Source organism: Rhipicephalus sanguineus, chromosome 4, assembly GCF_013339695.2.
Source record: "Rhipicephalus sanguineus isolate Rsan-2018 chromosome 4, BIME_Rsan_1.4, whole genome shotgun sequence".
Lineage (NCBI taxonomy): Eukaryota > Metazoa > Arthropoda > Arachnida > Ixodida > Ixodidae > Rhipicephalus > Rhipicephalus sanguineus.
In genome coordinates, this window is record NC_051179.1 from 181232403 (window position 1) to 181520760 (window position 288358).

Consider the following 288358-nt stretch of genomic DNA (forward strand, 5'->3'; position numbering starts at 1 on the left):
GTCTATAAAAAAGTCACGGACCACTGTAAGAGCGACGCCTACATGATGAGAAAAGCGGCGGTAATTTAAATGTCCAAGCAGTTTACGCATAAAGCATGAACGATGCGTATTGGAATTGATGACAAGGAATGCGAAGTCTCAGTGAATGGCGGTAGAAGTCGGTAGCGCGATATTGCTGAACATGTGGTGTAGATTTCACCAATGTAGGCAATCGCTCGTGAAAGTAATCGAGGCAGAGTAAAGGAAAAGCGGAAGTCAGCCCAGGAAATACGGCTACTAATATCATTCAGCGGAGTAAGAAATTCTTTTATATTGCCACATGCATTTCTGCTCCCTAACGATAGGTATCCACCAATTCGCGCATGTAACCTTTCCTCAAATCACCAAAACGATTCGTGAAGCTATGCACACCGGCATCTAGCACCACTCTGAGACCATCTGCCACTGGTGATGAAGCGAGCCCAGGTGACCGATGATGACACATATGGTGCAACATACCTGTGAACACACCAAATTCGCGTATGTTCACTGACTGAAGTGCTGGGCCCAAGGACCGTATTCCTTTTATCGTTATGTAGTGCAGCAATCTAGTGACCCGCCTGTGTTTTCCTTTTAATGCAAAGACGTGCGCTCAACATTATGTTAGCCTGTAAAAGCAATATCTCAAAAGGAAATGTTAGCTTGTAAGCGAAATCTCTTGTTTTCATAACGGGACCCATAACGAAAATGTCAAAAATACTGACATCTATAAAATGGTGCAGCGCGGCTCGAGTGGCACTATGATATGCATAAATTCACAAAATTGTTCACGAATATTATTTGCTTCCTTTTTAGGTGTGGAGGCTGTTATACAACCATGTTACCGTCAACAAGGACATGCAACTCAGGCTCGGCTACATCAAGTTTTTCAGCGAAGAGATGATATTCTTCGTAACGGCGGCTAACGTAAGTGAAATGTGTGAAATCTGCATGGTCCTAATGGGTTGTGCTTTGCAGTACATAAACTCGAGTAAGCAGATATAGATTGATGCTGTTCAGTATGTACTATCCTAACTTGGTCACGAAACGTTACACCTGTGAAAATATATCCATGTGCCGTAAATATCCACCAATAAGCACTTATAGCCACACGCTTCCCCCTCAATCCTCTATACAAGAGCCATGCCTCTCCCGTTAACTGGCCCAAAGTATTACGCCCACCCAAGAGGCCCTCAATGTAGTGCCGTGTTAGGAAGCGAAAAACCTCTTTTCAAACAACTTAGTATACCACTCCAGTTTCTTTAGCATGAGGTACGAGTGGCCACACTTCCCGCCTATCGCAATCGCAGAACCTTCTCTTTACTCTCAATAGGTATTGGGACAAATCGCACAATGCAGGTGATTTCGCGGAGTACTTCGAAAAGCGAGAAGATATTTCCTGCGCAAAGACGAGAAGTTATTCTTGACAAAATTATCCGTTTGCAGCCCGAAATATTAGGCCTGTGCATGCCGAAACGTCTTTGGGAAGTCTGGTCTTGCCCGCCAAGTAATCGGCAAGGCTTCTTATTTCCGGTTCTGCGTGATGCGAGCGAAACTGTATCATTGCAAGACATCGTGCGGCATTGGGGTCCTTAAGAGCGTGAGACAAGCACTCGGTATCAGGCTGGTTCGTTTCGGACTTCTGAGCCATACTTGCGTTGAATTTTTCAAGTCAGGCTCCATCATGCCGGGCTCGGGTTCTAATGTTGGTGCGCTTATTACGTGGCTCCTGCTCATACCCTTCAAGCGGGCATTTGAGCATGGATTGTTGGGCTGGTGAAATGGTTTCACTCCGTAAAATTTACTGATGAGAAGTGGTGTACAACCGAGCGTTCGGGTGCGCCGGGCACTTTTCCAAACGTAAGCTTGATTTGTGAACATTGCGACGAGGCAAGTGTTGTTTTCGAAAACAAATCATTTTCTAAGTGCTAACACTTTGATGTTCACGAAAAAGAAAAATGTAGATCCCTTTTATATCCTCGTGGGTATTCAAGGTTGCATTTATGTTGTCCTCTATGAGTACTTACTCTTAGAATTGATAGTTGAAATCTATCAGTTAGCAGCCTAGCTATTTAGTCTAGTTGGTATAGATTTGCCTTCAAACAACGCATATATGCGAGGAATAATTGGCTACACGAGCGATGGCTATCAACTGAATATTTTTTATTTAGCTCAGTAGCATATACATATAGAGAAAGCAAGGAAACCACGTGATGTTAAATATGATGTTCAATGTGCGGTCTTGTTGCTTCGGATACCTCGTATTAGGTGGCAGCTTTAAACAAAAGCGCATTGCCACATACCTATACTCCAACTACCGTGCAGCACTGCCGAAGCAACGAGCAGCACACAGGCAGTATCCTTGCGTATCATATAATATAGTTCCAGGCGTAACTGCTTCAATAATAACGAGGTCCAAGTGTTTTAGCTGCGCTTGCATGATTCGTTACAACGATACGTGGTGCGTTACGCTCTCCGCGCATGCACTTCGCATACTCTGAACAACTGTAGCGATTACCGGCCGGTAACCGTAATAGCCATTCTAAAAAGACAGGGCGTGCAAACAAGGACACAAGAAAGAAGTCAGGACACCACAAACGCCGACTAACAACTGAAGAGACGCACAACGGCTGAAAAGGAAAGAAGGCACGAAAACTTATCTGCGCATGCCCATGCAACAGGCGAACCTATCAATCCGGCACGCGTGGCGGTCTACGTTGAAGATAACTGTTAAGGCATTTGATTTCATCTTTATGCAAGTTAATCGACGGTTGGCTCACGCATGCGCTACCACTATTCTCGATATGCCATGCTTCAATCATCAGGCGCGTTTCTTCATTTCTATGACGATACAACACTGCGCATTCATCGAATTTTGGCGTGCACTTGCAATCTGGATAATGTAAAGATAGGTTAGAAGGTGAGCCTCCTGTTAGCGATCTCTTATGTTCCAACAATCTCTGATTAATGCATCGGCCCGTTTGTCCTACGTAGAAGCGACCGCAGATGAAAGGGACCGTCGATTAACTTGCATAAAGATGAAATCAAATGCCTTAACAGTTATCTTCAACGTAGACCGCCACGCGTGCCGGATTGATAGGTTCGCCTGTTGCATGGGCATGCGCAGATAAGTTTTCGTGCCTTCTTTCCTTTTCAGCCGTTGTGCGTCTCTTCAGTTGTTAGTCGGCGTTTGTGGTGTCCTGACTTCTTACTTGTGTACTTGTTTGCACGCCCTGTCTTTTTAGAATGAATACTTACCAACTAGCTCAGCTCTCTGTTTTTCTAAGCGTAATAGCCACCCTCACCACGATGACGTACAGCAACATGGTAGCCCTTTACATCCCCGACCGTCCGCTTCCATCCAAATTCGTGCTCTTTACTGGCTCTCTACGCGGACAGCAAGAAGTGAGTGGTATAATCTGTCACAGATGATTCTCATCTAACGCTGATGGAAAAGAATCTTGTATCTTTTGTCACTGTTATTTAGATCAGCTTGTTTTGATGCGAGGCGGTGCCAAGCCGTAAAACAGTTCGATGTCAACTGAAACAGCGACTGAGCAGATGACACCACAACAATAGCGCCGGCGATGCGTTGACCATGCGAAACGCCCTGAATGCCTTTACTACGCCAATAATTGCTGTTCCGCTCAAGAGCGGGACGTCACGGCCCCTGAAAGTACGTCGACTGAATCTACGGAGCGCTATAGGTCAAAGACGCATTATCCGAACGAAGCAAAAGTTAGTATCACTAAATGTGTTTTTTCGGTCCAAAACTCAGTAAAAACGCCAGTATGAACACTGTTGTAAAAAGGACCGCGTTCCCCACAAACGCCAACGGGTGCTTCCTGTACAACTGGGTTTCCGAACATCCAAGAAGCGGTGAAGTGGCGTCCCCAAAGAGGTTCTTGTGCGCTATATTATCTGCGGAGAGGAAGTAAACACAGAGCAGCGAGTCGACGCCAAAGAGACGCCGAGCAGACGACGCGACGTGGATGACCACGCTTTGTCATCTCCTTCTGATTTCTCAATATTTTGCTGCTTTTATAGTTACACCTCGCCTGCGATGTACTTTCACTGAAAAATGTATGCGATTTTTCCTTACGACTTCACTAATCACTAATCACTAATCAAGCTTTACACACTTTTGTCTAATTTCCAGGGTCTCTGCTACACCGCGAACCCGCTGTATTCTAGCAAAAAAGAACAAGAGCTTGCTCCAAAAAGGTAAGCTTATTCTGTAGGCACATCCCGAGAAATTCATGCCCTCTGCTAGAGCGACAGAATAATAGAGAAACCGTATAGCTCGCATAAGCTGGCTGTAATTTTGTCACAGTTGCGTGAGAGGCGCACATTTCATCTCGGGGTGGATGTTGTCCGCTGACTACCCTTCAGTACTCGCTATGGGTGGGGTAAGCAAAGGGAGCATTAATAGTATAAACTACGACAATAGAGGTTGGTGACAAACTAGTAGCAAAGGGAGCATTTAATGGTATAAACTACGACAATAGAGGTTGGTGACAAACTAGTAGCTTAGAGTCCTATTTCATACTAGGCCTCGCTACCTGCATGAAAGCTGCATGCAATATTCAAAATCATCACCCATAATTATATATAATATATATATATATATATATATATAGGGCTACCATATATATATGGTAGCCCTATATATATATATATCAGGGCTGGGCAAAGATACTTTGAATCGTATCGCGATACGATACAAGATACTGCAGCAATAATTGTATCCGATACGATACTTGCCAATTGTATCTTAAGATACTTCGATACATTCTGAAATTTATTAATAGATCCATATAATGTAGCAGCAAACGCCTATACACAAAATGTCTGCTTGGAAATTTCTTAACTGTGACCTATTTTGTTTGACTTGAATGAAATGTCTCTTAGTATCTCAAAAGTTTTGCCCTTCTTGCTCAAAGTACATTAGTTTCCTTCCAAAACAACTTATTGGGGTTTGTTTTAGCTTCTTCACAGGACAACTCTTTATACACTTCGCTGACAGCGGGTCTAGCTTGTCATTTTTTCAATTGATGGGAGTCGCTGCTTAGCTTGTCGACCAGCTAGCGGGTTGCCGTATAATCACAATAACGTCAATAGGAAGCCTTCGCACGACGGCGCAAATACCGGTGTAGAATTTGCCTTGTCCGTAAAAGAAGGTTTGCACAATACCGTATATTCGAACAGGCGTACAGCAGCAACAACGCTGGTAGCGGCTTGCTTTTTTTTTTTTTTTTGGACGGGGGGAGGAGGTGGGAACGCATGGTGTATACGGGTTTTGAGACCGTTCGCTAGCGGCCCGGCCGCAACGCATGACCGTCTCCGTCGCATTTGTTTTTATTTTCTAAATAAGTAGGTTCGTGAGCTACAAAGACATGAATGGTCTCAAGCATTTCTTTCGTGAGGAACATGTGGTCACCATGTGCTGAAACATAACCGTGGAACAAAAACTCTATGTTTCAATCCGCGTAGATTTTACTCGTTGTGTACATCGCTATCGATGTTTCTCGAATCCTGTCTCCAAATCCCCTTCAGAAATGACCTATATATGAGAAATGGGAAAGACTTCCTTTCAAATGGCAACGTCATTTTGTTCAAGCTCTCTGACCCCACCATCTTCACTGTCCCGGCCTTTGGAGCTAAATTTCACGACTACGGCCCGCCGGCTATAAGCTGAGTTTGAGACCCCTTGTGTATATGTAGATGACGTAAAACTGCAATGAATTTCCATGTCCTGCTTAGCTGCTGGCGTAAGGGATTCTTTGTTGATATACTGACTAACGTACAATCTTTTAGCAATTTTTCTTCAACGAGAGAACATGTGCAACACAGAAATGTCTCAGACGTATTGTACAGCTGCACAAAGCGTCGCAGGACACCGCCGCTATTCGCGCTATTGCCGCTTATAGCTCCCATTACGTGGCGATTAGTAATGCGAAAAATATTTAAGAAGGCCTAAAACAGGAAAACAAATATAAGTAAAATAGAGGTTGTTTTGTATCAAACATTCACATTGAATGAGTACAGAAACACAATACACACGGCGTGCAATAGCTATGAGCATCAAGTATCGTAGGTTTACCTGTTGAGACAATAGAAAATTCAATGCCTATGGAAAATTGCCTGAAACGGCTCGTTGGGACGCTCATGAGTAAAACGGAGCATTCGGAATAACAGCGTTTCTCAAATCCCCTTCCTAACATCTTTACGATGGCATCTAATGATTTCCATTATTATAATGCAAACTCAATTTCGCTATTTTCTTAAGCGGTAAGCAGAATATTTTGTGTTGTGTACTCAAGGCACGCCCACATAATAATATTTGTTTTCAAAGTCGCCTTGGCAACGTATAAATGTGTAAACAGTAGTAGAAATAAAGTAGACAGAAGAATTAAACAGAAATCTTATTTTGGGAGCGCGTCTCGTATAACTGCGGTGACCAGACCGGAAAAACAGTGCAGAGACCTAGGTAATGTATGTGATGCAAAATGACAGCTAAGAAAGCACTTGTGCTAATGATCAAATTATGACTTCATAAATTCTTTGAATAAATGTAGATGGAAGTGAAAAATACGGTACGCCAAGATATTTTCTGTTAGGTAAACGCTCGCTCTATTAGGTCTGGCATCAGTACCAGTGGTGCTAAAGTTGTTAGAATCTTATTTGCATATAAGTTAGCTAATTCCATGCAAGTCAAACTTACATCCACGAGATCCTTCAAATCGCTGACATGTAAAATCCACGCGACGCAAAGCAACCCCATTCTTGCACGCATCACATTTTGTTACGGAGCAAGACGCAAGCGAATCTTCAATAACGACACTGTAGCATCATCAAAATTTGCGCGATAGACGCCGCACGATGTGGAGTACGCGGCACACGACAGTGGCTAAGAGCAAGTGTCGCGGCATTGGCGCAACTAAAAGGAAAAGAAATCGAGAAAACAAAGGGTACGTGGGCAGGGAGTAGACGTCCGCGTGCTTGTCTTCCTGATCTTCTACCCTCACTGGATGACTCTGGCGTAAAAAAAAACGATACTGCCCTTAGACTTATTCAGATGGCTTAGTGGCACCATTACCAGCTTGAGAAGCGAAGCTTGGCCAACGATTACTGTTTCGCACGGTTGTGTTGCAATAGAAGTATCTTGTATCTTAAGATACACGATACATTATCGAATGTATCGGAAATACAGATACAGATACTCGTATTTCGAGACGTATCGCGATACAGATACAAGATACCCATACAGTATCTAAGATAGTATCTAAGATACATGTATCTTCGATACTGCCCAGCACTGATATATATATATATATATTATATTGAAACTTTACACAGCGTAGATCATTGCGCTCTCCTCAATGCCCGGGCTTCCTATCTCTACGAAGCCGGCCACTGATTTAAGCTTGGAGTGGCCGCCGAAAATAGAGCTAATGGTTCTGAATTCGTTCAAGTGAAATCAGGCTTAGATGGCTGAGGCTGATAAATAAAGCGCACTATCCCAAATGAAGGGATACAGCAACGTGGTCGCGTATTTAGCGACAACCAACCTGCCTACGCTGACGCCGTTTTGTTGATATTCCGGTCCAGAAAATGCCGATTCTGAAAGATAGGTCAGCTGTATAACTTTTACTAGAAGGCTGCCTATTAGAACAAGCACTAATAAGCGCTGGCCTCGGGTTAAGATGCACCACATCGGTCTACAAATAACCGCACTCGTTGCATTAGCGGAGGCTGTGACACAGTCACGGAGAAAGATATAAAAGTACTGAAAGACGGAAAGCTGTGCTGTTGCAAGATCAGACCTCGTTCATTTTTGTATAGGAGTGGTCTATAGGGGACGTTCACTGAGCTGGTGGCGCTGTGGTGCGGGAGTGAACGAAAGCTACTGGCGTGCTCCGCGCAGCAGTCTACTCATGAGCGGAGCCGTATCAGGTTGTTGGCGGTGCTTCGCAATGTCGCGTATAAATTACTGTCTCGTATAACTGTGCCAATAACTATAAGAACTACGCACCTGGAACAAAGTTAATCAGTTTTCAGCTGTGACCATGATTCCGAAACAGGCGGGAACGCTGCGTTAGTCTACGCCGCGTAAAGCAAGTGACCCTGCGGGCATGTTTATGAAGTACATGTAGCTAGTTCGCTGTGAAATTACACTCCGCGAAAGTTCATGATATGTTTACACTGCTGCCCGAACAGAGTGGCAGCCGGCAATGTGATTTCGAGTCTGCAGTCTACATTTCGTTGGCGGAAAGCCATCGACAGATCCAGGGTTTCCTTCGTACGCTGCTGCTGTTTTTCCACAGTGCCGCAGTTCGTCAAGCGGCTAGGTTCGCAGATTACACAGTTCTTTAGCAGGAACGGTTAGGAAGAAGCCCCTCATGCCTGGCAAAATCCGTTGCGGACCACGAGAATTTTAAAATGCATTCCCCTTGTACTGCCGTTGCCCTTAACGTCACTGTGTGTGCAAGCAAAGCCGCGCCACGACGTTCTACTGCGCTACGTGGCAGCTAACAAATCTCGTCCAACGCTACCACGTGACAAAGTTACTCAATGATTCGTGCAGCCCGAGCAATGTCTGCGAACGAAGCTAAATTATAGGACGGATAAATTCGCGGAACTGCCACACATTAAAATGCAACACGTGCAGTTCGGCTACCGTACGTCTTACTTGCGCGCCTCGCAAGAGGTTGTCTAACACGTCAGACACAAATCGCATCGTTGACTCAACAAAAAGCCGGCAAAATGACAAGAAAGAATGCATAAAAACATCGATGGTAACGGCCAATGCTTCGAGGTTTACGCTTGCCGGCCGCACGAATCGCCCTTTCAAAGTACTCCGTCGCACGTCCGTGCTTTCTCACATCGAAGATAAGATTGATTCCGTACAATTCTCCTTTCTCTTCATCTGAGGCTGTAAAATAATCCTGCGCTGATAACTTCCTGAAAGCCTTGCCGTATTATGAAATTGGTCGCCATCGCGCGAAAGCATTGCATGCAGCGCTGGCTAACAGACGGAGAGACAACGGTTCGTGGCACGCCAGTTGAAAATGTAGTGGCCGCAAGTCGCCACTCGTGGCGCTGGCGGCTCATTCGTGCTAGAGTTACTGTATATGCTGCCTTTAGGTAGCAGAGTTGCGCATCTGTCTTCCAACGCCGCGAGCAACCATGCGTTGTGGAGAAGCTGACGCTCGGGCCAATTTTGTATTTTTTGACGCCGCCGCCGCAGTGAACTGGATTGACACTTGTCATCGACAGTCAAGTTAATCGCCGGTCTTCGACACGGCAAGCATGTCACTCGGCGGCACGGTAGGCATGTCGCCTGCAAAAAGAGAGTGCAGCTTCGCCGCATAGCTGCGGTTGCTAGCCAGACCTATGCGCAACTCTGCTACCTGAACGTAGCATATACAGTGACTCTAATTCGTGCTGAGGACTGTTGCGCCACCTGTAGGTGCTGCACGTTTCGCATTGACTTATCTGAATTATTGCTTTCGTAATGTTGTACGTATACGTGACACAGTGTGTGGTCAATACTTGTGGGTAGTTGGAGGTGCTAAATGCAGTTTTTTTTTCAAAAATCCAGTGCATAATTTATTGCTGCTTTGCGTAAAGAAATATGTAGGGCAACGTCCCATATCAACGGTGATCCATTGACCCGAGTGAATGGCACGTTTGGGGCATTAATTGGCCATGGACTAATATCAGCATGAGACGTTTAGAATATTTGTTAGAAAAATATCAATGATGGCATTGATATAACAAGATCTGTCAAGGGCCTATATGATTTCATATTTTAGAAACAGAACCTTCAACGAAGAAACATTTCCAGGCTGCTGGACTGCAATAGATGGTGCGAAACATAATTTTTAGCGAAGTGGCTCATAAAGGCGTGCAGGATCATCGCAAAAGCGACCGGTAGTGGTGTCTCCAATGACAACTGAAAACGATATCCAGCGAAAAACGACAGATGGCCTTCGCATCTCGGGTCCTAGGCATGTAATTGCAAACGGCATTGTTATTAGACGTCCTCTGCGAAGCACATGGATGAAGCGGCGCTACAGTTGAATAGGGCAACCAAGAAGAGACGCTCTTTCGATGGGGCAAAGAAGGGCGATGAATTGTCACGTGGTGCCGTGGTGTCACGTGGCGAGTGAACCTACGCTGCCTCTTCCGCTCCCCAAGGACCAGTGCACGCTGTCTGACAAGAAGACACGAAGAAGACATGCTGTCTGGCCAGAAGACATGGCCTCAATCACAGAGTAGCTCCTGGGGTGGACGGTGACGCATCATGAATCGGGGAGCAGGAAGGAGGCCACATCGTGCGCTGTAACCGCTGGGAGGGCGGTGGTTTCGGCGTATCGCGTTAGATGGTCAAAAGACGATGGCCCAGAGGTTACCAGCCGACGTCAGAGGAAGTGACGCACACAGATCGATGCCAACGCGCCCAAACGGCTGGTCACGGCAAGGTAGAGGCTGCAGACCTGCCGGCGACAGGTGCGTTAAAGTTTCGCGGCGCTGACAATCGCTGCAGGAGCGAACGTACTTCTGGACGTAGCGGTACATCCCTCGCCAAAAGTACCGTTGGCAAATGCGGCCGTAAGTTTTCGATACCCCAGAGTGCGCTCACTGCGGATCAGAGTCGAACGACTCGTATATGTCAGAACGCAGACTGCGGGGTATTACTAGTAGCCACTGGCGGCCGTCGCCGTTGTAATTGCGTCGGTGGAGGAAGTCGTCGCCAACGGCGAAATGGTGGGCTTGACGACGCCACGCGCGAGTGGATGGTGTTGCCGATGGATCAGTCAGCAAGTCTATCAGTGAGGCAATCCATTGACCCTTGCGCGGTTCGGCAGCGATGTAGTGAATGTCGATGAAAGAAACGACAAGGTGAAACACTGAGCTGTGGGTATTGTCGTCAGACAAGCGAGAGCGCGACAGGACGTCGGCGTCAGCATGCTGGCGTCCATTGCGGTACGGCACGCGGATGTCGTACTCTTGCAGGCGAAGTGCCCAACGGGCGAGACGGCCTCAGGGATCCTTCAACGACGACAACCAGCACAGTGCATGATGGTCGGTGACATCAAATGGGCGACCATATAAATAAGGTGGAAATACGTAAGGGCCCAGATGGTTGGCAGGCATTCTTTCTCCGTGACGGTTTAATTGGTCTCCGCATTAGTAAGCGTACAACTTGCACATGCCACGACATATGCGGGAACGCTGGTTTGCGCTGCGCAAAGACAGCACCGAGGCCAACACCGCTGCTGTCCGTGTGTACCTCTGTTGGGGCCGGGGTCGTAGTGGCGTAGTATGGGAGGAGACGTCAATAAACGACGGAGCTTTGCGAAAGCGTCGTCGCACTCTGACGACCACGAATTGAGGGGCCCGTTGCTGCCAAGGAGCTTGGACAGCGGCGACATGATAGTCGCGAAGTTTCGTAAGAAGCGCCAAAAGTAGGAGCATAGTCCTACGAAACTGTGCGGTTCTTTGACGGACGTAGGTTTGGGGAACTGTGTCACTGCCCGAAGCTTGGCTGTATCGGGGAGAATTCCGTCCTTGGACACGACGAGCCTAGTATTGTCAGCTGCCGTGCTGCAAATCGGCACTTCTTTAGGTTCAGTTGTAGCCCGGCGTCGGTCAAACGCGTTAAAACATGCCGCAGGCGTCGAAGATACGTGGAGAAGTCCGGGGTGCAAACGGTGACGTCATCCAGGTAGCGCAGGCACGTGTGCCATTTCAAGTTGCGCAGAACGGTATCCATCGTGCTCTCAAAGGTCGCGGGCGCATTACAGAGCCCAAATGGCATGACGTTGAATTCGTGACGTTGCTGCAGTGGTGGTTGGCGCCAGTGTCGATGACATGCGTGACAGCGGACATGCTGCCGAGAGAAGTTTGCGCGACATCGAACGAAGAACGAAATCCTTCCAACAGGCATAAAAGCTGGGAACATTCGAGCGACGTTGGGTTGTCGGCAATCGAAGAATCGAGGTTATCAGCAATCGAGGCTGCAGTCGGGGCGTATGGATGATATCGGCGTACGCAGCTGGCACATTCGCTTCGAAGGCCTGAGGCATGGCCGGTGTAAGTGGGGCAAACGCCGGAATCGCTGCGGGCGGCCTGGCTACAACTTGCGCGTATCTCAGCGGTGCAGGCGCCGGAGGGGGCTGGTGGTATTCCGGCAAGACCAGGGTTGCCACTGACTTTCGAGCAACTGTCGCCAAACGACGAGGAAAAAGTCGCCAAAAGTCGCCATTTTTTTACAAATTTCCTCGAAAAAGTCGCCATTCTAGATATTTGCGGCATACATAGTAATAAAAGTTTCCACTCACGTATAGCCCCGTAGAATACAGTACCATCAAGACCCTTAAATTATATTGACGTTTCTCAATACTAGTCGTATCGCCCGCTTCACCATGGGAGTGCATGGTGCTGCTTTTCCTACTAACCGCAAGATCTGCGTGGTGGCGCAAGGGTGAATGAATGAAACGCTCATGATATCCTTCCGTCCCTGTCCGCTCGTTTCAAAGGTAAAAGTGTGGTAAACCTTGGGCGAAAACCGTGAAAGCGTTGTTTGTACACAGCTTTACGTACCCTTATATGAATTAAAATGATTAAAAGGTTTATTGAACGTAACACGACCGGATTCTTACAGAAACCGATCATTAGTGAGTCTTACACCTTTTCAGTGTGAGCTAATATGATACCAGACGCCACCGACCCTTTCTTATAATCACCTATATATACACGGCACGTTAAAAATACCCAGGTGGTCGAAGTTTCCGGAGCCCGTCACTACGGCGTCTCCGATGATCATATCATGGTTTTGGGACGTTAAAGTCCAGATATTATTCTTACTTATATCTACACGCGTCAATCCAATGCGTTATTAATGAATAGGTAGACAATGTAAATGTTATTGCAGAATAATTGATGTTTTCGCCGCCCGTTCCAAAGATGTAAAATGTTATATAGCAATTCTTTCATTGCACACGCTCACCGAGAACAGTGAAAATGATTCAATAAATAATTTTTTATTGTACAAATAGCCGCGCATCCGCCTCTCTTCGCTATTCCAAACAGTCTTTACGAGCTGAATTGGGGGTACTGAAACAGTGAATAAGTCGCCAAGCTATTCAGAACAGTTGGAGCTTTGGCGGAAGACATGGTCGGAACACGCGGCCAATCCGTCGCCTAGCCCCTTCAGAAGCGAAACCTTATAGAAGCTTAAACACCTAAAACCATGAAGGATGGATGGATGGATGCTATGAGCGTCCCCTTTATAACGGGGCGGTGACATGTCTGCCACCAGGCTCGAAGGAAAAAAAAGAATAAAAAAGAAAAAACTTCCTTGTTTCATGTTGTCCTAATGCCTTATCTACATTGATTAAAGCTATGTTATTAACAAAAAATATAAATTCACAGTCCATCTCTCTGCCTCCTAAGGCAGAATAACCTTTTCCCCCCAATTTTTTTTTTTGTACTTTATCTCTACTTTTCTGCCACCAATACTCTAACCGTCTCTTACTTATTTCTATCGCGGGCGTGTTCAGCTTTCCATTGTTGTCCCTAAAACCCAAGGCTTCATGTAGACTCGTGCCCACACGTATACCTGGGTGAATATCGCCACATTCAATCAGTACATGTTCCATCGTTCCTTAGTTCCCCGCAGCATGTACATAGTTCTTCTTCGTTACTGAATCTCGCTTTATAACTACGCGTTCTCAGGCAGCCCGACCTTGCTTCAAACAGTAAAGCGCTTCCCCTTGTGGGCACGGCGAGACGACAGCGACCATGTTGCTGACCACGAAGTTCTTCTTCGCTATACAGGTTTCGCTGCTGACAGTGACAGGAATACCGAGCACGGATGACACGTGCGCGCCACCGGCTGACACCATCTACCTTTCCGTGGCCGATCTGCATGTGCGGACGCCGATACTGACCTTCTGTGTGGACGCTCCGACGCATCGACAGTTGCGCATGTCCGTGACATCAGCGACCGAGGCTATAAATCATCCACTGCAGCATTTCTTCGACAGTGGGCACGGCGAGACGACAGCGACCATGTTGCTGACCACGAAGTTCTTCTTCGCTATACAGGTTTCGCTGCTGACAGTGACAGGAATACCGAGCACGGATGACACGTGCGCGCCACCGGCTGACACCATCTACCTTTCCGTGGCAGATCTGCATGTGCGGACGCCGATACTGACCTTCTGTGTGGACGCTCCGACGCATCGACAGTTGCGCATGTCCGTGACATCAGCGACCGAGGCTAAATCATCCATTGCAGCATTTCTTCGACAGTGGGCACGGCGAGACGACAGCGACATGTTGCTGACCACGAAGTTCTTCTTCGCTATACAGGTTAGCTACTCTGCTTCCAACAAAAAACTAGTGATGAAGTCATGTTAGTAGTTGTGCCGTGCCCAAGCACCTGTTTAAGTATTGCATATGAGTGCTATTGTGCATGCAAAATGTTACTCTGTGGTGACGTGGAGACAAACCCAGGACCCACGAACGCTGATTTATTGCACAGTATTCTTCAGGGCCAAGCAGATATGAAGGCTGAAATACTGCTGTTAAAATCGATGAACGAACAAATGATGTGCGACATGGACTTGCGATTTCGAGCAATCGAAGCCAAACTACAGGAATTTAACGATAAATCACCGGAAGTTGCAGCTCGAATCCACTGCAGCTTCCTTTAAAACTGTGCTGTCATGGCAGAGCTCCAAATTAACTGATCTCGAAGACCGAAGCCGTCGGGCAAACCTTATCATTCATGGTTTCTCGAAAACACAAATGAAAATGACACGGTTCTTCGAACTGCTGTTGTAACCGATATATTCGAGAAAACATTGGGAGTGAAGTGCAAGTCCATAGCCCGCATTCACCGTCTTGGCCGCCAAGGTAGTCGTAGGCCTGTATAGCCTACTTTCAAGATTATCAGGAGAAACAAGAAGTCTTAAAGAATTCAAATAAATTGAAGGGCTCCAATATTTATGTGCAAAATGATTATAGCCAGTGCACGCTGCGCAGCGCCGCCTGCTTTGGGAAAGTGCAAAAGCTGAACGCGACAGCAGGAAACGCGTTACTCTTATTCACGACAAAATCAAAATTGATGGCAAACTTTTTGGCTGGGATGAAGCAAAAAATGCCCGTGTAGCACTTAATCCGCAAGCTACAGGTTCTGATTGACCCTCTCGACAGTCTGTGGCAAAAAATGTGAGATTGCTTAACGTAAACGCGCAAGCCTGTCTAATAAGTTGACAAGCTCGAGTACCTTCTACTCACCTACGATCCTCACATTACAATAATCACAAAACCTGGCTGCACGAAGGTATAGATGATTCAGTACTAATTCCTCCGAGATATCAAATCTTCAGACGTGACCGGCCAACAAGAGGTGGTGGTGTAGCAATAGTTCTCAAAGATGGATTAGTGCTCGGCCCCTTCAACAGATTCCTGAGCACGAAAGTTTATTCCTTAAAGTAAGCTGCTGGGCCATTACTTCACCGTGTGTGCCATCTACAGACCCCCTCTTCAACACACGAATATCTGTCTAAGCTATATGACCATATGTGCGCGTTCAAAATGATCGTCTGATTCTTGCAGGTGATTTTAACTTGCCCAATGTTGACTGGCGCGTTCCACGCTTTGGATCTGATGTAACGACGTTAAACCCTCTCGCTGACATTGCCTTGATGTGTGATCTTGTGCAGATTGTTAATGAGTGCACTAGAGAGCTGGAAACGCCCGTTCTACACTCGACCTAGTCTTTTTAAGTTCCAATGTATGCAAATACACGGTCTCCATTGAAGATGGCATCTCCGACCATAAAGCAGTATTTTTATCCTTTGGTATCGGTGAAAACAAAGTGCACCGGCAAGAGACCAGACATGTCATTAGGGATTACTCGAAGGCGGATGACCAGGCCATTTTGGATTATCTGTGGTTCCTATGTGATAATCTTTCTGATGATGTGTCGACCGCCTGGAATGAAATAAAAACTGCGATACATTACTGCACTGATAAGTTTGTGCCAAGCAACAGGTTAGGAAAAACCGAAATAACCCATGGATTACTAGAGACACCTACATTTGCACCGTAAGCTAAAACGAGCTAGAAAAAAGAAAAAAATACCCTGCAGACTTATCTCGTTAAAAGCCCAGCTTGCAACTCGGCTAAGCGAAGCAAAGGCAAGATACTTCAACCACTCGCTTCCTAACTTTTTGAAAACTAACCCGGATAGATTCTGGCGGTACTTGAGCGATGCGCACAAAACACCGACCGAGATATCAGTAAACGGCTGTATTGATAACGATCCAGCTAAAATTGCAAACCAATTCAATCAGTATTTCACTCTGTATTCACTCAGGGAGATCATGCTGACACAAACACTAGTTCTCTTTCTACTATCTGCCGATTTCATAACTGTCGAAGGTGTCCTTTCGCTGTACTGAATGTTAAGACTAAATCTTCCGGTGGCCCAGACGGCATACCTAACGCATTTCTGCAACGTTACGCCGAACCTATCGCGCACGTCCTCACCCATCTTTTTCGTCTTTCGTTTCATAATTCCATTCTTCCCGAGATTGGCGTACGGCACGTGTTATTCCCGTATTTAAAAAGGTGATCGCCTAAATGTTGAAAACTACCGGCCAATATCATTAACTTCCGGTCCTTGTAAACTTCTTGAGCACATCATCACGCATTACATAATGTCATTTCTTGAAGAAAACAATATTTTGACTCCTTTCCAGCATGGTTTTTAGAAAAGGCCTCTCACTACCACTCAACTTGTCACCACAATTCACGACTTCGCAATAGCACTTGATAAAGGCGACCAAATAGACGCCATCTTCTTAGATTTTAGAAAAGCTTCGACTGTGTCTGCCATGGTAAACTACTCACGAAACTTTCGAACATTGGTCTACCCGTTAATGTAATTAATTGGATCCGCTCCTACCTTAGCAACCGGAAACAGTTTGTCCAGATCGAGGGCGGCAGCTCTGGGGTTCTGCCCGTAACCTCGGGAGTTCCCAGGGAAGTGTCCTTGGCCCTGTCTTGTTTCTCATCTTTATCAATGACATCGTTTCATCAGTTGACACCTCCGCCATAAGCCCAAGCTTTTTGCAGATGACTGCATTCTTTATAAGCCAATTAAAAGTGAAGGGACCAAGAATGCCTGCAGAACAAACCTAAATTCCCTCTCCGATTGGTGCCATACCTGGTCGATGGAGTTAAACATTAGCAAATCAGTCTTTATGCGTATTCCAAATAAAATTACCCCTTCTACATCACGCTACACCTTAAATAATAATCCGTTGATCGAAGTGAGCAGTTTTAAATACTTGGGAGTCAATATTACCAATCGACTGTCGTGGAGTAAACATATTGACGACGCTTGTTTCTCCGCCTCTAGAAAACTAGGTTTTCTTAGACACAAACTAAAAACTCGCCATCTCAGATCAACTTCTTGCATATAATACATTTATTCGGCCCGTCTAGAGTACGCATGCGTAGCCTGGGACCCGTATTTTAAAAAGGATGTTCATAAACTTGAAATGGTCCAGAGGAAGCGGTAAGATTCATCTATAATGCCTATCAGAATCTTGATTCACCTTCATCACTTATGGCTACTAACACATTCCACTCCTGAAACAGCGTAGAGCTATCGCCAGACTCAAGTTCTTTTCCTGCTTCGTAATCGGCAGTTTAATATCGATCCCAGTAAATACATATCTCCCTCTTCTTCTAGGAAACCGACATGCTCACAATCATGATCTGACGCCATACTTTGCATGTACTAACCTTTTCAAACACTCCTTCTTTCCGAGAACCATTAGCGAATGGAATACACTGCCTTCAAATGTTTTCCTGAACGTGGCATTCCCGACTTTGAAAAATACATGCATCTTTTTGTGTAATCTACACTGTTAATATGCAATGCTACATTATAGCTGTAGCTTACTTTTGTTCTTGAAACTGTTCTAGAAGTTTTTCACTTTTCTTCTAGAGATGTATAACTAAGCATCCTAGTTAGTATGACTTGTTTTTCAGTAGTATTGTGTATTATTCTAACTTGCTGTATAATGTGTTCGATTTTTTCGCTATGCTCTCTTTTTCGCCCCTCCTGCTTGGTCTACGGACTGCAGTATGTACTAAATAAAATAAAATAAATAAATCATAAAACCTTTCCCTCCTTATTTCGTTTTTTCCTTTTCGGTAGTTACTCAGAGCCGGCTTCTTTTCCATCGCTGTCATCCAATAAGTCTTCTCCGCCTCTCTGACCTTCCGCTTAATGCTCCTTGTTGTCATATCGCCCGCACTGCCAGCCGTATATTTACTGGTGAGCCTCCTAGTTCTTTTTCTCCACTGCGTGTCAACGCTTTTTCTATACAAATACCTGAAAACCTTCTCTGCCCATCTACTCTTCTTCATTTTCCTCAGCCTCTCTTCGAATCTCATTTTGCTCTGCGCTTCCCTCACTCAAAGCCTGTCCATCCCATCACCCTTCACCGCCTCATTTGTCGTCTTCCCGTGAGCGCCCAAGGCGAGGCGGCCCACCGTCCTTTGATTTACATCCATTCCTGATTGCACCTCTGACTTCATGCACACCACTGAGTTCCCAAATGTAGCCCCGGAACCATCACACCCTTCCACAGCCCTCGTAGCACCTCGTACCTATTGTATCCCATAAAGCTCTGTGCTTCATATTGCAGCATTCCTCTTTCCCTTTGCTACCGATGCTTTCTCTTGTACCTCCATATATCTATCCCCCATTTACCCATACTCCGAGGTACTTGTACGCGCTTACCCTCGGTATTTTTTGGCCCTGTATTAGACCGTATGGTCTCCGTGATCATTGAATATCATCAATCCACATTTTGTTGCACTAAATCCTAGTCCTAGAGCCTCACACTCCCTTCCGCATACTGCCAGTCGCTGTATATCATCTTGACTGTCCGCAAATAAGACAATATCATCAGCATAAAAGACCTGGAAGCTTCTGCTCAACCATCGCTCCGACCTGTTTGTGTGACAAATTAATCCAATGTTGCTACCTTCTAGCGCTTTTTCCATCCTCGCCATGTACAGATGAACAGCGGGGACAAAGGGCATCCCTGTCTCAGCCCCTTGCTAATTTCAACGCTGTCCTTGCTACTTATTCCTTCCCATTCTATACAAACTGTATTTTCGCGGTATATTTTCTCTCAAAATCTGTACACAGTCGTCACCTATGCCCACTTCCTTCAATATATCCCACAAAATTTCCTGATTAACGTTGTCATACGCCCCGGTGATATCTAGATAAGCTACGTATAAGGGCCTGTTTTCTATTTAGATATTTCTATACACTGGGTAAGAACAAACGATTATCGTCTAACCGCCTGTCGATTCGAAATCCATTCTGAAGTTCTCCCAAATATCATTTTGTTCTACCCACGCTTCTATTTTTAATTTTACTGCCTGCATCGCCAACCTGTATACACCGATGTAATTGTTAGGGGTCTATACGAGCTAATGTTATCTTTTTCTCCCTTGCCTTTATAGATTAAGTTCATTCTACTTTTTCGCCAACTGTCTGGTATTTCCCTCTCCTGTAAGCACTTTTTCTACGGCTTTCAGCAGTGCTTCTTAGTGTTATGTCCGAGTTCGTTAATGAGGCTGACGGGAACCCCATCTAAGCCCGGAGTAGTGCGCTTAGGAATTTTTCCTTCGGCCTTCTTCCAATTGAAATTCTCTACTACATCTTCGTCGGTTGCTCTCCTTTGCGTACTTTTACTCACCGGGGGAATCCCCTGGGGGACCTTTTTAAACGAATCGGCTGTTATCTTCGAATGTAACCTAGCGCTTCATATCCTTCGAATTTATTTCCTCCTTCTCTACCATATGTTTTGCATTGTGACAGACTTCCTACCCAGCGCTTTTAGGTGCTCCAAATATCCTAGGCGCGGCCTTCTTCTTTTCGCGAATCTCTGTCATCCAGCGTTCACTTTCACCTTTAATTTTTGCCTCGACTAATTTCTGCACAATGGATTTTTGCTCTAAATATATTTCCCAATTTGGTTAACTTCGTCCTGTGGCCGCTTCTCCTTTTTGCCTGTCTGTGCTCCCGTGATGCCTGACGTCGCATCTCGATCGCTTCCCGGATTTCTTTGTTCCACCAACTTTTGGCTTTTTCTTTCCTTTCCAACAAATAGTTTCCACCAATGGCAATAACTTGCCATTGGTGTCTGAATATCCGTCAATTTCATGAATGTGAGCGTTCATGTCCCTAGAAGGATTATTTCGGCATCATGACCAAATTCTTTAATATCGGTGCTTATTCATTTCACTATCTCCAGATTCTTTCTCTGCAGTTATTCCCCGTCCACAAGTAAGCTACACCTAGCCACGTTTCTTTCCACCTACTGTGCCCGAAACCCATATGTGCTCTGAACACGTTTGTTTCACTCTCTCCCATTTTGTTCTGTTATGAATTAGCATTCCAACCCCCCCACCTCTCCTTTCTGATGTGATCCTGTTACATCCTTCCCAAACATAATTTTCAATATGTGGTGGCTCTTCCAAGTCTCTAAGGTGTGTTTCTGTAACCGCATAAACACTATCTGTTCCTTGTTTAACTGTCTCTCAATCTCTAACCATTTTGCCTTTTTTCTGCCACCCTGCATGTTAATGTAACTAATTGCAACACGCGCTCTCCCTTCTTTTACCTTTTCTCTGTTTTTCGCTATACTACCTGTCAAAGAGTCCCCCTGGTTGTTTTCCTCATCACAAGCTACCTTGGGCACCGAAGGGCCCGCGTGCCCCCCAAAAAGCTACTGCGCGTCCTGCAAGACGCCAACCCACCTCATGGCCAAGCCTCCTATCGAAGTGTATTCCGTCTCTTCGAAAACCACCCCACCTGTGCACCTCTCTGTTTATTTCCACTACCTCGATGCCTTTCTCTCGACTAATTCGCCTTACTCTTTGTTTTCGACGACAACCGCTCTTTGCAAGCTGATATTTCGCACTGGTACTTCCGGTATTGCATACCACTATCTGCCTGAGGGAAATGGCGCGCAGTCATCGACCCCTTTCGCCAATGTGGTCGCTAGTTCGGCTGATTCTTTACTCAAGACGTCTTTAGACCTCCCGCGATTATCACGAGGTTACGTCCATTAGACTTAGTTGCGAGTTCTGCGCTAGCTTGTCTCATCACTGATCCCAGCCTATGTCCCGGGAACTTCCCTTATAGTCAAACACTGCCCCCTCGCGGGTTTGCAAGACATTCAGCTGACTTACATTTTGCTAAAATGCCGCTGGAGGACGTTCCAGTACATCCTGCATCTAGATGAATTCAGGAGATACGCACGAGTACAGGACGGACATGCCGAATGAGCGTCGCGTAATGTGCACATTCTACTCGTGGGTCTAAAACCAAGAAAAATACAGAGAATGTTGCCGCTAATTCGTTGGGAAGACACCAGCTTAGAATGCATAACTCAGTGGAGACCTAAGCCGAAAATGGCCAAAAATTCGCCATGTCGCCATTCATAATTTAGGTCGCCACGGGCATCTCAATTCGCCATTTGGCGAAAGTAGCCACCATTGGCAACCCTGGGCAAGACCTCCGCTATTTCATGCTCAATAGCTCGGCGTAGTTGAGGCAGCAGTGCGGTGAGCGAGGCCAGTAGAGAGATCTGGTGGGCAATTCGCTCGCGGTCGAATGGTTGATTTCGGCGAGCAAGGACTGGAGGTCGACTCGTCATCAGCCGCTGCCGGCGCAGTTCCTCGTAGATTTGGCACAGTGTGATGACCTTGCCCAGGGGAGAGGGTTTTTGGGGGCCAGCATGACGAAGGCATGCTCGATGCCTTTCGTAACGTTCCGGATCTTGTCAGACTCAGACATGGCGCCTCTTTCTTGCAGAAGTCGAGGATGTCTTCGATGTAACTCTGTGAAATACTCGTCGGACTGCTGAGCTCGTCACGTAAGCGCGTTAGGCTTGCAGCTTACGAATGGCGGGCGGTCGAACACGTCGATGATGGCGGTCTGAAAGCGGTCATGTATGGAAATCGGATGCGTGGTTGTTGTATCATTGGCTTGCCACACCCGCGAGGTAGAAAAACAGGTTGGTCAGTTGGTCAGTGAGAGTACCCATTGTTGGGTACGCTCACATCTCGTAAATCATGAGCCAGTGCTCGAAGCCCGTGCCATCGCGCCGGTGAAAACAGGAAGGTCGAGGAGCGGGGGGGAGATGTGTCGGCGCAGAGGAAGCGTTTGCGGGCGGCTTCTTGAGTCATCGTAGATGGCACGGCACGGGATTGAAGCTCCAAGGGCATCGAAGGCGGACCGAAGTTTGTTTAAGGGCATATCCTCTTACCAATTTGTATAGACGTTTATTCTCTTACGAAAATATTCTCTTACAAAAATTTTAGGCCGAGGGCGTTTTGTTATGAGAGCCTGGTGAGTAGTCGCCGCTACGCTCCCCTGAGGTCGCCAGTAAAGGAATCCAGCGGCCCACTCGCCAGACTTCTCGCGTTAACTTTTGCAATAGCAAAATTCAGACGAATTCGATTCGGTATGCATATGGACACTGCAATTTCCATCAAACGCAAGTAATTTTCGTGTTCGAAGGTACGAAAGCACAGCCTTGCATCACCATGTGGACGTTGCGGGAAAAATGTACTTCTTCTTAATCGCCTAATCGTTTTCTGACGTGGGTACATTTTGTCTGTAGCACAGAAAGCGATTTAGTTCGGAAACATTTCGAAGCTTGCATTCTTGATTAAGGTAAACAAACCATTAGAAAGTCAACTTAAGCCCGATAACGCACAAGAAAGCAGGCTGTAACATTAGAACAACGGTTTCTGTGGCGTATAAATTGTTCATATTTAAGTTCACTAAGTCATCAGAAGATAAGCTCACAGTCGGGAGCCTAGCATGCACTCGTTGAACATTGAGAAGCTTGAACCTGCAACCAAGTTATAAAGCGGCGTTTTGAAATGCGAGGTACCGAACCAAAGGTCTACAACAATGACGTCACAGGCAAGTGTTTCTTCAGTTATTGAACGCATCAGATTCTGCGTCCCCAAACGCGATACTATCCTCTTTTGCGATCGTTTGAGTATACGGGCCCAGACATCGAAGCATCTTGTATGGACTGAAGTATCGCTGAAGAAGATTTCACTGAATCCACGTCGTCGTGTCGGCGTAAAGACCCAGACACGGTCGGCGGGCTGGTAGTCGTGGCGGGGTCGAACGTTGTAACGACGGCTGTCGATGCTTTCCTGGCTCTGAATGCGTAGACGGCCGAGTTGTCAGGCTTCTGCGGCTCGCTGAAGGTAGACAGTGACGTCGAGGTTTTTCTTTGTCGGTGATGTGGGTAGCATGGCGTCGAGCGCCGTTGCCGGGCTCCTTCCGTAAACCAAATGAATGGCATAATCTGCGTGGTTTCATTCACGGCCGTGTTTTATGCGAAGGTCACGTATGGAAGGATGGCATCTCAGTCTTGCATTCGACATCGACGTACATGGCCAGCATGTTTGCGATAGTCTTATTTAGACGCCCGGTGGGACCATTGGTCTGTGGGAGGTAGGCTGTGGTCCGGCGTTGGCCGTGCTTCAAGATCGCTTGCATTAGGTCTGCCGTAAAGCCGTACCCCTGTCAGTGATAAGAACATTTGGGCACTGTGGCGCAGTAGGATGTTCTCGACGAAGAACTTCACTGCCTCAGCGGCACTTAGTTTGCCGGACGTGGACGTCGGAAACAGCCCCAGCGAGTCGATCCCGATCTGCTGGAAAGTGTATGAGAGATGGATCGAGTGACTGAAGAAATCCCGATGGCCTTGTCGTGGTGTCCTGCGTCGCTGACAGTCCCGGCATCTCCTCATGTAGCGAGCGACTTCGGCGGTAAGGCGTGGCTAGCAGTACTTTTTCTCATCGCACCATCGGGTGTGCGGGCAAAACCAAGGTGGTCAGCCGCGGGTCGTCGTGCAAGGCTTGCAGAACTTCTGGTCCAAGTTCTTCTTCTGGAGGACGTCGTTATGCAAGAAAATCGAGGCCAATCGTCGCCGGAATACCTCGGGTACAAGGTGGTCTTGCCTTCCAAGTATTGTCAGGCTTCCGAGTTCCGGATCGCTTCGCTGCTGTTCGGCGAAGTCGCCGGCATTCACAGGCCTCAAGGGTCATTCAAGCTTGCTAGCCAGCACAACGGGTGGTGGTTGCCTACGACATTGAACGGCCTGCCGTATCGGTAAGGGTGAAACTGTGATGCAGAAGAGATCATGGCAAGGCATTTTTTTCTGTCGTCGAATAACTTGACTCGGCCTTTGACTGCGACCGGCTAGCGTAAGTACGACGCCAAGTCCTCCACAGCTTGCGATTGTAAGCGTCTTTTCCGTTCTCGGAAGGCTTCTTCCTACGGCGTTTCCCACTTAAATTTGACGCCGGTCTTTGCCAGTTTAGTGAATGGCTTGGCGATCAAGGTAAAGTTTTTGACAAATCGCCTCTAATAGGCACACTGGTCAAGAAATCCACGCACGGCATTTTTGTCGGCGGGTGGCCGGCAGAGACCGCACGCGTTATCCGAAGGTCGCAGATTCGGTCCCTGCCGGCTGCAAGTTATCTTTTCGTCCACGTTATTTTCGTCACATTTATATCCTGATTACTACAAATAACATCCCCTATACTTTCCTTGGGATTATTGTGTGTTAGTTCTCATTAATATCGTGTCTAACAAAGAAAAACGAGCCCTCAAAAGACATCATATTTGCGTCATTCTAAAAGGGTGTGAACTTGAGCTTGTTGGCATGGCTTCATCGCAGGAAACAGCACTGGTAAACGAGACAAGACAGGCAGGATTTGGCGCCAAGTCCGGTCTCTCTTCCTTGTCCCGTTTGGCCGCGCTGTTTTCTGGGAAAATTTGTATTGTACATTGGATACACGAGAGCTCGCACAATGCGTACTGATGTTTGACAGCTATAGCACCATCAGGTGTAATAAGGTTTTTAGTCTGTCCGCTATTCCCATATCGCAAGGCGTAGCGTAATAGCAGATAGCGTTGTTGCCATAGCTGCCCCCACGGTGTCACCAGCTATGGAGGATAAAAACAACTAGCGAACACCACTGATGAAAGAAGAGCACATAATAGCCAAGGAAGGTATAGGGGACTTTAGTTGTACTGTTTTAAGTGTATTTTGAAATGAGCAGCGCAAAAACAGGGACGTGAGAAACCACACCACAGAGCGCCTTCTCACAACTAACTTTATTTAGAAGGAACACTCACAGTTTAAACCCTCATCAAGTACACTGCTCTTACATCATTGCTAGCCAAAACCGAGAACATGTTGCTCCTGCAAAGATTTAGAACGGTTACAAAAACGGGGGGGCCCTAACTTTCGCGTTTAAGAGTGGAACGCGATAGCGAAATCCAGCCCCTAGTGCGCACTTCAACCACTAAGTGCGTGCTTATTAATGGGTTAGTTACACACACGCACGCGCCACACAGACACACGCGCACGCGCGCGCGATTGTGGTCAGGCCGGCAAGGGAGGTCACACGCCAACAACGCCATGAAGATGCCTTGCTGAGAACCAGGGAAGCTGAACGGAAGCATCGTCGCCGCCGATATGGATCCCCAACTACAAGCGCGGAAGCCGATCACAGGCGTCAACGACGCCAAAATGACGTAGAAGTCGAGAAGCGGAGGCCACGCGCCAGCGTCGCCAAGACAACCCTGACACGATAGCGACTTACTTGAATGAATGTCCCGCCGGCACTCGTCGAAGTGCAAAGACTGTGGCAGTGTGGCCACTTCCCTGTGCTAGAACGGCGGAAACCATACAGGCTCTGCTGTAGTCGAGACATGTTTTTCACAATTGTCTCACAGATGCGCACATTATCTAATATTACCTATTTCTTTGTATTTTTTCCGCTAGATAGACATAGCTGTCCAGTTTTTAGCGGTGATGGGTGCACTTATAACGGCTTGTTCGAAGCATGGCGTTCGTGCAAAAAACCTAGCTCCGATGTCCTCGCCAAGGCACCTACAAATCGCCGAATGGTCTTTTTCGTCGTGGCACCTGCCGAACAAAAATAAGGAAGAAGCCATCAAGCTGTCTCAGTTTGCAAGGCACACACCAAGAGTCCGAGAGCCGATGGGAGTGCGAAAGACGTGAAGTTGGTCTTCACATGCCTGTGTTTCACACACGGAAATCGCACTTGAAACAGTTGATGCACTTAAGCGTTTGCCTTGCGCGATTGTGCGCCTCTGCATGCAACATTAAATGCGTTAAGGAGACGCCTTCCATACATGGCATTTATGTAGTGTTGTTTTCCGAAGCAGTTGCAAGTAACATCGTGGCTTTGTGGTGGGACACCTGCTTGCCACGCAAACGGCCCGGGTTGCGATCCTTAATGGGACCGAAGATTTTTATGTTTATTTGCATCTTTCTCGATTTTTTCGGTCCACGGACAATTTTTTCGCTCAAAACCAACGACGCCTGTCACCGACGCCGTCGCCGACACCGGAATTTCTGCGACTTGGGCTCTCTAACACTATCGCGTTTAAAAACGATGATCACATGTACACTTTTTTTTTTACTATGTAACGAACGATTGAGGAAAAATTTCATCGCCATGCAGTTCTGATGAGGGCATGCTTGCACATAGATTCCGTTTTTGTTTCAATTTAATGAACCTTCGCAATTTCACTAGCAGCTTCACGGTTATGCCTGCAATACCATATGGTGTTTAAAAGCGAGTGAATGCGAGCCAGTTGGTAAGAATTCATGGTTAAAAACAGCGGGAAGAAGACGCGGACAAGAAAGCGCTAGTCCTGTGTTCTTTCTTGTCCGCGTCTTCTTCGCGCAGTTTTTAACCATGGACATATGGTGTCACGAGAGTTAGCGGTGCATCCGTGTTGCGCACAGTGTCGAGAACGTGCGAATACGCGTTGCCGTCCAGTGAGCACTTGTGTCCCGGCAGCCTTAAATTCAGGCAACAACCAGTCTGCCCAATGCAGACATGACCGCGGGAAAAGGGAAGCTGGTGTACAACTCCCATTGTGCAAGGCACAAATGGTGACGTGTGCTTTACAGTGCAGCCTTTTTTGTCGCACCTAAACTTTTTTTGCCAGCTTGCTTTTGAACTATACACAAATGCTATTCATCATTTTAGGAGCAGAAAAAATCATTTATCTGAATACCAACCAGCTACATTTTTGAGCGCATGCGACAACTTATGTGCATACGGAATAACAATGATTTCTTTTTCTTTTTCTGCATACTTCAAATTATCGGTGGAGTGCGTTCCTGCTTTCATACGCTTTAGGAGCTTCTGCACGTCTACCCTGGTAGCACATTCTGGGCGGCCTGCCACTCTTAGGCGCTCGATTTGTTTACACAGCTTTTCGGCGGTTTTGTGGAAGACAGGATGAAACAGTAATGAAAATGTACTATGCAATTTTTTAACGACTCTTGAATGAGTGGGTTTCAAGTTTAAACTGTTTTTTCGGATCTTGGACTGTAAATCCAGCCAACGTGATTGTCGGTTAGTTCAAGCTTCACTTCTAAGAACTGTAATTCTTTATTATGTGGTTCTTTATGAGTGAAGTTTAAACCGGAGCCACATTTGTGAAAACTCGACAATGTTAGTAACCGTCCTGTTCAAAGTGAACAAGTTGAACTATGAACAAGACTAAAATCGCCCATGTTACCTTAGAACTTTGATTATGGTGTCACCAAGATAACTTTCAATGCCATCGATATACTGCCCAGAAAACCTTACTGAGCACCGGGGCAACTTTCGATCCAATACAAATACCGGACCTCTGTCGATTGTCCTTCCATTCTACACAGGTGAGGTTTAATACAAGGAGAGAATTCGAGAAAAGCGCACTTATCAGTCTACAAGTAAAGGCTACTTATTCGTTTTTCCTCAGTAATACAATACATAACACTTCCATCAAAGCACGATGAGGTATGCTATAATGCAGGTCTTGAACGTCGACACTAAAGATATTACAGTCACCAGGATTCGAGTCTTGTTTTTGCGCTGCCCATTTCAACGATGCATAACCAATTGTAACTTGCCCAAATGTCAATTGTTCTGTTTTAAGTGTATTGCAACCTACAACGTTCGGATTACGCGCCCGATGCTCTTCCCAATTAGCTACGGCGGCGGTCCCGTCGTCCACTTATCAACTATTTTCGTGCATGCAGACCTGGAAGTCTTAGTCAACGCCGCTGGTAGCCATTAGAGCAAGCGTGGAACACTTTCTTTATGCCGGATGGTGCCACGTTGAATGTCAGCCTTTAACGAGCGGACAGTTTGCCAATAAGCACTCGCATACTACCTCAAAACATCACGTCTGCCGGAACGAGACCCTCGCTATGAATAAATCAATCAAGCGATGAGTATCTTCCTTCATTCATTAAGTGAACTCTTCCTACTTCAAAAAGAGTGTTTCATACTCGCTGTCATGGCTGCGAGTGACGCTGACTAGCGTTCCCATGTATGCATGCACAATTTCTCTCAACATTTTTTTTGCATTTTCACAAATTGGTGCTTGTGTCTTGGTAACACATTTCTGTGGTATTACAATCTGAAGAACTAGAGCTCTCTGTTGTACGACACACGCGCGACATCTTGGCGTAGCATCAATCGATATTGTCTTGATGGCAAGTTGACATCTTCAGCTGCGTTTGCACTCGTCCTTTTAACATATCGATATGTCGTCGTCCTACTGTGATAGCCAACTTATTGCATTGTGCCCATTCGTTTGGTATAGACTAAGCGAGTCAAGGGAGACAAATGCACGGCCACGTCTTTCTATCGAACGATCGCGACAGTTCCTTGTCGCCACGCTGATTGTGGAGCATCCTTTTTTTGGTAACGCCTAAACTGTTCACGCTAATACACACGTATACAAAACGAAGCCGCTGGTGCCATGCGAGCTCTGTGCAGGAAGTTGGCTCGGTCATTTAAACCCTCTTGAGTTCGTCTTCTTCGTTATAAGAACGACAGGCGCAGATCTCAGCGGGAAAAAATGGGGCCACTGTAGACTAGTTCTGGCAACCTAACCTGACCTATCCTAACCTAGACCGTTGTCGCTGATGCGCCCGCGCACGTTCCAAGTCGCTTCCCTAAATAATACAGAAAAGCCGTTGGGCAGAAATTCATTCCCCATAGAAAATACTTTTTCCCTCATGAGTACGGCCTTATTTGCCATGTGACACGATTGGCAAAACGGCCGCTGCCCTAGACAGCAGCACTAAAATACCGAAGCGGTGGTGAGAACACTTGAGGAAGTTTCCGTAGTAAAAGATGGCATTGTGCCGAGTGATAGCTTCCTACAATTACCATTTGTGCCCAAGATGTGGGAGACGCTGCCGACACCTAAAAAACAAAGTGGGGGGCGGGGGGCAGAGGGATGCGTAGGAGCAAGTCCATAGCGAAAATTTGGGAATAAAGCGTACGTGGCAAGCACAATGGTGGCATTAAACATCAATTTAAAGATATCTTGTGATTACAGAATGTGCTTTCATCGACGCTGCCGAAAGGAAGTGTCTATATGTCAACTCTTGTAGAGAGCTAAGAACATGAGAGCCTTTCTTCATGCTTCTTTCTCTTCTTTCCCTTCTTTTTCTCTTCTCTACGTAGGGTCAATCTGTGTTACAAAGCAAACTGCTGGGCCAAAGCATGTTGTGCGCTTCACAGCGAGACGTCTACAAGCCTGTGTGCGCGGGTCTCTTCAATGAACTCCAGCGTGTCGATGAAGCGTTGTGGACCGTAGAAAGCTGGCGCAACGCAAAGAAAGTGCTCGGCGAATAAAATAAAAAAAATTCTAACACTTGTCTGGTGTCGTCGAGGTATGCGGAAGCGAAAATCGACCACTATTGACCATTGTTTCAGCATTACTATCATTTGACATTTGCTTATTCGCCACTAACCATCCATTCGACACCGTGCGCCATTAGATGCTTGGCGTTTCAAGACAGAGTAAAACGGTTCGCTAATGTACAAATATCAATGGTAGAGTCTTCAAGCGAGAACTGTCGCTTTGGAGACAATGTGACATAAAATTAGCCAAAGTTAAAACTATTGTGCCTTGATTTTTGTCAAATATAGAGCAGATTAGTAAGTATACGGTGGTAGAAACATTACTGAAACATCGCGAATATTGACAGAATAGCATTTCGAGTCGTACAAGATCATAAACAATAGACCGATCTCACCGCGAGTTGCACTACGCCACCGCCGCCGCAGTGCATGCCGGTACTTAGAGTACTCGGTACGTTCCGCTGCATATAGCTGGTGCATCGGCGAGCTGCATTATCGAGCTTTAGGGGCCGTATTTGGATGAATCGCGATGGTTGGGTTCACGTGCTGCAGGCTGAGATGTTACAACAGCAACCTGAAGCAAAATGACTCGGATTTTACGTGTTTTCAAAGGATGTCAAGCTCCGACAGGAATGTGTGCGACAGTCAACGAAGTCGGACGGAGCGGCCAACTACCGCGCACTTTCAACGTATTGTTCACCGTGTTTGTAAATTCCGTGTGTATAATGCATGGTAATTTAGCAACGATCTATTGCGTCATAACAAGCTTTCTGCGCTACTGATGTGCCGATCAGCGACAGCAAAACTTCATACAACGTGTGCTCGATCCCCTCGTCGGCGCGATCGCCGCCAGCGGCGACAGGTTGGATAAAACGTGTTTTCCGGGCAAAACAGAGATCGCTTAAAAATATAGCGACACCTAAACCGCCCTCTCATCAAAAGCGATCACGACTGTGAAGTGTCTAGCGTGAACGATACCCGTGATACAAGCCAAACTTATGTTTACAGCTCACGCCATGGAGTGCACGGCAAAAATTCGACCGTGCCGGCATCGCAGCCAACTTCGCCGCCGGGATTTCCCTATTCTTTTCAAAATGTGATATTACCGCGAACGCAGCGTAAAGAAGCAACAGCGGTAACAAAGCTTAGCTTCTTATATAAGCGTAGGCGGCTCTTAACGTACGTATACATACCTATACACTGCAGCTTCGAAGCAGTAAGGCCTAGCGACGGTATCGGCGCCGAGCAATCAGCTGAGGCTGCCGCCGCCGGCCTGAGCGGGCTACTGCTCATCCGCCACATTGTGTGTGTCATCAAAGCCTCTTACTGACTCATCCATCCCTTGTGCAGCAGGAAATATTTTGCAGTTCACAAGATTTCCGTGACGTTAAACTTTTGCAAACGGCATGCGGCCAGTCGTCGCCCCGCGGGCGCGCTTCTAACCTGCTTCACGGCGACCGTCTCATATACATTCGCGTTTAACGCATCACTGTCCTCGAAGTCCTGCGCTGACAACACAGTGTACGTACATTGAAAGTACTGCTTGAACAAAAAAGAAGCGCAAAGAGCTTTCTTTTTTTTTTCGTCCCATCGGTTTGTTTTTTTCCCGTCTTCGTAGTCGCGGAGAGCTCTACGTTTGGTCAAGTTATTTTCCGCAGACTGTAACTTGTATCGCTCGCGTGCTGGCGTTTACTAAAGATTTTTGCTCTCATGACGACAGGAACATGATTTCTCGTCTTTATTTTTTTTTAACTAATACTTATTCAGCGAAGCGACGCGCGCCCATCAACGCGACGAGACCGACCTGGTCACATGTAAACGCTGTCTACTGTTCTTTTTTTTTCTCTTAAAGCTAGGATATGCAGTGTAACCTGAAGCAAAATAACATACATGAGAGGTCCGGACACAATTTAACACAGCGTTCAATTGTCTTCTGTGTCGAGGATTCATGCCAAACGACAATATACCTGAAGCACGCAGCAAGCAGCCGCACCAGCAGCGCTCAGAGTACTCCAACTAAGATGGCGGCAGTGCCGCTGTCGGAAACTCGCGCATGCGCAGATCATCTGGTGAGATCGGTCTATTACCCGACGATTACGATACTGCCTAATGCGATATCTGAGCGCAGCTTCGTGTTGAGGCAACGCCACCTGTGTTTGAAGTTTTGGCTATCCGCAGTTGTAGCAATGTAACATTCGTTACATATTGCCACAGAAACTGCCAGCGTTCGAGTGCTACGCACGCCACTTTGTTGATGCTGCATGTGGCTGATGACGATGAATTATGGCTAAGCACTTTCAGTGGGTGGGAAGCTTAAGCCACACACACTTCTACCACGCTATATTACATAGGTTAACGCCATTCCTTGCCCGACGTGACGCCTGCACCGGGTCTTTTTGCAAATGAGTTTCAAACACCAGCGTGGCTCTGTGGCAGAATGCTCGATGGCCATCCATATTGTTGATTGCGCAAAGTTGTGATCAAATGGATCCATGATCCCTTTGATCCTGGATTTTTTTTTCTCCTATTTGATGTCTACGGTTACGCCGACGGCGACGCCGCTGACTGCAGGAACGGACGTCTAAAAGCTGCGCTTTAAAACGCGGCAATTTTCTGTTTAGCTTCACTTTATTCATCTTCAGCCAACTTCCAACATTTCTTCGCTAAATTACATAGTTTCGAGACTATAGCACGATTTGCACACGCTGCACAGACTTGATCTAACAGGAACCGTTGAGAGGTGAACTTCTCGAGTAGGTCGGCCATTTTGAGATGACAGGCGTAATGCACAAATGAGGGCGGACAATGAGGGCTGGCTGAGGGCTGGCTTCTGCCAAGAATTTCAACGCTAAGCGTTGCTTTCCGTTCAGGTTGAAAAAACCATTCACCCTTCTCGCAGGGGCGCCCTCATAGAGGGGAGACGCTCAAGACCGAGTGCGTCAGCGTAGACATCAACAACGACTATACAACAAATCAAGTTTCACAAGTCAGCGCGTGGCGACAGCGAGCCGAGACGCAAGTCTGTACGGCTCCAGCCGCATACCGCGTTGCTCCGCCCAACCGAGCTTAGGGGGGGGGGGGGGAGGGTTGCGCAAATAAAAAAAATGGTGACGCGTCACGCACATGTTTCCATTCTCTAGGCCTCACACCTATCGTCACGTGCGCGTGACGGGCTGGTGCGTGCATGTCGCGTGATCGTCCGGTTCTGACAGAAGCAGGCAGGCAAAGGAATAGAGCAAGAGGAAAGGTTCCACAACAGAGCCAGACCGTATATGGGGAGAGTCCGGCGAATGGGTGGGCATTGACGTCGCGGCGCAGCGATGACGCCGTTCACGTCACCGCTACACCTCCGCTCAGGCGCCGCGCGACGGGCGCACGGCTGAAGTTATGTATGCGCTGTTCATTCGTGAAATCTAGCGCTGCTAAACAAATTACGAAAGCGAAATTGTGCAAGCGCATTGTTATACAAGTTTAATGAAGAATATGGAGAGAAGTATATGTGTCCAAATCATCGAGAAACCGACTTCTAGAGTTGTATATGCCGATTCGAGTCCATGACGTTCTACGCAACGCGCTGTGCTTTTAGAACGCAGCTCTTAGGCGTACGTTCCTGCGTTGATCAGCGTCGCCGTTGGCGTCAACGGCGTAACCGATAGATCGAATGAGGACGAATGACACCGAATGTCTAGTCTGTCGATATCGCGAGCCACTGGCCTCTAACATCACTTTCTTCCTCCGTCATGCGCGCTCGCCCTTCGGTCGGAGTTCGTGCGCATGCTGGGCGGGCGGGTGCGCTGCGACTGTCTCGCTTGTCGTGACGGGGATGTTGATGTTACCGTTTCGCTTTGTTCGTGACGCCTGCAATTCACAGAGTGGTATGCGTATAGGACTCGAGCAATGGCAATATGCAACGAATGTTCCAATGCGGATAGCTAGAACTTCAAATACAGTTGGCGTTGCCTCAACACAAACCTGGGCTCAGAATTTTTTGAGGGAGCATCGTAATCATCGGTGACTTATCGCGCTATGAAGATATGTGGGTATGCGTCTATTTTGCCTTGTTTTCGTGATTGTTTTTTTAAGCTTGGGTTCAATAATAACGACGCTTAGTAAAGTTTCTGACACTGAAGATGTTTAGTACGGTTTGGCTGGCGTTCTCTGTACAGTGATCTCGTGAGAAGTTTTTCGACCCTGCGATGATGCTCGCTTCGAATTTGGAGTTGAACTGTTGAGTGTACTATATATTTAACACCGATTTCTTTATTTGCTTCGGGAGCGGGGCGCTTTGCACAGCCTCTGTGATCGGCCCACCAATCACGGAGGCAATGCAACACCTGGCGACGAGCAGAAAGCTTGCAACGCATCCGATCTTGGAGGCAATAAATATTGTCGCAACACGGAAAGAACAGGACACAGGACCACGGTGCGAAGAGAAACAGTCCTGGAACTGGTTAATTAGCTCGAGGAGGCTTTGCTTCTGCGCAGGCAGCAAACTTGGGCCCACACCAACAGATAGAGGTCCGGGCTGCGGGTCCGTTGAATCATCTTGCTGAACAGTCAAGCAGTCTGTCACCTCAGCGAGCTCTTCCAGATACGCGACTGGCATACCTCTCGTAAGATGTCGGCGCTCGGAGCTGAAGTTCGTGACAAGGACTTCCGTGTCGCCCGCTATTTCCGTCACTTAACGGGAGCCCGCAAGCGGTTAGCGTACGACGCATGCGCAGTTGCGGGAAAAGCCAACGCAAATCTTTGCGTACGCTATTCTAAAACTGCCTATTACGTTCACGACGCCTCTTGCAATAGCTAATCCATGACTGAAAAGCAGCGTCGGAATTTGCTCGGCAATGTTGGCTGAATTGCTTGGCATGTCACATGTCACAGCCACAAGCGCGCTTGACCGAGGTGGGATGGTGACGTCATCGTCGAAAACACGCAGAGGTTTACGTCTTTGATCTGTACAGGGCGAATCCGAAATCTGACCAGGGGCCATCCAAAACGTAACCGATCTATCAGGAATGTTGATAACGGCGCCGTATTCACGCAGGAAATCCATTCCCAAGATCAGATCTTTGCAGCATTCCGGTAAAATGACAAAAGTTGCGACAAAATCCGAAATGCCGATATTAATTCGAGCGGTACATTTGCCTGTTGGCGTCACCAATTGACCCTCCGCGGTTCCAATGTTGGGGCCCATCCATAAAGTTTTTACTTTCTTTAGACAGTCGGCGAGTTTCCGGCTAACAATAGAGAAGTCGGCAACAGTATCTACCAGCGCTGTTACTGGGCGTCCGTCTATGCGAACGCCTAAGTTGGCGCTTACGATTTTCTTTGCTGTCGGCAACGTCGTATCGTCCGTCGTATCATCCGTCGTATTTGTTGGGGGTGTTGTAGCATCTCGACGGGCGGCAACCTTCCCCCCAAAGGTCGCTGCTGTTAGTTTCCCCGACGAGGGCTAGGCGATCTGCCCCGGACCGCATCGGCGTAACTGCGGTGTTGCGGTGAGTTTGGTGCAGGAGACGGAGAGTGGGATCGACGATACGGCGTGTCGAATGGCTGTTCTTGCGGGCATGCATTGCTGTCACGTCGGTTGTCAAAACGAGTACGAGGGAAGGTCGGTGCGAAGGTCTCGTATCTATGGTCACGATACGGGCAAATGCGGCAAACATGGCCAGCTTCACCGCAATGGAAGCAAAGTGGACGCCGGTCGACGGTGCGCCACAAGTCCGTCTTACGAACGAATGGTCGACTGGTGGTCATCATGGCAACCAAGTTGCAGATGGCGGCGAAGGGTAGAGTTGTGATGCTTCCGTAGGCACATTAGGCTGTGGAGTCGGCGGCGGCGGATTGTACGCTGGGGTGAATGGCGGTGGCGGATTGTACGCTGGGGTCAATGACTCGTGGTAAGGCCCAGCGGTGACGTTGTAGTAAGGCAGTGGTGTCGCGTTGTGTGTCACTGGAGTTGGACGACGGACGGCAGATGCGGAGTTTACGGACCGCTGGTGTGATGGGGATTCGGGCAACGACAATGCCTGGGGGATTTCTTGCCGCACAACTTCTGCGACAGAAGCCATTGCGGGTTCTTGCGGAGTCACAAGGAGGTTGTGGATCTCCTCATTAACGACCTCGCGAATGAGCTCACGCAGAGAACACTCGCTGCCGGCAGTCAAAGCAGAGACGTTTATCGGTGCGCTGTTTGGTCGGTCGTGGTAGCGGCCCCTTTGCTGGAGCGCTCGCTCGATGGTTGTAGCCTCCTTGATGAATTCCGCTACGGTTGTTGGCGGGTTGCGAAGGAGACCGGCAAAAAGCTGTTCTTTGACGCCTCTCATCAAATAGTGGAGTTTCTTAGCTTCCGGCATCTCGGGGTCAGCTCGGCGAAATAGGCGGTTCATATCCTCCGCAAACATGGCGACACTCTCATTCGGCTTTTGTATGCGCGACTCGATCAGTTGCTGAGCGGAATCGCGACGGTCGCTGTTTGCAAAGCTTCCGAGAAGTTGCTGCCGAAATGCATCCCAGGAAGACAATGTGGCTTCCCGGTTCTCGTACCGCGTACGAGCGCTGTCTGCCAGGGCAAAGTAGACGCGTGAGAGCTTCTGCTCTACGTTCCAATGATTCGCCTTGGCGACTCGCTCATACTGCTCGAGCCAATCCTTCACGTCCTCATAAGCTTCACCGTGGAAGGTCTCAGGAATCAGAGGCTGCTCGTCACCTGTGAAGCGCCGGCGGTTGCCATTTCTCCAGACGGAGTCCTTGGCTGGGGAAGTTCCAGGGGGATTGCCTCGGGACTTAGGCCTCGCAGTCGGCGACTGTAGCGGTGGACAGGGGTGTCCACTGCAGGAACGGTTCGCGGGATTGGACTGACAATGCCACTCCGGGAAGGAGTGTTGAGTATCAGGCGAGCACCTCCACCAGTGTCGCAACGCGGAAAGAACAGGACCCAGGACCACGGTGCGACGAGGAAAACAAGGTCTGTATTGACAGATCAAAAGAGCAGACGCTTCAACATCGTCTTCCTCAGAGAAAGACAGCGGTTGCTGCCCGTGCTCTTCACTTCGTTGTCCTCTGTCAATCTGCCGGCTTTTAGTCGTGACAATATGTAATGGCTTCACTAGGACGTCATAGATAGCTAGACTTTGTGACATCACAATGACGTCATTTGACGTCAACTTACGTTACGTCATCTGATAACGCCATCACATGACATCGGCGCTTTGCACAGACTGTGATCGGTGGGCCGGTCACGAAGGCAGTGCAAATCGGCGAAGTCATGTGAGGATGTCATCGCGTGATGTCACGTTATTCGACGTCATCATGACGTCACAAGCATTGGTCGTATGGTGACGTCATTACGTGATGATTTTTCACATCCCTCGTGTTGACGCGGCCGACGCGGGACGCCGACGCTGTTGACGCCGGCGGTCAATTTTCTCGTTTGTTGAAGCATCTAAGGTTTTCGCCAGAGCAGGTGCAGGGCCCCTATAAGGCGAGTGTTAAATGAAAACAATACTTGTTCTGCTAGTCTGATAGCGGACTTCCTGTTGGTGTACTTTAGCAAATCATTTTTCTGCTCAACTTCACGCTCTATACTTCCTAATAACGAAATTTCATCGAGCACACGAGGGCCCCTTGCTATAATAGAAGTGCTTCCTACACGAGCACAGACATCGTGCACTATACGTGCATGACTAAAAAGCGCAAGGCACATTCGCTTAGCAGAGAGGCGCGGATTAATTTACATGCGCGAATTAAGCGTGAAACTGGTAGGATGTGCACAAGCGGCAACAAAGTGGTAATTGACACCATAAGCTGACAGTCACAGAAACGCAGACCACATAACGTACAACACATGCCAGATAACAGCCGCAGCTGACGCGCGGCGGTACTAACTTGCGGTATCGAAATAAATCTTCCCCTCACAACATCACGGTAACATCCCAAGCTCGTACTCAGAACGCGCGATAAATTATGTAAAAGCAACACATCAGGCATGACACTTATAGCGTGATCGCCGCAAAATTTCAATCTGCTCAAGCGTTCGAAACGCGAACCATAAAACTCCTTTTTTCAGCGTGACAAATGATTTTTGAGGTTTGTGCGCCTGAAAGGGCCCCATTGAACAAGGAATAATAAGTTTGTGTTAATGGCACGCTGTTTTACAATACTAGCAATATTCAAGCGAAATACTCAAGTACGTATCTCGCATAACACGGAGCAGTCGGTCGGGGTCCATTTGCTGCGTCTGATGTTTCTAATCCAAAGGCGTCGTGGCTTCCTTTTCTTGGGAAGCCTAAAAAGGCGGAAACACCACGCACTGCTGTTTGAGCAGCCAACCACGCAACAACAGCCCATAGCACGCAACAACTTCACGCATGAATTCGAGGAGTAGTCGACATGGTCGCGAGACCATGCGCGGCTTCGCACATGAGCTTCGCAACCTACGCGCGCTCCTCAGCAATCGTGTAAATACAGCGCGCCGGCGACTCGCAGCCGCGGCTCTGCCGCTCCGCGCTGCCGCCCGCCGCCCGGCGGCGAGGAGAGAGGGTTTACGGCACGAGAAGAGGGAGGCGCTGGGGCGGGGCGCAGAGACCGGCGAGATGAAACAATCGCCAAACTCTCCCGAAGGGTATATATGGCTCTGCGCTTCTCTCCGATCGGCTGCTGCGCGGGCTGTGCCTGGGTGCGCGGGGAACGAGTGCCTCTCTGTCTCCTGGATCGTCGCCGTACGTGTTTGATCGTTGGTGGGGCATGGGCGAAGCGGAGCGGCGGGCGTGGAGGGCCGCGGCGCTCGTGCTCGTCGCCAGGATCCCGAGGTACGAGCCCGAGAAGCGGCGGCGAAGCGAGCGCGGCGCTGGCGGACTCCCGTGACTGTGCGCGCCAATGACGCCGCGGCGCAACGTTGCACTCGAGCATCGGACCCCTAAAGGCGAGCCCGACAAGCGGCGGCGAACCGAGCGCGGCGCCTGGCAGACTTTGATGGTGCTCGTGCCCGGGAAGCGGTGACTAAGCGGCGCCGCTTCCCGCGCGACCAACGGCGCTATCCAACGGGGACGTCAAGTTCTTCGTGGACACCGCGTGCAAAGACTTTGACGCCAAATACAGAAACAGATCGTTCGTGCTCGTGGTGAATTTAATGTCGACATATCGGCCCCGCTCCACCAACGATTGGCCTCGTTCAGCACATGGCCATCAGATACTAGCTTAGGTGCATCTCCCTAGACCACCTTGCACCTACTACCGTGCGGGGGTCGTGCATAGACATCGTGGTTTGCTAACATTCCCCTTAAACCGGTACTCGAGCCCTTTAGCTGTGCACTTCTCCGACCACAAGTGCGTAATATTAAAGGTAACTTGAAATCTCTATAGAGTTTTCTTCACCGTACCTCACGTGTTTGCATGATGATTTTATCGGGCGAACTTCTCGGAGGATTAACGGTATCACCATAACCTCCGGTGCTTCGCCCACCTCACCATCATTCACCTCGTGGATATGCTGTGATTTTTTTTTCTTTCTTCTGCCAGCAACAGTAACCCCACCAATGCAATGCGAGATACTTCAATGGCAAACTACCTTTTTTTTCTTTACACCATGGCCGGTTCCCATTTTTGTGTGCATCTTTCTAGCTTAGCATTACTACGGCAACAAGGGGATGAGAATGGAGCTTTTATTCGGAACATCTTTCACACACATGCCATAAGTAAACGAAGAAAATTGAAACACAACAATAAGGCAACAACAGCAACGGTTCGTACGTACATGCTCTGTTATTATTCGTGTAGCACAACCCCGTCGACCCACTACATTCTATTACATTGATGGCGTCCAGTTAAGGGAGGGAGAAGACGTCTTCTGCCGAAAGATCCAACGTGGCTGTATGCAGAAATCATCATGTACGCCAAAGCTTGAGATCCGTTGTGCCTTTTTATGGGCACAATTTCATCGTTACTGATAACGTGCAAAAGAAAAATGCCAGCAGCTCTCTACACATAATCTTCCAGCTTCTTTTGAGAAAGCCCAGAGAGAAGGCAAGGAGCTAAACTAGATGCATGGGTATCCAGCACAGACGTAGGAAAAATATTGCTAGAAAGAAGGGAAGAGGAGAAATACCAAGCGCATGAACCACAGGAAACACTTGAGGCGTTCACGTTCCTCTACTGCCGTGGGTCGAAAAACGGCACATCAAACACAACAAACTCTGCCTTGATCGTCTTCCGATAAAATAGGTACTGACATCTGCGAGCGCCTGAGGAACAGCAGGACCTAAGGTTCAGCACATGGTGCTCACTTTAACTGCGTAATAACATGAAACACGTACACTAATATCGCGTTTAAGTGAAAACGGGGCGTACAGGAACTTTGTCAAACAGGCGAACACTGCTTGCCGGATGTATTGATCGACAACGTAGAGTTTCTACAAATTTCTTAATGTGTTGCCACATTACTGCAGAAATATTCCTAATTACGTACGTCAAAGTAATTTACAATTTAAAATCTGTACTTCTATTTTGGTTATTGTTTCTTGAATAAGAGGTAGCAAACACGACAGTCATTTTTTGTCATGTTATAACTGGTGCTTCTCTTATGAGCGGCGTTTACGAGGAAATGCTCTATTTAATTTATAGGTAAAATTCACGAGTTGTTCCGCATGGAATAGACCAAGGACATCGTAGCGCCCTTTCCGAGCACCACGATTAAACGAAACATTCGACAATAAAATAAATCAATTTAAACAGGAGAAAGTGAGAGATAAAGATAAGGAATTGGCGGGGTGCCTAACCAGGAATGCGGCCGGTTGCTTACTTAACCCTTCTCTAAGCAACGGCAACAGAGCTTACCACAAATCAAGGGAAGTGAACAGGTGTTTTCTGGCGTGTCCTTCGACAGAAAGAATGAGTTGGCATTAACTGCTGTAATACATTGCATTTGCATTCTCCCTAGCATGTTGGTGAACTTAAATTATGTGTTCTACATTCAGGCCAGCTGATGACTGAACGACGAAACAAGGTACCGTGTGGATGTCGTGTAATATGGCGTAGTGAAAGTGTCTGCGAAATAGTATGTCCTAGCTGCTTCTCTGACACCGACAGCACCCAAGCGGAGCGTCACGAAACTGTCAAACAGCCAGTAAGACGGGCGCTATCGCCCTGAGCAGCGGCCACGACGCAGCCTGCAAGAGGCTCGAGGAAGCAGCAGCCGAATGGGCTCCGTGTTGTGATTCTTTCGGGAGCGTCCTCGGACGCGGTAGTTGGCCCTGGGCGAGTCCGGAACTACGTTCCCGTTGTCCTCCAGGATCATGTCGGCCGCCTTTTCGGCCATCATAATGACCGGAGCATTGAGGTGCCCGGTGATCATCTCCGGAATGGCCGACGTGTCCACCACGCGAAGGCTTGTGACGCCACCGCGGACCCTGCACACGAGATGAGTAAAGAACTTTGTTGAAGAAATTCAAGCCCCAAGCACTTCTTAGAGAAGCAAAGCCACTTTCATCATTTCTATCTATCTAGCCGCCTACGTCTAGACACCTCTTGGTAGTCATCTTAAGTCCAAGGCACAAACCTGCTATTCGAAATGGACACATGAGCCGCCTACTGACTTCGGGATCTCAAACTGTTATTCGGACGGCTCGGTCCGGTCGTGCCTTAAGACGTTACACGTAGGCACTAGGAGATGCCGTCGAAGTATATCACGTCATGGCATGCTGGTGCTACAACTTCAAGGTGGCATCGCAACCTGCTGTTATTTTACGCGTTTTCCAGCTTACCAATCGCCTTCTTCTGGCAGAAGTGGTGCTTTCGGTAGTGCAAAAATTTAATTTCCTAATACGAATAAAACGTTTTTCTCTTCAGTGCTCCTTAAAACAATTGTGGTCATTGGGGCCTATAAAACTGCCCCCCCCCCCCGCGATCTCTTGCAATTGAATGTCTCGCTATCTCATAAACGTCTACTGACTGAATATTTCTCACCACCATTTCTTTTCCTTCTTTATCTGTTTCTTTAAATTTGTAGCGTTAGTCCCATAAGCAATGATTTTTATTCAAAGGCACATAAAGGTACGCGGTAGCTGGTGAGGAAAATATGAAGCTAAAGAATTACATTCGGTCTTCTGCAGGACAAATACGTGCCTACTGACGCATTTGTGTAATCGGGCTTTGTGCATTATTCCAGGAACCTGAAAACCTCTTTCACAATTTACTGGGGCTGTTGTCGGTTTTATTGGTATGCACAGAAACCTGTTTACTGGATTAATAACCTTTTAATACTGCGACGTGTATTCCTACACTGACACGCAAGAAGTGCATGCCAAGTGAAAATTTTTTAAGTAGCACTTCAATTATATAGACAACTACCATATAATACAAGCGTTTACTTAAAGCGATCCTCTTCTCTCGCGTTTGTAATTATGGCAGTGCTTCAGCAGAACAATACCGCGTTGTTTGGTGAAGCGATGGCATCTTGACCGCTCGCAGCTCTGTAGCGCGCGATAAAGGACAAATTTACGTTACGCCATAAAATAGTTGCGTCCGAGCTTCTCGACGTTGAATACTTCAGTAAATAGATGGTTACAGAGACGCCTCTAGCGTGCGTGGATCGTAAAGGATGCATGGTATCTACTGTTTAGCATACTCACTTTTGCTTTCACTTGTGGTATTATTAGGCCGATGTCGAAAATACATTATCACGTACCTGTTTTGTTAAATGACGTTGTAATATTTCAGTAATTCGATAAAATGGCGAAGGAGCAAAACAAGCGTTTGCTTCTTCCCAATCTCAAAAGACATTTGCAGGAATAACTTGAGAGTGTTTTCAAAGCAGCTATTGTTGAGAGTTTATTTCGTAGAACTTAGTAAGTTCCAGCGTGTAGCGCATCGCAAGTACATTCGTTGGCATCGCGTAGAACCATGTAGGGTAGTGTTGCAATTACGTTTTCCTAACAAAATTCTTTCTTGGTAACGCTCGATACTTTTATGCACTCTTTCTTTGTTGACATGCAGGCGCAAGCTTAATAAGAGCAAATAACACGAGGAAGTGACCGATTACCACACAATTCAGTCGAGAGATACGGAACACAACGCAAATCCAGGGATGGTAAACTTTCAAAGCTTCAAGATAACTTTGCACTACACAAGACTTTGAACTTACTAAACACAAACAATGAAATAATAAGCGCTAAAAATTGACGAGCACAAAAAAGGAGGACACAGGACTGTTCGTGTGTTTTGTCTTGTCTGTTCTCCTTTTTGTGCTCGTCAATGTTTAGCGCTTATTCTTTTAGTGTTCATGGATAACCAACTAGCCCAACAGTCTGTTCTACTAAACATTGTTTGAAGCAAATTCTAGCATGGGTTTCGAAATAGAAGATCAAGTAAAATTTATATAGAATATCCAAAAGCTTTCGATCATAACGATAGAAGCTTGAGCTATTTGGTGGGTACTTAGTAAGAAGCACTAAACGCGCAGACATGAGCACAAGTGAAAGAAAATACACAGCACAGGTGAATAGGTTGTTGCCTGTGCATCAAAGTTGTTTTCTGAGATGTATCTTGACAATGCTAAGAAAAAATATTAGTTAGAGATAGCGATTTCTACAACTCTGGAGAAAATCACGTCACCTCATCCTTGGGTCGATCACTGCCCTGTGGTCACTGCCCATTCGGCAAGTTCCGGCCGGATGGTACGCCGTTTGGGAAAGCCAGTGCCAAGCAAGCCCAATATTCGTCACTGTATTGCTCGTGTTCCTCGCAGCCAGGAAACACCTCGCTCCACACACGGCCACCGATCTCGGCAAAAGCCTTCGTCTTCGTGATGTTGTGCACGAACTTCAGGCCTACGATACGGATATGTAGAAAGTCAGGAAGGTCAAGACAACAGAACTGTAGAAGTTGCCCAACTGTATTTGTATGTACCAATGGCGGAGCTCACTCACAAGCTGTAGCAAACGGTTCACTGCTATGAAAACTCCGGGCTGTCTCAAGAACCCTGGGCCACTAGAGGCTTTGGACCTTCGAGTGATGTTGCGATAACTTTTCGCCGCATTAATGATGCCTTGTTCAGACTCTGTCTTACATTGTTGACATTACCGCTATAGCTATCACTCGAGCCTTAAAGAATGCATTATATCAAAGAGGCACAGCATTTTAAGTGCATGGTATCAGCACGGCGTTCTGTTAAGAACGAAATATAAACACGGCAAAGCTGGTGATCTTACCCTCAACGATGACTTTAACGTCGTCGGGATGTGTGTAGTAGCCAGAGACAATTATCGGAGGATCTTCAGGGTCTGTAGAACGCAGCTTTACGTATCCTCGTGACTTCGGCCGTGTCACAAAAGGATCATGTTGACTGCTGGCTCCCCACGGTGCGGCAAGATGTACTTGTCGTACACCTGTAATGCGCAGGAGGGGAATATTTTGTAAAGTGTATAACCATCGGCCTGCAAACTCACTCCTAAGTTGACTCACTCAGACTCAGATCAGGCGGTGAGTCTGAATCTGCGCGAGTCTGGGTGAGTATATTTTGGTGTGTTTGAGCCCAAGTGATTGTGGCTGACAAAAATTTAGTGAGTCTCAGTCCGGTGAGTCCGGTTGAAGAAAATATTGGTGAGTCCAAGTCCGAGTGAGCCTTAAGTGCAAAATATATTTCTTTGGTGAGTCTCAGTGAGCTCCACTTTTATCGCCGTCCTACGGTCGTATCTACTCATCTTCAGCACTTCTGTTAGACTTATATCGGCTTGCTTTATTAATCAAGTCTATTCACAATATCTCAACGCACTTGCATTTATGTGACACCTTATACTTATTGATCAAAATGTGAGTTTGGAGGGGGATCCATAACCTACTCCCGCAAACTCTTTCACGGGAAGATCGCCATAAAAATTGTCGTGTGAGTTGAGTATTCCATAAAAATGTTCCTACTTGAGTGAAACCACTGATACCTCGTATTTAAGGTTACAAGATAAAAAGGCGTATCGCAGAGCACCGGCTATGTACGATATGGCGTTAAAGAGCATTGACAACATGATCTAAAAAGCTAATTTTACGCGAACAGACTCATGAGTCGACTCACTCAGGCTCACTCAGACTCAGGTCAAGCCGTGAATCTTAGTATGTCCAGCTGAGAAATATGTTGGTGAATTTGAGTCTGAGGGAGTCTGTTGAGAAAACGTTTAGCGAGTCTGAGTCCGAGTGAGCCCTCAGAGCAAAACATATTCCTTGTGTGAGTCTGAGTAAGCGCCAACTTTTTGCCGACCTATGGTATATCTGTTTTACTCTTGGAGTTCTGCCAAAATTTTGTGCGAAAACGGTATCAGTACATATTTCCAGTCAAACCGAGTCGCTTTTTGGCACTTGAAAATACGACATTCTTCCTTGCCGCAACTTTAAAGAATAATGAACAAGTGAAAGCCTGGAAGAGTCAAAACGCGCCGGTCACATCCACTCTGTATAAACTCATTCTCTATGTTCCTGCCATCAAGATGACATTTCTTTTTTGCGTGCTGTAATCAATAGTGGTATTACTGCTAGTGCTAGTAATGATGATGATGCTTCTAAGGCTGGCTCAGTTTCGCATCTCTTTCTACGAAAGGTAGTTCATCTTATCTCATTTAAATGAACTTCGGTAAAAAGTTGGGAGAATGGGAGACATTTCTTTCCCAGACAGACCCCAGATATTGTTAATTGAATGGCGAAGGAGGAAGTAATTCGCAAGTGAGATGCTCTCTTAGTGCGAATCGTGAGCGCTAATCGCTAACTGTTGGCGCCGAGCCTGTTGGACGTCGGGTGCCGCTTTCTGCCTCCTACCTGAGGGCGCTTCATAAACCTCCTTCTAAAGTAGTGGAGGAGCGGGGTACTTAAACCTGGAATATCGAAGCCGGACGCTGCCCACCGCCCCGACAATGCCTAGCGAGACCACCGAGCAAGGCACTGCCCAAGAAAGTATGGCCCAATCTGCACTGGTCGTCGTGCCGACTACCCTGCGCCTACGCAATCCCCTCTTCTTCGGCGGCACCGGTTACCAAGATGTAGAAGATTGGCTGTCGTTCTTTGAAAATGTTAGCGCAACCAACAAGTAGGAACTACCTTCAACATTGGAGTATGTCCAATTTTATATAAAGGACGTTGCCAGCCTGTGGTTCATTGCCTGTGGTCCACCCTGTGGTCGCCCCGCAGTACGCAAGCCCCGCGCGGAACAGCGCCAACGCGGACTAACCTGGACGTGAACAGAAGCAGTGCGAAAGCTTCAGCAGCTACATCGAAGATGTCATCGATATGCAGGTGCCTGAACCCTGAGATGAGCGAACAAGAGAAGACCAAGCATCTTGAAAGGCACAGATATTTGAACGAGAGAAACGGCGCTAGAAACAGGACGAAGACGCGAGGACAAAGCACATAACCGCGCGGTGTTTGTGTCCTCTATTCGTCCTGTTCTAGCGCTGTTCTTCCTTCCAAAATCAATATGTACCAACCAGCCCAATTCAAGACGCTAATGCATTAAAATGCACAGACGACTATCCCTCTGAAATGTTGCTTGCGGAGGACTCATGTACCGTGACCGAGCCTGTGACCATGTGCCAGAGCGTCGACGAACTTCGTAAGCAACGCGTCGTACCTCGGACGTCGATCACAGTAGACAACTCCCTCACCACCTTGACCATCGGTGTGTCAATACCCTCTTTGCATAGACAAAAGAATATATGTGCGAAGAAGTGCTCAACAGCTTTCGTGCTTGTCGTACTTCCCGACCACCGAAGCACCCACTAAATGCATACCACCGACATCAGAGTCATTAAGGACAGGTCCTAGGCGTTGCCGCCCGCCTCTCAACCGACACCTGTCACCCCGCCTCTGACTCATGCGGGCGGCGGCAACGCCACCGCGTTGCCGCCCACAACCTGTTCAATCGTCCACCATGCCATTCTTGGCACACAGCAGCACTGCGGAAATCCCTGGGGTACAGCTGATAACCGACAGATTTGCTATGCTTGCGGAATTACAGGTCACGTTGCACGCCCACGTCATCGGCGCTTCGCGGTGAACACAGGGGCACCGGTTTATTCTGATACTCGTTGCGGACCCATATCGCGCGCCTCACACGCAACCTGAAGTCTACGAACGCGACCCTCAACCTGCTCCCAATTCCCAAACATTAGCTTCGAGTACATAACGACTGCAGTGATAGTTCGGATTTGATCTGTGTGAAACTAGCCTGAGCGCTCCAGTTTTGAACAATGAAATAGCTTGCCCTATTCTAAATTATTTATCATGCTTCGATGAAGTATTTCTGACAGAGTGACGAAATAGAGACGCCTACTGAAGATGTGATCGCAGCTTGAGTATGCGTATTCACATTGTAGTGAATCCCGCGCTATATGCCGACGCAGACAGTCGGCATATAGCGAAAACCGGAATTCTAGGATTTGCTCCAGATTCTGAACAGAGACGCGGGGAAAGGACGGCGCCTTGTGAAGTGTCTCTAATGGAAATTTATTGGAGCATATGTTATCTACGCCAACGGTTGCTGTACAATTTGATAACAGTGATTTTATGTAAAGCGTTCGAGTGCCACAATTCCATTTTAAATCATATTAACTGCGCTAGTAAACAAGGACAAAAACGGGAAGACAGCGCGTCTTCCCTCGTCTATTGTGCGTGTTTACTAGCGCAGTCCATACGCTTAAAAATGAATGTGAACCAACTAGCCCAACTTGGTGCTCTACCACAATTCAATGATTGCACTCATTGTATTACACGTTTGTGAGAGATTGCGTCAGATGCTTTCCTCAAACCTAGGGCTGCAACGACGTTTTCCCCCTCCAGTACTAACGTTTTGGAGCACCCCGTCCATTATGCAGAGGAATGCTTCAGGATGCGTGGATAAATGTTTTCGAAAACCATACATGTTGCTTGACAAGTACTTCCCTTTTTATATATCATTCAAAAGCCTGATGTCCACAACAGTCTCAAGAATCTTGCCGATGCATGATGTCAACGATACTGACCGAAGATTTTGAAGCGTTTTATCCTTTCCGGATTTTGGAATACGGAATATGTTGGCCTAAACGTGGTTGTTATGCGGCATTGTTGGAACGTACACGCGTGGTTCATTGCCGTCTGCGGTTTCTGCGCTGTTTTAAGACGCTATGTTGGCCTACTTCTATTGGCTAGGTGTTTCTTCCGTATCCTGGACTTTTTCATTAAAGCACTGGGTAACTTTTTAAAGTTCTTGCTCGCTCATGGTTCTCAGAATTGGTTTAGTTATGCCACCGTGCCCCGGAGCCGACTCTCTCTCACGCGGCCTTTCAGCCGCAAAAACTTCACCTCCTGTTACACACCTCTTGCTTCAAGCCCAAGCCGATAAGGAAAGGCTCGGTGTAGGTAGAAGCCGGTGGGCCCGTGTTCAACATGATCTCGATGTCGGGAAAGTCGTCGTTCTGATCAGCGTACTTCGTCTTGTAGAAAGCAATGCCCTCGATGCCTCCTGGAGGGTCCAAGGTCCTAAATAAAGAAGAAAGAAAGGAAATTTATTCGATATCCGCATTTATTGAGGTACCATTTGGCTGTAACCTATCTGTTCAATAATAAGTGCATCTTACTCGCGTCTACTATACAAGTGAATCCAAGGTGTTCGTATAAATGTACTATAAGCAACAAAGCGAAAAAAAAAATAAAGTTAATATAACACCTAAGCACAGTGGGTGTGTTGGATTTCTTGCGGGCCACGAGTCTGAACGAAACTTTGTAAACTTGTGTGACTGTATGTGTTATGTGGTTATCACTGTATATATCATAATCGTCACCCAGCACCTGGAGTAGCATGTCAGGCGAACAGCCAGGCAAACATCTCCAGCTTCATTAAAATGTTTATCTCCTCTCTCTGGAACACTTAGTTTGAACGAATAAGCTAGCACCAAAATCATTGCGTAGATGGTGCCACCACATGATGTCTTGCGAAAAATTCGTGGAGACCGGGTGCCGCTGAGCTCGAGCGACACCCCGTATACGCGAATTTTCATCTCCGCAAGCATCCATCTTCTCCTGAACTTCTCCCTTTTTTGCACTTTATGTTTTAGCACATTCTTTACTGAGCATATATCAACCCGAACAAGAGCATCCAAAGACTTTAATATACACAACATGTATCAGAACAGAAAATGCGACTTGCACGCATGCGTTTCATTGACACTAGTTTTACAGCCATTAGCAGCACGGAGACCGTTGACAACGGTAGTCCATTCTGAAGTTTCAGAACAATGCGCCCTCATTCAAGCCAGAATGTATGCTATTTCTATTGTCAGTGGTCGTAACGTTGACGAAGGTAGCACGTGGCACGTTCAAGACTGAACTTTTAATTTGGGTGAACTTCTACCCGGAATATGAAGAGTTAAGGTACAAGCAACTTACGCTGTACTCTCATAGCGGCGAACAGAGCGTCAGCCATCGGTATCTGATCTGCGGTTAGGCGTGGCGGCATTCATACATGCGGCATCAAATTCGGCTCTTCGCTGGTGGCCGCTAGTTCCAGAATGAACTCAACTGTTCGCGTTTGCGCGCTCAAGCCAATCAGACGATTCTAAAATAGTCTGGAATGTTCCTACACATTCTGGCGCGGTTGGCGAAAGGCAGTGGTCGTACAGTACTCACGGATTGTGACAGGACAATTTAGGGCTAAGTAACGTTCGATGCCACCATCTTCAGTTCGGGTCATATTGGCGTAATTTCGGCTCGGACGCGTAGATCAGAGGCAACATTATCTTTAGATACCAGATTCGTCGCGACATGACGTGGTTATCGCGAGCAATTGCTCATATCAGTCGTCATACTAAAAACAGATGGCTGATCCCTCCGTGATGTGAATCGGTATAACCGAAAGTGATGCGTGTCATCACAGAAGTAGTCTATTGTTTATAGTGCACTGGTATACGAGAGCTTGTACGATGTCTATTGTTCTCTGGCAGATGTAGCACCGCTTCATGGGACGCACCCAGGATGACGCCTAGAGGCACATCTCCGTACCGACGACTAACGTCCGTGATCATGATTTAAAGGGCCCTCACCAGGTTTGACAATTTTGAGCTAACGAGCGCAATGCATACACTGGGCGTTCACGATCACGTCTGCCAAATTTTGCAAAGCTACGCGCCGCGGAAATAGGTCAAATTTCAAGGTGAACGCTACTTGGCCTTCCTCTCGCGGGAGCGCGCCCAGAGAATGAGGGGATGACGTACATGAAAAAATAGCCCTACGTAGATGGTAGTGCTGTGACGTCGCTCCTCTACGTAGCTCTGACGTCGCCAACAGTAGCACGTTACTCTGGGATAATTATTTGACACGACATGTGTAGTTGTGTAATTTGTTGCTTGAACGATTAATAAAACTTGAGAGAAATATAGAGACACACAAATGGATAGTGCGCGTCTTTTTCATTTTTTTCGTCAATCGTAGCAAATGAGGGCTGAAGTGCCTCCGTTTCCCATGCGTTCGTGTCCCCGCGGTTAGCGCATCGAGCAGACGCCAGCCCTGCAAACGAAAGTAAGTTCTGGCGCGTTCGAGCACTCATTATGCTCATTTATTCAACGGCGTCCAAGTAAACGTTAATGCGGCACTGGCTCATGATACCGCCACTCTCGTGCCCGTAAAAATGTCTCAACTTTCATGCCCGTGCCGCAGAAACAGGCAGTACACCACAAAAAACGCCGACACAACGCCCACGGCCGCTACATAAAAAAATCACAGCATATCCACGGAGTGAATGATGATGAGTGGGCGAAGCTGCGGAGGTTCATCGGTAAACCGTGAATCTTCCGTGAATTCTGCCATACATCATCACCGACGTGAGATCGGCGTGTTTATGCTAAAAGTTCGATGAGAGTTATGACGACTGCAGCTCACTTTAATTTTACATGTACGCTGTGAATTTTCATTGTTAATCACGCACAGGAGAAATCGCACACACGCACTACCTCGGAGTCAAAATCCAGTGCCTATATACAGGGTGTTCAGAAATGTGTCCAACCTTCGCAAAAATCAGGAAAATGCGATATTTGCTCGGGGCTTTCACAATTGCTTTTCTGTAGCGGCAGGAATCATAAGGTAGTTAAGGACATCATTTAGGACAGTAATTAAGAAAGTTACATTAATTTTTAATTAGTGGAGTTATGTATTGTGCCAAATGGGAGAATTGAAGTTCTTCATGCGAGGAACCTCCGAGCTTTGAGATTTCGAAAAAGGTCCTCTAGTAAGTCTGTGGCGTAATGAAATTCACGAAATGCAACGGCTTTCAACAGCGAAGCCATCGAATTTGGTTGAATTTCATTACTTTGTAATTATTACTAGAGGCCGCTTTTTCGAAATCTCAAATGTTGGGATGGGTTTCTAGCACGCAGAACTTCAATTCCCCAATGACACAATCACCTAACTCCACTAATTAAAAAGTTAATTATTTAATTTTCTTAATTACTGTCTCAGGTCATGTCTCTAAACATCTTCAGATGCCTAGCGCTACAGAAAAGTAATTCACCTCATTTTGGACGTCTCGGAAGAATATGGCAGTTGCGTTCTTCCATGTTTCTGTTTAGGTTTCGCCATTGAATTGTGGTTGAACTTCATTACTTTCGTAATTATCACTAGATACCACTTTTCGAAATCTCAAAGTAGGGTTGGGTTTGTGGCATGAAGAACTTCAATTCTCCCATTTGACAAACCACCCAACTGCACTAATAAAAAGTTAATTAATTTAACTTTTTTAATTACTGCCTCAAATAATTTCTTTAACCATCTTAAAATCCCTGCCACTACAGAAAAACCGATTCTGAGGCAGCAATCAAATATCGCATTTTCCTGATTTTTTGAGAAGTTTGGACACATTTCTTGAAACACCCTGCATACGGGTGGTCAGAGAATGGTTGTGCAGCGCGAGCGGTCGGCTTTTAGGGGCGAAGCTCCTTAAGCGGCCCCCGTTCGTCCCTCGTAGTGCGTAACCAGTCTTAACGCTAGTACCAGATCTTGACCTCCAAGGTGGTGCCGTGGGAGATTCTCCTGTGCGTTGTGAACATAAAAATCGCAGCGTGCGCGTTAACTAAAAGCCGAATTCTTCTGTCTCTCATTCCCCGTTAGCAGCCATTGGCAGGTCCCAGTAGGAAACGTTAGAAGAAGTGTAAGTGTTAGCTAAAAGCCGACTTCTTCTGTCTCTCATTCCCATTAGCAGCCATTGTTTACGTCCAAGGTAGTGCCTGGTGAGATTTCTCCTGTGCGTGATTAACCAATAAAATTTTGTTCAAACGCCGTTGATTGATGAAATAAACAACGAAAGACGCCAGATGTTTTCTAAAATCAAAATGAAAAGCCGCCAGATTTTCTAAAGCAAACGAAACGACGCCAGATGTTTTCTAAAGCAATGGTTTTCTAAACAATGAAAATTCACAGCGTACATGTAAATTAAAGTGAGCTGCAAGTCGTCATAACTCTCATCGACCTTTAGTATAAACGCGCCCGATCTCACGTCGGTGATGATGTACTGGGCAAATTCACGGAAGATTCACGTTTTACCGATGAACCTCCGCAGCTTCGCTAACTCATCATCATTCACTCCATGGATATGCTGTGTTTTTTCAATCAAGACGCTGCCGCGACGCTGCCTCGCGAAGCTGCCTGCGTCGGCAAGAGAGGGGAGGGGACCGTAATGGGGGGAGGGGGACCGTAGGAGAGGAGAAAGAGGGGGAAGCGTAGGAGAGGAGGGCGATACATATCACGTACTGTCGCAGCGCATTGTCTTTAGGGAGCCTTCATGTGTGCACGCCCCCTCCGTATTTAAGACTGGTTACACACTACTACAACGGGGACGAACGGGTGCCGCTATAAGGAGCTTCGCCCTAAATGGTAGCGGCCGTGCAACGCCGCTCGCCTGCTCGGGCTGGCTCGGGCACGTCATGCGCACGTGACCATGCATGCGCATGACGTGTTCATGCGTATGTGTCAAGTGAAGAGGGCAAAGAAGGGATTTGGCTTGTGAATGCTACACGGGACGAACGGCAAGGGTTTTTAAACTCGCCTCCTCGCATCATGGTTTCGCGCCGCTACAAATTATTGTTTTTCTCAGTTCGCAATGAACCGATTTGAAAAATTCTTGCGGCATACTGCTCTTCATTCGGCACAACAACTTCCAGCGTCTAACTAAAATTTGCTATGTGGCCTAGTGAGGGGCCCTTTAAGGAATTTAACCCTTGCGGTAGCTGAACTTCTCAAGATATGCCTGGACACCGAACACGATGAATCCCGTGCAAAAATGGCAACAGCAAGCACATAGTAAACACTGATATTCAATATTCACTACTTGAAAAGCGTCGTGAAACGCGAAGAGAAACGCGACCAGCGTTGTCTCTTCTCTCTAGCCTAGCCGTTAATTCTCACAGTGCGAGCGGGCAACGCGGTGCTCTCCAACGCTCGGCCAGCCGAGCGTTGAGAGCTATTTTTTGATATCGATGGATGCTATGAGCTTTTAGATGCGAAGTATCTTATGGCGGAGTTCAATCCGGTGGTGGTGGTGGTGTGCGGCGTGACCAGCCTTACTGCGCATGCGCATGCCCTCCCACTCCCCTCTCCCCTCCCCTCTCCACTTTCCATCTCTCTCCCACTCCCACTTTCCCTCTCCACTCTTCCTCTGAAACGCGGGCTAGACATGCCGAAATTCTCCCTGCGCAGCGCCTCGATGAGCACCAGCGCATGGCCCCGCCACGGGGTCTAGTGGTTATGACACTCGGCTGCTGACCCGAAGGTCCCGGGATCGAATCCCGGCCGCGGCGGCTGCATTTTCGAGGAGGCGAAAATGTTTGAGGCCCGTGTACTTAGCTTTAGGTGCACGTTAAAGAACCCCAGGTGGTCGAAATTTCCGGAGCCCTCCACTACGGCGTCTCCATAATCATAGTGTGGTTTTGGGACGTTAAACCCCAGATATTAATATTATTATTAGCACCAGCGCATGCGCGTCCCCTCCCTCTCTTCCTCTTCTACGCTGCCCCCCTCTCGCACGCCTGCTGACCGCGTTCCCCGCTCGCGCTGTGAGAATAAACGGCCAGGCTAGAGGGAAGACAAGACACGCGTAGCGTTCCTCTTCGCGTTTCCGACGCGAGGTCGGTAGCATGCCCAAAGAACGACAACGGAACGCGATCGTGCAAGTGCTCCGGCTTCGCATCGCCTCATGGTCCCCTTTAGCGGGAAATGGTGTAATTTTGTCGTTATAAGGGGCGGTGACAAGTGTGCCACAGGCTCGACAAAAAAAGAATTACCTTTCCTCGTTTCTTTAACGCTGGCCTAATTATCTACATGATTAAATCTGCCTTACTACAGGCAAAAAAAATGTAAATATCAGCCCAGCTCTCTGCCCTTAACGGCAGACTGTCATTTTTTTCCAGTATTTATTTTTGTCCTTCCTAATTTTCTGCCACTTGTACTCTGTCTCTTACTTATTTCTATCGCGGCTTGTTCAGCTTTCCATTGTTGTCCCTAAAACCCAAGGCGTCATGTAGGCTCATGCCCAAACGTACACTCGGTGGATATCTCCACATTCAATCAGAACATGCTCCGCCGTTCCTATCTTCCCCGCAGCATGTGCATTGGTCTTCTTCTTTACTGATCTGGCTTTATAACTACGCGTTTCAAGGCAAACCCGATCTCGCTTCAAACAGTAAAGCGCTTCCCCTTGAATTATCGTAAAAATGCCTCCTCCTTATTTCATTTTTGCCCTTTCGGTAGTTACTCAAAGCCGCTTCTTTGTCCATAGCTGCCGTACAGTAAATCCTCTCCGCCTCTGTGTCTTTTCGCTTAACGCTCTTTGTTGACATATTGCTTTCAATACCAGCCGTATATTTACTAGTGAGCCTCCTAGTTCTTTTTCTCCACTGTGTGTCCACACTCTTCCTATACAAATAACGGAACACCTTCTCAGTCCGTCTACACTCTTTCATATTTCTTAGCCTTTCTTCGAACCTTATATTGCTCTGAGCTTCCCTCGCCTCAAAACCTGCCCATCCCATATCGCCCTTTACAGCCTCATTTGTCGTCTTCCCGTGAGCACCCAACGCGAGGCGTCCCACAGTCCTTTGATTTATATCCATTCCCGATTGCACTTCTGCCGTCATGCACACCACTGAGTTCCCAAAAGTAAGCCCCCGAACCATTACACCTTTCCACAGACCTCGAAGCACCTCGTACCTATTGTATGCCCACAACGCTCTGTGCTTCATTATTGCAGCATTCCTCTTTCGTTTTGCTGCCGAGGCTTTTTCCTGTACCTCCATGTATCTATCACTCTCATTTAGCCATACTCCAAGGTACTTGTATTCGCATACCCTCGGTATTTCTTGGCATTGTATTGACACCGTCTGATCACAGGGATCATTGAATACCATCAATCCACACTTCGTTACACTAAATCCTAGTCCAAAGCTTCACCTTCCCTTCCGCATACATCCGCCAGCCGCTGTATATTTATTTTATTATTATTTATTTATCAATGTTGACCGAAGGCCGTTACAGGGTGGTTGCGTTACAAGATATGAAAAAAAAAAAGGAACGAAAAGAAAATGAAGTCGCGCTCGAGGACAGACTCAAGGTACAGTACACGCAAAATGCACAATGCAGTAGTACACGTAATACAATGATAGAATAGGTACAATGCAAACAAGAAGAGTTGTAGACACTATTAAATTCTGGTACCATCAAATCTGCCGCGGTCGCTTGATGAATCAGTTTTTACAACAAAAACGGAGTTTTCTTTAGGTCACTGAATCACAAGGTAAACGCTATGTGTCTACAGTCGCAGTGAAAAGTTTAGTTATCCCGGTTTCAAACTTGCTTAGATTGTCTACTGTCAGTAGTTCATGGCAGTGAGTTCCACTCCTCTATTGTTCTGGGGAAAAACGAATATTTGTACATCTATTCGTGCTGCAATTGGTAAATATGTTCTTGGGCTGCTTCTGACTGTTCGGACACTCGCTGTTTTATATATTTTGGGCATTGAAATTAAACCAGTTACGATGAATCAGATACAGAATTTTCAATCTAGCTATCCTCCTGCGTTGTGTAAGTAAGGCAGTTTAATTTGTTAATCATCTCAGTTACGGAATCAGTTGATCGGTATTTTGATAAGATGAATCTTGCGGCTCTTCTTTGGATTTTTTCAATTCTTTCTATCAGGTTGTTTTTAAAGGGGTCCCAGACGACGCTCGCGTACTCTAGTGTAGGACGAACAAGCGTTAAGTACGCAGTCAACTTAGTTGTGTTCTGGAGCAAGTTTTAATTATCTCGACTGTCCGCAAATAAGACGATGTCGTCCGCATAAAATAAACCTGGAACCTTCTGCTCAATCATCACACCGCCCTGTTTGTGTGACAGATTAAAACCACTGTTGCTACCTTCTAGCGCTTTTTCCATACTCACCATGTACAGCATAGGCGTGTGCAGGGTTCCCCATCAATGGGGGGGGGGGGGGCAAAGGTTCATCACAGCGCCCCCCCACCCTAATAAGTCAATGTATGGGGCAGATTTCGCGGCCCCCCTCTTAGATGACTAGGGGGGGCGGCCGCCCCCCTGCCCCCCCTGTGCGCACGCCTATGATGTACAGCATGAATAACAGCGGGGACAAAGGGCATCCCTCGCTCAGCCCCTTGCTAATATCAACGTTCTCTTTGCTGCTTATTCCTTCCCATTCTATACAAACTGCATTTTCTCGGTATATCTCCCTCAAAAGCTGTACTATACAATCGTCGCCTATGCCCATTCCTTCCAAGGTATCCCACAAAATTTCCTGATTAACATTGTCGTATGCCCCAGTGATGGCTAGAAAAGCCACGTATTTTCTATTTTAGATATTTCTATACACTGAGTGAGAACAAACAGGTTATCGTCCAACCGCCTGTCGACTCGAAATCCATTCTAAAGCTCTCCGAAGTTCGCGCTGCCAATTACTAGCTTCCTCGTTAGCTCCACTAATAGAGCGACCGCCCCCCAAAGGCTTGCGTGCCGCATTCGATCCCCGGACCAAGATTTTCGGCAACTAACAAGCTTTCTTTCTGAGATATCCGTATGGATTTCCTTCTGTCGTCGTGCTACAAGCGGGTGGTTGTCAGTTTTCCTGTATTAATATTCGAATGTGTTGTTATTGCATTCATTGCTGTTCTCTTGTGGGAAACTGCGTCTTTTTTTTCACAAGCGTATGCTGACTTTTTTCGAATCATTGTAGCTGTCGGGAGTTTCTTCTTAATCTGCATTCAATACGCTAATATATCTCCGAACTGCTGCAATGGTGGTCGGCGAAGCTTGGGCTAAAGCCGCCACCTCGCGGTGTGTTAAAGCGTTGACGACATTACACTTCTCCTATTGGAAGTGCGCCGCATGGGATGGTCGTAGCAACGGCACGTTGCAGGAGCTAATAGGCGCCGTCCACTTACCAGAGGGAGCTGTGCTGCTCGCACTGGCCCGTCCCAAGTTCGCTGACATTGGCCGTCAGGGGCTAGCAGAATACAGACGCGCGCACGCCTCCCCCGTGTAGCCCGGCCGCAATCCGCTCACTGATGCAGGGAGGGAGACGCGCGCATCGCGTTCCATTTTGACCGACCACGTCTCATTATTGCTTTTTTTTGTCCGCTAGGCTTTGCGTTCTGGCGCTGCTGTCGCACTGGAAAACTCGACTGCGCGGTGCCTATAGCGGAGGCAACGAAGTAATTTTTTAGACCCAGGTGGCACCCATGTCACCGCCCCGTTATAAAGGGAACGCTCATAGCATCCATCCATCCATCCATCCATCCATCCATCCATCCATCCATCCATCCATCCATCCATCCATCCATCCATCCAAGAGTTCTGTGAGAGGGAAATGTGAAAGATAGAATGCACGTTTATGTAGCCACCGTTATTTGTTTGGCGGCTTAATACTTTTACGAACTTCGCCGCAAAACCCGGTTTAACGAAGCATTCTGGGGAAAAAAGATGCATAAATTTTTTTTTTTAATTGATGGCGTCTAGCAGTGTGCTGCCAGACATTGTGGACGCAACCTGGCAGTGTGCTTCCAGGTTCCGTCAAGGCTGCGTCGGGCTCCACAAGCCCGCAACACGAGCAGGAAGAGGCATCGCCCAGTTGCTTGTTTAAGGCGCACAAGAGGAGTCTGAAGATGCGAACAATCCGCATATGTCGAAGGTCTCGTGTCTACACCAAGCCAGGTCAGTAGGGGCATAGAGTCCTCGGCACAAGGGTGCTACGCCCCTACTCAACTGGCTAAACCCCTACTCTCCTGGCTAAAGGGGGCGTAATCAAAGCGTACTCGGCACGAGGATGCCGAGGACGCTTTGATTTCACTGACCAGCTACGAGAATTGTGTATTTCCGCTGCTCAAGAAGCGCAAGCAGGCGAAAATCACGGCCGTTTTCGCTGGGCAATAAATTTGTCGTTCTCTCGAACGAAATTTGTCGTTCTCTCGGTTTTACGAAGTTCCCGATTTAACGAACTAATTTGCGGGTCCCGATCACTTCCTTAAATTGAGTTTCAAGTTATATGGGATCTCGCGTCGCCTAGCACCTGGCGCAGCTGCGCCTAGCGCGTGCAACGCAATGCCTCGGCCGGCGCGCGCGCTGTCACGCTGCGCCGATTTGTCAGGCGAGGAATGCCATAACTCAGATGAGCTTGAAAACGAGTACAGTTTAAGAGTACAGTTTTTTGAAACACAGAGACAGAAACACAGAGATACAAAAAGAAAGAAATATAGAGAAAAATAGAAAGAAACAGAAAACATATATAAAGGCCGAGAAAGAAATGGAGAGAGATGGAAAGAAAGAGACACAAAAAGAGAGAGAAAGCAGGGAGCAAGACAGAATGAGAAAAGAAACAAAGATAGAAAGGGCCAGAAAAAATAGAAGTTCATAGAGAGAGAAAGAAAGAAATAGAAATGAACAGGCAAGAAAGAGTCCGAGAAAAACAGAGAGAAAGAGTGGCAGAAAGAAAGGGAAAAATAAAAAGAATCAAGGAAGGCCACCCAGTTGATCTGCTCCCTTGGGCTTGGCACCGAAGCTTCCTTAATTTTTTTTATGTTGTTGCTATTTGAGCTCGCAGGAACAATATTAATTGTTTTTGGATTTCTTCTTTGACAAATGAGCAGTTGCTTCTCCAGAAAAATGCTTTCGTTCAAAGGTATAGCACTCATCCCGTAATTCTTGCTGCGTCGACGTCGTTTTCTTGTGTGAAGTGTTTAACTCCATTTCAGAAAGCCACCGACTACCACACGCAGTGTGTCCGTATTGTGATCATGAGCAGCAGCAGTAGTAGTACCAGCAGCCTATCTTACTCTCAATTACTGGATCGCGTGGATTCGACACAGGACAAAGAACACTGAGGCAGAGGAAAAGCGCAGCTCGCCACAGTTGCCAGTTGCGCTTGTCATGCGCTGTTTTTTTTCTTTGTCGTGTGTCAAATGCGCGCTATCCAGTAGATAAGACTACCAACCAACTAGCCTCCAACAAGTTTTGTTAAGTCTCTCTTATGTCCATTGCAGGGCGAAAGCCTCTGCCATATGTCCCGCCGTAGCTCACTACATTTCATGCCTGGAAGTTTTTCGACGTCGTCGCTCCACCCAACCCTTTGTTGTCCACACCTCTTGGTATCCATTCCGACATTCCATCTGACCATCAGTTATTTGTCCTTCACACGAGCTGACCTGCCCGTGTTCATTTTTTAGGGGCGTAGCTCCTCTTAGCCTAACCTTGTCACATCTCCGTTGTCCGGCGTATCTCCCGGCAGCCGGCAGTAAACCGCAGTATCTGTCCGGTGGTGGTGGTGGTGGTGTGCGGCGTGACCGCCCTTACTGCGCATGCGCATACCCTCTCCACACACCTCCTCTCCACTCCCCCTCAACATTCCCCATGTCCTCTACCCCTCTCCCCTTTCCCTCTCCACTCACCCCTCTCCCATTCCCCTCTCCCCTCCCATACCCCTCTCCACTTCCCCTCTCCCCTCACCCTTTCCACTCTTCCTCTGAAACGCGGGCTAGTCATGCCGAAATTCTCTCCTGCGCAACGCCGCGATGAGCTCGAGCGCATGCGCGTCCCCTCCCCTTCTCTCTCCTCTCCTACACTGCCCCCCTCTCGCCCGCCTGTCGACAGCGTTCCCCGCTCGCCCTGTGAGAATTAACGGCCAGGCTAGATGGAAGATACGACGCGCGTAGCGTCCCTCTTCGCGTTCCACGACGCGAGGTCGGTAGCATGCCCAACGAACGCCAACGGAACGCGATCGTGCAAGTGCTCCGGCTTCGCATCGCCTCATGGTCCTCCTACGGTCCCCCCCCCCCCCTATCTTGCATCGCGGCGCAGCGGCGCCGAAGCAGGCAGCGTCGCGAGGCAGCGTCGCGGCAGCGTCCTTGATTGAAAAAAACCGACCGCTCGCGCTGCCCCAACCGTTCATTGACCACCCTGTATATATAGGCACTGGATTTTGACCTACAAGGTAGTGCGTGTGTGCGATTTCTCCTGTGTGTGATTAAACAATGAAAATTCACAGCGTACATGTAAAATTAAAGTGAGCTGCAAGTCGTCATAACTCTCATCGAACCTTTAGTATAAACGCGCCCGATGTCACGTCGGTGATGATGTACTGGGCAGAATTCACGGAAGATTCACGGTTTACCGATGAACCTCTGCAGCTTCGCCCACTCATCATAATTCACTCCGTGGATATGCTGTGATTTTTTTCCTTTTAAAATCTTCTAGGATATAGGCTACTCCTGTTTGTTCTCTGATCCACTCTGCTGTCTTCCTACCTTTTAGAGTTACCGCTGTCCATTTTCCTTCCACTGCGCACTGGGTAGTTCTTGGTTTATTTTCGAGTTTCTTTGTTATTCTTCAGGTTTCTGCTCCATATGTTAGAAATAGCAAAACACAATGGTTGTACAGTTTCCGCTTAAGTGACAGTTGTAAGTGAGTAGGCATGAGTAGGCTGCCCTCTAAATGTTTGGCCTAGATAGACACACTATTCTACTCATTTAAGGGTCCGGATGTCTATCACGAATTCTCGTTCTTTCTTCGGACCAAGTAGCATTATCTTTGTCTTCTGCAAATCCATGTTGGATTCTACTCTAATGTTCTCTTTCTTCAATTTTTCAATGACTTTTCGTAAGTCATTGCTGTCTTGCTAAAGACTGCGATGTCGTCTGCAAACCCGTCAATTGCGGAGATATTCCCAAGCTTCAATTTTCCGAGAGACACATCTGTCGTGAAGTAGTGCATTAGGCACTACTCCGAGGCGTTTAGTAATTAAGGAGTGAGTCAGTAACGATCATATTTATTGCGCCTGTGAGATGCATGCGTATTGCGAGCGTCGGAAATAACCCTCAACGTCAAAGGTAACGCCCAGGTCATATCAGTAGCCAAGTTATTATAAGCATCGCTTGAAAACGATATTCTTTGCACAGAAGAAGAATATGTTTAATGACGTAGCCAGGGTGAGGGGTAGGCTGGGGGATGTAGGCCCCCCTCCCCGAAGTTTCTATATTTTTATTGTGTATATATAACTGCATATATACAAAAGCACGCACGAGTTTGATGCAAAAGGTTCGGAACCCCCACCCCGCCCCGGAATATAAAGGTCGCTGCTTGCGCCCCTAAATAGTGGAGCTTCCTATATGCGTATACCACACTCCCAAGGGGCCGGTTCTTTATGCCCCAGTAAGCATCATTTATTACCGCGAAACGTTCGTTATTACGTAATGTTTTAGGCCCACTACACATATTACTCATAATACTTACCCGAGTTGTATCGGTAGTACTCAAGGGCTCCTCTGACGCCAGTGAATCCCTCGCCCAGGCTCTCGTTCAGGTGCACCAGCGAGCCGGCGGCCAAGGCGTGGTCTTGCAAATTCTCGCCAACCGGAAGATCCGCCACCACCGGGATCTGCAGTGGTGGTACGAGTGTACATGTTCCATTGTTCATATCCTACATGGGGACATTATGTAAACAAACACTTGTTGCAGCACATCCTTTGTACATGTAGCTTGCTTTCTTGAGCGATGCTAGCTACCTCAACACTTGACGGGAAAGTACGCGAGTGTGCAGGAAATATGCTGCCAGCGACGCCATTGTTCCAAAAGATATACCGAGGCCCTAATTCGTCTACCAGTGCAGTCACCGATGCATATAGAATTCTTTTCAAGGGACCACTTCATAAAGTAAAAATTGGAGGCAGTGCATGAACATTTGTTGGTAGGCATATTTACTAGGAGACCACAGACAACGTAAAAGAGTGGGGAAAGCATGACGATCAAAGTGCTCAATGAATAGCCATTAGTACCTGTTCTGCTGTGTCCCATAGACGTCCTTGAGTGGCAGTGTATGGCAGAGCGATACTGACAACTTAATGAAAACCAGAGATAATGAAGCCCAGGAAGGTACAGGGACGTCAATTGTACTGTTTTTAGTGTATTAGTGTACTGTTTTTTGTGCAGTTTAATAATTGTCACATACATGTGAAGAAAGTAAAGTGGACGCAAAGACAACCTGCCGCTGGCAGAGACCGAACCTGCGACCTTGGGATTACGCGCCTGATGTTCTTACCAACTCAGCTACAGCGGCAGTCGTCCCCTGGGTCCAACCATACGTCACATGTTGTCCCATTAATCACCACCACGTGTCCAACGGATATACTGAGAATGTGCAGAAGAATCATACCCAAAGAAAGAAACGTGACGAGACTGCTACTCAATTCTCTGCTGATACAGACGACACTAGGTACCATTAGCAGAACAGACTGAAATAGGCCCCACACGTATGGTCTTTCGTTACGTCATATACTGCGTACATAATTGGACTACGGTGCTACTTCCGCTGTATTGTGAACAAGGAACCTGTACATGTTCCGAAACGACGAAACTTCCTTTTTGAGTTGGTCAGTGACTAATTTTCGTTAAAAGCTTTCAAATGTGTCGGAGCGAGTTGTTTTCGCAGAAGTAACAGCAATGGCGGCATCTTATGACAAGCCTGAATATGATGACTGTCCCCTAATAGAGTGTCACTTCGGGTCGAAAATATTATACGGGGAAAGGCACCTTACGAAGAGACGTGCTTTTTGAACGCGTTAGCGACGTTCACCAGTGATGCCAGATGGCCCCGTTGCGTCAAGTGTCATCCGATACGAGATACGTAACATTACTCCCGAAGGAGCGTCTGTTAATACGTGCCCTAATGCGGACACACAGAACGAGTGCACCTACCTTCATTTCTTCGAGGTGCTTCCTTGGTCCAACTCCCGACAGCATGAGCAGCTTGGGTGAATTTATGACTCCTGCAGAAATGATGATTTCCTTTGTGGCTCGAACGGTGTGTTTGCGCTGGTCCTTTTTGAAGGTGACAGCCACCGCACGCTTTCCGTCGAACAAGATCTGCACAGCGGGGTATACGGGAAGTAACGCAACTTTCAAGTAAATAATAAAAGCGCAGTGATCGGCTGCCAACTTAAGGCTGGGGCAAGGTGTGGGAGCGGGCTAGTTGGTATTCCATTACGTTAAAACATAAGCGCAAAAAAGTACACAGCGGTCAAGGAAACGACGAGGACAAGCGCTAATAATAATAGGAATAGCACTTGTCCTCGTGTGTGTTACTCGACTCGTGAGCCTATTACAGACGCTCCGTCAACGAATTTTCACGGATCAGTGAGACATTTTCCAAGCCTTTATTTGCCTACTTACTGCGGAATAGAAGTGTTTTTTTATATATTTCCTTGAATGAACCGACTAACACTTAGGAAGATTCCGTAGTTAGGCAATGTCTCGCATCGTACCAGGCCAGTAGCTGGGGCTCAATAAATAGTACACAACGTTTGCAAGTTTTTAAGATATAAATAAACCTCTATGGTATTCACGTAAACGAAAGTGCTCTGGCAGTCACATGTAGCCTCATGACTGTTTCTGGTAAAACCGGCAAACGCATTTGTGGAGCATCGAGCGTTGCATGTACGTGGTGCCTGCGCTATGTCATTCAATGACGTGATGAGATTTCACGAATGTCTCAAACGTTGCGGCACGGCAGTTGTCAGTTATCGCATGAAAACGGCAACGCGGAACTATAGCGAGCTGCCGAGTGTCGTGACATAGGCCGCGCGATCTGCCGCTGAAACAAGTGCATAACGCTCAGGTTCGAAACAACCGCATCAATGAGGCTGCCACGACTGCCATGATGCTATTGCAGTTAGGTTATATGCCGATGCTTCCCTAATATGCCGTACAATATTCAATGAGTCTTATTCTCCTAGTTTTTCAAACAGCGCAATGATGGGACGCCGATAATAGACCACACAACCGAACAAGCCCGCTTAACCATTATTTCGAAGCTTATTCTCCTGTAATTTATTCTGACCTTAACGAGTTCACCAATGAATAAAACGCCTGACGAACACTTGTTAATCATGAGGCTGTAAATAAATTAAAACATCTAGAAAAGGACGTCTATTCAACATCTATCTTTAGAGCACGGGTTTATCTGCGCAGTTATAGACATCTACATGAAGTCAGTTCTTATAGACATCCACATGACGGCCAGTATATCCTACGAAACTCGCTTGATGTTGTCACGAACACAGCGACTAACAAAATTAGTAGCGACAGCACTGGATCAATTAAAACTCGCATTGTATAAAGCACTCCCGTCGCTTCTCTAGTGGGTCGTGAGATCTGTTTCCAATGGCTACCGAGTCACGTGGGAGTGTTAGGAAATGATATTGCAGACGAATTAGCCACTGCAGCGCAACGCGAAAAATTGCTGCGCAATACAGTGTTTTAACGAGATGTGTGCACTTACACGTTAAGCTGTGCTAATGTGTCTTTAAGTGTGTTTCGACAATTGCCATGCGCATCTGTATAATCTGTGTGTGCTCTTTCGGTTGTTAACTGTGCGTCGATTCAGGTTTTGTTAAAGGGGTACTGACACAAAATGTCGCGATCGAGATAGCCTGCTAGATCGATTTCCGTGTGCGTGCGTGTGCCATCTGCGAAATATCGACAGCGAATAAAGCTTGGAAGGTATTTTATATGAATATTGAAGTTCGCGTGCGCGATCCAGCATTATAGGGCGCACCTATTGCATTGACACCCTCGGAGGTGACCCGAGGTGACCCCCCTACTTCCCCTACGTAACCGTTGTAGCCGGTACAACAAGTTGTGATGACGTCGTAGCCGCCATTTTTGTTTTGACGCGCTCGCCGCTGCGCTGTTGGTGTCTCAAGGAAATCGTCGCCAACAGAAGACGATGAGGAGGACGACGATAACGAGGACGATGATGGCGACGACATCGCGCAACACGTGCGGCAAGCGCGCGAATGCGAGGAGACGACGCGAACAGCACGGAAGTGCGTCACACTTCTGTGTGCTGACGTGACCGAGCGCTGCAGCCGCTAGGTGGTGATAGTTGCACCCGGAGGCTTGTCGTTTTTGAAACCGAAACTGACACTGGTCGGTAATGAGGAGCCTGTAATTAATTATCTGTCGCGCGCTGCAGCAAACGATGTGCCGTGTTATGACTAACAGGCCCCAGCAACACTTTGCAGCAAAAAAACGCGAGGCCAAAATTTTTGTGTCAGTACCCCTTTAAGAGATAGCGTTCATGATTGGTGCATGACTGGTTTCGTGAGTGGGGGCGGTTGTCGGGTGGTGACAGTGACACTATAAAGAAGGCACTTTCATCAACTAAATTTCAGTTGGTAGTCAGCACTCGTCTTGTGGTTTTTGTGTCTTTCGTCCCGTCCTTCGTGCTGTTCTATTTGCAAATGACAGCAGTGACCCGTTTCCTACCATAAGATAGAATGTTCTTTCCGGCCACAGCTCATGAATTCTGCAAGGACACGCCCAGCTTGTTGAACTTACACGGTCTTCACTACTGTATAAAGTGGATCCGTTTCTACGGTATACACCAAATCATACGATCGATCAAACGTTTGACACGCTTGTGCATCGCGAACGCTTAGATGGATTAGCTATTTCACCAGCAGGTAGCTGGCGCCACATATCTTGTGATGAGGCCTGAGACGAGTGGTGTGGTGGATTGTGCCTTAGTAGTCGTGGCGCGTTCGTGTGAAGGCGCGGTTGTGTGTTTGTGAGCGCGAGTGTCAGTTGTGCGAGTTCGACGGACGCTATATGTGCGAAGAACTTGAGTACGTGTGTTCCTTTGTGTGAACATTTTTTTTTCAACCTATTGAAAGCCATTTTTTATTCAGCAAGCCATCTGTGATCAGCGAGTCCCGGATTTCCAACACTCTCAGTAGCGGGATTACTAGGTCTAACTGAGCGGCACCACCAACAGCAAGGAAGTCGCTGTGTAGGCCGACAGCGACAACGGGAGTGTGTTACTGGTGAGACTGAGCGTGAGACTGTGGGTCAGGTGGATTCTCCCGCGGGTGTCCACCGAAGGGATGGTAGGGACTTTTATCTTGTACGTATACTTTTTAACGTTACCGTGTTACCGGAATACCGGATTGCGCTTACCGTGTTACCGGAACGCATGTTTTAGAAAAGTTTTACCTCGCCGTACGTAAACGTTTACGTACGTACGTAAACGTATACCTTTACGTTTGCGCAAACCACTAAATGGTGATGATAACTGCACTCAATATACATTTGATTTAGTTAATATTGAATTGCCGCTGCGACAAAATCATAAGAGAGGTTTTTAGCGTGTGCAGTGTTCCGGTATAAGCAAAGGGGCGTAGCAATGTTCAACGGGGCTGCATAAAGCAGCACAAAGGTTCATTTGTTACCTGCGCTACGAATGTTGTTTACAATATTCCGCTGTCCTGTGGTAAACAATACATAGGGCAGACATGGCGATGTCTAAATGAACGTTTGAAAGAGCATGCGCAAAATGTAAAGAAAACGGCACGTGACGGCTGGTTGGCAATGCATTGCGGGTCTTGTGGCTGTGAACCTCTTTTCGCACAGTCTACTGTTGTCCGCAAAAGTAGTGATAGGCTCACTCGCGAGATTAAAGAAGCAGAAAAAATATCTTCATTGGGTTCAGCATGTGTCAGAACACCCTCTGTACACCTTTCAAATAAAGAGTTGTACTTTCTAAGAAAGTAGTGTGCGCATGTGCGACGGCGTTTGAGCACGGTGTATATAGGCATGTGATGTTCAATAAACCATTGTAGGTAGTTAGCGCTCGTATGTTGTCTGGTGTCGTTTTCTTTGTGTCTGTTTTTCCTGCGCTGCGAAGTGTTTAAGATGATCAACCAACAGGCCCAATTCGCCACAATTCTGAAGCAATGCCGGGTTACCGGACGATGGTGTCGACATCTTGTGACGATTCCTGCAACCACAGTCATGGACACGTTTGTTTTCGCTTAGTGTTTTGAGAGCAAAACTGATTAAAAGGCAACTCATTCGTAATTATGCCGCTGCAAGGCATTTACATTGGAAGTAGAACTCAATGCTTCTGCAATAACAATTTAGCGCTTGCCTGGTTCACCTGGGCCCCGCTAGATGGCGCCACCTATCCAGCCTGTCAGGGGCTTTCGGCCTCTCACGTTTACGGATTCAGCATTCTAGGTCGTTCTAGCCTCGATAATCCGGCTGAAACAAGGTGGTCGTAAGTGCCGCTCGCACTTCGGCCTATTTTGACTTGGCGGCTGGAGTCTCCGCAAGGCGGATATCGCGAGTAGCCACGAACGAAGGTGGATTTCCGAGATAGGGCCGTAAACGTAAAGCGTATCCGGCGAGTAGTTTGCGTTCCGTAAAGGTTCGCGCATGCGCACATCCCATCCGGTATCCCGTAACAGGGTACCGTAAAGAATTGAATATACGAACAGCGCAACTGACAAGGACAGAGGAAGGTAACAACACACAGCGCTGATCATATATTGAATTATGACCTGCCAACTTGCCCAAGTTTCCACGCTTCATAACCGTAAAGAAGTATACGTACAAGCTAAAAGTCCCTAATGTTACCGTGCGCGAACTGTTGAACGCTCTTATGGAAAAGGATCGCGTCCTAGCGGCGTTGCTCGAACGCTTGGCTCCGTCAACGACGCCACACTCCGTGTTCGCGGGAACGCCAGGTGAAACCTCAGGAACAACATACCAAGCTTCGATGGTTGCGAAGACGCACCCTCTGCAAGGGATTGGAATGAAAATCTCCGTACGACTGCGACGCTACGAGCTGGCCTGAGTCTTTCATGCGCGAGACCGCTAAGTCCCGTTTGAACGGACCGGCGAGAGAGTGGCTGCGTTCGAGGAAGTCCGAAATCAAAACTTCGAGGAGATTTTGAAAAGCGTTTTCGGCGGACATTTGACAGTCAAACGCGTGTGGCCGAACGCTGGCGCAAAATGCACGAGCTCGTGCGACAGCGCAATAAAAGCTCAATGGTCCATTTCCTCGCCAAAGTGCGGTTGTACGAGGCGGCGAACTTGCATTTCTGGGACACTCGTGAGGAGATAGCCACAGGACTACGCTCGAGACAGCACAGCACGGTGTTGCTCGAAAAAAGCCATGAAGACGACGACGACACTGCACGACATTCAAGAATTCGAAAGGATTGAGCGTGAAATGCAAGAGTTTTTTCGTTCAGCGTATCACTGTAGAATTGCGAGCGACGAAGCACGTGCTCACTGTTCAGAATGCGAGCGCGTTTCCTGCAAGAAAAGCAGTCGATGAGGACAGTACCAAGGACAGGCGACCCCTCTGTCTAATGAAAAGTGGGAACGAAAGTGCTACAGCTGGGGCCAGTACGACCATAGAGCGAAAAAATGTGCGCAACCAAAACGGCCGATGAAATGTCTTCGCTGCAACGGAACAGACCATACGCAGCGTCACTGCAACGTGGTACTGCAGTGCAACGAAGCAAACACAGTAACAGAGCGAGTACATGAGATCAAGACCGCAAGCGTTTAGCTGAAGGAGGTCAAATTGCATGGAAGGTTCATTGTCATTGGGCTCATTGACACGGCCAGTTCTGGCTGTCTCCTGCGTGCCTCCGCAGCAGTGCGATGTGGCTTAGAAATCGTCATCGACACAACAGCCCTGCATGGTTTTGGAAACAGCACTGTGCCTGCGGCGACAAGCGCTGGAAGATGCAAGGCCGATTTACGAATCGATGGTGTTTTGGCAAAGGACAAACCCATCCTCGTAGTTGCAGATGAATCTCAATCTGTCGATTTTTGGTTGGAAGGTCATTCAGAAAGTTGGCTTACATCACGTATGCAAGAATGGGAGGTCCTCTGCGGTTTTGGCATTATAGTGACGGTCCGTTTGCTCCTATGGAGCCTTTTGATGGCCACCAAAGACTGCAGCTGAGAGCCAAGGAGGAATGCGTAGTCCAAAGAGACGCTGTAAAGGGGCTACATTGCTACGGAGCGAAAGATCACAAACTCCATTTTGGATGACACTGAGCAGGGACAGAAAACGGCGAAATAGGCGCCTGTGCCAACTTAACGAAAACCGATACGACGCTGTCACGTGAACGTTGGACCCTTTCTGACGGAGTTCTAGCATTCAGAACTGGTGGATATTTTGAACGATTTCCGAGAGTTCTCCGCAGTGACGCAGCAGAATTGGTTTGCACGACAGTGCCGGAGATGGACATTGTAGTACACAGATGAGATGAGCAGTTAAGCCAGCCGAGTGTCCGACTGATACCATAGATGATCTTTTGGAGAGAAGCTTTGAGATGTGCCTCACCTGTAGTAGTATGAAAGACCAGATAGTCGCCGCTCAAAAGAAGACGAAGAACTAAGGGAACTTATACGGATACTTGAATAGCCGGAATGTGATCGCTCGAGAGAAGGCAAGAACAGAAGCAAGGATTATGTCTCATGGATGGTCGGCTCATGTGGATCATCTACTCTGTCTGACAAGGATACAATAATGGAGATTGTGATACCGAGAAAGGCAGTTGTGGTGCCATTTCATGACCTGTTTGGTCATTTTTGGTGGACCAAACTGTGGCAAAAAGCCGGGCGACTTTTGGGTTCCCTCGGATGCGTAACGACGTGCGAAAGCACATCTCACAGTGCTTTGAATGCAACTTCAACAAGGTCCCTTGTCAAAAAAAGGATGGGCTTATCAACCCAATTTCGTCTGGTTAGTGCCTCTTAACGAGGACGTTAAGATTTCAGGACGGCCGAGTGTTAGCTATTTCCCCAGCAGGTAGCTAGCGCCACATATCTTGTGCACCACGATGAGCTGCCAGTGGCCTGAGACGAGCTTGGTGGTGAGATTGTGCCTTGTAGTGTGTGCGCGTTCGTGTGACGGCACGGTTGTGCGTATGTGAGCGCGAGAGGCACTGTACGAGTTTGATGGATGCTATTTGTGTCTCTCGGTGCGACGAACTTGAGTACGTGTGTTTTTCGTGTGGACATTCTTTCTTCAACTCATTAAAGCCATTTTTAGGGGTGAAGCTCCTTAGCCGTGGGTCTGTCCATCCTCCGTTTGTAGCGTTGTAGTAGCCACATCTAGCTCGTGAGAGCGCGCGTTCTGGTATGCAGTAGAAGAAGAAGACGACGTTGACGAGTGAACTCTCGTGCGTGTTCGCCTGTGCGGCATTCTTCTTCTTTACGCGCGCGTTCTCGTATGCAGTAGAACAAGAAGACGCCGTTGACGAGCACGCTTTCTCCTTTAGGCTCGGAGTCACCAGATGAAGACAAGGCTGCGGAACGAGGGCACGGAAGCGGGCGGCAGCGCGCGCTCGCAGACAGAATCCTGAGGTGAGAGCCCGCGAGGCCGAAGCTGCACGTCGACGCCGCGAAGCAGATTCCGCCGTTCGAGCCCGCGAAGCCGAAGCTGCTCGACAAGCTGCACGGCTGCGGCTAGAAGACCCCGCCGTTCGAGCCCGCGAGCCGAAGCTGCTCGACAAGCTGCAGGGTTGCGGCGAGAAGACCCAGCCGTTCGAGCCCGCGAGGCCGAACGCTGCTCAAACAAGCTGTACGGCTGCGGCGCGAAGACCCCGCCGTTCGAGCCCGCTAGGCCGAAGCTGCTCGACAAGCTGCCGGCTGCGGCGCGAAGACCCCCGCCGTTCGAGCCCGAGAGGCCGAAGCTGCACGGCTGCGGCGCGAATCGGATCTTCAAAATGTGAAAGACCGTGAAGCGGCGAGAAAGCGCGTGTACCGGCAGGCAGAGCCCGAGGCTGTGCGAGCACGTGAAGTGGCTGCAAAACACATCAGCGTGCTCTGCCCGAAGGCGCCGACGCGCGCTTCCAGCGGGACTTCCTTGATAACAGTTTCTGCCATAGTTGCGGTGTGTGGCAACAGATTGTGGTTCTCAAAAATCTAGTCACACTATCTTCCATCAAGAAGGACCACGCTCGCGCCAATGCCATCGCCGTGCTGCAGCGCGAGTTCGCTTCGCCCACTCATTATCATGCACCACGTGGATATGCTGTTATTTTTTATTCAGGCAAGCCATCCTGTGATCTGTGAATCCCGGATGTCCAGCAGCTGCAGCATGCGCGCCTCACTGTTGGAGCAGATCAAAAGAAGAACGGCCCCCAAGTGCGACCACTGTGACAATCGCGGTGAGCCCGTGAGCATCTAATTATAGAATGACCACAATACAAAGAATAATAGCGTTCACTGAGTGATCGGTTGAACAGGCTCTGTGGACGACCACTCACAATTAGCCATGTGCTTGGACCGTGGCCACACCCTGACAATCAAAGACGCGCAGTGAGCGGTCTTCGTAATTTTTTTAATCGAAACATATTTTAATAAGCCGTTTATAATTGATATTATTGCTCATTTGGATAGTATTCTGTTTCACTGATGATACTTGATAGTCATGTTATATGCAAAAAAAAAAACTATCTGTACGGACTCTATCCGCAGTAATCAGTGTGACCAACCCTGTATGTATTGGAGCAAAACTGCAATTCGGCGTAGTTGGAACACATTCATCCTTCATCTTCCTCTCGCAAACACAGAGGGACAAGAAGAGACTTACGAGGACAAGCGCGACAGGACAGACGTTAGAATAACAGAGAGCTGAGCTAGTTGGAAGTATTCATTCTAAAAAGACAGGAGTGCAACAACGGACACAAGAAAGAAGTCAGGACACCACAAACGGCGTTTGTGGTGTCCTGACTTCTTTCTTGTGTCCGTGTTTGGCACGCCCTGTCTTTTTAGAATGAGGACAGACGTGTGTTCGCGCGAGTAAGTGGAGGCTGTATGTATTGGAGACCCTGCCCATTATTTAGCGCCAGACAGTGCGTCTGGTTGTTTCTTTTATTTTTTATTCTTGTGTTCTTTGTTGTGTTTTGTGTGTTTGTTCGATACTAATGTCATGAAGATAGGATAGCCGGGTCTAACGTAGTCTTCCTTCCCATGTTTTCCATATAGAAATAAAAAAAAATTTGCAGAAAGCACTTACACTTGACGGTACCCGTTAGTATGCGTGTGCGCAAGGGCACCCCAAGTAAAGAGTATCTGAAGAAAATAGAAAATTTGTGCAGAGCCGTAGCAAGAGCTTTATTTTCTGTAACTTTTTTTTTGGCTTCCAAGTGCATCCTCTATGAAAGCATCAGTACATATTGACCTTCCCTGAAGCAGAAAGTTGTTTGCTGATGGGTATTTTGTGAAATATTTTTTGTCTTATAGCTTCGTCTTTACGAGTCTGACTTTCTCCTTTTTCAGCGTCAAAAGCACGCGACAATATGTCATATTATATAATATCAGAAAAAAATTCAATTATTTTGTATCTTTTATCCAAAGACATCAACTGATCCAAATCGCCTGCCAATCATCATCGACATTATATTTACGTCACCATTAGCAGCTGTAATTAATTACTATAGCAGAATGGTGACTGATGTCCTGTCTAATAATGTAACTTTTAATGTTTCGTCATCACTTGCTTCAATATGTAACTTTTCCGTGTCTCCGAAAACAGATCGAGGCCCTCGACTTCCTACAGTACAAACCGCACGAGATTGTATAACAATCGCGTACTCTACCAGACCAGCCTTGCGACTCCGCCTTGCAAATCACCATTGGTCCAAGGCAGGAAAAAAAATTATGATGGAGCGCCACGAGACGATTTTCAGGCCGTGCCAGGCGATATCAAAAATAAATTGTGAGAAAATAAATAATAACAAAATCAGTTTCACCACAAGGGCGAAGCAATTCATGCATTAACAGCACCTTGGAATGTCAACCAAGAACGAGCAAGCAACTCGAAACTTGCAGCGTGCTGGTCAAGCAGAAAGGTTACGCAAAATGACACACAGGACGAGCGCGAACTAACAACTGCCACAGCTCGGCATTATGCATGCGCTGTTCAACACAAAGAAGGACGCACGAAACGAACGCACAGGGTATACACAGGATAGGGCGAACTAACATCTGTCACAGTTGTTACTTACGGGTTTACGGAGCGGGCCTTTGGCAGCACCAGAGCCTGGGGCGGAAGATGCAGAGGTAACATGAGAGAGACTGAAGGAAACTGAACTGGGGTTTATTTTACATTGTTGACATGACCAAAACATTTCGTCGTTACATGAGAAACATCTTGTGTTACATAGAGATTTCGTGTCGAGTGAGCCCGCGTGGGGCTCATCTAAAGGGTCTCTTTTCCCCCAGATTCCTAGACGGGGGAATTTCTCATAGTTGGGACGGTGCAATCACGTCACACACTGACACGTAATGAGGGTGCCCGCCCACACACCGCCCAGGTCAACGTCCTGACTGGGGCGTGGACACCGCACTCTGCACCTATGGCACCAAGGGGGTCCTTCCTTGCCATGTGAAGGCCACAGGGTGATGGTCACACGCTCGGACAACCGGGCGCATCAAAAGGTCCGCCTCTGCGTGGTACCTCACCGCTCAATTAGCGGGACTGGTTGTCATCTGCGCTGACGCCGCTGTCTCTCAAGGAATGTTTGGCGATAGGAAACCATTACGGTCGTTTCGTCGAACCTTGATGTGTCAGACTGCATGGCGTCTCACTTCCCGTCTCGGGAGCACAATTAAAGTTCTTCAACAGCTGTCATCAGGCAAGCAGCCCTTCGACGCCTTGTCCGAAGAACAGGGGACGCCGCTTCCCCTTCGGCGCAGGTGCCGATCGTAACACTACTTTGAGTGACGGAAAGCAGATGACTCTTAAGGGCTCGTTTTTCTTTGTTAGACACAATATTTATGGGAACTAACAGATAATAACGGCAAGGAAAGTATAGGGACTGTTCCTGTAGTATTTAAAATTAAATATGAAGTGAAGTAAAGGAAAAATAACATGTCGCCGGCAGGGACCGAACTGATAATAACGCCAATACTTTCCTTGGCGTTATTGTCTGTTAGCTCCCATAAATACTCTTTGTTTGAGCAGCGCGCTGCAAGTGTTGACTATGCGCAACCAAATGCCCCTATGAAGGTACTTGGAAGCGCGAGATACGCAAATACCAAGAACTACGCAAAACGAACGCCCCTACTTTGGCTCTTCTAGCTAGCCACTCACTCCTTTCGCAAACGCGGTCGCTGCAGCGAGCGAAGTTACCTTCGTGCGCTCTAACTTAAACGCAATGTTTGCGGTGAAAAACAAGACGTACAAACCGGCCCCCTCACGAGACAAGCCCCCTCACGCACGTATCGCAACTTCGGTGAAAACCGAGCAGGGCGACGACCTTTAGAGCGCGCTCTTCGTACTATCTCGCTGGCGATAAAGAAAAAGAACACGCTCAAGCACCTCCGAACTCTGCGTACCTCCAGCGCAGGTAAATTGTGTCTATAAATAGCTCGCCGTTCGTGTGCTGAAGGCTGTACGCTCTGTGGCCGAGTCGTGTAACGCCACGCGCTGTGGAGCGCGGGGTCGCAGGTTCGAATCCCCGGTGGCGCGCTTCGGAAACTATTTCTTCTGAATTAGTCTTTTAGCTATATATATATATATAATATATATATATATATAATAGATAGAGATAGATAGATAGTAGATAGATATATATATATATAGATAGATATATACGAGCCGCCGCGACGGCAACGGTGACGCCGAGGGCAAGAACCAGCCGAGAGCGTCAATATTATTGAACATTAATACTAATGATAATACAATATGTCGGGTTTTACGTGCCAAAACCACGATATGATTACGAGGCTCGCCATACGGGATGGCTCCGGAAATTTCGACCACCGGCATTCGTATTTCGCCTCCATCGAAATACAATGGCCGCGGCCGGGATCCATCCGCGCCTGTGGAGTCCAGCAGCTGAGCACCGTAACCTACAGTATCACAGAGGGCCGAGTATGAATCATGAGAAAAGCATCGAAACACTTGATGACAGCTGCGTTCGTCTAGTCACATTGACGACGCCGACGCAATTACGAAACATCAAACGATGGCGTGTGGAAGACAGCGCGCACCAAGCCGCTAGCCGGTTCTGGTGACTCGCTTGACGAGCTCTTAGCTTCGTACCCTCCACGGTTGCGGGAGTTAAGATTAGCCGCTGTATAGTAGGCGTCTCCTAAGCAAATTGCGGACGTTGTCACACATACTTTGATACTTTACATCATGCTGTAGTACCTAAGAAAGTGGCACAATATTACAAAGATTCATCTGAGATGACAATTCGAGGTGCCACGAAAAGGTGTAGCTAACGTAGAATAATAACTGTCCGCAAATTGTCCACGCAGGACAGGTACGAGGTAAGTACACTCATTGACAAATAAATAAAAAATGTTCAGAAATGCAGAATCGCAATTCTTCAGTGTTCTGACTTTGTTTCTTGTTGTGTCCTTCACAGTTGAGATGGGATTTTTCCTCAAGCATACGCGGAGAAGTTTTGTTTCAAAGAGATGAAAAGAATACAATAGGCACGATTCGAGGACATATTCCTGACCATGGAAGCCGGATTTTAAGGGAGGGGAAATGCGAAAACACCCATGTACTCGATTTAGGTGCCGGGTAAAGAACCCTGTGTACTCAAGCTAACTTATACTCCTGCAATACAGCACGCATTGAAATCACGCCGTGGTTTTTGCACGTAACACCCCTAAACCAACCTGGCTAAAATGCTACTTTTAACGTGCAGCCCTCAAATATGTCCGTCAAGGAAATAATTTCTTTACATGCACCACTGACCTTTGTGGCCTTGGAGAAGATCGATACGTGGAGATTCTTGCGTCCCTTTTTCCAAGATGGTAGTATGAAGGCCTTCGCCGTCGACCACCGCTCTTTCCCCGAACAGTGAACTGGTTAGCCATGAAGCCTGCGAAAAAAATTTCACACTGGTAAGAAAAACATCGGCAAAAATTGTGAGACAAGGATTCGAGGGTTGGGGTAAAGGGCTAAATGCCGACGGTAAGAAATAGATCATCAGCCTCTACTTTTTATCACGGTGTAGGGGCATCATTATGAAAGCGTTTATCATCAGCATAACTTCATATTCGCAAAAGAAATGAGTTATTAGCCGGTACGCAAGAAGGGACACGTTTGCATAAAGCGCACTCGCAGAACTTCATTCCACTTCGTTCTGGGCTCCGAAAATGCACGCACAGACACACAGGTCTCGACTCTGTGTGCTGCATGTCTCCTTGCAGTAATTTCCCAGCATTGTTGCTGAGATCTACGATCCAACATATGCAGCCACATGGTGCAGTCAATTTCACCACGTACTAAAATGCTTTAAAAATGTGTGTCTCCGAAACAGAGGCTTTCTTTAAAGCATACGCAGTATCTTCCTGTGAGATACGTATCGAAGAACAAAAGATAATTTGTCTACCGGTGCATAAGCTGCAGATTGTGTCACAGCCCAAAACTCTTTATCATTCTTGCATTCTCTGCTGATGATGCTTTATTCTTTTGGACTGATCTGTGACGAACATTGGCAAAGGGCATTGAAATTAACGCCATGCAAGATCATGTACTTCATGTGACAAGAAGAAACAAAACATGTACCCTATGATTTCATCTTTCTTTTATCCTGCGTGGTCTCTGAGAGAAAGAATTATACACAGGAATGCCGAACTACCGCGAACAAAAGAATGTTTACAAATAATTCAGATGGTGGGGTATTGAACACCAGGTAGCTCTAGTGATATTCTTGACTGTTGCCTTAAGTTGTATTTGTAATTAGCTTATTATTTTTTTTCAACTGTTAGTGCTAGTAAAATGTATTGCTTCCCTATAGGTAGAAAAAAAGAGCGGCGGCTCCTTTTCGGCGTGCTCTACTCCCTAAGGAATATTGTCGGACTGACAAGTCCCTGTCAAGCCGCGGATAAAAAATATATTTTTCCCTCGCTCTCTGACTTGACGAGTTCCTCTAACGACGATGAAAGGTCATCGACGTCTCTCGTCGATGCCGCAGTTTACTTCATCGTTCAATGGGGACGCATTGACGGGCAAGACGCAAACCTAGTTCGTGCACTCAACTCTCCTCACAATAAAAAATAAAAGCTGCGAATCAGTGCTCAGCTTGTAACGTTGCGGTATGTTGGTCAACTTTTTCCCAACTGCAAAATTATTTAGTTAGTTAGTTAGTTAGTTAGTCAGTTAGTTAGTTAGTTAGTTAGTTAGTTAGTTTAGTTAGTTAGTTAGTTAGTTAGTTAGTTAGTTAGTTAGTTAGTTTTAGTGTTAGTTAGTTAGTTAGTATAGTTAGTTAGTAGTTAGTTAGTTAGTAGTAGTTAGTTAGTTAGTTAGTTAGTTAGTAGTAGTCGACAGCCCATGACAGCCCAGAGGGGGTGTGTGGCTTGCACGACTATTGCACCAATGCAAAAAAACGAAAAAGATGAACTCAAGTGCATTTGATCGCAATAGAAGTGCTTGGTCGCAGTTGAATGACTCACTAGCCTCTCTGTACGCAAGTGATTGACAAAGTTCAATGAAGCGTTTTTTTAGGGCGTGCTTTGAAGAAACCGTGAAAATTCTATGATCGAGCTTCAAAAACTTAGATCGCACAAATAAGCTAAAGAAACAAATATAAAAAGTAAGCGATATTAAAACCTTGATTGCTTTCTCGTCGCTCACCTGTCTGCCGAGCTCCGTTGTGGTCATTGACTTCGTAGCCCAGCTCCTTGCCAGCCTTGAGGAAAGCGTGCAGCGCTGGCGTCTGAAACTTTGTGGAACTGACGGTGAGCTCCCCGCCGTAGCCGTGGTAGCCTGCAGTAAGCGACGGATGCCTCGAAATGTTAATTAGACCTACTTTGCGATTTGGCCTTAAGTGACTGCGGAAGTTAAGCATCTCTGCTTTCTTCTTACGTTAAAGTACCAAAGTGAATACACAAAATTGCTCATATGCCGAGGTTTTCTGTACTTGTCGAATGGAAGTTCCATTCTCGCAAGCGCTACTGAAGCAAAAATGTACCCACAGGCACATCAAGTGCGAGTTGAATACAGACTGATCGATCTGTGACTGAAGAGAGCATCCTCTGACGCCGACATAAGATTTTAACTTATTTCCCAAGGTGATCGATAAACGCTGACGTAATGCTGAGGATATCGCTAAATGAAAAAAAAAACATCCGCTTAATAATTGACCTAATTAGTTGAAGTAGAAAAGGTTGGCACGTGGTTACATCCTTCGTCGCCAGGCTACCTCCTGTCTTCTGTGTAGATATGCATCTCCAGAAGGCACGGCGCAGGCGAAAGGAGGAAGGGCACCAACACTTGTATCGACCCTGGCTCGGTCTACCTCTGTTGTTTTGCACTTTAAACGACGACTAACGCTACTGTTGCATGCACTGACAGCCTCCAGGCTAGGCTACAAGTGCGTTCTTTGGCTTTACATACCAAAGCCACAGGATATATTCCTTCGAAGTGGATCACTCGAGGTTTGGGAGGGAGTCTTGGCCAGCTTTAGGCTCGAGGATTAGCTAAGGTGGTCACGAGGGCCCATGGCACTGTCCGAGCTCAAGGCATCCAGGACTAAGGAAGCCTCTCCTCAGCTATCTTCTCAAACGAAAAAGGTCTTTCTTGATCCGATTGGGCGACGTGGGGTCTTTTAACGTTCTTGCACCACGGGTCCACAGCCGGGAATTGAACCCGCGTCCCCGAGCGGCTTCACCGCCTAAGCTACGAGAGTGGGTTAAAGTGTGCTGCGAATAAGTGCTCGCTTCGCGGAAATTACGGGTCGGCGTTCGGGCTTGCAGCGAAAGCAATCAGCGTTTTCCGTGAGCGCAAAATTGAGAGGGATGCAAATAAAATAAATAATAAAACCTTCGTTCTCAGCGAGAATCCCCCCAGGCTTCTGCGTGGCAAGCAGATGTTCTACACAGAGTAATGCCATTGCGTGAAACAGCTTCGGAAAAAAACGCTATATGAATGTCATGTAGTGGGAGGAGTACCCTTAAGACATGTAATATTGTGTGTGTGGTTTTGACCGACGATAACACTGCACAAGGGATATACTTGAAAGGCGTGTGGGAGAAAGATGAGGAAGTCGACGTTCTTGGCGAGCTGTGCGCGTCGTTTGCTACTGAATCATCGCTGTTCGCGTAACATATCATAGCTTCCACGTACATTTTTGGTGGAGCAGAGGGGTAAGTTTTGAAGACGATAGTCTTTCTTGGGGAACTTAAACGCAGAAATTTGGTCTGTCTTTCTGTTTGTCGGCATGTCCCTCGATTCAGCCACTCGGCCAAAGTTGAACACCACTTGCACAAGGGCCAGCCATCGTGAACGGCTCACTAGGTCATACTTGTGTACATGGTTGATCAAAAGCAAACATTACGCATATCTGAGGCGCAAACATCATAGGTAGTATATGTGGTGTGTTCCTTTAATAGCAGAAAATACATAGATACGTAATTCTAGAGACCTAGTTTCTTAAGCGCGCGGAAAATGCGACTGCGCCGAAAATTGGCTTCCTCCGTGCCCTCTGCGCGAGCTCAGTGTGTGTTTCGGTTTCAGTTCAGTATTGCACTGTTACGAGTGCCAGGGGCGCCGCTCTGGCATTCCTGCTTTACCCAGGCGACGTGAATATAAAAGTGTGTGGAGAGTACTCGTTGAGTGCGGACGGTTCTTCTGCTTCGGCGCTTCGCGCCAAACCGCGTGTTCGGGCTGGCTGGCGTCCCCGCCGGTCGCGTTGGTCACCGCCGGTCTTCGCCTGCTGCTGCGCCGGGACTACCAGCCCGCAACAGAGCATTCACGTTTCCCGACGTATTGCCATATGGCGTTCATATCTCACGCAGCGCCTCTTCTATCGTCTTTAGACGACATTTGCAGCGAAGCACGCAGATACGCGGCCAATTTTTTTTACTAGGAGCTCCGCAGTGGGCGCCTCCTTAAGGCTACAACCATGGCATCGCGTGAATACGCGCCTTCGCCAGCTACATCGGCAACAACAACGACAACCCAGTACATCACTTTAACGCAACCCCGTGATCTCAGTACCCTAAGTGCTGAAAACAACGTTGGAGTGGCCAAGTGGCTCAGTATGTACGAATGAAGGAAGGGAATTTTTTAGGGCTAGCTTCTTTGTTTGAAACACCATAATAAAACCAGCAGATACTGAAGCCAAGGAAGGTATAGAGGACTGTAATTGTATTGTTTTAAGTACATTGTAACAATTGTGACATAGATGTGATTAAAGTAAGTGGACGAAAAGACAACTTGCCGCTGGTAAGGACCGAACCTGCGGCCTTTGGATGAACGAGTACTTACGAACGCGTCAGCATGCTGGCGAGTGTCATATCCTATCTAGACAAACTCCTCGCGTATGGTTTGAGAACCAAGAGCACGAAGTTACAAGCTGGGATATGCTTAAATAAGAGCTCCGCGACCTTTTCGGCAAACCATTTGGTCAACAGCTTGCTGCCCGGAAACAATTGGCCTTACGTACCCAGACGTCAACCGAGCCCTATTTGACTTGACCGAGCCCTATTTGAAACGCATCGCAGACGATGATGTTTCTGCTCATCTTTACCAACGTAACGACCATCGACGCTTTAATTGAGGAGTGTCGCCGCCTCGAGCAAGCGAAGAGGCGGCGCATTTCGTATTAGTTCCACCGCCTACCCAACACCACTGCAACGTCGTCTTGCGAGGGCACCCCTTGTCAGCCGCCCAACTAAAGATGTGAAGCGCATCGTCCGACGTGAACTCGAGGCCGCGTGCCATGCTGCCAACAAACCGACGTTGTCTGATACATCGATCCCAGCTGTCTCCTTGATCCAGGCCGTTGCCAGGAATCGCTAACCTGGGTCGGTTTTCCACTGTCTGCGCCATGAACATACTGATGCCTCCGTAGCTTCTGTACACAGCATGCCGCCGTCAGTACTCTCTTTGGTCCAGAACACCGTCTGAATGGCAAACAGCAGATGATAAGCAGATCTGCTTGCGCTGTGGTCGCGCAGGACACGTCGCTCGCTACTGTCGTAGCCGATGGCCCTCTGGCCTTCTAGCCCGTTTCCTGCTCGCAGCAGCTCACTCCGTACAATGAATCGTCGTTAGCCGACCCGCACTGAGTCTTTAGCATTTACCACACCTCAGGACTCCGGCCGCACTTTCCTATTATCGCCGCCTCAAAGACGTCCATCTCATTCACCCGTGCGTCGCCGCTCGCCATCGCCGTCATTTAACCGCCCCACGAAAGGCTAGGCTCGCAGCTTCAGAAGATGAAGCTGCACTATCGGCTTTATCCACATATGCGCTATTGCCCTTACGTCTATACCGGAACACACTTGAAGTACATGTTGATGGCACTCCTGTTCAAGCTTTGATCGACACGGGCGCTCACGTCTCTGATATGAGTGTCGATTTTGGTCGTCGCATGAAGCTCCTCACGTCCAGTGGGGTGCAAGTCGCGAATGGCGAACAGTTCCTGTCGTAGAGGTGTGTACAGTTCAACTTACTGTGGCCGGTTGTCAGGAGGTCGTCCTTTTTACTGTCCTTGCAACATGTCCCCACGACCTCATACTTGGACTAGATTTTCTTGTTGCCAATTCTGCCCTTAATGATTGCATTGCCTGGAAGTGCCACAACTCAGTGACTAGCGGTACCAACCGTGTGTCGACGACATGCAGCGACTACATGCCAAGTCTGCGGAGACTTGGCATGTACATTGTCCTCGCACTAACTATGGATTCGAAACACTACGTTACCGTCTTCCAAGGGTAATGAACAAATGGAAACTAACAATTGATAATCTGCGTATATTGTCTAAAACTGAAATGTTAAATTGGATGTGCTGATTGTGTTGTTCATGAATGTTGGGTGATTTCTGTAATGGTTATTTAGTTTCAATCTTTCATACATCGCATTGTTATGAATCTTTTGTATGTATTTTATAGTTGTCATTCTATTATTTCTGTCATGGGCCACATGCGTGTTCTATTTGTATTGTCGCTTTCGGCTGCCTGTCATTTTTGTAATTTTTGCAACTTTGTAATTTGATTTTTTTTCTGGGTGAAGGGGCCAGTCAAGCTGTGAAATGCTGCTTTTTTTCCTTCGCACCAAACCACGTATACAGTGTATTTTCATGTACTTGTCACGTGGTTGAATAAACTCAAACTCAAACTTTGTTCATCTGCCCTCGAAAACTGTGACGTCCTGTCAATTTCTTATGTTCACCAGCTGTGCCGGACGGTGACAATTACGCTGCACCTCTCACCGACGTACTGCTTATGCATAGTGTTGCGGTTCCGTATAAGGTTGCTAGCACCACCACTTGTAGAACCTGCCTACCACTCGTAGTTTCCGCTTCACAGATCAAGTGCTCCCACGAGTTATTTCTGTAACCCACCTTCTTCGTGCACTGGTAGATTCACAGGTCCAAGCTTTCGACTTAGATATCCATTTCCTACGCTGCGCAAACCACCGACAACAAATTCGGGCAGCCGTCAAATTTTAAACATGATCGCCGCTGATCTTCCGCCTAAGCACGTTGAAGCCCTCCAACACATTCACGGATCCAACCAGGGCATTTTCGATTTCGGATGACCGACCTTTAGGGCAGGCGTCCGTTGTCCAACATTGCACACACAGGTGCTGCCAATCTTGTTCACCGTGGCCCTTACAGAGTGTCTGCGTCTGAATGGAGCGTCAGCCAGAGGGAGTTGAACAAGATGCTAGCGAAGGGCATTACTGAGCCATCCTCTAGTTCCTGGCCGTCCCTGGTGGTTTTAATTAAAAAGAAAGATTGATCGTGGCGTTCTTGTGTGGGCTATTGCCACTTCAACATCATCACAAAGACGCCTACCCTCTGCCGCGAATTGATGACGCCCTTGAGTGTCTGCATGGTGTGGTACAGTTCTCTTCCATCGACCTTCGTTCCAGATATTGACAGATTGCTGTGGACCCCATGGACCGACAGCAAACGGCATTCATAATACCGGATTGTCCTTACCAATTCAAGGTCATTTGTTTAGGCCCCCGTCGCATTCGAAAGAATGATGGACTCCCTGCTTCACTGATTCATGTGGTCTACGTGTCTGTGTTATTTATACGACGTAATTGTGTTTTCCCACGTCCCAAACGCACCTTGAGAGACTGTCGGCAATTCTGAAATGTCGGTTCGGCCACCGCCGCATTACAATACCTGGACATATCGTTGACGCTTCCGGCGTACAGCCTCATCCGGAAAATTCGAGCCGTGGAGGACTTTCTTCTGCCGAAAACCGCTTAAGATGTTCGCAGTATCGTGGGGCTCTACTCCTACTTTAGGCGGTTCGTCAAAAGCTTTGTGAAAATTGATAGGTCCCTCCCATATTTCCTCAAACAATACACGACCTCTAACTGGGGTCCCTCGCAAGCAGCAGCTTTCTCCAAGCTCGCCACTCTCTTCACGTCTTCTCCTATTCTGGCCCACTTCGACCCTTCAGCACCAACCAAAGTCCGCACGGATGCCAGTAGTTACGAAATAGGCGCTGTGTTGGCACAGCGTCAACGTGGCCAGAACTGCACATAAGCTTATTCCGCATGCTGCTGTCCACCTCGCAGCGGAATTTTTCAATCACGGAGTGCGAATGCCTCCCTCTGGTGTGGGCAGTTGCAAACTTTCGCCCTCACTTATACGGCCTACCGTTTACAGTTCTCACCGACCACCAGGCCCTTTGTTGGCCAGCCTCTCTGAAAAATTTCACACGTCGTCTGGCTCGCTGGGCACTCCGACTCCAAGAGTATCCTACATGGAAGTGTATAAGTCTGCGATACTGCACAAAGATGCGGATTGCTTATCACGCTACCCTGTGGCCGACTGGGACTCCACCAGCACTGAATCCATCGACTGCATCTTTTCCCTCTCCCAGCTGCTTCATATCGGCGACGAGCAGCGTCGGGATCCGCATATTAGTCGAATAATACAACGGCTGGGACCTTCACCGTTCGACACTTCTGTACGCATGTTTACCTAGAAGGACAACACCTTATATCGGCGTAATTTGTCACCCACTGCTCCCTACCTACTTTTGGTCATACCAAAGCAAATGCGTTCCACAGTCCTCCGCGAGCCTCATGACGCCCCAACCACTCGTAATCTTGGCGTTTCTAGCACATATGACCGTGTGCGCCGCCGCTTCTACTGGCCTGGCCTTGCGCTCTGTACGTCGTTATGTCAACACCTGCGAAGTTTGTCAGCGTCGCAAGAAGCCTTTGGGACTTCCTCCCGGTATCTTCAGCCTATCGACATCCCATCGGAGCCCTTCTTCCGTGTCGGTTTGGACCATGTCGGTCCCTTTCCAACTTCTACCTCCGCAAACAATGGGCCGCGGTTGCTACCGATTACGCGACCCGCTATGCGATCAGGCGAGCCCTGCCAACCAGCTGCGCTACAGACGCCCTATTTTTTACTACGTGACCTTATCTCAGTTCAGGGTGCCCCCCGTGAACTGCTGGCAGACCGAGGCCGTACCTTCCTTGCTCAATGACTGACTATATCCTGTTTCTGCTTCACCCAGCATAAGCTCACGACCTCGTACCACCCTCAGACAAACGGACTGAAATAGCATTTAAACTGGACCCTGAGAGACATGATTTCGAAATACGTGTCGGCCAACCATCACGACTGGGACTTTGCACTGTCATACGTGACGTTCGCGTATACAACTCCTCCGGGCACGACACTGCTGGTGGTGGTGAAAAACTTGATCTTTGTGAAAAAACTTTATACACTGGTGGATACTCACCGTTTTACCTCTTTTTTTAGATGCGAACCAACCTCGCCTTTGGATACCTTCCTTCCGACTGCCGCAGTGTCGACCACGAATACGCACGTGATGCTATTGTCACGTGGTCGTGACGTCGACGAAGACAGCAGTCGGCGTTTGCAGGATGAAACTGTTTATTTGGCCGAACTTGTGGCCGGATAAATGAGAACTAGCACTACAGCAATACACGCTGTACAATGATAGCGGCGGAACAGGGGCGTCGTCCGTCGATCAACTGACAAGCGGTCAAGCGCGTCGGCTTTTATACAGGCGCTATCGAACTTTCCAGCGATATCGCTGGTGGTTGCGCAATCTCTAGAATGAGCTCGAGCGTTCGCGTCTTGCGCGCAATCTTAACAAACTCATCTACAACAATCGTGAAGCTTCTCGAAGAATGAGGCGCGGTTTGCGCTGAGCGTTTGCCGACAGCCTTTGTGGGCGAATGCAGCAAAAGTGATACAGAAACGTACGTGGCAATGCCCCCCTCTGAAAAAGCATCGTCCCGATGCTTAAAACAGAACATGAATACATGCAATACTAAAGAAAACTAAGCAGACAAACATTAGAGTCCTCAGGTGCGTTAACGAGCATAGTACGGTTTAAGGCGCACCACATGCACGACCTCGGGTCGAGCTTCGGCGCCTCTGAGAGTTCGTGATGCCGTCGGGGACAACCTCGTAGTCGAGTGCGCCGAGACGTCGAAGTACCTGTACGGTCCGAAGTATCGTCGAAGAAGCTTCTCGCTCAGTCCACGTCGTCGTATTGGCGTCCAGACCCAGACCGGTCGCCGGGCTGGTACTCCACGAAGCGTCGTCGAAGATTGTAGCGACGGCTGTCGGTGTGCTGCTGGGTCTTGATGCGCAGGCGGGCGAGCTGTCGAGCTTCTTCGGCACGTTGTAAGTAAGCGGCGGCGTCGAGGTTTTCTTCGTCGGTGACGTTCGGTAGCATGGCGTCGAGTGTCGTCGCCGGGCTCCTTCCGTAGACCAACTTGTACGGCGTCATCTGCGTCGTTTCTTGGACGGCCGTGTTGTATGCGAAGGTCACGTACGGAAGGATGGCATCCCACGTCTTGTGCTCGACGTCAACGTACATGGCCAGCATGTCGGCGATGGTCTTATTTAGCCGCTCGGTGAGGCCATTGGTTTGAGGGTGGTAGGCAGTGTCCGGCGGTGGCTTGTCTGGCTGTACCTCAAGATCGCCTGAGTTAGCTCCGCAGTAAACGCCGTACCTCTGTCGGTGATGAGGACCTCTGGGGCGCCATGACGCAGAACGATGTCTTCAACAAAGAACTTCGCTACCTCGGCAGCACTGCCTCTAGGTAGGGCCCTTGTTTCGGCGTAGCGGGTCAGGTAGTCGGTATGCTACGACGATCCACTTATTACCGCTAGTCGACGTTGGGAACGGCCCCAGGAGGTCCATCCCGATCTGCTGGAACGGTCGCCGAGGTGGCTCGATCGGCTGAAGAAAGCCCGCTGGTCTTGTTGGCGGTGTCTTGCGTCGCTGACAGTCTCGGCATGTCCTTACATAGCGAGTGACGTCGGCGGCAAGGCGCGGCCAGTAGTACTTTTCCTGTACTCTTGCCAGCGTTCGGGAAACACCGAGGTGTCCTGCTGTCGGGTCGTCGTGCAGGGCCTCGAGGACTTCTGGTCGCAATTCTTGAGGCACCACGAGAAGGTACTTGGCTCGATGTGGCGAGAAGTTCTTCTTTTGGAGAACGCCGTTGCGTAAGAAAAACGACGCCAGTGCTCGCTTGAACACTTTCGGAACGACGGCGTTCTTGCCCTCGAGGTATTCCATAAGGCCTCTGAGTTCCGGGTCGGATCGCTGTTGTTCAGCGAAGTCGTCGGCACTTATGGTTCCCAAGAAGCAGTCATCATCCTGGTCGTCTTGCGGCGGCGGGTCCACGGGGGCACGAGACAGGCAGTCGGCGTCAGAGTGTTTTCTTCCGGACTTGTAAACGACGTGAATGTCGAATTCTTGCAGTCGTAGGCTCCACCGTGCGAGGCGACCGGAAGGGTCCTTCAAGTTAGCTAGCCAACACAAGGCGTGGTGGTCGCTCACAACTTTGAAGGGCCGGCCGTAGAGGTAGGGGCGAAACTTCGATGTAGCCCAGATGATGGCCAGGCACTCCTTTTCCGTTGTGGAATAGTTGATTTCTGCCTTTGATAGCGACCGGCTAGCATAACTGATGACCCTCTCCAGCCCGTCAGTCTTCTGCACGAGGACGGCGCCGAGTCCTAGGCTGCTTGCGTCGGTGTGGATTTCCGTATCGGCGTCTTCCGTCGAAATGCGCTAGTATTGGAGGCATCTGAAGGCGTCGTTTAAGTTCTTGAAATGCCTCGATTTGAGCCGTTTCCCACTTGAATGGCACGTCGGTCTTCGTCAGGTGCGTTAGTGGCTGGGCTATTCGTGCAAATTCCTTGACGAAGCGTCTGTAGTAGGCGCACAAGCCGAGAAAACGGCGTACGGCCTTCTTATCGGTGGGTGGCGGGAAGGCAGCGATGGCAGCTGTTTTCCCGCGGGTCCGGGCGAACACCATTCTTGCTGATACGTGACCCAAAAACAAGAGCTCCTCGTACGCGAAGCGGCACTTTTCAGGCTTCAGGGTGAGTCCGGAGGTCTTGATTGCTTGAAGTACAGCTTCAAGGCGTCGAAGGTGTTCGTCGAAATTTGAGGAAAACACAACGACGTCGTCCAAGTACACAAGGCACGTCTGCCACTTCAAGCCGGCCAGTACTGTATCCATAACGCGTTGGAAAGTCGCGGGCGCCGAGCAAAGACCAAAGGGCATGACCTTGAACTCGAACAGGGCCGTCTGGTGTTATGAAGGCAGTCTTTTCTCGGTCTCTCTCGTCGACTTCGATTTGCCAGTAGCCGGTCTTGAGGTCCATCGACGAAAAGTACTTGGCGTTGTGGAGTCGATCTAGGGCGTCGTCTATTCGTGGGAGAGGGTACACGTCCTTCTTCGTGACCTTGTTCAGGCGACGATAGTCGACGCAAAAACGTAGGGGTTCCATCCTTCTTCCTCACTAACACCACAGGTGACGCCCACGGACTCTTGGACGGCTGGATGATGTCGTCGCGTAGCATTTCGTCGACCTGTTTCTTGACGGCCTCGCGTTCTCGCGTCGAAACTCGGTACGGGCTCTGACGGATTGGTCGGGTACTTTCTTCTGTTATGATGCGATGTTTCGCGACTGGGGTCTGTCGAATTCTTGACGACGACGAGAAGCAGTCTTTGAATTGTAGGAGCAGGGTTTTTAGCTGGTCTTGCTCGTGCTTCGGGAGGCTCGGGTTGACGTCGAAATCTGGTTGGTTTCGTCGATTCGTCGAAGCAGGTTCGGTAGCATCGAAGAGGGCGAGAGCATTGCTGGATTCCACGAATTCGTGGATGTAGGCGACCGTCGTACCAATGTTGAGGTGCCTATATTCGTGGCTGAAATTTGTCAGCACTACCTTTGCTTTGCCATCACGCAGCTCGGCTATGCCTCTTGCGACGCAAATCTGACGGTTGAGAAGTAGGTGCTGATCGCCCTCGATGACACCTTCAAGGTCTGCGTGTTCTTCGGTGCCGACGGAAATGATGACGCTGGAGAGAGGCGGAATGGTGACGTGCTCTTCTATCACATTCAATACGGGCTTTCCTGGCGTCGTGTGTGGCGGCAGCGCTTTTTCTGAGGTTAGTGTTATTGACTCAGATCTCAGGTCTATTACGGCACCGTGTTCACTTAGGAAGTCCATCCCAAGTATCACGTCCCTGGAACAGTGCTGCAGGATAAGAAAGCTCGCAGGATAGGTTCGGTCACTGATGCTGACTCTTGCTGTGCAGACCCAGCCGGCGTTATCAAATGACCTCCAGCGGTGCGGATTTCAGGACCTTCCCAAGCAGTCCTAACTTTCTTCAACTTCGCGGCGAATGACCCACTGACGACGGAATAGTCGGCCCCAGTGTCGACGAGAGCGGTAACGTTGTGTCCGTCGAATAGTACGTCGAGGTCGCTAGTCCGCCGTCTTGCGTTGCGTGTACGTCGCGGCGTCGGGTCACGGCTACGTCGGTTTGCACCGCTGCTTCCGCGTTGCGTCGTCAGGTCTGCTTCCACGGGTCGCAAGTTTCGTCGTCAGGACGTTCGTTCGGCGTGCGGCGGGGGCTCGGAACTTCGTCGCGGCGTCGTCGTCGACGGCGGAGGATCTTCAACGTTTCGTCGTTCAGCAACCGCACCTCCATCGGTTGCTGCCCTTAGTTTTCCGGATATGGGGCTAGGCGACCGACCCCGGTTTGGGCCAGTGTACTGCCGGCGGTGCGGTGACATGTAGCGGCCGGCGACGGCGAGCGGGACGGTCGTCGTTGTTGCCACTGTGTTCCGGCGAGGTAGTCGTCGATGTCGCGAGGCCGTTGGCCTGGCTGCGGGCGCGGCGCGTTCACGGCGAATCCGCGTAGCCCCATCTGTCGGTACTGGCAGCGGCGGTACGTGTGGCCGGCCTCCCCGCAGTGGTAGCAGAGCGGGCGGTTGTCAGGGGCGCGCCAAACAGTCGGTCTTCCTCGGGGTGTAGTGCTGGCCGCCAGGTGGGCGGTAGGGCGTCGATGATTGCGGCGGTGTCTGGCGACGGAACTGCGTCGATGCGGTGTCTTGACGCGGGCGCGGCGGGGGAGCGTAGCGTCGGGCGGCAGCGGCGTAGCTCAAGGCTTGCGGCTGAGGCTGTGGCGGTTCAAGGGTGCCCAGCGATTGCTGGATTTCTTCTCGAACGACGTCTGCGATGGAGTCCACTTGAGGCTGGGGTGAGGGCAACAGCTTGCGCAGTTCCTCTCGCACGATCGCTCGGATTGTTTCGCGCAGGTCGTCGGAGCCGAGCGCATGAACAGCGGGGCTGTCTTGGATTGATCGGCGATTATATTGGCGGGTGCGCATTTCTAGCGTCTTCTCGATGGTCGTGGCTTCTGAGACGAATTCCTGGACGGTATTCGGTGGATTCCTCATAAGTCCAGCGAAGAGCTGTTCCTTTACTCCTCGCATGAGGAAACGAACCTTCTTATCTTCAGGCATATTGGGGTCAGCGTGGCGGAACAGCCGGGTCATTTCTTCCGCGAAGATGGTCACGTTTCGTTCGGGAGCTGAACCCGTGTCTCCAGCAAGGTTGCGGCCCTTTCCTTTCGAACGACGCTTGCAAACGTCTGCAGGAAAGCGCTTCGAAGGCGTCCCAAGTTTGAAGAGTGGACTCCCGATTCTCGAACCAGGTCCTTGCTGCGTCTTCAAGGTAAAAGTAAACGTGACGCAGCTTGTCCTCGGAGTCCCAGTTGTTGAATGTTGAGACCCTTTCGAAAGTCTCGAGCCAGGTGTCCGGGTCTTCGAATGACGACCCGCGGAAGGTTGGCGCTCCTTGGGCTGCCGGAGCTGGATCGGCGCAGGCTGCACGGGGTCGGTCATTGTCGCTGCGGTGGGTGTTGTGACCTGGGCTGCCTGGTTTTTCGGGAAGGAGCCCGTGCTCTGGCTGCAGTCCCTTCTGCCTGCGGCTTGTTCGACGATCCGGGTTTTCTTTGCTGCCGTCCTCTTCGCGGCTTGGGCTTGGGTCAGCGCTTCGCGGGGGCGTCCGGATCATGGAAGAAGCAGCACCTCCACCAGATGTCACGTGGTCGTGACGTCGACGAAGACAGCATCGGCGTTTGCAGGATGAAACTGTTTTATTTGGCCGAACTTGTGGCCGGATAATGAGAACTAGCACTACAGCAATACACGCTGTACAATGATAGCGGCGAACAGGGCGTCGTCCGTCGATCAACTGACAAGCGGTCAAGCGCGGTCGGCTTTTATACAGGCTCTATCGAACTTTCCAGCGATATCGCTGGTGGTTGCGCAATCTCTAGAATGAGCTCGAGCGTTCGCGTCTTGCGCGCAATCTTAACAAAATCATCTACAACAATCGTGAAGCTTCTCGAAGAATGAGGCGCGGTTTGCGCTGAGCGTTGCCGACAGCCTTTGTGAGCGAATGCAGTAAAGTGATAGAAACGTACGTGGCACTATTGCCCGCTCTGACCACGCCCGTCGGCTTGTCCGCAACAGATTAACGGCTTCCCAAGAAATAAAGAAGTACCGTTACGATGAGCGGCACAGCGAAGAACGATTTTCAACTGGTTCCCTCGTTATTCTTGGTCCCCAACGCGACGTGCAGATCAGTCTTAGACGCTGCTTTCTCGTTACACGGGCCCATACCGCGTGCTTCGACAAGTGGCGGACGTTGCATACGAAATTGTTCCTGATGATCCCACAACCCCTTCTGCTCTGCTATCCCGTGACGTCGTCCATATGTCAAGGCTCAAGCGTTACCAGTCTCCTTCTGGTGTGGCCGCATAGACGCGCTGGGTCGCCAGTTTTGCTGCCCGGAGTTGTGTTGTGTGGTTTTGACCGACGGTAACAGTGCATAATGTGATATACCCTGAAAGGCGTCTAGGAGGAAGGTGAATGAATCGACGTTCTTGTGTGAGCTGTGGTGTGGTTTGGCTACTGAATCATTGCTGTTATTTCTACGTAACAGCATTGCGTAGTACAAGCGTAGAATCGCGCCAGGCGTCGAAGCATGTGAATTGTGCAAAGAGTGGGTGTTTCAAAGGCCCACCCATTAAACGCGCTTACCCATACCAGCGCCTCCTCTATTTTTCTGTGCCTGGGCGAAGGAGCGGAGCGCAATGGGAACCGACCGTCGGCGTTAGTGTAGCTTTGAGCCGCCAGGCGCCGCCATCGTAGTAGACCAGCCGTCGCGTCGTCGCTCGCGGAACGAATGCCGTGGCTGCATTCGAAGCTGCTATATGGTTCAGTTTTCGGCTGTATTCGCGTTGTTTAAAGTATAATGAAAACTTGTAAACTGGAATCATGAAGCACTTGTTCTGGGCAACCAGCCCATTTCGAAGGCATGTGTATTTCGCGGCTATTTCATCGAGGCGTTCGCGCGTCGTCTGCTAGCAAGATTCCAGAGAGCGCATGCCAGTGATGCGCGGAAAATTGGTTTGTCACCGTTACGTTCGCTTGACTGAAAGTCGGTTATTGACTGTCTGAAAGTCGATTTTCGAAAGCAGCATTTGCCAAGAGCTAATACTGAAAGCTTGAGCGCTTAAGGTTCCCCGATGGGTGCTACCGTCTACTGGCGCTAAATAGCATGAAATGTCACTAAGCTCCTTCCAGTGACAATGTACATAATGATTGTCGGTTGTTTCACCGGTAGCGCATGTAGTGTCCATGGACTCCGATTCTTCAGCTTCTGAACCTAATGTCAGCGCTGCATGCACATGGCGGCGATCGCGAGGCAGCGTTGCTACTGGTACTACATGCATTCGTTGACTGTTTGGACGCAACACTGTCACGTTTAGGGATATTTGCCATGCTTGATTCAGTTGTTACCTTGGGCTGCAAACGTGAAAGGTAGTCTGCAAAGAGTGACGCTACTGCATCCTTCGTAAGCCGCCGCTTCCTATATTCTATGAAATCTTCGCGTCGTAAACTACGGCTGCATATTCTAGTGTAGTTTGAAGATGTATTAAGAGACCAATTATCCCCCTAATTACTGCAAGCCACCTCTACCGAACACCAGCGGCAGCTGGAATTTCATGGAACGACAGCCGAACAGCGTATTAAGGCGACAGCCTTAGATGCCTCATCAAGCGCGAAAATTGACAGTCGGCGGCGTCAGCACGAGTGATGCAAAAAATAATTACGTGATAACGTCATCATAACGTCACAGGTCATAAAATTTTGTGACATCGCCGTGACGTCACATAACGTGACGTCGTCATATTACATCTTCGCTTGGTCAAAATGGGCCGATCACGGAGGCAGTGCATGCCTCCGCTGATGTGTAGAAAGCTTGCACTGTCTCCGATCCTTGAGGCTGTAAGAAAACCACGTTAGGCGCAGAAATATCGTGGAGGGAGGCAGGGAATGTTCAATACATTGACTAGAAGAAAAAGAAAATGGCTTTCGCTTTTCAGTCGTCTTAGATGAATGCATAAGGGACCCTGTGAGATTTTTTTCTTTATCAATAAAGGGAAATAAAAAAAGACAATCGTGATTTCTTTCAGTTCCATTTGCAGAGTGGCACACAACAGTGTGACATACTAAGGCATTCGGGCGGTTGCAATAGCCTGAAATAGAAAATAAAACACGAATACTATCAAACTCGAGTGCAAGTATTGAACCGGCAGCATGGTCTGACAGTCTGCCTGCGGAATACTTGCAGCGGGGATGGAAATACACGCGAACATGCTGCACCTGCATTCTTTGCTGTTTCGCATTTATTTTCAAGTGGTTAGAGCCTGGATGACTGACACAATAAAAGACCATCTAGCATCTTTTATTGCCACCACGGTTAGAGCGTGATGAAAACAGCGCGCCGCTATGTTCGCGTTTCTTTCCATCCCCCTGTACCTCTGAAAGCCTGCAAGAAGCACAAATGCAATTAAATTCGGATACAAACACGAATTCGTGAGCTTCGTAATGCGCGCGGCCGTTCAGCGCCAGCTTCCCGTAGTCTACTTGCACAGCGCCACCACGCGGCAGCGGCGAGCGGACGCGGAGCGCGCGCTCGACGGCCCGAGGAGAGCGTTCGCCAGGCACTGAAAAATAGAGGAGGCACTGCCCATACATTAATGATATCCGCAGCAAAAGCATCAGCATAGTGAGGAGCACGGGGGGGTTTTGTGTTGCATTACGGTGGCGTAATGGGCCCTTCGCTGGATTTGCAAAAGGAAGAGTTATAGCGTAGTTAATACTGCCATCTGTTACTTGTAGCAGGCATTCTAGGATAGCTTGAAATTGACAATGTTACCGCACAGACGTTCGTTTTCTCGCTGCATGGTTGAGGCATGCACCGAGAACCGAAGCCAGGCTTGCAATGGAGAAGGCGTGCGCACGGGGCCGCGCTATTACGCTATCACGTTCTACTCTTGAAGGCGAGGCTCAAGCCTCCTCGAAGTTTTAATTTAAAATTTAGATCCAGGTTTTGGTCGAATACAACTTCATAACAGAGAACAATGCTGAGTGAACGTTTTCCTTCTTCATCGCTAAAATAATACACGGAAATAAACGGAGTTTCCGTTGGAGTCAAACCGCCTAATACCGTATACATTATTGGGCGTGACTTTACGCTTCTTTTGCAATAGCCAATTTTTGTATTAATGGGACTCCAACATTGCCTACGCTACGAGAGGACAGATCCTCACTTAAGTGTTACGGTACGGTTGCAAGATGACTCAGTAACTGTTAGAAGTCTGAATATGAAAGGACGAACAGAGCCCGTGGGAGGTGTGCACGTCTTTGCTACAGGTATCACAACTAGAGCATTTTTTAACTTAATATGAGCACCTTCTTCTGCGAGGCTCCTGTTGGTGTTGTCCTCCGACTTCTTAAAGTACGGCAACACTTCATCGTAAGACCATCCAGTGGCGCCTCCTTTGGCCCAATTGTCGTAGTCACGTCGGTTGCCCCGGTTGTAGATCATGTAGTTGAGCACACTGCCGCCTCCCAGCACCTTGCCCTGGATCCAAAGGTCCCTCTGAAAGACACCACGAGATTTGATAAGGAAATTTCGTGCGTTCACTAAAGTCGTGTAAGGTGTGGAAGCGACATTGCGAGCCACTATATTATTATGTGGGTGTGTGTGTGTGTGTGTGTGTGTGTGTGTGTGTGTGTGTGCGTGCGTGCGTGCGTGCGTGTGTGTGTGTCTGTGTGTGTGTCTGTGTGTGTGTCTGTGTGTGTGTGTGTGTGTGTGTGTGTGTGTGTGTGTGTGTGTGTGTGTGTGTGTGTGTGTGTGTGTTTGTGTGTGTGTGTGTGTGTGTGTGTGTGTGTGTGTGTGTGTGTGTGTGTGTGTGTGTGTGTGTGTGTGTGTGTGTGTGTGCGTGATTGTGTGCGCGCGTGCGTGAGTGTGCGTGTGTGTGGAAAGGTTGTTTACAAGGTACTCTTTCTACTCGCCCGCCTATAGAGCGGCGTGTGACGTTAATGTTTCAACTTCATGGTCCTACTTTTCTCTTCTTCTTTTTCCTGCATAGCTACAGCGAGCCTTCCCCAGGGTCATTTCGCTTATTTTTCTACTCACGTGCCATTACCGCACTCCCTATTTAATTGTACTTTGCGCATAATCACCCACTAGCTCTTGCAAAATAAGAAGATTTGTTTACCGTCATACTATCTCGTCTCTTCCCTGTGTTGTATTTTGTGGAAAGAATAAAAGAGTGTTTATAATGCTCCCTGAGAGGAAATAAAAGTAATTCCTCAATACTCTTCATGTTCGAGAATGGATGCGCTTGAAAGATCATGGTGCTTCCATCGCGAACCGCGGAAATCGCTTTCAACATCGTTCGTAGAACTCCAGAAGATAACGTGCATTAATACGTGAGGTGCTGTGGGAAATATCTGTAATTTTATGTTCACGGTGTGCTGCAAGGGCTCAGCACTGTGTTTACGGTTGTTTATTATTTACAATTCCTGTGAGAGACGGGAAAGCTACCAAGAATGATTCTGCGGCAGAAACTTTGCGAGCAGGCGGAAATTACATATTACGGTCACAAATGATGAACCTTGGGTACTAAGCTCTGCTTTAGAGAAATATAATGGCCCTTTGCCACGACTAAAGCGTCACTGCACACAATTCACCGCAATATAGTTGGGCAAAATGCGCAATAAAGCAAGCCACTTGTTTTTATGTCTTCTATTTTACTCTTGGCAAATCCTATGGTGCCAAACGTTTAGGTCTTTATTGTGGGGCCGCCCAACAGGAAAACGCGAGTCTTCAGTGAATGCATTCATAGTGAACGTAGACGCGGGACTTTAAATCCTTGCGGCACTACCATTGTTCCTCGAATAAGCAGCCTTGAGTCTACTTTGGTCCACCGAGCTTGCGAAATATGGAAATTCTCGTAGATAAATGAACTAATCAATAACTTTTGATAACAAGTCCCATAGAATGCATTTAACGAATGGTGCAGCGAATGCAAAACAAAAAATCAATTTTGACTAATAGCATTGCATCGCTTCCGCACATATAACAAGTCGCGCTGAGCGTTTTATGGCGTGGCTAGAAAGTTCTCCTTTGGGGTTTCAATAAAGTGAGTTAATAGAGCCATACAATTAATTTGTTATCGCATAATTTTACAGGCAGAGCTGTTGAGCTCGAGGTTTGCTGTGTGTCGCAGTTAGAAAATGATCGTCATCATGAACCGGCACGCGCCATCTTTGTTCTCTTCTTGATCGTCTTCCTCTTCTTCGCCTTATGCTTCGCCACTAGAAGACGTGGGCGATTTGTCAGCGAATGATGCAATCACTTCTCGGGCGGAGAACAAGTACAGAAATAGAGAAAGAAAGAGATAAAGAAAGAAATAGGAAGAGTAAAAGAAAAATTCTGAGCGAAAAGAATGTTTGCCGAGGCGAGATTTGAACCCGCGTACCCACGATCTGCAGGCAAGCGTAACCTAACCACTCGGCTATCCAGGCACACTGACAGAGCAGAGCATAGCCTTGTATAGCATATTGTCGCGACGTCAAGAGAGAGGTCGTAACGCCAAGATCGAGAGAACAGCAGGTCGGTCTTTTTAATACCGCGCGCAAAGCGAGTTCCTCTTCTTTCTTCATTCTGGCTCCTGTAAAACGCGTATGAGCCTTTCGCTGTCGTCTTCGTCTTTCTCATAGCACGCACGTGGCATTTGCCTCCCTCCGAAAGACGCATCGTCCCGATGCGCAGCCCAGGCGCTCTACTTAGAAAAGCGCGCACATATGCACTGAAACCCAACCAGAGTTAGCTGGACAGGTACGGTTTCATCCGCACGACATGCACGACTTCGGGTGAATGCTTCCGGCGACTGGAACCGCAATCACTGTCGGGAACGACCTCGTAGTTCACGTCGTTCAAGCGTCGGATGACTCTGTAGGGACCAAAGTATCGTCTCAGCAGTTTTTCAGAAAGTCCGCGTCGACGTATTGGGATCCAGACCCATACCTTGTCGCCGGGTGTGTAAGTAACGAATTTGTGTCGCAGGTCGTACCGTTTCGCATCTTTATGTTGCTGATGACAGATGCGTACGCGGGCAAGCTGTCTGGCTTCCTCGGCGCGCTGAGTAAATTCTTCGGCGTCGGTATCAATGTCGTCACCCTCGTGCGGCAGCATAGCGTCCAACGTTGTCGTGACCTCGCGACCATGGATTAAACTGAACGGTGTCATTCCAGTAGTTCCTGTCGAGCGGTATTATAGGCGAAGGTTCACGTAAGGCAAGATTTCGTCCCAGGTTTTATGTTCCGTGTCGATGTACATGGAGAGCATGTCTGCGAGGGTCTTATTAAGGCGCTCCGTTAGTCCGTTTGTTTGGGGATGGTACGCAGTCGTTCTCCGGTGAGCTGTACCGCTGAGCCTGAGAACCGACTCCAAAAGTTCCGCCGTGAAGGCAGTTCCTCTGTCGGTGATGACCACTCTCGGGGCGCCGTGCCGAAGGACGACGTTTTCGATGAAGAAGTGAGCCGCTTCTGCTGCTGTGCCCTTCTGCATAGCTTTAGTCTCCGCGTAGCGAGAAAGGTAATCAGTGGCGACAATGATCCATCGGTTCCCTGCAGTAGAAGTTGGGAATGGGCCCAGGAAATCCATTCCAATTTGGGCGAATGGCCGTGCTGGTACTTCTACAGAATGTAATAGGCCCGCTGGCTTACCGGGGGGCGCTTTGCGTCTTGGCAGTCAGCACAAGTCTGAACGTGATGTTTTACAGCAGCAGGTAGTTTTGGCCAGTAGTACTTTCGTCGCAGTCGGGACAACGTTCGGGTGTAGCCTAGGTGACCGGAAGTGGCCTCGTCATGGCAAGCTTCTAAAATTTCTTTTCGCAGTGATGAAGGCACGACGAGCAAGTACGCGCTGCCGCTTGGAGAAAAGTTCTTCTTGTAGAGAACGTCGTTCCGTAAACAAAAAGATGGCAGTCCTCTGGCAAAAATTCGCGGCACGTCTTTACGTCGTCCTTCCAAGAAATCGATGAGCGGAAGCAGCTCTGGGTCGCCGCGCTGCTCTTGTGACATAGTGGCCGTGTTGACGACTCCCAAGAATGCGGCGTCCACGGATTCGTCATCAATGGCGGCAGGCTCGACGGGCGACCGCGAGAGGCAGTCGGCGTCAGTATGCCTCTTTCCGGATTTATAAGTTATGCTCATATCAAATTCTTGAAGCCGAAGGCTCCAGCGTGCCAAAAGGCCAGATGGGTCTTTCAGGTTAGTGAGCCAGCAGAGCGAATGGTGATCGCTGACGACCTTGAATGAGCGCCCGTACAAATATGGACGAAATTTGATTACTGCCCACACCACAGCGAGACATTCCTTCTCGGTAGTCGAGTAGTTCTCCTCGGTGCGAGAGAGAGCTCGGCTGGCATAGGCTATCACTTTTTCAGTGCCGTCTTGCCACTGTACCAGTACGGCGCCCAGGCCTACATTGCTGGCGTCGGTGTGAAGTGCTGTTGGCGCATCCTGGTCAAAGTGCGCAAGAACTGGAGGTGTTGGAGGCAGTTGACGTAAGTCGGTAAATGCCATTTGTTCCTTTTCGCCCCAAAGAAAGGGAACATCCTCTCGTGTGAGTCGGGTCAAAGGTGCCGCAATAGACGAAAAAGTCCGCGATGAATCGTCGGTAATAGGCACATAGTCCTAAGAAGCGCCTGACTGCTTTTTTGTTGTGTGGTGCAGGAAAGTTTGCAACAGCGTCTATTTTGGCTGGGTCAGGTCGAACACCCTCGTGACTTACGACGTGGCCGAGGAAGGAAAGCTCACTGAAGCCAAATGACATTTTTCTGGTTTTAACGTCAGGCCAGCCGAACGTATAGCTTGGAGAACTGTGAATAACCGGTTTAGATGTTCTTCAAATGTAGCTGAGAAGACAATAACGTCGTCTAGATATACCAAGCATGTTTGCCATTTCAGGCCTGATAGCACGGTGTCCATCAAACGCTGAAAAGTGGCTGGCGCTGAACATAACCCGAATGGAAGGACTTTAATTCATAAAGACCGTCGGGCGTCACGAAAGCAGTTTTCTCACGATCGCGCTCATCGACCTCTATCTGCCAATAGCCGCTTCGTAGGTCCATTGATGAGAAATAGCGTGCATGCCGCAGTCTATCCAGAGAATCGTCTATGCGTGGCAGTGGGTAGACGTCTTTCTTCGTGACTTGGTTTAACTTGCGGTAATCTATACAGAAGCGCAAGCTGCCGTCTTTCTTTTTAACCAATACCACGGGAGATGCCCAAGGACTTTTTGAAGGCTGTATGACGTCATCCTGGAGCATCTTCTGCACTTGCTTTTGAATCTCCTCGCGTTCTTTCGGAGCCACACGGTAGGGATTTTGTCGGATCGGTCTCGTGTTATCTTCAACAACGATTCGGTGCTTGGTCAATGGTGTTTGCCTGACCTTTGATGTACACGAAAAACAATCTTCGAACTGGTGTATCAGTTCCAGTAGGCGCTGCCTATCAGAGGGTGACAGAGTAGAACTGACGTCGACAGACAAAGGAGTCGAGGGAGGCGTGGTCGCGTCATGAGGTTGCAAAGCGAAACAATCCCTCGTTTGGTCGATGTCGTCGTAGTAGGCAATCGCGGTACCCTTCTGGATGTGACGGCGCTCGTTGCTGAAGTTGGTGAGGAGTACTTCTGCCTGCCCACCAGCTAGTGCCAGAATGCCTCTCGCGACGGAAACACCTTGCGTAAGCAATAGCGTAGCTATTTGCTCCGCTATCACATCCTTGTGACACGGCCGCTCACATGATACAGACACAAGGCAGCAGGATCTCGGCGGGAGCGTCACATCGTCGGCAACTCGCAAACGCTCGTGTCGGTCGTCAGTGGTGGTCGTGGTGGTGTCGACATACGGATGTGCGGAAAACGTCACCATACGGTCCGGAATGTTGATGACAGCGTCGTACTCTCGCAGAAAATCCATACCCAAAATGAGCTCTTTACAACATTCTGGTAGAAGGACAAAAGTGGCGACGAAGCTGGAATCGCCGATTACAAGCCGAGCGGTGCATTTACCCGTTGGAGTCATTAGCTGACCACCAGCACTTCTTATGTGCGGCCCTGTCCACGGCGTCTTGACCTTCCGAAGGCGGTCGGCGAGCTCTTGCCGCATAATCGAGAAGTCAGCGCCTGTGTCAACCAGTGCTGTCACGTGGTGTCCGTCTATGAGAACACTGAGATCGGCCCGTACGACGTCGTCGGCATTAGTATTCGTCGTCGTCGTCACTATCGTCTTCTTGCGGCGGTAGGGGGGACTTTTCGGCGTCTCGACGATTGGCAACCTTGCCCCCGGAGGTCGCAGCAGTTAGTTTCCCCGGCGCGGGCTCGGGGAACGTGCCTCTGGTAACGTCAGCGTAGCTCTGGCGGTTCGGGGAAGTGTGACGCACAGGTGACGGAGATTGCCAACGACGACTTGGTGAAGGTACGTGGCTGGTCGACAAGCGGTCACCATCGTGGGCGCGACGGTCTTCAAAGCGAAAAGAAGCTGGACGTGAAAAGTTGCCAAACCCAGCATCTCGATGACGGCAGTAGCGGGAAATGTGGCCTGGTTCCCCGCAGTGGAAGCAAAGGGGTCGACGGTCAGCCGTGCGCCACAGGTCGGTTCTGCGAACTGGTGGTCGTCTCGCAGAATCCCGTTGCCACCAAGGCACGAGAGCGGGCGGTGGCTGGAAGGGCGCTGCCTCAGGTGAAGGTGGAGGACGACGGACCACTTCAGCATAGCTGAGCGAACGCTGCTCAGGACATGGCGCGGGCGATGTGAAGGCTTGCGCAACTCCTGGCGCACGATTTCAGCGACAGACGCAACTGGCGGCTCGGTAGAAGGAACGCCGAGGGCCCGAAGTTCCTCACGCAGTATTTCCCGGATCATTTGTCGCAGGGAACTTTCGCCAACGGCAGCGTTCTGAGCCGCAGCACTTATTGGCGTGTGGTTGGGCAGGCGGTCCAAGTGGCGGCATCGTTGCTGCAGTGCCCGCTCAATAACAGTCGCCTCCTTTATAAATTCGTCGACTGTTGTCGGCGGATTTCGTACGAGGCCCGCGAACACCGGTTCCTTGACGCCCCGCATCAGATGACGCACCTTCTTCGACTCGGGCATGTCAGGGTCAGCTCGGCGAAACAGACGAGTCATGTCCTCTGCGAACATGGCAACGGTTTCGTTGGGCTTTTGCACGCGGGCTTCAATCAGTTGCTGTGCGTGATCCCGCCGATCCGAGCTCTGGAATGTTTCGAGGAGCTTGTGGCGAAAATTGGCCCAAGTTTGGAAAGTGGGCTCCCGGTTCTCGTACCATGTGCGAGCGCTATTTTCCATCGCGAAATAGGCACGGCCAAGCTTCTGTTGTTCGTTCCAGCGATTCATCACAGCGACCCGTTCGAACTGTTCGAGCCAGTCCTCGACATCCTCATACGCTTCCCCACGGAAGATTTCAGGCACGTGAGGATGCTCAAGAGTCACCTGGGAAGGAAGGAGATCCGCTGATGTTGTAGGAGCGGCCATGCTGGGAAGAGGAGGAACAGTCGAGAACTCCGGACTTAGGCCTAGAGACGCCGGCTGAAATCGGTGGACTGGAGTCGTGACGAGAGGCTGAGTCGCCGGACTGGGGGTACGTGTCCGAATAAGGCTTTCCTGCATCAGATTGCAGGCTCCAGCACCTCCACCAGTGTCGCGACGTCAAGAGAGAGGTCGTAACGCCAAGATCGAGAGAACAGCAGGTCGGGTCTTTTAATACCGCGCGCAAGCGAGTTCCTCTTCTTTCTTCATTCTGGCTCCTGTAAAACGCGTATGAGCTTTTTCGCTGTCGTCTTCGTCTTTCTCATAGCACGCACGTGCAATATTATAGCAAGGCGGCGGGGAAAGGAAGTGAGGGTGAGGAGGAGATATGTGAGGTTTACGAGGAGGGAGAGGAGGACGGGAGAACGAGTACAGAGAGAGAGAAACAGAAAAATAGATAGAATGAAAGGGAAAAAACAGAGAAAAATATATAGGCGAGAGACCTGCTAGAGAGAGAAAGAGAGAGAGTAAAAACAGGAAAGGGGAAGAAATCAGAGAAAAGATATAAGGCGACAGACCGACTGCAGGGAGAGAGAAACAGACATACAAAGAGAAACAAAAAAAAAAGTGAAGAAAGACAGAGAAAGAAACACCCAAAGAGAGGAAGATACAGAAAGCAACAAACACCAAAAAGAAGTCATGACGGCCAGCGCAAACGGAACATGGACGAGGGAAAGAAGCGATGACACGGCGTTGTCCAACAACTGAATGATTATTAGAAAAAACACCATGATATATATAAGGGTAAGAAAGATTAACAGTGGAACCATAATCCCCCCCCCCCCCCAAAGATACGAAGAACTACCACAGCAATAACATCATCCATAAAATATCAGAACTGTGCACGTTCCACGAAAGTCACTTCCTCATCAATCAGACCAATATCGGGCAGCTCACGCACGTGTCCTTTCTTTTTATCATTTGGAATGCCTCCGCGACGGTTTTGTTCTTAATCTTTCTTACCCATATATCGCTTGTTTTTTTCTGCTGACACATTAAGTTTTTAGACACCGCCTGTGTCGTCCTTTCTTTTTCTCGTCCGTGTTCCGTTTGCGCAGACCGTCATGAGTATTTTCCAACTGGCCCAACTGGCTACCCCATTACAAAAAAAGAAGATAAAGAAAGACAGAAGCATAGCTATGTATAGAACAGGCATAGCAAGTAAAATTGCCGTGTGGCGTAAAAAACTATCATAATCATGAACCGGCTCTTCTTCCCCTTGTGCTTCCCTCCCAGAGCGCGTACTTCGATTTGTCTACTGTTGGATGCAACGACAACGATGGGTTGACAGATGTTACGTTTAACACATCAGCAATCCCATATATCCCTAATAGGGCTGCAACTGAGGCTAGTTGGCACGGCTTCACCTTGTGAGTGCGTTGCCATGTATGGCATGGACCGAATATCAAGAGACAACACAGGGTGGTGCGCAAACTACCACTACTTTATTTCGAGAACGGATAGACTAATGTACAAGAAAGAAAGGAGGAACAGGAAAACGGGGGGAAATTCAGTATAAAAAATTGTACACAAAGAAAAGAAAGCATATCAGCCTGTCAAACAGTGCCAGCAACACGTGTCATGTATTATGCATGCGGTAACGTGGTTGCCTTCAAAAAGTTAATTCGTTTTGAGAGAGGGCGACCGAGGGAGTGCTAACGCGCCCTTCGCTGGTGTGCATATGAAACGCTTCGATAATTTCCCTCTCTGAGCGCGCCAAAACTTTTGTCTCGTGAAACATCGCCTTGCACTTACGGCACTTCTTAGTTGCCGGCCACTAAGAAGCTTTCTTTCTGAAAATCCGTACGAACTTTATTGTGATTTCGTTCTACAAACTGGTGGTTGGCTATTTTCCCTTTCTTAACCCTTCCGGCACCTTGCAGGATTCTGGAGACCTCATTTGCATTACTGAGATTCAACACTCCCGCAGAAGCAGCCGCATACAGGAAAGCTCTGCGCGCTCCTAAGCGGAACTAGTCGAACACGTGGCTATCTCGTTTCGCTTGGCCAGCCTTTCTCAAAGGTGGGGCTGCACGCAACGACGGCGCGAAACACGCGTATAGTCTTTGCAAGCTTTAACACAGACAGTATTGCCAAACTGTGTAAACCCGTGGTCATGTACCACAGTGACCATAACTCCTTCTTAGCGAAGATTTGCAAGAAGCCGGCCAGGAATCGCGGTGCACTACTGAACGATTCTTGGGTACACGGCTCTGAACCTCGCCTTGACATGGCGCAAGTACGTCCCGGCCCTTCTATGACCCCCGTCGAACAACTCGTGCCCGTCTACGACGGTGACGAAGACCTCGCCGAGGACCTGCCCCTTCCTCAGGCCAGGTGGGATAAGGAGGAGATGGAGGACGACCATTGTTTCTAGCCAGCCGCACTAGATGTGCATAATACATGCACACATCCACCCCTAGTCCACCTGTGACCGAGCCTTGTGCGACATAGTGCAAGCTGCGCAATTTTTAATAACGTTTTCTTCAGCTTAACACCTATTTAACAGTTGTACACAATTCGCTAAAACTGGGAACTCCATAACTTCTTAAGAAAGTTCAAGTGTGCTTTAGGTGCCCCCAATCCTGTGTGACATTTTTCTCATTCAATCATCCGTCAACGTCAGCCAATAAACTGCTTCGTAAGGGATTATCAATGGAACAGCAAAGCACCTGCAATCGTCTAATATGATTTATCTCGCAGTTATAAATGTTCAAGATGATGAACCCAGAAAACGAGACTGTTTGGAAGTGCATCCCCGAAGACATCATGCTTGGATGTACAATTAGCTGACAACGAAATTCGCGCGTGACCAAGATAGCTAGCCATGTTATTGTTGCTAAAGAACATTGCCCATTAGAAAATAAACTAGGGTTGTGTACAATTTTGCAGTTCAGCCCTTGCGGAGCATTGCAGTTTAGGGCGACGTGAAACTCCGCCACAGAGAAACAATGCTGACGTCGACGAGAATTTTTAGATGCGAAGCATCTTATGACAGAGTTCAAACCGGTGGAGTGCGACGTGACCACCCTTACTGCGCATGCGCAAACCCTCTCTACACACCTCATCTCCACTTCCTTTCCCCCTCTCCCCTCTATCTCTCCTCTTCACTCCCCTTTCCTCCTTTCCTCTTTCCCCCTCTTCCTTCCCCCTCTCCACTTCCCCTTCTCTCACCCGCTCTCCACTTCCCTTCCGAAACGCGGGCTCGACATGCCGAAACGCTGCTTCGCATCGCGTCATATGGTCCCCTTTAGCGGGAGATGGCGTGACTTTTTTCTTAAAGTAATAGCCATATTACAACGGCCTGTCAATTGCAAGATTGATCAGTCGAAGCGCTTTAGAACAAAGAAGATCCTGCCTGTCAAGAAAAATTCATTGGAGCATGAAGCAAACGAACGATAATGGGGCTTTAGAACATATCTCTCAATGGAATTGCGCCCTTCAGCAAATTAAAAAGGGAAAAGATGCGAAAAAGTATCGAGCTTTTCTGCCTTCTTTTATGTAGCGTAGTGATCTGTTGTTGAGATAACTGATATTTATTCTCCAACCAAAGTTACGAAGACACGTAAAAACCCGACGTTTCGGAACCAGCTCGGTTCCTTCCTCAGGGGGGACTGCGGCGGCTTGGCAGCGGCCTCTTTAAGGCACTCTCGCGGCGGTTAACGACCCCACGCATTACCGAGGAGCGTAGCCCATGCGCATACACCAGGGGGAGAGTTCCGAGTGAACGGTTGATATTTTGAGTGGTCCTCTGTATATGCCACGACTCCAGTAGTAACCTCCTCCTCCACTTGGTTTCACTTTCGAGGATGGCGGTTCCGTTGAAGTCTATTCTGTGGTCAAACGTCTCTGCGTGCTCGGCGACGGCGCTGCGTTCTTTGTTGAGTTTACGGACGTCGTTGACGTGTTGCCTAATCCGTTCGGGGAAGTTTTTGGTCTCGCCGATGTATGACGAGGGGCAGTCGGCACACGGTATTTTGTAAACGACGCCGGGCGCCCTGTCTTTTGTTGGTCGGTCTTTCGGGCGGGGAAGGAAGCGGCCCAGCGTGCATGAAGGCACATGCGCGATGTGCACGCCTTCTTTCCTAAAAATCCGAGCCAACGCCTCGCTGGCTCCCTGGACGTATGGGACCGACACGCGTTTTTGGAGAGCTGTTCGTCAATGCTGGCTGGGAGTCGCGTAACCTCTTTTTCTCTGCGCGGCGGGCGACGGATCGAATGAAATTTCTGGGATAACCGTTTTTTCTGAGGTCCGCAATTACGCGGGCCTCTTCTTTCCGGCGTTCCGTGTCAGTGGAGCATATCTTTTTGGCTCTCTGAAGTAATGTGGACACAACGGAAGCCTTGTGGGTGGAGGGATGGGACGAATCGTATTGAAGGTACCGGCCGGTGTGCGTCGGCTTCCTGTAAACGGAGAACTCCAAGTCACTGCCCCTTCTTGTCACCTGGACGTCGAGAAAGGGGAGGGTGCGGTCGCGTTCACACTCGACCGTGAACTGTATGGCTGGGTGGACGGAATTTAGGTGCAGTCTGAAGTTTTCAATTTCAGACGTCTTCACGACACAAAAGCAATCGTCCACGTAGCGAAGAAAGAGCTTGGGTCGCGGCGAGAAGGAGCCAAGTGCTTCCCTTTCTATATGTTCCATGGTCAGGTTTGCCATTGTGACGGAGATGGAGGCTCCCATTGCGGTTCCACTGTTTTGCCTGAAGATTGTTCCTTTGTAGGAAAAAGACGTGCTGGACAGGCAGAATTCCAGTAGGCGGCAGAGTTCGTCAACAGTGAGTGGGGTCCTTTGACTCAAGCCATCGTCACCCTCAAGAGCAGCACGGGCACAGGATACAGATAAGGGTACCGGCACATTGGTGAACAAAGATACGACGTCGAACGAGACCAGGCTCTCGTCTTCGTCGATGCTCACCTCTGATGCTAGCTGCACGAAATGGCTGGAGTCGCGGACATGAGTTGGGGTATTCCGGGTGAGAGGGGCGATGATTCGGTGCAGGAAGCTTGAAAGGGCTCGGCATGGAGAGGAAGTGAAGTCGACGATCGGTCGGAGAGGGGCGCCAGGCTTGTGAATTTTGGGTAGTCCGTAGAAACCCGGTGCGGAGCCGTTGCGGCAGATTAGACTTAGGTAGAGTGCTTTTAATTGTGGGTGGTGCTTGAAAATTTCGGAGAGTAGCTTGTTTAGCTGAGTCTGAGTTTTTACGTGTCGGGTTTTTACGTGTCTTCGTAACTTTGGTTGGAGAATAAATATCAGTTATCTCAGTTTACTTACCCAACCAGACAGACTTCTGTCTAATGTTTACCTTCAATTCAATCAGCCAGGACTTCGGCCGCGATACCATGCAGCTAGTCAAGCGCTACATACGCATCAAGGAGGGAATATCAGTCTTCAAAACTCATCTGGACTTCAATCGCACCTGCAAAGATAGGAAAGTCGTCCCTCAAAGCCTACGCCTCAAACTTCCTGTCTCGACCCCCGAAGGTATGGAAATCGTCATGAGAGCAGAACAACGGCTGGTCAACGCCCGCCTGCACGAAATCAACGCCTCTCTACGGAAAAAGGAATTAGACCTGTTCTTCGCCAAGCGTAAACTTCAGCACCGCATCCCTGGATTGATGCCTCCGATCGACGCATTCGCGGACTCCGTGGCGGCGTCGTCTGCAGACAGGCATCGGACCGCGCAGGATAGGAAACTTTCTCACCTGTTGGACCGGGGTTCGCCCCAAGGCAACCCAAATCCCAGGTTTGTCACCAATTTGTCATCCCGCCCACTCACTAATCGGGAAACTTCTGTTCTGGCAAAGGGACGCGGGTATAACGTGTCAACGACGCCCCGTTTATCGAAAGTCGTCGCGGCTGTAGAGGAAGCCGTCCAGAGTGTGAGGCCAAGCGCCAGAGAAGAAATTAGACTAAAATCAATTGGAATCCTTTCGAAATTGCCGTCACAAGGGAAAAAGAACTTGACCGCAGAAGAGAGCAAAGCCCTTCGGGAACTCCGACAAGATCAGAGCATTGTCATCCTCCCCGCTGACAAGGGCAACTCAACGGTGGTGTTGGACAGCCGGGACTATGACCGGAAGATTTCGGCCCTTTTAGAGGGTGACGCATATACGCAGCTAAAAAAGGATCCGACGAAGCAAACTCAGACTCAGCTAAACAAGCTACTCTCCGAAATTTTCAAGCACCACCCACAATTAAAAGCACTCTACCTAAGTCTAATCTGCCGCAACGGCTCCGCACCGGGTTTCTACGGACTACCCAAAATTCACAAGCCTGGCGCCCCCCTCCGACCGATCGTCGACTTCACTTCCTCTCCATGCCGAGCCCTTTCAAGCTTCCTGCACCGAATCATCGCCCCTCTCACCCGGAATACCCCAACTCATGTCCGCGACTCCAGCCATTTCGTGCAGCTAGCATCAGAGGTGAGCATCGACGAAGACGAGAGCCTGGTCTCGTTCGACGTCGTATCTTTGTTCACCAATGTGCCGGTACCCTTATCTGTATCCTGTGCCCGTGCTGCTCTTGAGGGTGACGATGGCTTGAGTCAAAGGACCCCACTCACTGTTGACGAACTCTGCCGCCTACTGGAATTCTGCCTGTCCAGCACGTATTTTCCTACAAAGGAACAATCTTCAGGCAAAACAGTGGAACCGCAATGGGAGCCTCCATCTCCGTCACAATGGCAAACCTGACCATGGAACATATAGAAAGGGAAGCACTTGGCTCCTTCTCGCCGCGACCCAAGCTCTTTCTTCGCTACGTGGACGATTGCTTTTGTGTCGTGAAGACGTCTGAAATTGAAAACTTCAGACTGCACCTAAATTCCGTCCACCCAGCCATACAGTTCACGGTCGAGTGTGAACGCGACCGCACCCTCCCCTTTCTCGACGTCCAGGTGGCAAGAAGGGGCAGTGACTTGGAGTTCTCCGTTTACAGGAAGCCGACGCACACCGGCCGGTACCTTCAATACGATTCGTCCCATCCCTCCACCCACAAGGCCTCCGTTGTGTCCACATTACTTCAGAGAGCCAAAAAGATATGCTCCACTGACACGGAACGCCGGAAAGAAGAGGCCCGCGTAATTGCGGACCTCAGAAAAAACGGTTATCCCAGAAATTTCATTCGATCCGTCGCCCGCCGCGCAGAGAAAAAGAGGTTACGCGACTCCCAGCCAGCATTGACGAACAGCTCTCCAAAACGCGTGTCGGTCCCATACGTCCAGGGAGCCAGCGAGGCGTTGGCTCGGATTTTTAGGAAAGAAGGCGTGCACATCGCGCACGTGCCTTCATGCACGCTGGGCCGCTTCCTTCCCCGCCCGAAAGACCGACCAACAAAAGACAGGGCGCCCGGCGTCGTTTACAAAATACCGTGTGCCGACTGCCCCTCGTCATACATCGGCGAGACCAAAAACTTCCCCGAACGGATTAGGCAACACGTCAATGACGTCCGTAAACTCAACAAAGAACGCAGCGCCGTCGCCGAGCACGCAGAGACGTTTGACCACAGAATAGACTTCAACGGAACCGCCATCCTCGAAAGTGAAACCAAGTGGAGGAGGAGGTTACTACTGGAGTCGTGGCATATACAGAGGACCACTCAAATATCAACCGTTCACTCGGAACTCTCCCCCCGGTGTATGCGCATGGGCTACGCTCCTCGGTAATGCGTGGGGTCGTTAACCGCCGCGAGAGTGCCTTAAAGAGGCCGCTGCCAAGCCGCCGCAGTCCCCCCTGAGGAAGGAACCGAGCTGGTTCCGAAACGTCGGGTTTTTACGTGTCTTCGTAACTTTGGTTGGAGAATAAATATCAGTTATCTCAGTTTACTTACCCAACCAGACAGACTTCTGTCTAATGTTTACCTTCAATTTGATCTGTTGTTAGTAGCCACCCAGAGTAGTATGCCTTGATACCCGCGCGCTCCGCTGGGGGCGCGCGCATCGATGCACACTAACAAAGACTGCCTCCTACCTGTTTGACAGTGGCGAAGGCACAGTTCTCTTGCGTCTCAGTGTAGAACGCCCAATCTATTTCCGAGTGCTGACTGACGGTTGTGAAGAAAGGCACATCGGTGACGGTGTCCTCCAGACCACCCGCCTCGAGGAGTAACACCCTTGTCGACGGCTCCTTGGAGAGCCGGTTCGCCAGAACAGACCCAGCAGAGCCACCGCCCACTGCCGAACAAAAAGAACGTGGTAAGAACGCGTCCATACCGAACAATCTTTAGCATGACTGACCGAACTGATACGCCTGCGGGCCGCTGTGCTCTCTTCGTTTTTTTTTTTTCGTGCATTCTTTTGGTTCTGTCTTTTTGTTTCAGGTGTTCCACGTGTTTTCCTACCTAATCATCATAAATCGTTCTTTCCCTGCCAGGAAACCTTCTAAAAAAGTTCATTTCGATTGCTTTGTGGTTTTATGCTAAATATGTGCGGCTGGCATTTTTTTTTTCAGCTTCACTTTGTTTCACATAGCAGAACCGAGAGCTAATTGCACTAGTGCTGCCTCAGGTTGAATGGCACAGCACTATTACACAAATGAGGACAACCAAACGAAAGAATCTATCAAGTTAGTCTGATCGCTTTTTTGTCGTCCTTGTCATAGTGACAAGGCTGCGTTCCCCAATAAAGTTCATTTCTTGCGATGCTTCGCATACAACATGCAGGCACAAATGTGAAAAACACCAGAAACACACAAACCCTGCTTTCAAGGATGATTTCTTTCAACCCATGCCATGGGTTCACGTACGCAAAGAGAAATCAACCAATCAAACACGTGTGGTTTCTCGCCTCCGTGTTGTGAATATATAATAGTGCACGGGCATGAAGATGGCGCTACAGATGAATTGATAAACCTTGGCAGATTGAGTTCGTACACCTTTGTTATCCATTAGAATAACAGAGAGCTGAGCTAGTTGGTACGTATTCATTCTAAAAAGAGACAGGGCGTGCAAACACGGACACAAGAAAGAGATCAGGACACCACAAACGCCGACTAACAACTGAAGAGACGCACAACGGCTGAAACGAAAGAAGGCACGAAAACTTATCTGCGCATGCCCATGCAACCGGCGAACCTATTAACCCGGCACGCGTGGCGGTCTACGTGGAAGATAACTGTTAAGGCATTTGATTTCATCTTTATGCAAGTTAATCGACGGTTGGCTCACGCATGCGCTACCACTATTCTCGATATGCCATGCTTCAATCATCAGGCGCGTTTCTTCATTTCTATGACGGTACAACACTGCGCATTCATCGAATTTTGGCGTGCACTTACAATCTCGACAATGTAAAGATAGATTAGAAGGTGAGCCTCCTGTTAGCGATCTCTTATGTTCCAACAATCTCTGGTTAATGCATCGGCCCGTCTGTCCTACGTAGAAGCGGCCGCAGCTGAAAGGGACCTTTACACCACACTCGTACGGCAATCAGTGAATTTGTTGGTGTGTTTTACGAAACAATTATCGGTCCGCTTCTTGTCTTTTACTCGCTCATTCTTCCTCTGCACAGCGGCACAAATCTTACCTAGCTTATTGGCAGCCGTGAAAACAACATTAACGCCGTATCTACTTCCTACTTTCTTTAGCCTGTGAGATATGCAATGAATGTACGGAATACCTACGACACGCTTCTTCCTATCGCTTTCTGCAACCATGCTCGGACTTAACACAATAGACTTCTTTAAACGCTCAGCGACCGTGGCCACTGCATCACGAGGATACCCTACATCTAAAAGACGCGTAACCTGTGCGCTAAAGCTATCACTCATTTTGTGCTCACACGACTTGGTGAGGGCTGACTTAAGGCAAGACATGGCGATGCCGTTTTTTACAACCTTCGAGTGCTTCGACGAAAAATTTAACAGCGGTTTGGAAGATCTAGGAGAATACTGCCAGCACACGTGGTTCTTCTGGAACGTTAAGGAAATGTCTAGAAATTGTATTCCATTATTCTGAGGCACCTCTTTAGTAAAGCTCAGCCCTCCTCCATTTAATTCAATTTTTCGCTCACGGAAGTTACCACCTTTCAAAGTCCTCATCACTACAAAAAATCAAGTAGTCGTCCACATAACGAAAACCTTAATAACCGAATTACCTAAGGCGCCTTCCAAAAGATTGTCAATCTTGCTAAGGTATAAATCACTAAGAACCGGAGCAACCTTAGAACCGATACATATCCCTGATTTCTGCACATAAACGCCTTCCTCCAACCTACCAGCGTCGACTTTAAATACATGGAAAGGATTTCTAGAAATGCCCCGGTAGAAAACACCACATTTATCGGTGAAAACCGTCTGGTCGCCTTGTTCGTTAATACATTCATTAACACATTTTAACAAGTCCTTATGCGGCAAAGAATAATATAGGTCTTCAATATCCATACTAAAAGCTTTACAACAGCCGGGGTCTCCTCTGAGAGGAACTGAACTAGCGCCTGAGAATTACGCATACGAAAAGGGTCTGAAAAACTCAGAGAGGTTAAGCAGTTCTGCAAATAACTAGATACAGCGACTTGCCAGGTGCCTTGCTCTGAAACGATTGCTCGAAACGGAATCTCGTTCTTATGTGTTTTGGCTGAAAAAAACAATTCTAAAGTAAGTGATTTAGCCTTCTTGACATTACAAGCTATTCTCTCAAGATTATGTCTTAACAAAAGGTCGACAGCACGTTGCCTAACTACCGATGGCTTAAGTTTTACCGTCCTAAAATTCTTTTCTATGGCTGTTTAATGCTTTTTCTGAGAACAAACTGTCCGGCATAATTACAAAATACCCTTCCTTATCTGAAATTACTGGCCTGAGTTTCTTCTCGACACAGTAATTAACCAAAGGCCGGATAGGATCAGAACATTTGAGATGCATATTAGACCCTTGATGCTAGCACGCAGTCTGAAATGCAGTGGGAACGCTCTTCTTCAGAAACAAGTCTAGTGATTGTACGCGGCAAACTTAAAACGTCTATTGGTTTCAGGTTCGGCTTAAAACAGTATTTAGGACCTAAGGCTAGGGTTTTGCAGTGACTATCATCTAAGGCAGCTCCTCCAAGGACTAGCAAGTTATTTTGCGGTGAAACAGTAGAAATAATCTTCCTCTTACATGGTTGAAGTTCTCGAAGTTTTACCCTCATATGAATTCCGCATGCTGGTTAGCTACCCTCATCCAGTCGGCGTATATCTGCTTCTGGCGGCGGTCGTCACGTGAAGTCGAGCAACGGAGCTTGAGGCATTCCTGGTAAAATCTCACTTGACGCCATGATTCCGCGGTCAATATGGCACATATCCTCCTGGCATGTCCGGTAGATGGTTGCAGAAAGCCGCACAAAAGCTGAACTTCGACTGGGCAAACTCTATTCTTAGAAAACCATGAAAAAGTTCTAGCACGGACCAAGCAAATAGCAATTAAAGAAGCCAAAGAGGCAGGATGTTCAGATAAGTAGGATAACACGGAAAGGGCTCAGAGTACTAGAAATGAAGCTTAGAATAACAGAGAGCTGAGCTAGTTGGTACGTATTCATTCTAAAAAGAGACAGGGCGTGCAAACACGGACACAAGAAAGAGATCAGGACACCACAAACGCCGACTAACAACTGAAGAGACGCACAACGGCTGAAACGAAAGAAGGCACGAAAACTTATCTGCGCATGCCCATGCAACCGGCGAACCTATTAACCCGGCACGCGTGGCGGTCTACGTGGAAGATAACTGTTAAGGCATTTGATTTCATCTTTATGCAAGTTAATCGACGGTTGGCTCACGCATGCGCTACCACTATTCTCGATATGCCATGCTTCAATCATCAGGCGCGTTTCTTCATTTCTATGACGGTACAACACTGCGCATTCATCGAATTTTGGCGTGCACTTACAATCTCGACAATGTAAAGATAGATTAGAAGGTGAGCCTCCTGTTAGCGATCTCTTATGTTCCAACAATCTCTGGTTAATGCATCGGCCCGTCTGTCCTACGTAGAAGCGGCCGCAGCTGAAAGGGACCTTATACACCACACTCGTACGGCAATCAGTGAATTTGTTGGTGTGTTTTACGAAACAATTATCGGTCCGCTTCTTGTCTTTACTCGCTCATTCTTCCTCTGCACAGCGGCACAAATCTTACCTAGCTTATTGGCAGCCGTGAAAACAACATTAACGCCGTATCTACTTCCTACTTTCTTTAGCCTGTGAGATATGCAATGAATGTACGGAATACCTACGACACGCTTCTTCCTATCGCTTTCTGCAACCATGCTCGGACTTAACACAATAGACTTCTTTAAACGCTCAGCGACCGTGGCCACTGCATCACGAGGATACCCTACATCTAAAAGACGCGTAACCTGTGCGCTAAAGCTATCACTCATTTTGTGCTCACACGACTTGGTGAGGGCTGACTTAAGGCAAGACATGGCGATGCCGTTTTTTACAACCTTCGAGTGCTTCGACGAAAATTTAACAGCGGTTTGGAAGATCTAGGAGAATACTGCCAGCACACGTGGTTCTTCTGGAACGTTAAGGAAATGTCTAGAAATTGTATTCCATTATTCTGAGGCACCTCTTTAGTAAAGCTCAGCCCTCCTCCATTTAATTCAAATTTTTCGCTCACGGAAGTTACCACCTTTTCAAGTCCTCATCACTACAAAAAAAAAAAAAAAAAAAAAAAAAAAAAAAAAAAGGAAAAGAGGACTTTGAAAAGGTGGTAACTTCCGTGAGCGAAAAATTTGAATTAAATGGAGGAGGGCTGAGCTTTACTAAAGAGGTGCCTCAGAATAATGGAATACAATTTCTAGACATTTCCTTAACGTTCCAGAAGAACCACGTGTGCTGGCAGTATTCTCCTAGATCTTCCAAACCGCTGTTAAATTTTTCGTCGAAGCACTCGAAGGTTGTAAAAAACGGCATCGCCATGTCTTGCCTTAAGTCAGCCCTCACCAAGTCGTGTGAGCACAAAATGAGTGATAGCTTTAGCGCACAGGTTACGCGTCTTTTAGATGTAGGGTATCCTCGTGATGCAGTGGCCACGGTCGCTGAGCGTTTAAAGAAGTCTATTGTGTTAAGTCCGAGCATGGTTGCAGAAAGCGATAGGAAGAAGCGTGTCGTAGGTATTCCGTACATTCATTGCATATCTCACAGGCTAAAGAAAGTAGGAAGTAGATACGGCGTTAATGTTGTTTTCACGGCTGCCAATAAGCTAGGTAAGATTTGTGCCGCTGTGCAGAGGAAGAATGAGCGAGTAAAAGACAAGAAGCGGACCGATAATTGTTTCGTAAAACACACCAACAAATTCACTGATTGCCGTACGAGTGTGGTGTATAAGGTCCCTTTCAGCTGCGGCCGCTTCTACGTAGGACAGACGGGCCGATGCATTAACCAGAGATTGTTGGAACATAAGAGATCGCTAACAGGAGGCTCACCTTCTAATCTATCTTTACATTGTCGAGATTGTAAGTGCACGCCAAAATTCGATGAATGCGCAGTGTTGTACCGTCATAGAAATGAAGAAACGCGCCTGATGATTGAAGCATGGCATATCGAGAATAGTGGTAGCGCATGCGTGAGCCAACCGTCGATTAACTTGCATAAAGATGAAATCAAATGCCTTAACAGTTATCTTCCACGTAGACCGCCACGCGTGCCGGGTTAATAGGTTCGCCGGTTGCATGGGCATGCGCAGATAAGTTTTCGTGCCTTCTTTCGTTTCAGCCGTTGTGCGTCTCTTCAGTGTTAGTCGGCGTTTGTGGTGTCCTGATCTCTTTCTTGTGTCCGTGTTTGCACGCCCTGTCTCTTTTTAGAATGAATACGTACCAACTAGCTCAGCTCTCTGTTATTCTAAGCTTCATTTCTAGTACTCTGAGCCCTTTTCCGTGTTATCCTACTTATCTGAACAATCCTGCCTCTTTGGCTTCTTTAATTGCTATTTGCTTGGTCCGTGCTAGAACTTTTTCATGGTTTTCTAAGAATAGAGTTTGCCCAGTCGAAGTTCAGCTTTTGTGCGGCTTTCTGCAACCATCTACCGGACATGCCAGGAGGATATGTGCCATATTGACCGCGGAATCATGGCGTCAAGTGAGATTTTACCAGGAATGCCTCAAGCTCCGTTGCTCGACTTCACGTGACGACCGCCGCCAGAAGCAGATATACGCCGACTGGATGAGGGTAGCTAACCAGCATGCGGAATTCATATGGAGGGTAAAACTTCGAGAACTTCAACCATGTAAGAGGAAGATTATTTCTACTGTTTCACCGCAAAATAACTTGCTAGTCCTTGGAGGAGCTGCCTTAGATGATAGTCACTGCAAAACCCTAGCCTTAGGTCCTAAATACTGTTTTAAGCCGAACCTGAAACCAATAGACGTTTTAAGTTTGCCGCGTACAATCACTAGACTTGTTTCTGAAGAAGAGCGTTCCCACTGCATTTCAGACTGCGTTGCTAGCATCAAGGGTTCTAATATGCATCTCAAATGTTCTGATCCTATCCGGCCTTTGGTTAATTACTGTGTCGAGAAGAAACTCAGGCCAGTAATTTCAGATAAGGAAGGGTATTTTGTAATTATGCCGGACAGTTTGTTCTCAGAAAAAGCATTAACAGCCATAGAAAAGAATTTTAGGACGGTAAAACTTAAGCCATCGGTAGTTAGGCAACGTGCTGTCGACCTTTTGTTAAGACATAATCTTGAGAGAATAGCTTGTAATGTCAAGAAGGCTAAATCACTTACTTTAGAATTGTTTTTTTCAGCCAAAACACATAAGAACGAGATTCCGTTTCGAGCAATCGTTTCAGAGCAAGGCACCTGGCAAGTCGCTGTATCTAGTTATTTGCAGAACTGCTTAACCTCTCTGAGTTTTTCAGACCCTTTTCGTATGCGTAATTCTCAGGCGCTAGTTCAGTTCCTCTCAGAGGAGAACCCCGGCTGTTGTAAAGCTTTTAGTATGGATATTGAAGACCTATATTATTCTTTGCCGCATAAGGACTTGTTAAAATGTGTTAATGAATGTATTAACGAACAAGGCGACCAGACGGTTTTCACCGATAAATGTGGTGTTTCTACCGGGGCATTTCTAGAAATCCTTTCCATGTATTTAAAGTCGACGCTGGTAGGTTGGAAGGAAGGCGTTTATGTGCAGAAATCAGGGATATGTATTGGTTCTAAGGTTGCTCCGGTTCTTAGTGATTTATACCTTAGCAAGATTGACAATCTTTTGGAAGGCGCCTTAGGTAATTCGGTTATTAAGGTTTTTCGTTATGTGGACGACTACTTGATTTTTTGTAGTGATGAGGACTTTGAAAAGGTGGTAACTTCCGTGAGCGAAAAATTTGAATTAAATGGAGGAGGGCTGAGCTTTACTAAAGAGGTGCCTCAGAATAATGGAATACAATTTCTAGACATTTCCTTAACGTTCCAGAAGAACCACGTGTGCTGGCAGTATTCTCCTAGATCTTCCAAACCGCTGTTAAATTTTTCGTCGAAGCACTCGAAGGTTGTAAAAAACGGCATCGCCATGTCTTGCCTTAAGTCAGCCCTCACCAAGTCGTGTGAGCACAAAATGAGTGATAGCTTTAGCGCACAGGTTACGCGTCTTTTAGATGTAGGGTATCCTCGTGATGCAGTGGCCACGGTCGCTGAGCGTTTAAAGAAGTCTATTGTGTTAAGTCCGAGCATGGTTGCAGAAAGCGATAGGAAGAAGCGTGTCGTAGGTATTCCGTACATTCATTGCATATCTCACAGGCTAAAGAAAGTAGGAAGTAGATACGGCGTTAATGTTGTTTTCACGGCTGCCAATAAGCTAGGTAAGATTTGTGCCGCTGTGCAGAGGAAGAATGAGCGAGTAAAAGACAAGAAGCGGACCGATAATTGTTTCGTAAAACACACCAACAAATTCACTGATTGCCGTACGAGTGTGGTGTATAAGGTCCCTTTCAGCTGCGGCCGCTTCTACGTAGGACAGACGGGCCGATGCATTAACCAGAGATTGTTGGAACATAAGAGATCGCTAACAGGAGGCTCACCTTCTAATCTATCTTTACATTGTCGAGATTGTAAGTGCACGCCAAAATTCGATGAATGCGCAGTGTTGTACCGTCATAGAAATGAAGAAACGCGCCTGATGATTGAAGCATGGCATATCGAGAATAGTGGTAGCGCATGCGTGAGCCAACCGTCGATTAACTTGCATAAAGATGAAATCAAATGCCTTAACAGTTATCTTCCACGTAGACCGCCACGCGTGCCGGGTTAATAGGTTCGCCGGTTGCATGGGCATGCGCAGATAAGTTTTCGTGCCTTCTTTCGTTTCAGCCGTTGTGCGTCTCTTCAGTTGTTAGTCGGCGTTTGTGGTGTCCTGATCTCTTTCTTGTGTCCGTGTTTGCACGCCCTGTCTCTTTTTAGAATGAATTTGTTATCCATATTATGGAAATAATTGTCATCTTTTGTTGGCGTATATATGACACAAGCGGCAAGTTAACTTTGTTTTGGATACAAGAACTTCTGATCCGGCTTCAAATAAGTAATTCTTCAAAATGTTATTCATCTGTGTCATGTCTTCGTTTTCGTCTACGTGGTCTGGCCTAAGCGCTGTAATAGAATGTCGCAGCTCCAAGAATAATTAGCCAATACCATTGCTACTTGTTTCATTTGACATTCTAACGTTCTCGTACACAATCTCGCGAAGCAAGTTATATATAAAGAGGGGGGGAGATTTATGCTTTATTCGCTTTACTTGTGCCTGGTTGCAACGGGCGAAAATCTCCACCCGTGGTAATCATGAGTCACGGCAATTTTCAATGCACCAGGCGTAATTAGTAGTGCATAGTAAAGCCTCTGAGGCTTTATTTACGGTTTTAAGTCAGTTATTTCTGAATTTCAAAACCCTACTGTTTTCTTGCAATTGTAATAATTAGCTCTACAGAAATGAAAGTTAATATACCTTCGCGGGAAGGAGAAGCAGTAGAAATAGTCAGGATGAGCGCAGACTTCTGCTTGTGTTCCGCACACTTCTAACTCAGTTCACTGTCGTTCTAAATATAAATACAATGACAAAAATACATGGTAGAAATAAACTAAAACAAAAAAGACATAGACAAAAATAGAGCAGAGAAAAAGAAAAAAAATCGGCAGATCGCACGCGTTGTGAGAATCGGTTTCATGCGAAGCAGTCAGCGCGTACTTCTATGCTTTATTCTATGGCCTTGAGCCAAGCGTTACGAGGTGGATCGACCTTTTTTTCGTAAGTGTAGTAGCTGTGTGCACATCGTGGGCTTACCGAGCACGTCGACAACACTGGCGTTCAAAGGGTAACTTATGGTGCTACGTAACGTCAGCCCTAAGGTTAGAGTACATAAGTCAATATTATCGAAACTAAACGCACTTTATGGTGCAATCATGTGAATATCATACTCAAGAGACAGTAGGATTGGGCGTGTTGGTACAACCTAATAAAGAGTGCTTAACAGCGCAAACGACAAGAGGGGATAGAAGAGAGGAGACAGAGGAGGCTGAACTGCCAGCAGTTTTATTTCTTGCGAAAGTATTCGCTTTTATACAGTCACCAGTTCCACCAATAATGAGCGAAACACGATGATATTGCACAAGTACATCACAACGCCAAGCAAAGAAACAACTTTTCTTTATCGGTGAGCGCGACAGAAGGGGTGCTAACACGATCATCTTTTAACGAAAAAATTTTTTCTGCTTCGATGATTTCGCGTGTGGTGCGATCCCTGCATTTTGCGACAATAGTGTAATCTGAAAACTTTGGCCTGCACCCACACGTGCTGCAATGAGCAGACAGCCACACTTGCTTATACCGATCAACATTGTACAGATGTTCCTTCAGCCTATCATTTAAACAACGACCTGTTCGGCCGACGTAGTATCTTGCACACCGACAACGGTAGCTGATATAGTACATTACAAATGCAATCTCTAAATTTATTTGCGTGTTTGGTAGTGCACCCGAGGGTCGGTCTGGACGGTGGAACGGACAGCTTGCACAGGCAGCTCAATTTTTGAAGGGCCGTAAAGACCATGTTCGCATTCACTCGCTGCGACACTTTCTTAAGATTGTGCGCTATCGTATGCATATACGGAACTACGGCGAAAGCTTGTCTGGCTGTGACAGGTTGGGCTACGTTAGCGTTCTCTTTGGGCCGAAGCTCACGCAGCAGGCCTTCTGCCACGGAAACTTGCACATGGTAGGGGTAATCAGCCGACGTCAGCCTTCAAGATTGCTCAACAAAGCTTTCAGTTATCTTGTGTACACGGGATTTTTTCAAAGCATTCATGAAACAAGATTTTGCGATACCCCGCTTAACTAGTTTTGAATTCGTGGAGTGAAATGGCAAGACGGGCTTATTTCCACGCGGGTGATACATCCAACAAGAGCGGCCATTATTTAGGAATAGCTTCACGTCAAGGAACCTGATTTCACAATTGTCAGAAAGTTCATGGGTAAGCTCCAAATGTTTGAAATCACTTCGCAGCAGACCTAAAACAGCAAGAGCGTAAGTCGTGTACGATGCAACATCGCTGTCCATAAAAATTAAAACGTCATCCACGTATCTGAAAACGTGCGTCACATTAGTGTTAGTGAAACTTTCCGAAATGGATCTGTCAAGTTTGGCTAAAAACAGGCCATTGACGATGGGAGGGATGCAAGACCCCATACAGATACCGGCTTTTTCAAGGTGAGGTTTTCCATCCCATAGGATGTACGTAGACTGAAGGTAAAACCTAAGCTCTAAAAACCCGCTAACGCTGACACCACATTGAGTCTAGAAATTAGAGGCACCAAACTCATCTATACATGCTTCAATGCATTGTAACAATGAATCACGCGGAATAGAGTAATACAAGTCCTTGACGTCCACAGAAAAAGCGAAGAGACTCTTATTCCAACGCGACGAAATGAAATCCTGTAATTCACATGATTTTTTTACGAGAAACGGTCCTTCACTTCTAAGCATTTCAAAGTTTTCTGCAGGTAGAGCATAACACATTTTTGCCAGGTACCATTTTCAGATACTATTAGCCTAAAAGGTATGTCGACTTTGTGCGTTTTCGCGCTAAAGAAGGCTTCAAGAAAATCTTCCTTGGCATTTGACATGCTCTTATGGACGCTTTCAAGATTTAACCTGCGAAGCAGGCTCTTAGCTTTACTTTTGACCTTTTTCACTGAAACTTCATCATAACAGTCAAAAAGGGCCGATACCGTGTGGGATGCTTTTTCTGGTGCTTTTTAACGGACATTACGGCAAAGCCATACAGGTGACTGTATAAAAGCGGAGACTTTCGCAAGAAATAAATTGTTGACAGTTCAGCGCTCTGTCTTCTCTCTTCTATCCCCTCCTGTCGTTTGTGCTGTTAAGCACTCTTTATCTTGAATATCATACGTAACTTTCGTTAGTGTATCGCTCCGGGGTCGAAGAACGCTTCAACATAGCTTCCTGAGTCATAGGAATACAAATGTGATGTTTATTAGACTGCTATAAAAGCGGAGCCAACACTGGAACCACAGACGTTAATCTAATAGGACGTCTGTATCGTAGGAGTATATATGTAGTGTTTATTGCATTCTTGTAAAATTAGATAGCTGGCACCACAACCACAGTTGATGTTGCACCGACATTACGCCTGCATTGGCTGTTTTTCCAGACCAGTTTATAGACCTGGTGTGGCGCTATGGTAGAATACCTGATTGTCCCGCAGAATGCTTGAGTTGCTTGAGAAATGCTTCGCATTTAAAAGATAGAGGAACAAACAAAGAGAAAACTTGCAAAACTTAGCAAAACAGCCTCAGCCAGGACTGCCTAGGCGTCCATCAGCTCCGCTCCCTCTAGCATTGCGCCCCCAGTGCAAGCGACGCCAACTTTTTTCCCTGTTGGCGTCAAGTTTTGGCACTGCACAGTTCCGTAGGAGCACTTGCGAACTCTTTAGCTTCGCCTTCAAGAGTAGAACGGGGTAGCTTGATCGGGACCCGTTCGCATGGTCTGCTCATTTGCTTGCCAGTCTTCCCATCTGAGCGATCACCTCAACCGCGCCGCGTGGAATGGAGCCTCTAACATTGGCCATTTGAAACTCTCCTGGAATGCATGCCTACTGCAAGCGCAGTTGCGCAGTCGCCTTAATTCATCATATTGGGAAGCATTGAAGTACCCACTACGCGTCCGTAAGGCAACAGACAAGAAAACCTGGGCCAAGGGGCGCTGCGACTCCTCTCTAAAAAGCGCCCCCTTTTTCGGAAATCTGGTGCTCCGTCGGCTGTTTGTTTACATCGCGGCTGCGTGCATTTTGTCTCGCTGCACGCGCCGCCTGCGCGGTGTGGCAGCGCACGTGTTTTCTCTCTCTCTCTCTCTCTCTCTCGTTCTGTGATCGCGCTACGCGTGCTCTGGGCGAGTTGGTTGAAATCGAAGGGGCCCGACCTTTCTGCTTTCTCCTACCTCTTACTCGTGCCTTTCTTTCATAGATTGCACTAAAATGTGCGCCTTCCTGCAACCGGTTTCTCCCGCCGCGACCGCACACTCCTCCTCGCTTTGAGGACCTGCCCTGTGTGGCCCGCGGAACGTAAACATCGTCTCCGCGGCGCGGCTGCACCAAACGGCGTCGATTGCGGCGCCGTGGAACAGTCTATCACCTGTTCTGCAAGTGCCCTGCTCTTGTTGACGCACCGAAGTGGCTCGTTACGGAGTACCGCTTCATCGAACTGCCCTGTGCGACCCTTCCTGTATCCTACCGGCTACGAGGATCGCCGCCGCGCGGTCCTTACGGCCCTACTCTCTTTCCTTGAGGACGCGAACCTCATCGTGGGCGTTTTCTAACGGCGAACCAGCGCTTCTCCTCCTGCCTCTTCGCGAGTTGCAACCTTTCTGTTATTTTTTTTTCTATGCTCTTTCCTTTTGTTATTTCTTCTTTCTTTCTTTATTCTACCGTATTCTGTTCTCTCTCTTTTATTCCCGTCCCCCTCGAGTGTTTGTTTCGGTTGAGGTGTCCTCACTGAGAGACACTTGTTGTGCACTCTTCATCCATTTTCCTCGTTCTTTCCTTTTTAAAGAAATACAAAATCACTCGCTCGTGCACGCGTTCTCTCCTCGTGTCGCGCTGAACGGCAGCGCGCGTGCTCTTGCTCGCGGTGCCCACGTAAGTGTGCTTGCGCGCTAACATCGCGCTGCGCTGGCTCTCGCAATATATTAAATGGGAAGAATTTCTTAGCGAACTTCTCCGAGTTTGAGCGTATCTATCTATCTACCTATCTATCTAGCCGCCTACGACTTTGTGCTCTCCTGGCCGTTTCGTTAATCGGATGCATACCAAAATTGGTATGGAATAACATGACCGTACTACGAATATAAATGACAGGTCGTAACATAAAAATCATGACATGCATGTCATGAACAGCATGATTTACATTCCACGGCCTTGGGGCTCTTGCGGCCATTCCGTTAATTTCATATATACCAAAACTGGTATGATGAGACATTTCAACATGACGAACATAACTGACACGTCGTAACATGAAAATCATGACTCGCGTGTCATGCACGTCATGATTTACATGCCACGCTCATGACGCACTCGCGGCCGTTTCGCTAGGTTGCTATACACCAAAATTGGTATTGCGCGATGTGACTATATGAAGAACATGAATAACAGGTGGTAACATGAAAACCATGACATGTATGTCATGATTTACATGCCACGCTCATGGTGCATTCCCGGCCGTTTCGCTGGCTTGATATACACCAAAGTTGGTATTGCGCAACGCGACTGTATGACGAACGTAAATTAGAGGTGGTAACATGAAAATCATGACACGCGTGTCATGCACGACATAATTTGCATGCCACGCTCATTACGCACTCGCGGCCGTTTTGCTCGGTTGATATACACCAAAATCGGTATTGCGCGATGTGACTGTATGATGAACACGAATAACAGGTGGTAGCATGAAAACCATGACATGCATGCCATGTATGTCATGATTTACATGCCACGCTCATGGTGCATTCGCGGCCGTTTCGCTGGCTTGATATACACCAAAATTGGTATTGCACGACGCGACTGTATGCGGAACGTAAATTAGAGGTGGTAACATGAAAATCAGGACATGCGTGTCATGTACGACATGATTTACATGGCACGCTCATGGTGCGCTCGCGGCCGTTTCGCTAGATTAATATGCACCAAAATTGGTATTGCGCGATGTGACTGTATCAAGAACATGCATAACAGGTGGTAACATGAAAAACATGACATGCATGTCATGATTTACAGGTCATGCTCATGGTGCATTCGCGGACGTTTCGCAGGCTTGATGTACACCAAATTTGGTATTGCATGACACGACTGCCTGACGAACCTAAATTAGAGGCGGTAACATGCAAACCATGGCATGCATGTCATGTATGTCATCATCTACATGCCACGCTCATGTTTAATTGCTGGACTCGCGGGGTCGGGGGTGATGGTGTGCAGAACCTTTGTCAAGAGAGTAGCCAACAAAGCGAACCATCTGGCGACGGTAATGTCCAGAAAGTCCAGACAATAAACGCATGAAAAGAAATGCCATGCTGTTAGTGCCATGCTGTTAGAATGCTAAAAATAAATGGCACCAAGATCGCGCAGAACATTGATAACGACAGCTTCTTCAACTTCGAGCTGAAAATAAACGCAAGAAAATGTAAAAGAAGTCGCCCATCTTAAAAACGTGCGCGTATGAGAAAGACGCGTTTATAAATGAAACAACCAAAATTGACTAATTCATGCCAACACGAGTTCCTTTGAAAACTGTTGCAAATGCTGCACATGCGTTTGTCAGGCCATGCTCGTTTTTGTAGCCGTTTTTATCAACGCTGCTATCGGGCGCTCCGCACTGTCTGCCTATCATGACCGCCGTAGTGCGAGCTCGGAGCAAACTCGTGTGCCCGAGAAGCTCGGGCCATCCTGTATAGCACCCCAGCTCTTTCAACTGGAGTAACGCGTCCTGCGTTGATAAGTGCGGTCGAAAGCCGAAGTGCGTATGCAAGAAAAAGGCTGGCCTTCGAGAAACGGCTGCAAGCGTCGCAGGGCAACGTGTTCCACGAGCTTCCCTATACATGATTTAAGCGAGACCGTTCTCAGATTTTCGGCTTCCCCGGTATTGGGATGAGGGAAATATCCTCACGTTGCCATGTCGGGGGTAGCGTACGTTCCTCCAATGCTCGTTAAACGTGTTCACCAGGCGCGAAATATCTGCGTCGTTGAGGTTTCGAAGTGCCGTGTATCGGATGGGGTCAGTACGCGGCGCTGAATTCTTGCGGATATCCTCTAACACTAAGCGGACCTCTTGAATCGTGATTTCGGCGTCTAGAGCTTTGGGCGAATCTGTGACGTATACGGGTGCTACTGAAGATTCGCTCCAGAAGGTATGTTGCGCGCCTTCATTTCCTGCAGGAGTCGGTCGGGAGAGTCCCAAAACGAGTGGGTAAAGACGTGCAACCGTTTTGTGTCTCCGTCTTGGCGCCCGAGGTGTCTACAAGTGCTAGTGTCTTAGCAGTACTCAGGGTACCAAACAGACTGTTGCAAAATCTCCTCCAGTTGTTACTCCTGAGAGTCTGGGTGTATTCCTGAGCTTCTCGCGTGATACGTGCAATCCAAAGTTTCATTCTCTGGATTCAGGCGCTGCCGCTTCGAACGCTTCGTCAATCCTCTTCTAGCGTCCCACAAGTGGAGCAGGTGCGGGTCGACGTCGGGATTGATAGGCGTGGTGGGGATCGACCGCGTGGTGACTTCGAGGCCAGCCGTAAGGGTCGCGAGCCAGTCGTCGTAGCCATCCACTTCTGGACTAGCACTCCGAAGTTCTCCAAATTTAGCCCAATTAGTTACACGAACTCTGCGCGCAGGACGGTGCGAACTGACGAGAGGAAGGGCCGGTTTCAACTACCAAGAGTCTCGTCTAATGGCCCTAGGTATGACCGCTCCAGTACCGCGGATCATCGTGAGATCGGGACACGTATCTCGCGAGACGATTTTCCCAACGGGGGTGGGTTATGCTGGATCAGAAAGTAATGTGAAGCGCATAATACATATGTTGTCCCCTAGTTTCTTTCCTTTCCCTGTGCTCCTAGAGGAGTCCTGACACAAAAATTTTCGCCCCGCGTTTTTTTTTTTTTTGCTGCAATGTGTTGCTGGGGGCCTGTTAGTCATAACACGGCACATCGTTTGCTGCAGCGCGCGACAGAGAATTAATTACAAGCTCCTCATTATCGACACACCCTCAGTTTCGGTTTGACAGAGCTCCAAAAACGACAAGCCGCCGGGTGCAACTATCACCACCTAGCGAGTGAAACGCTCGGTCACGTGAGCACACAGAACAGTGACGCATTTCCGCTCAGTCTGTCGTCGCCGGGCTCATCGTCGTCTGATGGCGACGATTTTCTTGCGGCGGGGATGGAAGAAATTTTCGACGTGGCGAATCACTTCAGGTTTGACCCGCTGGCGAGGAGCGATTCGTCGGGAAGCGCGTCAAAACAGAAATGGCGGCTACGACGTCATCATAACTTGTACCGGCTGCAACGGCGACGTAGGGGGGTCACCTCGGGTCACCTCCGAGGGTGTCAATGCACCAGGTGCGGCCTATAATGCTGGATCGTGCTCGCGAAATTCAAAATTCATATAAAATACCTTCCAAGCTTTATTTGCTGTCGATATTTTGCAGGTGGTACACGCACGTACACGGGAATCGATCCAGCAGGCTATCTCGGCCGCGAAATTTTGTTTCTTACCCCTTTAAGATATCCCAAAACTGCGTGCGCGGGGTTCAAGTCCCAGCAGACCAACTAATCATCCCGAGCTTGCTAAATGCTCTAAAGAGATAATAAAAATTGTGTGTATGGGCACAAGATGAGCTGTAAAGATTGAGAACGAACAGGCTTTCTCTGCCAGCTTGGCGTGCGTGATTACTTCAACAGGTTCTTACAAGTACCGAGAGAGAAAACGGGCCCTACGAGCTATAACAATGCTGGAATGTGTCGGATTCTGACTTGATTCGGATCAGCATCGTTCACAAAGAGCCCGAAGACCTCGAAGACGCGTCTGGCTTCAACGCGTTCTTAGCGTCAGAATGGTTGATTTTATACCGAAGGGGTACGTATATAGTAAGCTATTTATTTTTTATCATTGCACAGAAACTAGCTTTATTTAACTTTGAAAACTTCTGCGTATATGTACAATTTTAGGAGACGTTAAAGGTAACGAACGGCCACTAAACTTGGAAGGCAGACGACAGGGCCAGAGATCACTCTCCGACTGTTTGTCGTCTGTTTCCTTTTTTCGCCGTTTGGTTATGCCGTACAGGTGAGTGGACTTTTATTCTAGAATATAATACGCATGAATTAGATTCACTTATAAAACTTTTGTTTTAGAGAAGCTTTACTTGCGGGGTCGTATCCGCTTTTTAGCCGAAGCCTCGAATACACATATGCCGTCATGCGCATCGCGGCACAGCGCCCTTTAGAAAATTCGCATAGACGGTGGCGCCAGATTTCGCTCTACGTATTATTGTGAGAACATTTATGGGTGGCCCGTCCGACTAGCGCAGAGAACTTCACAGATCTCTTTGTGAATGTTAAATGCGCAAACACAGGCAGTATAAAGCTCAATTGTTGTTTCGCACTTGCTAGTTGCACCCGGTTCCGCAGCAAACTTTAACAGGTAGTCGAACTTTGCACTACCCAGTACTGCTCCGACAGGTGGCGCTACGCGTCTAGCGAAACTACAGAGCCTGCACGTGTAAGTGCCACAGAAATTGGGCAAATGCCAGTACTCACCCCAGACGCTCGCGTGCTGCTCTGCTGTATTTCCTCCGTTTAAGAATGCGGTGAGTGTTTTGCGGTAATAACTGTCGTTCGCCTTCCAGATTAGATCTCTGTTGCTTCAGCGGGGTCTCCGAAATATGAAATAGAATCGCTGAACAATCTTTCTTCATATTTTATTCCAACAATTTACGCTTCAGCTGATTTTACACCACGCAACGCAAATTCTACTTTAGCCAACATTGTCATCAACGTCGAAGCACATCTGTCAACACCAATGTCAGTCGCAGCCCGCTGTAAATCGTGAACGTGTTACATCAGTGGCTCTTTATTCTGTCCCACAGTTGGAAGCACGTCTTGGGATTCAGCCTAAGTAGGAGGTGTGGCCTACTCGTAAGTCGAAAAGTCAAAAGTAAGAACGATGACGGAAGACGACTTTTGATTTCTGTTTTCTCTTTTTGTTCTTTTTTTCTCTCTACCTTCACCTACATAAGAGCGCTTATACTTTAGACATCAAGGATTCCCGTCCGCTATGCACGTGCTGTGTTTCCGGCCAATCCGCGCCGAAGTGTGCAACACCTTCGCACGCAATCGAAACTTTTGTTTACCTTCGTCACCGTTCACCGATTGCACGCCGGTTTTGAAACGCTTCTGTGCCGCAAGAATTAATGACAGGAAGTTGGACACCGGGCGAAGGCAAAACCGCTTGTGCATGCTTTTCCCGTTTCGCGTTCCCTCAGAATAGTTCGCGCTCGTATCTCGGTCATTTCATTCAAAACAATAATTTTTATGCCTCCGCAGTGGCCTTGAACGACCATGTCGCAGATTTTTGTTTCTGGAGGCAAGAGTTGCGTTTCTGAGTGTGAGGAATAAGGAATATTCGGTGTGCGAACACTTTACGGCGTAGTTCCTAACGGTCATTTTGATTGCTTCCAAGCTTTCGCGTATGCATGTGTAGCCCGATAACCAAAGTGCCTGTACAATAATTGCTGAGAGCGAACAATTAAAGCGTTTCCTCATCAGCGCATAAATCTGCCGGAAAATCATTTCGGTAAAAACCCATTGAAAACACCATTATAAGTTTATATGAGACGTATATCTGAGATCAGGAAAATCTCACGGTATTGTGCGAATTCACGTGGTGCGATGCAGTTGCCTTGAGTTGCGAGCCACCATCACTATTTGAACCTGCGCAAACGTAACAAAACGTGTATTCAGAACGACCAGTTATGCGTGTGACGCCAGCTTGCGCCTGACGACCGTAGAAAGACGACGCCGACAACAATAGCGTGACGCCGACAGCATGCATTCTCTCCGGCCGTTTGACGCAATTTCAGGACATGTCTTTTATGGAGTTCTACTTGGGCATTGGATGGGTATGACCGAGAGATGCGACATAGCGGCGTAATCATCGTTTATGCACCACAATATGAGTTTCACCGTTTGAGGAGTCCTTCTTGTCTCACGAAAATAATCTTCATCTGTTTTGCTAGCGAATCCCTTCTTGAACAGTGGGCGTTTTCAACTTTCATGTTAAGGATGCTGTATCCCTCTGATAGCGAGCAGTTCAACGAAGAACACTAACAGAATAATGCCACGCGCGCTTCTTTTTCATTTTTCATTTGACCGGACCCGTTCCACTTGTAACCACTGGCTCGCACGCACCGCGCTGGAGTATCAAACATTCGGTTGTTTTGGATTGTTCTGATAAGCGCGCAACGCGAACAGTGGAGCTTATTCTGGAAATAACGCGGCGGCCAACGATAAGCGTGGAATCTTCGATGCCACATGTATAAATACCAACGCGCCTTAGTGCTGATCAGATTATCCGATGACCGACGCCAGTGCTTGCCGCTATTAGTCTGCAGCGTGTATTGGTTGTACTTTAACTTTTCGTTTCTTAGTCACAGGTTCACCCGAATAAAGAGTTTCCTCATGAATACACCGACTGCTGCCTTCGTCAACGTCACGACTACGTGACACCTGCCATCAGAGACAGTCGAGCCAGCCGCAGACTAAAAGGTCTACCCCCGCATTGCGCACTCCTACCACACAAGCCAACAGCCAGGGCGACGAAGACAACTGGCACGATGACGGCCACAGTGCCCCTGTGACCGCCATCGTGCGTAATGTGGGGGTAGTCCCAACACATGTACAGTGGTGGTCAAAATTTCAGAGACCACGAGAGCGGGTGGCATACAGCACCGGGGCGCCTTCTGACGGCTGCCTGCGAAGCTCGAGAGCGCGCACTGCGCAGGTGCGTCCTTTTTTACCTGCCAGCCTGCTCGTTCCCTCCTTTCAAGAGCGCGCACACCGGAACGCCAGAAAAAGCGCAGGGTGTCACTTCCGCAGTCGCCGCGGAATCACCGAGCGATGATATCGTGACAAAAATACGTAATTTCTACTGGCAGTGCTCAGTGCGCGCCGCATTCTACACCTTGGTCCCTGTCGTTCCGCATCGCCGAAAACACGAATATGGCGTTTTTCGCCGATATAGAGGGCAAGAAACGTCGCTGCTCGGAAATCTTACTACGTATGTCGATTTTGGAAAAACTGACGCCATAAGCGTGTTTTCAACGCGCCGTGGAACGTCTGGGACCAAGGCGTAGAAGGCGGCGCGCACCGAGCACTGCCAGTACAAATTACATATTTTTGTCACGATATGATCGCTCGGCGCTTCCGCGGCGACTGCAAGAGTGGCACCTTGCGTTTTTTCTGGCGTTCCCGTGTCCGTGCACTTGAAGGGAGCGAACATTTGCGGAGAGTTCTTACCACAGGTAAAAACTCTCCGCAAACCACGCTGATCTCAGTATGTGAAGGGTTTGTGAAGAAGATAATGAAAGGGGTACTACGTCAGCCACAGAATCAATAAAACGTACCCAGTAATCCCTTACAGTCATCAGATTGGGCACGAGTGACGCAACAAATCATCATCACGTGATGACGCCTCTATATGACGTCATCATGACGTCACAGATCTAAAAAAAATTGCGCATCGTCATGGCGTCACAAATTCCGGCGTGACGTCACGTGATGCCTTGACCACATCGCATAGTTTCGTGATCAAAGGTGGGCCAATCACGGAGGCATTGCAAAACTAGGTAAGTGCCTCCGATCTTGGAGGCAGTGCATAACCACGTGCACAAAGGTTTCGGAGGGTGGCGGGGCAGGATCGACTGAGGAGAAACAGGAGATGGCTTCCGCATTCGAGTCGTCTTAAGTGAATGCGCAAGGGACCCTGTGAGTTTTTATACCTAGAGCCGGCACCGTGATCATCGACTGTACCTTCCCGTTTCTGTTTCTTGTTACATTCGCATTGGATTATCTTATAATTAAAAAGAGTCTTTTTGTTATTTTCGGTGAGTTCTGGTTTGCTACATGTATGATCCCTTTAGCGAGAAACGTTAACTCCTTTTGGAGAGGCGTGCGGCCACGGCTCTCCGAGGAGAGTATAATCATCTCCAAAGAGAGCTCACATGTCTATGTGGGGCAAGGCAGGACTCAGAAGAAACAGTCAAAGGAATCTTTAGAGTCCAGTGCGCATCAGGCAACCCCAACGTTTTTAGATTACTTCAGTTGGCAAAGACCGCGGCCTTCCTGTGGCGCGGGGCGGCTCGCCGCGATCGCCAACCAGGCGGGGGCGCTGCGGTCGCGTTAGGATTAGGGTGCCTTGATGGGCGTTTTGTTGCGCGTTTTGTCCAGGGTGAGGACATCTGCGGCGTCTACTGCGGCGCGGCTGCCATATTTTAGCCCACGGCTTCTTATCGGCGTCTCACCCCTCTACGGCAGCTGCGCTGAGAGGCACGAGACGCGGGGCAAAAAATGGCGTCGTGGCGGCATCAGCCCCTTCAAAGAATGGCAACACCCTAAGGGGGGCGCACACATCGAGGCACACTAGTTAAGATTGGTCTCGGCGCGTCGTCTGCTACTGCGCTGCTGATTCAAACGGGCCGACAAGCGACTACAACAGGGGTTAACTCGATGTGTTGTCGCTCTCATTTCACTTGGCTTGAGTGAAATGCGCGTTTTAGTTGTATCTCAGCATTATAACGAGAAACAGCACGTCAGATAGGGCATGAAAAAGTAAGTCAAAGATAAGGCAAACACTGCACACTGCGCTTACCTTCATTCTGTTTCCCGTTGTAACCGGCTTTAATTTTTCGCCTGTATATGCGCAAATCATCTCCGGCTCCCGTAATGCTCAATCATATTCCAACCTCACCTGAACATGTATTACGCCAGCTGCTGAAAACCCTACCAAATCAAAAAGCAGCAAGGAAGCCATAAAAACACGTCTTGTCATTTTCATTCGATTTCGTGCGACAGAATGCGACACGTACATTTATTTGCAGTGACGTATTTACGGGGTGTGTGCGAGTATTCGAAAATTTCGATATTCAAATGAAACAGTGCTTTCTTCGATTCTATCATCGAATCGAATAACCGTCATTTGTAATGATGGCCACATCACAGCGCTGTGCCATGTCCACTTTTCGTCTTCGTCTGTGTTTTTCGTGCCGTTAGCCACGATGAATCTGCACCAACTCGCCCAGTATTCCATCCTACTTAATGTCATTTGTAAGCCCGAATATTTTACGAATATTTCAAAATGTCATTTGCAACGGCGTAAGGCAAAAAAACCCGCATTTCCCCGAAGGGGAGTATGAGGAAGTGCGAAGCACGGGCTGATGCTATGAGGCGGCGCGCACGACTAAACTGCAGAGCCGAGCGAAGGAGACGGCAGCGAGAGAGCACGCGCCAGCCGACCCACGGAGGTCTGGCCGTTTTTAAGTGCAAAGCACTTTCACTGATGATGATGATCTGTCTTCCGAACTCGTTCCAAAGAACCCGCAACGCGTTCAACTTGTTGGCGGCGTTGCGCACGCCCGAGATGGGGCTCAGGTTGTTGTCGAACCACAGTCGATCGCACACCGCGCAGCTATATCCGAAGCTGCGGTCCAGGAAGTCTCGCTTGAAGCGCGCGTCCGGCCAATCGAATTCGAGGGCCCGTGCTCGCTCGCGCATCGCGCGTCCCCGCGCCAGATCGGCTTCGGGGTGCTCGGCTCGCTTCGCACGCTTTCGTTCGGCGTCTCGCCGCCGGCCTGCATCACCACAGGCAATGCGCGGGGCGCGCGCAGCCACGGAGCGGAGGGCGGAGCGCGCGCAGTCACGTGGGGCGTGACGTCGCTGCGCCGTTGCTACAGACGCTCCTCTCCTCTGCTCGCGCCGTTGCTATGGGACGGCGGACACAGGGTCGCTTATAAAGTGCATTCGCACTTAAAATTGGCGCAAAAGCACGATAACTGACATTCCTGTAGGGCATATTAGAGGCACGCTACCTCGCTTGATGAGCACGTCTTTATTAACAAGGAGCATTCGCGCTTTCTGAACAATTATGTAGATACGCCTATACTTAATCCCTCCAGTTGCTTTCCTCACTCAACTCCTGCCATGAAAGGGCTCCAATTTTTTCCGTATTTGTCGCAATATTTTAGCAATGTTTCTTTTTCTTTCAATCCCGCATAATTTTTGTGACTTACTATAGGAACCTACAACGCCCACAATGTGAATATATTACTCGCGGAAAAATCGCTGCTCTTTCTAAGAAATGCTAAACATGCAGCATCTTGCGACTTTTCGTCAAGGCGAAAAATAACGAAAGTTAAGAAAAAAATGAATGAACTATCTTAGTCATGAAAGAGCAGCGCTTTGAAATAAAGAAAAAAAATGTTTCATAATAATGGTTCAAACCAGTGATTTTATATATATTTTTATGTACGACACAGTTTCAATTCCGTGCGCCAAGTTCGAAGCGCCGTCTATCCAGCACAAATTTTTTTTTCGAAATATAACGCCTCAATAACTACTTCTCACATGCATACATAGCCGCCCAATTGTTTTCAGCATGATCGGAGATGGTCGAAAATTTACCTGGTACACTTGATATGGAATGAGCCATATATATATATATATATATATATATATATATATATATATATATATATATATATATATATATTCAGTTGAGAAAGCAAAACAGGAAAACATAAGCATAACAGGAAAAAAAGCGTATTTTTGTGCGATAAGCGGACGTGCACATTTCACACAATAATCTACATTTAAGGAGGTGCAAGCGAATTTCGAAATGGCTTGACCATCGAACCATCTGCACCCATTGTAATAGATGTAGTACGCCATCGCAACTTGGGAACCGGTAAACATTTGATAATAACTTTTGAATGCGTCTTTTTTAATTATTCTTTCATTATTCCCGGATTTTGAAGATCACTGCGAGAGGTTTTACATGGGTCATAATGAATTAACATGAAAACGGGCTTCTTAGAACGCAGAAATTACCATTGCTTAAGTTAGTCCACCTCACAGATATCTGTGCGCGATGAAATAATAAAGCGGTGTATCCCGAAAAGAGGATCATGTTATCCACCCGCGAAAACTGGCCCAGGTTCCACCCATTCCTGTTTCGAAGAAGGAAGGATGCTAGAGCACCCCTATACTTCCCAAATTTATTTCGAGCTGAGAAGGAACGGACAGCAACACAATAACGTAATACTGCTGCGGACGAGAACAAATGTCCTTATAGTGATCTATAGTTGGAAAACTGAGCCGTTACCGTGCTTTTCTTCGTAAATTGGGCCAGAATAAGTGAAGTAGCAGAAAAAATACCTGGCATCAGTGCATTTGGAATATCCGTGTGCTGATTCTTCTCTTTTAGCACCGTGAAACAAGAAATAGAGTCAATGTGCGCGCTGAGATTTTGCGTGGTTTTCTTTCTGCCGCGGCCTCCATTGCCGCCGGACGCCTCGGTAAATGCGCCCTTTCGCGGTAGCCGGGCGCTTGAGACGCATTACATTTATTTATTTTTTTTGTGGGGGGGAGGTAGGGGGGGCACGCGATTGGGACGACTGGAGAGCAACCTGCCGGCGCTAAATCTCGGAGGCCTGCCCCAATTTCCTACGAAGACGACGCAGACTTGGAAGAATTGTATGGGGGTGTTGAATTAGCTGACGTGTTAATCGCACCTTGATTAGACGAGCAATAAACATGAGCCAATGCTATTCCTTGGTCTGGACAACTGTTTCGTAGTCCCCCTGTTCAAGGTTTAACAAACAATTTGTCTAGCGAAGCGACAAAATAGCACTGTCTTTCGATTTAAGCTCTCAATTCTCGGACATTAGTAGAGATCTTGATATATGAGCATGAATCAGAGGTAAAGAAGGGCTTTCATAGTGTTTTATAGTGCCTATAAATGCCTATTCTTGGCGTTTGTGCCTAAATACCTTTAAGTACCTATAAATACTTAAGTTCAGTATCGGCGCCCATATGAACACGAGTTACCTCACCATTTCGCTTTCGGGTGCTGTTTCAGACCGTTATTCATGTCACCGCGGGCAACATTTACAGTTCGCAACTCTATGAGGTTCAACCTAGCCCTCTAGTTCAGCCAACATCCGGAAGACAACAGCTAGCAGCAGCGAAATGGGACGCGCCGGCCACTATACGCCGCCGCGCTAACATGGCGCGAGCGGTTGGCGAATGCAACATCATGAAGTGCAGTCAGGGGAAAGGAGAGTGAAGAGCAAAAAAAAGAAAAATGTGATGTGCACGCGGCTTTTGTTTTCTTGTAATTCACTTCTTTTAGTGTTCACCGACCGGGGATAAATTTATCCCGCCTCATTGGACCCGGCCCAATACATGGCATCCCTCCCTTCAGGTCTTTTGGCGGTCTAGCTACCTGCTCCTGTGCTGCCCTTCTCAGCCATAACAAACAGCGAGGTATCTAGGATTGTGTTGATTGGACAATGCACACTTGACTCACCTAGCTAAAGAAAAACTGGGAGGGCGCTTCAGCTTCGCGTTCAAGTGGAGAACGCGATCGCGTACCGGGCGCCGTCAGCTTCGCCTTCAGCCGTGCCGCAAGGCAAAAGAGTATCTGTGCGCGTAACATTGTCCGGTTCAAGCTATCCTAGTAAGTCAACTTGATGTACAGTTACTAAGTGCCCACGACGACGTAATTCTTCCTTTTTCACTTTGGTGAAGTACCCTCTACACGTCCGTAAAGTACCACGCCTACTTGCACACTATGTAATGCATTCGCAGCTTCTAACCACCCACTCTTTGCGCAATTCACTTATTTTGACCTCTGGTGCGATTCTGCGATTCCGCCACGCAATATTACATGCGTTACAGGGACCCACGCACTACATCACATTCTTATACCGTTTTTTTAAGAATTAGTTTCAACGGGATTCTTAAAAGAAATTGTTGATGCTGTCAACTTTTTGAAAGCCACATTTCCATTACAGTATTTATATAATATTTACAGAACAACGATAACCGCTGCACTTGTGAATACCCTTTTCCCTGAACTTGTTTATTGATTACGATATTTGCTTCTGTCTTTTAATGTTGTATTATTCCGTGTATGTAGAATGTGTATATCGCCAGCAGCGAAAACGTTTCTCTTTAAGCTGCGCACATACACAGTGAAGACATGCCTCAATGAAAAATCAATATATCTGCCCTGGATTGTAAATTGTATACTCTACGACCAACATGAGACGATAGAACATTGTTTTGATGCGATAGCGTTACAGAGCTCGTTTCGCAGAAATTATGATGTTGGCGTCGGCGTCTTTGTCGGCGTCATTGATTGGCAGCAAAAAACCAGTGTTGTCCATGACCGAAAAACCGAGAACGATGCAAATAACATAATAAAAATATTCAGTTCAAGAGAGAATTAAACTCAGGCCTTCTGCGTGGCAAGCAGGTGTCCTACCACAGAACCACTCCCTTGCTTGAAACTGTTTCGGAAAAAAACACTGTATGAATGTCATGTAGTGGGAGGACGCATGTATTATGCATGGCAGACGCGTAGAATCGCGCGAACCGCCAAACATGTGAATTGCGCAACGAGTGGCCGTTTTAAAAAAGGCCAACCCATCACGAAGCGCTCAGACATATTTAATCATCAGCAAAAGCATCAACAAAATGAAAAGCCGCGTAGGTATGCGTGTTGCCTTACGGTTGCGTAGTGGGCCCTTCGCCGATTCGCAAAAGGAAGAATTATGGCGTAGGGGCATTGCGCAATCGTACTTGCAGTAGGCATTCTCGGATAGCTTGAAGAAGGCCAATGTTGCGCACACAGACGTTCGTTTGATTGCCGCACGGTTGAGGCATGTGCCGAGAACTGCGAGAACTGAAGGAAGGCTGGCAAATGAGAAGGCGATGCGCACGGGGCCCGATTACACTATCGCGTTCGACTCTTAAAGCAAAGCTCAGGCGTCCTCAAAGTTTTTATCCGTTGTCTTGACGAATTTTATTTCAGGGACATTCTAATGAGAACAATCAGAAAGGCCTTCTTATCACAGCTCATGGTATTAATCCATAGTTTCTGTAAGCGCGAAGGACACGCAACACAATCGAAGGACACAGGACAAGCGCTGCGCTACGTGTTACGTGTCCTTCGCGCTTACAGAAACTATGGATCAGTACCGACTAGCCCGATCGCAGTGCCTTCCATGGTATTAGGTTCCTCGTTTTCTAAAAAAGCCGCACCAATAATACACTATAAGATTTGTTTGTGCTATTAGGACTTAATTCGCTATGGAAGAGTCGCGCGATTGACAGACACGCCGAGCCACCGCGATCGACGAGGTCTGTCTTCCGAGAAGCTGCTCGTGTGCGCAGTACTGTTGAGACTTTTGACCCCGTTCCCGAGTGGCTTGCACTTCTGGACGCCTGTGTGTGTTTGCCTCACTTCTGAAATGCGTCCTTCTGCCTGGAACAATGTGGCAGTTGTGTATCTTACGTTATTTCTAATGTGACGAGTGATGTTGTGCGCAGTTCGCAATAATTACAGGTAATACTTTCATGCAAAAAAGATCACTGCCGTAGCTACGTGTTAGATCACCTGCTTGCCACGCAGAAAGCCTGGGTTCGATTCTCCCCCGCACTAAACATTTGTAATATTAACGCGGAAGCCTTGAATGCCTCATCCAACCCGAAATTTGACCGTCGGCGTCGGTGACGAGTGAGGCAAAAAAATCATCATCGCGTGACGACGTCACCATATGACGTCGTCGTGACGTCACAGATCGCCAAAAGTGACGTCACAAATTTCGACGTGACGTCATATCACGTGATGTGACGTCACATAATGCCGTCATCACATGACATCGTAGCTTGGTCAAAAGTGGGGAGATCACGGAGGCAGTGCAAAACCATGTGAGGTGCCTCTGATCTTGGAGGCAATGAAAACCCACGGTACGTGCTCAAATCGTTTGGAGGGTAGCAGGGCAGGATCAATACATCGACTGAGAAGGAGAAGAAGATGGCTTTCGCCTTCGAGTCGTCTTAGGTGGATGCATGAGGGACCCTGCGTTTTTTTTTTTTTTTCAATTATTTGCATCCATGTGAACTCTCGTTCACTGACAGCACCGGTTTTCGCTCACAATGGACAACGCCGACACCTACACCGAAATTTCTGTGAAATGAGCTCTTTAGCGATGACGCATTAATAACAGGAGCGACCGTACTCTGCAAACCGTGCGGGAAAAAGGACGATTGCGCGGCCACGTTCAACAGTTGGCGCCCTCGTGCATCATAACAACATTTTTGTTTCCTGTCAGATACAGGCCGCACACGTCTTTATTCTAATGTTATTTGCATTTATGTAAAAATTTATTGTGCCTACATTTAGGATTTTGGAGGCGAAAAACGTGTTTTGCCTGCCTTTTTTTTTTTTTGGTGCCTAAAACGCGAGTTTTTAGTGCCTAAAAATCCGGCCTCAAGTCATTAGTGAGCAGTCTGCGTGGGAACAATCCCGTGTTGAAGGCGTGCTTAAGAGGCCATGACTCATGTCGAGATCAGGCTCTCGGGAACGTTAGGCCTCGAGACTTCGCTAATTATGGTCATTACACAGTCAATCAGACGTCCTCAATAAGATGTGAAAGAATGTAATGCACACAGTGTGAATATAAAATCATACTGGTGCTCATAATACTCTCTTTGCTATCAAGATAAGATCGATATCAACAGACGGCTCTATTACCTCTCTTTTTTTTTACCTTTCGTGTCCCTTAGACTGGCCGAGATCGTGAGTGGTGTAATTAAGAAAGGAACGAAAGCGACCGACATAAGCCCGTACTTTGTGCCATTTCGAATTTCCGACGTTCTGTCATCGGACTGCGGCCGGCCGGCTGCGAGAATTGTGTTGCGTGCAATAACGAAGTTTGCCCAACCGGCTCCCCCTAGGTAGTGTGCCCTTAGTAAGATTTCGCATTTCTCCTGTTGCTTATTTTTCCAGAAGTTATTTAGATAGAAAGATCATTTTTACTGTCAATGCCATAGCCCGGACGTCGGGTGCAGGCCCCGTTGGCTGGCTGCTGTTTTAATAATATATGGAAGCCAATGTCTGCCTAGGCAGTTTCAACCCAGCTTCTATGAAGGGGTACGATGTACGATGTTCTGTTACTGATTGAAATGAACAGCATATATATATATATATATATATATATATATATGTGTGTGTGTGTGTGTGTGTGTGTGTGTGTGTAGTTGGAGCAAGGAAATCACGGTGGCCCCTGTAGAATAAGGAACAAGAGAGAGTACGACGCACGAAGATTTTTGGCGGTATATGTACACGTTTCGCCTGGTGGACCAACCTATCTCAAAATGACATTTACAAAGGCTGGTCCACCAGCGGAAATGTCATTAAATGTCAGTATATATACATATATATATATATATATATATATATATATATATATATATATATATATCACATCAAAATTTGGAAAAAGAAACATGTTCACCGCGTAAAAATGCGACTCCGCTGTCAATGCTTGAAAGAGACTAAAAACTGCTGCGTTCTTCTCCTCCAATGTCATTTCATTGAATCTGTCGTCTGCCAAATTTCTATGCCGGTCACGCTGCCTGCTTTTAAACCCTGGCTCAGAAAATACCTTGCGGATCTTCCTGCAAAGGCTCCGCTTTGAAAGAAAAAAAGACGAGCCTTCCTCGACTCATTGTCAAGGGCCTACGACCTCAAACCCTGAGGTGGACAGGCGGTCAAGGAAGTCGAGAGACAAACGAGCGAGCGCTGAAACAATAGACGGAGTCATCGCCGCGTGAATGAGTGGATCAACAAGTGCGCCTCTCCCGCCTCGTTGACCCGATCTCGTAGCGCCGAGTCGCACTTGTCTTTTAGATTCAAGGCGGAATTCCGCGAAGGTCGGTGGCGACGTTGCACTGGACCAGCACTCGGACGGCATCCCAAGGTTTCCGCCGCTTAGACGTGACGCTGTCCCGCGGTGTCCCTGCGCGCATCTCCGCAATAATGGGGAGCTGGCGTCAGCTAGTCGCCGGCGCAATTGTGCTAAGGTCGCGTATCTCTCTGTTTTCTCCGACGAGGGATCGAGTACCAGTGGAACGGGTGCCGTAAATGCTGTTCATTACGCTTTATCGACGGAAACTCGTGAGAAAGTCGCACGAAAAAGCTTTAGTTACGAGGGAACAACTCCTTGCTCAGTCTTTGGGTCGCGTCCGAATTGGGTCGCTTGCAGCTTTCGTTTATCGGACCACGGCTTCTTCACGTGTTTTTGCGGAGGACGGTCCTGCTGCTTTTCTTTACTTATGTATTTTTCTGCAAGGTGTCAAAAGTGCCACGCCAAGCATTCAAGTGCTCAAAGAAAGATAAGAAGCGGTAAAAGCGCACTGCAGACGTGTACAAAAGAAGTAATAATAATAATAATAATAATAATAATAATAATAATAATAATAATAATAATAATAATAATAATAATAATAACAATAATATCTCGGTTTTAACGTCCCAAAACCACGATATCATTATGAGAGACGCCGTAGTGCAGGGCTCCAGAAATTTCGACCACCTGGGGTTCTTCAACATGCACTTAAATCTAAGTACACGGGCCTAAACATTTTCGCCTCCATCGAAAATGCAGCAGCCGCGGCCGGGATTCGATCCCGCGACCATCTACACAAGAAGGAACACACACAATAAGATGGACTACCCTCGTGCCCAGACCTTGGTGAAGGTAAGGAAGGACGGAGGAAAGCAAGAGAAGGGCAAGCACGTGCGCTGAACATTTTACACCATCAACTCAAATCACGCTGCAAAAACGTTCCAAAACCCAAGCGATTCATGATTCTAAAAGATTTCCTCAGACTTAACGCAACAAAAACATAACAAAAACATAGACGTTTCGCTACCTATGTTAGTGGCATCCTCGGTATACGCTGGCACCAAATGAGCGGAGGTCGCCCAGTCCACTGCTAGATGCCACCCGCATAGGTGTCGAAACGTCCATGTTATTTTGTTATATTTTCTTGCGTTAAGTCGGAGTAAATCTTTTGGAATCAAGCCACGTTGTCCACATAATTATTCTTACCAGTACAAGCCAAGGCAAAGCAGTCATTTTCTGAAGTTGGTTGGTAATGCAACTAAGGCGAATGCAAAGGTGAAAGGGCAGTAACCTAAAATAACAATGACGACAATAACATCCTCGTTTGGCCTCTTGGTGTTGAGACACCGAAAGATGCAGTGTTTCACAGCTTCACAAGAAGTAATCCGCTACCCATCTGGACATTGTTTGGCGTCGGGACGGTCATGATTAAAGGAGCCATGACGCGGTCAACCAGCAATTTGCGGTTTTCAGCGCAAGTAGAGTGTCTCGTGTGCCGATATTTATATGAAAAATTGGCTGTAAAAGAATATTTCCCTGCTAAATAAGCCCTTGAAGTCGCCGCCTATAAACTCCGCTCACCGCCGGCGACCGCCATTTTGCATTGGCGTGTGTGACGTGATGTGCTGCATGAAGCGGAACCATCGTCTTCTGCCAATGTTTGAGCCACTGCAAATCCTTCAAAATAAATTCCATCTTGAGGAAAGCCGAAATAGCTCGACTGCACGCGCAGCTGACCACGAAACAAGATCAGTCGCCAGAATGCAGACACGGACGTAATGCGGACGTAATAACTTACTATTTACGGAATGGAGTTCGCTGTTGGAAACGTTGAGTTGCGTAACATATTTGCCTAACATAAAACAGCATTGGAATCACCACGCACAATGCACGTAGCTTGTTTTTAGGTTTCTGCTTGCCACTTTCTCAATTGTTATGATAGCAAATATATGGACACTCCAGACGGGTTCTTGCCGTGAGCGTCCCCGTGGACGTCATATTCTGTATAAAGTTCAAATCTACAATATTCCTCCGCGCATTGTATGTTCCACCAGCGGGTAAAAGCGCGCGAGCGGGGGTGACGAATGAGGCTGAAGCACAGATGAAACGAGCCGACCCATCTCCGTCGCAAGGAGGGTGCATGCGATAACATCATCCGCGTCTGAGGCCTGCCGTCGATTGCTGCTCAAGCGGATGAAATGCTCCGCTCCTTTTGAAGGAACCTAAAGGAACGTATGGGGGGGCGGGGGGGGGGGGATGTGCTGCTCGAGCAGCATCTGTGAACTTTGATCATATGGGCATGGTCGCGATCGCTGGCGCGCGCTCTGTCTCGGCATGCATCAGCAGGCGGCTCGTATATCCTTCTACGTGTTGTGCTCTTAACGCGAAGAGATTGCGCGAAAACCGCTTCTCTCCCAGGGGTGACCGTATTAACGCGATAGCGTTAAAGAGCTCGTATCGCAGAAATTCCGCCGTCGGTGTCGGCGTCGGCGCCGTTGGTTGTGAGAGAAAGTCATCATCTTGTCCGTGATCGAAAAATCGAAAAAGCTGCAAATAAAATAAATAATAAAAATGTTGGGTCCGAGTGAGAATCAAACCCAGGCCGTCTGCGTGGCAAGCAGGTGTTCTACCACACAGCCACGCCTCTGCTTGGAGCTGTACTGAAAGTAACTTTCATGCTTCCCAAAATTACGGGTCCTGTATACGGGTGTCGCAGTACGAGATGTAATATCGCAGTAATCTTGCGTTGTACAAGCGTACATTGCCATCGGGCGTCACATCATGTCAATATCATAACGACTTGGTGGTTTAAAGACAGCCACCCATTACAAAAGGCACACACATTACCGCGCGTATTCCCTTACGACCACGTAGTGGGTGCATCGCAACTTCGAAAAAGTTTCTCGCGCATAATTGCTCCTGGTTTAAAGCATGCTACCCATTACATAAGGCACACACCTTAGTGCGCGCATTAAGTCAGGCCCGCCGAGCCGCTATAGCCAGTGGAACCTTGGAAGAAGAGCCCCACCCGCAATGAACCGCATTTTTTTTTTCAATAAATGTTGTTTCTGTCTCTCTGTTAAACACTCGTAGTGCTCGAAGTGCGCACTAGGGGCAGGCTATCGCTATCGCGTTCAACTCTTAAAGGCGAAGCTTAAGCGTCCCCCAATTTTTCTCTTACACCAGCGTTTTGTAGGGGTATTTCGTATAATATTACAATTTGTTCCTATCGCCATAGGCGTGCACATGGGAGGACGCAGGGGGGGCGGCCGCCCCCCCTATTCACCTAAGAGGGAAGGCGCAAAGTAAGCCCCACACATGACATAATAGGGAGGGGGGCGCTGCGACCCGGTGGGGGGGGGGGGGGGGCGCAATGCAAGCGCCATATATTGACATTATTGGAAGGGGGGCACAGCGACGAACGTTCGCCCCCCCCCCCCCCTGAAGGGGAACCCTGCGCACGCCTATGTCTGTCGCATTGTTTGCTTGCGGGGAAAATGTGCTGTTTTTTTAGAACTTACTCCCCACTAAGCATACACATTGAGCCAGAAGTAAATATAATCAGTAGCGAGGCATAAACATTCCACTCGGTTCCTTTTTAGTTGACAGTTCATCGAACATATAGGGAGCAGTACGAAAATCCGGCATAGCATAGGATTTGAAATTTCAGGCACTGTATACCGACTATTGGCGCCAGCTGAGCACCTCTGGATGCCTAGCTGCGTTTAGCTCACCTTCCATTGACTGCACCAACGGACTCTGAAAGCTCTAAAAACCCTGCACCGAGAATCACAAGGTCGTGACGACGGCCTGGCAGTGGGAAAGCCAATCGGATGACGCGCTGCCGCATCATTATCACTGAACAAGCTCAGGAAACACTAGCATGATTACCCCATGAAACAAATCAACAAAAAAAAGAAAGGAAAACCGAGGTGTGCCCATCACACGGAAAGTTGGCCATCCTATAGTGTATGCACGCTCTCACTCTGTAGGCAACTGCGCACCACGACCGCGTGGTAACCGTGAACTTTCCACCCCACCATTAGTGAGCGCGCCATGCTGGCACTAACCTCGAGCCGCTCATAAAATATTCCTCTACGTTCGTTTCATTTTTCTGTGCTTCCTCAAAAACAGCCTTCCACGCTGTTCATTAGAGAATGACTTCGTGTTTGTTAGCATTTCGGCGGCACCTGGTTCATCCATTTTTCCTGGCAACTGACGTCACAGCAATTGTTCACTCACACAAAAGCGCTCTGTTTCGGTTCATTATAGAGTCAGACGCTAAGCGCGTCTTAGCCATTAGCGACACAAGAAGTTAAACGCAGTGAGTGGCTACTTAATGTTCAAGCAACAGAGATTTTCACTGTGCCTGCAAGCACGAAATGACTACATAAGCCTCAAGAGAATTAAGCGACCTATACAGCAAAGGGATCATCTTTCTCCGCAGCGATGCCGTTCTTTCTCCTGTCGTTTGCTTACGAAGAGTCTCTCCACTATTCCTTAGGTAGTACCGCTAGAGTACCGATATCATATATACGCGTGCGCGAGAGTAAGTACCCCTGTACTCTCAGAATGCTTTTTAGGGTTGCTTGAAGTATGATGCGTCACGACAACGTAGCCATCAGCTCACATGCATCGCAGTCGCTTATTTGCGCATGAATGTACATTAAGTTGTGGTACTGCTGCAACAAATTTGTGTTATATATGTTGAAAGGATTCACAGCAGTTATGTATTCGGTTGTATTTTAACATGCAGCAAATGTACCTGAAACGTACTTACCGTTGCTCCTAACTAATTCTAAGAATAATAAAGCACGCAACGGAAATCAAAACATGTGAGTTATACGAAAATCGTTTTCAGGCTCCCTTGTGAGACTACGTATAGACGAGGTAGTTGTATGCATGATTATTGAAGCCTCAACACTTAATGAAAGTAACGCAATTTGTACCACATGACAGCATGAAAGGCAATCAGGACAAGATGAACAGGTGTGACTGCTACGCGGGGTAACGCATACCTCCGAGATATCTAAACAAGTTTTAGGCCTTGATGAATGGAGTCTTCGCTCGCAGCGCTAACTGTTAATTATTAAGCTTCGCAACTTTCACGATGAAAGTGCAGAAGCCATATAAATAAACGCTGGCAAAAATCGGTCACTTTCGTCACCGCGATTTCATTATGAGGCGCACCCTATAGTGGAGAACTCCAGATAATTATGGCCGTTTGGGGTCCTTTAATGTGCCCTTGCATCATCCGGTACGTAGGCCTCTAGCATTTCGTCTCCATCGAAATGCGGCCGCTGCCGCCTGGATCGAACCTGCGTCTTTCGGGTCAGCGGCCGAGCATCGACATCACAGAGCCGCCAAGGCGGCAATAGGAAAACGGCATGTGTCTTCCATAATGAAGAACCACCTAAAAGATAAAATGGTCGAGCGACCCATGACAATAACGATGACACGTCCTGAATATCCTAAAAAGGGGAAGGAACTGCTGGCGCCTCACACAAGCCTTAGTGTCTTTCTTTCGATCCTAGCGCAAGTATTTTGATATTTTGCTTGTTTCCTTTCTCATTACATTCCTTTTTTTTCCTTTAACTGCCACGTTCTTGTCCTATCACCCAGATCAAATGTATGGTTCCTCTTGTGCAAGAAATTGGTTGTTCTTTGTTTCCTTCCGTCCCAGTCGTATTGCCTTTTAAGCAAGCACGAACCAGCATGTCCTTCTGGATCAAGGTTTTTACTGCCTACTTCTAATACCAGCATACTCAAGCAACGAGCTATGACCAAGAACAAAATGGTGAAATACGCGAAGGGAACCCGGCCAGCCGTCACTGTCACCGTTTCTGTAGACTGCACACAAAGTATATTGTTTCCTCTCTGTTGTGTGAGATGAGATAATGTGGTGAGCGCGTTAAATAGACTCGTATGTTGTTTATTTTTTTTTTAACTTCGTACTTTTAGCGCCTGCAAGCTTCCAGTCTACCTTCCCCAACAAGTTATCCTGGCCCATTTGCCGAGGAAGATATCCGTTCTGTGTTGGCACGTGCAAACGTCATTAAAACGCCACCGCTCTGGTGGCAGCCTCGAAAGACTGCCGGAATGGCCGTCGTGGCATGGCGGATGCTCCCTGCGTAATTACAGAAAACAATTGTTTTCGCGGGAAAAGCAGCCGCCACGCGGGACGGCCGCTGAATGTCGCTAAGTAGCGATGTCCCTTCCCCGAATTCGCATTGAAATGATAGAGAGCGCCCAGAAGTGTTTCACTGCCTTTATTACGCAGCTAGGGCATAGGATGTTTTGGAATACATTGTGAAAAGCCTCGGGGTGTGCTCTCTCCGCATGGCTCCACCGTTTTTATAAGCATTTTTCTCTCTTATTTACCACGATTTCTCAACGGTCATGATTGCCCTTACTGGCTATGATATTGCGCTGCTAAGCTCGGAAGTACGCCTTGGACTCCCTGTCATTTCGGAGGGGGCGAAAGGCAAGTTAAACGCCCGTGTATTACTTATACTCCATGTGCGTGTTAAGTAACCCGTGCTCCCCCAAGTGTGACGTGCATCATTACCTTACCATGGTTTTGGCAAGTCAAACCGCATAAATTAGTGCAATACTTCTTAATACTCCATGTGCGTGTTAAGTAACCCCGGGTGGTAGAAATTAATCCGTGCTCCCCCCAGTGTGACGTGCATCATTACCTTACCATGGTTTTGGCAAGTCAAACCTCATAAATTAGTGCAATACTTCTTAATACTCCATGTGCGTGTTAAGTAACCCCGGGTGGTAGAAATTAATCCGTGCTCCCCCCAGTGTGACGTGCATCATTACCTTACCATGGTTTTGGCAAGTCAAACCGCATAAATTAGTGCAATACTTCTTAGGCCAGCGCAGCTGACCTAAGGAGGCTTCGCTATATAAAGAAGTAATTTTTCACACGGTCTACCACGTTTTCGGTTAATCCAAGCTCGGGGCTTCTGAGACTTTCGCCAGACACGCTCGAGCACGAGAACCACCGTCAAGAGTGTTTTCTGCATTCAAAACGCACGCGCCAGAAACACTGCTGCGTCGCCTCTTGAGGCCATGGCGTGCTAGACTACCCAGACATAGGAGCCAAATTCTGGTCTTGGAGCCCTTGACACGACAGGGTTTCATCACATTGCTTCGGAGTAAATGAACCGGACAGGGAAACAATTCCCCTTCTTTCGTTCCTTGGGCGTAAAAGTAGCAAACATGTGAAAGCATGCTGTCCCAAAGGATGTCCAGAACTGGAATAGCTTATGTCAGCTTCCTTTTATTTGATGCGACTCTTTCCTACTACCCAGGAAACCTACTAGGCAGCTTCTAATGCAATACTGTCACCATAAATGACCTGGAAACCTATGATGTTTTTTTACAACTCCAATAAGGAAACGTTGACTTCAGAAAATTAGCGATATAACGAATATTTTCGCTACAAGTATGGCTTGGTTAAACGAGGTTTGACTCTAGTATGGAAATTATTGAATAATCTATAATTATAGAAAAATTACATAACTGAATGGCACGGCGCAAACCAGCTAAAATGAGGAATAAACAAATCATACTTGAAAAACATTTTGGACACTCGAAAAACAAATCATACTTGAAAAACATTTGAAAAACGTTTTCAGTGTAGACGCTAGGGCGTGTTGGTGAAACAATGGAAGGAACACAGCGCAGTGGAAGACGGAGACAGGGAAGCGCTGTGTGTCCCCGTCACCTGTGTTCCTTCGAAAAGATTAAGTTTCATAGTACTGCATTCGAGGTGTCTTCGTACCAAACTGTTTATTTTTAAAAAGACGGTGCGAGGAAGGACCCTGTCAAACTCGCGGATGAACTCAAAGTCGAGGCGGAAATACCTTACCACTGCTAAACTTACCTTGAAAGAAATATAGTTGAGAAAATCTTGTTAAATATCTGTTTATTCTGAACTTAAGGGTGGTCGTTTTTGTAGAAAGTTGCAGGGCGTTAATATTCTTGTCATACCTAGTCTTTAGAAATTGAAAAACCAGCAAGTTTGTTTGTTGTTTGTTTTTGCTTGCTTTTTTTGTCAAGCAGGACGAGTGAAGGTTTGGTATAATGCAACGCACGAGGAGGTGACATTTGTTAATGGTCCTTGTAGAAAACGTTTGCTCATAATTAGCAAGATGCGGTTGGCAGAAATGGCAACAAGTCTCTCGACAATCAAGTTAAATCTCTGAGAGGAGATGTCAGAAGAAAAAAACTGCCGCGTTTTTGGCATCCCTTTACGAAACAGAGGCGTAATAAGTGCTGCGAACACTTAGTTGCCGACGCAGCGCAATCACGACCACAAGTAAAAATAGCATCCACCAAGGCCTTTAAAAACGCCATATTCGACAAGGACGAGAAGATGCCGCCAGAAACCCTCGAATGAACTTGGTTTAATTCTATCCGCAAACCATGCTGCCTTCCTGACTATATATCATGTGCATTGCTTTTGTGCATTACTACCGCTTTCTTACCGCAAGTCGCATATCAAGTTTCAACATTAAATGTGCAGTGATCATACTCTGCACACATTGGTAATGATATAATGCTAATGTTTATACCTGGTGTTTTCATACTCGGATTAGTGAGATGTCGTAAACCGCACCAAGTAATTGAAAGCGTGCACCTGTTAAGTCGTGCAGACTAACCTCACTCCACTTTCTGTGAAATTCCATGTTCATGTGGCCAGACCAAGCGAATTTGAAGCGCTGATGCCCGAGGAACACGTACTCGCAATCATTGCCCAATATTGACTCATGCAAAAATTTGGCAGATCACACGCCTTGTGGGAATCGGTATCATGCGAAGCAGTCAGCGAGTAGTTTCTATGCTGCATTTTTTGGCTATGAGCCTTGCGTTATCAGGTAGACTGAGTTGCGTGCACATCGTGCGCTTACCAGGCACGTCGACAACACTGGCGTTTAAAGGGTGACTTATTGTCTGACGTAACGTCAACATTCACGTAGAGAACATACGTCAGTATCATCGAAATGAAGCGCACTTTACGGTGCCATGATGTGAATGTCACGAATATTAGCGTATTCATCCGGGCTTGAAGTTCAGTTTAGCTTGCTGAATCATGGGAATACATATCTAACGTTTATTAGACTGATATAAAAGCGGAGCCAACAGCGGAACGACAAACGTTAACGTGACATGACGCCTGTATCGCAGGAGCACATATGTAGCGTTTATTGCTTTGTTATAAAATAATTACGTAGCCAGCACCACACCCAATTGACGTTGCACCGACATTACGCCTGCATAGGGTGTTTTTCCAAAGCAGTTTCAAGACCTGGCGTGGCTTTGTGGTAGTATACATGACTGGCACGCAGATTGCTTGGGTTCGATTCCTGCTGGGGTCCTAATTTTTAATCCATCATAAAAACACAGCGCTAATTTAAACATGGGCAGAGAAACAGCATACAATTCAGTTCGCTAGTACGCCGCAAAACATAACCATGCTGTATCACCAATCGTATGAAATGATTTAGTGATGATTAGTTAAATGGTTTCAAATGACATTCTGCTGTTATATAACGGGAATTCGTTGCTATGCATACACACGTGTGTTACGGTGGTCCTTGCAAGTGAGTAAAATAAGCAGAGCACGCCTTTGTGTTACGAGTGCCGTTCACGAGTTGCTACAAAATTTTCAAAGGGAGCAACGTGCACGTTTTTCGTAGCGATGACGCCAGGCGTTGGTTCCATCGAAAACGAATATCTCCAGTGACCTGCGAGTCCTGTGGGTCAGCTCCCGAAGTTAAACCACCGAGGCAACGAGCCGGAAACGCCCCAAGGAAATAGATTCTGCACGCCTTGCCGCACATCACGCATGGGCGACATTCTTTTCTGCCGACAGAAACCGCTTCCAGACTGGATGGCAAAATTTCAGGTACAAGAAATTCTTAGAACCGTGCCAATCTTTGTCAATTGTTTGCACAGAAAAGAAATTTCGGCTAACGATGCTTGTAGTTTCCGCCTCGTTGCAGCAGTAAATCTTGAAACGACAAACAAGGTTAATTATCGTTACCCGACGCTTTCTTTCTTTATGCAACAAGGCGTTTGGTGCAACTGCTGAAGCCGCGCCACTGTCGTTGCGATGGGGCCAAAATACGACGCCTACTTAGGGGCATGTATCCCTATCAAGTCGATCCGGAGGTTCTCTACTTTTCTACAGGGAGGCCTACGACTTCATTTTTATTTTTATTTTTACTGCACGTAGAAGAGCACCGTTTATTGCAGCTCTCCTCCTTTACTCGTCGGCTCCCGCCTTTAATGATGACCGTCGTTCGCTCAGGTGCAAACAGCTGACAGCTCAATCAGAATTAAAATCTCATTTCTCCTGCCTTCTTGTTGTATAATCCCGACTTCTCGCCAACTGCCTCAACCTTGGAGCTCGACCACCAGAGATTCCTTTCAAGTGAATTCTTATAATATCAACTCTAGGGGTATTACGTCGCGAAGCCATAATATGGTTATGAGAAATGTCGCAGTGGAGGGCTTCGAAAATTTCGACCACCTGGGGCTCTTTACCGTGGGCCTAAATGTAAGCTCACGGGCCTCAAGGATTTTGCCTCCATCTAAATGCCGTCGGAGCGGCCGTGATTCGATCCCGAGGCTTTTGAGTAAGCAGTCGAACACCACAGCCATCAAGCCACCGTGGAAGCTGGAATAAATTAAGGACTATCTATGTAAAGCGAGATGTCTTAGATTAAATTGCGTTTTGTGAGAAAAAAATGGCATGACCGCTAGCCATACATGAATCTTTCCGGAAAGCCCCGTAAAACGCATTGCCCAAAATGTATCTTCCTGAATTAGGATAGAACAAAATGTTCGCTTGTTACTGATCATAATTTTACGCATTAAAGGAAGTTGTATCGACTTGAAAAGGTTCGTGCGCTTTTTATGCGGCCTTATATGTGGGAAATGTGTGAATATTGGAGATTTTTCGCAGAAACATTTCTAGTGAAAGGTTACATTTAACATCAACTCATTCTCCTGAGGCTGCACTGCAGACAATATATAGTCTCAGATGGATATGGCGTGAAATGGTGTGTAGAACTGGCAAAGAACGTGGGAGAAAAAGCTTCGTTTTCGCCGATGTTTAGTTGTAAATTTTGCATAGAGTTGTTCCTGGAAGAAAATATGACAGTCAGCGTATTTATTGGCAAGATCTGCTGTGTAGAGACACGGGGTGTTTTAACAAATTATTTTTTGTTTAAACGAGACAGACAATACTTTAAAATTGACTTCTAGAAGACTGTCAGCTTACACATGCTTCGTCTTCGTAGCAAAGCGTCCTAGTGGCAAGTACAACGTGCATGGACGCAAGGCTTCGTGCGTCACTGAAGGACCACACAAACTACATGAACATCTTCTGGTATGTATATTTTAATGCTTCGCTAGCAAGTATTAGCCTCAGTAAATTAGAAACGCGAAGCGCTTCGACAAAGTGGGCAGCAGTAACATGAGTTCGTATCCGAAGTTTTATTGCACCATAACAAAGAAATCTGCACAAGAAGCTAAATATCGTTCAAGGGAGCCAAAACAAAATAATGAATATCTGAACATCACAAAAAGACTTCAGGCGGGCATAGCTAACATTCTAGCTATCTCAATTTAGGGTTCAGCAATTCACGTAAGGACGCACAGAATATAGCCGGTGGCCTGATAGAAGACTTCAGAGGGAAGGAAAGAAAATTAGACCCCGAGATAAGCAAAGAAACATCTTTAGTATGACAATGATTACATTACGACTGCTTATCTGGCAATTCGCAGGTGCGGCGTCGTGAATAGTCTGACTGAAAAGCTTATAAAAAGCTGCTAGGTGTGTGAAGGAGCCAACTTGCCTATGATGTAATCGTACTCCTTGTAAATTCCCGGCGGCGGAATGTCGAAGTACTCCGGCTGCTGCTCCGGCTTGAGGTGCGTGAAGAGCAGAGTCACGGCTAGGATGTCGGCCTTGGAGAGCATGTTCGAGTCACCGACGACACACGGGTTCGCTCAAGTCCCCAACTGCCTGTGAGCTCGTTGTGGATCACCACTTACGCGCTCGACGGCGACGAGAATCACTTAATCCGAGGCTTCACTTCCTCTGGGCCTCGAGGCCGTTAGCGACGATCACGTAGGACGCCACAAGTGCACCTCGATCAATATGTTCTCCAGTTCGAAGGTCTGTGAGGTGCTCTTGTCCTCGGAATTAAAACGGAATACGCGTCGGTAAATATTTTCTAGTTCAGAGAAAAAATGCTCGAATGGTGCACCTCTCTCCGTCGCCAAATAAGTGACGACGAGCTTCGGGATGCTTCCGCTGAGCCCCCGCCAAGGTTTTACGCACGGTAAGATTGAGCTCGCACAGGGCTGGTAGCGGACCGTGGGGCAGCCAACCGTGGCAGCCTATATAACGTCAGTATGTCCCCCTTTCCGTGGCTGCTCTCCCTTTCTCGCGGATTCGCCTTTCTTTAAAACTTTCCCATTTCTCTCCGTTTCTCCTGCCTCTTAATGACCGTAAAATCATTTTACTCTTTCTTTCTCGGTACGTCGATGCTTCCTTCCTTCACCTTCGAGCAACCTCCTTTCCCACGACAGAGGCTGTCGCAAAGGACCCCACGTCGAGATTCCTCGCGTCTCTGGCATGCCGCGCGTGGCCGCTCGTAAGAAGCCGCTAATTGCGATCCTTTCTCTTTGCCCTTTGTGTGCCGACACTTCTCCCTTACTTTGTAGAAAACGCACTCAGCTCTTAGGAGCGGACACGTATCTTTCCTACGCTTTAGTTCTTTTTCTCACGATTACAATCTTTATGGCCGTATTGTTCGCACTCCTGGTGCCGTATGTATTCTAGTCAATGCTCGCGCTGACAATTTAGGCAGTGTTCCAAACAATGTAATAGTGGCCGTTATTTACGACCAGAAAAGGCCGATAACAACTGTGAATGCATCAAAAATGGCCGTTAAGAGTTAGTTATGCTTGCGGCGTTAGTGTCGTCGCTTCACCGTCACTCGCGTATAACGTATAAGCGCGTTGTGTTTTTGATGCTCACGGTTAACAGCAAAAAAGGGCAAAAGAGAAGACCGGATGACACGAGCGCTGCCTTTCCATTGAATTTGAAGCTTTCAAATTTCGAAGCTGCATATACGATTTTGTAAACATATTTTCTACAAGCTCAGTCAGGACCCTCGTCCACTATGTTGTGTATACTTACTAACACCTCCTTGTGTAATACCCGAAACGAGGTCCTTAACGCAAGACAATGAAATGAACTGAAATGTGCAGCAGTGGCAGGCCGCCACGCTGCGCAGCTCCGGCCCTGATGCGCAGGGCTGGATCACGGAGCGGGCAGTGGCAGCCGCTAAACAGAGGCTCCTCGCCGACTTACGCAATCGAGCAAAGCATTGTCATAGGTTGTGAATAAAATTTTGGCCCTTCTCCTCCTCCTCAACAGGATTAGGAATGTGCGCCAGTAAAAAGACATTTAATTGATTTTCAGCCATTGTTTGACGACGGTTGCGCTAACGATGTTTGTATTAACGTTCCCAGTCATTCAATAGAACATCAAGTCTTCATTACGCGCGTCTTGTAGTGTGCGCGCTGGTGCCAATAATTCAATGCTTGAAATGATGCTCGTCAAGAGAACCTCTCAGCAAACAGGGTAACATTCCAAGTGGAGAAGTACATTTTCCTGTTCTTGCGTTGCGAATCCCTCTACTAATTTTTGTATAAAAAAGGTAGTGCTTAATTCTTGTGTACTGCTACAGAGAATTCAAACGAGAGGTATTGAATATATTCTGACGTCACTAAATCACTGTCGGTTCGCCTCACTAAATGAAGTTTTTGTTCATGGTTGAATACGGCTTATATTTTTGTTTGGTTCAGAATAATATATCATCTGCACCTTGTGCACGCGCGCAGACTCAACGCATTCAAATAGGCTGCTGACGGTAAATATCTCCGCCCTGGCTGCTTGCACGTAAGCGGAATGCGCGAAAGCGCCAGCCACATATTAGCACTCTGGCAAGGCTAAAGAATATTCATCAAGGTCATGACCGCGAAGGGGTGATACACTTTGCCCCACGCGCGCTGCCGTTCCTTGCGATGCCCTCCATCTGATGTATGCAGTGATGTGACGTAAAGTGTTAATTAAGCAACGCTGCATCTCATTGATGGCGGCGCACAAGAACATTTGCGCGAAATCGACTGAACCTTTCCGGCGCTGATCTCAGCGCAGTGTGTCTGGCTGCGTTGCGCTCGAGTGATCAAGCATTATTCAGATGTTTTCACACATCTTGCGAATTTGGTTTTCGAGCTTTTATTTAACGCCCACGCTGCAAAGCTGCGCCGTGTCACGCTGTCAGAATCTTGACGAAACTCGCAGGTGTTTTCGTTCGGCGAAGTGTACTAAGATGTGGTTACTTATACGAGCGCCGGAATGAAGAAGAAATACAAGGCGACGACGTCTGCTTGCCAGTCACTGCTGCCTTATAATCAACATTGCTTTTTCGGCAAAAACCAGTGCCCTACATGTAAAGGTAGCTGAATTCGCTTGCAAAAACAATATTTTTCCTCTTTCACTGTTGTTTCATTGCAGAAAACATTTTCACCGAGCTCGCTAAATACCTTCTCTCTTCCCGATCAGGACGGACGTGAATCTGCTTTTTATTTATTTATTTATTTATTTATTTATTTATTTATTTATTATTTATTTATTTATTTATTTATTTATTTATTTACGTCAGGGCCTTCTCAGCGATACAATCTCAGCGGCGCGAAGGACGCTCCATTCTCATGACGTATGAGGTGCTGATTCCGCCACCTTTTAGCAATGATTATGAAGAACATGTTTTGGTGCAAACACAAATATTTAACTGTGGGCTGATTAAAATTAGCTAAGGTAATTCATATGGTCGTGACATGAATTCCGGATGTAAAGTAGGATGGTGATAAAGACTATGAAACCATGATAAAAGAGAAATTTTACTTGAGCAATGTAGCAATTTGGGAGAGTTCATTAATCGTAACAAACTCACGGGTCCCTTACTTATTACCCAAGTCGATTCGAAGGTGAAGGCCATCTTCTTTTTCTTTTCACTCGATGTATTGATCCTGCCCCGCCACCCTCCGAAAGCTTTCTGCACCTAGTTTTTGCACAGCCTCCGTGATCGGCCCACCTTTGACCAGGCGATGATATTGTTACGTGAGTGACGAGTCGCTTTTACAAGTCGCTATTCACAAGATATATTTGCAAGAGCGGCTGCAGCGCTGACCAGACCGGCTCCGACGAGCTCGAGCAGCTAGCGACCTTCGTCCTCTTCGTCGGGCACACACGCGCGTCGACCATATGAATTCCGGCAGCCTACATGTAGCATAACCCCCGGCGGCAAAGGCGCCGTCTCGGCGCATCTAGACGTCAACGTCATTGGGCGAGTGGTACTGCTTCAGGCGTGCGACGTGTACGATGTCGCTGGCATGCGGGGTGGATGAAGACGACGAGGCAGCAGGAGCGATTTCATAGGTGACGGGAGTCACCGCACGAAGCACTCGGTATGGCCCTGTGTACCGAGAGAGCAGTTTGTCGGACAGGCCAACGTGCCGGGTCGGAGACCACAGCAGAACCAAAGAACCGGGTGAAAAGTGTACGTCGCGGTGTCGTTGATCATACCGACGGCGTTGGTTCTCTTGGGAGGTCAGAAGGCGAGTACGAGCGGCTTCGCGTGCATGAGCGGCCCGGCTGATAGCGTCCAGGGCGTATTCAGTGGTCGGAGCTGCTGGCAACGGAATGACTGTATCGAGGGGCAATGTGGGTTCGCGGCCGAACAGCAGGAAAAATGGGGAGTAACCAGCCGTGTCATGGCGCGAGGAATTGTAGGCAAATGTCACGTACGGTAGAGCAAGGTCCCAGTCGGAGTGGTCTGAGGAGACATACTTTGAAAGCATGTCGGTTAGGGTTCGATTCAGACGCTCCGTGAGGCCATTCGTTTGCGGATGGTACGACGTAGTGAGCTTGTGCCGCGTTTCACATGAACGCAGGATGTCCGCTATGACTCTCGATAGAAATGTGCGGCCACGGTCCGTGAGCAGCTGGCGTGGAGCACCGTGTTGCAAGATCACGTCGCGCAGAAGGAAATCGGCGACATCTGTGGCGCAACTTGTTGGAAGAGCTCGTGTGATGGCGTAGCGTGTGGCGTAGTCTGTGGCCACAGCTATCCACCTGTTGCCAGCAGAAGACAGGGGAAAAGGGCCGAGTAGGTCCAAGCCGACGCGAAAGAAGGGTTCAGACGAAATGTCGAGGGGTTGAAGGCACCCAGCCGGAAGCGTCGACGGTGTTTTGCGGCGTTGACATTTCTCACACGCCGCGACGTATCGTCTGACGGAGCGTGCGAGACCTGGCCAATAGAAGCGACGGCGGATTCGGTCGTATGTGCGGGACACACCAAGGTGACCGGCAGTTGGAACGTCGTGAAGTTCGTGGAGTACAGCCGAGCGGAGGTGTTTGGGTACAACAAGCAGCAGAAATGGTCCGTCTGGATGAAAGTTGTGGCGGTATAGTGTACCATTCTGGAGTACGAACGAGCGATGAGATCGGTCCGAAGGTGAGGATTCGAGGCACTCGATGATAGCCCGTAAGTATGCATCACGGCGTTGCTCGTCGGCTATGTGGGTCAGTTGGGAAACGGTGCACACGCAAGCGTCCGTGTCAGGGACGGTGCGCGACTCGCCAACCGGATAGCGAGATAGGCAGTCGGCGTCCTGATGCAGGCGTCCAGACTTGTACGTCACTGCAAAAGTGTACTCTTGCAGTCGCAGAGCCCAGCGACCAAGTCGACCTGTGGGATCCCTTAATGATGAAAGCCAGCAGAGCGCGTGGTGGTCGGTGACTACGGAGAAGTGAGTGCCATATAAATATGGACGGAACTTGGAGACCGCCCACACAAGAGCAAGGCATTCTCGTTCGGTGATCGAATAGTTGCGCTCTGCAGGTGTAAGGAGGCGACTAGCGTAGGCGATAACGCGGTCGTGTCCCTGCTGACGTTGGGCGAGGACGGCTCCGATCCCGTGACCACTGGCATCAGTTCGGACCTCAGTCGGGGCGGATGGGTCAAAGTGGGCCAATATAGGTGGCGTCGTCAAAATTGTGATGAGGCGAGAGAAGGCGGCAGCTTGAGTGGACCCCCACGAAAATGGGACGTCTTTCTTCAGAAGATCAGTAAGTGGTCGAGCGATCGCTGCAAAGTCTTTCACGAACCGCCGGAAATAGGAACAGAGTCCCACAAAACTCCGAACATCTTTGGCGGATTGGGGTACTGGGAAACTGGTGACGGCACGAATTTTCTCAGGGTCCGGCCGCACACCAGAAGCATCAACGAGGTGGCCCAACACTGTAATCTGTTGGCGGCCGAAGTGACACTTCGACGAGTTCAACTGGAGGCCAGCATTGCGGAAGACGTCGAGAATAGCCGACAGACGCTCAAGGTGGGTCTCAAATGTAGGTGAAAATACGAGGACGTCGTCTAGGTAACAAAGGCATGTTGACCATTTGAACCCTTGTAGCAGAGAGTCCATCATGCGCTCGAACGTGGCTGGGGCGTTGCATAGCCCGAAGGGCATAACCTTGAATTGGTACAGGCCATCGGGAGTGACGAAGGCGGTCTTTTCTTGGTCTTTCTCGTCCACGGCAATCTGCCAATAACCGGAGCGAAGGTCTATGGATGAAAAGTAGCGTGCGCCATGGAGACAATCGAGAGCGTCATCAATGCGGGGCAAAGGATACACGTCCTTTTTCGTAATTCGATTTAGATGCCGGTAATCGATGCAGAAACGCCACGTGTTGTCTTTCTTTTTAACCAGGACGACGGGTGACGCCCAAGGGCTTGATGAGGGCTCAATAATGCCTTTAGCTAACATCTTGTTTACTTCTTCTTGAATAATCTGGCGCTCCGATACGGACACCCGATACGGTCGACGGTGAATGGGAACAGCATCACCTGTGTTGATACGGTGCTGCACAAGAGAAGTTTGGCCGAGTGGTCGATTGTCAAGGTCGAAGATCTCGCGGTAAGAAGCCAAAAGGCGGATGAGGGCGGCTGATTGCGCTGGGGGGAGGTCTGGGGCAATCATGGCGCGCAATGCCATGTCGAGGCTTGTGGCATCGGGTGGGCGACAAGGAAGATTGGAGCATACGTCTGCTGCAAAAGAGGTGACGTGGTCATCGGCTAAGGACCGCAACGTGGCGATTAAGATGCCTTGAGGGAGGACTTGCTTCGTGAAGCCGAAATTTATGACGGGGAGATGTACCCGGTTAGCGGCTATAGTAATGACGCAGTGAGGCACAGTGATGTCACGTGCCAGAAGTACATCAGTAATCGGCGTGACGACGTAGTGCCCATCCAACACGGATGAAGTCGTTGTGAATTCGGCGAATGTTAGGGCTTTAGGCGGTAGGGGGATGAAATCAGTGGTGCAGAGGCTGTGTGGAAGGTCGGGGTGAATATCTGGCTGAAGAGGAAGGTCCAAGCAAAGAGTACCAGCGGAACAGTCTATCAGGGCAGAATGGGTCGATAGGAAGTCCATCCCTAGGATGAGGTCATGAGGACAATTATGGAGCACCGTGAATAGGACAGGAACGTAACGGTCGGCGATGCTTATGCGAGCTGTACACATTCCAGTGACAGGAACAGTTCCGCCATCGGCGACGCGTACAGCTTTTGTAGTAGCAGGCGTGAGGACTTTTTTCAGTCGGCGACAAAGGCGAGCACTGATTATGGACACGTGAGCTCCAGTATCGACTAGAGCCGTCAAAGAAATACCGTCCACATGCACATCGATGAGGTTCTTGTTCGTAGGAAGCGTCAACGGAGGATTTGGTTCAGAAGGAGATGATGCAGCACTACCTCCAGGAGCTGCACGATCTAGTTTTCCGTCGGGTACCTCGCACCTCCACCAAATATGTTACGTGAGTGACGAGTCGCTTTTACAAGTCGCTATTCACAAGATATATTTGCAAGAGCGGCTGCAGCGCTGACCAGACCGGCTCCGACGAGCTCGAGCAGCTAGCGACCTTCGTCCTCTTCGTCGGGCACACACGCGCGTCGACCATATGAATTCCGGCAGCCTACATGTAGCAATATCATGTGATGTCGTCATCGTATGACGTCACTTTGTGTGACGGACTGATGAATTCACAAATTTTGTCGACCTGCGACTACGTGAGGGCGTAATATGGTGTCGTCATCAAGTGATGATGATAGTTTGCGTCACTCGTGTTTTCTCTTAGTGTTCTTCTTTAGTGTTGCAGGTCTCCCCTGCAACACTTTTTTCAGCATGTTCAGAAAATGCTGCCGATCGGTATTCAAGGCTCTTGAGAACACGTGAGCCAAACATTATAGTGCAGCACGTGACCTGGAATTTACAATAATTCTCAAAGTCAGCAAGTAATCATTCCCTCTTTTCTCGACAAATGATGCCATATACCTAAATGGCCGCGCCATATAACCAAATTCATGGTCGTTGGCTGATTTAAGCATCCTGGACTGCATAGTTACTGTGGCCGCCGCAGTGGGCCGCCACGTTCCCGGGCGCGTATTATGAATTGCTGGTGCGGCAGCGCATGCGAGAGGGAAAAAAAGAGAGAGCGAGGAGGCAGCCAGCGGCGCCCGTGGGAGTGCTTGCGCGCTATTGGTTGTTCTCTTGAGGTCACGTGACTGGGCACGCGCGCGCGCGTTTTCAAACGCACGCTCGCCCCCCGCCACAGATCCGCGCGATGAGGGCGCGTGCGAGTGGGTTTCGATAGGGTGACAGTTTCGATGAGCAATGTGGTTCCGACTGTCAACGTGAAGTGCCTCCGCGTCCACCTGTGCACGGACGACGACGCGCACGAGTGGATCGCCAGCTACAGTTAGACAATTAATACGGCATGGATCGCCGACAGGGAAACCCGAAATCCAAAAGCGCGTCCAAAATCTTTGCCATGCTTGCTTGATGGTTAGTGGAATCACGTAGGTTTCGCCATCTTGGTGTTCCATTGCTGTTTCTAGCGCATACACACGACAAAAACAAGTAACACCGACAAATACACAGGCGCTGATACGCAATGGCCCTTGCGATGACACGCAAGGGCCATTCTGGTTTATTATTCACTTAAAATAAGAGTTAAAAAGCAATGCTCTTTTCCTGTCGATATCACGAGCGAGTTTGCTGCGTTTATCTTTTGACATAATCTTTTGCTTCGCTCTCTACTTTCTTCAGTGAAACATATCATTTTTACTTGAGAATGCACATCCAATAGCTGCATTGGCCGTCACTTTTAAATTCTCATGCAGAAGAACCACAAACCCGCCTTCTTTGCAGGAAGGACTGCAAGGCTATTATCCCGAATAAAATTTTTGACTTGGTGAGCTTTGCCTGCGATACCGCATCAACGCCTGCCGAAAACACCTTTAAACATTACCGCCTTAAGCACACATTGAAACATCTCTGACTAATGTTAACAATTATGAAGCAGACAATCTAGGTTCCATTGCAAGTTCGGGTCCCTTCTCCAGAGTGTTGCTCGGGCCTTTCAACAATCCTATATGTATGAGTGCGACGCTTTGAAAATAAATCTGTTGGAAGTTAGCGCCTGTGTATTCGTCGGTGTTACTTGTTTTTGTCTTCTGTATGCGCTAGAAACAGCAATGGAACACCAAGATGGCCAAACCTACGTGATTCCACTAACCATTAAGCAAGCATGGCAAAGATTTTGGACGCGCTTTTCGATTTCGGGTTTCCCTGTCGGCGATCCATGCCGTAATAATTGTCTAACTGTAGCTGGCGATCCACTCGTGCGCGTCGCCGTCCGTGCACAGGTGGACGCGGAGGCACTTCACGTTGACAGTAAGAACTACATTGCTCATCGAAACTATCACCCTATCGAAACCCACTCGCACGCGCCCTCTGCGCGTATCTGTGGCGTAGCGGGGGGGCGAGCGTGCGTTCGAAAACGCGCGCGTGCCCAATCACGTGACCTCAAGAGAACAACCAATAGCGCGCAAGCACTCCCGCGGGCGCCGCTGGCTGCCTCCTCGCTCTCTCTTTTTGCCCTCTCGCGTGCGCTGCGGTGCCAGCAATTCATAATACGCTTCCCGGGCGCACGCGCGTGATCACACTGAAAGCAAGCCGCGCGTTTGAAAAAAAAAAGAGAGAGAGAAAGAAAGAGTGCTTAAAGTCATGACGCGCGCGTGACGTAACTTGTTTCCCCCGTGACATCCCTTCCTGCTTAGCTTCCAGCGCGTTCGTCGGGACGAGAGGAGAGAGACAGCAATTACGGCATGCGACAAATCTCTGTAACTCTGCTCGCAGTTGACGGATTCTAAGAATTTTTGCGGTGGTCAATTCTTGAGGCAATAAACCCCTTTAATGAAGCCATTTGATGGTTACATGGGAAAGTGTTAAAGGCCCCCTTTAAATCACGACAGAACAAAACATAATCTGCTACATCTCTTCAACGAACTTGATTTGCAGTTGAAAGAGTCAGTGAAAGTGTCTTTATTGAAGAGCTAAGCAGGCAGTCGGCACGCAAAGCAAGATTATTTTTTCTCTATCTCCACTCTGCAGTTGCTGGCACCCGGATGTTGGTCGCAGCTATCTTACAATTTGTTCCATTTGTATGCCTGCGGTGTATGTGTTCATGAATAGGCGAACAGTCTGAGCCGGTGCTCAAGAAAGGTGTGCGCCACTGAGTGCGCGACTAAAGAGGACGAGAGCCTCCACAAGTTAAAAAGTAAGCTATAACAATGATGAACCCGGCTAAAATTATATATAAGGAAGACCTCGACTCAATGCTGCTTGCCATAGTTGCAACCTTGGTAAACGCCGCTTCCCAAAGGAGTCACTTACGGGAAATCCAAGCCTCCCCCCCCCCCTCCACTGCCCCCAAACTTTAACAGCCCGATTGCCCCCTAGATTTGTTTCTAGACTTGTAGCAAATTGCTGCAGTGAATTTTGCGTGCGCAAATTCCCCAAGTTTTATCGTAGCCACACTCTTAAAAAATGTAGCCAAAAGCTTGTAACTGCAGTATTTACTAACACCATGTCAGCTTTACTACGTGTCGCTAACGTTTTACTCCTATCTAAATATATGAGAGGTAGTAAGCGTTGTCGTCACTACTCAACGTGTGAGAGTTGCAAACGTACTACTTGCTCACGTGACAGGCTTGTAAACGTTACATCTAGGGGCCGCAGTATGTTATGCTGCAGTTATGACGGCCGTGTGGAAAATATGGCGAAACTGTAATTTTCTTGGTTATGTCGGAACAGCCGTTTTCTGCTTCGTCATCGCTCATATACACGCAAGTAGTCGACAATGAGAATCTGGCTCCAAAACATTTGTTATATGTCAAAGTTCATGGCTGCTCACCGGTGCAACGTGTGCTGTCACAATGTAGGGCTATATATAGCCTTCAAGTTGTTAAGGCATATATGTTGCGCAGAAGCTTTCATATTCTGTGGTTCGTGTGCGTTCTCGTTATTGGTTCTTTCGTGCTTGTGTGTATGCATTAACAATGGAAGGGGAAATGATAGAGGGCTATTTTTCATTTGCTATATAAAACCTAACCAAACCAACAGACAATGAGGCCAAAGAAAGTATAGCGCCAATAATTGTAGTCTTTAGCCGCAATGTTGTAATTATGATATAAATGTAATGAAATTAAAGTGTGCGAAAAGACAATTCGCCGCGGGTAGGAACCGAGCCTACATCCTCCCGATAACGCGTCCGGTACTCTACCAACTGAGCTACCGCAGTGGTCATCCTCCCGTCCACTTTATTGGATATTTCTGTGCAGGTACACATGGGAGTATATTAAAAGAAGGGATCCCAACACCGAGCGCACTCATTTTAAAAAAAACAAATGTACGTTTCGGCTCCCGAGGTGGGGGGGGGGGGGAGGGGGTGAGAAAATACAAAAAGTTAATTTGTTTTTTCATATCATTTTAGTCAGTGTTCGGATCCCTTCTTTAATGCTTCATCCCGGCCAGACGGGTTTCCGTCACACTCTCGATTTTACACATGGGAATGCTGGCCAGCGCCGCCCGTTGCCATGGCGCCGAGTGTGGCACAATCTTTCTTACCAGCAGGCGTCTCGTAGCACGTCTTTTTCCGAGCTGGCAGTTCACCAATAACTCCTCCCTTACTTTGTAGCAAAACAGCCATTTGGGCTAGTTGGTAACGGTTCATATCTTAAAGCAAAAAAGGCGCACTACGGGAACAAGGACATAAGGAGGGAGGAACCGACGACACAGAGCGCACACTCTCCCTAACTACCTGAAGGCATCAATTCTGCCAGCACGAGACCCTAGCCTTAAATGAACAAAGAAAGGGGAAGGGCTCCTATTCGTTTTATTATGTACAGCCCAATGAAACCAACAGCAGGTGTCTGAAGATGTCATTGTGGCGTGTATTTACCAGCGTCATCACATGAAGCAATAATTGATTATTAAATAGTGTAACAAGACAATGCCTGAGTCGCTTTGGTACTTTACTACCCATTAAAGCAACCAACCTCACCGCTTCACTAATCTTATTTCAGCTTCAGCTTTAAATTAAATAGGCGTAAACGTATTTTTCGAATATTATAGTTCACTAGTGTTAGCAACCTTACTAGCAAGGTAGTAACTGTCATGGTAGTAAAGTTACAAGCTTTGTAAATACTTCCCTGCAGGTAGTAACTATAAGGAACAACGTCATGGTAGTGAGGTTAACAACTTGGCATTTACTACCGGCAGTTACTACAAAGGTACTGAAAGTTGGGACAAGTATCTAATACAGCAAAGTTAGAAAACACCACTATATTGTTTTTTCAAGAGTGCATGATTGATATATTTCTGTGCCACTCTCAATGAACATTTAGCTCGAACGCCACTCTTCTCTCTCAGCAAGCCTCCAGCTTGTTTGCACGGCTCTCACTTATCACCTCGCTTCTCTATCACCACGTTGCCCGTGGTGATAAATGCGACGTTGCCCAGCCGCCCAGCCGTCAATCCTTCAGGGCACAGGAGCGTTCACTACTTCAGAAGTAATGCCCACTTCACTCTTGCTGGGCACTTTAAGGAGTATTTTTCAATCGATTCGTTGTGGATGTTTATTTACAGCATAGGTGACCTCCGCCCGTCGAGTAATCAATTTTAATGTGTAGATTTCCACTAAAGGCTACAGGTGAAATTAAAAACGTTTGTTAACATCAAAACGGTGCTCGTACACTCCTATAACATCAGGCGTAGAACTGGGCAAGTCATTTTTGCCCTTACACAGATCTGATGACGTATACTACAAAGTGATGTTGACAATAAGCTATACGTCGCTACCATTGACGTCGTAGCATTGTCCTTTAAACTCAACTGCCTATGTTCTGACGCTTTCAGCGTCCATAATTATTTTCAAATATTGTTCGGACTCGCATATTTTTCAAAGAAAAAGGGCCCATAAATGCATTACAATTTTGTGGGCGAACAGCAACTGGAAGATTCGATAATGCTAAATAAAGCTTACGTTCATCAAGATTTATCTTTCATGCATAAGTCGCGCGCGCCCTCGTGCGACATAAGCCGCGAAGTGTGGCCTGTTGTGGCTAGCGGAATTTCACTGCAATCTCGAAAATTCCCATCACGTAGTACTACGAATACACGTGTTGACGTCAAGTTGCGTAAGTTTACTCGTGACTCTAGCTTCGTGGTGCAGGAATAAGATAGTTTAGTTGGTGACGATGCCTAATGAAAATCGGCTAATCCAGCCCATTTTTATCAAAGCATCTTTTTTCCAAGTTGCGGTTCGACACTTCTTGGCAAGACGCAAACTATTTTACCGAAGACCTGCGTAGGAAGCTCTGTTTGATGTTGCTGAGCAGCAACCTATTCGCATTTCCGCACATGGAGCCAATGTGCTCGCCGTAAACTCCGTACTTATTTCCTTGCAACTCAGTTGGCCTGTCACTTATACTTACGGAGTAAGTACGAATGCATTTAACACCTGGAAATATGTCCTTTAAAGATTCATTGCTTCCATTGTGGTGGCGATAGTGGCTGTGCTTATCAAGAGCTAGAGAGGTCATTCACGTGTGACCTTTACGCAGCGACCACCGTTCTCCGTGTTGCAACCTCGAAGTGAACAACCTAAAATACGAAGGCCGTGACATCTGTACACTACGAAGTGTGTGTGTTCAGCAGTTCATCTAATACAGAGAGGAACAAAATTCATAACGTGGTACAATAATCGAACAATTATATGTGCTGAAATTAGAGGCGTTGTGCTGCCTGCTCTTTCGCAAATGAATCTATCACTTTCTTATGACGTAGGTAGTCCACAAAAAAGAAATAAAATAGTGCCGTGTGTAAATTATCACTATTTGCATGAAATAAGCTTAACGCAAAATAGGATGTGTCTTATTGCGACTGTAAGCTCACGTCCGGCGGGCACCCCCCTAAATAGCAAGTAAACGCAAGGAATTCAACTATGCAAGCGAACGTTCAAATAAATTCTGAATGCCTACTCTCGGCATTTAAACAACCCCACGTCCTAGTATAGCAGCTTGAGAAATGCACGCCGTTCTTAAACAAGGGGGCTTTGTTAACAACTGCACAAATATGACGTTCTTGTCGCCAACCGCATACGAAAACACAATAAAACGTGACGAGGAGAACGATCATCCCAGAAAGGCAAAAAAAAAAAAGAGAAAACTAAAGTAGCTCATTATTTGGATGCAGACCATGCGAGCGAAAGGACGTCTGTGAGGTGTGGGTATTCCCTTCAGAATATAAAAGCGGCGGTTCCTGTGTCAGCGTCATGAAAAGAATGGCTGACGTGTTCTTCAAAGAAAACGCACGCGCGATGCTGTTGTCGCTTCACTGAGATTCTCTACAAAAGAAGCCACGTCATTTATGCTTCATTTGGCCCCCTCTGATGGCGAGAAAATGTTGAAAGCGTCATAGGCACCATGATTTCTCATTTGCGCTCGGTTATCAGAGAAGTACCGGGGTAAAACTTAGTGGTAACCGCATTATTAGATGGGACTTGATTTAAACAGAAAGGCTTGAGCATTTTGAGAGCGTTTTTGAAATGTTGGCTGCCATGTCTTGCACCGTTTACTGTTACCTCTCCTTATCGTTCGGTTTAATCACGCACGTTTCTTTGTTTACTTCTTATGGCTTCCTATCGTTCATTTCGCTCGGAAATACTCATGGTGTCCCATTGCAGAATATTTGTGGGAGAGGCCCAGGAGGATAATAATAATAATAATAATAATAATAATAATAATAATAATAATAATAATAATAATAATAATAATAATAATAATAATAATAATAATAATAATATCTGGGGTTTAACGTCGCAAAACCACGATATGATTCTGAGGCACGCCATAGTGGAGGGCTCCGGAAATTTCGACCACCTGGTGTTGTTTAACGTGCACCTAAAGCTAGGTACATGGGCCTCAAACATTTTCGCCTCCGTCGAAAATGCACCCGCCGCGGCACGTGTGACCTGTTACGCAGCGACCACCGTTCTCCGTGTTGCAACCTCGAAGTGAACAACATAAAATACGAAGTTGGTGACATCTGTACACTACGAAGTGAGCGTGTTCAGCCGTTCATCTACTACAGAGAGCAACGAAATTCATGATGTGGTACAATAACCGAACCATTATACGTGCTGAAATTAGAGGCGTTGTGCTGCCTGCCCTTTCGCAAATGAATTTATCAGGAGGTTGTCTTCGGGTCGCCAGTCGAGTGCCATAACCACTAGACCACCGTGGCGGAGTGTGGGCCAGGAGGAGGTTGTCTTTTATAGGCACTCATAATTCTCCCGTAGTTGAGCCACGGAATCAATGTAGTGTTAAGTTGATTCATTTAATGTGTGAGGCGAAGGAATCCTGTGGAATGATATGGCGTAATTGCCAGTCATAACATGCGAGTCGTAACATGCGATAACATTGCAGCAGACAGTCCTCCTGACTGTGTTCATGTGTCCTCCCTTTGTTTTTGCTGCAATAATCTTCTTCAGTAATGGAAGCGCAACTGTAACGTTTGGTTCACTCCGTCGCAAAATGTGCCAAGAAGGATTTTTCATTGAGTCAGCGCCGCTACCATGTCTTCCCCAAGAGCGACCCTATTGCACGCCGTGGATGCATGAACGCCGCTGTTTAAACACATTAACCAGATCAATCAACTGCAGTCATACTTAAGTGGAACCATTTTAAGCGGGTTTTTCAACTAATCTCTCTGAATTTGTCACCACTGCTGGTTCTGTCCATTCTCTCATGTAAATTCGGGCAGGTATCGGGGCACAATTACTCATACTTAAGGAAACGTTGGCGCTGATATGTGGCGTCGGCGACTCCTTTCCTGCATGTGGACTTTTTCTCCATAATGTAGTGAAAAACCCAAACTACTGGCATAAATGTTCGCGAACGGACATTCAGGTATACGCAAAGCCTCAGGAGTACAAAACTACCGACAGATCCTACGCAACGTGGGAATCGATTTTATGCGAAGCTGTCAGCGAGTATCTGCCTATGCCGCGTTGTTTGATCTTGAGCCAAGCGTTCCGAGGCGGATCGACGTCTCTGTATGAATTGAGCTCGCATGACGCAGTCTCACCAGGCACGCATCACGCGTGCCTGACAATTCAGAGTCATGCACACAACTGCCTCGTGCCGTAATTTAAGTGAAAGGTAGCTTGTAGTTTGACGTGACGTCGGCACTAGTGTTCGACTGCAGACATCCGTTTTATGGAGGAGGAATGCACAGTGGGGGCGCTGACGGGAATAAGCAGCGTTTTTGGCGGTTCCCTGTGTGATTTATCAATCTGAGCGGCCGCTAATATGTGGCTGAGCCAGATTATTGGATATATAATACTTATTACATTAGTTTAAAAGCCAACAGCTAAGACTAAACGACTGTAGCCAACGCTGGTAAGAACTAGTCGACACTATCCGACACTCGTCCAAGGTTAACCAGTTCCAGCCAGCAAGCCGTTCAACCCGTTAAACAACATTAGCGCGTGGTAATCAACACTAGGGAACATTAACCCGAACTAGCTACCATTGACAGTTAGCAAAGATAGCCAGGTTCAAATGAAAAGCAAGACAATGTTAGCAAGTGCTAGCCACCACCACAGTTGGACCACGTTATCCTGCTTAGCGAGCATTAGCCACTACTTTTGGAGAGTCGAAGATTGGGCTAGCTGGTGACGCATACTTGGTAAAAATGAAGCGCAGTAAACGGGACGAAAAAGTTGAGACAGACAGGACGAGCGCCTCGTCCTGTCTGTCTCACTTTTTGCCCCGTTTATTGCGCTTCATTTTTACCAATTAGCCACTAAGAGGCAACATTAGCAAGTCTTGCAGGCGTCACGCTGCTTCACTCATCACCACGGCTTAAATATAGTGTCGAAACCCTGCCACTTGAGATTTTGCGAATGTCAGGAAAGAACAGGAGGCTTCAGCTGGACTCTGCGGGGTGACTGACAGGCATGGCAAGGCTGCAAGCAATGCACAGTTTGGCGATGACCTGGCAGGACATGTATGGCAATGCACAGTATTGGACATTCTACACCTGAAGTACATGTCATAACTCACACAAAAATTTGACCTTACAATAACCTTGGCCGAATTTGACCGTTGGTGAGTGTAGTTGGGCTCGGGTCCATGCACAAAATTCTGCAACGGCGTTGTCGACACTGCCTTGGTCCACTCCTCAGATGTACTTTACCCACCCCAAAATCGACTTCGCCCAATTCGAGAATTGAGTTGACCCAAGTGCAAAACCATTGTCAAACATGAGACATAACGAATTAACGCACAATAAAACGACGGACCAGGTCAACTAGCTCAACTAGCCCTCGTACGAACTAGCCCAACTGTTTGCCCTCTTAGTTCCACTGTCAAAAGTCGCTTGAGCCTCCCCCCCCCCCCCCTATTTGGGTGACCCGCCCGTAGAACTGGCTTTGCCCAATTAGAGAATTCAGTTCACTCATGTTCAAAACCGACTTGTCGTAGGCCCAAATATGATTGGCCCGCCCCAAAAACTGACTGCCCAATTCGAAAATTTAGCCCAGTTTCGGATTCACATCAAAAACTCGGTTACACGAGACAAAAGCACCATCGCCTCCCGCAGCTCTTGAATGGGATTTCATGCTATTCACAACTCCAGAAAACGCTGTTTTGGTTGGCAACACTCCTGAACTAAGCAAATAATCTTACGATATCCACGGTCACGGTTATTACGCCATAATTTCGCTTAGCGCTGTGCTCAAGTCTCTAGATGTTTCGTCAAAGGCAAAATGATGCTTGCTGCGAATCACCTTATTGACACGAACTGCCCAGAATTGTGAACGAAGTGTGGTGCGCTCCTTGAAGGGGCTTCACACAACGATGACTCACTGAGAGAAGCTGGCTCCTCGGTGTTTATATGGCCCCTGGCGAGCTAATCAAAGAGCAGAAACAGTTGCGCTGTGCATGCGAACGTCCAGCCTTCTCGGTTAGCCGCCTGAGATTTCTTCTATGTATAACATAAAGAGTCTTTCACGCGAGCCGGCCGTTGAAGAAGGCAAGTATTCGTGCGTAGCATTTGTAAGCGGCAAGAGATTCTGAGTTGCGACAGCAGCCTTCTAAAAAATTCGTTTCCTCGCACACTGGAAATTTGAAATTACGCATATTCTACTGCCACTTTCCATTTTACTGACAAGAACACTAAAGCTAATAACTCACCGCTTACACTTGAATGAACTGTGCATCTAAAAGCCATGTTTGCCTGAGGATCACGAAAGCATAGCATTAAAATTTGAGAAGCGAATACCTAATTAGAGCAAATTACCTTTTCCTTCCAATTACCATGTTTGATTTCCAGAAATGAGCCATGCCTTATATTGAGCAAACATTTTCTTAGTATAAGTGCATCACCTTGAAACGAATCTACTGCGACAGCATCTGTTCCCAGAATATTGCACGTGCAGTGTCGGAAAGCAAACTACACCGGTGCGGTAGTGGAAGAAACGCTATTTCAAACTGCTCCTAATTTCCTTGCGAGCCGCGTTGAACGAGAGCATCGTTTGCATACAATGCAGACAAAGTGGCTCTACTTCGGACTTCACTACATTTTACGTCAGCGGGAACATTTCTTCCCCTTAAGTTGATCCTCAGTAACAGCAACGTTGGGCTAGAAAATGTACATAAAGCAAATCCCACGTACGTGCCCAATTTGTTCAAGTGCTTGCCTAAACCAAAGTTCACCCGCTCTTCGAGAAGCCCGCATGATATTAAAAATATTGCACACACAAATAAATGTTCTACTCACCGGGAAGGAACACGTCGTCACTTCTCATCGCGCGACAATACAGAGAACTTGTTTCGCTTGTACGTGCTGTTTCCGGGTGGCAAGCACCCAGGTGCGCTTACTAATACTACGTTGCTTGGTGGAGACAAACCATCTCTCATTTTTCTTTATGTTAACGCTAGATCTCACTTAATGTCTTTTTTTGCACATGAAGAAGTGATGCTGGCATTGTTTCAATAAACGATCACCGTGCTGCTAAGCAGGCTTTAATATTCTATAAATAGCTACTATTATACATATAGTACCAACTCTTGACTACGACTGTAAAACATGTGTGTAAAGTAATAGGTATTAACGCGATAGCGTTAAAGAGCTCGTTCCGCAGAAATTCCGGTGTCGCCGTCAGCATTGGCGTTGCTGGTCGTGCGCGAAAAATCATCATCTTGTCCGTAACCAAAAAATCGAGAATGATGCAAGTAAATTAAATAACAAAAAATCGTAGATATGAGTGAGAATCGAACCCAGGCAGACTGCGTGTCAAGCAGGTGTTCTACCCCAGAACCACTCCATTGCTTGGACCTGCACTGAAATTAACTTTTGGTGCTTCACAAACATACGCGTCCTGTGTACAGGTACCACAGTAAGAAATGTATTATCGCAGTAAAACGGGGTACAAGCGTATATTTCCATCGGCCGTCACACCATGTGAACTGCATAACGAGTTGGTGGTTTAACGTCGGCCACCCTTTACGAAAGGCGCACACGTTACTGCGCGTATTCCCTTACGAACACGTAGTCGGTGCATCGCAACTTCGAAAAAGTATCACGCGCGTAATTTCTGCTGGTTTAAAGCATGCCACCCATTACAAAGAGCATGCACATTAGTGTGCGCATTCTCTTACACACACGTAGTGGGTACACTGTTGTCAGAAAAGAGCTTTTGAAGAGGGCGAAACCATTACCTTTACTATAGGTATGTCGAGAGTGTGTGTGTGTGTGTGTGTGTGTGTGTGTGTGTGTGTGTGTGTGTGTGTGTGTGTGTGTGTGTGTGTGTGTGTGTGTGTGTGTGTGTGTGTGTGTGTGTGTGTGTGTGTGTGTGTGTGTGTGTGTGTGTGTGTGTGTGTGTGTGTGTGTGTGTGTGTGTGAGACCGGGCGAGTGAACATAATGACAAGTGAAATGGAGCACGATGAGGATGGGGCCGGATATCGCTATGGCATTCAACTCTTAAAGGCGAAGCTTAAGCGTCCCCCAATTTTTTTACAGAAATTTTCTCCTCTCATACAGAAAATATATGTTTTACGCCGGTGAGAGAAACACGTTCACAAAAAAAAACAGTAACTTTCTGTTGTTGTTTTTTTCTCACACACCCAACTTTTGGTCAGGTGGGCATGTTTGTTACAAAAAAGATATGATTTGAAAAACACTTGCCGCCCTTCATCTGGTCTTTCGCATTTCTGAAGTGTCAAAAATGTTATTGTGCGCAAAATTAGGCCACATTCCGAAGTACCTGCTTTTCTGCGGTCCTGCAATCGTGCATTCGCGATTGGCGGCATGAAACAAAGGAAGGTTTGCGTGAACGCGTTCAGCGTCAATGTCGGCGTGCGGCGTCTGTGATTTTCAACGTTCAGGCTTTTCGCACACGAGGTAAGTGGTGAATATTCTTACTGCCGTGAATGCTACGCTCGATGTTGTCTTTTGGAAGTCTTGTTGCGGGCTTGTGCCGCTGTTCAAAGGGCAGCGAAAATGAATTGTTTGGGGACTTTGCAAATCTTGAGTCAACGGATCCCTTTAGTTTCCACGAGTGATATTACAAGTAAGAGTCTACCTGACCAGTTTGAATTTTTGTAATGCCCTTGCAAAGAACCGAAGGCATGACTGCGTTTGCGTTAGCAGCGTATGGTATTCGTTCGAAATAACCTGCGCACGACTACCACTTCCCAGTTCGTCACTTCCGTTTCACTGTGTCTGGTAAAGAGTGCACAACGTGAGAGGATGGCAGCGAAGAGTAAGAAAGAGCACAATGGTTTGCGAGAAAATGAAACGTGGAGGAATATAGCTTTGTCTGCATCACAAAATTCGAGTGAATAAACGCGGGAACATTTTGGCTGAGGGAGGACGCCATTGGTTGGCTGTGAAGTACGTCATTAAGCGCGGGGTTTTTAAACTCGTTTCTCGTCAAAGTAAAGCTCACGAGAATATGTTGTATATTATTGTTGTTATTTATTTTATGTTAATACAGACACAAATGAAATCGCACATTATGTTGAACTTGCGAGATTTAACGTTGGGTGTTTTATTTTTCGGTCAGAATAGCGTTTCACGGGTCAATTAATTCCGAAAAGGCGGAGGCGTTTCCCGTTTATTGCGTTCGCTTGAGAAAAGCAACTAGTCATACGTTTACTGCGCGGTCGTTTCAAATGCCGTGCAACCGAATGCTGTTCAACTCCGCCGCTAAATTTGTGTTGCCACATGGCGTTTTTCAATGGCATTCAGTTGGCACTCGATATTTTGAAGCCGCTTCGAAACAAGAGCACAAACCCGCTAGGCATCGACAGGACCTTGTCTTAGGTTGTGTAAACCCGTGTTGCATCGTGGTGGTGAGGGGAGGGGGGGAGGGCAAGGTCTGGTATGGCTTTTGATGGCAGGGGTGTGCCTTTCGCACACCCCTGCCGTCGCCTATGCAGGCCGCACCGACCAAAGCCTCCGCTTCGGCCCACCCCGCTCAGTCGCGGCGCGCGCCTGCTTCGGACCTGCGGCTGTTGATTAGCGTAAGTGGCTGCGCTCTACTTATGTTCATGGTCTCTTACCTTTTACACTAATTGTACCTTTGCTTTATTACCCTATGTGACAATATTTTTTTAGGAAGTGTCTATGCTATCGCCCACCTGAGAAGTACCTGATAGCCATGTTGCTGACGCCGCGTAGGACTCCAGCTGGTCAACACTGCGGACACAACTCGCGAAAGGGAGCCACGTCGTCGATAAAGATTAAATATTGTGGCAATCATTTATCCCTGGCAAATTCTGAAGTTTGATCGTAGGCAATGTAGCCGCTCGTCCCGCCTACTTCGAATATGGATAAGGCAGACAGGCACAGCCTTTGAGGTGCGCACCGGGGCGGGGCGAAGGGGGGGGGGGGGGTAGGCGCTCCATCGCTTCTAATGCTTCGTACTTGCACTTCGCTGTAATCGTAAGGGGCTCAGTGGGAGGGAAGAGGAGAGGGGGCGCAGCAGTGAAACATCGCCTCCACGAAAGGAGAACCCGGCGCAAGTCTATGGGAACAGCTATTCGACTCATTGCCTCGTCGGCGCGGGTTTCGCTCAGCCACAGATCTGTTTCATTTCATTTCATTTACTATACCCTCAGGGCCAAACTAGGCATTACAGAGGGGATACCCTATATACCCTATAAAAGTGGACGGAGGGATGGCCGCCGCGGTAGCTCAGTGGGTAGAGCATCGGACGCGTTATTCGAAGGTCGCAGGTTCGGTCCCTGCCCGCGCGCAAGCTAGCTTTTCGTCCACTTTTCTTTCTTCACATTTACCTTACATTTACTACTAATAACATCCCCTATAAGACAAACGTTTAGCATTGAAAAGTGTTCTTCGGTAGCATTTGAACAAATTATTCCGTACGATACGCTGTGTCCTGTGCGCGCTGAGAAATACTGTGGCCATACTGAGGAATTTCGACCACAGACGCTTTGAATCCAGTGCTTTGAGTTTGTGAGAGGTTTTCTCATATACACGGTGTTTAAAGTTAAGATTAATGTTTGTTTGTTTTTTCATTCAGCACGGAGAGTTACCTGAAAACTACCTTTGAGGATAAGTCATGTAACCAGAGGGACACAAAGTGAGACAATAATGATCGGTCAGCCGTCCAATTTACTAAGATTCAATAATGAACTTTTAGTGACTGCAGCAAGCGTGCTTGTCTGTTTTGAAAAGCTGGAGGCAGTCACGTTTCTACACAGTTCCACTTGGAAAATTTCTTCTAGCATATCTGTGGTCCGAGATATCCGCTGCAAAGTTTTATTGCGGTTACCGTGATTACGCATGCAAAACAGTGAGCACTGGCGCACAGCTCCTCCCGAATGTGCCGCGGCAGTAACGTGCGGCTTTTAATCTGACAACGGGTCGAAGGCACAGGCAAAGATGATAACAGTCACCCTTTTACTACCGCCTGGCGATAGAAAGCAATGCCTGCTCGTCACATTAGAGAGTAAGACTGCGCCGATCCCCATCGCCTTGAGTGCGTAATCATGCAAACCGCAAATAAACTTTTCAGCGGGATATCTCGGAGCACAGACATGGTAGAAGAATTCTTACAAGTGGAATTCCGCAGAAACGCGACTGTGTCCAACATTTCAGTACAAACATGCCCGCTTGCGGCAGTCATTAAAAAGTTCAGTATTTAATCTTAGTTAGCTGGGCGGCTGACAGCGATAATTACTGTCTCACTTTGTGTCCCCCTGGATACGTACCTTATCTGCAAAAGTGATTTTCACCTTTTTCCCAGTGCTGAATTTTAAGAAAATCATAAAGCTTAAGCTTCAACACTCGGTATATAAACGTGGTAATTCATGAAATGTCATTTGGGAGCCATACCTTAAGATATTAAAACTACGTCGGACATGGCTGATCAGAATTTTCTAAAAATACCTTGCTATCACAAATGTCCGTCACTCGTTTCTTGGAAGTTCCAGCTTGTGATTATTCAATGAAAAGAAATTTTAGTCATTGTATTACTACAATTCTGCATTTTAAGAGCTTCAGATTCCCTTCACATGCTCCAAATACTGAAGAGAATGTGGGATCAACGCAATGTGTACCATAAGAGTGACTGCTATTTTCCTCATCATGCAGTGTGGTCACTCCCTAAGAATGTTTCCTTCTATTAATGCTGTTCATTGTTTTTGTGGTCTTTTCAGATGTACCCCTGCAGTGCATGCGCATGTATCACCTCTATACTTTCTGCATTTCTCAGGCATGTGGCTTTCCACAAAAACGTCAACAATATTCATGTCAAGTGCCCCTTTCTAGACTTTTGCAAGAAATTCCGCGAAGCTGGCTCACTCTACAGTCACTTCTGTTGCGGGTGGGTTAGATATGCTGAACACGAAAGCTGTGTTGCCATCAGTGTGCCGCCTTGTGACTGGGTCTGCACTGTGGACAGCTTCATACAAGGTTGTAAAGATTGCAAAGCTCTAATAGCCCAGCCCAATCGTCACATTGTTCAAGGTACTAAAGTCACATGACCATTGAGTAAGAAAGCATGCGATAAATCGTTATAAATTGATGTTTTGTGGTTACACTGTGATTACATAAATATTCTGTTTCATGTCTTGTCTTGTTGCTGGTACCTCATTGCTTTATGAAGCTTGTTGTGAGTTTGTAGTTTTTAATTCCTCGAACACGGAGAAACAAGACGGGACAGAATCATCAAATAATGATACGAGCGCTGACTCTGAGCTGTTTACTTCTTGCCGCTGTCGTGTGTCAGTACACACATGAACCATCAGTATGTAACTGAAAAGCACAATCAATAAAACTCAACCTTTTGATGATTGCCAACTATCCAAAACATGACCTCTGTTTATATTTGCAGCGATGCCACGCTCACACAGCTACTACTTTCACATGTAATAGTCATTGCCTCGAAAGTCTCCCTAACCCACGTGTCTTTGTATGGTTATTCCTATAACTGTTCAAGGAAGGAACACAAGGCTATGTAGAGCGGCCCTGTCACCTAGATTGACTCTTGCATTGACGGCAGTGCAACCTACATTCACTAAAATGTAGGGCGACTATGGCCACTACTTCCATAAATTTGGGATGTAATCTGGGTGACCAAGCCGTTCTTAGCCATACGTGCCTTACCCTGGATAGCTAAATCAACTGTCGCAAATATAAGCGTGTTAGGGTGACTATCGACGTAGTTAGTATTGCACGTGTAGGTAATAGGCGTGTGAGCGTGCCATAGCTGGCGCTAACAAGAATACCGATGTGTGTCAGAGGCACTGATTACTGTTTTCACTTTCACGCTGGCGGTTCGTGTGTGCATTTATGCGTGGCAACGTCAAGAAATAAACAGTGGAAAATCAGCACAAATGTAATTGTGTGCTCTTTCTTGCTCGCCTCGTTTCGCGCTGTTTCAGCAATTAGGGTCAAGAAAGGCACACTTCGCCAGTATGGTCAACTTTCCCAATGCGTATACCTGCCATCGTAGTTTTGTGACATGATGTATTGGTGTTATTACTATGTTGATTTTTATGTTTATTGTAGTTGCACGATTGTACATACTAAGTAGAGTGCACCAATACATAGCTTTATGGTTACACTTTGACAGCGCAAGCAACCCGTTTCTTTCCTTATGAGTTATTGCTCTTATCTCACTGCTTCTTGCTGTTCTACTTCGAGCAAGGCACAATTTGCCAATTTGGACAATTTTTCGAATGAATATACTGGCGGTTACAGTTTAGTGACCGGCTGTGTACCCATTTTATTGTTGTACTATTTCCATTTTGATAATTATCTTATTTCTCAGGATTTACTCACCCTACTAAGTAAGTGCAATGTTTGTTTTTTTTTCGTTACACTTCAATAATGCAAAAGCCCCTGGCAAGCCTTGTGCTGCTCGTATCTCACTAGCTGCTTCACTCCGTACTATAGTGTTGAGCAAGGCACAATTGGTCCAAATCACTCTCCATGTGCGTATATTTGCAACTGCTCGTTAGTGACTGGTCGTCTTCATTGTACAGGTATTACTACGTTTTGCGTTACATTCATTGCAATGTACTAAGATTTTAGATTGAATCGTATGTGGTTCTGTGTACTTGCCATTACTGCATATTTTGCGTGCTTTTCCTGCACACCTGAGTTAATGCTGTGCAGTGTAGGAAGGGCAATTTCCATAGAATTTTTTTCTTTGCTCACTTATCAAACATTTACATTAGTCACATTATGCTGAAACATGCTGTAGTAAAATATTCGTCATGATGACATTGTTTAATATTGCATATTAATTTACCCGTATGGTTAAATACTAACCTGCCATTTCTAGTAGTCGCGTAAAAATAGTGAAACGCATCATTGTGTTGAAACGTGGCAGCAGTTGCAGTGTTCTGTATATGTTTTTATCTCAGTCATTAAATGATGGCGTGGAAGAAATAAGATGTGTGAAATGACAGAAAATGCACTTAGACAGAATTTTTTGGTTCGTTTCCGACAGAAAAAGTCAGTGAAATAAAAGAAAACAAAACACGGAAAACTGAACTTCACAGGTATTTTCTATTAGTCGGAGACAGAAAAACATGTGAAATGACAGAAAATGACAAAAACTGAAAAAATTGTGTAAGAAACTTTCTGTCAATTTCAGAAAATTTTCTGTTAATTGCGCGCAGAAAACCTGTTAATTGACAGAAAAAGCGAAAACAGAAAACATAAGATAACAAATTTTCTGGCAGGCCAGCTGCCTAAAATCTTGTTTTTTTCAATAAAATTTTTTACAGGGTATTCTTCCTTGTTTACTACTTTTCTCTCTGTTTACAATCTTTTTATAATTCTTTAGCTAACATTACATGGTTAGCTACGTTTTACATTGTTTGCCCTAATGCATATTCATTGTTTCCTGTGATTGCTCATTCGAACTCTCCACCGTAATGCCTTTGGCCGTGAGGCTCTCATCATCGCATAAATCCCGAGCCCACCTTAAAATACCATATGTCTAAATACATATCAAATGCCATTACTACGTGTTTTCAAACATAATGTGAATTGAAGTTTCAAGGTTCTGCCTACCTCATTCCTTTCCTTTCATTCACGTAATTACTACGTTTTGTGGACAATATCGTTGCAGCAATAATTTCAGTTGCACTGACAGGGTCACAACATTTCCTGGACAAATTGACCTTTCTCAAGTAAATAGACCTTCATGCTGGCCGCTCCCCTTTCTTAAAAAGTAAATAAAGTTTATTCACTCGCTCACTCATCTTGTACATACATGACAATTAAGCTAACGCGGCTATTGTTATCTTAATCCTGCCAAATCATAGGTGTACAATATTCTGCCGGTATTAAGCGTACTAGTATCGCGTGTGCCCCAATTTACCTCTTTAGATCAAGCAATATGCCTATAAAATTTCCATGCCCCTAAATTCTGGAGTACAATTTTTATTTTAGCACGACAGTGTTTTATGCCAAGGTCCACCAAGGTTTTCATGACGCATTTCCGTCACGGAAATACATCAGCAACATGAACACCATCAAATCGAAAAGAAAAACAAAACTAAGAAAGAATTCGTTGACAGAAGTCGAACCCATGACTTCTCGGTCCGCGACAATGGCTGGTGGGCGATTAGCCCGCTGAGCGACCGCCAAACACATAACGGAGGCTACACAAACGCGCCTTTTATCTTTCACACTTTCTGTCACAGTGCTCTTGCGTGGATGGATGGATGGATGGATGGATGGATGGATGGATGGATGGATGGATGGATGGATGGATGGATGGATGGATGGATGGATGGATGGATGGATGGATGGATGGATGGATGGATGGATGGATGGATAAATGCTATGAGCGTCCCCTTTATAACGGGGTGGAGACATGTGTGCTACCAGCCTCGAAAAAACAGCAAGAAAAACGCGCCGTTGCTGCGACCGTCGCATTCGGCGCGTTTCCAATAGAAGTGTATATTTGTTTAACACACCGCGAGGTGGTGGCTTTTAGCCCAAATCTTGCTCATGGCATGCATCCATATTGAAAAAAAATGGGCCGTGTATCATCTGCGTGCTGCGCTGCAAATGTCGTCGAAAGACGATAGTCTTCTGCCGGTCGTACTACATGAGTCCTGGTCTCATCCGCGGCCACCCGTGATGCTGTTCTCGTACTATCTGCGTCCTGTCATGGCAAATGCAATGGAAGTTTCTTTGCACAGATTTCATTTTACCGCATTCTTTTATCAAGCGGACATTTATGTTTTGCCTTGCCTCGGACTGCGCCTCCTCTATGTTGAATCGGCCGCATCTGGCTGGCATTGAAGAGGGCTTTCTTCGTGCATAGTGTAGCATTTTCGGCACAGCCTAAAGAACACTACGGTCTTTATAATTAAGTGTCTATGTATTTTCTAGTAAAGGAGCACACAACCTAGTACTTACGTATTGATGTTGCGCCTCAGATGTGCGTAATATTTGGTTTTCGATCGACAATGTTCACAAGTATGAACGCAGCTACCAGTTCAAGGTGGCTGGGTGTTCAGCAAGGGCTTAAACTTTGGCTGGGTGGCTGAATCGTGTGACAGACAGACAGAAAGACAGACCAAAATGTCTGCGTTCAAGTATCCCAAGAAAGACTGTCGTTTTTAATAGCACTCCAACGCTCGCCAGGCTGTTGCACCGCGTACCCCGCCCGCCCTGTGAGAATTAACTGCCAGGCTATAGGGAAGAAACGACACGCGCAGCGTTTCGCTTAGCGTTTCACGACGCTTTGGAGGAGCGCATATCGAGTATCAGTGTTCATTATATTTGCGCGGAATTCACCATATGTGGTGTCCACATATATGTTAGGAACTTCAGCGATCGCAAGGGTTAAATCATGATCATGGGCGTTAGTCGTCGGTACGGAGATGTGCCACTAGGCGTCAACGTGAGTGCGTCCAGATCAGGAGGGTGCTACACCTGCCAAACTCTAATAGACATTACACGAGCTCATATATGTCAATGCACTAAAGCAATCTAATACTTCTGTGACGACACGTTTCACTTTATTTTTCACTCAGTGGTGGCCTCAGTCGAAAAATATAAGTTAAGTTCATTGAAACTCCAGGAGGAAGCTCTGCCTTTCGATAGTCCACAACGTCCGTTCTGCAAGTCATCACGCGTTTTCGGAATTCTGACAAGTTTCCTGCGTGAGGGCTGACTATTCAGAGCAGCTGTGGTTGGGTGACCCGCATGCACAGCGTAGCCTCAATTCTTCGTCGCATGCATCTTAGGAAGAGTGACTCGTTTTAAGCGTCGGATCCATTGTGAGAAAAAAAGAGTACACACTCGAACGTCAAAGAGGCCCTGACACAATGAAAGATTGCGCTTCCCTTTTCCCCCGACCTTGACATGCACGAAATTCGTTCTCCGTGAAAATAAAGGTCGTAACCAAGGTGGCACACAGAGAATACATGATACGAGCTGGGAAGGAAAGCAAGAGTGACGGAAACCGCGCTTTGTTGATGTTTTTCCTCTTAGGTGTGTTTAACAATAGGTGCATTGCGCACGGGTAGGGAATGTAGGCAGTCCTATTCATTGTTTATGAATTCGTTGATATTTTTCTCGTGATAACAGAAAATATGCCTGCGCAATATCTAAATAACGCGCATAGAAATGGTATGAAGCAATTTTGACAAAAATACGACCATTGGTTTACGAGAAAAAAGTTGGACGTATCTGTCCCACTGACCCATGACGAGCCTTTGAAAAAGTGGGACAACTCTTGCCTTATTGTCTCATGAGCGAACCAAGCTGTAATCCTTTCGCCAAATTTCTCGCACGAAGAGGCTCGAATCAAATGGTACAGAAGGGCACTTCAGAAACTGCGCAAAAAAATTCTGGCCGCAACTCATTTCCAGCTGTGGTACACATTGTGCACCTGCGCCTGCGCCTGTTGTGCTATACCAGAAGCTCTGTCTGACCTCTTCGCATACAACAACCATTTTAGCTCTTTCCTCTCTCTTCTGTCGGTGTAGATAAGGACGAGCACCTCAGTTATGCCCGAGTTTCCGCCTATATATAAAATTGCGGCTACGAATCAAGGCAAGCCACATAAATGTGGTGTCACCGAATGTACTGAATCCCGTAAATGCACTGGTGAACTACGTCCAGGTCTGAGGTATTAGCTTTTCTCTGCGATCTTGCATGTTCGTGCTCTCTTTCGCTTCCTCAGTATTAGCATCAATCTCGTCATTCTTTCTTTCGGCCCTCTATTTCAGGAACAACGTCTTAGCCACAGCTTTTGGTCTCGTTGCCACTAGTACCGTAGTGGTAAAAAGGGACAAAAATGAATTTGAAGGCCTTTTCTGTCATAAAGCGTTATCTTGTGACGTAATAATGCCCAGCAAACTTCAAAAAAAAGAACCTTATACGTGCCTGTTATCTAGTTAGACTTACAAACGAACCGGTTCATTTTTCCTTTAAGTACTTTTCAACTTGCTTATTGGCCGATACACTGCTCCAATTCTGCAACAAAATCCATAGTTCCATGCTAGAATTACTTATCTCGAAATTCATGAAAGGATAAACATACCATAAGTCTAGAAATTTAGCTATCGTGCGCGCAATCAAACAGCCGTTTTAAAAATTTCTACAGGACAAAACAAATTTAAACCTAGCGTATCACCAATACCACATATCAAAAACGTGTGAAATATTTTCTTCTTGGTTTCCAAAACGTTCCTTACCCACGGCAGCAAAAAATCATAGCGCTGATGGCTACGCGCAGCGCCAGAGGTAGCTTTTAGTGCACAAGAAAAAGTGTGACAGACTTGTGCTATTATTCCTCAAAGGGTTAACCAGGTGTTAAAAATGTGGCTACCGAGAATACCGTATTTGGTGAATATTTCTGCAAGCAAATGAATAATGCCGATGCATTCATATCCTCAACATGTTGAGTTTCCTTTTAAGAAAAATAATTGCGGTAGGCATTACCGCGTCTCACTAGAGACCTCGCAGTAGCCTGGGAGCGGCGCAACAACGGCATCTATGGCGGCATCTAGGCGAACGGCGACCCCGCCAGACGGGCCGGCGGCGCAAACACGAGGATTAATGGAGGTGAAATCACGCGATGGCAATCGGTATTTTATTGCGCAATTATATGGGCATTCTCGACGGATTTTTGCCGTTGGCGTCGCCGTCATGTTCCGTATAAAGCTTAAATTCATAATATGCCCCCTCCCTCCACCGCGCACCGTATGATCTACCAGCGCGTAAAAGGGAAACGTTTTGGAAACCAAGAAAAAATATTTCACACGTTTGAGATATGTGGTATTGGTGACACGAGCGGGGGGCGACGAACGCACACGAGCGGGGGCGACGAACGCGGCTGAATCAGACATGAAACGAGCCGTCTTATCTCTGTCGTTCGGAGGGATCATGCGATAACATCACCCGCCTGTGAGACCTGCCGTCGAATGCTGCTCAAGCAGAGGGAAACGCCCCACCTGTTTCGAACGGGCATGAAGGGATTCGGGGAGCGGAGGGGGGAGGGGGGAATGTGTCACTCGACGAGCAGCAACTGTGAACTTTGAGACTAATGGCGTGGTCGCGATCGCTGGTGCGTGCGCTATCTCGACAGGCATCAGCGGACGGCCCGTATACTCTTCTACGTTCCGCGTTCTCAGCGAGAAGCTACTGTGCAAAATCCGCTTCTTTCCCTGGAGCGGCCGTATTCCCTTACAGCAGCGTTTCGTAGAGTTACGCGAGGCTGGATCTAAAAGAGTTAACTGCCAACCCTACTTCATATAACATTACAATTTGTTGCTATCGCATTTATTGCTTCGCCCTCCCGGTGTAGCTGCGATTGTTTTTACTAACTCCGCGCAGAGTCCTCCTAATTCTCCTAAACACACTGCTTGGTCTCCAAATGCTGGCTGGAAAGTCCCCTTTCGTGAGACAAAAGCAAAAGTTTGTGAGGGAAAGCCAATTTCTTGGGGTCTTCGTCTCTCCCCGATGTTCGATATATCAAGTGTTCGGCAGTTTTTGTTCAATGTACACGTAATGTTCCAATGCGTTGACGCTAAAGCATTTAGTAAACGAAAACAGTTGCATATAAATGATAATTTGATTTACCCGAGTTCGATATAGTCGGATTTGATTGTAGCGACAAGGCGTATTTTGAGTGCGAAATAAATATTTTTACTGCTATGGAGGAACCGCAAGGATTGAAGCTGCTGCAAGCCACGCAACGAGAATAACTGGCGCTCTCTGGTGAAGGCGTTTGAGTGACCTTTTAGACTCAGTGTAAGGCAAGACAGAGCCATTAGTGGCAGTGGGAGTAAGGCGGCTAAGGTTGCACGCTCGTTACACAAAATGAGTGGGCGACAGTGGTCGACACAACGCTTTATTCGTGTGCGTGTGGATGTAAAGATTATATACGACAATGCGCAGTTACGTCACCGTGCGTAATTTGCAGCTAAAAAAATCGCAGATGTCGACAGCAAAGACGAATGACGACTACGATATAATAAATGGTACATGGAGGCTTTGGCATTTTTCCTTCTGCGTTACGGCGGCTTCAAGTTCTGCCAGTTGGTGTGGAAGCATACGTAATTGGAGAAGCAGTAGAAAGACTCGGCAGGTCGGGAACGCACACTGTACCTCGGTCTTTATTGACAAGCAATTAGTTGGTTGTTTTTTGTTGTTTTTTTTTTGCGTTAGAGCCGCAGTACAGTGGCATTTAGCCTAAAGAAGTGATTTTAAAGCAATTCCACTTCTCGTTGTCGTCTTCTATATTATGTTGGTAGGAGTGGGTTTCCGATTTTTACATTACAATATCTCGAAAGAATTAAATCAGGTTGGCACGAACAGACATGGAGACATATAAGATGACTACAGAAAGGAAAATGTGAAAACAAACCATAGACACTAAAACGTGCGATTAAAAATTAGGTAAAAACTTGGGGCAGCACGCACTAGTGGTGCGAAGACTAAGCAAACAGCGGAGCTGTCGCATTCCCCTCCTCCTCACCCTCACTTCCCTTTCCCACCCCTTGCTATGATATATCATACAAGGCTATGCTACGGTTTACCCTCTCCCCCTCCACCTCACCGTCATATCTCTCCTCCTTACCCTACTACCCTTTCCCCCCCCCTTGCTACACCATACTGTACTTGGCTATACAATGCTCTCCCCTCCTCCCTTTCCTCCTCATCACGCTCATTTTTCTGTCGATCCACCTTGCTGCACTATACTATACAGGACCATGCAATGATTTACCCTCTCCCCTCTTCCTTTCTCTCCTCTCGACCTTCACTCCTCTTTTGCATCCTCTTGCTATGCTATGGTTCGCCCTCTACCCTCATTCGCTCCCTCCTCCTCACCCTCACTTCCCTTTCCCCTCCTTCCCTTTCGCCTCACTCTCACAATTTTAAGCCTTCTTTTTGTCCTAGACGAATATTTTGACTGTAAAATCTTCCCTCGTTTCGAAAGTATCTACAGAAATGTCTGTAGGAGGGCTTCCGCGTGGCGTTTTCGTAGAGCGCCGACAGTCGAACTTATGAGGAGAGCGCCGCAGTTATCCCACCTAGAACGCAAGCGAGACGCGCCCGATAGAGGGCTACTCCCTAACTCCTCGCCCCGAATACAAAGGCACACGTTAAGGAAGCACAGGAAGCAAAAAAAAACCAATCCGGAGTAAATCGCCATACAGCGTGCTCTAAATATTTTTTCGTGTTTTGGGATCTTGTGTTTTGTCAAGCAACACCATTGAACTAATTTACTTGAACGTGACGCGTGTTTTACGCCCCTTTGGTGTACAGGTAGCGCATGCGCCAACAAAAAAGTCAAGACACTGCCATGTAGACTTAGAAGAAAAGCTGTCAAAGGAAAAGTACCCGGGCGTTGTCTACAGCATCTCGAGCGCAGACTGTGACCGAAGATATATCGGCGAGACAAGTGATCTTCAGCAAAGTCTCAAGCAGCTCATGTACGAAGTAAGAAATAAGGGCGTATCATCGAACGCTGTGGCCCAACACGCAGAAGCAACTTGCCATGAAATAGACTGGTATAAGGTAAATATAATGAAAGGAAAAGAACGCCAGGCATGTGCGGAACACGCAGCAGCGAAATCTGGAGAAGCGGCCTTTCTTGAGACCGTTGTAAACTCTTGGGGCGATTACTGCAAGAACTGCTGCAAGGTACCCACTACGCCAAGAATCATCATAACTTTTCGAAGTAGGGATCAAGTACCCGCTATGTCAGTATTCATGAATATGCGAAGAAGCGATGTACTCGCTATACATATGTAAGAAATTATGTGCACATTGTCGATGGTATGGCTTATGACAATGAAGAATTGTGGCCGAGCCCTTTGTAATGAGTGCGTGCGTAGCCTTAAACCACCCACCCGTTACGCAATTTGCATTGTGTGACACCAGGTGTTGTTTTATTCTTCTGCCGCGCTATGTTTCACATGTTAACGTGATTCCTTGCCCAACATGACGCCTGTATAGGGTCTTTCTGAGAAAGCTTCAAGCACAGGCATGGGATGTGTTACAAAGGACTATTAAGAAAGAATTTCCATTGCACTCGCATGGTATCTGGGACTTAAGCATAGAGAATTCATATGGCGGGCCTTTTGACGTTGCTGAGCCTCCACTGTATTTGTCGCTCTAGAGCTGCTGATGCGCGCCTGACATGAATGTATTTTACATTCGTTGGTTTGTGGAAATCAATAAAGCACCTTCCGAGTAGCTCTCAAAAGTCGAGCCGCTGGTATATTGGGGAATTTCAACTTAGATGAAGCCAGTACGGTGCTGGCTTATTGCACATCCGCCATATCTACAGTTTATGTCTGTGTTATTCTTATCATTGTACTATGCTCAGTGTTATGTACCAATATCAGGCAATGAAGACAAAAGAGCAGGCCTGGCTGTGCCACGCAGAGTGCCTGGTTTATAATCTTGCTCGACCCGTTTTTTTTTTTTCTTCCTTCATTGTGCGCGATAGCTGTTACGAACACCGGTGGCGGCGGCGGCTCACAACTACGCCACCAACATCTGCTGTTGTGATCTCATAACGCCACTCGCTGCAAAAGAAAATAACTGGGCTTCTCGGCTTTTCCCAAGATCTCTGACAATACAGACCACGGAGCGAACACACCATGGCCGAAACTTCCCGCACGTATACGCACGTTGCCTACTTCAAACCACAGAGTTTCCTATATATACACTAGAGGGAACTCTGGCGCTAGTGTCTATAGGAGCTGCAACGCATGGCGCTTCAGTCAGCATGGGAATGATGTGTAGTACACGGATTTGTCTAAACTTCGTTCTTTCGGCTCCGTTTGGCTCCGCGTCGCCTGCATCCTCTTTGTCGCAAGACGAAGTTCAGCAAAAGTCAGCAGTTCCACTTCATCCCTTTAGCTTTTTTAGGCTCACCAATTTAAATCTGGTCACGCAGTTCACAATGGTCTATTCTTTTATCCCAAACGAATGCCAAAACTTAGCAATAAACAAAGCCCCGCCACGGTGGTCTAGTGGTTATGGCGCTCGACTGCTGACCCGAAGGTCGCGGGATCGAATCCCGGCCGCGGCGGCTGCATTTTCGATGTAGGCGAAAATGTTTGAGGCCCGTGTACTTAGATTTAGGTGCACGTTAAAGGGCCCCTCACCAGGTTTGACAATTTTGAGCTCACGAGCGCAATGCATGCACTCGGCGTTCACGATTGCCAAAATTTGCAACGACTGCCAAAATTTGCAACGCTACGCGCCGCGTAAGTGGGTCAAATTTCAAGCTGAACGCTGCTTTCCCTTCTTCTCGCGTCCGCGCGCCCAGAGAATGAGGGGATGACGTACATGAGAGAATGGCCCTACGTAGATGGTAGTGCTGTGACGTCGCTCCTCTACGTAGACGACTGTGCTCTGACGTCGCCAACAGTAGCACGTGACGCTGCGATAATTATTTGACACGACGTCTAGTTTGTGTAATTTGTTGCTTGAATGGATGAATAAAACTTGAGAGCAATGATAAAACACACATCCGAAATGTGTGCGTTTTCTTTTTTTAATTTTTACTGCGAATCGCAGCGAGATTCGAGACTAATCTACCTCCGTTTCGCACGCGTTCGTGTTCTCGCGCTTTGCGCATCGTGCAGACGCCACCCTTTGCAAAGAAACTAATTTTCTACCGCGTCCCAGCGCTCATTAGGCTCATTTATCCTCCCGCGTCTAACTGTGTTCATGCAGCACACCGCTAGTCTCGCGTCCGTACAAATGTTGCAGCTTTCGTGTTCAGTAATAGGTTAAAAGCCAAGTGATCGGCGAGGGCGCATTTGGCATAACTTGCAGAGATGAAGCGCAAAGAACGCCGCCACAACACCGCTCGCGTCTCGGGGGCTCGGGCTGGTTAGGGCACGTCATGCGCTCGTGACATTTTGTGCGCATGACGTGTTCATGCGTATGCGTTATGTGATCCTTCTGCTCGCGTGCCGAAGAGGGCAGGGAAGGGATTTGGCTTGCGAAGGCTACACGGGGCGAGCGGCAAGGCTTTGCAGCTCGCCTCCTCGCATCATGGTTTCGCGCCGCTACAAATTATTGTTTTTTTTTTTCTTTTTTTTTTCTCGGCTTCTAATGGCGCTGAGCCGTGCTCCCAATTAGGGTTGCAGAAGTTGCGCCTTTTCCTTCCTCAACCTCTCCTCCTCCTACTCTCGGCTTCTAACCGACCGATTAGAAAAATTCTTGTGGCAAAATGCTCTTTATTGGGCTCGCAACAACTTGCAATGTCTAACTAAAATTCGTTAGGTCACCTGGTGAGGGGCCCTTTAAAGAACCCCAGGTGGTCGAAATTTCCGGAGCCCTGCACTACGGCGTCTCTCATAATCATATCGTGGTTTTGGGACGTTAAACCCCAGATATTATTAAGCAATAAACAAAGCCACAAGTGCGTTCGAAGCCGTAAGTACGAAGATTAGGCAAATCCGTCTACTACCCACCATCCCAATGGTGGCTGAACGATGGCAGCGCCAGAGCTGCCTCTAGGTAATTGTAGGAAATTGTATGCGTCAAACATAACTGAGCCATTTCTGCCTTTATCCTCACTGTGAACCAATCACAGGCGTTTCGGTACGGGAGCCGATACGTCTTTAAGATTTATGAACTTTCGTGGTCAGTTTTCGTTTTTACTTGTTCTCCTGTATGTTCTCGAACCGACGCGCTCCGTCCGACTCTTTACTGCTTAGATTACCTATTTTATTTAACTACAGGCCTGATGAAAAAAAATGTATCGCGGTGATAACAGCCAGCCTTTTCTGATTAGTAGATGCGATTTCTGTTTCCATATTAGGACACTTGATTACTCACAAAGAGCGAACCCATTTCAGAACAAAGTGAGTACTAGTCAGTAAAGTACAGCCGTTTTCAAAGAAACTTATATTATCTTCAGCACCGAAAACCAGCTATCGTGGCAAATGACAAAACCCTAACAAATAATGATAACAGGAGCCAAGTGCGACAACCAACCCTTCGGCCCGCCACGGTGGTCTAGTGGTTATGGCACTCGAGTGCTGACTCGAAGGTCGCGGGATCGAATCCCGGCCGCGGCGGCTGCATTTTCGATGGAGGCGAAAATGTTTGAGGCCCGTGTACTAAGATTTAGGTTCACGTTAAAGAACCACAGGTGGTCGAAATATCCGGTGCCCTCCACTACGACGTCTCTCATATTCATATCGTGGTTTTGGGACGTTAAACCCCAGATATCATTAGCGAGTTTTAGTATAGCGGGAAACGCTTACGTTAGCGTTAGCGTGCGTCTCAACGCTAACGCTAAAACAGAACGCGCTGCGTGCCAAATGGTGGTCTTTTAGTACAGCGGAAGGCATTCCCGCTAACGCTAACGCAAGCACATACGGCGCCATCTAGACATAAAAACACTAAATGCACCGTAGAATCCACAAAAGCGCCACCAAGTCGAGCTGATCCAAAGTCACGACTGTTGCGTCTCCATGTCGCGTTTGCAGAAGTGTTGAGTTCTGACACACTGGTTTCTGTCGACATGCCGCGTTTGAAAATTCTTCAACACCCCTATTACTTGGCCTTTTTAAGCTGGGACGCATCACGCGTCACATTCATGCACTGCCGCGAAAGGCATGAAGGGAAACGACGCCTGACATGTATCTGCTTCACTTAACGACGCCTGACATGTATCTGCTTCACTTGTGGCCGTATCTTGGAAAGAGGCGACTAAAGACAGCGTCGCCATCTCTACGCTGCTACAGAAAACATAAGCGAACCTTGCAAACAAATCTTGCTAAGCCTTCCGCAGCGCAAATCCACTTTGTATCTCAAAAACGGAGCTATTTTATCGGCGGTACACGGTTGGCGAAGCCTCATTACTCAAATCTAAATCAAACACGAACATTATTAGGGAATGAATAAGTTTAATAATGCAGGACGACGGCTACAAAGATTCGAAGTGGACGGCTCTCGCTCCAACAGGCACCGCCATCTTGCCCTACGTACGGGATCTCTTGCGTGCGTTAGCGTTGAACGCTATATTCCAGAAATAGCGTTCGTACGTAAGAGCTCGGGCTACGTTTACGTTCTGCTCATGCGCAGTTAGGAGCACGCAACGCTAACGCTAACGCTAAACCCTTGCGTTTGCTGTTTTCCGCTATACTAAAACTCGCTATTATTATTACAGCCAACCCTTCGGTCTTGCTGCACGATAAGAAATTTTCATGTATATATATATATATATATATATATATATATATATATATATATATATATATATATATATATATATATATATGTGTGTGTGTGTGTGTGTGTGTGTGTGTGTGTGTGTGTGTGTGTGTGTGTGTGTGTGTGTGTGTGTGTGTGTGTGTGTGAAATACAGTTTTATCATGGTTTGCCTGCACTGGTAAAGGTTCTGTGCGGCTTTTGCTAAAACAAGACGTTCTTCAAAGCGCGCCGTATGGGAATAACATTCCTAACGAGTGCGTATGCCGGAGACGCGGCTTCATTACGGGCGAGTGGAACTTTTATTGCGAACACTCGAACAGAATATAGACGTGTCTACAAAGGTGAGGAAACATGACAGCATCCGGGAACGCACCGCTGATGCGATAGCAGTGGTGCGAGAGAGAACACGAACGGAAATGAGGCAACGCGAGGGTGCGCCCTGCTCAACATATTTGTGCAAGTGCGACATTTCAAAACCAACGACGTGGTTACTGCCAAATGGCTGCTCCTTGCAAGACTGTAAACGCAGAAAACTTCGCACATGCCGTATCTTCATTAAGTACAAACTTGGTGCGGTCGTCGCGAAATTCAGTCAGCCGATATGCTTTATAGCACACGTGCGCGTACGCAGCGCTAACTTGAATGATATTTCAGTACTGTTATGCAATTTTCACTTTGCAGTTCTTTTTTTACTCTGGGTTTTCTTTAGTGCAGTGTCTCGTTGTTTTTTTCATCTACTGTACACGACGACAAACCTCTCTGAAGAGGGCTTAGTGGCAGGTGCTAGTAAACGACATTGAACGACGACGATTGTGTCATCTCCCGAAATATATCCGCTTACAAAACTGTCTGTGCTACGAATTATTATCTCAAGAAGCAAAGCCGCTGTTCCATAAATATGAACGGGGTTACTCTTACCGTTATCATTTTTAAAGAGTGATTTTCAGCTTAAACGTCGCCGTTAAAATCGCCGTCAGCGGCAATCGAGGAGAGCGAATCAGTTTCCCAGATGCTTTCACTGTCGCGAGATTTCACCAACTTGGCACCGCGCGTGTTCGGTAGTACCGCCCACAGCAACGTGTCATCTGCGCTGAGACATGTTTATTTCTTATTTTGGTTCATTCCGACAGCTCGTTGACCTACCATTTTTCTTTCCTTTTTCTTTTCTTCCCTTTTTTTTCTCGGTCGCGCCAGTTTGGTCACCAAACTACGGCGACGCATTGCAAAGGAGAAGACCGCCAACAGCAGCATCATGATGATGCATTTAGGGACTTTCGATGCGAAAGGTTTGTACTTAGCTACGTTAGTAGGGTTAAACTAACTATGTTCAGCGTACTTTCAGACGACCGTGAACGAGTCAGCAAACGTCGATTTATTAACGTAGATATTAAAATATGGTACAAAAAAACAAAAAGAACTCCGCACAACCTACCAATATTTCGTATCACCGTCCTGCATCCCCTTTTGACTCGTGCTCTCAACCTTTTTATTTCTTGTTTAAGTGTCAAGTACTTACGAAGCGCTTACACAGCAGCTGCTGAAAACTTGAATTTAATGAAAGATTGTTGCCTGTAACGATCATTTAGCTTATTTGAATGACATCACGCGTCGTTTGTCATGTACCTAAAACTCCGAACAAAGGAATTTAACCAGAGGAGCAGGCTTGGCAACCGAACACGCGCAGCACGCGGCATACATATATTCCGCGTTAATGCAGACACGGAAACCGAAGTCCGAACACTGAAGTAAGTGATCGAAAACTGGCGGGAAAGTCATTTTGAGTCCGCCACGGCCACAGAACAGTCGCGAAAAAAACTCCCCGCCATACATGCAGATGAACACATTGATGGCTTGAAGACGACACGAGGAGCAATCGACACTGAACGTGCTCCTGAAGGCAACCCCGGTCGATTTCGCTGAGCATTTTGCTTGAACATTCAGTACCAATCGTTTTATGAACTTGCCCACTCTTGTTTCAATAAATCGAGTAGGAGAGACTGGCTGGTAGCGTCGAGCAGCCTTCACGTAGCGAGCGCGCGCGCGAAGAGCGGCACCCGAGTCCTCTCTCTGACGTCACACGCGAGGGGGCGCTACTCAGAGATCTCGAGGCGAATGGTGAATTTTCGAACCTAATCGAATACGAATTGCATATTATTCGAATACTTTCCAAATATTAAGATTCCATAAAAGCCCTAGACTTCCAGAGCAATTCATTGGAAACAAATATTCACTAACATTAACAATGGAATATTACTATTGCCTTTCACCGGCAAAAACAAAAAGCCACAATTATGTAAACTGAGGTGAGCAGGAATGCACTAGAGCCTTCGGGACATTTAATAACTGTAGGATGAACACCAGTCATAACTTGCCATCACCCGTTGAATAAAACTGAGACATAAAAAAATGAAGCAATCTTTCATGAATGAACATCATCGTGAATCTCATTATGATTATGAAGATTTGACACTTGCTTCGGCAACACTGGACTTTTAAGCAAGAAAGGCTTCACCCGGAGCATGGTATAGCTATAGTGTACTAGAATATGAGTGCCTTATAGTATAGCCTCGGTAGTTCCGTAAAATCATGGCTTGCATGCATCTTTATAATTCGATAACTAAAGCAACAAAAATGATCGCACGCTGTTCCAACGTTTTCTCTTTTTTTCTTTTTTTCTTCTCGTCGGTGCCAATTATCCGAAAGATATTCGAAAGATGTTCGGTATTTCGAGTATGCACTATTCAATTCGAGCACTGAATCGAACCGAACGCTGTTCGATTCGTTATTCGAAATTTTCGAATATTTGCACGCCCTTAATCATGATCTTCAGCGTGCCCGAAATATGGTCGTCCGTAGACGCCGACGCGTGCGGTGCTAATGCCGCGAAAGTGATCGCCCTCGAACGCGCAATGCCTGCTTTATCGAAGAGGTGTCGGACCGCAACCGCCGATGGCCACCACGACACGTCACGCAATCCTGCTCAGTCACGCCATTCATTGTTCTTCCTTGCGATGTGGGTTCGCAAGTGGACGGAATTAACGGGCACGCGACGCCCATTCTCGTTAGTTCTCCTTGCTATCGTGTTTATATGAGATGATACGCGAACGAGTAGCACGCCATCCCCTTGGCGCTCTTTCTCTGGGCGCTTCTCGAGACCCCTTGTCGCGCATGAGCGGTCAGCTCTTCAGGTGAAAGCACATCCGCAAAGAAAAGGCACGCGCTCGAGCAGCCGCCCAAATTAGCGGCGGCATGTGCGCACTGCGTCTCCTCTCATTTCCTCGTGCAATTACCGACCGCTGCTGCCGGCCGAGGACGTTTCCGCGTAATCTCGATGAGCGTGAAAAGAAACGCCGACACGGAGCCTGAGCCTAATGCGGAGAGTAAGTAACGGGTATACAAGTAACGAGAGGGCGCACTGGGGACGTACATACACTTCGACTAAAGACAAGTGAATAAATCGTGCCCATATGCGCGCCAGCAAGTTCGCTCCTTTTAAACAGTGCGTAGCAGCTAGCAAGTGGCTAGTGTTTATGGGCGGCAAAAGATACAACGAGCTTGACAACACTCTAGAACGGCCATGGCGAAACGGGGGTATTGTGAACAGCAACAGGGAGGTAACAAGAAAAAGAAAATATATTTCCAGGTTTCTTATTATTATTTTGGCTCATTCAGCCGCCAATTTGTTCACCTGGAAGGCTTCTCTCTGAGCACTTATGCAACGCGATGCACTATTAGAACTGCGTAGCGTCGAAGAATCAATGACACTAAACTCTGATCTGTGACCTCGTTGCTCGATATGCAGAGATTTTGCCAAGTCAAGTTTTGGACTCCTGAATCAGAGATAGATGCCTATTTTTTGTTATTTTATTTCGGTATGTTGCTTCTGATCTCTGGCGTGAAATATCGCAAATTATATAACTGCTGGAATTTTACGAGCCAAACAATCTTTTTCATTATCGCGAATTAATGATATTTGTCGTAATCCGTTGCCAAAAGTATCAAGTACGCCAGATAATAAGCCACGGTCCCTGAAATAACCAAAACACGCTATGCCATCATCACTATAACGAAATGGAGACGTAAATTAATGCAACGATTCCGACCGCCACAATCATCTCCACCCGTTATTGCACAAAAAAAACGAGAAACACGATATAGTGCAATCTTACGACACGACAGGAAACCGCATGTTTCTGTCATGTAATTTCACACGCAATCACAAGTAATAATATTGCAACTAGCACAGCAACTTGTATCAGCGCTAAATCACTTCCATATATATTTTCATCGATGGATGTATCCGCGGGAGGCCTACACTCTAAGCAGGGTAACCTTTCAGGCTAAGCTATAAAAAACGTAACCTGTAGTTTATAAGTTACGTGGTTATAAATGATTTAATCGTTGTCCAAAGTACGTTGGCGGGCTAGTTGGTTTATCATACTAAGTTTGAACAGCGCGACTGAATGCGGGCAGAGTAGAACACACACACACACACAGCGCTGACTTTTAACTGGAAATATTTATTTTTATATGCACGTGAAGCATATATATATATATATATATATATATATATATATATATATATATATATATATATATATATATATATACGCGAGCAGGTGAAAACAAAACAAGGAAACTAGGGTGACGGGTCGAGAATTGTCATTTCCTTGTCGGAGAGTGACAAAGATGGCATGCTGACACGCTTATCATTCAATTTTTCGGAAAAAAGAACGTCCACACCAGACGTTCTCGAAATCCATTTCAGATTGTGAGATATGGTGTGAATGTAGGGCACTACCGCACCATATGTCACAATCTGAAAGGGGATTGTGAGAACGTCCGGTGTGGACGGTGTTTTTGTTTTTCGCGCCCGGTGCCACTGCAGCCACTTTGCAAGCAGCTCAATGTTGAAAAAGAAAATATCGCCTGTTCCACTAAGCATAGCGAGAAATTTGTGTGTGGATTGCGTTAAAGACGCAATTTATTCGATCCCGCTGTCGTACGTTCCTGTGCACATTGGCCAGACTGGCTGTCGTGTTACCCAAAGTTTGAAGGAGCACAAGTACAACGTGACAAAAATAATTTCCGGGCACCTTGCTATTCACTGTCAAAATGCGGCTGTTAGGCTGTTAGGTGTCGCCCTAGTTAGGTTTGCTAAAGGTTGTGATTGCGGTAAAACATGCGCGTTTGGGTCCTTGTTCTGTTATCTTTCCTGTTTTGTTCTCACCTACTCGCGCATGTAAATATATGCGCCATGTGCATATTAAAATAAACATTTCCATTTGAAAGTCAGCGCTGTGTGTCTATGTGCGTGTTCTACTCTGTCCGTGTTCAGTCACGCTGTTCAAGCTTAGCCTAATCGTTGTGTTTTCTTCATTTACCCTGTAATTACCGGTATACATGGACGTTAGAAGGTCAATTTAAAGACACTGCGAAACGGAATTTAACCTTTAAATTGTCACTTATGAAAGCGCTGTGTCTCAGCCGTCAGGGGATCTACACTATAGACTGGAAACACATCAGTGTGTCCCATCACGATCCGGATTTAGCGTTTTGTAAATGTGCGGATAGAGACAGAGGCAGTTAGGACTACAGTAAGCTATTCGCACACTGGCTTCTAGAAATGCCATATCAAAGTTAAAGGCTTGCACAAACGCATGTTCGTGTCTAACTTCAGCCGTTCAACACCTGTATTAACTAGTAATTTAAGAGAAACGAATGACCGAGGCAGGGGAAGTTAACCGAGCACGTGCACCCTACACGTGGGCTGTGGGAAAGGGGGAGAATATACTAAGATAGAGTAAGGAGGAAAAAAAAAAGAACAGTCAGTATGAACGAACATGCGCTGCCAATTAGCAGACGATCGTCAAGTGCGGTCGTCCTCGAGTAGCACAATACGGCTTTCGTGGCATTGTCCGTACACGAAAGAGCCGGTCAAGGTCCCATGGTCTTGTTTCCTGAAAGTGGGCTTCCATAAGGACCGCGGAGTTTGCCTTCTAAAACACATCGTCGACATTGGTAGGACAGCCAACGGCATAGAATGTGCTTAACCGTCTCTCGACAGCCGCACATGTTGCATGCTGCACGGTTGGCTATTGTAATGAGACAGTAATAGCCATTTGGAAAAGTTAAACCCAGTCACACAGCAAAGACACATCGCGACGGGAGAGTCCGTATGGCAAACGCAGCCGCAAATTAGGGTCAAAAGAACACAAGCGGGAGTTACCTCGCCACGGTGGTCTAGTGGTTATGGCGCTCGACTGCTGACCCGAAGGTCGCGGGATCGAATCCCGGCAGCGGCGGCTGCATTTTCGATGGAGGCGAAAATGTCTGAGGCCCGTGTACTTAGATTTAGGTGCACGTTAAAGAACCCCAGGTGGTCGAAATTTCCGGAGCCCTCCACTACGGCGTCTCTCATAATTATATCGTGGTTTTGGGACGTTAAACCCCAGATATTACAAGCGGGAGTTGGTGAAGCCCCGTGTATTCTATTTTAAAAGTATGATGTAGTGAGCAATCGAATGAAGTAATGGAACAAGTGGCATATACCACACAGATATGGGTAGACGCACAAAAACCAAATAGTTCTTTTGTGGTGGTTAAACGTTTGTGCTCAACAACTTTTTAAGTTCCTCTTACACTTATTTTTCATTTAAGTCGCTGGTCTGATTCATTTGCCCTCGTAAAGCTACGCTGATAGCGAAGCGCATACATCAGATAGGAAATGACGACATGATAAAGCACTGTGAGCACACGGCAAAATGAACGTTACGAGGAGATTTTTTTCTTATAGTCGCAATACAAATTATCTCAATTTTCTTGTCGCCTTGTCTTCTTTATTTTCAGCCATAAGCTGGGTTGCTCTTAAATACAGCAAAGCGCCGTACCAAGTACCGCACCGAGGCCGACGCCAGTGGCGTCTGTGTGTACTTCGGTTGGCGCGGAACGGGTGGCGAAGTGGATGCCACAGTGTCGCGAAGGCGTCGTCACAGACTTGTGTCCAATTTCAAAGGTCCACGGGGACAACAAGTAGCTTCGAAAGCGGTGCTATGACTGAGAGACGAAAATACCAGCACAGATCTATAGGGCCCCGCAGTTCTTTGACTGCACGCTCGGCTTTGGAAATTCGGCAAAAGGCGAATTTTGTCATGGCCAGAGAGGATTCCTTCTTTTGAAACCACATGACCAAGTATGGTCAACTGGCGAGCCCAGAACTGACATTTCTTCAGCTCTCGATCATTAACTACTGCGTAAAGAATGTAATAGCTGACTTATTTTCTTTTATTTCTATGGAGGCTTGCCATGTATAGCATAATGTTTGGTACGTGTTACACAATATATGCACTAATTCCAGTGTGTTTCAGGGATATGGGACTTTTGTTTCTCCGAATGCTTCGGAACCTGTGACAGGAGCAATTATTATGGAACTCAGTTGCAGAGGCTCTTGTTTGCTGAAATGTCAACAAGTAAAGATTAATATAAAAAATAATGCGTAACGAAAAAATCACGCATTCGAGCCGGCAATCGGTCCTCTTATGTTCACATTTCGCCACGTACATATGCGATTCAGAGATATCAGCCACGCGTTCACGTGCTTTTTTTCCCCATAAAAACATGTTGCGTGAATGTTACATGAGCTTTCCATGGCATTTCCATTTTCGAAGCGGTCCAACGGCTAGTTTGATATCGCTGCCCACATCTTTCGTTAAGCTCGCTGGATGGTGTATTATATTTAGAAATCAAGCTATTCAATTTCATACAACCAACTTGAATGCGCGTTGCTTGCGGGCCCTGGACTCAGGCATGCAGGAGCGTGCATAACTTACACTGCGCCATAGCCTAGGCGTGACACGTTGTTTTCGAGCCAAACACGAAGACAAATTGCCACTGCCACTGAGAGAATGAAAACGACCGTTATTCTTGTGTTGAGGCCTCCACAGAGGCCACACGTTTTCTCCATATACCGTCCTCGCAAACACAGGCTAAAGGGGTCGTTATTTTGCGATTTGCCAGCCCAGCCGCTCTGATGCTTTCATTCGAGCTACCTAACATCAGTAGCTGTTGGAACGTCGCTACTCATGGGTGGTGCCTCGTGGACTTGTTAGTGCGCATCATTGAGGTGTGTGTGACGCACGAAATGTCTACATGTCTCGTTACACCCATAGGCCACAGTCGTCGTTTCCTCTCCGCCTGCTTGACATCAAGCACGTGATCGGACTGCGAAGGGAGGCCACTTAGGCGGAAGCAATGCTGTTCAGTGGCGAGCGGAAAATCTGTCGCGACGGTGAAGGAAAATTCGTCTAAATTATCACACAATGCGAAAGCCCACATTTCCCGGCGATGGATGTCGCAAATTGGACTACGTGTCTGGTGGCACGACATAAGGGGGGAGAATATTTAAAATAGGCTTTTGTGCCGCTTCGCAGACAACTGACCTTTCTTCTTCAGTGGAGGGCTTCTCACTTGTGAGGCTCGCAAGGACTCATGGTGCGCTCGGCACAACACGCAGGCATTGCGGTATTGTTCGCTCTTATCTCAGCGAATTAAGTTTCGGGCGTCATCGCAATAGCCTGTGGATGCTTCCGCTACACGTGGTGCGAGTACACCGCCGGGACCAATTAGTTTCTTAATACTTAAACATGTGCCGAGACGACTTTCGATTTTGCCAAGTACATCAATTGCGAACGCAGATAAGCAGCACCGCGACCATCCTCCTGACCCATTGCTATTTCACACTGAACGTCGAAGCGGTGCATGCGTAATGGCATAAGCCTATATGTGCATAATTTGTGGCAACTACAATATAAGGGTCTCGTTTTATACGTCCTGGGCCGGTGCGTGGTTCATTCTGAACCGAGTAGGATGCAGGGCATTCACCAAATGTATTTTTTACCAAGTAAAGCAATTGATGGATGAAAGGGGCTTATCGGAAAGACTGTCGATCACGCGATGTAGCAAAGAAACTCACTTCGTCAATTTGAATGTGCTCAAAGTTCGGTAAAATTGGGCACAGTCGTAGGGCGACCGCCTTCCGCTAACGAACGATGAACACACTACTTAGAATAACAGAGAGCTGAGCTAGTTGGTAAGTATTCATTCCAAAAAGACAGGGCGTGCAAACAAGGACACAAGAAAGAAGTCAGGACACCACAAACGCCGACTAACAACTGAAGAGACGCACAACGGCTGAAAAGAAAGAAGGCACGAAAACTTATCTGCGCATGCCCATGCAACAGGCGAACCTATCAATCCGGTACGCGTTGCGGTCTACGTTGAAGATAACTGTTAAGGCATTTGATTTCATCTTTATGCAAGTTAATCGACGGTTGGCTCACGCATGCGTTACCACTATTCTCGATATGCCATGCTTCTATCATCAGGCGCGTTTCTTCATTTCTATGACGGTACAACACTGCGCATTCATCGAATTTTGGCGTGCACTTACAATCTCGACAATGTAAGGATAGATTAGAAGGTGAGCCTCCTGTTAGCGATCTCTTATGTTCTAATAATCTCTGGTTGATGCATCGGCCCGTCTGTCCTACGTAGAAGCGGCCGCAGCTGAAAGGGATCTTATACACTGATTGCCGTACGAGCGTGGTGTATAAGATCCCTTTCAGCTGCGGCCGCTTCTACGTAGGACAGACGGGCCGATGCATCAACCAGAGATTATTAGAACATAAGAGATCGCTAACAGGAGGCTCACCTTCTAATCTATCCTTACATTGTCGAGATTGTAAGTGCACGCCAAAATTCGATGAATGCGCAGTGTTGTACCGTCATAGAAATGAAGAAACGCGCCTGATGATAGAAGCATGGCATATCGAGAATAGTGGTAACGCATGCGTGAGCCAACCGTCGATTAACTTGCATAAAGATGAAATCAAATGCCTTAACAGTTATCTTCAACGTAGACCGCAACGCGTACCGGATTGATAGGTTCGCCTGTTGCATGGGCATGCGCAGATAAGTTTTCGTGCCTTCTTTCTTTTCAGCCGTTGTGCGTCTCTTCAGTTGTTAGTCGGCGTTTGTGGTGTCCTGACTTCTTTCTTGTGTCCTTGTTTGCACGCCCTGTCTTTTTGGAATGAACACACTACGTAGCTTGTGAAAGCCGCCAATAAAAAACAAAAGTCCGGCAGATCCCACGCACTGTGGGAATCGATGTAATGCGAAGCAGCCAGCAAAGAGCTGCATACATCGCCTTGTTTGTCTTTGAGCCAAATGAAACCATTGATGCCATGATATACAGTTCACGATATATCCAATGCATGACCTGTCATTTATGTTCATCACGCACTTGTCTCATGCCATACCAATTTTGGTATATATCGAGTTAACAATACGGCCGGAATGGCGCCATGACAGTTTCATGTAATTCATACCCTAGATGAATCATGCGAAAACATGCGAATCATGCATAACATGATTCGCACGTTAAGACCTGTCATTTATTTCGTCATACAGTCACATCGCGCAATACCAACTTTGGTGTATATCAAACAAGCGAAATGGCCGCGAGCGCACCAAGAGTATGGCATGTAAATCATGCCATACATGAGACGCATACCATGGTTTTTATGTTACCACCTGTCATTTATGTTCGTCGTACATTCCCGTCGCGCAATACCACTTTTGGTGTATATCAAGCAACGAAACGGCCGCAAGCGCACCATGAGCGTGGCATGTAAATCATGACATACATGACATGCATGTCATGGTTTTCATGTTACCACCTGTTATTCATGTTCTTCATACAGTCACATCGCTCAATACCAATTTTTGTTTATATCAATCTAGCGAAACGGCCGCGAGTGCGCCACGAGCGTGACATGTAAATCATGTCGTACATGACCTGCATGCAGTGTTGTAGGCGTTACCGAAAAAAAGTAACTAAATACGTTACTCGTTAGGCAAACAAAAAAGGAACGCGTTGCCGCCCTACGTTACCTCTTAAAAAAGGTAACGCGTTACCGTTACAGTTACCCTAAAAAAGTAACGGCCGTTACTTCTGCCGTTACTATGTGGTCAGAAATTTTATTCACCGCATTTCCACTGTAGGAACTCCAAATAACAGTTTCACAGAGTTGATATATATATTGCACACAAAACTTCTATCACAAACGACAATTTTTGAGCGAAGTACAGATTTAACGAGAATAGGTTGCACAAATGTGTCGTACCATGGCATCAGTAGCGTAGCCGGAAATTTTTTTGGAGGGTGGGGCGGGGGGCGTTAAGCCATACTTTATGTATGGTTGTGCGCGCGTTTGTAATTGTGCCTGTACACATACACATGGAAAATTGATAGATTTCGGGGGTAAGGGGGGGGAGGTTTGAACCCTCCCCCCCCCCCCCCGGCAACTCCAGTGTTTTGCAATAGTGGAGTGACCTAAAGTCGCCTGTACAGTTATATGTGATGGCTGTTAAGTCTGAAAAGCACATAGTAAATCCATTTTCTCAGTGTGACGTTACACACAATATTAGACTTTATCATCAACGCTCCTCCTTGAAGAAAACACCACAACTCTCAACAAATTTACGGTAATTCTGACGGAGCGCTTCTACTAACAAGACAGCTGATCAAGTAGTCATAAAGAAAAGGTTAAACGGCTTAGTTTTGGGGGGAAAAAAAGAATTGGGCACATATGCACTTTCCCCCTTTAAAAATCTGCATATTTGCCTCAAAAATTGCGAGCGTTTATGTGAAAGTGTTCAAGGTCTGCCTCGTTCGCTGAAGAATTGTGTAACTATAGAAACGTGCACCCGCAGTTGCCGATAGAAAGAAGCAAATTTCATTTTGAAAACAAAGTTGATAACCATCGCTAGATTATTTCAAGGAGAATTTTCTAAAAACTACAGCTTCTTGTAGAAATAAAGCAACAGCTGCATTTCAAAGCTGACATCGGACAGTTTGCCTCTCTTCTTAATGAATACGTCCGCACCCACACAAATAGGCACTCGAAGGACGCATTCGATGGTACTCTTAACGCCTGATAAATCAAATTAGCGCGAAAAAACGTAGGACGAGACGAAGAAGGCTACAGCACAAGCGCATGTGATGTAGTATTCTTCGTCTCGTCCTACGTTTTTTCTCGCTATTTTCAGTCATCATGGATTACCTACTCGCCCAACAGTCTATTCTTAACACCTGGCAGGCAGGCATGAGTACGCTGCTGCGACAATAGAACGTCGGGGCGAGCTCTGCAATAGTGGTGCCTATGAGACGAGGGAATTTTGTGTAAAACTTCCGGGATAATTGAAAAAAAAAGTAACGAGTAACGTGACACCTCACGTTACCGAAAAATGTTAACGTAAGTACGTTACCCGTTACAGTTCCTAAATAGTAACGAGTACGTTACTAAGTTACCGAAAATGGTAACGCGTTACCGGTAACGCCGTTACTTGTAACGCGTTACCGCCAACACTGCCTGCATGTCATGATTTTCATGTTACCACGCGTCAGCTGTGTTCGTCATACAGAAATGTCTCGTCATACCAGTTTTCGTAATATCCATTCATTTAAACGGCCGTGAGCGTCCCGAGACCATGTCATGTAAATCATGCTGCACATGACATGCGTGTCATGATTTGCAAGTTAGGACCTGTCCTTACGTTAGTCATGAACTCTTGTCACGCCATATCAATTTTGGCATATAATATGACCTGTCGTTTATGTTCGCAATGGGGTCATGTTATGCGACGTCAATTTCGGTATACCTCCGATTAACGAAACGGCCAGTGCGCTGGAGTCATAATCACAATATTATCCTTCACCTTATCAATGTCTTTGCGTTACATCGGCATCCCCAAAATAAGAAATATGCGAATATTTGTATTCTTGTATCTCTATTGCTGTATTTGTATTCCGGGATAAGTTTTATTCTTTTTGCAAATGTATTTCTAAAATATCCCCTTATGTCCAAGACAAATGTATCTCAGTATCTGTATTTTAGGCTTCCAGCACATGTATTTCGATATCTGTATTTCGGAATACTATTCAGAGTATCTCTGTCCAGCCTTGTCATTTTCTACCCAGAAGTGCTTAGTAGGGGCCATAACGTCTGCTTAGACTCATCTGATGAGGAATTTCCTCCTAGGGCGTCGGAGGCCGACTTGGCGGCGACGCTCTATCCTAACTTGAAAAATTCTCCCCTCCCTTTCCGAACTGCACGTACGCCGCTCAAAAGGAAGTGGCCCCCGTTTCTTCTCAAAGAAAGCGGTGAGTGGGCACATGTGCGCCCATGATCTCAAGCCGCCAACATTTTCGCGGGTCTCGCCCGCGCGCAGAGCCAGAGAACATGGCTAGGTACATCTCGCTCGGAATTTTCTAGGCACAGCACCAAAATGTGGTCAGCCAACATGGGCGTCTTTTGGTCTCTTTTTAGTCGCGTCGACATGAGAGAGGCCTTTGCCCTGCAGCGGGCGTAGTCAGGCTGATGATGATGATCTATACACACAGTAGAACCCCGCTTCTAGGTCCCAACGGCGGGACCGTTCCCGTATGATACGTCGCGAAGCGCGCTCCGAGCCGTCCGAGTGACCATGGCAGAGAGCGGCCATGTTGACTGATCACGCCGCTTGGCCTGGCTTGAGTGTTTAGCTGCATGAGCGGCGCAAGCGACACGCATAAAGTACTTTTCGTTGCAGTGGAGCAAATCATAGGCTCCGAGATTGGCGTTTGTTTCCGTCGTCTCATTGGCGTGGACTCATCGTTATTTCTCGGAGGACCTCGCGTGGTTCGCGGACGCATTCGTCGTGCTGGTCGTGTTGCGTAGGCGTAGTTCTTTGACGCTTACAATTGTTGGTGCCAAAGTATTGCACACGTTGATTACATTTCTGTGGTTGTCGAGGATTTCAGCGCCACGGTTCTATCGCGGCTAAGTGCGCCAATGCGTGCACCAGCGACGAAGTTTAGGAGTTGATGGAGCGGAAGTCATAAGGCACTTTTAGCTCGGCATTGACGGTCCGCTCCGGTCAGACCGGCGAATGCACACGAACGCGTAGAAGGAACTGCAGAGGAACTGCAGTGCGCGTGACTCAGTTAGCACACAAACACGTTGAAAGAAATGTAGTGCGCGTGCGCCGAGCGATCGTGTGACCGGCGGAACGTAGAATGCATCTCTATACTCGCGGACAACTTTTCTTGGCAATGAAGGGAAAGCTACGAGGGCGGAGCGTCTGCACATGTACTGCTACGCGAAGTAGTCCGGTTTGGCGCGCGTCTCATAACGCCGTGGGAAGTGATGGCTAGCGTTGCATTTCGACGCAAACGCTGCTTAACGTCTAAGGTACGGGCAAAAGGCGCGACTTTTTCACGCACGCAAAAACGCAAAGTGACAACACATAAAACAAAATAAATACAAATATATCACTTGTGTGTGCTGCGTTCCGTCTCAAAAAGCTACATGTAGAAAATGGATGAGTACTTTATATATCTCACGCAGAAAATAGGACGCAATTGTGGGACTACATTCATTAGCGGTGGGATACGTGCATTGTGGCTCTGTAGCCTTCGCTTCATTGCCAAGAAAAGTCCGCGAGTATAGCTCCGCTCGTGAAATGGACCGGAGCGTGAAGGCGCGTCTACTTCATTTTGCCGTCGTTTTGCACCCGAGCTCACCGCGTCTCGTCAAGACGCGCTCGTCAAAACACGAAATCTATATAGTTCCTGCACTCTCTCTGGACGCTACATCTGTGAGGGACTGAGCTGCTCGAAAAAGTTTTCGCAATGCACAGGCATGAGCACAAGGTAACGATACACAGTTTTTTTTCAAGCGTAAGCAATGAAATAAAATTATGTACCACTAAGTGTTTTTTTTTAAATTTACCTTGTTTTCCGGCTCTTCTGTTTCCCGGCTCACGGTCCCTTCAAAAGCGTATCAGCGGGGTAAAACCTCGGTGATATGATCACGGCTCGTACGAATTTCGGGGTGATACGAATTTTTCTGTGGTCTTTCTGTGGGCCTGACAGTCCCGACGTGGGAGTCGCCCGCTGCGCGCTGACGCGGGCCTTGCAGGACCCAAATATAAATTTTCAACCAACCGACCGGCCAAGGCCCATTATCCTGTAATGTATTGGAGTACGGTTGTTGCGAACCGATTTGCACCCCGTGACGCTTAATACGAACGTACGCTAGCGAACAGGTACGAACAGCTGCTGCCCCCGCTGTCGTGGAAGACGCGGCAGTCGCGGCCGGTGCGGGCATGCGTGCTACGCGACCGTCAGTGATGTGTCGTTGCCTCCGAGATTGTGCGCGCGAATCTCGGAGGCATTATGCGCCTTCGCGTTAAGATTACAGATGGTGTTGACGATGCGTTTCTTTCTTTTTTTTTAACGCGTTGACGCGTGCTGCTGCGCTCGAGACAGCATCGTCTTTGTACTGTGTTAACACGTGTCTGCCACAATGATACAATCATGTCCTCGTAATCAGACGTTCTGTGGAACAAGGCTGAAACTTGGGCTGCGGGTCCATCATGAAGTCCTGTGAAAGGTGGACGAAGACCCCAAGAGATGAAGCAGACGGTCTTGGGGAAGGAGCGGGGCCTGGCTACGCACGCGCACACATGCGAACTCTCCGATTTCCACTGAAGACTCCCGATTTGAGTAAACCTCCCGATTGTGCGGGCACGGCCCTAAGTCTCCCGAAAAGCATCCCCGCGATAAGAAAGTAACAGCAACAAAGGACAACGATTGTAAAAATTTCTGGCCTTCATCTATCGCGTGTAAAGCGCTTCTTTCTTTGCCGCGGCATTCTGGTGTCATGCAGAAAAACGTATTAGGATCAGGGAGGGGCTACTAGCGGTAACAGGTCACAACACATCTGGTTCATTAATTACACACGCCCACACGCGCCGTATATTTACGAGTAGATATATGATCGTTGACGTCTAAAAACATTACTGGCAATCATTTAGATCTGTTCATGACGTCAGTGCGGCCCTGAGAAACACTAAGCCAAATGTATACCAACTTTCTTTTGCCGCAAACTGATTTTGCATGTTTTCCGGTGATACGAATTTCGGATGATACTAATATTTTTGTTAACCCCGCGACGTATCACCGGGGTTTTACTGTATAGTGAAAAACTTCGTACTGCAATATAGGAAACAAAAGAAATATTTATTTTATCCGAACAGTTTCGGCTCGCGGTTCTGCCTTCTTCAGAGACTTACATCCTCCGAAGAAGGCTATGTATATATGTATATGTATTTTTCCAGTCCTCTATTTCCCCACCTCCGTGCAGGGTAGAGTGGCTGCTTGATTCCTAGAGGAATGGCTCAACCCACTACGGGGGATTGGCCATGAATACCGGAGCGTGGATAACCTCACTACCTTCTTCTTCTCTCTCGATCTCTCTTGTCTGCCACTTACTGCAAGCCTCTGTGGCAATAAAGAATTGGGTATAATTTAACAGCTCGTCTAGCCTTATCTCATACACACGGTAAAACACGACTCCTATAGATGACAACTTCATGCGAACAAGAGAGAGAGAGAAGAGGGAGAAAGGAAAGACAGGGAGGTTAACCAGAAGCAGTCTCCGGTTTGCTACCCTGCACGTGGGAAGGGGAAAGGAGATGTAAGAGAATGAACGAACTTTTAATTAACGTGAGGAGATAAAAAGCAGCGCCAACTTAAGCAAATATGCTCGTAAGAAATAAACACGCGTGAACACACGCTAAGTTCCATCCTTTGGGTATCATTTATTGGACACATGTATACGAACCAGACTGTGGCTAAATTGAGATGTCATGCCATGCCAAAAACTAACGGAAACTTAGAGCAAATTTTAAGAGTAGACAGACAGACCTTGACAGCCAGAAAACCCACGTCTACGTGAGCCCGCCATGTTCTCCAAAGAGAAGCATTCTTTTCGTTGTGAACGCAATGGACAGTTTATTAACGCAATTATCCTCCTATGAAATGCGCGCATTCTCAGTGATAGGGCGGGTGCCTTTGTCGATGTGTATATTGGCGGAACGCGTGTACGCCCAAACTGAACTTTCCACCTACAGTCACGGCAGTGAATGCACAATAAATAAACGCCAATCGTTGGAAGTCAGTGATCGTTCTCGGGCGTTTCATTCTGAGTACATACGCTTATGTTCGCGCTGCTTTCACCTGGTAATGCGACACCAAGTTGTTCAACCTTACTAGGACCTTAAGCCAACCTTGTATGGATGCCACAAACGTACCGTAGCAAAACGCACATTTGAGCTAGTTGCTATGTGTTCATTTCGATGGGGAAAAGAAAGCACTAACGAACACGGGCTAAGGAGCATCTGTGTCGCCGTTTTCTTTTTCCTTAGTGTGTGACCGATAGTGCCCCCTCGTCTACTTCCATCAAGATACCGGAAGCGGAACTCTAGCAGCGGCCGCCTCGTTGGTTGAGTGGTCTTGCTGACCCGAATAACTTGCGTTCGATCCCGGCCGCCATGGGTGACGATCGCATTTCGATGGAGGTGAAGTGCTAATAACATTTGCACCTCGCAATGTAACCCACGTGAAAAACCCTTAATTTAAACTTTTTAGCGCGCACAAAAGACAAGGACAAGCAAGAGACACACGAGCGCTAACTCTCAACTGTTTATTTTTTCAAAGGAACGATACATATAAATACCCAAAAACCAGCATAGAGCATGTGCGGCGCAAGTCATGTGACACACTGTCAGAAGGGCTAAACAGAATTTAAAAAAACAAACTCTTTATCTGTTAGAGCCACCGAAGGGTGACTGATGCATTTCTCTGCACACATATTGATGGGTGATTCCACGTAAGATCGAACAAACGATGGCTGGTCGACCTCTCAAATTTATTTCAAATTTTTATATAGTATTGCCTGATGAGTGGAAAGAAGAGATCCGCAATTTGTTTTGCCGCCAAAAATTTTTTCGAACCACAGGAAATCAATAATGATGAAGAGGTGGAGTGGAGCGCTCATCCGCTCTGCTGTTTTGGCCAACTTTCGTTATGAATTGCACAAAATATATTAAAGTTAGGTAGCTGAAATTTATTTACCTAAATATATGCATGTTTTTGCTTCTGCTCAGGTATTTTTAGTTTTTATGTGTAGTGTAGATGTTTTTATAAAAAACCTAAAAAATGGCCCAATCGGCAAAATTTTCTTTACTTTGAAGGTCTTTATCTCGAAAAATACTTGTAGCAGAGGTACAAAAATTCCGCATTACGTTCTTCGCATGCGTATCTACCAAAGTGCCAAATCTTGTACTTATATAGCTTTTCAGTAAAGAGATATGATCGGGCTAAGTTCAAGAAAACACCGAACAATGAAAACTTCTGACGACAATTAAAAAAAAAACCCATTTTTTAAATTTCTTAAACTTTGTCCACTTATTCTCCTCCACATCAGCTTTCAAAATCATTAAAAACATGTTGCATAATGTCGTTGTACTAATAGTTACGGCCCCTCCAATGAGACCCTTAGGCAAGGATGGGCAATTCCGACTTCTTGCCCAGCAATTGTATAAAATGCAGGCAGGATTGAATTTCTTTTTATTAAAAGATCAGCAGGTACCTAAAAAGGTGTCGCCGGCACTGAAGAGGTTAATTTTGAAATTATTTGGTCACTGCAGCGGCCACGAGCGCGGAGCTACCGAGTAGACGCGCGCGCACCCGAGATGCTCGTTGTAAGAGACGGCGCAGTGAGAGCTCGTTCTCGCGTCCTCAGACCGATTGAGTTCGAAACAGCAACACCTCTCGGGTGACTTCAACGCATGTGCACTGGAGCTTCGCTATTCTATCCGCCCTCTGTTCACATCTCAGCTAGGCGCTGATAACACGGCGGAGATGGAAGCAAGATGAAAACTCTATAAGGGAGCTATGAGCGCTCGCTTCACGCACGCTGCTGCTACAGAAACTGCGCTGCGCCAGTTACGATCAGTGGAAAGCATGAACGTGGCGCTCCAGTGGCAAAGCAAAATATGGAATGTCAAAGGAAAGAAAAGCAAAACTATCGGTAACCGGATGCGCTTGTCTATATTAGATGTCGGCAGCAGACGGCGTGAACTGGCCGCGCCTTCGGTGCGCTGTTCACACTTCATTCGGCGCGGATAGTTCTTGTGCTTTGCTCTTACTCTACTCCTCCTGTGCGTCTCATGACGAGAAAGTATAGCTCTGAATGAGTCTATTGTGGAGACTACCTTTCGAAGCACAAGAAGCTTAAAGGAGTACTGACACGAATTTTAAAAAAAATCGGATTGTTGCTCTAAATAAAAATACTGGTGTCGAGAAACGTAAAACGACTATTGTGGTGCCTGGGAATGCATCCTATATATTTTAATTAGCGCCACCTTAAAAAGACACTTTCGGTTTCGATATCGAGGGGGTGGCTTCTCAGTGTCGTTTCATAGCAGTGTGACGTCACGGAGATACAGAAATTCGCGACGTACTAGCGGGAAATCCGTCATCTGCTCGTGGTGCAATAGACAACGATGAGTGAATTGTCGTCCAGTGACCCTGACAGTGATTTCTACGATTTAGGCTGCATGCAGGACGCAGCACTCGCTAACTCGGAGGAACTGTCTTGACTTGTCGGGATAATGTCCTTGCAGTGTGGCTGGCTTGCAAATGCTCAGCGACGAAAACTTCAAAGTCAAATTAAAATATTTTATACGTGTTCTCCGACCCCGGCGTGTGGACAGCGTGGACACTGCATACCAACGAAGCAAAAAATGTCCCTTTTGCGATGTCTCAAAGTCGTGTCAGTACTCCTTTAATTATTGCAAAGAAGCCAAAATTTCGCAGAGTTACCGACCTAGACATAAAAGCTTTGAAGGAACGTTTAACGCCCGAAAGATCAGTGACTGTCAGTGAAACGGACTACTTGTGCTACGCGTGCTTTTGCTACCACTGCAATGAAAGATCATCACGGAACGCACAGTTTAACGATGACATTCTTATGCCCCCTGAAAAAGAAATCGACGCAATTAACCAGATCACTGCGACTACCGGTGCACGTGCGTTCAAGTCACCCGAGAGGTGTTGCTGTTTCGAACTCAATCGGTCTGAGGACGCGAGAACGAGCTCTCACTGCGCCGTATCTTACAACGAGCATCTCGGGTGCGCGCGCGCCTACTCGGTAGCTCCGCGCTCGTGGCCGCTGCAGTGACCAAAATATTTCAAAATTAACGTCTTCAGTGCCGGCGACACCTTTTTAGGTACCTGCTGGCCTTTTAATAAAAATAAATTCAATCCTGCCTGCATTTTATACACTTGCTGGGCAAGAAGTCGGAATTGCCCATCCTTGCCTAAGGGTCTCATTGGAGGGGCCGTAACTATTAGTGAAACGACATTATGCAACATGTTTTTAATGATTGTGAAAGCTGATGTGGAGGAGAATAAGTGGACAAAGTTTAAGAAATTTAAAAAATGGGTTTTTTTTTTAATTGTCGTCAGAAGTTTCCATTGTTCGGTGTTTTCTTCAACTTAGCCCGATCATATCTCTTTACTGAAAAGTTATATAAATACAAGATTTGGCAGTTTGGTAGATAAGCATGCGAAGAACGTAATGCAGAATTTTTGTCGCTCTGCTACAAGGCTTTTTTGAGATAAAGACCTTCAAAGTAAAGAAAATTTTGCCGATTGGGCCATTTTTGAGGTTTTTTATAAAAACATCTACACTACACATAAAAACTAAAAATACCTGAGCAGAAGCAAAAACATGCATATATTTAGGTAAATAAATTTCAGCTACCTAACTTTAATATATTTTGTGCAATTCATAACGAAAGTTGGCCAAAACAGCAGAGCGGATGAGCGCTCCACTCCACCTCTTCGTCATTATTGATTTCCTGTGGTTCGAAAAAATTTTTGGCGGCAAAACAAATTGCGGATCTCTTCTTTCCACTCATAAGGCAATAATATATAAAATTTTGAAATAAATTTGAGAAGTCGACCAGCCATCGTTTGTTCGATCTTACGTGGAATCACCCTGATATAAAATGCTTCCGTAACTTCCCGTGTTAGTTTGTCTTTATCTGCAAACAAGGTATCTGTATCATGAAAAACGGGTTCACAATGCGCGCTAAAAAGTTTAAATTATGGATCCATACCAACTTGCCCAGTTAACTGTCTTACTGAAACCACGTGAAAAAGTTTTTACTTCCAGCTGGATTATGGAACCGGAAATTTTGCCCAGCTGGACCTTTTTCTACCTGGGAAAGGAGCTGGTAAAAAATCCAGCTGGATTACATTTCCAGTTCCATAATCTAGCTGGAAAGCAGAAAGGCTGCAGCTGGGAAAAAATTCTAGCTGGAAAAATTTCCAGTTCCATAATCTAGCTGGAAATGGAAATATTTCCAGCAAATATTTCCCAGCAGGAAATGGCAAAATTTCCAGTTGCAATTCTTCATTCCCAGCTAGAAATGGAAGAATTTCCAGATTTCACCTCGCCGCTACATCGCATGCGTCTTAGCATAGTTCCTACAGGACCTGTTCGTCCAGTGAACTGCACACAGTCAAAGAACATGGTGGTGAAGTTGAACAGCATTTATTTAAACGCTTGTAGCAAGTGTTGGAACATATCTCGAGATGTGGAATGAGTCCTTGTACACCACCTGAAAAGAATATTTATACATGGTGAGGGAACATCAAAACCACAATGACCCATAAAACGCAATTCTAGCAAAAGTATAGTTTTACCAAATCACATGAACAGCATCAATACCGCTTTCAAAAACAGCACAACAATACAAAGTCAATGCAGTGCAAAACAAAAGGTGAGCAAGATCTGATGCGCACTGCGGTTTATACTGTAGGTGCTATGTAACGATTATTTATATCGACCTTCAACTACTCCGAATAGACGTCCAATGAATTCACTCGAACATATGTAATTATTGGCGTTTGTTGCATAGACGCATGCGCACCACTAGGTACAAGCACTGCACGGCACAGGGCCATTGGAGACAAAGGCTGCTTACGCAAACCGGCCTGTAGTGTACTTCGCGCCTATATAAATATTACACACAGCCAGGTAACATGACACTGTGATAACGAAGCCCACAAACATTCGGGACAAATGTTCACTTACACTTGAAATATATAAGTGCAACTTACCTCCAAATGGAACAATCAGAGCTGAGAAAATCGCTGTCCCTTGATCAACGCTGGTGTATCCAAGACATCGCACACAGTACGGCAATAAAAACCGCTCGAACATGCTGGTCATCACTCGTAACACTTTCCAGAGATAAACCTGACCAAAAATAACTATTCCATGTAACTGTCACACAGATATTCATCAAGGAAACACCCTAGACTAGCGAACACCGAGCACACACACGTACAGATACTGTAGTACAGATATCACCACGACTGGCCGCCATGTGCTGTTCGAAACTGTGGCTGACTGCGGCGACAGAATAATTTATGCGGTCTATTGGACCGTTATCTTTAACGGTATTAACCTTAAAAGAGGAATACAATTTTTGTATACCGTATTTATAATACAGAGTAGGTTATTATTTAGCATTAACGTCATAAGTCATCGAGAAATGATACGAGAATAGAGCTATTGAGATGCCAACAAACATCGCGGCAGTGCGGCGTTTTTCATGGCCGCGGTGTCGGACAGAGCAAGTTAGCAAAGTTCACTGTTGTTCGATCGTGACAGTCCATGGCGAATATTGAAAATAAGGCTCCTTTTCACAAGGAAGTAACTAATATTGTTCAAACACTAGCTATTGGCGCAACGGCTCAATGAGCAACTGAACAAGCACCTGGTTGTAATGCCGTGTCGACCGGGCGCACGACTACTGAAAAGGTAAAATAAAAGTTTATTTTTTAATTATTTTGCAACCCAGCCGTACGGGGCGCGGAAGATCACGGTTGCAAAATGAGTCAGTGGGAGAGGGTTGGGGGGGGGGGGGGGGGTTATACGCAATATGCAGCGTGCGAATACGCAATAAGCAGGTGCCTTTTTATTTCTACGTGGCAATGTTTCAATAAGTTGTTTAGCCTGCAGCCACATTGAACCTCTTCATCGCGATGTTTGCTTTTCAAATATGCCAGCCTGGAAAAATCATGCTCGCATAAGTCGCAGAAAACCGCAACAGAAACTTTACAGCCACCTTATGAGGAAGAAACATAAGTCAGCTACGTCGCAATGCAAATGTGTTATGCGGTGAAGCATACCAAAAACCAGAAGGGGCCGCTGTCATGGGACATAGTGTGCCCTCAAAAAACTTTTTTTTTTTTGCAAGCTTGAATTTTACAGAACCCCCATAATGACCTCGCGGACCCCCATTTGAGAACCACTGTTCTAAGTCATGTCTAAATGCACGGTCTGCATTATACATTTAATCTGCTGTCACTTGTATGAAGATCAATCTTTCGGCGGCTGGTATTCCTTTTGTCAACTATACCACTTCCTCGCTCAAACAGGAAAACTGCATGCTGAGCAAATTATTTCCCAACTGAAGCCGGAAAAATTTCCAGCTTGAAATATATTTTCCCAACTGGAACTGGAAACTTCAAGCTGGAAATGGCTTTCCAGTCGGGAATTATTTCCATATCAATGCTGGAAATACCATTTCCAGCCTGGAATGGGTTTCATTCCCTGCTGGAAATACCATTTCCAGCTGGGAATGGAAAATTCCCAGCCTGAAGAGCCGTTTCCAGCTGAAAACCAGGCTGGAAACCCGATTTCCAGCTGGGAATTCACATCCCATTTTCATGTGGGAAGTGCACGTTTACGAGCCGAAGGTCGTCTAAATTAACGTGGTCCCTCCCCTACGGCGTCCCTCATAACCTCAGTCGCTTTGAGAAGTCAAATCCACGATCTACCGGAACTCCTGACCTGCACGGATGTCCTCTCTCCAGCACACATGTTCTAGTTCACTTCTTCTGCCGCTAGGGCGTGTCGATAGTCAGCCCCTGTTCGCTGATGTCAGCATTAGCGCTTGTGATGATGTTTCGGCCAGCGTAGAGCGCGCATATCGTGTGATTGATATGCATACATGCAAATAGCTCGAAAAAAAAGATATAAGAAGTGATTTAGCAATTATCTGCATTTCAATGGACGCCTAACAAGGGCACGGCATATATAGGTGGTCCTACACCTTGCAAGTCTACGGCTTTGCACATTAGTCAACCACTACACAATAAATACTTAACCGCACGAATGAGCTCACTTTATGCCTCTATCTAAGTTTGAGAAAACAATAAAAACAATGTAATATACACCGGCAGTTGCTTGTAGAATACGGGCGTTCTCACTCCAACACCGCAGAGTAGCAGATGAACAGTAGCGCGCCTCGATGCGTGCGCCAGAAAGCGCGTCAAGGGAGAGTGACCTGTCAAGGCGCCCTAATGAACAGGCGCCACGAAGGGCGAGTGGTTGAACGAGAGCTGGCACACGCGCTCCCATATGAGCCCGCTATCTGTGCAGGTCAGGAGTACAGTAGGTTGTGGTTAAACCAACCTACACTGGCTCTTGTCGCACAGCCATCATTGTCTAACGGAGCAGTTTAAGGGACTGCCCTGTCGTCTTCTCATGTGTCGCCTTGTTGTCGCGCAGTCTCATGTGTCGCGTTGGTGTCACGCAGGTTCCACGTTTCGCACACATAAGCCTCGCAGGCTGAACATTTGGAACGGCAGCGCGCGCTTGTCCGGGAACGGCAGCGTCGCTGAAGGGCTAATTTGTCTGGCCGAGTCAGCGTGCCGACAGCGAGACGCCAGCGTCAGGAGTTAAACTCAGATCTACGGAAGAGAGAAGCGGAGGCGAAATGCCAGCGCGGTGAGTTAGACGCACCAGGCTCGGAGCAGCAAACAACAGGAAAACAGTACAACACATACGATAGAACAGGAAATCGCAAAACAAATCAGATAACCACAAGAAAAGAGCAGAAAACCATGTAAAATATCGCATAATCACACGAGAAGAACAGAAAAGAGCAAGTAAGAGCTGATAAACATAAAAAAAAACGTAAAAAAGCAGAAAGGAGCAGATATCAACCAACGCAATGTGCCACTAATAACTTAGCCGCACATCGCAAGAAATGTTACCGTAACGAATTTTTCGAAAGAATAGCTGTCGTAGCCCACTCCAGTCCGAGAAATTTCAGAGACGCTGAGCATTATGGAAGAACGCGAGAATGTTTGTTTGAGTGCACCTTGTATCGTTCTAACGGCGGCTGAGGTAGATTTTGCAAAAATAACACGCCAATTTTTGCCCGATCTTGCTTCTGCGATGGCGGCCTCTCTTTACTTTTCATTTCTTTTTAGTTTCTTTCTTTCCCGCTATGCGCAATCAACGCCTGCCCCGTCCATCTTTCTTATGAGCGTATGCTCGTTTGACACACCCCTTTCTCGGGGTTCCCGCAGACAATAAACCATTCGGTAGTTTGCGCTCGTCGTATTGTCTCCTTTATTTTATTCGTCCTTTGTCTGTATTTACTAAGCGCACCTTTGAAGATGAACCTCATAGCTCTGCTCGATAAACACAATCGAATCTGTAGTTCGTACAGCTTTCACTTGAGGTGCAAATGGCTTTGATTTTTATACGTGTATGAAAAAGGATGGCTAACGCATGTGGCACCGTCGTTTTCCCGTAATTTCATAGTATGCACACGAAAGTGAACAAGCTTTGGGACGAAAATCACAGATAAGACGCGCCTGTTTGAATCTACGCAGAGTGCATATGTTGCAAAAAAAGAAAAATCTGATAAATGCTCATCGCAGTGCAGTGGAATGCCAAAATACTCACCCAGCAAGGCTTGTGGAAGGCGTGAATCTTTCAGTGACTCTGGATTTCAATTTCATGGTGGGTGGAGGTATTAATTGGTCAGTTGTTCGCATAAGTAATAGAGCCTGAGAATACTGGCGGGGAAAAAGTTCTGTGGAGAGATTAATCGAATCGGAGTCGTCACATGGCTAAGTAACTGTACCTCATCGAAGTGGAGGCTTTTATCTAGAAATGAAAAAAAATACATGAAAGAGGGATTGTATGCAAAAATGGAGCAACAACCTAATGTCGAAAAAGGACACGCTAGGTGGCGTTGTTTAGGAAAAGATCCCAATAAAGATCGTCACCAGGGCATAGCCGAAATCTTAAGATAACTCAAAGGAAAAGCCGTCGTAGCAGCTTTGCAGGATTAGGTGCTGCGCTGCTAAATTCGAGGGCGCGGGTTCGATTCGCAGCCACAGCGGCCGCATTTGCATGGAGGCGAAGTGGAAAGAACAACGGTGTGCTTATGTCCGCGTTAAAGAACCTCCCCTAGTAAAAATTATACCGCAGCCAATTACGGTGTGCCTCACATTCATGTTATTGATAAATCATAGATAAGTACTTTGCTGTTTCAAGTGATCCCGTGTTGTCTTAGAACGCGTATGAAGCGATATTTAGTAAACAAAGTGATGAATGTACTAGCAGTAGAAATAGCACAATATTTAATAATAGACTATGAAGACTACGCGATAGAGATCCCTAAAATACGGTTGAAGGAAAAATAGGGCAACAACAGGATAAAAACTAAGCTATGAATCCGTGTTCACTGAGGAAAAGAAGATATTCACTTCAGGAAAATAAACCGAGCTTTGCCGCCCACAGGCCACCACCATGAAAACTCATATCCATCCGCACAAAGTCACATGGTTATCGTGTGAACTATAGGCTTCGTGCGAACTATAGAGATCACTACAAATTGCGCGCTCCGCCGAATGCTATATTGGCCCAGAAATCGCTTTTATTTTTTGCGAGCTGATGCCCACTAGCTTTGATTCACTTCTTGTTATACTTTAGAAGTACTTCTTTCACATCATAACATAACGCGTTCTTTTCAGTTATGCAAGTCACTTGGCCAACTCACTTGGCGCTCAGACTTATCGCAAAATGAGACTCAAGTGAATTCAAGAAGCTCCTCAAAGAGACGCTCATATTGTCACGCGTCTTTTATTTTGATTTCATTCGCCAACACTGTTAGCAACGCTCGGCGGAGACCGCGCTATGATGTTTGAGATGCTTCGCGATTGTTCGAGATCATTCTGTTACAATTGCGCGCAGAACGCGAATAGTCTAGTTTATTCGACAGCTTACGCGGCCACCAGCGATCACGCTGGAATCTTCGATAGCACGTGTATAGCGTATGTATATGGCACCCCAGATGTCACCGACAGGGGTACGGCCTTTACTGCTGACCAGGGTGTAGGAACGGAACGAAAAACGAAAAACGAAAAAACGACATTTTTGACCGGAACGAAAACGTAACCGAAACTTTATGTATTCTTTCGTTCCGGAGTGAAACCACAATTTTTTAAATCGTTTTTCGGTTCACGAGAAAACTTGGCGATCCGGAACAACTGAGGTCATGCAACGTGAGCAATTATGCACATATCAGTGTACAGTATTATCGCGTACCTCAGGCAGGAATTCCAAAGCAAAGATATGTTGAAATTGTGCGAAAAACGAAAACAGTGGCAAACTGAGATGTTTATATTAACGCAAGTGGACTTTTGCGCGCCTGTCACGCAGGGCAGCGTGGAGAAGGCATGGTCGGCATCGAAGTTTGTTACAGCTAGAGCTGTTATCAAATCAGAACAGCCGATTTTCGTGCCATAGTTGTCCGCCGCCGCCGGTCTCCGTAACAGCTATCGCGTGAAATAAGAAAAAATGAAAGGAGAGACACGTTTCTAGGATCGGATGGGATTAACCCATGCCCTCGGCGTGGCAGTCGAGTATTCCACCACAGCGTCACGCTGGTACTTGTAACTTCTCCGCAAAAATACTTTATACAGGCGTCATGTCAGCTAAGGAATCGCGTTAACATTTGTTATATAGCGTGGCAGACGAGTAAAATAGCAACATGGTGTCACACAAATCGAATTGCTCAAGGAGTCAGTCGTTGAATGCTTTCAACCTGTTACAAAAGGCTCAGCCATTACTCTTCACCGTCATTAGCCACAGTACAAAGTGCACGTAATGTCCCACAGATGTGTAGCAGGTACCACGATTCTCCGAAGAATGAGGAAAAATGGCATAGTGGGTGCTTCGCTACTACAGAAAAATTATGAAGATTTATGCCGTAGGGGGTACGTTGCATGTGCACTTGTATTAGTTTCCCCGAAAGAGTATAGAACGGGCTTTAGAAAGGCCGCTGTTCCAGCTTACGCTGTGACTGTGCTGCGTGTTCCGCGCAGGCCTGGCGAATTTTTTTACATGCGAAGCAGCTTTTGCGCTGGGCTGTGTCCTAAGATTCATTGGCGACCGTCCCACCTAGCATAGCCATCTGAGCGCGCGCTCGCGCCAAGGAGAAGCCTTCTTCCTCTTGTTCTTCGACCGCCTTGATGACGATACGTGCAGAGCACTTTAGGAGCCCGGGCTGCCGTATGCTGTCCTAGCTTGGCGTAACGCAGACAAAACCATGTGTGCTAGCACGCGCTAGCGCGTTCGCGCCTGTGTAAGGGGCTGGGTAAGACGCTGTGGCCTCTCCCCGTTACACTCTCTCAGCAATCACGTGGTGGCGTCGGGGAACGAGATTCTGCAGACGCGCGATGAACCCGCGTGGTGTGCTCCAACAAGAGTTCGGGACGAGTAACAAGAGGAACTACAGTGAATTCATGGTGTGCTCCACTTGCAAGGACGCGTTAACATCGGGCAAGGTGCCCGTGATGAACGGAACTTTAAGTCGACCCATGCGCTGCTTCGGATCCCCACATGGTTCCCTAAATGGGAGATGGTGTAATTTTTATCATATCAGCGCTCTCGCACAGAGAGTGCACTTAATGACGTGCTGCTTTTGACATCATGCTCACTCCCTTGACACAAATCATCCCGCTAAAAAAAGTCGTAATATAGTTTTCAGAAAATAAATACTATGACTTTGAAGGATATAGTACTGGTTTGTGCTAGCTGGTAGAAATTCGTGGTAGTTTCTTCCAATCCTCTGAAAACGTGGAAAGAACGTGTTTTACCCCTGTCCCACCTCCTTAATTAAGAGGAGCACAAGTAGCTATATCGCAAATCCACGTTTTCTATGAATACCTTAACTTCAAAATTGTACGTAAAAATACCGTTACGAACCATTACGGAACGTTTTTTTTTTCATTCCGGAACAGAAACGGAACGGAACTTTTTGCGGTGGAACGAAACTAAAAGAGAAACAAAAAACATTTTGTTCCGGCACACTGCTGCTGATCCAACTGAGGCCATCTTAAATTACAGCCCCACAGGCCTCACCGGGCGTCTCAATAAGACCATCGCCGACACGGTGGCCGTCAATGCCATCCTTCCGTACGTGACCTTGGCATACACCACGGCCATGCAAGAAATGACGGAGATGACGCCATACAAGTTGGTCTACGAAAGGAGCCCGGCGACGACACTCGACGCCATGCTACCCAACATCGCCTACGAAGAAAACCTCGACGTCACCGTCTACCTCCAGCACGCTGAAGAAGCCCGACAACTCGCCCATCTGCGCAGCCAGAGCCAGCATAAGACCGACAGCCGTCTTTACAACCTTCGACGACGCCACGTAGAATACCATCCTGGCGACCGTGTCTGGGTCTGGACGCCGATACGCCGACGTGGACTCAGTGAAAAAATTACACCATCTCCCGCTAAAGGGGACCATGAGGTGATGCGAAGCCGGAGCACTTGCACGATCGCGTTCCGTTGGCGTTCGCTGGGCATGGTACGGACCTCACGTCGTGGAACGCGAAGAGGAACACTATGCGCGTCGTGTCTTCCCTCTAGCCGGGCCGTTAATTCTCACAGGGCGTGCGGGGAACGCGGTCGACAAGCGCCCGAGAGAGAGGCAGCGTAGGAGAGGAAAGAGAGGGGGAGGGGACGCGCATGCGCTGGCCCTCATCGCGGCGCTGCACAGGAGAAAATTTCGGCATGTCGAGCCCGCATTTCAGAGGAGCCAACCAAGGCAAGCGCTGGACTGAACGCGCGCAGCGCTCTACCACTTGAAGGAGAGGAGACTAAAGGAGGAGAGTAGCGTATGCGCCGTGAGAGCAGAAGCGAGAACGCAGGAGAAGCGCAAGCAGGTGCTGGTAGAGAAGTGGAGAGAGTAACGCGCAGCTGTTGGAGAGAGGGGAGGAGAAGATTTGCGAATACGTAGTGTGAGTGCAGACTACTACGCCGCGTTACATACCCCCGAGTAAGAGATACTTCGCATCTAAAACTCCTTCAGCGATACTTTGGGTCATACATGGAGCTTCGACATCTCGGCGCTCTGGACTACGAGGTTATCTCGGACGGCGAACTCTAAGCGGCGCAGCGCACAACCTGAAGTCATTCATGTCGTTTTGCTTGCTTTCTTATTGTTCTTTCGTATTGCATGCATGTTTTCAATTCTGTGTTCTGTTTTAAGCATCGCGGCGATGCCTAAAAGGGGGGCATTGCCACGCGTGTTTTATTTTGATTTCACCCACAAAGACTGTAAGCAACGCTCGGCGCAGACCACGCTGCAATGCTTGAGAAGCTTCGCGATTGTTTGAGATCGTTCTGTTTAGATTGCGCGCAGGACGCCAATGGTGTAGTTTATTCGACAGCTTACGCGGCCACCAGCGATAACACTGGAATATTCGATAACACATGTATTAAAGCCGACGCGCTTTACCGCTTGGCAGATTACTCGACGGCCGGCGACAGTAGTCGCCGCTATCAGCGCAGAGTGCGAATTGCTTGTACCATAACTTCTCATTTTCCAAGCACAAGTTCGCCCAAATAAGTAGTTTCGTCTTTGATAGACCGAGTGCCGTCTTCTTCACCGTCATCACCGCGTGACAATATGAAGCGCGAGAACTTTGTAGGTTGATATTCTGCATTATTTCACTAAGTGCACATCGGCGCATGCGGATTCTATGGGATTCGACAGCCGCAGTTACTATTGGCGCCTGTCTGCCAACTTTATCGAATCATTGCAGGCTGATATAGAAAGCCGGGCAGAAATAATGGTTGGTTAACTCTTACTGAATATACCTCCTGTTTTGCCCGCGCCCTGTTTTTGCTAATAGCATTTATGTAAGACGTGTAATGGATATTAGGTTAGCATTGACTCATAAGAGAATCAGACCCCATAGCTAATTCAACTTCTGCGAACATCTACTATTTAACGTCACAGCAGTGGGCTGATGGCGCTAACTAACATGTACGCCTTCCCTCTCTAAGTTTATCGCATAGCGGCGCAATATAGCAAACGGTAAGACCCACTCTCTAAAATATTGAGGCTCGTTCATTCGCGCAAGCAAGTGTTCGCATAGGCAACATTTTAACGCGATGGCGTTGAAGAGCTCGTTTCGCAGAAATTCCGGTGTCGGCGTTGGCGTGGCTGGTTGTGAGCGATAAATCATCATCTTGTTTGTGACAGAAAAATCGAGGAAAATAAATATTTTTAAAAAATCTTAAATTCGAGTAAGAACCGAACCCAGGTCAATTGCGTGGCAAGCAGATGTTCTACCTCACAGCAACGCCTCTTTTTTTTTTTTGTTCTTTATTTCCAGACATTAGGAAACACTATCCCACCGCAGCGCTTTTTAGCATGCGGTTGAGATTACAAAACTTTCATTTTGTTCAGAGCATCCATCAATACCAACACTTCTTCGTCATAATCCAATTTCCGAAACATTTCGCGTAGTCTGCTCATCAACTCGCTAAAGTAAGAGTTCACCAGTCTCGCATTTATGTCACTGTTCCTTACAGTCATGCGGTTTCTGCAAATACTGTGAAGACCGAGGAGAAAAGAACATGTCATAGGGTACAGTGCCTTGACCTGTAACTAAATAACGAATACCGTTTGAACTCGGATTTGATAGACATTATGTTCCCAAAACCTTTGTACCGAATGTTGTACAGTGAAGAACCGGGTAAAGATGTTCTAAAACGTGCGTAATGAATGATGGTGCCAGGAGGAGTGAAAACATTCTTTTAAAAACTGCATACAAATACCTTGCCCGTTCTAACTTGGCTAGAAGAAAAAGGGGTACCGATTGTTTACTTTGTAGGAAACCTGAATCTATAGAACATGCATTTGTAGACTGTTGGAGTGCGGTCTTCTTTTGGGATATTATGCAAAGAACCCTAAAAAAGAATTACCGCTCATGCCACACAGCAACGCCTCTGCTTGGAACTGCACTCAAAGTAACTTTGATGCTTCACAAACATACGCGTCCTCAAACATACAGGTGTCACAGTACGAGATGTAATATCGCAGTAATATTGCGTGGTGCAACCGTACATTGCCATCGGGCGTCACACCATGTCAATATCATGACGACTTTGTGGTTTAAAGCCAGCCACCCATTACGAAAGGCACACACATTACTGCGTGTATTCCCTTAAGACGACGTAGTGGGTGCATCGCAACTTCGAAAACGTTTCTCGCGCATAATTGCTCCTGGTTTAAAGCATGCTGCCCACTACATAAGGCACACACCTTAGTGCGCGCATTCCGTTACACATACGTAGTGGTCGAAGAACGCCCTAGGGGCGTGACATCGCTATCGCGTTCAACTCTTAAAGGCGAAGCTTAAAGGCCCCGCCACGGTGGTCTAGTGGTTATGGCGCTCGACTGCTGACCCGAAGGTCGCGGGATCGAATCCCGGCCGCGGCGGCTGCATTTTCGATGGAGGCGAAAATGTTTGAGGCCCGTGTACTTAGATTTAGGTGCACGTTAAAGAACCCCAGGTGGTCAAAATTTCCGGAGCCCTCCACTACGGCGTCTCTCATAATCATACCTTGGTTTTGAGACGTTAAACCCCAGATAAAAAAAAATACTACGTGTATGTGGCGCAGAAATTAGGCAAGCCTCACTACGTATCACTGAACGGCTTGAAATCAAGAAGTCGTCCACGTGTAAAAACCTATGTGCCAAAGAAATTGGGCAGATCCCACTACTCACCATTGGTCCACTAAAAATGAAGAGGGGAACACACGGGCGTCAAACATCAATAATGATTTCTAGGCAGACTGAAAAAAATCACAGCATATCCACGTGGTGAATGATGATGAGTGGGGCGAAGCTACGGAGGGAATCATCTGTAAACCGTGAAACTCTCCCGTGAAATGCGCCCAGTACATAATATAAAGAGTGTGAAACATCGTGTATATATTAAACATCAAACTTTTATTGTACTGTTGGTTTACGTGGTCCCTTCATTATCACTTGTGATCGGTGAAATGCAAGGAAGAAGTCCGCTCCCGAGCGAAAGAGCGCCAAGAGCGACCGCATTCCCCGCTCGCCCTGTGCGAATTAAAGGCAAGGCTAGAGGGAAGACAGGACGCGCGTTCCACGACGCGAGGTCGGTAGCATGCCCAACGAAAGCCAACGGAACGCGATCGTGCAAGTGCTCCGGCTTCGCATCGCCTCATGGTTCCATTTAGCGTCCCAAAACCAAACATATTGCTCAAGGTGTGCCTTGCGTTTTTCGTAGAAATAATTTCTTTATCATGTACATTAAGACGAAAAGTTGAAAGCTCACTAGAGTGTATCGCCCGCAAAGTATGTCTTTTAGTGTGATTTAACTCTCGTACGGCAGGGTCCTCGCGCCGTTGCCGGTCCACCTCGCCCGTTGACGATCGGGCGAGGTGGCTACATATAACTACTACTACTACACTTTAAGAAAAACACCTGGCGTTCTTTCGTTCTGCTTTTACAAAACATCTGGCGTCTTTCGTTGGTTTATTTCATCAATCAACGGCGTTTTGAACAAAATTTTTATTGTTTAATCACGCACAGGAGAAATCTCACCAGGCACTACCTTGGAGGTAAACAATGGCTGCTAATGGCAATGAGAGACAGAAGAAGTCGGCTTTTAGCTAACACTTACACTTCTACTTCTACTAACGTTTCCTACTGGAACATGCCAATGGCTGCTAATGCGGAATGAGAGACAGAAGAATTCGGCTTTTAGTTAACGCGCACGCTGCGAATTTTTTATTGTTCAACAACGCACAGGAGAAATCTCCCACCGGCACCACCTTGGAGGTCAAAGCGTAAGACTTGTTACTCACTACTACGACCACGACGACTACGAGGGACGAACGGGTGCCGCCTTAAGGAGCTTCGCCCCTAAAAAGGCTTCGATGAATCTTCGGTATTGTCCCAGTGATAAACACCGGGGCCTCACGTCTCCGGTGCGGAGTGCATGGGTGGTCCTGTTCTCGTTTCTTGTTTTGTTTGTTTAATCTGTGCTGTCGTACTGCTGTGACCGGAGCCCGGAAGTGGGCTAGCAATTCTCTCTCTCTCTCTCTCTCTCTCTCTCAAGTTAGTTACATTTCGGTTTGCTCAAGCGTCCCATTAACACACCTTCAATCGCCATGCAGTTTTGGCCTTTCCTTTGCGTGCGCAAATGATTTACGCTATTCAGTAGCAAAAAGACCGAGTGATACCTGTAATAAACCTATTTGTGGTGGCTCCAAACAATGCATTATGTGCTTTGTTTACGAAAAAAACGTCATTTTCTGCTCACAACAACCACGAGAGTAAGGACGTACGGAAAGGGTAACTGCTCACGTAGCAGCAAATAGGAGCTCGCATAGGGCGCTAATGCGTAGTAATCGCGCAAAAATGAATGAGCTTCACGAGAGGTCGGGAATTTTCCCTCTTTTTTTTTCTTCACAATACCACTTTTCGGTGTGTGCATTTAGTAGCGCTCGCGCGCACTGCAATCGTGCGCCAAAGTGGCCCAAAAAGAGCGAATTACACGCTATGATGTCGTACACAAAGACCTGGCTCTTAACACGGGTGAACGCAGTCTAGATTGCTCGAGTAAACGACTGTTGTTCCTGGAGTGACGCACTCAAACTGCCGCTTTTCTTGAGAAGCACTAGTTTTCCTTGCTCTTTTGTTTATTTACATAGAAGAAAGCGCTACGGAAGCATTAATTGCCCGCCGTGTAAGTCACGTGTATATGACGTTTTACTGCGCAGCACGCGGTCGAGATTTCAGTTGAGAACAAGGCAGCCGCATTTTCATGACGTTGATGTGCGAAAGTGCCCGTGTGATTAAACTGGCGTTATCATCGTCGTGTTCGTGAGATTATTTTATGTCCGCAGCAAAACGGAGGCCTTCTCAAGCAGGCTCTCCTAATATCACGTGGTCGTGACGTCGACGAAGATATCAGTCGGCGTGTCCAAGATGAAACTCTTTATTTGACCGAACTTGTGGCCGGTAAAAGGAAAGTCATAATTACAACAATTGTCCGCGAGGAGTTACGGAGTCGCACTCTATCGGACGCGCCTAGATTGCGTGCTAGGTAGGATACCGCAGGCGCGCTCCCCATAGATCTTGCTGTCGGCGCTCTACAAAAACACCTCGCGGAAGCCCTCCAGGGCATTTCTGTAAGTACTTTCGAAATGAACTGTGTTCTTTACTGTCAAAATAATCATTTTCAACGAACTGAAAGCACAAGATAGTCTACAGTCGCTGTCTCTTAGCGTGAAGCGAGTGCTCGGTTTTTTGCTGTCACCGCGTTGGAGACCCCTGAACCGGCTTCTTGCGTGAAAGGTAGTCACTCGCTGAGTGCAAACTATGTGAAATATCTCGTCAGAGTAGACTGCCTGGAGAACCAAACGGAGCATAACAGAAAGAAGCCTCAAGCCAGCGATCACCCGAAGGTAGCGGGATGGAATCCCGGCCGCGGCGGCTGCATTTTCGATGGAGGCGAAAATGTTTGAGGCCCGTGTACTCAGATTTAGGTGCACGTTAAAGAACCCCAGGTGGTCGAAATTTCCGGAGCCCTCCACTACGGCGTCTCTCATAATCACATCGTGGTTTTGGGACGTTAAACCTCAGATATTGTTATTATTATCAAGCCAGCGATCGCACGGGTTCGCGACAACTGACGGTGCCTCTGCATGTATGAGCATCTGCATGTATGTTCGTACTGATGGTTTCGTTTTTGCTACGAGCGCGTTTTGGCACCGCGCTGTGAACTTTAGGCCGCAAAATATGAGAATCTGTGAGTTCACAAACAACTACTGTAGCGTGGACGCTATCAGAGCAGTTCAAAAACATTTTCGTTACAACTACGGCTTCGGTGCGCATGGCAACTTTGTGATGTGCCGTCCCGACGATTCAGCGTTTTTTTTTTGTCTAAATTCGTGTACGGTTCAATGTCATTTGACAAGTTGTCTTACACTACGTATTGATCGGTCTTCTCAGCGGGCAAACGCCGCTACTTCTGTTTCTGTATTCAGTGCATTCGTTTCGTTTGGTGCTCACACAAATCGTGAGCAAATGCGACGCCTTTTTTTTAATGCTCCTTAATTATCGATCCCTTTGTATTCCAGTGAACTTGACGCTCTCTGTCATCAACAAATTCAACCACTTCGAGATTGCTGGTGGAAGGAGAAGCAGTCTACGACACCGAGCATGCAACGCCAAGGAAAAGAAAATACAGTAACGTTCGCCGGACTTGTTCAGCAAACGTCGGCTGTGAACTAGGACCCACATGAACTTGAAATAGCGGTGAATAAAAGAGAAGTTATTGCAGCAACCAGCAGCCGCAAAACAGGATAGTAATTATTTGGTGAGTACCCCAGCAATTTTGGCAGCAGTGTCGTGTCTAACGCCAGCAGGGTGGCATCTTTCCCACGTTAATAAATGAGGCTCCAAGAAAATACATGGGTTTGGAGAGGCACAACGTGAGTTTGAGGGTGGCACAAATAAATTTGGGCTTTTTAGCACATTGTGTTTGCGTCAGGGGAATGCAAGCTCGACTGAAAAAAATGTTATTGGCAACATAAATGCAGCACGCAGCACACAGCCGCAGCATTTGACTCTCGCGAGTCCACCAGCAAACGTCGCGTAGCTTATGACGACGAAAGCCTCAGATGCCTCTTCAACGGGCAGATTGATCGTCGGCGGCGTCAAGACGAGTGACGCAAAAGATAATCGTCACATGATGACGTCACCATATGGCGTCATCATGATGTCACAGATCTCTTAAATTTGTAACTTCATTATTACATCACCATGACGTGACATAACGTTATGTCACATGATGACGTATTCACACAACATGGTCCCTTTGCATTGCCTCTGTGATCGGTGGGCCGATCACAGAGGCAAGCAAAATTATGTAGCTTATGAAGGCGAAAGCCCTAGATGCCTCATCAAAGAAGAGTGCCCGTCGGCGTCCCGCGTCGGTGGCGTCAAAACGAGTGATGCAAAAAATAATCGTCACGTGATGGTGTCACCATATGACGTCTTCATGACGTCACAGATCGCCAAAATATGTACCGTCGTTATGACGTCACATAACGTGACGTCACATGATGACGTATTTACACGTCATAGTCGCTTTCCATTGCCTCCGTGATCGGTCACGGAGGCCATGCAAAACGGCGTTAGGTACAGAATGCCTTTGGAGGGGGGTGCGGGAGAATCAGTACAACTACTGACAAGAAGAAAAAGATGGCTTTCGCCTTCTAGTCATCTTTAGCGAATGCATAAGGGACCCTTGCGTTTTTTAATTCAACGTATCTAAACAATGACTTGCGCATCTGCAGCCGATTTTGTGGACGCTGAGCACGGGGCCGACGATCAAGAGGTCGCACGGGAGGGTTCTGAGATGGCATCGCACGTGGTAAAAGGTAGCGTCTTTTCCATCCTGTGGCAGATAAGCATCATTTGCCGGCGGGAAGCGCGCGCGAGCCATCGTCTCAGTGCGCGCTGTTTGCTACTCACCGAACATCGCAGGCCCGACGCAGTAACGAAAGTCTTCGTCGCGGAAGTGCTTGTTGCACACAAGGCTCGTAGCCGATAGCTGCTTGCCGGTTCTTAGCTTTACAACCCATGCTTCACGTAGTTTCTAGTCCCGCGGTTACCGGTGCAGGCTGACACTGGGCTCCGTTGCGTAAGCGCGGCACTTTGGCACCGAGCGGTAGAGCCCCATGTTCGTCGCCTTCGGAGGCAGCCGCTCTATTACAAGGGTTTCAAGTGAGTAGAAAATGAGAGAGAACTTCCGAATTTGAACAGACCGCAGCGCGTGTGGCGTTTGAAACTCGTTTTCAAAGCACGCGGCAGTGCTCCACAAGCAGCCGACGCGGCCGCTGAGACCACGTGTTCCTGCCAAGCACGTCACGCCGACGGTGGCGCCGGCGTTTCCAGTGGTGGGCCTCGAGGCCAATACACACTGTACACTGATAGCAGGGAACGGAGCGTCGGCCTTCGAGAAAAACTAATAAGAGTGGGACGCGGCGTCTTTTATACATCCCGTATCGAACTTTCCAGCCTTATCTTCGTGGTCGCGCAAGCTCTGGAATAATCTTGACTATTCGCGTCCTGCGGGCAATCTTAACAAAATGATCCACTACAATCGTGAAGCTTCTCGAACACGGCGGCGTGGTCAGCGTCAAGCGTGGCTAACCGTCCTCGCGGGTCAAACCCGAATACATCAAAATAAAACAAGAAGCAGGCGTGGCAATGCCCCCTCTGAAAAAGCATCGTCCCGATGCGTAAAACAGGACATGGAAGTAAAGAAATCACAGTTTCACCGCAAGGGCGGAGCAATGAATGCGACAGCAACAAACTGTAGTGTTACACGAAGTGAGGCTGGCAGCTAACTGTTTTGTATCCGATCTCGCGTAACTACAAAACGCTGCTGTAAGAGAATACGGCCGCTACAGGGAGAGATCCTCTCCGCATAGTCACGTCGGGTTGAGAGCGCAGCACGCTGCTCGCGCGACAAGACCCCTCCCCCTCGCCCCCCACATCCCGTCTTTTCTGATGGTCGTTAAAGACAGGCGGGGCGTTTCCTGTCTGCTTCGCTGGCAGGCCTTCCGAGCGGGATGTTGTTATCGCATGCACGCTCCGAGCGACGGAAATGGGCTGGCTCGTTCGAACTCTGCTTCGGCCGCGTTCGTCGCCCCCGCTCGCGCGCTTTTACCCGCGGTAGAACGTACAATGCGCGGGGGGATCTTATCAATTTGGACTTCATACCAGGAACGCTATGCGCGTCTTGTCTTCCCTCTAGCCTGGCCGTTAATTCTCACAGGGCGAGCGGGGCACGCGGTCGACAGGCGCGTGAGAGGGCGGCAGCGTAGGAGAGGAGAGAGAGGGGGAGGGGATGCTCATGCGCTGGTGCTCATCGCGGCTTTGCGCAGTAAAGAATTTCGGCATGTCTAGCCTGCGTTTCAGAGGAAGATTGGAGAGGGGGAGGGAAGAGGGTTGTGTAGAGGGGGAAATGGAGAGGGGAAGTGGAGAGGAAGTGTGTGGAGAGGGTATGCACATGCGCAGTAAGGGTGGTCACGCCGCACACCACCACCACCACCACCGGTTTGAACTCCGCTATAAGATGCTTCGCATCTAAAATCTGCAGGCCGTGCCAGGGGTGTAGGCAGAAATTTTTTTTTTGGTGGGGGGGAGGGGCACCTACTTGATCTGAAGTGGGGGCCGGGCAGACAGATGTGGTCGAGTGCCATTTTCTGCTCTCTATGCCATGGCAAAAAAAATTCGGTAGGGAGGGGGGCACGGACCGGGTGTGCCAACCTGGTTACTCCACTGAGCCCTGCATGACGACCCTTCTGCTGGCCACCTCGGGTTTTCCCGCACACTCTCTGGCATACAAGAAAAGCACTACTGGTTCCACCTTACCGCCGACGTCGCTCGTTACATGAAGACATGCCGGGATTATCAGCGACGTAAGACACCGCCGAAAAGGCCAGCGGGATTTCTTCAGCCATTTGATGCATATCGTAGATCCTCCCAGCAGATAGGGATGGACATGCTGGGGCAATTTCCGACGTCGACGTCCGGCAACAACTGTATCGCCGTAACCACGGACTACCTCAACCGCTACGCGAAACAAGGGTCCTACCCAAAGGCAGTTCCGCCGAAGTAGCCAAGTTCTTCGTTGCGAACATCGTCCTTCGTCATGGTGCCCCAGATGTTCTCATCACCGACAGAGATACGGCCTCTACTGCTGACCTAACCAAGGCGTTCTTGGGATACAGCCAGACAAGCCACCGCTGTAGCCCCGCCTACCACCCACAGACCAATGGCTTCACCAAGCGTCTAAATAAGAACATCGCGGGCATGATGGCCATGCACGTCGACATCGAACGCAAGACATGGGCCGCCATCCATCCGTACATGACATTCGCTTACAACGCTGCAGGGCAGGAAACAAAGCACATTACGCCGTTCAAGCTAATCCACGGAAGGAACCCGTCGACGACGACGCCATGCTGCTGAACGTCAGCGACGAGGAAAACCTGGAGGTTGCGCTTTACCTTCAGCGCGCCGAAGCCCGACAACTCGCCCGCCTACGCATCAATAATCAGCAGACGACCGACAGCCGCCGTTAAAACCTTCGGCGACACTTCGTGGAATTCCAGACCCCTGACCGTGTCTGGGTCTGGACACCGATACGTCGAGATGGACTCAGCGAAAAACTTCTTCGGCGATACTTCGGCTCACACAAAGTGCTTCGACGTCTCGGCACTCCAGACTACAAGGTCATCGCTGACAGCATTACGAACTCTCAGTGGCGCCGCACACGACCTGAAGTCGTCGATGTCGTCCGCCTTAAACCGCTTCATACGCATGAGCGAACCTCAGGACACTACTTCTTGCTTTCTTTATTATTTGTTTGTGTATGCATATGTTTCCCCCTTCCATGTTCTGTTTTAAACATCCGGACCATGCTTTTCACAGGGGGGAAATGCCACGCGCGCTGCTTTATGTTTTTCCATGTAAGCGCTCCGTTACGCGCATAACCACTGCCTTTCGCAAACCGCGCCCGAATGTGTGGGAACGTTCCAGATTATTTTTGTGCACAAAACGCGACCAGTTGCGTTTATTCTGGAACGAGCGCGGCCACTAGCGATAAGCCTCGAATGTTCGATGCTGCATGTATAAATGCCGACGCGCCTAACAGCAGACCAGATTACTCGACCCCTTACGGCTGTTCTCGACGCTGTCAGTGTACAGCGTGAATCGCTTGTACGTTGTCTTTTCATTTTCCGGTCACAAGTTCGCCCAAGTAAAGAGTTTCGTTGTCAGCACACCGACTGCTGTTCTTCGTCTGCGCCACGACCACGTGACAATATTGTAACGCCGAGGACAAGAACACACTTCTAATAAAGTGAAGTAGTTGGGGCGAACTTGTGCCCGAGAAAGAAATTAAAAGGAAGTGTCCTAGCAGCCCCGAGAGCAGTCCTATTTTTCTTCGAAATCTCTACCTCTTCTTCTTCCCTTCCTTTTCTTGTGTTCCGTTTGGGTCGCGCGCAGCTGCTGTTGTCTGGGTCACGCAGGCACGTGCCTCCGCCACACCTTTACTTTGCTTCGCACGGATCGGCCAGCGCGTGTAGGTTGAAATGATAATTGTGTCAATATCTTGAACTCCAAACAAGCAGAATAAATATTACCGAGGATGTTTTCGCAGTCATTCAACGAGCCAATGTCAGTGTCTTTCTCTTCGTTTACGTGGTCTGCTCCTTCGACTGTTTAGTTGGCCAGGAGCAGAGCAAGCGGCTTGTAGCAGTCTTTAAAATGATATTACCAATTCTATGCTGCGGGCAGTCGAAAAATATGTGGCCCACTTGTGCACATAAGGCTTGACTACTGGCCGGCAGTGTTTCAACGCGATAGCGTTAAAGAGCTCGCATCGCAGAAATTCCGCCGTCGGCGTCGGCGCCGTTGGATGTGAGCGAAAAATCATCATCTTGTCCGTGACCGAAAAATCGAAAAAGCTGCAAATAAAATAAATAATAAAAATGTTGGGTCCGAGTGAGAATCGAACTCATGCCGTCTGCGTGGCAGGCAGGTCTTCTACCACGCAGCCACGCATCTGCTTGGAGCTCCACTGAAAGTAACTTTCATGCTTCCCAAAAATACGCGTCCTGTATACAGGAGTCACAGTACGAGATGTAATATGGCAGTAATATTGCGTGGTACAAGCGTACATTGCCATCGGGCGTCACACGACGTCAATATCATAACGACTTGGTGATTTAAAGACAGCCAACCATTACAAAAGGCACACACATTACTGCGCGTATTCCCTTAAGAACACGTAGTGGGTGCATCGCAGCTTCGAAAAAGGTTCTCGTGCATAATTGCTCCTGGTTTAAAGCATGCTACCCATTACATAAGGAACACAGCTCAGTGCGCGCATTATGTTAAACACTCCTAGTGTTCGAAGTGCGCACTAGGGGCAGGATATCCCTATCGCGTTCAACTCTTAAAGGCAAAGCTTAAGCGTCCCCCAATTTTTCTGATTATGTTATAAAGTGTGGCAGGGCCCCTTTATGGGGCGATGAATTCACTGAGTGCGTGTTTTGTTAACACGAAAGTGTTTTATGCCGGTGTCCACAACGCCTCCACTGACGTATTTCCGTCACGGATATGACATTGTAAAATATAAATACTAACAGTTGGCAAAGAAAAAAAAGCCAGAAGAAAAAAATGCCCCCACCTCCCCGAAGGGAATCGTGAGGAAATGCGCATGCATTTCTTGCGCCGAGAGTACACGGCGTAGTAATTTTAATTGCGTAAAGCTGGACACATCGACACACTCAAGTGTCTCCCTTTTGGGCGCCTCTTTCAACGAACACTTCCTACGTGCGTTCGTAATCACCTCAGAGCTGTTGCCACCGCCTTCAATGTAGCACAAACGCGTTTAGAACGCGCTGTTTTCAGGCTGTGCCAAGGCAGCACAAACGCTACAAACGCGTTTCAAACGCACTGCATTGAGGCGGTGGCGCAGGGAGGAGAGAGAGCGAACGGTGAGAGAAGGAGCGGCGAAGCACTGCACCTACCCTCTCCTACGCTCTCTCCACACACGAGCGCCCGATGCAAGCGCCCTCACACGCCAGAGCGCGCTCCTCCTCTCCACTTACTCTCCGCTACTCCACCCGCACCACCTGCTCCGGTTGCTAGGGACCAGGATAAGCGCGCGCGCCCGCAGCTGTTGCTATGGGAGAGGAAGTGAGAGCGGAGAGGCGCGCGGACACCGACCGACGCCTGACATAGCCCGAGTAAGAAATGCATTCGCATCTAAAAGTTCCGTCACCGTAAGCCGAACTTATGACCCCTCGCTCCGCAACGCGGGGCGCGAAACGATTCGGCCACAGACGGCACATTCTTTGCTATGCTAACGGCGAGCTATTTATATACACCATTTGCCGGTGGCAGTACACGGAGATCGGTGGTACATCATCGTGTTTTCGTTATCACTAGCGAGATGGCCGAAGGGCTCGAAGAGCGCGCATTAAAGGTCGTCGCCCCACGCGGATGAGCGCGCGCCTCTACGGGGCGTGGTCGCTCATGCGCGGGCTTATCTCGTGATGTCGGTGGTGTGTACGTCTTGTGCTCTCACCGCAAGTGTGCGTTGAGCGCACGGAGGGCTCTTCGCTCACTGCAGCGGCCGCTTTTGCGAAAGGAGCGCGCTGCTCACCCAGAAATAAGTGACAGTTAGTTCGTGCTCATCCTGTGTATGTTCGTTCCGTGCGCCCTTTCTGCTTTAGCAGTGCGTTGCAAGTTTCGAGCTGCTTGTCGTTCTTCGCGTGTTATTACAATTTCTTTCTGTGGCATTCATGCCTTCGCACTTGGCGCTAAAGAATGCACAACAAGCGCTCAACTACGTCTGTGAATATACGTTTCACTTTCGTGTTATACTGATTCCTATAACAGAGGAATCAGCCATGTTTTTTAAGGCCTTAGATGCCTCGTCAAACACGAAAATTGACCATCGGCTTCCCGCGACGTCGGAGAGGAGTGATGCCAAAAATAATCATCACTCGACGGCGTCACAGATCACCAAAATCTGTGACGTCATTATGACGTCACCACGTGATATCTTAGCTCGGTGAAATGTGGGCCAATCACGGAGGCAGTACAAAATCAGGTTAGTTGCCTCCTATCCTGGAAGCAGTGCAACACCACGTTAGGCGCATGAAGCTTTCGGAGGGTGCCGGAGTAGGACGACGACTGAGAAGAAAAAGAAGATCGCTTTCGAGTCGTCTTTCTTAGGTGAATGCATAAGTGTCCCTGTAAGTTTTTTTTTTATTGCGATAGCAATTATATAGACACTCTCCGCTGATTTTTGCCGTCACCGTCGCCGTCTTGCCCGAGATATGTATATATATGTATATATACAAAAAGGCCCAAAGAAATATATATATATAAAAAGGCCCAAAGAAAAATAACGGAGAAGAAAAAAATTCCGAAGCACCCAACCGGGGATTCGAACCATCGACCACTCGCTCCCCAGCCTGCTGCGTTAGACAACTCAACCATGCCCCATGCATGCGCCGGCGAAATAACGACGACCTATTTATATACACCATTTACCACTGGTGGTAAGGTGGTAAGTGGAGGAGCTTGAGCGTGTTTTCTACCACGCAACGCTCCTAATTTTCTTTCAGTTTGAAAGCTGCCCTTGAGACGCGCACAACAAAGTGGCCCTTTTCTGTACCCGCTCGTAATGTGGAAGGAAACAAAAAACAAAGAACAGCGGGCACGCCTTACATCAGACGCCCCCGTGTGGCAGGAAACGCCGGGGGTCACTCCACGCGCCGCAGTTTAAAAGAAAAAGAAATATTTAAGAGCATGTCATTCTCTATAACAGAGTTTGAGAATTGGGGACCCAAGACACTGGGTTACCAAGCTGCGTTGGGTAGGCTGCTCTTGCGTTCGGAGGATCAGCAGAACGCAAGTTGCGTTGGCGCAAACGCACGAGGCGCCACACGTGGTGAATGATGCGATACGCGGGCCATACAGCGTCGTTGCCCGCACGGCGTCTGCATAGTCTCGCGGGGACCCAAGACGTCTTGGGGACCCACGCTAGTTTTCGATGTTTGGGTCTTGGGCCAACGCGAGCACAAGAGCCCAAGAGTGGCTTGGGTTCTGCGCATGCGCCCTGGCGGCTGGCAAGCTCCTTGGTCCCCAAGCTTTTTGGGGCCCCAATCCTCAAACTCCCTATTCTCGACATTTGCAGAGCGTTGCTCAAGCACAAAGACGTAACAACTGCGACAGTTGTTAGTTCACACTTGCCCTGTGCATGCCTGTGCGTTCTTTTCGGGCGTCCTCCTTTGTGCTTCAGCGGCGCGCTGCAAGTATCTCATTCTTCTCATTCTTCGTGTGACCTTCCAATTTCTTACTATCGCATTCATTGCTTCGCCCTCGCGGCGAAACTGTGACTTTTTATTGCGATAGCAATTATATGGACAGTCTCGGCTGGATTTTGCCGTCGCCGTCGCCGTCGTCGCCGTCATGCACCGTATATGTATAAGTATGTATATATATATAAAAGCCCCAAAGAAAAATAATTCAGAAAAATGCTTCCGAAGCGCGGAATCGAACCAGGGACCTCTTGCTCCGCAGCGAGTGGCGCTATCCACTACGCCACGAAACGCAGATCCTCCACGTAGCTATCGGCGAGCGTTATATACATACCCTTTACCGCTGGACGGACTCAGACACGGCAGGCGATAATAAGCGTTTCTTCATTACCAGTGAGATGGCACTAGCAGCGCGACGGGCGCATTTAAAAGTCGTCGTCGAGCTCGCTCGCTTCTTATATTTGCGCAGCGAGAACATTGCCCTTCCGCACGGAGAAAGAAGTATTTGAGGAGGAGAATCTCTCGGCCGCGGCAGCGCGCGAGGGCGGCGCGATAGCGTCACGGCGGAATGCGGTTTACGCCGAAGCACGACAGATGACGCTTTCGGCCTGTTGCCATCTTTTACATGCTCTTCTATGGACGCGACGCATAAAAATCGTGATAGCGCCTCGTAAATTGTAAAATTTCTAAGATCTCTGTCTGTAACATCAATCGGTATATATGACAGATATTTCAGCTGAAGTTCCTAATCGATACTGCCAGAATTATAGGCCGTACAGCGCTTGAAACGAACTGCTAGTAGTGGCCCCTGAGCAGACGACGTCTGCCGCCGCATGCACGCGCCCCTCGCTCCTCGCTCGCGTGTTGTGCGCGCGCATGGGTAGGTGGCCTTGGGACGCAAAGTTCCCTTCGCGATTTGCTGGTTTCTTTCCCTTTAGCGCTCTAAGTGGCTTCCGCGCGTTGCGCCGGCGGCGCCGACTCCTCGGTGCTTGCGCGCGCTTTTCACGCCGCGACAAAGGAGAGTGCTTTGCAGATTTAGACCGGTGCTTCTTCAGGATGGGGCGGAAATGTGTCGTGCCGAACTGCAGCAGTGGGTACGCGTCCTCCAAGGAGAAGGTAATTTACCATCAAAGTTCATTGTGACCCAGTCAGGTTGGAAGCGTGGGCTCGCGCCATACCAAGAAAACACCGACAGCTGACGCCTCATGACTACGTTTGCGAGAAGCACTTCTGGGACAGTGACATAGACAGGCGGCGCTATTATGGCGAACTTGGTGGCGAAGTTCTCCTTGACAAACCGAAACGGCCAGTGTTGTTACGAGACGCCGTGCTTTCAATCTTTCCGCGCGCTGTCCCAGATACTTGTCTGCTGTTCTCGAAAGAAGTCAATGTGAAATTACAACCACCTGTGGTTTTGTAACGTCCACCTAAATGTAAGCACACGGGCCTTTAGCATTTCGCCCCCATCTAAATGCGGCCGCCGCAACAACCTAAATCTGAATTGATGGCATATAGGGTGAGTCCCATCATTCGTTGAAATAAATTATACCTAACTCATTGAGTTCACGTTATCAAAAATTATAGATTTCACGTTGTACAAAAAATATCACGCTGGTAATTTTCCTGTATGTGACGCCATTTTTCTCGTTAATTTAAGAGTAGAACGCGATAGCGTAATCAGGCCCCGTGCGCATCGCCTTCTCAATTGCTAGCCTAACCGACACGGACACCGACACCGATATGTCTGCGATACGGGCTCTTTAGCTGTCGCGTTAAAATGTGGAGCCGGCGAGGACGCACCAAAACACATCCATTCGGGCGGGAAGCGCGAACGGAGAATCGGCGACGAATGGCCTTGAACCGACGAGCTTCGTCGGAGAGCGCGGTAAGAGGGACGCGCGCATTTTTCCTTCTCCGCTAGCGGACTCTCTCGACAGAGGGCACGTGAGCGCTGTGCCCGATTTCGTGACTTTATTAGGACGCCCGAGCGAGCGCAGTTTCGCCTCCTCAAGAATTCTTGCTCCGTGCCTTCCGTTGTCTGCTCGCGCGGTTTTCTCGCGGTGAGGGGAAGAGGAATGTTTCACGCTTTCACCGTGATGTCCGCGCTCATGTTACCGAGCGTACGAAAGTCACTCGAGCTGAAGGGACGCCGCTAAACGAACAAACAGAAGATGAGCGCGAACTATCAAGTGTCACAGCTCGACACTTGAAGCACGCTAGTTTCCTTCGCTGCTTCGGCCGCCTTTGCAGCAGGAACGTTGAGTATCCATTGGCGAGCCTCACTTCGTATAGCATTAATTTCTTGCTATCGCATTCATTGCTTCGCCCTTGCCGCGAAACTGTGACTTTTTTTCTCCAGACTGCCATTATTATTTTGTAAGAAGGACATGACGAAACACGGAAGAGGCAACCACTCCCTGGCGTGTGTGTGTGTGTGTCTGTTTCGTGTTTGTTCGTGTTCTGTGTCGGGTGCGTTATACCTTTATTACACAAAATGCTTTACCAACAAGCACAATGTGCAACACTGCTTAATGACATAAAAAGTAGTATGCGCATTTATGCGATTGCGAGGCTCGAAACGACTAACAGCGCCATACGATGGTGCATATTGATAACCTCATCATGGTATTTTTTAGAGGTCTTCACAGCTTCTTAAACTCCTCTGTTGCTCGAACTTGTAGTCGCGTCATACTTTTCCAGGTGTGTCATTGGAATAAATAAGAAAAAAAACTTCACATGGCGTTATATAAATATGCCCATCTAGAAGTCTGAGCTATGCTAAGGTAATCCATCGAATGTTCCTCAAAATTGGCTGTTAATGTCGGGATTTGCTTGCGATGCGCGGAATAACACGAGTATAGGATTGGCAGAACACTGCGGAATACTTGGCAGTACAATGGAAAAGAGAAAAAAATGTGCATGTACTCCTTTATTTCATAGCACCACTTTTCTTAAGAAAGGCACTTCGAAAAGAGAACGCGAAATTGTCGATAAAGAAGCAAGACTGAAAGTTGGGTGAGTTGGTGATACATTATGGGGAAAAGAAACAGCGCGCAAACGGACGGGTCGAAGAAGCGCTTGTGTTGTGTTACCCTACTTCGTCCCGTCCCTTCGCGCGCTGTTTTTTCCCATGATTGATAAAGAAAGCAGATTATAAGTGTTGCGGCTGCCCATCTTTGGCGTTAAGGAAAATGAAGCGGCTTTTCTTGTGACGCACATTGACATGCCATTGATTTGATTTCAGAATTTCATGTTTGAAGATTGACCTACGCAATCACTTGAGCGATGATGTGTGCATATGTGCTTCATGCGTGGGGCATGTTTGAAATAAACGCCCGTTGCAAGTAAAGTACCAGTCCTTGATTGATTGATTGATTGATTGATTGATTGATTGATTGATTGATTGATTGATTGATTGATTGATTGATTGATTGATTGATTGAGTGAAGCCTATCAATTTTGGCACACACCCACTCTGGGGGATTGGCCGAGAAAAATTATTGTAGCCTATGGATGATAACTACATTAATTTTTACCTGTTGTATGCGTTTCGTCTTCGTCGTTTGCGCTTTTGAAGTGTTCTCTAATTATGGACCAACTCGCCCAAACCAAGGTAGTGTTGTAGGATTCGGTGATGCCGTTTTCTACGGGTCCAATCACACGGATGTAAAGGTACGTTTGCAAAGTCAACGTTCCGTGACGCGCGTTTGGGATGTAGGTAGGCGCTTCGGAAACCAGCATCGACATCAACCTGTAGGTCAAGAAGATCAAGCGCTAAAATTTTCTATCAAATTTGTAAAGTTTCTATTATGTAACCTCATTTCTAAAGTATTATAACATTTTATCAGACCGCTCAATTCCTGGCCAAACCCCCACAGTGGGTGTGAGCCACAGTTGAAGGTGAACAAGAACAAGAACAAGAAAGGCGGCCATGCCTCGTGTGGTCACCTCTACGCCGGGCCTCTTTCCCCTGCTTTTCGCCATCAGCGCTCCACTCGTCCTGTCGCCGCTGCTTTACGAAAATGGCCCGGTGAGTGGCACAGCATAGTGTTGCTTTTGGGGAGTACGATTTCCTTGCACTCGGTTGTACACGGCGGAGTGTGGTGCGGGTTGTCGAGTTGGCTGGCGGGAACGCTTAACGGATAGACAGCAGACGTGGCCGACGCAGGGAGTAAAGTGTCCAGGTGACTCCTCCGGAGGAGATCTGTTACACGTTTTCATAAACAGAACTGATCGTTCTCTCTGTCATAGGAATCGGTGTAACATGAAAGGGAAATGTGTCCTCACATAAGTAGTTGAATGTTTATTGTACATTGATATACGAGAGCTTGTAAAATGTCTATTGGTGTTTGGCAGATAGCGCCGCTTGATGTGGATGCACCCACGTTGACAACTGGTGACACATCTCCATACTTATGACAAACGCCCATGATCATGATTAAACCATTGTGCTAGCTCTATTAGTTAACATACACCTGGACACAGCATATGGAGAATCCCGCGCAAATATGGCGTCAGCATGCACATAACAAACACTGGCCCTCGATGTGCACTCTTTCAAAGCGACATAATTTAAGCAGAGAAACCGCAAGGTGTACACCCCCTTGTAACAGGGTACCGTATGCCTGTGCTCATGCGTACACTACCACAGAGTGCTTCAGGAACGCGAGAGGCAGAGTTCGTAGCTCGAGGCGTGAACACGCAAAGGCGTTCCGCTTCCCGCTGGCGTGTATCTGCACTAAGGCACCCACTTTCACGACATTCGCACGTCAACGTCGTTGCCTTTCTGCGACGCTTATTGCAGCCGTTTAATTATTCGGTGCCAGTGCACTGAAAGCAGTAGTCGGCGGAAAAACACCGTTGCTCTATTCGGAAACGGCCCTGCGCTGGCGAAGTGGCGTCACACGGTGACGCGAAAGGGCAGTCACGTAATTGCGTCGTCTGCGAATCGAATCACCGCGCACGCCGCATTTCACTGACCATAGAGTTTCCTACAACATTGCAGCGAAAGCCTCGGCTGCGCTGAGACTACCAGAACGCTCGCAGTCGGTGCTCGTTATTGTAATGATGCATTACTCATAACCTCCGACATTACCTCCGGCATCGCGCTGTTGCTAGTGTTGCTCAGGCCGTTTCATTCGCTCGGGGAGAGCGTAATCAGACAGCAGTGGGACAGCCAGAAGAGCGTCGGTGACTGGACGCTGAGAATGGGCTAAGGCCTCCGTCCCGCGAAATCTACGAGTTAATAAACAGCATATCCACGGAGTGAATGATGATGAGTGGGCAAAGCTGCGGAGGTTCATCGGTAAACCGTGAATCTTCCGTGAATTCTGCCCAGTACATCATCACCGACGTGAGATCGGGCGCGTTTATGCTAAAGGTTCGATGAGTTATGACGACTTGCCGCTCACTTTAATTTTACATGTACGCTGTGAATTTTCATTGTTTAGAAAACCATTGCTTTAGAAAACATCTGGCGTCTTTCGTTAAGCAGCTGGCGTCTTTTCGTTTTTCTTTAGAAAAATCTGGCGTCTTTTCGTTTTGCTTTCAGAAAACATCTGGCGTCTTTCGTTGGTTTATTTCATCAATCAACGTCGTTTTGAACAAAATTTTTATTGTTTAATTACGCACAGGAGAAATCTCACCAGGCTCTACCTTGGAGGTAAACAATGGCTGCTAATGGGAATGAGAGACAGAAGAAGTCGGCTTTTAGCTAACCCTTACACTTCTACTTCTACTAACGTTTCCTACTGGAACATGCCAATAGCTGCTAATGGGGAATGAGAGACAGAAGAATTCGGCTTTTAGTTAACGCGCACGCTGCGAATTTTTTATTGTTCAACAACGCCCAGGAGAAATCTCCCACCGGCACCACCTTGGAGGTCAACATCTGGTACTACCGTTAAGACTGGTTACGCACTACGACGGGGACGAACGGATGCCGCTTTAAGGAGCTTCGCCCCTAAAAGGAGTGTTTGTATTGGCTCCTTTATCGACCCAGTGTTGAATAATCTACTCTTAGCTGAACTTGACTGAGGCCTGGCGAATCGTCTCGAGGGAACTAATGTACGGAAAGTTCTTCGATATGTGGCTGATTTTACCCTTTTTATTGACTGCCCAACTGTGTGTTTCCTGAAAGAGAGCACCGAAGTGCTGAATGAGTGTCGTGGTAGTCTTAAGCCCCTGCAAGTCACCGTTGAACCTATGGGCTTATTAACGCGCGGACACAAGCTTGCTAGTTTGGTTTTTGCCGAAAACTTCACGTCAAACCCAGAAACATGTTCGTGAAGTGCGTAAAGGGAGTGGTATATATGACACCTTTTTCTTGTGGAAAAGTCTACATAGGCCAGTCGGGAAGATGCGTGAACGACCGCCTTAGAGAACACCACGCATCTGTTAAGGCATCAGGCAACTCTCATCTTGCAGATCACTGTAGAAACTGCGGATGTTACCCTGTGTTTAAAGAAACAGTAATAATATTTCGGCACAAGGATCAGCTAACACGTGAGGTAGTGGACTCTTACCACATTCGAAAGAGGGGACATGATTGTGTCAGCCAAGCTACGATTGTTCTGCACGATAAAGAATACGCGTATCTCGACACTTAGTATTTGCAAAATATATTAAATGACAAATAACAGCGACTATTATGTAATCCCGATACGAGTGGTTTCTGTTGCACCCTGTTCTGTTGCACATGCGCGAAGAGCCATGTAACAGCTTTAAATACCTTTTTTCTGACCAATAAAACTTCAGTTGTGAGAGCAAGCGCTGTCCTTGTCAGCCTCTTCTGTCCGTCTGTTTTTTGGTGTGCTTCAACTAAATTTTCAATTATGAACGTAATCCAACTGGCCCAACTTACCATCTTGCTGCAGTATTGCTGTAGTTTGACTTTTCATTTCCTGGCCACAAGTTCGGCCAAATAAACAGTTCCATCTTGAACACGCCGGCTGCTGTCCTCATCGACGTCATGACCACTTGACAATATTGTCACGGTGTCGCGACGTCGACGAAGGCAGCAGGCGGCGTGTCCAAGACGAAACTCTTTATTTGGCCGAAATTGTGGCCGAGAAAACGAAAGTCAAGTTACAGCAATACGCGCAGTACACTGATAGCCGCGAATAGAGCGTTGGCCGTCGATAAACTGCCCTGCGCTAAGGCGTGTCGGCATTTATGCATGCAGCATCGAACATTCGAGCCTTATCGCTGGTGGCCGCGTTAGTTCGAGAATAATCTCAACTGTTCGCGTTTGCGCGCTCAAGCCATAAGAAGATTCTAAGATAATCTGGAAGGAACCCAGACATAAGGGCGCGGCTTGCGCAAGGCGGCGGCTACGCGTGCAACGGACTAGTTACATAAAAATGGCAAAAAAGAGCGTGCGTGTCATTGCCCGCTCTGAAAAAGCATCGTCCCGATGCTCGTAACAGATAGGTAAGGGGGAGGGGGGAATAAGTGCGCACACAAATAAAGTGCAATGGTAACGGAAAAAGCAGTCCTAAGGTTCGCTGACGCGTATAAAATGGCTTAAGGCGCGCGACATTGACGACTTCGGGTCGTGCGCGGCGCCGCTAAGAGTTCGTGATGCCGTCCGGGATAACCTCATAGTCTAGAGCGCCGAGACTGTATGGTCCGAAGTATCGCTGAAGAAGTTTTTCACTAAGTCCAGGTCGGCATATCGGCGTCCAGACCCCAAAAAGGGTCGCCGGGCTGGTATTCCACGAAGCGTCGTCGAAGACTGTAACGGCGGCTGTCGGTCGCCTGCTGATTCTTGATGTGTAGATGCGCGAGTTGTCGGGCTTCTTCGGCGCGCTGAAGGTAGACAGTCACGTCAAGGTTTTCTTCGTCGGTGACGTTGGGTAGCATGGGGTCGAGCGTCGCTGCCGGGTTCCATCCGTATACCAACTTGTGTGGCGTCATCTGCGTCGTTTCTTGCATGGCCGTGTTGTATGGGAAGGTCACGTACGGAAGGATGGCATCCCATGTTTTGTGTTCAACGTCAACGTATATGGCCAGCATGTCGGCGATGGACTTATTTACACGCTCGGTGGGGCCATTGGTCTGTGGGTGGTCGGCTGTGGTCCGGCGTGGCATGTTTCGCTGTATTTCAAGATCGTATGAGTAAGGTCAGCAGTAAAGGCCGTACCTCTGTCGGTGATGAGGATTTCTGGGGCACCGTGAGGCAGGAGGATGTTCTCAACGAAAACCTTGGCTGCAAGGGCCCTGCCAAAACGACACTGCCATTTGGCAGGGCTCTTGTTTGGTCGTATAGGGTGAGGTAGTCGGTAGCTACGAGTATCCACCTGTTTCCGACAGTCAACGAAGGGAATGGCACCAGTAGGTTCATACCTATTTGCTGGAACGGTCGGCGAAGTGGTTCAATGGGTTTCAGAAGTCCTGCTGGCCTTGTTAGCGGTGTCTTGCGTTGCTGACAGTCCCTGCATGTCCTCACGTAGCGAGGGACGTCGGCAGTAAGGCGTGGCCAGTAGTACTTGTATCGCCGCGAGCGTGCGGGAAAAGCCGAGGTGGCCAGCCGTCGGGACGTCGTGCAGGGCCTGCAGGACTTCTGGTCGCAGTGCCGAAGATACAACGATAAGGTAGTTGGCCCGGGCCGGACAGAAGTTCTTTACGAGGACGTCGTTTTTCAAGAAAAATGACGCCAATCCTCGCCTGAATACTTTCGAAACAACGGCGGTCCTGCTCTTGAGGTATTCCACAAGGCCCCTGAGTTCCGGGTAGGCTTGCTGTCGTTCAGCGAAGTCGTCGGCACTTATGGTGACCAAGAAGCTGTCATCATCGTGGTCGTCCTGCGGCGGTGCGTCGACGGGGGCATGAGAAAGGCAGTCGGCGTCGGAGTGTTTGCTTCCGAACTTGTAAATTACGGTAATGTCGAATTCTTGAATTCTTAGGCTCCACCGTAGATCATTTAAGTTCGCTAGCCAACACAAGGCGTGATGGTCGCTCACAACCTTGAAGGGCCTGCTATAGAGCTAAGGGCGAAACTTGGATGTAGCCCAGATGATGGCAAGGCACTCCATTTCTGTTGTAGAATAGTTGGCTTCCGCCTTTGATAGCGACCGGCTAGCATAACCGATAACCTTTTCCAGTCCGTCGGTCCTCTGCACACAAGGATGGCGCCGAGTCCTACGCTGTTTGCGTCGGTGTGGATTCCCGTATCGGCGTATTCGTCGAAATGCGCAAGTATCGGAGGCGTCTACAGGCGTCGTTTCAGTTCTCGAAATACCTCGACTTGCGCCGTTCTCCACTTGAACTACACGTCGCTCTTCGTGAGGTGAGTTAGTGGCTCGGCGATCCATGAAAATTCCTTGACGAAGCGCCTGTAATAGCTGCACAAGCCGAGAAATCGGAGTAGGCATTCTTCTCAGTGGGCGGCGGGAAGGCAGCAATGGCAGCTGTTTTCTGCGGGTCGGGGCGAACTCCCGATTCGCTAATGACGTGGCCCAAGAACAGGAGCTCCTCGTACGCGAAACGGCACTTTTCTGCCTTCAGGGTGAGTCCGGAGGTCTTGATTGTTTGAACTACAGCTTCAAGGCGCCGGAAGTGTTCGTCGAAGTGTGAGGCAAACACAACGACATCGTCCAAGTACACAAGGCACGTCTACCACTTCAAGCCAGCCAGCACTGTATCCATAACGCGTTGGAAAGTCGCAGGTGCCGAGTAAAGGCCAAAAGACATGACCATGAACTCGAACAGGCCGTCCGAAGTTATAAAGGCAGTTTTTTCTCGGTCTCTCTCGTCGACATCGATTTGCGTGTACCGGTCTCTACGTCCGTCGACGAGAAGTACTTCGCGTTGTAGAGTCGATCCAGGGCGTCGTCTATCCGTGGGAGAGGGTACACGTCCTTCTTTGGGATTTTGTTCAGGCGAAGATAATCGACACAAATTAGAGTTCCATCCTTCTTCTTCACTAACACCACGGGAGACTCCCACAGACTCTTGGACGGCTGGATGATGTCGTCGCGTAGCATCTTGTCGACTTGTTGGCCTCCCGTTCTCGCGTCGAAACCCGATAGGGACTCTCACGGAGAGGTCGAGCGTTTTCTTCTGTTACAATGCAGTGCTTAGCAAGAGGCGTCTGTCGGACCCGCTATGACGACGAGAAACAGTCCTGGTATTCCTGCAGAAGGCATCGAAGCTGTTGCAGTTGGCGAGCGGGAAGACTTGGGTTTACGTTGAATGGTGGCTCAGGTATTGGGGTCGTCGTGGTAGCTTCGTCAGAATCTAAAAAGGCAAACGCATCGCTGGCGGCCAAGATTTCTTCGATGTACGCAGTTGTCCTGCCCCTGCTCAGGTGTCTGTATTCTTGGCTGAAGTTCGTTAGCATCACGCTTCTTTTTCATTCATGCACCCAAGCAATGCCTCTTGCGACGCAAATGTCACGGTCTAGCAGCAAACGCTGATCGCTCTTGATGATACCTTCGATGTCTTCAGCTTTTTCGGTACTGACGGGAATTATGACACTGGAGTGAGGCCGAATGGTAACTTGATCCTCAGCACATTCAGGACATGTTGGCGTGGATTCGTTTCTGGCGGTGTCGATTTGTTCGACGATAGAAGTATCGACTTGGTTCTTAAGTCGATGACGGCGCCTTCATCTTTTAAGAAGTCCATGCCAAATATGGCATCCCTAGGGCAGTGTTGCAAGATTACGAAACTCGCAGGATACGTGCGATTATTGATTGTGACTCTTGCTGTTCACACTCCAGACGGCGTTATGAGATAGCCCCCAGCGGTACGGATTTCGGGGCCTTCCCAAGCAGTCCTAACTTTCTTCAGCTTCGCGGCGAAGGGCCCACTGACGACGGAATAATCGGCTTCAGTGTCGACGAGAGCTGTGACGTTGTGGCGGTCGATAAGAACGTCGAGGTCGCTAGTTCGTCGTCTTGCATTGCAGTTAGGTCGTGGCGCCGGGTCACGGCTACGTCGGTTTGTTCCGCTGCTTCCCCGTTGCGTCATCAGGTCTTCTTCCGGCCGCGCGGTTTGGTCGTCAGGGCTCCGTCTGGTTTGCGTCGTGTTTTTAAGGTTTCGTCCCGGCATCCTCGTCGGCGGCGGAGGATCTTCGGCAGTTCGTCGTACAGCAACTGCACCTCCATCGGTTGCTGCCCTTAGTTTTCCGGATATGGGCTCGGCCAACGGCGCTGGTTAGGGTCGCTGTACTGCTGTCCTCGCTGAGGGGACCGGTAGCGTCCAGGCGACGGCGAACGCGACGGATGTCAAGGTGTCGAATCAGTGGTGGCCATGTAATCGGTGATTTCACGTCGTCGTTGACAGCGAAGCGGCGTATGCGCATCTCTGCGGTACTGGCAGCGGCAGTAGGTGTGGCCGGCTTCCCGAAGTGGTAGCAGAGCGGGCGGTTGTCAGGGGCACGCCAAACGTCGGTTTTCCTTGGTTCGTAGCGCTGTCCAACAGGAGGACGGTATGGTGGCGGGAGTGGCGGGAGTGGCGGCGGCGTCTGGCGACGGTAGTGCGGCTGTGCGGCGTCTTGACGTCGGCGCGGAGAGGAAGCGTCGCGGCGGGCTACAGCAGCGCAGCTCATGGCTTGCGGCTGAGGCTGTGGCGGTTCGAGGGTGCTCAGGGACTGCTGGATTTCTGCTCCGACAATGTCTTCGATCGAGTCCCCTTGAGTCTGTGGTGATGGTAACAGCTTCGCAGTTCCTCCCGTACGATCGCTCCGATCGTTCCGCGCAGGTCGTCGGAGCCATGGTCATGAACAGCTGGGCTGTCTTGAATCGATCGGCGATTGTACTGGCGGGTTCGCATTTCCAGCGTCTTCTCGATGGTCGTTGCTTCGCAGACAAATTCTTGAACTGTCGAGGGGGGTTCCGCATCAGCCCGGCGAAGAGCTCCTGCTTGACTCCTCGCATAAGAAGGCGAACTTTCTTGTCTTCGGGCATGACAGGGTCTTCATGGCGGAACAGCCTTGTCATCTCTTCCGTGAAGAGCGCCACTTTTTCCTTCGGCATCTGCACGTGGGTCTCGATCAGAGCCTCAGCCCTCTCTTTGCGGACGACGCTCGTGAATGTCGCGTGGAACATGGTGCGAAAAATGTCTCACGTTGTCAGGGTTCGGTCTTGCTTCTCGAACCAGGTACGAGCGGCGTCTTCCAAGGCAAAGTACACGTGTCGTAGCTTGTCTTCGCTGGTCCAGGCATTGAAAAGGGCGACTCTGTCGTAGGCTTCGAGCCAGATTTCCGGGTCTTCGAATGACGATCCGCGGAAGGTTGGAGGCTCCTTGAGCTGCCGGAGAAGGATCGGCGCAGGCTGCACGGTGTCGGTCGTCGTCGCTCCTGTCGATGTTGGGAAGTGGGTCTGCCTGGTTTTTTCGGGAAGGAGCCCGTACTCTGGCTGCGGTCCCTTCTGCCTGCGGCTTGTTCGACAATCCGGGTTTTCTTTGCCGTCATGCTCGTCGCGGCTTGGGCTTGGGTCAGCGCTTCAAGGGGGCGTCCGAATCATGAAAGAAGAAGCACCTCCACCAGATGTCACGGGGTTGTGACCTCTATGATGGCAGCAGGCGGCGTGTCCCAGATGAAACTCTTTATTTGGCTGAACCTGTGGCCGGGAAAACGAACGTCAACAGCAATACACACAGTACACTGATAGCGGCGAACAGAGCGTCGGCCGTCGATAAACTGTCCTGCGGTAAGACGCGTCGGCATTTATACTTGCAGCATCGAACATTCCAGCCTTACCGCTGGTAGCCACGTTAGTTCGAGAATAATGTCAACTGTTCGCATTTTCGCGCTCAAGCCATAAGAAGATTCTAAGATAACCTCGAAGGTTCCCAGGCATAAGGGCGCGGCTTGCGCAAGAAGGCGGTTACGCGTGCAACAGACTAGTTGCATAAAAATGACAAAAAGAAGCGCGCGTGGCAATATATCAAGTCAACAAAACGGGCGCAAGAGCACCAACACCGTGGCATTTAAATCATGCCGTTCATGACGTGCATATTATGATTTTCACGTTATGGCCTGTCATTTATTTTCACCATACAGTCATGTTATGCCATACCAATTTTGGTAGACATCCCATAAACGAAACGGCGAGGGCAGCACAAAGCCGTAGGCGGCTAGTTACTTCGAATAACTGCTACTTTGGCTCTTCTAGCTAGCAGCTCACTCCTTGTGCAAATGCGGGCCCTGCAGCGAGCGAAGTGACCTTCTTGCGGTCTATAGCTTAAACTCAAACTTTGGGGTGAAAGCACAAGACGTACAAACCATCCCCCTCAAGAGATAAACGCGCGATCACGGTAGACAACGCCCTGTATGACAAAGTACAAGTCGGAGGCGCACATCCCAACTCCATCGAAACACTAGAGATTTTTTAGATGCGAAGCATCTTATAGCGGAGTTCAAACCGGTGGTGGTGGTGGTGTGCGGCGTGACCACCCTTACTGCGCATGCGCATACACTCTCCACACACCTCTTCTCCACTCCTTCTCTCCCCTTTCCCTCTCCCATGTCCCCTCTCCCTTTTCCCCTCACCACTCTTCCTCTGAAACGCGGGCTAGACATACCGAAATTCTCTCCTGCGCAACGCCGCGATGAGCGCCAGCGCATGTGCGTCCCTTCCCTCTCTCTCTCCTCTCCTACGCTGCCCCCCTCTCGCACGCTTGTCAACTGCGTTCCCCGCTCGCCCTGTGAGAATTAACGGCCAGGCTAGAGGGAAGACAAGACGCGCGTAACGTTCCTCTTCGCGTTCCACGACGCGAGGCCGGTAGCGTGCCCAATGAACGCCAACGGAATGCGATCGTGCAAGCGTTCCGCTTCGCATCGCCTCTTCGCATGGTCCCCTTTAGAGGGAAATGGTGTAATTTGTTTTTAATAGCGGACCCAAGGATCTAGGGGACCCAAGAAATTTGCGAGCCGCATGCGCGGAACCCAAACCACTCCTGTTCTTTTGCGCTCGCGTTGTCCCTAGACCCAAAAATCGAGAACTAGCGTGGGTCCTAAGCGAGACGACGCAAACGCAGCGCAGGCAACGACGCAGGCTTGCTCGCGTCTCATATAATTTTAATTTCGCTGCGTATGACGTCCCGTTTGTTTGACCTAACGCCGCCTGCGTTTTATCCAACTCTCAAACGCTGCTGCTCCTCCGAACACAAGGGAGGCCTACCCAACACAGCTACTAGCTTAGCGACTGTCTTTAAAGCTAAATTTAAAGCGCGCCCTTCGCGGCATCTCGCGGGTGATATTGAACACGCTGAAAACCTCCATGGTTTGCGTAACACCAGCCGTAAATGGTGTATATAAATAGCTCGCCGCTAGTATGCTGGACGATGAAATCAAGAGTTCGACGCAAACCCGTCTGGCCGGGATGAAACATCAAGGAAACGAAGTACACCGACAAAATAAAAGCTAAAAAAACTACGTTTCGGCTTCCCTACGGAAGCCTTGTTCACAATGAGACCAAACAACTAGTAATGTCTCCTACATAGGTTTCAGCACGCGACGCAAGCACCGCGCGTAGGACGACGGAAGGTTTCCATCATTGCGATTCAGTGTCTGTTTGGTAGATTGCATCTCGAGCGATTCGAGATACAGGCGTGACTTCCAGTTTCTTTCCTTCCCGACGATACTCGCGTTTGTCCAGTCAATGGCGTAATCAGTCATAGCTGCATGCTCCGCCAGCGCATTAGACGCCACTTTCTTCTTTTCGACATCGTTCTGGTGCTGGCGCATGCGCTGTCTGAAGTTTCCGGTTTCCCCGATATAAACACTTTCGCAATTCGCACAAGGGAATTTGTATAGAACAGCAGGAAAGGCTTCCTTTGGTAGCTTGTCCTTCCCACTTAAAAGTGCTTGCTTAGCTTGCGTACAGGCACGTGGGCTACTTCAACGTCGCAGCTTCGCAATACGCGTAATAATGTCTCGCTTACCCCTGCCACGTAAGGAATAGGAGCGCGTTTCTTTTGTCTAACGCATCCGTATGGAAGCCGAAACGTCGTTTTCTTTTGAGCTTTTATTTGGTCGGTGTACTTCGTTTCCTTCTTCATCATGCTGAACGATGTATATTGGGTGGCGGAATTGTCTAACGCAGCGTGCTGCGAAGCGAGGCGTACAGTAGATGTACTGACTCTAGAGGAAAAGCTCCGCGTGCATTGAAACCCATAACCGCATGGGTGCCGCCATTACCGCCATTATGGAGCGATACAATTTTTGCCAGCTCCTGAGATGTTCGCTAGATTTGACGGTAGTATTTAGTTTTAATCTGGCAACCTAAACCAGCTACCCGTGCGCGCTGTTTTTTGATGCGTGAAGCCGTGTGTTAGTGTAATGTTGTTCTCAGTGCAGCTGGCCCGAATGACGCTTAAAATTTTCAACTGTTTTTGTATGGTTTTAGAAGGCACGCACTACAAATATTGCATAGCGAACAGAGCTTCTCCGTTCGCTGGCACAAGGGTCATTCGACGGAATCGCACCTCTAAGCAAACAGCGTAGGCCGTGGTCGCGCGGTGCTTCGACTCGTAATAACGAGACACCTGCCTGCCTTTATCCACATCCTTTTCGGCTCAGTGCTGATGTTCTTCAGCGCAGAGAGCCCTAAAGCAGAAAAATGCCGATTGCAACATGCAGTGGCGAACGTTAGTGAGGCATCACCCGAATGCTTCAATCAAAACTGAAGTGACAAGCCACGCGAAGGTTTTATCGCCGTTAAGAATGCTCTAAAAACTTGGGTTGCTCCTTGTTGGTACATCACTTTCAGTGCTTGTCTCATCCCTTCTTTGTGGTCCGTCCTTGTTTGCACTGGAGTTTTCCCCTTGAAAGATAAGGGCTGTCACATTAGGTCGAGTTCTCGGTACGTGACGGAAAGCGCAGACGACGAGACACTATAATCAGGACGACGCGCAAACCGGCGCAGTGGGCAGCAAGCCCATACTTGCGCGCTGTCGAGTGTCGATGTTGATATGGTGGCGGATCTAGTAAACGGGTTTTCCAAAGGCTCCATTCTGCGCACAATAAATTGCATAAATAGCCATTGTATATTTCCTAAAGTAATCAAAATAACCAAGAAACAATGTTTGCATGTTTTTAGTACGGGCAAATGCTTTTTTATGATTGATATCGCCAGTACTGTAACCGATGTAAAGCGCTAATTTTAGCGCTTCTCTAAAATATTGTACTGACAACAATGACAATGTACCAAGAAGTCGGTGTTCTTGTGGTTGCCTCTTAATCGGTGCTGCTTTTCCTCTAGAGTCCGTTATATTAACTCTATGGAATGAGGGTTCGTACGCTTGAATCCCCGAAAATTTTAAATGCGAAGCATTTCTTAGCGAACATCAGGCACTTTGGCCGTTTCTATCTATGAACCTATCTATCTATCTAGCCGCCTACGTCTGCGCGCTCTTTAGGTCGTATCCATAACTTGTAATATACCAAAATTTGCATAGCATGGGATCAGTGTATGACAAACTGTGACGTAGTGTCAGGGGTTTGGGCACAGGACCGCTAGCCAAGGAACAATCGAGCCACGAGTGCACACACACACACACAAATATATTTACAGAAAGAAAGCAACTATTAATGAAGTATTCGTGAAAATAGGCTGTCACATGCAGTCCTATACTAAATGTGTCTCTAAATGAGAAGTCTCTCGCCATATTTAGCTTGTGGCTTGTTGGACGCCGATCGCTCGGGGCAACGCGCCGCCTCGCTCGTTGACGTCCTCAGCGGTAGTTGGCCCACGCCATGTCACGGCCTTCTGCCGCAGCAGCAGCAGGAGGGTAGCGGTCGCTTCGAAGCTCCGCAACAAAGCCGCAGCTCTCAGCCGCCGCGTTCGTTCCAGCAGCACACCGGGGTCATGCCAGCCACCCGGAACGGCAGCAGTCCTAGCGGCCCACAGCAAACTGCAACTCACAGCCACACGGGACGGCAGCCGGAACAGCGGAACCTCGCCTGGTCCCTGGGCCAGTCACCCAGCCGGAGTACAGGCCTCGTTAACTGGTTGTCTAGCTGTAGGAACGGCAGCTGGAACGGCAGCGGATCGCCTGGTCCCTGGGCCAGTCACCCAGCCGGAGTCCAGTACAGTACAGCGCCTGGAGGACGTCGCCTAGTTCTCCGGACCGGACGTCCAGCCGAGAACCGTCTGCCCTTGCACGCTGCCTGCTTCGAACGCTGTCACGCGCTTTTTCGATCCCGCGCGCTCTTCATTGTCGTCTTCCCTGGTGTCGCTCTTCTGCCCATATTATCACAATAACCCGGGTTTTAAGAAAGTTGTTTACAACATTTCTGATGGGTAGAAGAGGAGCAAATGTCACAGGGTGTCACAGTCAGTGGACATGCAAAGTTCACGAAAGGGAAATGTCCACTTGGATGTATACACACTGCCACGTCACCAGATGAAACATGGGAAACGTCCGTGTACTACAGAACACTATGTGCAACACCCTTATACACGGCTTAAATAATCGGCTATAACGTTATCACAGCCCTTGATGTAGTCAGCAGTAAAAGTGTGCTCTTGCAAGAGTACACTCCAGCGTAACACTCTATTGTTTAGATGTTTGGCTAACCGTAACACATCTCGCACCTCCTTTTGTACGATTTCTCGCAATCTTAATAGAACATGATACGGTGGATCATGCACTGGGTTTTCCGAACTCAAGCGCAGTGCGGATTCAACGAGTTCTGGTTTTCCTGGCAGGTCAGAAAATATTCCTTCGTATTCTTGGAACAGGTCACGGACCTGTTCCAAGAATACGAAAGTCTATGAGCGTGAGCACATATCGGTTTCCCCGTTCCGACTTGGGCTGACAACGGACCGATCACATCGACTGCCACACGCTCAAAAGGCGTACGTATGGTAGGCATATGTCCCAATGGCGCCACACCAACTTTTCCTTTTGGTGTTGTCCTCTGGCACACATCGCAGGATTTCACTAATCTTTTGACGTCCCCGTGCAGATCTGGCCAGTAAAAATCTGTAAAGACACGATCTGTCGTTCGCCGTATGCCTTGATGTGCGGCCATAAGACCTTCGTGCGCGACTTCCAGTATTGACCTTCTGAAGGACGTTGGCACGACGAACTGGTTAAACGTCCTTCCTGTAGCAAGTTCATACTTTCGGTACAAAAGTCCACCTTTTTCAAAAAACGAATAACAGTGGCCTTTTTGCGACTTGAAGTTTCTGCCCACTTTAGCGAACAGTGACTTCAGCGTCTTGTCGTTCTGCTGTTGCTCGGCGAGCTTCTCTTTGTTTACTTCGCCAATCTTTATGGCTGGTACACATAATGGAGTTATCTTGCCTTCTTGCGGCTTGATCGTGGCGGAAACGTTGTGAGGCATCTCTTCTACACGGTAGTTTGCCGATGTGTCATCGCTTCCGTCGACCACAGCGCGTCTCCAATTGGGATCTGGCTCTAGGGGTTCTCTGACGCCAGGAAGGTTGCCTAAAATAACATCATAAAGAGGACTATCCATACATAATGCTTTGATTTCTTCAGTAAAATATGGTGTATGGATCTTTATTCTCGCCTCCGGAACCTCTTTACCAGATCCATCTGTTAGCACAACCCGGCTTAGTGCTCCTGTCCAGCAATGGTCTGGAACTAAGTCTCTTCGTAGGATTGCTGTATTGCTGCCTGTATCTCTGAGAACTGTCACTTTTCGACCCAAGACTTGCCCTTCGACCACAGGCATTCCATCTACCAGGAAAACAGGTTTCCGAAACGTCACGTCACGTTTACTGTCTTGGCGTCGGACAACCTTGTCACGTGGAGGAAGACTACACTGGCTGGCTGTGGCCTCATGAACGCATGCTCAACTCTGCCCCTTCTGTGCCTTCGCGCTCCAGCAGTTCTCGCTCTTATGGCCACTTTTTCCGCATATGTTGCACTTGACCCCTTCCTTTGCTGGCGGCGACATTCCTGAGCTTGATGGCCGATACGGTTACACAACATACACCTCGAAGGTTGTCTCTTTTGAGCATCTGAGGTAGTCTTGTTGTACTCCTTCCCATCATCCGGTACTCTTCCCATGTTGGAGAGATTCTGCGCTTCAAGATAGCGGTCAGTAGCGTCAGCGAGCTCCTAAAGGGACTTGCATTCTCGTTCTTTAAAGGGGTACTGACACAAAATTTTGCGGCCGAGATAGCCTGCTGGATCGATTCCCGTGTACGTGCGTGTACCATCTGCAAAATATCGACAGCGAATAAAGCTTGGAAGGTATTTTATATGAATTTTGAAGTTTGCGAGCGCGATCCAGCATTATAGGCCGCACCTAGTGCATTGACACCCTCGGAGGTGACCCGAGGTGACCCCCCTACTTCCCCTACGTAACCGTGCAGCCGGTACAAGTTGTGATGACGTCGTAGCCGCCATTTCTGTTTTGACGCGCTTCCCGACGAATCGTTCCTCGCCAGCGGGTCAAACCTGAAGTGATTCGCCACGTCGAAAATTCCTTCCATCCCCGCCGCAAGAAAATCGTCGCCATCAAAAGACAATGAGCCCGACGACGACAGACCGCGCGGAAATGCGTCACTGTTCTGTGTGCTCACGTGACCGAGCGTTGCACTCGCTAGGTGGTGATAGTTGCACCCGGCGGCTTGTCGTTTTCGGAGCTCTGTCAAGCCGAAACTGAGGCTGTGTCGGTAATGAGGAGCTTGTAATTAATTATCTGTCGCGCGTTGCAGCAAACGATGTGCCGTGTTATGACTAACAGGCCCCCAGCAACACATTGCAGTAAAAAAACGCAGGGCAAAAATTTTTGTGTCAGGACTCCTTTAAGGAATACGGTCAGCTTCAGATGGCAACACTGAAGAAACTGTTCAGCGATCATGTGGTCTCGGAGGTTGTCGAACGTTCTGGAGACATTGGCCATATCAATCCAGTGATCAAAGTATCCTGAAAGTCTAGCAGCTAGCTGTCTTCCAGTTTCTCCATCCTCCGGTCGCGCCTTTCGGAATTTCTCGCGATAACCTTGCGCGGTAAACCGGAATCTTTGCAGCAATGCCTTTTTCACTTTATCATAATCTAGTGAATCAGCGGCAGTCATGCGACCGATCACTGTTAGTGCTTCAATAGTTAAGCACATGCTCACTGCAAGGGCCCATTTATCTTGTGGCCATTCCTGCCCTGTTGCCACGCGCTCGAACCTTTGCAAGTATGCATGCAGGTCATCGCGTCGCTCATCACACAAAGGCAGTAGTTTCTGTGGGTTGAGAACCGAAGAGGCATGATTCGGAAGAGGCATAGGCTCAGAGTTAGTTGCTGCAGCTCCACTAGCTCCTTCTTGAAGCTTTAGCTTCAGCTCAAGAATTTGTCGAGCTCTTTCGTCTGCTTCTTTGCTCGCCTCCCTTTCGGCAGCACGTTCATCCCTTTGTCTTGCCTGTTCGTTCTCAATCCACCTGCGTAATTCTGCGCCGGACAAGCCTAGCTGTGACCCTACCGCGGCTAATTTCTCAGTATCCATGACAGGATGAACTTCTGTGAGGGTGCACTCGAGGGACGATATTTTCCTTCGATGCTTTTAACAGCGGGATCCTGGCAGGCTCGCCAGATTGTGACGTAGTGTCAGGGGTTTGGGCCCAGGACCGCTAGCCAAGGAACAATCGAGCCACGAGTGCACACACACACACAAATATATTTACAGAAAGAAAGCAACTATTAATGAAGTATTCGTGAAAATAGGCTGTCACATGCAGTCTATACTAAATGTGTCTCTAAATGAGAAGTCTCTCGCCGTATTTAGCTTGTGGCTTGTTGGACGCCGATCGCTCGGGGCAACGCGCCGCCTCGCTCGTTGACGTCCTCAGCGGTAGTTGGCCCACGCCATGTCACGGCCTTCTGCCGCAGCAGCAGCAGGAGGGTAGCGGTCGCTTCGAAGCTCCGCAACAAAGCCGCAGCTCTCAGCCGCCGCGTTCGTTCCAGCAGCACACTGGGGTCATGCCAGCCACCCGGAACGGCAGCAGTCCTAGCGGCCCACAGCAAACTGCAACTCACAGCCACACGGGACAGCAGCCGGAACAGCGGAACCTCGCCTGGTCCCTGGGCCAGTCACCCAGCCGGAGTACAGGCCTCGTTAACTGGTTGTCTAGCTGTCAGGAACGGCAGCTGGAACGGCAGCGGATCGCCTGGTCCCTGGGCCAGTCACCCAGCCGGAGTCCAGGACACTACAGCGCCTGGAGGACGTCGCCTAGTTCTCCGGACCGGACGTCCAGCCGAGAACCGTCTGCCCTTGCACGCTGCCTGCTTCGAACGCTGTCACGCGCTTTTTCGATCCCGCGCGCTCTTCATTGTCGTCTTCCCTGGTGTCGCTCTTCTGCCCATATTATCACACAAACATAATCCACTGGTGATGATATGAATAACTCCAAATACATGTCGCGTACGTCATGAAACCCTTTCTCTCAGTCACGTGTGGCGCATACCCGCATACCAGAGTTCATGTTGTGCGGGTATGTGCCACAGGTGATAGAGAGTCTCAACCAACACAGTGACCGCGAACACACACACATTGACACGCAATGAACGTGATAATAATAAGAATTATTGGGGTTTCATGACATGATTATGCGAGACGCCGTAGCAAAGGGCTCCAGAAATTTTGACCATCTGGTATTCTTCAACGTGTATTGAGATCGCACAGTACACGGAGATCTAGCATTTTGCCTACACCGAAATTCGACGGCCGCGGCCGGCATCGAACCCGCGACTTTCAGGTCCGCAGCCGAGCACCGTAACCGCTACACCACCGCGGCGCACGCGAGGAAAGTGAGGACTTGAAATAAACAGCGCAAAAAACGGACGGCGACGGAAAGGAGACACACAAGACACGCGGAAAGTGAGGAAGCTGAAGAAAGAACAGTCCTGGAAGATGCTCAAGTACTATCCACTCTTCCGCGTGGTCCACAACGTGGACCACGTGGATAAAGCAAAAACCGGGATCAGTGCTTCCTACAATAAATCTGCCGAGAGAACCAGGCCTCTCATCATTACCCAACGCCTGGTCCTTATACTGCGTGAAAGGCGGCATGGATGTGGACAGGGCATCAAAAGACCTCGCTTCCACGTCCAGGACAGGAGGCATCATGGATCATTTCATCGTAAGAGGCATCCAGGATTTCCACCAGCTATACTATACCTCGCACTTCGCTGCACTTAAACCCCTCGTAGCCGCGATCACGAACGAATCCGAATAACAAGTCCGGTCCAGCTGCCGGGGTTCACTGATCACGGTGATGATGACCTTGTTCAAGAACTCTCAAGAATCCCTTTCACACATGCACACGGGTTCTTGCGTGCGTGCCTGCGTTTGTTCTCCGTGCGCGTGCGTTCTCTGTCATACCGGAGAAGTATAAGCATAACAACTGTAAAAACTGCAACTGTGACTGTAACGTACGTGCAGTGCGCCTGCGCGTGTCACTCGGCTGTGTATATATCTAGGGAATCTTTCCTGAATAGACGTCAGACTCTGGAGTTTCCAAGATGTGTGGCGCCACCTGTCGGAGAAGTATTGAGTAGTGCATAGACCGACTCTCTCGCACAGTTTGCTATGGGACCAGGTGCGACTAGCCAGTGCGAAACAACGATTGAGCTTAATATCGCGGGTGTTTGCGCATTTAGCACTCAGAACGATAGCTGTGAATTGCTCTCCGCTAGTCGGACGCGCCACCGAACCGTCGTGAAGTGCTTGCTAGATCACTCGCCTGAACGACGGCGAAAACAGCAGCAGACGAGAGCCCTCCGCACGCTACGAAGAAACTCCGCAAAAGACGCACTGTTGCGTTGTGAATTGCCACGGACGTAAAAGACTGAATAACAACGTTCAGTTTTACCGATTTCCAAAGTTGTCGTACGAAGAAGAAAGGCGAGAGCGCTGGATACGGGCCGTTGCGAACGTGTTGGGTAGGCGAAGTACTCGCGTTCTCCACAGCCGGTGGCATGAATGTGTGGCTCTGCTGTTGTTTTGCGTAGCCCTGATGCAAAACCGTGGTAACCTTGACTATGAAGCTCAGCAGAGGCTCTGACCGCGGTGCTTGTCGTGTAACACGAAGTGAGCAGCTAGAGGCAGACTGGAGACGCGTGATACGCACACCGCGACGAGTTGGTCGTCACAACACAGCATCGCGGACGTATGTACGTTTTGAAGGCTCAGAGTTCTGGTTCTAACTAGCTAACACCACGTGCGTCATACAAGTAAATCGCAGAATGTTGGTCGTGACCCCCTTCAGGTTTGTTTCGCTCGTGTCCTCCGCGGTTGCCGTAGCTATCTCGGAGGCCACGGTTTTGCCTTTGGTTGTACCCCGCGAAAGTGGACACGCACGTATCCCCACTTGCAGTACATACAAACGGAAGACGACCATCAAGAGACCATTTGAGGATGCGTAATAAAACACTCCAACGCACAGGAAGCGAGAGATGAATTAAGGGAGAATACAACTGAAAAGGCGAAAATCGCCGGAGCCATTCGCCCTTGATGAACCGAGTTTACTACCACTGATCGTAAGATGCATAGCTAAGTAAATTGATCGTGTATGTAGGTACTTTATCGCTGTGGCATACGCATATACCCGATTTTAACGCATTTAGGCTCTAGAGAACGGATGTCGGAGGGCTTGCCTCGAACTCGGTGTCGTGTGGTGCTCGCTTGTACTTGCGAGTTGCAGCGTGCGGGAATAACTAAAACTTATTTTGCATTGTACTCGCGGTTCGCTTTGATAAGCTTCCTTTGTTTCTGAAGCGTGGATTGGCGGAAGAAGCTTTCCAGGTCCTTGATTTTCAGGACACCGCGCCTCGACACCAACGAAAGAGGAGGGTTATATTGCGGCCTATGCACATTCGCTTGCGGGCGGCTCTCTTTGCACTACCCAGTTAGTGCCAGGGCTACGATGAGGGCGCTGGTGGCGGTGTTTTTCGCAGCGCCGCCTGGGCAGAGTCTGACGTCTATAAAGCTTACTTGCGAGTAACCCCTGTGCTGCGCATCTGTGTTCCTTCTTTTTCTTGTTCGGATCCGCGCTATCCAGCATTGAAGAACTAAGCACTAAATATAAGCCTACCGCGCCTGTTGTTGGTAACGCCATGTTGCTGTTGGCATCGTTACGCAAATGTAAACAACTGGTTATATAATACATTTGCAACTCTTCATATGAGTGTGCGTATACCACTTCCACGTTTCTCTAGCGTCATTCCGATACGTTTCGCTCAATGTGAAAAATTACGCCGCAGTCAGCATCCCGCGCATGCTACGCATGACATCGATTCCCATGGTACCTGGGATCTGCCGCATTTTTTTCGTTTGCATTATTTTTATTTATGGCTTTTATATATATTGTGAGCGCTGACTGTGTAGTTCATCCTCTTCATCTGTATCAACAAACCATCGTAATCAACATCATCGTTTGTCTCGCGAGCTGTGCCGCTTTTGACTCGGGTGACTGCATTGAAATATAAGCTTTCCGCTTTCGTGCTGGACATCGTCTTGTAGCATATACATACAGATACGGTATATGACGGCAACGGCAAATACCCGCCGAGAATGTCCATATAATTGTTATCGCAATAATAACATCGTTTGCAGTTCCGCCTGGTCTACGCACTCTGCTGCTCGGCGCTGCTGTACACTTCGCATTCCGTCCCCGTGCAGACAGTGGCGCTGCCATCGCTGGCGCTGCTTCCGCCGTTGGCCTCACCGGTGAGTTACGCATTGTGTCAGCGATGCCCTACCGAGCGTAATGCATTATGCGAAGCCTGCGGTACAATGTAATTTGCAAGACAAATGCGTAAAGACCACATGGATATGTTAGTTTCGAGAACCCATTTAGAACACGCAGACACAATTTCGACTCCAGTCGCCAGTTGTCCGCACAGCCTATACAGTGTCGCCAAGTCGATGACTGGGAAAATGACGGCAAAGCCTTTTTTGTGCGGACAATGGCGCCTAGCAAGCTGTATTTCGAGCGCGGTTGCTTGGATCGCTCTTCATGTCAGTTCCCGCAGACCTTGGAAAGCATGCCTACACCAAACGAGATCTGCAAGTTCTGTTATGTACGAAGAAGTTTGCTTCCTGCATAAAATGTACAGGAGGCCGATAAAAGAACGCATGTTTCACACAATGCAAGTCACTAGGATGGTGCGGGAGAAACGCGGAAACTGCTTTAAAAAATTGCCTTTTCTGACTGTGTTGGCGCAAATATGATTTTCAATCCTGAAATGTGAGCAGATATACGTGGCGGAATTCTTGAAATTTGGATTTATTCATAGTGAAACAAAAGGAACTAATCTGCTTACAGCACCCACCGTGGTGGTCTCGTGATTATGGTGCTCGACTGCTGACCCAAAGGTCGCAGGATCGAATCCCAGCGGCGGCGCCCGCATTTTCGTTGGAGGCGAAAATGTTTGAGGTTCGTGTACTTAGATTTAGGTGCACATTAAGGCCTCAGGTGGTCTAAATTTCCGAAGCCCTCCACTACGGCGTCACTCATAATCATATTGGGACATAAAAGCCCAACATTGATAGATGTATTTATAACGAGTTGCAAATGACGCGGAACGTTGAGCGCCTGCCTTGCCGCCTAGTCCTCCAGCAGCGACGGCCAGACGAAAACATTTTTTCGGGAAAAACAGCACATCCGTTCACCGGCGGGTGCCCGTATCGCTCGCAAATGAGCTAGCTAGCAGCATGAGCTTGCAAGTAATAGCAGTAACAGTGCCTCTACGAGGCCTCTTTCAAGTGTACGTACATGCAGTGAAACGCCACAGTTGGCCTGCATAACGGCTGGGGCTTTTTTGAACCATCGGCAAACGCTGGATTTTCGCCTAGTCAAATGACGTCACAATGCGAGAGCAAAGCTTTTCCTTTGATTGGATACCACAGTGAGGTATAACGGTGTACTCGGCGCTCAATGGTGGCGCGAGAAAACGCCAGGCGGGCCGAATATAGCGTTTCAATTGCTGAGCACTCGACGTCGGTTTTTGTTAAAGGTGCGTGAGCATTCGAAAACAACCCGCAAAGAATCAAATAATGCGCCATACTTCCTCCAGAAATCCGTTAATAATCAATTTTTATGTTGAAAGCGCATAGTTATTGATAAGAATAAGAAGTTTTTTGGAATACTTTATCTTCTAATGTGTACGGTAAAAAAATTGAAGCTGCAGCATAAATGTGACAAGTGTGTTCCCATTCGCAGTGAATATATCGCTGAACAGCACCCAGTGCTGCTCGGAAAGCTGCACTTACCAGGCGAAGCACGAGCACTCACAATAAAATGTTCGTTAGACAAACTATTCGACAGTTGCACTGTTAGGCACTATTTATAGCTGCATACCATGTGTCCTTTCACGGTATTAAATATAACAGCATTTGTGAAATACAACTAATTAGAGTATCAGTGCATGGTGCACATCTTTTTGACCGTTGGCGTCAGTAAGAGCTGAGTTTTCGGAGGAGGCATCTCAGCGCCTCGCATTCTCCTGAATGAAGGTTCGAGTCAACTCAGGCCACAAGAATGGGCTGGCGGCTGCGTTCTTGAGCAAACAGTGGCGGTAACTTTGTGTGCTTATGGCAACTGGGCAGCAGTCGTCCATATAAAAGGCCACCCGCTTTCTTCGCGCAGTTTGTCCTCCTGACGTCACACTTCCAGTGAAATGCTACAGCAGCCTCTTTCATTTGTGCCCCGGCACAGAAACTGTGAGCTCTATTATGCTCCATTTAGTACGAAATGCCCCGCCCCGCCACTGTGGTCTAGTGGTTATGGCGCTCGACTGCAGACCCGAAGGTCGCAGGATCGAATCCCGGCCGCGTCGGCTGCATTTTCGATGGAGGAAAGAATAGTTGAGGCCCGTGTACTTAAATTTAGGTGCACGTTAAAGAACCCCGGGTGGTCGAAATTTCCGAAGCTCACCACTACGGCGTCTCTCATAATCATATCGTAGTTTTGGGACGTTAAAACCTCAGATATTATTAACAAGAAATGCCCACTGGGCAAAGCTCATTTTATTTTGCCATGGTGAGTGTATACATAGATGACACGACAAGCAACACAAAAGTGGCGCCATGTGACCAATCGGTGGTCCTGTCATTCGTGTTTTTCATCGCGATGCTCACAAACCAACCAGTCAAATTTCGTACTATCGCGAACTGACTTGCGCACGCCATGTCAAGCGCTGTTCTTCGGCACGTTTAATTTTGCAAGGGTTCAATTTTAACAGAACCAAATATCTTACTACTAATTTTTAAGACGCAGTTCCTTTCACTCCTTCGTTAAAGCGAACTCAGTTGCAACAAGCAGGCTGACGCACTTCTCTGTGTAAAAAGTAGTTCTATGTGTAAAAAGGTAGATATACCAACACACCTATGAGGAATTAACGAAAACTATTAGTGTGGTCGTTATGTACGAGGGCACACAAATATTTATAATCTCCAGAGGACAAGGAAACCAAGTTTTCAGGAAAGGAAGACTAGATGCGTAGCTAGCAGTAGTTTTTGTGATGTACACCTACAGTGTATTGTCAGTGAGAAGGCCGGTCTCGATATGCAAGATTCTGTCTGCATACGCCAGGTTCCTCGTAGTTGTCGGTGCAGTATTGGAGTTCCACTGTGGCGCAGGAGGCGCGGCACGACGCCTGTCTGTCGGCAATGCGGCTCGTGGCAGCCGCGCTGCTGTGCGGCACAGTCACCGAGTCGAGCAGCTTGGTGGCGCGAGTGGCGCTTCGCCTCCTCTCCGTGGCCGGAGTGCGCGTGTGCAAGATGGCGTTGGCGCTGGCCTTTGCGGCTGTCCTGCTGGCGCCGCTGCTGAGCGCCGCAAGCACCGCCTTTGGGACCTTCTTCCTTGCCGCCATCTGCTCGCAGCTGGTAAGGCCACTTAAAGAGCACTCTCAAGGCGTTTGCAACATGTTTACTGTGTAGGATAGCCAAGCTGAAATCGATTCAGTGTGATGAAACAGCGCGATGGATTAAGTCCTCGTGTGTATTTTGCGTTATCACCTTAGTCCTTCCCGCCGTATCACAATAACGAATTGTTTGTTGGGCTAGCAATTAATGGGGCTCTCCAAGCGAAAATTCGCCGTCATCATTGCCGTGATGTTCTGTATAACCATGATGTTCTTAGTCTGAAAAAAAAGAAAACTCTGAGCTTTTCCTTTTTTTCTCATACCGCAAAAAAAAGTGAAATCCGTACAGATCAGCATCCTTGCTTTGCCGAATCTCTTCAAACTAAATTCTCAGTTTTGCCGCATGGGTCAAATCAAGCTGCTGCTTCCTGCTATTTATTGTTTCCTTATCATGTCAATATCTATAAAAAATGTCGCAGTTTCACCGCAATGGCGAAGCAATGATTGCGATAGCAACAAATTTTAGTGTTATGCGAAGTGAGGCTGGCAGTAAATCTTTTGTATTCGATCTCGCGTAACTACAAAACGCTGGTGTAAAAGAATACGGCCGCTCTAGGGAGAGATGCTCTTTCCTCGTAGTCACTTCGTGTTGAGAGCGCAGCACCTAGAAAGGGCATACGAGCCGCCAGCTGATGGCTCCTGAGATAGCGCGCGCCAGCGATCGCGACCGTGCCCTTAGAATCAAAGTTCAAAGTTGCCGCTCGAGGTAGAACATACACTTGAGAGAACGGCAGCGTGGGCTAGTTGGTGATTTGTAATCGACATATATGCACATAAGGTTGTAGAGGCAGCAGAGGCAGTTTATAGCATGCGCTGTGGGTGTTGTGTACTTGATCCCGTTGTCTTGTGGTAAGAAGTACGTTGGGCAAACAGGCAGATGCTTGAACGAGCGTTTAAAAGAGCATCACTATCATGTCACCACAGCTGTTCAAGGTCATCTCGGCATACATTGTAGAGATTGTGGGTGTAAACCAGAATTTGAAAAGTGTTGTTGTCGCGAAACACCGCGAGCAGCTTACACGCGAAATCATAGAAGCTAATCAAATCCAATAGCTGGGTGACCTCTGTGTAAGCATGCCGATAACACTACCAGAGAGATTGTGGAAGCCGCCATGATCGCGAGGGCCGGTGATAGCTGCGTCAGCTGCCCGTCGGTGGCGCTGACTGCCAATGAATTGGCCTTTCTTGATGCTGCAGGTTTTCATGCGCGATGAGTAGTACTTTTGCGTACGGATCTGTTTATACTGTTGCTTTCGAAAGTAAACAATCAGTTGGAAGTTAGCGCCTGTCCTGTTGTCTCTTCCTCGTCCGTGTGTGTTAGCGCTATGCCCCATTCTGAAGCATATAACCAACTAGCCCGAAAAGCCACGTTGACCTATAATAAAATTATAGGCCGATAGCGGCGGAGATAACTGGCATGTTGAATGCCTGCACGCAGTCTTCGAAGGCACCAGACAGGCGCCACTTCCGCGCTCGCATCTACTGCGTTTCGGTCCTCTTTCCCGCCATCCACGCAGCCGGTTGTCAAAAGACAGATTTGTCGATAGCTGCCGGCTGCATGCACGACATACTAAATGGACGATCGAGCCAGCCGCTGAAGACGACGCGACGAGAAAAACATTCTCAGGAACTGGGCCAAAGCTTCCCGCGCATGTGCTTGTGTCAACATCTGAAAGATTAATCAAGAAGTGTAAATCCCGACCTGTCGAAACTGCTGAACCAGGCGATAAGTCCAGGAAATATGCTGTCATGCCTTATGTGCACCGGCTGTCACATCGGTTTAAGAAGATAGCCAAAAGTTTTGACGTCGACGTTCTCTCTTCTTCGAACCAAAAAGTGGGAAAAGCTTGTGCTGCTATTGAAAAGAGGGCTAGAGGAACAGTGGGTGCAGGTTGCATGGTGAAACATCGGAATCCCGCCGTTTCCTGCTCCGTTGGTGTGGTCTATAGGATCCCCCTCTCCTGTGGAAAGTTGTATGTAGGCCAGTCAGGCAAATGCATCAACGAAAGGCTTCGCCAGCAGAACAATACTTTAAAGGGAACGCCGACGTCACACCTTTCGGCCCATTGCAAATCATGTGAATGCAAACCGTTTTTCAGTAACACTGTTATTTTGCTGAAACATAAAGACAAAAGGGTGCGTGTACTCGCTGAAGCGTTCTTTATCAGAAATGTGTATCGGAACCGTCTGTTTGTCTTCTACATTGCGAGGTGCGCAAGCTCAACCATTTCTTTGACGTCACCTAAACTTTCTGCGCAGGATTGTGTTGGTTTTCGTCGTGTTCTCTTTTCGTTTCATTAAAACATCAGTTGTTAGACAGCGCTTGTACTGTGTCCTTCCTTTCTTGTGTTCCGTCTTGTTTGCGCTGACTTTTTTACAATATGCATCAGTTCCAATTCGCCCACCTCTCTACCTTAATGCAAACACCACAACTGTGTTTCGTTTTTTTCAAACCTGGTATGGCATTCTCGCGCCTCATGGTTGACCCTCGGCCTACGAACTTTCACTGGAACTGGGAGCTGCAGAAGCGCAACGAGCGAGAAAAGCAGTTTGCGAACGAAAGGCTCGAAGAAAACGCCGGCAGATCCCACGCATTGTGGGAATCGATGTAATGCGAAGCAGCCAGCAAAAAGCTGCATACATCGTCTTGTATGTCATTGAGGAAAATGGGTGTCATGGTTTTCATGTTAACTCCTATTATTTATGTTCGTCACACAGTAACGTCGCGCAATACCAACTTCGGGGTAGATCAAGCTAGCGAAACGGCCGCCAGCGCCCCATGAGCATGGCACGTAAGTCATGCTGTACATGACATGCGTGTCATGATTTTCATGTTAACTCGTGTGTTATTTATGTTCGTCACAAAGTCACGTCGCGCAATACCAATTTCGGGGTAGATCAAGCTAGCGAAACGGCCGCCAGGGCACCATGAGCGTGCCACGTAAGTCATGCTGTACATGACATGCGTGTCATGAGTTTCATGTTAACTCGTGTCATTTATGTTCGTCACACAGTCACGTCCCAAGATACCAATTTTGGTGTATATCTAGCTAGCGAAACGGCCGCCAGCGCACCATGAGCGTGGCATGTAAATCATGTGTTACGCCCAGGGCTGGGCAGAGATACTCAGAAAAGTATTCCGGAATACAGATATCGAAATACATGAACTGGAAGCCTAAAATACAGATACTGAGATACATTTACCTTTAACGTAACGGGATATTTCGGAGATACCTTTGCAATAAGACGAAAAAAGTATTCCGGAATACAGTTACAGCGATACAGATACTGGAATACTTTTTTATTTCAAGGATGCTCATACTACACAACGACACTTATTAGTGCAGCATAATGTTGTAATTAAAGTTACAGCGCATCGAAACGTTCAGTTCATTTATTTATTTATTACAGTACCCTCAACGCCATTAAGACATTGCAGGGGAGGGGTTGGACAAAGTACATAATTAGTAATAGTGACATAATTACAAGTATCAATTGCAATAAAAATACACTATTTCACTGCAACAGTAACAAGGATTGGACACCGAAATCGACATACTTGGCGAACAAACTAAGCTATGCTAGAAATAGCACACTTTAAGCAAATCACTCGAATCACTCATGAACACCAGTGAATTGAGAAAAAGCACACATTTATTTTGAAGATCTGCTTTGCTGAGAAGCTTGCTGTGTAGGCTTCTCAAATCGGCTGTCTTCTAACAGCGTCGGTTCAGCCTCAGCACAAGACTCACGAAAGAAAAAAAATTCGGCAGATCCCACGTACCGTGGGAGTCGATGTTATGCGAAGCATGCGGCGGGAAGGTGACTGTGGCGTAATTTTTTTACTGAACGAAACTTTCCAAAATGACGGTAAAGGTTTGTATAAATTATATACGCACACATTTATGTTGTAGAACCGCATATGTGTGATATAACCTGTTGTTTATATTTGGGTACCAATGCCAACGGCAACGTGCGTATTACCAACGCCAGAAGCGGTAAGCTGATATGTAGTGCTTATACTTGTCCCTTATGATGGAGAACGCTAGCACGTGTCACGAACCCGTGTGCATGTGTGGAAGAGGTTCTTGACAGTTCTTGAACAAGGTCATCATCACCGCGGTCAGTGAGAACCAGCAGCTGGTCATGACTTGTTATTGGATCCAGTCGTGATCGCGGTGACGAGGGGTCCATGTGTAGTGAAGTATGAGGTATAGTACAGCTGTTGGAAATCGTGGACGCCTCGGTCATTTCGTCGACAAATTGTCTGCCGATAGAGCAGGCGACATATCGGAACCTGAAGTCACCCTTCTCGTTCGTGAGGTATAGACCGTCGAGTCTGGTAGGCCTGGATAGGCCTGGTGATACGTAGAACATCAGTAGATGGCTCTTGTATTCGTAGACTACCTGGGCGTATGTGGCCTACGTAGCTTAGTCTTCAAAGCGGCTGTCAATCAATCTGGCATCATCCTCGGTCAGCATGAAGCCATCCTCCAGCCTCGTAAGAAATGAAGAGGACGCTGCGTTGTGCTGGCGGACTAAGTGCTTTTTACGGTGCGATGATGTGAATATCATACGTAACTTTCGTTAACGCTTTCCCCCGGGGTCGAGCAATGCTTCAATATAGTTTGCTGAATCACGAGAATACAAATTTAATTTTGATTACACTGCTACAAAGGGGGACCTAACACTGCAAACACAGACGTTAATCTGATATGATGCCTGTATCGCAGGAGTACACATAGTAGCAGTATCATGTAGTGTTCCTTTCCTGCAAAACTAGATAGCCAGCACCATAACTACAGTTGACGCTGCACCGACATTACGCCTGCATACGCTGTTTTTCCAAAAGCAGTTTATATACCTGGAGTGGCTCTGTGGTAGAATTACCTGACTGCCACGCAGAATGCTTATTTCTATTCTTTCCATTCGTCGGGTCAATGCTGCCGATGTCAGTTTTTTTTTTCTTAACGCTCTCGCATTTAAGTCACCAATGTCCGTTCTTGCCTTTTCTGGGTAGATATCAACTGTCAGTCACCTGCGGCTTATACCCGTACAGCGTGGCCCATGGTAAACCGGTATTTGCCACACGCGTCTGGAGGAAAGGTTTTGACGACGCACGCGACAGGATTTTCACGTTATTCATGTCATGGCCCGACGGTCATATTCGTCAAATCCTCTTACCCTCCCATGACAATTTTGGTCTACACCAAGTTAAGGAGGTGATCATGAGAGCATCCAGACGTTGGCGGCTAGATAGATAGATAGATAGATAGATAGATAGATAGATAGATAGATAGATAGATAGATAGATAGATAGATAGATAGATAGATAGATAGATAGATAGATAGATAGATAGATAGATAGATAGATAGATAGATAGATAGATAGATAGATAGATAGATAGATAGATAGATAGAAACGCTCAAAGTACCAAAGGTTCGCTAAGAAATGCTTCGCATTTAAAAGTCTGTCTACCGCTGAAGGCGAGCACAAATTCGTGTTATAGTGAATAAATATCGCCTTCGTAGCCGGATTGCCCTGCAGCGTGGCGATATCTCTTCTCGGGTCATCTAGATACCGAAACACTTCCGCCCTCACTTGGGTTGCTCTGACCGTTGAGAATCCGAGGTCGGTCCCCATCTTCGGAATCCTCAGCCGTCTGACCTCGTCGGCTTCAATGAAGCTGTCACCACCACCGACGCTACCAGCACCCATTTCGGCTCCGGCGGTGGGGGAGCCTGCTATCACAAAAGACCGTTTCACGCATGTAATCAATTAGGAACGCACCCTGACATTGGAGAGGTGGCTGAAAGCGCGTCAAAGATAGCCATCCTCTAGTCACTTCCGCCGCGACTACAGGAACTGCTTTTGGAAGTGCCGCCGCTTTGATAACTGAAGGCACGCGAAGCATTGCAAAGCCTGTTCCAAGGCGGTATCCGCGCGGGGGGTCGCGAAGTAATGGCTTGCCACCCGAAAAAAATTAGGGGTGCTGCACTGACCTTGAGAGACAGCGACTTTCGTCGGCAGAGACCGACAACACTGCCCCCGCGATTCTGCCGTCTGCGGCATCGCGCGCTTTACCACATGGACAATTCTGTGCTTGAGGGGAAACCATCGCCGCCCTATCTGTCGGCGACCGGCGGCGCGCCTTTGCTTGTCTTGGCACAAAAAAGAAAAAAAAAACGCCATTCCCCCATTGGAAACACGCCTCAACTCATTTCCGACAGAAAAAGCAATGTAACGAGATACCCGTGTCCTGCATAGTATCGCGATACAGGCGATACCTCGTAAATGTATTTCACTACTGAGATACAAATACATTTTTCAAATGTATCTCGATGCAGAAATACAGATACTCAAAAGTATCTCTGAAATACTATCGCGATACTCTTGTATCGCGATACTGCCCAGCCCTGGTTACGCCATACCAATTTTGGTGTACATTCGATTAATTAAGCGACCAGGAGAGCACAAAGTCGTAGACGGCTAGAGATAGATAGATAGATAGATAGATAGATAGATAGATAGATAGATAGATAGATAGATAGATAGATAGATAGATAGATAGATAGATAGATAGATAGATAGATAGATAGATAGATAGATAGATAGATAGATAGATAGATAGATAGATAGATACGCTCAAAGTCGCAGAAGTTCGCTAAGAAATGCTTCGCATTTAAAAAAAACTGCTGGAACGCCCTATATACTGCAACTTTTCGAAAATCGTTGTCGTATGTTCTCTAGTGACCTTGGAGACAGGCGACTGTAAGAAGCTTGCGCTGTATATGTGTGGTTGCGCTGATGGCAAGTTCAACTCGCGCTGGCGTCCGGCTGCGCACAGCGGGCTGGGTCTCGCATGTTTCTTCTATCATCGAGCAGCCGTGCGCGTACGAGCGCGAGCCTCCGAGCCTGGACGCCACGGATACCTCGCTTCCTTGCCGTATAGAGAAGAGCTACGAAGAACACTCCCAGCGGCAACAAAATCAAGCTGGTGTGATCGTCTGTGGTTGCTTCCTGGACAGTGCCCGGCTACAACTCCGAAGCAATAAGAAAAAGGCTTCGCTCAGTGGCGTAGCCAGGGAGTGCACACCGGGACCGTGCCCCCCCCCCCCCTGAAATTTCTTTAGTTATGGCATACAGATCCCAAAATGACACTTCACCACATCAGCCTGCCCGTCCCCCACTTCAAATCAAGGAGGCTCCCCGGAAAAAAATTTCTCCCTACGCCCCTCGCTTCGCTTCGTCATCGGCACCGAGCTGGCCAGTGGCTGGTGGGAGTGCGTCGCCGGAGCAGGTGAAACAAGCGTCGCATAGATTTTGTTTCACAGAAAACGATGTCTGCTGGAGTAAAGTACAGTCCGAACTGTCTCTTTCGCACCATGCGGCCACCGCTGTGAAACGTATAGCGCGAGGGCGAGCCCCGATACGAGGCAGACGAAACCAACGTGCGGCCGCCGGTCCACTGCGCGTACGAGCACATTGAAAACTGCACCTGTGAGCCGTCTCGTTCGTTGTAAGTACATCGCTCCGTAAGACCCCGCGAATAGCGGCACGTATTTCAAATTTGAGTCCAAAATAACGGCGACGAAAATTGCACAGGAAATGCATTCTGTGATCGCCAGCTGTCGTTCATCGCAGAGCCGTGCTAGAGTCTACTAGAATATTTTGTGTGGCGCAACCGAAGCCGGCACACCTTGCAAACCGGAAGAAAGTAGCGGCGGCGCTGGCGTCGCATGATCTTGAACACGGCCAGGGACGTGACACGCGCAAATGGGAGAACGCGCGCGTCTCTCCTTTTGCCCGGCCGCGCCGAGGAAAGTTGGCATGTTCTGACTGGCGACTCGCTTGCGTTCGCGTCTATGAGTTGCGCCGCGCATCAGTGACTTAAATGCAAAAAAAAAAAAACATGGCTGATCCCTCTGTCATAGGCACCCGTCACTGACCAGAGGGCGCGATGGAGCTCTTATCGAACGCCTAATTGTTGAGGGCACCAGCCACCAGGGATACCATGAAAATGAAACGCTCGCTGGACACATCGACGCGCTCAAGTGTCTCCCTTTTGGGCGCCTCTTTCAACGAACGCTTCCTACGTGCGTTCGTAATCACCTCAGGGATATTGGCACAGCCTTCAATGCAGCACAAACGCGTTTAGAACGCGCTCTTTTCAGGCTGGGCCAAGGCAGCACAAACGCTACAAACGCGTTTCAAACGCACTGAATTGAGGCGGTGGCAAGTCACGTTCAAGTCAAGGAGCGTTTCTGAACATGGAGGATGCGGAGAATAGACACTCGATTTTGCTGCGTCTACTCGCTAGGCTGTGTTTTCTGGCGCTACCATCGTATCTCGGAAACTGCATTGCCGGGTGCCTATAGGAATCGGTATAACACGAAAGTGAAACGTGTCTTCACAGACGCAGTTGAGCGTTTGTTGTGCGTTCTTTCACCCCAAGAGCGAAGGAATGAATGCTACAGCAACAAATTGTAATGTCACGCGAAGAACGGCAAGCAGCTCGAAACTTGCAACGCGCTGCTCAAGAGAAAGGACGCACGGAACGAACATACACAGGATGAGAGCGAAATGTCACCTTTGTAACTTATTTCTGCGTGAGCACTGCGCTCCTTTCGCAAACGCGGCCGCTGCAGTGAGCCAAGTGACCGCCGAGGTCTCAAGGCAAGACGTACAATCACCGCGATCCCGAGATAAACTCACGCACGAGCGACCACGCCCTGTAGAGGCGGGCGCTCGTCGCAACGGCGACGACCTTTAAAGCGCGCTCTTCTTACGCTCTTCAAGCCCTTCGCGCCATCTCGCTAGTGATAACGAAAACACGCTGTAACGCCGATCTCTGTGTACAGCCACCGTGTACATAAATAGCTCGCCGTTAGCATTGCGAAGAACGTGCCGACCGTGGCCGAATCGTTTCGCGCTGCGGATCGAGGGGTCGTAAGTTCGATTCCCGGTGACAGAACGTTTTCTTGTGGTTTTTTACTTTGTCCAATGTTAGTCTTTATATTTTACAACGTCATATTCGTGACGGAAATACGTCAGTGGAGCCATGGTGGACCCCGCCATAAAACACTTTCGTGTTAAAAAAAAGAATAGCGTTTAACTCACTGCTACGCGCCCGGATGCAAGACTGTGTACGCCCACATGAACCAACGCTGCAAGATATCGCTTTATAAAGTTCCAGTTTTGTGTCACGATGCGCGAGAAAAAGCGCATCAAGGCACGCTACTCCCAATGATAAAGAGCGACAACTTGTGTGGGAAAGAAATTTGTGCCGACTTCACAAGCTCCTCGGTGATAATTGCGCTGTGTGTGAACATCACTTTGAGCCTCACTGCATCGAGAGAGACTACGTGCATGTAATTAACGAAGCGGAACTTCGAGTGCCGAGAGAAAAGCCTAACGCGGTGCCGACAATTTTACCGAATGTACCATCATCTCTCCCAGGAAACACCGGCGCCGCGGCCTCGGACAAAACGGCGTCAGCTTGCGTCTCACGATCACAGCGAAAGGAAACGACGTCGTATCGAGCAGGGCAATGCGTCGTCGCACGACGAATGTTCAACAGTCGCTACTGCGAACGGAGGTGGCGAAACGTAAAGTGAAACGGGGTGTGCGATTGTGGGCTTTGCTTCTGAGCAAGCCAAAAGGGTAGCCAAATTCGCCGCTCCCTTTACGTCGTGGATTCCCTGAGCTTAACGGTGTATACGTTGCGTGCAAGTTGAAACAATGCTTAGAGCAAATTTGAAGAAACGCCAGGTTAACAACAGTGTTTTCTAGAACTAATTGTTGTCGCGTGTACCACGCCACCACAAGGTACAATCACTCTGCGCGTCGTAAAAAAAAATTTTAAAGTAAGCAGTTGTTCTGTGTGCGAATACATCCAATGAGCGAAGCTCATTAGAAAGGGGACGCAAACGACTATGTACGTTTTGACACTGTTCATTTGCGCCGCGTCCCTTGTTTATTGCGCGACGCGCCTTGTTTTTTCTTTTGTTTGTTTTTTGTTCTTGTTTTTTTTGCGCCGCGCGCGGCGTTTTGTCTTCTTGCGCCTGCGCCACATCTATGTTGCAGAGAGCTATGACGGCGGGGTTCAGGCTTAAGGAGCTTCGCTCCTAAAAAAAAAAGAACTCGAGGCTGGCAGGGGCTCGCACGGCACATATTAGTTGTAGCCGGCACGTTAATGTAGTTCAGTTGCGATGCGGCGTTCATTGCTACGTTCATTTTAAATGCGAAGCATTTCTTAGCGAACTTCTGCGACTTTGAGCGTATCTATCTATCTATCTATCTATCTATCTATCTATCTATCTATCTATCTATCTATCTATCTATCTATCTATCTATCTATCTATCTATCTATCTATCTATCTAGCCGCCTACGACTTTGTGCTCTCCTGGCCGTTTCGTTAATCGGATGTATACCAAAATTGGTGTGTCATAACATGGCCTTATTACTAACATAAATGACAGGTAATATCATGAAAATCATGACACCCATGTCATGAACAGCATGATTCACATTCCACGGCCTTTGGGCTCTTGCGGCCGTTCCGTTAATTTCATATATACCAAAATTGGTACGGCGTGACAAGAGTTCATGACGACCATAATGACAGGTCCTAACATGCAAATCATGACGCGCATGTCATGTGCAGCATGATTTGCATGACATGACATGGTCTCGGTGCGCTCGCGGCCGTTTAAATGAAGGGATACATACGAAAACTGGTATGACGAGACATTTCTGTATGACGAACATAACTGACACGTGGTAACATGAAAATCATGATATGCATGTCATGTATGACATGATTTACATGCCACGCTCGTGGCGCACTCGCGGCCGTTTCGCTAGATTGATATACACCAAAATTGGTACTGTGCGATGTGACTTTATGAAGAACATGAATAACAGGTGGTAGCATGGAAACCATGACATCCATTACATGTATGTCATGATTTACATGCCACGCTCATGGTGCATTCGCGTCCGTTTCGCTTGCGTGATATACACCAAAATTGGTGTTACGCGACAGGACAGTATGACGAACGTAAGTGAGACGTGGTAGCATGAAAATCATGACATGCAAGTCATGTACGACCTGATTTACATGCCACGCTCATGATGCGCTAGCGGCAGTTTCAGTAGATTGATATACACCAAAATTGGTATTGCGCGATGTGACTGTATGAAGAACATGAATGACAGTTGGTAAGATGAAAACCATGACATGCATGTCGTATATGTCATGATTTAATTGCCACGCTCATGATGCATTCACGGCCGCATCGCTAGCTCGATCTACATCGATATTGGTATTGCGCGAAGCGCCTGTATGACGAAGGTAAATGAGACGTGGTAACATGAAAATCATGACATGCATGACATGCACGACATGATTTACATGTCATGCTCATGCAGGTTATGTATGTCATGACTTACATGCCGCGCTCATTGTGCATTCCCGGCCGTTTCACTAGCTTGGTATACACCAAAATTGGTATTGCGCGACGCCACTGTATGACGAACGTAAATGAAAGGTGGTAACATGATAATCATGACATGCATGAAATGTACGACATGATTTACATGCCATGCTCATGGCGCACTCGTGGCCGTTTCGCTAGATTGATATGCACCAAAATTGGTATTGCGCGATGTGACTGCATGAAGAACATGAATAACAGGTGGTAACATGAAAACTAAGACATGCATGCCATGTATCTCATGACTTACATGCCACGCTCATGGTGCATTCGCGGCCGTTTCGATAGCTTGATATACACCAAAACTGGTATTGCGCGATGAGACTGTATGATGAACATTAGTGACAGGTGGCAACATGAAAAACCATAATATTCATGTCATGTATGGCATGATTTACATGCTCTACTCATGGTGCACTCGCGGCCACTTCGCTCCTTTGATATACACCAAAATTGGTATTGCGCGATGTACTGTATGACGAACATAAATGAGAGGTCTTAACATGCGATTCATGTTATGCATGTCATGTATATATGATTTACATGCCACTGTCATGGTGCGCTTCCGGCCGTTTTGTTAACGTGATATATACCAAAATTGGTATGGCATGACACGAGTGCGTGATGAACATAAAAGACAGGTCATGCATTTATGTACCAGAATATGCGTTTCATTGGCATGGCGTACACTAGATTGTGCATGCATGCGTGCATGGCAAACGTGCGATATATGGTGGACCAGATGCCATGGCATGACTGATTTCATTTGGCTCAAAGACAAACGAGGCGATGTATGCAGCTCTTTGCTGGCTGCTTCGCATTACATCGATTCCCACAGTGCGTGGGATCTGCCGAATTTTTGTTCTATCCCACCGCCTCTGAAACGCACCGGCAAGCAGCCGCCTGCGATGCCGGGGGACGCTTTCAAGAGTAGTCGACTGCAGCGCCGCCACTTTTTTCTACACAAAATAGGCCGCTCCAAGACAGCCGGTTGCGCCACTTAAAGTATTCTAGTACACTCTAGCCGTGCTCCTTTTCGAAAAGGCCTAGCGACGCCGTCAGTAAGAAAACGGTACAGGCGCGGCGCCGCTCTTCTTCGCCGGCGTTCCTGGATATGTGCTGCTACTGTGTTTGTGCACCGCTGCTCAATGAAAAATTATTGAGTGGCCGTGGTTTGTGTGTGCTTAGGTATAATTTGCGGGTTTGTGCATCAGCACTGCTAAAGCGGGTGCGAGCAACACGACGGAGTGCCAGCTAATAATTAGATCATGGAAAAGGCAGATAAAGCGGGTTTATACTAAAAGTTCGGTGCGAGTCATGGCCACTTGCCGCCAACCTTAATTGTTTACGCGTACGCTGGGAATCTTCATTGTTCAAGCAGAAAAAAGATGTCTCCTACCGGTGCAACGTGGCAGGTCAAGATGCGGTGCCTATATATACCGGGTGGCCGATGTACGGATGTGTAGCGCGAGTAGTCGGTTTATGTGGTGTATTCTGCATTGGTGGTGTGTGTGTGTGTGTGTGTGTGTTTATCTCTGTAAATGTTATCGATACTGCGTCTTCTACGTTAAATAATTTCTATAGATCATGGTGCGATCGCGCCCCTTATTTTTATTATTTTTGTTTAACCACCAGCAATAGCCGCAAAAACTGAGTTACGGGAGTAAATGAATACTACTACATCAGCCACAAGAAACTGTCGACCGATAAATACCTCAGAAATCACCCAAAAATTTTATAAAAGTAGTAAAAGTTTACTCTGACTATACTCGCTAAAAACCACAGCGGGGTAAATAATTACTACCGTTTCTACGTTCAGAAACTAGAGTAAATTTCTACCTTGACTGGTACGTAGTAAAAAAACCCAGAAAAGGGAGTGCGCTAGAGGACAAGCATTTTACTCCCTTTTCTGGTTATTTTTGCTTAGTGTGATATGTGCACAGCGTATCGAGTGACAGATGCTGTCGCAGACGCGGCTGCTGCGGTTCCCGCCCCTGGAGGAGATCCAGCGTCGCTGCCTCCTCCGCAAGGTCACGCGCGGCCTCACGGCCCCCGAGCGCCGCGCCCTGGCCCGATTCATCTTTCGTGAGCAGTGCGCGCTCCCGCCTCGCCCCGGAGCCAAGACACCGGACATCGACATGCAAGCTCTCTCTCCTCACGAGGTCATACTCCCCGACCGCGCCGCCAACCAAGTTAGCTCTGGTAATGCCTACTTCAACATTTATAGTCCGTGCAATCTTACATGCTGGAGTTATTACTTCATGGCTTTAAATGTGCCCTGCAAAACTTCTTGGACATGGTTAGAAAATGCTGCTGATCGGTAGCCGAGGCTCCTGCGAACGTGTGAGCTAAACATAAATTATGGCGCAGTGCGTGTCATTGAACTTGCAATTAAATTTCAAAGCGATCAGCTAGAAATCGCTCGCTCTTCCCTCGACAAATGATGCAATATACCCAAACCAACAGCGTCCCATGACACAAAGCACATGGACACGGCCATTGGCTGATTTGAGCATCGTGAGCTGCACAGGTGCCGCGGCCTTCGCACGCTGTAAGGAACGTCAACTAGTCTAAAGAATGTCGCAAGCTTCTTCGATAATCGGGCTCCAGTCAACGCCAGTGGCAAGTTCAATATTGCGGTTGGAGTAGCTCCTAAAGAGTACTGCAGCTTGATTTTGGATTACACGTTTGCTTGGTAAGAAGCAGCATATTTTTTTTTAAAACCAACTGGTAGCTCAATTGGTACAGCAACGGACGCCTTATCCGAAGGTTGGAGGTTCGGTCCCTCTGCGGCAAGTTGATTTTTCATCCGCTTTAATTCCTCGCTTTAATTTCTAGCTGATCGCTTTGAAATTTAATTGCAAATTCAATGCCACGCACTGCGCCATAATTTATGTTTGGCTCACACGTTCGCAGGAATTCCTTTCCATGTATGTCATAACTACAGCTAATCCTTTCTCAATCACCCTGTCGGTCGGTCTCTTCGGGCTACGACAGTGGGAAGGAATTCCCTTAATCGGCACTCGTGGAGCGAAGCGCATTACGCTAAAATTTTGTCACGTGGCTTGTCGGTAAAGAAGCCGGCAGTCAGACTGGTAAATACAGAGTTCTTTATTGGGTGTACTTGTGCCCAGAAAAAAAAATCCAGGCCTGCGCGGAAAGCGCAGCGCAGTCACAGCGAAAGCTCGAAGAGCGGCATTTCTAGAGCCCTTTATAAACTCTCTTGTGGCTACTAATACAAGAACACCAGCAACGTACTCACTACGCCACAGATCATAATTTTTGTTAAATTGGGAAGCACCCACCACGACATGATTCGTCATTCTGCGGAGAGGCGAGGTGCTATCTGTAAGGCATTATGTGCACTTTGTTCATGCGATGGTTGATGACGATGAAGAATTATGGCTGAGCCCTATGTAATGGGTCGGAAGCTTTAAACGACCCACGAGTTAGTAATTCGCATTGTGTGACACCCGGTCGTTATTTAACTCTCCCACCACGCTTTATAACATGCATGCGTTAACATGAGAAGGAGAGAGACTGGGGGAATTACCTTTATAGAGACCCTGAAGAACTGGATCATGAGAGCCTTATGGGCTTCCTTGGCAACCGATAGAAGTGCACTTGCGAGGAACCCACTACGCTATAAATCATCATAATTTTTGTTAAGTAAGGAAGCAGCCACTATGCAATTTTTCGTCACTTTGCGGAGAGCCGTGGTACCCGCTAAACACCTGTAAGGCATCATGTGCACTCTGTTGATACTGTGGCTGATGACGATGAAGAATTTAGGCAAAGCCCTTTGTAATGGGTTGGAAGCATTCAACAACCCACTAGTTGAGCAATTCGCATCGTGTGACACCTGGTTACATAATTCGCGTTGTGTGACGCCTGGTTGTTATTTTACTCTTCTACCACACTGAATAACATATGCTAATGTGGTTCCTTCCCGACATGAAGCCTGTATAGGGTCATTTTGCAAAGCAGTTTCAAGCACCGGCATGGCTCTGAGGTAGAATACTGGGCTCCCATTCTCTGCTAAGTGGCAGAATCTCTCCCACTTGTAGCAAAGCTTCACAGGTTCCAAATATCATTCAACTGAACGGCTTGCGAAACCAGCCAAAACGGTTGCACGCATCACATGGCCGCAGCGGAAATGCAGAACCAACGCTTTGTAGGGGATGAACCGTCGTCAATTCGGCCGCAACTGGTCTGATGGCGAGGAGACGTCCCTCCTACATCTCTTTCAACACTAGTTGCTCTCCAGCCTATACTGCAAAGGCACATGTTTTATAATTAAGAAGCTTTTTGTGTACAGGTCCTGTACAAACGGCTTCAAGGATATTTCATCAACGTGCGTACATACCTGTAGACCCTAGGCAGACGCAGTGGAGTTTCCATTGACTGAAAGATGGCCCTGTTTCTCCATTCATAAAGGCTATCCCTTCGCTGTTGCGAAGATTTACGATGCCAGGGTATTCGGTTTCACTCTGTAAATGTTCTAACTTTCCTCTCATCACTGAAACAATACAGCAATTCCTTCAACTCGCTTGCTTTTTTTAATATACAGTTGAAACCCGCAATAACGAAATCGGCGGGGAAAGCACAAAATTTCGCTCTTGCGGGAATTTCGTTGGCGCGAGAATGCGGCAGAAAAGACATCAAATTCACAAAAAAAAATATTTTATTTCCAAAAGTCAGTAAGTTTGCTTTGGCGGGCCTTACCATGCAGGAATTTCATGTCTCTCGATCGGGAATTTCGTTTGCCACGGCACAAAGTTCGCCCCATCATGGGGCGTAGCCAAGGAGGGGGGGGGGGGGGTTGGGGGGGTTCAAACCCCCCCCCCGCCTTAAATTTTTCAATTTTGCTTGCGTATATATATACACACACATACAAACGCACGCACGAACATACATAAAGTATGGTTGAACCCCCCCCCCCCCCCCACCCCGAAAAAAATTTCTGGCTACGCCCCTGGCCCCATGCACTGGTCAGTGACGGCGGCACTGCGCTGTCACCAGTACCGTCATCAAGTGCGCCTACAGGCAAACCTTCTTCCGGCTCCGCTGGATCAGCGCGGATCAGCGCAGAATCGTGGACAGCGAGCTGCACGCAACGCCGAATTCTTCGGCGATGTTCAATTTTTTCTTGCCCGTTTCCACCTCACTGATGATTGCAGCCCTATCTTTCAGCGTGATGAACTTCCGCTTTTTCGTTGGAGGCGGCATCTTCGCAGGCAGCGAAATCGTACGAAGCAATCGCAACACGCAGTTCACGTTGCACCAAGCGTCCAAGCAAACACTCCACAAATGGCTCCACACACGCGGCCATGTGCGCGCAAAGCCGACAAAGCCAAGCCCAGAGCCAACCCAAGGAACGAAATTCCATGAGGAATGTGGATTTGGCTACGTAGTCCGCGATAACGAGCAGGCGTTTCGGCAAGCCATCATCATCATCAATGTCGCCAGCTTTGCACAATTTAAGTGTAGCATGAATGCATTTCAGCAGTTTTCTAATGTAGTTAATATTGCGAGAGTAGATTATTTGCGCACTCGTGTTTCGAAAATTTCGTTAATGAGGGAGTGCGGTATGAATATCTTTCGTAGTCGCAAGTTACGAAATGCATTGACTCCTATGGGCGTTCGCCGGTGCTTCGAAAATATTTCGTTGCTGTAAGAATATCGTTCCCTCGGGATTTCGTTATCGCGGGTTTCGACTGTATCACATAAATGAAGCGCTCTTTTGCTTCGTATAACTTCATGGCCTCGTACTCACTGAAAGGAGATGATGAAGCTTTTTTTATCATTTGCGAGGTCGGTGTTTTCATGCACCGGCATGGCTCTCGCGAACGAGCTCGCGAAAAAGGCACCTCGCCTTTTTCGCGAGCTCGTTTCCGCTGTCATCTGAGCGGCGCTTATCGAACGGCACAGCGCAAGAGTGGGAGCTCGAATGTAAGCATCCCTATTGCCTCTGGGCTTGAAATGGACTAGTGACTGCTCGGAGCCATGATTCGCTTGTTGGGACCCCTGCCACGCCAGCGCCTTAAAGTGTCGTTCTGCGTTTCCGCTACTGTGACGGTCGAGCGCAATAACGCCATGTGACTCGCCGTAGCAGTGACTATGATATGCAAATGACACCGAAAGCGATAAGATAAACACATTTCATAGCTGAACAACGCTCGGCAAGCCCTCCTTCCGTTACCGCTGTCGTGGTCGTCGTCTTTCTTGGTAGTGCAATTTATGTTCGCCATGGTCTCCATAGAAATTTCTGCGCAATGCAAAATTTCCCGACTGCGATTCAAAACCGAGCCTCCTGCAAAATATCAACATCTAGCTTGCAACAAAAGCTCCGACGTTCTTCATGACTTCCAGCTGGCCTTCTGCATTGTACTTGTTGTGCAGACACCGATGTCGCGAGTGGCCTGCAGCGCGGATTCACCTTGCAGCCGGATGCGCCGGAGTTGGTGTCGCGGACCAAGCGAAACTCTTTAAGCCCGTGTCAGGCGTTCCGACAATCGCCTGCTGGTGAGTTTCCGTGCCTCACCTGCTCTAGTGTAGCCACCGTTTCTGCATGCATCCAGCGCTAACTTTTCTAACAATTGAATCGTAAAACCGTATCACAACGGATGCTTACGAGGTGTCATTGCTTTTATGAACAAAAAATTAGCGTCTGTACAGTGATGGGCACAGTTAAGATAAGCGCGCGTCGCATGGCCACGCTTCGTGAAGCACCGGTGTGGCTAGCGTGGCCGCTCATGGAAGCACGCCTGCGCACGCGCAGCGATAACGGGAGGCATGGCCTCGTGCCGTCTTCAACTGTTATTGTATACGCCGAGTAGGTAAAATGTAGCGAGAAATTGGAAAAACTAGTAAAAAGTATGGGCAACCTAAGCCAAAGGCAGCAAAAGTAGCCAAAAGCGGTCACGCGGGTTCGAAAACAACTATGCTATTTTTTTTAACAGTCATATGTACCATATGCGCAAATGTAAATAAGCATGAACGCTTTAAAATCACAACAGCTCGAATTCAGACATAAATGCTTGGACGTAGCGATAATCGCGTGCGGGACAACGAAGTGTTTGCACTGCTGCACCAATAGCAATCGTCAAGCGTCTGGCGATATATATATATATATATATATATATATATATATATATATATATATATATATATATATATATATATATATATATATATATGTGTGTGTGTGTGTGTGTGTGTGTGTGTTTCAAGGCGCTGGAAGTAACAGTCTTTTGGCGACAAGTGTACGGCATGAGTGTACACAAAATCGTGATTTTTGGGATACAACATAAATTTTCCTATTTTCTTTCGCTATCATTTCATGAGCGGCGACGAAGTGCAAGCAGTTAATATTCCTGAGCACCAGGCCGAAGTTTTAATCACAATTAGCACAAGCAATTCTCGCGCCATCCGAATTTTAATGTTGCCGAGTGCGCCCTCGATTTATTTATATTTACAACTACAGTTGGAAATGGCGTTCCGCAAAAATGGTGTGGAAACTAGGGCCATTGTTGGCAGTGTACCAGAGTCCCAGCCATTCACCACAAGGCGTTTTCGTACTGTGCACTTGCGAAATTCAATTTTCTAAGCTAGAAACACGCCATTACCGCCATGTTTTGACGCCTCATACTCGAACGCCAGTGGCTGCGACTTCGCCAGATATAAGTTGGCGAAAATCCAAGGTACGAAAAATAGCCAAAAAGTAGGCAAGCAGGCACACCTTTTTTTTTTATGAGCTACCGGGCTAAAAAAATGTCGCCCAATTGGCGCGAAGTAGCGAAACCTGGCAACGCTGGCGCTAAACGTGCACTGATTACAAGATTATTCCACTTGAGTAGTGCATCACAGCGAGACTTGTTTTGTGTAAAGCGTGTAAAACATCGGTTTTAACTGGCTTGAGCCTAAATTGTCTAATGGCATACTCTTCTACTCTTCTGTCAAGGGAGAAGCATTTTTATCCATCATCTTACCTCCGGCAGTGCAGGAATGCACTCTAATCACTTTTAATCGAGATAATTTACCTCGCAGGCACAGGCTCGCTTGATTTTCTTACGGATGGGGCATCCACCATCTGTTTAAGGCTGACTTCGCAGCTGCAACTCTGCTCCTGAAGAGTTGCAGCTGCGTGCATTCAGCACAGTCGTACAAGGTATATGCAAACTGGTAGCGAAAATTCCATAGAAGCCCACGTGTCAAGTAGTTGGCGGCTCGTTGCCACCGTCGCCATCTACGTATCGCGGGGATAACTAAGAACAAGCAAAAAATGAAAAAATAAAATATGAAGTCACAACCGGAAGCGGTAGCGACGTCGCGTATTTGCACTACATCGCGCGAAATTGTAGTTTTTTTAATTGCTAACGTTCTGCGTGCTTTTGATAACTACGCATTTTTATTGCATCTTTATTGCTCGCCAAATGTATGTGCGAGAAATGGAAGGCCAACAAGCAACATTGGGGAAGCAAGCTTGCTTTATTAGCCAAATAGTGTAATTGCCGTATACACCAAAATACTCTGCAGATGAAGATATTATGGTACAACGGCTCAGGAGCACAATAGTTCGAAAACTTGCGTTGACCAATCGAGGAAAACCACCGGTGCGAGACAGCAGCTTTGAAATTATCACTTTGGCCTCCTTACAGTACAGCCTTTGTTCGCTTCGCGTGCCGCATTCACCGTCACGAAATCGAGGCAAACTAGGGGGGGATCGGAGATCTCTGTTCGTTCCGCGTTCGTTCTGGCAATGTTACGTCACAAAAGTGGGCGGTCCGCAGCTCTATTCCGCCGAGAATAAGAGGACAGCCAATCGTCAAGCGGTGAGCGGCGAGCTTTCCGGAAGTAGACGCGCATGGTTTTCCTCGGCAAAGGGACCGAATATTTCAAAACGAAGTGTTTCTCGCCTTCTAATAAATACAGTTGTTATACGAAAAGATATTGTTTTTCGTTTCAAGCTCAAGCAGTTTCTGAAACAGCAATAGCTTTGAGTGCTGATATTTATTGGTGTTAGTTTTTCTAACGTGCTTGCTATGCTAAGTCGCGCACGCGAAAAAAAAAAAGAAAAGTAGCGGTTGGCGCAGTTTTTCAAAATGTCGTCCCACCGGAATGTCTGGCTTGGCTCCCGGGTGTCGGATCGTCAAAGGGAGTTTCTGCTGGCTTTTATAAAAGAGCACCCACAGATAGCTACGCCGTCGCGCCCGCTGGGGCCGTCGTTCACGAGTGAGGACCGGGACGACACGTGGCAAGAGCTGGTGCGCTTTTGAACTAAGAGGTCCCTGCGCGTAAGACCACAGCCCAGTGGCAGGCCCGTTCATTTCGTTCGCACTATTCGTTTCGAGAACTGAAAGCGACGCCGCACTTGCTCATGGCTTCAAACGCATCTCGCACCTCCAACCGCAAGAGAAGCACACGTCGCAAGCGGCATTTTCTGAAAATCAGCTGTTGCGGCAGCCGCAACCGCCGCATCATGCCGTGCGAAACCGTTTGTTCGCTCGAGAGAACGCGTGCGAACGGCCTCGCGATCCGTTCGTTTGTAGCAGACGACATGCTCGTTATGACGCGTTATGGCGTCATCAAAAAATAAAAGATCAAGCAAAAAGAAAAATGGCTACGCCCCTCAGAGACGTGGTTTCTTCCGGCTTCGGCTAATCGCGTGCGCCGCCAGAATAGGTGCAGAACGAACGGCGCAGAACAGAGATCTCCGATCACCCTACTCGTTATGACGCGATATGACGTCACCAAAAAAGAAAAGATCAAGCAAAAAAAACATGGCTGATCCCTCCGTCATAGGAATCGGTATGACACGAAAGTGAAACGTGTCTTCACAGAAGTAGTGCTTATGATATATGAGAGCTTGTACAATGTCTATTCGTGTTTGGCAGCTATAGCACCGTTTGACGTGGATGCACCCAAGTTGACAGCATGTCTCTATCGCAACGACTAACGCCCATGAACATGATTGAACCGTTGAGGTAGCTGACGGTGTGAACATATATTTGGACACAGCGAATCGTGAATCGCGCGTAAGGATGATATCAACAAGCTCATAATCAACACTGGTACCCAATATGCACTTCTTCAAAGCGTCGTCAATTAAGGAGAGAAACGGCACGGTTGTGCGCTTTCTAGTAATGGGTAGCCGACGCCTGTGCTCATGCATACATAACACACACTACATTTCAGCAACGCGGGAGGTAGAGGTTCGTAGCCTGAGCCGCAAACGCGTGCGTCCCGCTGGCCTCTGTCTCGCAGGCGCTGCTCTCGCTCCACCAAGGCACGACGTTCGCCCGTCGAAATCGCGTCCTTTCTGCAGCGCCTATTGCAGCAGTTTTTGTAGTCGGTGTCCTCGCAATTGAAGCAGTCGGCGGCAGAGAAATCCCGTTCGTGCACGTGGAAGCTGCACTACTCCGATGAGCCGACGCACGCTAACACGAATCCAAAGGCAAAGAACGTAACTGCGTCAAGGGTGCCTCGGCGACGCCAGCGCGGCCAGTCTACCTCTCTGGTATCGAGACGCTTTAACCCTTTAACCATGACCTCCGATATCACGTGCAATCTCGGAGTAAGCGCTAGTAAGTGTCGAGCGTGAAGCATTACTTCTTTTCACCTCTCACAGACGGCAGCACCGCCCCGCTCCGCCCGCCGCGAAAGAGAATCTGTGAAAGATATAAGGCGCGTTCGCGCCGTACCTAGCATCTCCCGAGTTGGCTTAGTCGGTAGAGCGTCGGGCGCTTGCCGTCGCGGCCGCAACGTCGTGGGTTCGATTCCCAGGGGGGTATCTTTTTCATGGTTTTTTTCTTTCTCACCCGCTGGCGTCCATTTTATCAACGTCATATCCGTGACGGATGTACTTGCTGGACCCCGGCATAAAACACTTTCGTGTTAAAAAAAAAAATGGCGACACCCCCCGGCCTTGAGTGGCATCTCCCGCTTCAGCCAATCAGCGCGCTTGTTCTTCCCCAGGAGAACGAACAAGCGGAACGAACAGATCTCCGATCGCCCCCCTACTTTTCGACAGCGAAAGCAGTCTGCTGTCACAGGAGCGGTTATCTACACATTCTGTGAGCTAGTTCAGCTTCTCTAAAGTGTCACACCAGTAAACAACGCGCAAGAAAATAAATAACCTATGGAAGATACGCACGAAACCGCCGCGCAAAAGCGAGCGAGGCCTCGACAATGCGACGAACCGCCCGAACTAAGCACAAGCCCGCATAGCAGACTGCCTGCATACGCCACCCACTTATGGCACTGGACCAAGAAATGAGGCCAAGTGTCAGATAAGCCGCAAAGTAAATTTCTAGTTTGCTTAGGCATATATAAAATTGAGAGTACTCGAAAAAAAATTCTCTTGACTTTTTAGTTTTCTTTTAGTTGTCCCTTCCTCACCTAGTCGCGCTTCAATCGAACGGCGGGCGTTGATGTCTGTGGCAATAGGTTTTCGAGCACTTTTCGTTCCAAGCTTCGCGACCGATATAATTTGACTTTGCTACATGACACGAAGCTGCCCCTGCGCATGCTCAGGTTATCTCTGATGCGCGGCCGCGCTCTGCATCCGTATAGCGCTGCCATACCATCGCGTGTTCGCGCTAATTATGCTCATCATAGTGCCCACAGTGCCTAAATGATTTCGGTTCCCGTATTTCTAAAACAAGCTGACATCACCCTAAAAATATAGCCTTCTCGTTATTATTGCGATCGTTAAATCCTGTAGCGTCGCTAAACGGCGCTTCCGTGCGCAATGCCAAGAGCGCATACACGAGGAACCACGTGACTTTTCTTCGGGAGCTTCGGAGCGAATAAAAGTGGTTGTTTGGGACGCGTGTGGCTTATACTCGTTTAGCTTGGCCTAGCCGCGCGTTCCAACATTGGCGACCCGGAAATGTGGTGCAACCACCGGGGTTGAGCGTCAACGCCGCTATGACTTGGACGTCGACGACGGACTCCACGACTATGACTTCGATGTCCATGACGGACGTTACGCTGAGAGTCTCTTACGTCGACGGTAACCTGCCCCCATTTTGTACCGCAGACCCCGCACTCTCGTTTATTCAAGTAAAGTCGCAGTTCGCAGTACGACGCATCGCAGCAGACCTTACCAAATACCACTTCGTCGTAAGCAGTTGCCCGCCGCCTATGGCCAGTGAAATAAGGAATCTTTTACTCGACCCACCTGCTGAGAAAGCATATTCAACGCTAAAAGAAACCCTCATCCGCCGTGTCACGCCCCCCGAATCACAGCGACTACAGCAATCGGTTCGCGACAAGGACCTCGGAGACCGTACCGACCGTGCTCCCAGTCGGCTGTTGCGGCACATGCAACTATTGCGCGGCGAGACAACGAATACTGCAGACGGAGGATTATTCCGAGAGCTCTTTTTGCAAGAGCTGCCGTGAAGTGTCCGCTTAACTGTCGCTGCGTCAGAGCAGAAAGACCTACCTGCGGTCGCCGAGCTGGCTGATCGGCTGATGGCGATCACCACGCCCACATCACTGGCTTCCGTGCGAGCACAATACGCTCAGGACGAACTCCAGCAAACGCGTGAAGATATTTATCGACTCATCAAGACGTTATCAGCTTTGCGCCCAAGCAGGCCTGGCAGCACAAAGATGAAGCAAGTCAATCACGTCGCTATCACAACCTCAGAGCGAGAATTATGCTGGTATCGTTGGCGGTTGGGAAATGCTGCGCGTATCTGTGTTCCACCGTGCGCGCGCTCGGAAAACGACCGTGGCAAACACCGACGGCGACCAGTGATTCTACGTTGCCTTCAAGTCGTCCCTCAGAACTTTTAGAAGCTTGCTCTTTATGCTCGCGCCTTGTCCGTTGTCGCCGGCGTGTACACTCTCCGGTGATTTCAAGAATGCTCACTAGATGGCGCGCCACCGCTCAAGGCGGCGAACACCACGCTCGCGCATGCGCTAGTTAAGTGACCGCTAGAGGGTTGCGCCTCTCGTTTGGCGCTCGAGTTTGGCGCGCTTCCTTCCTCTTCGCCTATAGTTCACTCAGTGAACAGAGGGCCGCGCCTCTCGTTTGGCGGTCGCGTTTGGCGTGCTTCCTTTCTCTTCTCTTGCCGCTCCGCAGCATGAACACCCCCGCCAAGGCGAGGTGTTCATGCTGCTGCGCGGCGGGCTCGCCGCCAAGACCCTGCGGTGAGAGCCCGGGAGGCCGAAGCGAGGAGGGCTAATGTATATATGACGTTGTCACGTCTATATATGATGGTAAAAGAATGTGTATGAAGGATTCGCGGGTTACCCGAGCATCTCCGAGCAAGCTCCTCTAACCTCCGTGGATATGGTGGTGATTTTTTTTTTGTTACCAACCGCAACTTCGGGGTTCGTTTCTTAGTAGACAGAGGCGCCGAGGTCACCGTGACACCTACGTCACAAGCCGAAAGGAAGAACCCTAGTACATCGCCACTTCCAGCCGTCAATAACACGGTGATACGAACTTACGGACATCGTTCACTCACGCTGAACTTGGGTTTCAACAGAATATTCAAATGGGTGTTCATAGCCGCTGATGTCAAGTTCGCCGTATTCGGCGCTGACTTTTTGCAATACTATGGTCAGTTCATTGATGTTCGAAACAAATGGCTTCAGGATCCTGTATGTCGTGCAGTGGTACAATGCAAGCCGTGTTTGCGTCCTCTTCTCAGCCCGACCTCACTCCGTCCGTCCGCCGAATCGCGCTTCACCACCATAGTACAAGAGGTTTCAGAGCTGACGCGACAGCAACAGGCATTAGCCAAAGTGAAACATGAGGTTTAGCATCACATAGAAATCTCACGACCACCGGTGTCGCACGGCTACGGCGTCTTTCACCCGAGAGGCTACGGCTAGCCCGACAGGTGTTTTCGCATGTGATAGCACTCGGCATAATACGCCTTACGTCTAGCGCATATGCGTTACCTCTTCCCATAGTCCCCAAATCAACAAGCGGCGACTGGCGTCCCTGTGGGGATTATAGGGCACTAAAAAATGTGACTGTGCCGTACCGTTACCCAGCGCCGCACGTCCATGACCTCACCTCCTGCCTGCATGGCGCTAACATCTCAAAAATACAACTGCTTAGAGTACAATATTCAGATACCTGTAGCACCAGAGGATGTTCAAAAGACTGCAATAACGACGCCATTTGTAGTGCCTGAATTTCTACGGAACTTTTCAATGATTCATGGATGGCGTTGACAGGGGCCTCGATTTCTGCAAGGTTTACCTGGATGACCTGCTGATTAGTCGCACGCCTGAAGAGCACGAGAGTCATCTACGCTGCGTGCTACAGCTACTGGCAGAGCACGGCATCGTTATCAATACGGCCAAGTGCGTGTTCGGGGTACCGTCCCTACCATTTTTGGGCCACAGCATTTGAAGCGGGGGAGTACAACCACATCAGGACAAAGTCGAAGCAGTACGACGGTTTCCACGGCCAAAAACCATCCGCCAGCTGCGAGAGTTCCTGAGACTCGTAAACTTCTACCGTAGGTTCGGTCCGAAGTGCGCCCACATCCTTGACCCGCTGCACAGCTTACTAGGAGCATCAGGAACTAATGCAAGCTCCATTCAGTGGAACGATCAAGCCGTAGACGCGTTGCTGCATATTAGGGAACCTCTCACAAATGCCGCTCTGCTCACATACCCGCAGCCCGCTGTTCCGCAATGCGTAATGGTGGACGCCTCCGACGCAGCTATTGGAGCCGTATT

The 288358-nt window shown here is 47.9% G+C and overlaps 1 long non-coding RNA gene and 1 pseudogene across 1 annotated transcript in view; one reads left to right on the top strand and one right to left on the bottom strand.

The window, feature by feature from the left end:
• The window catches only part of LOC125758421 (uncharacterized), a 5141-nt gene extending 898 nt beyond the window's left edge, over positions 1–4243 (top strand). Inside the window, exons 2-3 of the long non-coding RNA XR_007416042.1 lie at positions 835–945; positions 4178–4243. This is a non-coding gene — a long non-coding RNA (uncharacterized LOC125758421). The remainder of the gene's footprint in view (positions 1–834; positions 946–4177) is intronic.
• A 36744-nt stretch (positions 4244–40987) lies between these two features.
• Positions 40988–151497, bottom strand: LOC119390946 (glucose dehydrogenase [FAD, quinone]-like; annotated as a pseudogene).
• Between the last annotated feature and the right edge of the window lie 136861 nt (positions 151498–288358).